At 38.9% G+C, this 276,032-nt stretch overlaps 6 protein-coding genes across 11 annotated transcripts; 4 read left to right on the top strand and 2 right to left on the bottom strand.

Annotated features, from left to right (window-relative positions):
* Positions 1–11,276: 11,276 nt before the first annotated feature.
* On the bottom strand, positions 11,277–20,625 carry LOC138608886 (CMP-N-acetylneuraminate-beta-galactosamide-alpha-2,3-sialyltransferase 1-like). Of its 3 annotated transcripts, none has more exons than XM_069681471.1 (7): positions 20,254–20,625; positions 18,830–19,096; positions 18,486–18,682; positions 18,188–18,367; positions 15,049–15,094; positions 14,546–14,665; positions 11,277–12,761 (listed from the first exon to the last, which is right to left on the bottom strand). In XM_069681471.1, exons 2-7 carry the CDS (start codon positions 19,094–19,096, stop codon positions 12,594–12,596), a joined length of 978 nt encoding a protein of 325 aa, XP_069537572.1. In that variant the 5' UTR covers positions 20,254–20,625; the 3' UTR covers positions 11,277–12,593. The 3 variants fall into 3 exon arrangements, with proteins under 3 accessions (XP_069537572.1, XP_069537570.1, XP_069537571.1); XM_069681469.1 differs by lacking the exon at positions 20,254–20,625 and adding an exon at positions 19,571–19,640; XM_069681470.1 differs by lacking the exon at positions 20,254–20,625 and adding an exon at positions 19,445–19,630.
* An 89,020-nt stretch (positions 20,626–109,645) lies between these two features.
* LOC138608584 (CMP-N-acetylneuraminate-beta-galactosamide-alpha-2,3-sialyltransferase 1-like) lies at positions 109,646–133,031 on the top strand. Its single transcript, XM_069681181.1, has 6 exons — positions 109,646–109,957; positions 113,289–113,482; positions 126,001–126,180; positions 128,541–128,586; positions 130,371–130,490; positions 130,702–133,031. The coding sequence occupies exons 1-6, from the start codon at positions 109,667–109,669 to the stop codon at positions 130,873–130,875; spliced, it is 1,005 nt and encodes a 334-aa protein (XP_069537282.1). The 5' UTR covers positions 109,646–109,666; the 3' UTR covers positions 130,876–133,031.
* Positions 133,032–136,518: 3,487 nt separating this feature from the next.
* parp10 (poly(ADP-ribose) polymerase family member 10) lies at positions 136,519–146,441 on the top strand. The gene is made up of 11 exons (XM_069682009.1): positions 136,519–136,585; positions 137,798–137,973; positions 138,455–138,694; positions 138,788–139,018; positions 139,110–140,134; positions 140,280–140,492; positions 142,169–142,295; positions 142,373–143,386; positions 143,992–144,125; positions 144,197–144,371; positions 144,464–146,441. The coding sequence occupies exons 2-11, from the start codon at positions 137,799–137,801 to the stop codon at positions 144,760–144,762; spliced, it is 3,633 nt and encodes a 1,210-aa protein (XP_069538110.1). The 5' UTR covers positions 136,519–136,585; position 137,798; the 3' UTR covers positions 144,763–146,441.
* A 238-nt stretch (positions 146,442–146,679) lies between these two features.
* cpsf1 (cleavage and polyadenylation specific factor 1) lies at positions 146,680–163,481 on the top strand. 2 transcript variants are annotated; one of them, XM_069681359.1, is made up of 38 exons: positions 146,680–146,823; positions 147,491–147,656; positions 147,758–147,785; positions 147,891–148,024; positions 148,121–148,201; positions 148,362–148,513; positions 148,886–149,032; positions 149,156–149,295; positions 149,396–149,506; positions 149,624–149,717; positions 149,805–149,892; positions 150,514–150,663; positions 150,893–150,944; positions 151,022–151,095; positions 151,184–151,258; positions 151,379–151,453; positions 152,517–152,612; positions 152,723–152,905; positions 153,046–153,187; positions 153,959–154,137; positions 154,309–154,448; positions 154,573–154,753; positions 154,839–155,045; positions 155,442–155,531; positions 155,617–155,763; positions 155,906–156,058; positions 156,701–156,817; positions 157,101–157,191; positions 158,328–158,412; positions 159,636–159,777; positions 159,885–160,037; positions 160,264–160,440; positions 160,737–160,803; positions 160,894–160,941; positions 161,026–161,181; positions 162,545–162,674; positions 162,863–163,001; positions 163,081–163,481. In XM_069681359.1, the coding sequence occupies exons 2-38, from the start codon at positions 147,513–147,515 to the stop codon at positions 163,126–163,128; spliced, it is 4,416 nt and encodes a 1,471-aa protein (XP_069537460.1). In that variant the 5' UTR covers positions 146,680–146,823; positions 147,491–147,512; the 3' UTR covers positions 163,129–163,481. The 2 variants fall into 2 exon arrangements, with proteins under 2 accessions (XP_069537460.1, XP_069537459.1); XM_069681358.1 differs by having other exon boundaries at positions 151,373–151,453.
* On the bottom strand, positions 163,366–172,748 carry adck5 (aarF domain containing kinase 5). 2 transcript variants are annotated; one of them, XM_069681360.1, is made up of 15 exons: positions 172,633–172,748; positions 170,929–171,020; positions 170,683–170,832; positions 168,963–169,038; positions 168,196–168,396; positions 167,968–168,108; positions 167,511–167,624; positions 167,292–167,423; positions 167,119–167,202; positions 166,935–167,016; positions 165,996–166,074; positions 165,825–165,916; positions 165,362–165,614; positions 164,574–164,690; positions 163,366–164,153 (listed from the first exon to the last, which is right to left on the bottom strand). In XM_069681360.1, exons 1-15 carry the CDS (start codon positions 172,654–172,656, stop codon positions 164,051–164,053), a joined length of 1,740 nt encoding a protein of 579 aa, XP_069537461.1. In that variant the 5' UTR covers positions 172,657–172,748; the 3' UTR covers positions 163,366–164,050. The 2 variants fall into 2 exon arrangements, with proteins under 2 accessions (XP_069537461.1, XP_069537462.1); XM_069681361.1 differs by lacking the exons at positions 170,683–170,832; positions 170,929–171,020; positions 172,633–172,748 and having other exon boundaries at positions 168,196–168,391; positions 168,963–168,999.
* A 1,244-nt stretch (positions 172,749–173,992) lies between these two features.
* Positions 173,993–246,049, top strand: ctdp1 (CTD (carboxy-terminal domain, RNA polymerase II, polypeptide A) phosphatase, subunit 1). 2 transcript variants are annotated; one of them, XM_069682160.1, is made up of 13 exons: positions 173,993–174,452; positions 176,151–176,234; positions 178,310–178,403; positions 179,683–179,811; positions 180,123–180,273; positions 181,150–181,240; positions 183,266–183,432; positions 187,446–188,465; positions 192,212–192,353; positions 192,485–192,715; positions 196,693–196,846; positions 211,431–211,636; positions 243,950–246,049. In XM_069682160.1, exons 1-13 carry the CDS (start codon positions 174,157–174,159, stop codon positions 244,125–244,127), a joined length of 2,943 nt encoding a protein of 980 aa, XP_069538261.1. In that variant the 5' UTR covers positions 173,993–174,156; the 3' UTR covers positions 244,128–246,049. The 2 variants fall into 2 exon arrangements, with proteins under 2 accessions (XP_069538261.1, XP_069538260.1); XM_069682159.1 differs by having other exon boundaries at positions 187,443–188,465.
* The last annotated feature ends 29,983 nt before the right edge of the window (positions 246,050–276,032 follow it).

The following is a 276,032-nucleotide window of genomic DNA, read 5'->3' as shown; positions in this document are numbered from 1 at the left end:
CAGGTCAGCCTTGGTTGGTGATTCAACAGAAGGAAGATAATTCTGGATTTAAAAGTTAGTCATAATACATCATCAAGCAGCAATAAGGAAACTGCTTATCCTGATAGCTGTGCAGAGGAAGGCTTTTCTAGCGTTTTATTGACTTGATTTTAAGAATAAACAGACTTCCTGGTCACCTTTGGGTGCAGAATAGTGCAAGATTATTTAAAAAGTTTCGATACCTCTCTGATTGGTGCACTCCCTCCGTATGCAGTTCAAAACTGTCTTAATCAAAGTACAAACAGTTCAATCAGTTCATGAAATGACTGAAGAACAAGTCAGGACTGCATGCAATGCTGCTTCTGACTGACTTTTGAGCTCACAAAGACACCACACCAAAAAAATAAGGTATAGACTAAAGGCCTACTTGTGACTGTACTGTGCCTTGTTCTGAAGCCCACTGGTTTATTGACTAATGTAGCCGAGCAAACTCTAACTACATATCTGTTGTGATGATCTGTTGGTGGTGCATTCTTACATTTGTGCCAGAGAACTGTGGCTGAGATATGTCACTGTTGTCCACAAGGTAATACATGACTTTGTTGTGACGGCATAGATAACATGAGTTAAAGGATTATATGGAAATTGGTTACACAATTTAAAAGACAATCTGTCAAAAGATTTGTCCTTGAATGGGGGAGACCAGGGAAAGTTGTAACACTTTTTGCAGTTGTCCCAATAAAGCAAACAAAAAATGTGATGGTAAATAAAAAAAAGATTTCACATTGTATAAAAAAAGAAGGTAAGCAATTAAAAATAAGGATAATAATAACAATTATAATAATAATGGTGTACTCATAAGGCACTGGGACTCCTTCCCTCATTCTGATATTTAACAAGCTTTAGCTTCTGGCATGCAATTGATTATCATTAACTAAGCAAGTGTTGAAACATAACTTAAAGTATCATACTTGGCTCTGGGATGATTGTTACAACTCCCCACAACAGCCTTATGAGAATCTACTATAAAGTTATATTTTTACCCAATAAAAAAACCGTTGTAGCTTTCTTATCTAATGTGACTCACGTTTTGTCAACCAGAAGACAATCAGGGTGTGACCAATCCAGCTGTCTCTGATTGGAGGTGTTAGAATCTAGCCATGACAGAACTGCCCCGATTTGTTGGTTTCTTTATTTGTACACACAAAATACCATACATTACTGCATAACAAAATAAGAAAATAAATAATCCCCACATTTCCAAAAATGCAGGACTTTATGGGCTGAGCCGACTAAATTGTTCGGAATTATTCAACCATCAAGGGACCTCAAATAAGGTCTTGAGGAATATGAGTTCGGCAAAGCTTCAGCAAAGAGAAGTGTATGTTATGGTCTACCAAAAGGCCGTTATAAAACCTCCAGCCCCCAAGGAAATAAAAGAAAATGCAGGTTGAGGGACTTCCGGCTCCTCTCCGACATGCCAGGCTAGAAACAAAAGGTAACTTTCCCATAAACTGTTGCCCCACACCTGTTTGCCTGCTGTCAACAATGAACTCCACTGGACCACACAGCAAACCACTCAAACTGTCTGTTGCACCAGACTGAAAATCAGATAGGTCATTACAGTTTGAATATTTGACTGTTTCTCACATCAGAAAAGTTTTTTATTTTAGAATCAAAAGTGACAACTCTTACATCTACTGCATGAAAACAGATGGCATGGCATATTTAATAAACATGTAAAACTTACAGAGCGATAGTGATCTAGGCTGCTGCAGTTTTGACTTATAATGTATGTACTAAAGAAAATGCACTATGCAAATACATCTCTTTTATTATGATTAGGCTTATGGATCTGATAATTGTTAATATTAATTACCATTAGCAGAGCCATACACAGATATTTTTGGTGGCAGGGGCTCAAGCAAAAAAAGGGCACTTGATTTGCATTAATTCCCACCCTGATGTTGGCACACCACCGCCATCCTATGCAGACTAAAACAAAACCATGCAAAATGTAACTACCTGCTTCAGAAATTACTAGCATATTTGTAAGTTGCCCTGCATGACAGAGAATACGTTGTTTTAATAAAAATTACACTAGCTTGATTGCTAGCAAGTACAGACTACAGAGGCTAATAATGAGGAAATTACAGCCAAGTCCTACTGACCTACTTACAAGTCAAGACATGTTGAAAAGTTGACTGATTGATTGACTGAGACAAAATCATTTGGAAGGGATTTTGGAGAGTACTTCCTTAATTTATAATCGATATTGAAACATATATTTTTAATTACGGGCATTTTTTGACTCTGGGGGCACAAGGGCAGGGCCTCAAGTCACCTTTGGGTCCTATCTGTGCACGTGCCTGATCAGTAGTAGTATATGTTATATACCAACTCTACAGTGGCTTATCTATAATACATTAAGAAGAATTTGATCAAACATTACAGTTTCACACAGACGTATCATTAATTAAAAAGTAAAGTCTTGTGTTAACCTTATGAATGAAACAGCATATGGGCTGATTGAGATAGTCAGCCTGTCTGGGTCTGCAACAGGTAGTTTATTCCTGTTCCCCTATGAGCCAGTTGAACAGTATATTAAAAGGGCAGCCTGTTAGCTATTGTCAAAGATTTGCATTGACAGCAACACATCAGTTTTCCTGTTAACTCTTTGAGTAAAGAAAGCAGGCGCTGGGAGTATTGCAGTTGGAGTCGGTTTTAGGCCAACTCAAAGAATTTAATGAAGATTTAGATCTCATTTAGCCAAAAGAAAAGCAAACTGTGACACTGACGAAGATGCAGATGTATGGGTTGTTCTATAACTTTACGGACAATTTCCCTGATTTTTTTGTCTCTCGTTGTATCTCAGAAACTCTACCTGCCCTACCAACCAGTCCCACCTGTCACCTGATTCTCTAAACAGTCAGCACACCTGTTCTCCTGTTGTCTATTGTCGTACCAGGTCTCAGCTTTCCACCCGACATTCATCATTTTTGCCAGCCTGTTTCTTAAATAACCTGTTACTCTGCTCTCACTCACATATGGCCTGTCAGTTATATATTGAAAAAAAAGATAGATATAGCTCTACTATATGCAGGGCTACTACATATGTTCTGTTGTTGCAGTTTAAGGTGCAGGTGTGTCAGTCTCTGTCAATGAATAAAGATGGATGACGCGTCTTCACCTGCTTTCATTACACAAAGGTAAGGCAAAAATACCTTCCCGGAGTGGGAGCTGAAATCTTGCACATTTGGAGTCACAGTCTGTGCCGTAGAGATAGGCTGGTGGAGCTGCCGTATTGACATACCGCTCCTTCTGCTACACAAAATACATAACTAACTCTAAAGATCCCTCTCATCAGCACAGTCAACAGCAGAACAGCTTCTTGTGTTGGTCTGAATCAGACATTTATGGTTATGGAAAGTTCAATGACTGTAGTGTTATCTCCTGTCGCCGTTCCTCCTCTACTCTGCTTATATAGACAGATTAGCTGCGGAAGCCGTATATGTCAACAGAGCTGTCAGTCATGGAGTTAGACATGTTTTAGCTTCACTTTTAGAGAGTTGTCATATCTATGGCCTCACATCTAGAAGGTTCCTCGTTCGAATCCAGGTTCAAAGTTGGTAAATGGACTGTACTTATATATTGCTTTTCTAGTCTTCTGACCTCTCAAAATGCTTTAGCACTACATGTCACATTCACCCTTTCAGACTCACATTCACACACTGATGGCAGTGTTTGGTTTTATTCATGGTGATAAGTTGCATGCTTTTATAGTATTGCGCTGTAGGAGAGGGGCTGTAGTGGGCAATATGTTCTGTTCTGTTTTCCCTGTGTTTGCAGTTTCCTTAATGCTGCATCCCATGTCAAAGATATTGAATGTATGCATTTTTCTAAGGTAAGTTTGATATAAAGGGCCACCAAACAACATTTTTCTGTTTATTTTACTACAGGCAGCCAATATCATTCTCATTTGATGAAAATTGGGCTGATACAGATGAAAGAAAGATTAATGCATTCAGATGGTCAACAATTAAATACAAACATTGAAGAACTCATCTAGTCATGTTAAGTTTCCCTCTATTAAATGACAATGACAATACAATGTATACTTATTGGTACAAATCAACTTGTATGCCATGTTCAGCATTGTTAATTGACACTTAAAAAAAATAAAGGTTGGTTCGTTATGTGGATTTACTATTTAGTGTTTTGTTTTTTTCTAAGACTACAAAATGTGATGCGATGAAAAGTGAAAATTAAGCGTTGCTAAAAAAGGAAATGACCTGGGTCAATATTTGTAAAAGCTAAATATGAGTGCATCCAAATTTTAAACCATACATCAAAGTATCTTCACTGGGGTGAGTGCAAAGCGCTGCAGTTAAAGAGTTTGAATGGAACCTGCTGTCATCCCACAGCTACACTGACTGAGTGCAGGTCCTGGTCAAGCATGACAATTTTCTCCCAGAATGAGTGCTAATGTAATTTCTCTGGAAGGATGAACAATAATGTAATTGTTTGGTCCTGATGGATGGTGATGTTGTTTTAATGACTGATGGGGTTCTCAGCATAGTTAAGTGAACACAGCCATCTGTCAACCTGCTGTAGCAGAGCCCATTCTTCAAATACATTAAACTTTTTTAGGTGATAAACAAGCTTTTCAGTGTTGTAATACAGTTTTCCTGGAGAGAGACATTGACTGCACATGCTGACCAGATTAGTTTCTGAGTAGGTTTCAATCCAGGAATCACAAAGAAACAGTTTCAATCCAATGTAGTTATCTATCATACAGTACATTGGTGAGCCTTCTTAGAAGCAGTTCCAAACTTCAAAAATAGAAAGGACTTTTATGGTTTAGGAAGTTTTTTAGCCTAAAATCAAAAGAATGTTTTCATATAAGGCAGTTCAGCCTCCATAAAATTCCTTTCTTTGTTTTGAAACGTTTGCATGGTTGACATACAGCACATTATGGTAAAAATCTGATGAAAATGTGTAATTAAATTTGATAGAATGTTCTTTACTTTTCTTTCAAAACCATTCTGTCAGTACTGACCTGCATGATGAAGGTCACATGACAGACAGGGGTAGTGAAGAAAGTAAAAAGGAATGCTTTTGAGGAAAATCCAGTGATTACAGAGAGATGCGCAATTCCATAAAGACACAGGAATGTGCATTAAAGCATGGTGCTGGATCAACCTCCACTGAATTAGATGATAAGTGATCACTAACAGAATGGGCATGGATATTTCATAAAGTTAGGAACACATAGTGACCTGTCCATAGGTCTGTCTATTTCTCCTCTGTCTTTTTTCCCTGTCTCACACTTTCTCTCTTTCAGCACAACAACCATGGGGGGATTTCCTGAGTTTAAAAGCATGTCCTCCCTTCCCTTCCTTCAAAATATATTTAAAAAAATTAGGATGTGATTGCTCTTGACTACCATTCAAGCACAAAATATCTTTAAAAAAAAGTAATAAAGGAATAAACAACAGCAGATTGTCTATATGGTTACATTCACTCTAATTATCACAATGTATGCAATTTTACTTTAAAAATTATAACTATTTTGATATAACGAGTTACACATGTCAGTGTGTGATATATATAAGTATATTGTAAATCAAATAATTTATTGGCTACTAATTACTAAAAATGATTGGCTCTTCTCTGAATGCTCTGAATTGAAATGGTTGCTAGTCACCTCCTGCAGCTACGTGAATCACATGACAATCAAGCATTTTAAACTTCTGGTGACTTTTTGTCTGAGTACTAGCTGAATCCTGCCCTACTTTGCAACTGTCTGCTCCTGCATTTTTGATTGTACTTACACCATAAGAATAAAGTTAATACTAATCTTAATCAATCAAAAACCCATTCACATTACCTGAGAGTTTTGATATTCAATACGTTATTAACTGTCATGAGTCATTCTAGTTTAGTTATGTTGTTGTTTTGTATTTTGGTGTTTTGCTATTTTTTCCTTTTTTCCTCGGTCACTTTGTCTCTTGTTGTCATGAGTTCTTATTGTTAAGTATGTATATTGTGTTCGTTTAGTCTGGTTTAGTTGTGCATTTCATTAAGAGAAATTCCTGTTTTACTTTGTAGTCCTGTCAGTCCTGAGTTTGGTTCCTAGTGTTTCCTGTTATTTTGTAGTTCTTGCCCCTTGTATGTCATGTCTTGTTTTACTTCCCTCCGTTGTTCTGTTTCCCGCCTTTCAGATTGTTTTCACCTGCCCTTGGTTGTCTCACCTGTGTGTGATTAGCTTCACCTACCAAGTTTATTTAGTCTTTGTGCTCCCTTGTGTCAGTGTCAGTTCATCGTCATCTTTATCCCGAATCCTTGTCAGTGATCCTGTTACCCGAACCTGTACTGGACTTTCTTGTGACTCCCTATGTTTCTGTTGGATTTTTGGTTTTACCTTTCAGTTGGATATTTTTGTTGGATTTCTACCTAGACTGTTTCACAGTAACCTTTTGTTTGTTGCCCTTTTGTCTTTTGTTAAATAAACTTGTTAAACTTTGTTTTATCTGCATCTTGGGTCCTCTCCCTTTTTGTTTTAGTCAAAACCTCGACAGAACGAACTGACCAAATATGGACCCAGTAGACTTTGAACATTTTGATGTATTTTCAAAAATTCAGCATTATCAGAACATTTTTAGAGCGGTGAGAGGAGATTTTGATTTCGAGAAGTCTCCCTGCCGTGGAGCCACCAGGAAAAGGCGTGGCCATCGTGGCTCTTGTCTTCCTCACCCCTATCCCCAGCCCAGAGCCCCAGAGCCTCGACTGCCTAGCTCACTAGTAACTCCTGCCTGTGTTCCAGTCGGAGGTCCTGCCGACTCCTGCCCCTGTGTTCCGGTCAGATGCTCTGCCGACTCCTGCTCCCCGGGTCCCGGTCGGCTCCCCGGCCAACTCCTGCGCCCCGGGTCCAGTCGGCTCCCCTGCCGACTCCTGCTCCCGGGTCCAGATGGCTCCTCTGGTCCAGCTGGAGGATTCCCCTTCTGATTCTCCACTGGCGGGCTGGCTGACACCTGCTCCTGGTTCCCCGTCGGCAGTCTGGCTGACACCTGCTCCTGGTTCCCCGTCGGCAGTCTGGCTGACACCTGCTCCTGGTTCCCCATCGGCAGTCCGGCCGACATCTGCCCCTGGTTCCCCGTTGGTGGTCTGGCTGACACCTGGTTCTGGTCCCTGTTGGTGGTCCGGCTGACCCTAGTTCCTGGTTTCCGACACCTGCCCCTGGTTCTCCGTTGGTGGTCTGGCTGACACCTGGTTCTGGCCCCTGTTGGTGGTCCGGCTGACCCTAGTTCCTGGTTTCCCCGTCGGCGGTCCGGCCGACACCTGCCCCTGGTTCCCTGTTGGTGGTCTGGCTGACACCTGGTTCTGGTTCCCTATTGGTGGTCCGGCTGACCCTAGTTCCTGGTTTCCCCGTCGGCGGTCCGGCCGAAATCTGCTCCTGGTTCTCCGTTGGCGGTCAGACTGACACCTGCCTGTCCTCCGGAGAGGCTCCGCCAGCCCCGCCTCCAGGCTGTCTGCCTGAATGTTTGGACTCTGCCCCTCAGCAGCCTCCTGGCTGTCTGAACATTTAAGTCTTTCCTTGTAATAGAACACTTCTGAGTCCCTCCTCCAGACCCCCTCCACCCTCCCTGGTTCGTGTTCCCAGAGACTATTGGGTTTGTTGTTGTTTTTTTGGGACGTCTGGTATCCGTCCCTTGAGGGGGGGGTTATGCCATGAGTTTCTAGTTTAGTTCTGGTTTTGTCTTGTATTTCGGTGTTCAGTTATTTCTTGTTTTACCTTGTCACTTTGTCTTTTGTCATGAGTTCTCATCATTTAGTTTTGCATTTAGTTTATTCTGTGTTCTTGTCAGTATTTAGTCTTGTTTAATTAAGTATTTCACTTGTGTCTCTTTAGTTTGATCATTTCCTGTTTTACTTTGTCACCTTGTCTCTCGTGTTGGTCCACTTCCTGTCTTTGTTTTTTCCCACTTGTTTGATTATGTGCCCTGCGTGATTGTTTTCACCTGCCCCTACCTCCTAAGTTTATTTTGTCTTGCGGTGTGTCCGAAACCGCACACTATCATACTAATCATACTAACCGTGACGTAAAATTGAGTATGTCATGCGTTCCCATCTCGTAGTATGCAATTTTGTGTATGCGAGAAATGCCCGGATGTATACTAGATCAGACCGAATGTTTGAGTATGAGACTGGAGCTCACTGGTTGTACTCAACCGCCCCAAAATGCATTGCGGCTATTCAGCTTCTACTATGGCAGAGATGGACCGGAGATCAGACTGGACATACGTAAACGATTAAGTCACGTGATACGGAGAAGATGGCTCTGAGTATGATGGCACCGTCAGGTTAGTAGGCAGTATGCAGTACATACTGTTTGAGTATGTAGTAAGCAGTAAGTTAGTATGCGGTTTTGGACACGGCATCTGTGCTCCGTTGTCTCTGTGCTGGTTCATTGTCTTTGTCTGTGAAAACCCTAGGTATGTCTCCCTTTGTTTGCCTGTGTATTATTTTGGAGTTTTGATTACCCGGTTCCTTGTGTTTTCTCCTGTTTTTGTTGGATTTTCAGTTGGACTTTTGTTTTATTAAATCATATAAGCCTGCATCTGGGTCCTCACCTTTTTGTGAACAATGAACCATGACAATTAACAACACAACCACATTTTAAAATACACCAGTTTCTATGCTCAGGTTAGTAACAACACAACTTTCATATAGCTCATTAGCCGACCTGTTACCATGGAGGCTTCACCATACAATACACCACAGGACTGATGCAGGAAGTCCCTAGTGTGCCCTTACTTCTCCAACACCTGCTGTCCTCAGGATGAATACAAACAGGTCCGGTCTCTCTTATCACACTTTTGTAGAATGGAGACACTTGTGTAATGTGCTACTCCCCCTTAACCTCTATCTTTATGAGCCTATAGTGTTTTCTCTGCATCTTAACCACACCCCTTACTGCAAACTAAGATTGTCAAACTTGTATCCTGTCTTCTTGGGTAGATCTAACCTTTGTACAGATGTTCTAATCTGACACTTCTAGGTTCACCCGTTTCTCCACATGAATTGTCTTCTTTATAGTTTTTATAGATAAATCGGGATTATGCCACGTGCTGACATTTATACTAGATGATTTATTTCAGCACAATTATTACCTGTTAACATTTTTTTTGGAGTGGCCAAGAACAAGAGGGGAAAATAGTTATACATTAACTTATACATATTACAGCTTCACTTTTATCATCTACTACCTTTTTTATTCTGTGGATGTTATGCTGAATAAGTGCCACATTCATTAATTCAGCGGCCACAGAGCAACACTAGCATTTAATTGCAGTCCAGTTTCTGATGATCATATGAGAACATTAATGCTACTTTAAGATCAGCTGCTTCATTCTCCTCCATGACTGCAGAATGCGGCCCTTTGTGGGTTTTTGCATACATAACTCTGGTTTTTGTATTTTTTTAAATTTATGATTTAATTTTAATACTTAAATAAATGTTGATGATTTATTGACTTACATAAATGATTCCCTATGTTTGACTGCTTCTGGGGTTGTGAAGGATTTGAAATACTCCAAGAAATAACATCAAAATAAGCTTAAATAAATACTAATGCAGGCAGTGATGGCCTATTTATATTGCAGCTCTCGGGGTTAACCATCCCAACAGTGGGCCTTACTGTATGTGTGTGTTATTTGTCTGCATCTTGATTCTTCCTGTCCAAAACCAGTTCTTATTTCAAAGACATTAACATCACTGCAATACCTGTCCACATTAAAATGTATCATGTAACCCGAACCCTAACCCATATTTTTATACTATTGATCAGAGATCTACCAGGAAATTAGATTATTTCATTTGTTTAAAATTAATATAAATATTGAATTAGACAGAGCCTGAGAACTACAAATATCATCACTAATGTCTGCTTCACTTTTGTTGTTGTTGTGCATACAGTATGATCCACTACAATCCAATGTTTATCTCCAAATAGACCGTCAATAGACAAAATATTTTTAGTAGACCTGATCTATATCTAATATGTCTGCAGCAGTCTTCTCATTTTGATGACTTTAAAGATTGAGATGAAGTTAAGATTTTAAACTAAACTTTAAAAAGTTTAACTAAGTCTTAGATCAGGGAAGATGAATATGCTTTTGTTCTGACTGCACAATAAAGTGAGGATGTTTTCCCCTCCACTCATAAGTAGTAAAAGAGCACCCTCTATGTTTCAACATGTATAATGACAGCATGAAAAATGTAACGGTGTTGTAATGGTGTATTTATTACACCAAATGGGATTTTTCCCTTGAAAATCCTCAAAAGGATCCGCTTTTTGTCCATGTGATCTGTTTCTGAGCCTATGCATGTGTCAGTCCAATTTTTCTTTACTTGGTGGATCATGTGTAACTTTATTGCAGTGTAATTCAAATTATGCTACTGATATTCTAATTTCCATAACAGCTATGTCATTTTTGGTAACTGTAATTTAAACTTGATTCAAATTTTCTTTAATGTGGCTGAAAATATGACAGGATTTCTTTCTTCTTTGCTCTTTAAAAATATGGACTTGTGTGTAAGTTTGTTGCAGCGTAGTTTCAGTTTTTAATTTAAGAGTGCATTGTTGTGATCTGTTGAATATTTTGATTATTTGTGCAGAATTAAACTTGCCTTTAATGCAACTATAAATAGGCTATGTTGCGTTTTTGTTTTTTAAGTGTCGGGGGTTGGGGGTTCATCAACTCGGTCGGCATGTAGGGGGTGCGTTGCATAAAAAGTTTGGGAACCACTGCTCTATACAGAAAGGCCTAGGTTACTTTCTTCTTTTTTCAACACTATAGGGCACCCAGGTGAGGCAGAACAGTGTTAATGCTACCAGTGCTGGTGCCTGAAGGAATAATCAATATGAAATATTATTATGAGGAGTTATTTAACACCAGGAAATAGTTTGACTTCCAGTTGTTATTTTATGAGGCAGGACATAAAACAGGATAGATTGGCGGTATCCAATCCTCGCAGAAGTGTCAAAAACTGCAGTTTCTTGAATGACCACATGAAGCTGGCTCCAAAAGTGAGTCCACTCCCATAGACCCCATACTAAAATTTGAGTTTGAGACAGCTTTATTCCAAACTGTAAAATTCCCAACTGTACAGCCAAGATAAGCATGTTTACAGACTGGCACAAAAAAACTTCTGGTCCCTATATTTAATTTCCCCATCGGTGACAACTATTTGGGTGTTTTCTTTAAGATATATATATATTTTATATATATATATATATTTTATTCAGGCTTAAGTTATGCATGATTAAGAATGTGGCTGCAGGTAGGTTTCGCTAACTAACCTTTCGTCCAAATATGGTCACTTCTGGCTCAAAAAGAAATCAAGATGGCTACAGCTAAATACTAAATTCAAGTCTTGACTCAAGTCCAGGTCTGTTTCCCCATCAATAATCATAATCCATCCATAAACCATAATCCCCAATGATAGACTTCAATACAACAGCAGAACAGCTGTGGCCCGGATGACCAAAATTAAAACAGGTCACCATCATTTTTTCGATCAGGTTGTTTATACCCAACATATCTTTTAACCAAAGGAAGTGATCAGAGAATCCCTGGCCCCCTTTCGGACATTCTGTGTCTGCTCAGGAGCATCTGAAAGACACCAATTTCTTTATTTATTTTTTAAACATCAAATTCAGTGTTTTTACACTGTTTGTAATTATCTTGTCTGTTTCCTTTGGAGAGGAAAGACTTTTTGACTACAAACACTGAACGATTCCTGACCTAAAAACAAGCTGAGCCCCGAGAAACAAGCCAAGCTAATGTTTGATTACAAACTTTTGGTTGTTGACCAGTAGTGGCTTTATATCACAGTCAATCTACATATATCTTACATGTCTTCAACACTAAAAACTGAACAATTAGCCCATTATGTAGAAAATACTAAGATATACAGTACGTTGTGTAGCATCAATTCAAACAACAAATACATATTTCTGGTTCATATGAAGAAAAAAACATTTTGGCACACATTGTAATTCACATTAAAACAGGATTTTAGTTTCTTCAATAAAATGGAATCTAAGTGGCACCCTGCAGGAAGCCATATACACATATATATCTACAGATATATACAGTATTTACATAATTACATAATACAACATAGTCTGTCACACATAAAAGCAATCTATCTTAGCTTTAAAAGGGGGTTTGGCTGCTAGACAAGGCCAGGAGATTTACGTATATCATGCAAAAACCAAACAATCCGACATGTCTGTCTGTGAACACACTGAAACTGAGGAACTACTTAATGCACTATCTATGACCAATCTTTTACAGAACATTTTGTTCTCACGCATTTATGCATAAGGTAATGGAGAAAAGATCTGGGAATAAGCTAATTTGCAGAGGCTTTACATCTTTTTATTTACTTTGTGTGGGTATCTAATGTGTGTCACACACATTTAAGATGCTTTAAATAACTTATCTATATTTTGCATTACATTGCAACAGATGTGTCCATCAATATCACAAAATAAAAATAAATAAACATTTAACAATTGAATAGTTTAAAAGCTGTAAGAAAGATCACCACCCTTTATAAAACTTGATTTTAAGTTGTCTGGCGAGCTTCAGGATAGTTTCATACTCATGACTTCCAGGATGTACTCCAGTTCTTAACCTTTTGTCTTTGAGTGCTTCCCAGTAATGACTCCAGTTTCCATCTTTGTCCGCTCCGAAACCAAACACATGGATCTGGGAAGACAAAAATACACATAAATAACTACCTCAAAGACATAAAGGAAAAAATTGCCATTACAAATATTCGAGATGTTAATTTGGGTAACGTTTATAATACAGCCCACAACTTACCGTGTAATATACGTCATAACTTCATAATACAGTGCGTGCCTCCAATCTTACTGGGTGCTTACAGGGTAAGTACAGTCTAGGTACAGTGGAGATACTTACAGTAACTAATTTCTCCTTTTCTCTAAAGTAACCCGTGAGTATGTAGTACTTACAGAATACTTACAGTATAAGTCATTTCTTCTTTCCTCTAAATTTACCCATGAGTACCTAGTGCTTGTAGAATAATGAGTATAAATAATTTCTAATTTCTTTAAAATTACACTGTAGGTACCCAGTACTGACAAATGTTTTCTTCTTGCCTCAAAAATTCCTAATTGTTACTCCCTTGTGCCACCATACCTACATTTAAGCACTGATACACGCGACGATATTACATTATAAGTCGCGGGTACTTACACAGTAAGTTGCGAGCCGTATTATAAAGCGTTACCTATTTTGTAACCAAACTTCACAAGCAGGAATGTTCAGTCTAATGGGGCAGACAATGAATGTAGGCCACAGCGCAGACAAAAAAACTTTATTTATCTGGTCTTTACTTTGCACAGTGTCATCTGCTCACTAGGTTATGTGGTGTATTTTTGTGTGTAACCAGAGTCCCTCCTGACCTTTACTATAGATGGGGCATATAAAAAAAACTGTTTTATCCATATTTTTTATGATGGTCATGTGCATAATGGCAAAATACAACGTCGACACCAGATCAGAAAACACAAATTTATGTTATCTTGGAAGATTGTGACAAACTTATTTTGTGTTTGTATTGAAGGCTTTATTTGAGAAACAAGGGGGACGCAGCTCGTGCGGCTGTTAAACCTAAATGAGATTAAAAAAGTTCACACAGGTGGTAAAAGGCATCCCTCACTGTGCTGCAAAAAGCATTGCATGCTCTGGTGCTGTTTGCAAATATCTAATTTACCATTATGCAGATATATTTAGGGCATAATCGCGTCTTTTCAAAAAAGGTCCAAATCACAAACATCAGAGCTGAGAGCAGCATGTAGTAAGAATGAAAATGTTCAGTTGGTGGTAATTTCAGTCCACTATTTAGAAGGGCTGCCATGCCCTGATAACCAGTGATCATGACAACAACTCCACTTTTGGGTGACATATGAAGTAAAGTTGTCTGTAAATAATATTTTGGCATTATTACTATATGAGGTGTTGACTTGATCCAGGGCTGTCCAGGGCTCAACCCCAACACTCTAAGGCACACCATCTCATAATATGTTGAGACAGGGCTGAAAACGTTCATGCTTTGAGTTATGAGAGTCTTGTTTTATCAGGATGACTCGCTTTTGCTATTCACTACAGGAGGAAAGCTTCGTTACAGATAGTGAAACTTCTGTTGAGTGTGGGCTTAACAATAAACTGAAGAAGAGCTGTCCCCTCCCCTCTCAGCTCAACATCTTCATATGGATGGGATTGAGAGTGCAGCTGCTGACAGCCCCTCTCAACGAACTAATGCAAAACATGAGCACATTGCACTGAGTTAAGAAACTTACGGGGTGTGTTTGCACTTGAATATCATTAGTACAATATCCTTTGTGAATCAGACTTTGAAACGAGTGGTGGCGAGTGACAGTGATCTAAAATGGGACTAGACTAGAGAAGATTTTAAACTTTTTCCACTCAATATCAATTATTTGAATCCATAAAAATGACCTCACCTCATCACAGATATGCAGGGCAAGAACCAAAGCCATAAACCCAGTGGAAGGATACTTGCCCTTCTTCTCCAGCCATGTTTCATGAATGTACTTCATGAAAGCTGGATTGAACACCATCACCTGAAACAGAATCAACCTTTAAGTTCTGTATTTTTAAACCTGGGCCCTATTTTTTACAAATTTGGTTGTCGAAATTACAAAAAGGAACAAAAACGTTTGAACAAAAACCTCTGCCGTAGCTTCGATGCCGCCACAATGGCCGCAACATAATCCACTAGGGCAATTACCCCCCATCAAAGTTCTGCTAAAAGTGCTTGTTTTTGCCACTGACAGGCTCAGAGTGTTACTCCAGGTGTCATTTCTGTATTGTTGTCGGACACCTGGAGTAACAAGTAGATGTGGACGTACTTTGATCTCAAACCTCTCCTGTAACCCTCTAATGATTAGCATTACTTTTATAGGCGATAAAGCTTATTGTTTAATACAATACAAACAATACTCACCAAATCCTTATTAGCTTTGATCTTTGATTTCACTGGCATATACGATCTGTTGAAAACAAAAAAACATGAAATGTCAAAATCAGCATCAAATAACTACTTTCTTTGTTGTCAAATGATTATAATATGCTTTTACTTTTGCAAAAATCTTTTTAAAATCAAATTTACACATTGACAATGCTTTAGTCTTATTGCTAAGATAAGATAAGATAAGATAATACTTTATTGATCCCCAGAGGGGAAATTCAGTTGTTGCAACAGCACAAAGAAGGCAAATACAAATACAAATACAAATAGAAATAGGAATAGATAAAAATAAAATAAGAGGTATATACAACTGTTATACAAATAAAAGTAGTAGTAGTGAATAAAAGTTATAGGTTGCACGTCCCCCGGGCTCAAACCTGTGGGGAAACCTGTCCTCAACACACCTTAGAAACATTTGAAGGTTTCTCATATCAAAGCCTCTGCACAGCTGACCAATACAGACTTGCGGTGCACTTAGGCTATAATGTTGTTATTCATGGTGCTTAGATGTGTTACCTCCGCTAATGAATCAATCTTAGGCATGGGATACGGTCAAGGTTTAACAATGCCAACATGTCATTCCTTTTCTCATCTGTGTCATCAGCTTCGGGCACCTTGTGAATTCGAAAAAGGAAATGCTTTTTGACGAGCTCCAAATTTTTCTGAATGAGCAAGAAATTATTTTACTTTACAACTATTACCAAATTGAAATGATTCATATCAACCCACCCTCCACCCTTCCTGTGTGTGGTGGTGGAGAGGCTGAGGAAGTGAACAGAGTTGCACAACATCCTCTTATTAGCAACCTCAGACAATGCTGCTTTTACTCGGCTGTCGGGCTCACACAGCAGTGGGTCTACACTTCAAATTTCTTCTACCATCATATGCCTGTTTAGTCTGCACATTATTTGATTTCCTGTCCTGCAGATATGTAAGCGAGATTGGTCCAACAACCACTACAAGCACAAACAAGGGAGATTGAATTAAAAGTCTTTCAGGCTTTCATCATATCACACTTTGCCTTCACCAGCACACTGAAATGGAGTGGACTCAGTAAGAACATTTCACCAGAATGGTAAGGTATGAAAAACATTCCTACTAGCAGCTGTACTTCCAGAAGTGATGCAAAAGATATGCAGGCTGCTGGAAATCAAAATTATTTTAAACAACAGTTAGTTCTGGCCAAGTAATCTGAGAGGCATTCCATGAGTGGCGATATAGAGAACAACATCACTGGGAATTTTCACTCTGTGTATCACTCCGCCTCAGCCGGGTGTTCTGAATACTATTAGTTAACATTACAGCAGACTGTGTATGGAGTGGATGGATAGTGCAGGAGAACGTTTGTGTTGCTTGGCAACAACAGTCCAGTTTCAGTAAAGTTGTGGAACTAGTTGTTTCAGTGGAGCAAAAAACAATCTATTGTTGATTATTATTGTTTACTACTATTTGCCGCTTGTTTAACTGTTTGAAATGCCTGCGGCCTCATGCCTATGACCGAATCAAAGCTGTGATGATGTTCAGTACAACATCACTCCCATGTGATATTACTTAAATATACAGCTAAATACATTTTGTTTTCTAAATAAAAAAAGATCAATGGCAGGAGTTAAGAGTTATAGGATACTTTGGGAGCTGGCAACACAGAAAAGCCTAATTTGTAAATGGCTGTTCAAATGTACTCTTATCAGGCTTTATTCATGAGTGAAACAGACCTTATTTACTCCAGGAAACACCCCAGACTCTTCCCTTTACCACATGAAGGTACTACCTCTTGCACTGGCACTGACTCTTTGCAGTCTATGTAAATTGTTTGCTACAGAAGAATCCTGCATGAATGATAGTTCTGCTTACTGACTGAAACAGGATGTCATAGCAATCAGCATTCAGCTGAACAGAAGAGGGTGCTCTTCATTGGCTATGCCCCTTGAGTCTACAGACTTCTGCAGAGGAGAAAGTCTGCCAGAGTAGAATTACACATTTACACTGGTTCTATGAGCACTGAATCCTTTCTTTAAAGACCATGCTGCTATGTTTGGAGCTGTCGTACTTAGAGAAATAGTACAAATCTTGGGTGAACCGTCCTGCCACTACAGCATCAGACTACTAGGTGATACTCAACACCTTTGCTTGTTTTTGCAGACGTGACTTAAATGCACATCCTCCCTTGAAACCCACCAACTTAATAAAAGGATATAGCATAAAGACAAGTAGTTGTAAGAACAATACTTTTTGTAGTGCTAGGTTTAATTTGTTAAATGGTAGCCAAGGTAGTTAAAGATGCATCACATGGAAATCAATGACAGACAAAGATGGAAGAATCTGAATCAATCAAGAGGAGTCTGCTTTTTCATTCAACTTTTAGTCAAATTAGACACTAAACCTTGAGTTTTAAACTGACTTTAGAGGGGCAGACAAAAGTCTCAAGCGAAATTACAGATCAACGAAGAAAACAAAGCTCTTAGCTGCTAAACAGTTTCTCAGTTATGCCTTCTGACTGTACTTGTATCTCTGAATTTCTTGTATATTCTGTGATTAGTGTTCAGTTATCTTCCACAAAAACAAATTGGCCAGTAATTTACTTTTCCAGATACCGCTGCTCAGTGGGTTGGGGAAGTTTGTCTACAATAACATCTACTTAAAGAAAAATAAAAAAAACTTTTCTCTAGCATGACCATACATTTACATTTGGGGATTTGAGTGAAATGTTTGAAAAACAGGAATAATGTATTTTATGTATTTATTAATGTCATTATTTATCAAATGATGTCCTATTTTTTATTTTCAACACTTTGGTGTACTGAGGCAAATTATTGTATGTAGGTATGCAGGTACGATTTTGGGCCTGAACTGCAATGTGTGCATGTGTCAACATTCTTGGCTGCAGGCCATCATTGGATTAACCGATGCGAGTATCACCAATGTCAGTGTCGCAAGGCTGCACGTATTTTAGTGTATCACAGTTGTTAAATGTATTTGTCAAAACATAGGGTACAACTTACTCAATCAAATACTTAATTTTATTGAGTAGAATCTATAGGTTGCTTTTTATAGTGTAATTATTTTATCTTTTGCTGATATCAAAAAATAAATAAAATCTTTAAACATGACTCACGTTCCAGAAAATCCTGTGGTTAAGGCCTTTCTGAGCCACTCCAGATCCTGTATCTTGAATGGAAACAGCACAAGATGCGTGTTGTTGTCTAAGTCCATGGCACTCTCTGGATACATGATCCAGTGAGTTGTTCTGGTCCCGACGTCTGCTTCATAGCCTTTGATTCGACCGGTGTTCATTCTAAGTTGTAAACAGGGAAATAAGTCACTGTCTTTTGCAGAAATATTTTAAATGGGACTGCTTCATGTTGGATTCATAGCTTCTGTCCACATTTTTGAGCTGAGGATTGAGGATTTACCTTATGATGACATCATGGACATTTATCAGAGGTCCATAGCGTGATCCCTTCAAATTACCAGAATTCCCCACCACAGCACAGGTCCTGCAGTGGTCAGGGCTGGGTTCTTTAATATCTGGACTCGGTGGGAATATCTCAAACAGTCCCTCCACTGTTTTACTGTAGACATCATAGTTGCGTCTTTCATTCTGTAAGCGCTGACAAACAGACCAAATATAGACTGCTGTTAGACCAGTTGAGTTACATGAGCAAACTGGCACTGTAGAGAAAGTTTCATGACATTTAATTTAATTTACTGATCCTGATTTGTAAACAGCTTTAGGGACTATTTTCTTGCAACTTACCCTCCACCAGTTGAAAGCATCATCAGGCAGACTGTATTTGGCAGTCAAAAATGGTTCAACAGATTTGTTGAAATGCTCCATAAACAAATTTTCATTGTCATATGTACATTTCTTACAGATGCAGTTTTCGTCCTGAAGGTGGGGGTTTTGCAACATGAATCCTCCAATATAGACAAAGACGACGGTCACACACAGCAGGGCAAGGAGCACTTTCACTTTTGAAATCATCTTTTTTTTGTGATGCTCTTTAAAGAGAAACAGTTCCATCTGTAAGTAAGGTGAAACAAAAAAAGTGAGTCTACATTAAGGAATAAGGACAAAACTGCCATGGTTTTTGTTTAAAGCTATAATCACCATAAGATTAATACAGTTAGGCTACTACATAAAGTCATGTTCATATCAGGGGAATACAGTTGCTATTCTTTATGAAATGTATGTCACAGGCCTATTTTCTTTCAGGAGTACTCTTGAGTATCTACTAGTATTTTATAATTATAATTATCATTAGTAGTAATGACCGTTGTTATTATTATCATTAATCAAGAAAAGTACAACTAAATTATATTCACACGATTCCTGTAGCGATAAGTTCATCATTTATAAGCCAAAATATACCTGAAATGTATTATAATTATGCCGTAAATTGTCCACAAAGCATCACCGGTAAAATGTTTCGATGTTGAATTTTTTTTCCATATTACCCGATCAGAGACAAATCCCAATTGGAGTCAATTACATTACCAGTTTTATTGAGTCAACGAGTACGCATCAGGCTATAAGAGTGTCGGAAGTCACCATCAGTTGAACGTTTAGTGATGTGCGTGATAAAAAGCAAAGGAGGAAGTCTTCTAGGGAGGAAGCTTAAGGGGGTGTGGTTTGTGAAGAGGGAAATATTAAAGATGTTTATGAAACAAAAATGTCCCGCAGCCAATTTTCAGATTAGTCCCGGTGCCGTCATTAAAATATACCGTAGCTTATTTAGTCTTTTCAACAATGTTATGTTTATGACAATGTTAACAGCGGCGCAGTCTGTAAGACTTTTCTAACGTTTCGTTTACTGCAGCAGCCCCACTAAAAATCACAAAATCAGTTTTCTACTCTCGAATGAGTCCGTTTCGTGCGAATGAGTGCGTAAAAGTGTAAATAAACACCGATAAAATGTATTTCTTGCCTCTTGCATCACATAGGCTATTGCGAAACAAAAAAGGCTATAGTATAGTAGTATAGTATAATGAGTATAACCGGGACAATAGTAGAAGCTTCAATAATAGGCTCCAGTTCTTCCTCTTTGTCCACGTGCTCTAAACTATGACAGATATAATAAAAGGAGAGAAAAATATATCAATGTAGGCCTACACTCCGCCGGGTGTTCTATGCAATATTCTGGGAAGGTAAAAATGCATCTTTGTGCTAAAGAAACTCACTGTTCTTTTCAAGATCGGGCAAAAAAAGCTGCGCTTCAGTCCGCGTCGCAGGAGCAAGTAATCCAGCGCAGGACACGCTGACTCCCACGGATCCGATTCAAGGTTGAATTGTGAATAATTATGAAAAAAATACCAGTCCCGACAAGTTTAGATTATCTTATAAACCGTTGCATTTAGAAGCCTATACTCACAACCCGATTTTAGCTGAGCTGCAGCTGTCCCCCGACGTGGGAAACAACTTTAAAACTGTTACAAAACTTCTTAACCTGAATTTAATGTTGGTTCGTACGGTTAATTAGCCAAACTACCACATTTCAAAGTAACAGACCGTCATGTAGGTTTAAACTAAGGCGTCATAGCCCCTGGCTCTAAAATGACCTATTGTCTTATGAGGATATGACGTTGCCTTCCTGTTGTAACAACATGAACTTTTCATGAGCAGAAATTAGAACTGCCCCGTTTGAAACTCATGGGTGACAGAAGAATTGTCGTTTTAAATCCTGTCTTTAATCATGCCTGTGCTCTGATTCTTTAAAGGTTATTTTAAAACATGCAGCCTCTCATAAAAATGACTGGAGGGAGTGATCTCAGCTGAGACAGACCACATAATACTTTACATTAGAATAGTTATGGTAGTAATTCAATCATTATCACCATCATCATTTGATATTGAGGCTGGCCATGATATACCACACTCAGTTTGTAATAACAGTTTCACTGCCCATCTGCTTTCAGTGATTACCCCCCAGCTTACATCTCAGCTCCTGTAGATAAAAACACCACGTCGGCTCACTCAGCATTTAAACAACTTCCAATGTCCATCGACTATTTATTTCAGCTGCCTATAACATGTATAATTTTCTAACTGGTACTGTATCTCTCTGCACCTTTACCTCACACCCGGCTCAATTTAACACAACCATTCTTTCCTTCCTTCAAGTTTAGGGCTCATCTTTAAAAAGACACTAATTTAGTGCTTAAACTGTAATTGAAATTTCCAGTTCTTTTTGCAATTCTATAATGATTGTTATTTAAACTTCTGAAAAAGTTTCAACTGGAAATTTTAAGAAGCGAGCAATTATGGACCATAAATACTGTAATATTGTATCACTAATGTTACATTATTTAAAGCATATATAGCCGTCAATTTTGAAATAAAAACACTCAATTTGAGTCCTGATAGTCCTAAAAAATGTTTTCGTCAAGGTTGAGAAGCAAAGCTGAAGTATAAAATGTTTTCTTCGAATAAAAGTCAGCTGCGTGTAAACAAAGAGCAGTATTTTTCAGAATATCAAGAGTTTTTAAAAAATCAATTTCATAAAAGCATTGCAGCTATGACTGCATGGGCATAGGAAGCATAAATGAATTGATTGTGACAATGTGACAGGGGGTCTGGGGGTCTTACCCCAAAAAAATGTTAACAGAGCAGATGTCATTTCCTGTATTCTGGTTCTTTTTAATAGTTGGATAAGTATCTGGCTATACCAAAACCCCAAATTATGGGTACATTTTGTAATTTCATCCAGAGGAAGTTGTTGGCCCCAGTCAGATCACACGTTTGAAGATATTAAAAAGCTAAAAGTACAGGAATTGATTTGATGACTAATTCAGAGCCATCCCTCTGATGCATGAATTATGAAAGCCTTGGTCAAGATTTTTTTCTGAAGTGTTTTTATACTTCTCAGGACATGAAAAAGAAAGTTCAACTTTTTTTTTTCAAAATATATGACTTTTTCATAAAGTTACAGACATGTCCAATCCAGTGGACTACATGCGCCTGAGCACTCAACATCAAACATTGTGAACTTACTGTAAAAATGAATTAACTTGTGTTTTATTGTAAATATATAAACACTTGTTTCTTTTTATGCTTTAAAAAACATTTTAAAACATTTTTGGAAATTTCAACACTGTATAGGCGCAATGTTTAGGCCTGAAGCAAACCAATGACACTCATAGCTGTGAATCTTACACCTGAATGTGTCAAAACCATCTCCAACAGGAGAAACATTATTGTGAGTCTCCACAGTTCTATACGGATGCAGGACTGGTATTAGCATGCCCTTATACTAGCATGTTGTTTTAGGCAACAAGAACTGACATTTTAGTCTCTGCATCTCCGAACACTTCTATGTTCATCACACCTAGGCTGTATGCAGAAGCATCCAGCGCACAGTGGCACACAGCATTGCATGCAGATGTATTTGGTCTTCCGCGTGCATGCAGCATCATGGCATCTGTTTTCATTTGCATTTGCACTATTCTGTAGGCTGCCTTATTCTTTGCTGCGAATAAAATAATAAAATAATAAAATTATTACAAATAAAATAATTATTTTAGTGACACAAACTACAGCTAATCTGCACAAAAATGTATATTTTCAATGAATAGCTTATAAATATAACAATTATACACTGACTTATATCCAAAACAGTCACAAGAAAGAGTAATGCAATTAAATGACTTGTGTTAAAAATATACTGGGTGATGCATGATGTCCACTTCATTGGACACATGGTTAATCGTCATTTTCTACAAATTGGAAATAAAAATGTCATATTTCAAACGGATAATATCCTTCCTTATATGTTTCTGTATATCATAATTTTTTTTTTTTTACCTCTGGGTTTCTTCCAGCATAGAAGGATCGACAAAATATGCCAGCAGTGGTTGGCAGGGGTGGCTGTTTGTCGGCCATCTTGGATTCAGAGGAAATTTACTTGCAGTTACACCGACTGACCACTGAATAGACCTCAATGGAGTAGGGCAGCAGAGAGCACTCTAGAGGCTGATAAGCAGTTCCACCATAGAAACCATTGCATTTAAATAGAAAATGACTTTTAAGTAGCTGTCCACTGCAGTGACCGCTATGACCGAGGGTTAATAGTAACCACTCATTGGTTATTTAAACCTTAACATTTTCAAATGAATGATGATGCTCTCCTGTCTATATCAGTCGTAAGGTGCACCTTGACAGAAACGTTTACTATTTAATATCCCCATAGATTTCCATAACATTCTGGTAAGACAGCCTGAATCACAAATTACTCTCCTTTCATCACTCACCTCACTCTCCCTGTATTCTGACGAAGTGCCTGTGCCTACATGTCAAGAGGGGTGGTGGAGCAATAATTATTTAGTGGACAGTTAAGTATTATAGTCTTTTCCATTGATGATAATAATAAGCCAGCCAGCTCTCTTTGTTAATCATCTCAAGTGACAGAAATCAACATCATGCTAACTTTGTTGGGCCAATTAGGCAGATATTTGTCAAAATGGGGAGCGCCTGGTTCATTGATTACAAGTCTCTGCTGATACTGGATATAAGTGATTACTAACAGCAGCAATGATGACTTACTCTTTTCTTCTTCAAAAATCTCCTCATGTCCATTTCTATCAGATTTCTATGGGACTCAAAACTTTAGTGTGACACTGTTGGGTTGATGTCCGGGTGCACTATGCAGCTGAGAGCTGACTGCATACAAGGTAGCAGTGAAAACATGGAATGGAACTTCCTTAAATGGGAATTCTCCCAATAAGCAGGCAGAATGCATTCAACTGATCAAAACATTAGGCGTTCCTGTGGGCGTGTCCGGGTGCGCTATGAAGCTGAGAGCTGCCTTGGTACAAGGTAGCAGTGAAAACGTGGAAAGGAACTTTCTTATATGGGAATTCTCCCATTGAACAGGAGGAATGGATTCAACTGACAAATTGTCTCAAAAGAACACCACGTGGATCAGCTGATACACTAATTTTAGATATGCTAAAGGTGGGTGGGTCCGAACCATAGACTGTATAAATAATGGATGTAGTCTCAGTGACATCACCCATTGGTTTCTGAAGCAGTGTCTTGAAGCCCGAATTGCGCTGCCGCTGGGGGTCGCCATATTGAAAATGCCAGACCCGGCTAATCCAGAGGCAGGCAAAGAGGTGGAGCGCGGCAGAGCTAAAGCCTATGGCTGAGCTTTATGGGCGGGCCGCATGAATCAGCCAGCTACCGCTATGAAGCTAGGCTATATGCTCCTCAGCGTAGCTAGCGGTTATTAGTCATAGACTGTATAAATAATGTATGAGCTAGTTTGACTTTGCCAGGAGGTGTTCTGTTTGTGACGGTGACTGACTGCAGGTGTTTAGTTATCAGAAATAATAATAATAAAGAAGTAGCGGACTTGCTGCTCGCTCGCACGGTGAGAGAGCGGCGAGCCGACACGTAACGGGAAACTTAAAATAACCGCTCTGCTCAACACTGCAGTCAGCTGTAATCTCTTAAACTCCTGACTGGCTGACGATTAAATAAATGTTTGATAAACACTGTACAGGCTAACAAGCAGCTAAAGTGAGCACAGTATACCTGCTACTTAGTGCTAAAAATATTTCAATACAGTAACACTTAACACACCGAAAAGCTGGAGCTCAGACTTGTTGCACAGCCATAAAGTTCCATAAATCCCACAGAGACAGATTATTTGTCCAAACTTTGAATGAAAAAATCCCCAAAAGTCTCTAACAAACAGGTGAAGTTAAGCTCAGTGTCTGTGTGTCTGTGTTGACGTCTAGCAGACAGCCAGCAGGATCCACCTGTCAATCAAGTGATCCAGCCCCTATGATTTAAGGCTTAATATAATTAAAACGGGTGTGTTATAAAAAAATTCACCCCCCCATTCATTTTCCCACCTGCTGTAATATTATTTCTTGTTTTCTGGAGCCAGCCTCAAGTGGCCACTCAAGGAACTGCAGGTTTTTGCACTTCCGCATTGGCTTCATTTTTCAACACCAGAGGTTGCCGCTTGGTCCGAACCAATAGTTTTAGAAAGTGGGTGGGACTTGTATACTTGTATATGTATTAGGGATGGGCGATACCATACTTATTAAATTCCATACGATACTGATACTTTTTGTTACAATTTCAACGATACCGATACTGATGGATTCTTAAATTCGTATGTGATTTCTCAAAATAATTATTTTTTATTTTATTTAAAGATCATTAGAATAAAAGGCAAATCACATGCAACATACTGGCCATTAATAACACTTACAAAAGTAAATATGTTAAATCTAAATTTTTGTGCTCAGAAGTGTAAAACAAATTGTCATATTTACTTATTTACTATAGTTATGCTTTTATTTGTTTTACCCTCATGTAACATCTAATTTAAAATGAAATTGTGATGATGATGTTGGTTGAAAATGTTATGAAGTGATGTGTTGCACACGGCTCCTAACACTGCTGGTAGTAGATGTAATATAGTACTTGAGTAGTTGTTAATAAAGATTATAATTATACTGGACCAGAATCTGAGGATATCAGCATCGAACAGGGGGCAGAAAAGGCTCTTTGCAATATTTAATGACCACAGGAGACAAGCGTTTATGAACTAGTACCTTGTATTCTTTTAGAAAAATAATCAAATAAAATAAAGGAAAATAAGTTGAATTGAACTACATGCAGTTCAAATCACAAAAATACCTCAGTTTCAATTCAGCAACAAGTTATCTCTCTTATCTCTTTTCTTTGGTTATAAACCACTGAGTTCTTTTAACTGCTTTCTATCTGAGTGGGTGCACCCTTATAGTCCTAACTCTATATATTTGGATCCAATTTTATGGTAAGTAACATTATTCCAAAAAATGCTCTCTTAAATATTATCACTCCACAACTTGTTTCAACCTTACAATAGTTCACTGTATCAGTACACAGCACATAATACACCACGTGAAGAATATGAATATTCAGTTCATTCACTCAAATCAGTGAGGGTTATGTCCTTCGTAAAAGCACAGGGAATGTGTTTGAAGAAGAAAGAAGGGGGTAAGTGTTTTCCAAGTCAAGTTAAAAGGGGCAAAGTCAAAGTCTGGGATTTGGAGCTAAGTGTAAGAGTGGTGCTGGCCTTATGATGTTTACCCTACCGCTGTGGCAGGAGAGGGGTAAGGCTCACAGTTCTTGGCCCCTCAAATCAGGTGATCTTCAGTCCAGGAATCTAGAGGTCTCATCTGGTTTGACTTGCCATCAATTTCAAATCAACTCGAAAAACCTGACCTGCATGCATTGACATGGCCAGAAATGTTCATTAATCATTTGCCTTTCTGATTTGTCAGGAATTATTAATCAATTTATCTTCAACAAAATATACACATACATTAATATAATGAAAACTATACAACAAACATATTTTTAATGAATTTCTGAGTAAAGTATAACCAAATTTCTATTTTTTACATTTTATACACTTTAATTACAGCAAAACACTATTACATAAATTATGGTTTATACATTGTAAACTAAACAACATTTGTATGTCTTCTGTTCTTTTTTAATCAGATTTACTGTAGCATGAACTAAAATGAACCTGACAAAACAAGCGTATGTTGCCTCAGTATCAAACAGTTCATTAGCTATACCAGCCAGTGAAAACCCTGACCAATTAAACACTCTTTAAGTCACGTTTTTGTATTATTTACAGATAAGTTGTCAAACAGCTTTACTTTAGTTGAGCTAAACAACTGCAGCTAGCTTAAGGTCGTGTCGCAGTATTTATCTATTTATTTTTACAGCGACTCACCAGTTCGGGAGAGTCTCTGTGTCACTCGGCAGGTTCGAGTGAGCGGGGCCTCTCACACACATCTACAAGCTTACAACAAAGTACAGGCTGTTACCGTTCTGATTTGACAACATTATAGTGCTTTTACACTTTATCTGTGTTAACTTTTTACCATTGAGCAACAGGTCAGGTCCTCTCTCTACAGTGTCAACCAGCGAATGCGTGTGTCTCGCTTGTATGTATGTGCTGCAGACCTGCGCTCTGATTGGCTAAGGATTTTAACTCTTTGTGACCTGGGCTACAGATGCAGCTATACCCACGTCTTTTATGGAAATTTAATATTTTCGATATTTGTTTAAGGAATCGATGCCAAGTTAGTAGCTTGCGAGTATCAAAGTATCGATAACACAGAATCGATCCACCCATCCCTAGATAGGACCCAAGGCGGGCTTGAGTCCCTGTCCTTGTGCCCCCAGAGTCGAAAAGTGCCTGGTGATTCTCTGAATCCGGTGCCCTTCAAGTCCCCTAGACTAAATGTAAAAGTTTGAAAGTTTTTCAATTAAAGGAAACCAAAAAAAACTTTTTAAATAAATAAAAATTGCAATTTATTAAAAAATGTTGCAGCTCTTATAAAACTATGTTTGTCTTCTTTAAATTAACATATGTTTTATCTGAAAAAAGCATAAATTATATGAAATAACAAAATTGACACCTGTCCCCCAGTTTGCTTTCAACCCCATCATGGCATACCATCTACTGTCAATTAAAATTATGGTTCAGTCCCACAACATCAGCATGAAGGAAGTGATGTCAGACAAGTCTTCCTATATTTCATTGTTTTGGTTTTTTTTTTATGTCAGATTGACATGTCATGCTTAACCTGCAAATAAGTGGTAGTGGACACTTTTTTAGAAAACACACAGAGTTGCAAAATATAAGTTTAATGATGTCCAAAAAGCCAAGTGGTGCTATAAGCGTAGCAAAAAAATGAGTTTTACCAACTTTTAGCCAAAAACTTCAACCCTGTAACATTCAACCCTGTCACATTTTTTATTTAAACAGGTTTAAATTTCTGTGACAGGGTTGAATATTTGACACTTTTTGGTAGATAACTCAATCCAAGAATTTAATATGAACTCTATAAATAATTCTTAGTGCTATTTAATGTTACAATGCCACAACAGCACAGAAGCAAAGAGAGTACAGGACATGAAGAAATGAAGATTCCAGGGAAGGTGGAAAAGAGTCACTGAGGCAGAGATAAAGAAAAGGGATGTAAGTCACATGAGATTTGCAGAAATGCAAAAAAAGACCAACATTGACAAAAAATAGACAGCTCTCCAGAAAGTCCTAATAACCAATGTCAGTACCCAGATCTGGATCCACAAGGTCAGGGCTAATATTGTTAGCAGTTACTACAGTTCAGAAGAAGTCAGGTAGAATAGAAATACATTTTATTAGAGTTTCAGTGAGTGCCTGAGCGAGTGAGAATGTAGGTGATGATACATTTAACCTGCTTCACGTGTACAGCAAGTGACCTGAATGCCTGAAGGCTCTTTGTTTCAGAAGTCAAGCCAATGGGGCAGCCTTTCACAAGACTAAGAGAAGTCTAAGAGAAAATTAGCCTACTTTTCTCTTGATTTATTACCTCACTCGACATTTTCCTATTGAGTTTATGGTCTTAATCTTTAGTTTCAGAGTTTTAATCACTCGTTTTTATATATCTAATATCTAAAATGACAGCACCATCTCTTCTCTGGCAAGTTCTACAACTTTGTTTCCTCTTTGGTTTACTTCCATATTTGGACCTGCTTTTACTGCATCTAAGTAAGTAAATTCCTCCTCCTCATTTGACCCACCCTTTTGTAACTAAGGAGATGCTGGCAGCCACAGAGCAGTGCCCAGGGAATAACCGGGAAATGGTGAAAGTATTCCCAAAACATTACAAGCAGGAAACCACAGCAACAGCAGTAAACACACACAAACACAAATGGCAGTGCAAATCTTGAGTCGTGTACAGTAGATCTTATTCCTCACATGGGCCTGAAAAGATGTGTAATGCAAGAAGAGGTGAGTCAACAAAATAATTAATAATTCAAAGGGACTTGTTTAGTGGAGAAAATAGTATCAGGAAGAGAGCATCAAAAGCAGAAAAACAACAAATTGTTCTTCCAGTAAGATGCACCCACATGGGCAGGTTCACACGCACTTACAATGGAGTTGTTACACACACTGGGATGTTCACTTAAACATCAGGGCATTTGCTAAAAAGCATGGAGTTGTTGATGGCACAGTGGATTTAGAGACAACAAGCTTTTGTTTTCCCTGTCTCATAACATCGTTGTACCTCTTCAGGCACTGTGCAGCAGTTCTGACAAAACCAGACGAGAACAGGCTCACCACTACCTCCTCCCACGCCTGCTTCACCTCAGGGAGCGTTGGTAGATTTCTGTTCAAGACCTACACGGCCAAAATCTCCTGTCCAAGACTGATAACAAGCTGTCTGCACACTCCCTCTAATACAAACAAATACACAAGCACACAGCTGTGTTATAGGCCTCTTAAGTGACTACCAGTGCCACAGACAATCATGCCCACAAATGTGAAAATGCCTGACTGCGAAATGTCCTTTATCATGCAGTAGTGAATATTTTCAAGCTTCTATCCAGCACCAATAATCAGTTAATATAGATTTAACGGATAAAACTTCATCCCTTCATTTTTTGCTCTGGCTCAGGAGGTAGAGCGGGTCTTTCACTTTTAGGAAGGACTGCATTTTGATGCCTGTTTCCTCCAGTAGCATGTTTAAGTGTCATTGGGCAAGAAACTGTACACCAAATGGCTCCTGAAGGCAAAGCCTTTGGTGTCCAAGTGTGTTTACGAATGTGTAAGATTATGATGACACTAACAATTCAAATTCATTAGTGTATATATGAGCGTGCGTGAGTAGGTGAGTGTGAAGCTCTTTGAGTGGTTAGAGGACTAGAAAGCGTTCATTTACCAAAGAATGGCTTTTGTGCTCTCTGTTTGCACACTGAAAGAAGAGAAGTTTAATAGGCTGTTCAAATACATACATACACACACACACACACACACACACACACACACACACGCACACACACACACACACGCACACACACACACACATATATAGCGAGTTCAGTGGAAACTTTCAGTTCCGGAAACATAGATGACTTTACCACTGGGTTATTATCTGTAGAAACACATGCTGTAAATTGAATCTGCTCACTGGCAAGTTTCTTCATAAACTCTGAGATTAAAATCTCAAGGTTCGTTAACTCAGAGTTCAGGTTTCAGTGTCCCTGGTTTTCCCAACAGTTTAATTGCAAGATACACCAACAATAACTAGAAATCAGTTAAAGAAATGGCACATCGTGTCGCCACTAGGAGGGTGGGGGGAGGTATGCAGGCGTTTCTTCTGTGTGTTTACTGCGGGGGGAAAGGGATAAAATGGCCAATGTATAATGTTTTTCTTTTACACAAAAAACAAACAAACAAAAACAATAACTATAAATCAAAGTCCAAATTTTTAATTGAATAATTTATTTGAAAGAAACTCTTATCAAACAGACTCTGTTGGCCTCTCTAGACCTGCACACAGGGACACTGGACAAAGACTGCTGTTGTGTGTTAAAACAATGTAAAGAGATTGGCACAGGCAGATATCAGTTCTGGTATTTGGCTGGATTTTGGGTCATTATATTAGCTGTGTGGCTGGTTTTAGGCTGGTTGTGCAAGGCAATTCGGTTGGTTTTGTCAGACATCCAGGCAACATGCCACTCTGCCTATTGTTGTGAAATACCCTGTGGGAAACATGTTCCTGCTTGCTGCATTTCTTATAGTTACATCCTCATTCTCTGCTCTGTCACTGGCTGTTCAGAACACATTAGAAAATACAGGCAGAGGCAGACTTTAAATGTAATATCTACATTTTATATATATATATTTTTAAAAGTAGGTAAGCTTTGTAGAATGATTCTTATCAACTGATAAATGATAACATGAACAGTCCAAGTTCTCAGGGCCTGTGATTTTGGAGAGGCCTCAGTGCCTGTGTTGAATAAATGCAGCCAGAGACAGCATTGTAAATTATATAGTCTCATGGGGTGGCTGTGGCTCAGTGGAAGAGTCGGTCGTCTTTCAATCGGAAGGTCAGAGGTTCGATCCCCAGCTCCCTCAGGCTACATGTCGAAGTGTCCTTGGGCAAGACACTGAACCCCAAATTCCTCCCGGTGGCATAGCCAACGGGTATGAATATGATATCTGATTGACAGTTGGGCACTTTATGTAGCAGCCTCTGCCATCAGTGTGTAAAAAGCAGCTTTGAGTGGTCGCAAAGACTAGAAAAGCGCTATATAAGTACAGTCCATTTACCCTAAACTACTGAAAGAAATAGGTAAATGCAGAAACCAATAAAAAACACCCAACATGATGATTGATAATAATTTGCCCCCAACTTGTTTCTGCTTCCTGCAAATGAACAAAACATATTGCAGGATTAATGTTGATCCTATCACAATCACTGTCTTTTATCTAGTGTGGATGCGTGAACCTCTTTTTCTAAACCGTTGTTTGACGTTGATAATTTAGCAAGCTAGTTTGTTATTTCAGTTAGCTAAGAAATTATTGGGTGTAGTTTTGTTACTTTGAACTATGAAGAGCTGATGCGCACCAGAAAGGAAAGTGTTCAGTCCATAGATGCTTACTGTGCACACAACTGTCTTATCAGTTGTGCAGAGAAGGGCCTCGTGATTATTCTACAGTTTAAAGATTGTAATTCAGCAAACAGGACTTTACTCAGGTGATTATTTGAAAGAGTTTCGGCAGATTGTAAATGTAGTTTGTTCTTATCTCTTCCCATCAGTGCATTCCCCCAATACAGTATGCAGAAGGTCAATACAGTCTTCATCCAAGATCAGATCATACACCAGTTACCAATACATTTTAACAACAGCTCTGCCTTGAGGAGAACATGTTACAAAATGATGAGTTACATTGACACACAGTACACGTCACAGGCAAGACTTATTATTCCTCTCTCTATCTTTCTCACCCCTCACCCCTCTTTCTCTTTTTTCTCAGACTCTACTACATACTCTACATACCTCTACCTTTACTTCCTTTTACACTATTTCTCTTTATTTCTTTGCCAAATTTTCCCTCGTATCCTCAATCCAGAGATGTCTCCAGTTTAAGTTAGAAAGCTTTACTTATATGCAATGTAATCATGTCAAAATGTAAATGATGTTTCATCGAGACAACATGTAAAATGTTGTGGGACAAGTTCGGTTTAGAAGCTATGTTGGGTCAGAATAATAGAACATAGATAGATTGTTTTTTTCAGTTAAGACTAGCATAAGGGAAGACAATTTGGTATTTGTAAGTATATTAGACCTACTTAGACCAAACCAACTTTTACTTCAACATTTTGCTGGGTTGACATGTTTTCAATGTTACTGGGAATGGATTGTGTGTATCAGACCTGAACTGATGAGTGGAGAGACGGCTCAAAGACATGTTAGCTTTGTGTGGAGGCCGGAGATGTGGGCTGGCGGTTAGACTTTTGTAACAAGTAATCTTTCGATCCCAGCTGTCAGTGACTGCGGCGGGGCACACCCTGGACTTAGCCCGTCAATTACAGGGCTGACACATGGAGACAGTACCCATTCCTGTAGGCATGCACAGGAACAACATATACACAGAAAGCACCTGGTCATCACAAAACTTATGTCAGGACACTTAACATGAAGAGCAGGTCCAGACCATACTCTTTGTTATCTTATTTAGTACTTTTTATTTGTTACATTTATTAAGTACTTAGCAGCAGTAGCAAGAAAACAGGCAGAAACCTTGAGCAGAAGTAGACTCAATGGTGGACAGCCATCAGCCTTGACTGGATGGGCCAAGAAAGCTGGAAATAGAGTGAGACAGAGAGAGAGACGAATAGACTTATAGTAACAATTCCGATACTAATAGTAGAAATAACAACTTTAATTAACAGAGGGGATTAGCAATAAGAATAATGATAACATAAATATGATTGATATTAATAATTGCCACAGTCAAGCAGTTCCACAGCAGCAGGCAGTGCACAGCAACGATGCCCAGTAACCTACGAGACAAGGGAGCTTAGAAACTCCCTGGAAGATATAAAGTTAGTAACATGTATTGATGGAACATACCCACATGCACACAGATAACATGAATACATACGGATAGAGAGAGAGAGCGAGAGAGAAGGAGGAGGCAGGAGCTTATGCAGCAAGCTTTGTCAAAAAGGAAACCTGTTTGGGGGGAGGCTTTGCATTTCTAAAGGTGTTTTAAATTGAGCTGGCCAGAGTAACTAAGGTAAAGTGATTTCATATTTGGGCCTGAGCTTGAACCTGGTGATGATTTTTGAACCTATAAAACCTCCAGCTTTACAAAACAAGAAAGGACGAGTTGTGCAAGTTGAGGAATCATTTTCCTGCAACACAATAAGAAAACAGACTATCAACTTACAGTGAGCTTTTACCTCATACTTACTTATTCTCTTGACAAAGGACTATCAATGATGTTATCATATTATTAGGTAATCTCCTCATACACCTCCACTTGGAAGCTGTGTCACCCGAACCCTTTACTAAACCAATGGTCTCCACATGTTTGGGCTTGTGGTCCCTTTAATAGCTCGCCAGGTTGTGACAGGTTTCATGTCTGTAAGATTTAACACTGAACTGACTCAAGATTGACTTTCTTTTTATTTGAATGTTTCATTTGAATTTTCCAAGGCCTGAAATTAACAAACAATGTCCTATTTCAAAACAATAAAGCAAAGAGAGGAACTAGAGATTTATTTTTTAATGTATTGAGGTATTTTGTACCTGAATTCTGTTTTGTATTAGTTCTGACCACATAAGTAATCTCACAGCTGCTATGAATTATCTTGCAACGCCTTGTAGCCGAGTTGCAGCCAACTCCCAGGCTGGGAACTACTTTTCCAGACCCCTCTTTTATTTCTGTGTTAAATTTTACATACATATCTTCTAATGTAGACTGAATCAGCTGGTGTCAGACTGTAGACTGGATGAGGTTACAGTAGAATCAATATAAGATAACAGACACTGAATCCCAAGCAGAACACAATGAACTTAGTCATGAGTGATAACTCTTAAGCACTTTAAATGCAAGATAAGTGAAGCAGAAGAGAAGTGTCATTTAAAATTTCAAATACAATAGAGACATTTGAGAATCTAAGTAACACATATGTATATGCAAAGAACTGGATGTTAATTTTCATTTAGCATGTGTGATAACATGTTAGAGCCTTTACACAGCCTGAATCTAGAGAAAAGGAGGCTGGCCAATTTTACCACGAGCTGCGAGTGGTTTTCGACTAAAATAGACAGCGGAAATGATGCGGAGTCATATTGACAGTGACTCTGTTCTTGTTTCATTGTATACTTTTTTCATCTGACCAGTGATTCTCTCCAGGCTCTCAAATAACTCCTGGGCTGCCTCACAGAAGCACCGCATTATCAGCCTAGTTCATGATAAACTGAATTAGTGACACTTGAGGTGAGGTAAGTGTTATTATTGGTACTGAACACAGACTGTATAAAAAGATGGACGACATGACAGCTCCCTAAAAGTGAAGCCAAAACATCTCTATCACCCCCCTGCTGACTGGCTGCAGTATAGGTCATAAAGCCTGCCTCCTCCATGTTAACAGATGGGACATGAGCCAAACTATAAAATCAAAATACACGACACATTTTTGACATGGTTTCTGTCATTATAGTTAGTTCTTATCATGGTGATTTATGTCCAAGTGTTCATTTTTCTGACAAGTTATTTTGAATTAGTTATTTGATGCTGTAAAAAGGATGATTGACAGCTCTGTTGACAAATATCAAACAAATATCAATCACTACAGTTATTGAACTTCCTATATCTGTGAACGTTAACCTCAGACCAACACAAAGAAGCTGTTCTGCAGTTAAACACGCCGGCGTGTGGGATCTTTGCTGTTTGTTAGGTAAGTTAAGTGTGAGTTTGGGTTGGCTATTTAGTTTGGCTATTTTTGGTTAATATTTAAGGAAAACATCTCACCTTTGATTATTTGGTAAATGATCCGACATTGGTTTTGTCTTTGTGTTATTGCCTTGTGGAGATTAAAATAAACTATGAAAAATTATGTGGATAATAATATTGACATAAGAACCAGGAAAAACACACCAAGTACAGTTTTAATATTTATATAGGTAGACCATGTCACAGAAGTGGAAAAAAACTTTTTATGACCACCTTTAGAACATTTTGAAATTGGAACACCCTGGGTCACTCTTTGCATAAATTTAATTTGAGTCTATCCAAATTTCATCCCCGATATCCTGCTCAAATTTGTTTATTTCAACTAGTGTCCTCACACTCCCTGGGGTGATTGCAGAGCACTGCAGTTAATCAGTTTGAATGGAACCTGCTGTCATTCCACGGTTACACTGTATAAAGTAGTTTAGCTCAAGTGTCAAGGAAGGAGGTAGGCAGGCAAACTCAACAGACTTGTTTCCCAGAGGTGCATATTTCTTTACAGTGCCAGTTAATTACACGTGTTACTTATCAAACCTCAAAAGAACAAAGGCAAAGAAAAACTTAAATGAACTCAAACAAAAAGCACGTGTACATGGCTTTACCTCTGTCTCCCCGCGGGACCAAAACGTGACTGACTTTATAGGGAGCACAATTGAGCCTTTATAGTCATCAGCCTTTACCAAAACAATATGGGGCCTTCTTAATCATATTTCAAGAAAAAAAAACACTTGGCGCGGCCCACTGATGACACTGATGACTTCATCTACCCCATACAACCGAGGAAATGCTGGGCCGACCCCCTTTCTACCAGCAGAACTGCATGGTGACCTGAACAAAGGAACAAACAAAGGTAAGTATGGACATGAAACAATCAATTTAATATGTAAAGCTGATACTTAATAAAAGTGACAGAAACTAACCCATGACTGTGTGTTTGCTTTAACTTACTCAAGTGCTTTGATGTGACCTGTAACATAAGCATATGGAACATATGCTTACACATACAAACCAGGGATAGTAAGTGCTACAAAAGCAAAGGTAAATTATAGCAACATAAATGAATGTCCATAGTAATGTTATATATGTAACTGAACATAAGGGACAAGTAGTGAGAAAGGAAAAAGGTCTCACCCACTTTGTCGCACACTGACCGAGTGCAGGTCCTGGTCATGGATGACAAACTTCTCCTCGAATGAATGCTAATGTGATTTGTCTGGTAAGATGAACGATAATGTAATTGTTTGCTTGTGATGGATAGTGGTGCGATCACAAGAACTGATGGGGTTATCAGCATAGTTTAGTGAACACAGCCATCTATCAACCTGCTGTAGCAGAGCCCATTCTTCAGAAACATAAAATGACAACTTTTTATTAGGTGATAAACAAGCTTTCCACAGTGTTGTAACAGATTTCCTGCACAGAGGTATGGGCTACACATGGTGGCGAGATTAGTTTCTGAGTAGGTTTAGATCCTGGAGTCACGAAGACTAAAAAAGAATACCAGTAACACGTTAGTGAGCCCTCATAGAGACACCTGCAGACTGTTTATAAAACTGGGCTTTAATGGTTAAATAAATTATATAAATGCATTGACAATGCATTATGTGTAACATGGACTGTGACTGACATTTAATGAAAATATGACCAAACATCCATCCATCTATACAGCTTATCCTGTTCAGGGCCACGGGGGGCTGGAGTCGATCCCTGCCGTCATCGGGCGAGAGGCGGGGTTACACCTGGACTGATCACCAGTCTAGGTAGACGCATAGAGACAGACAACCTTTCACACTCACATTCACAACTAAGGGTGATTTCTAGAGTCATGAATGAACCTAACACGCATGTCATTGGACTGTGGGAGAAAGCCAGAGTACCTGGAGTGAACCCACGCATTCACGTGTTATATTGTAATATGCCACCCTGATATTTCTTCTGCTTGTGTTTTGAAAACTTTTACAGTGTTGACACGCTGTATATTATAGTAAAACAAGTGTTCACATTTTGCAGTCAAATTCTGAGCATTTCATCAGGATAACTGGTATGACCGACAGGGAAAGCCTCCAGGGAAATTGTTTTTGAGGTGTGTCTCAATGAAAAATGGAAAGATATTAACGGCACACACACGTGCACACACACACACACACACACACACAGGCAATAAAGGCATTGTATAAGCGCTTTGAGTGGTCTGGAGAGTAGAAAAGCTTGATATAAATGCAGTCCATTTACTTCTGCAAAACACTGAGGGCAGACAGACAAATGGAAAGGTGTCATATGTCACTGAATGTCATCTCTGTATTATTTCAGGAAAACATCTCACATTTGCTCCATTTGTAAATGATCCAAAATGCTGTTTTTTATAATGCTATATAAATTGCGCTCTTTTATTTTGGGTTTGTCTTTGTGTTATGTCCTTTTGGGTGGGAATCAAGATATTGCTTGCTTTGATTATAATTGCTTTGAGTGCATGTCAATGCACAAACAATAATACTTTTGTCTTTTGTTCTGTTGAGAAAATATATTTTGATTGTGAAGACAACAGAAAAACAGATTATGTCTGCTTGTTTGCTTGAGGATATTGCAATTGGTTATAAAGGGGGAAGCTAGATGATCATGAGAGAGAAGAAATTGTGTTAACTAAGGCCAGGTGTAACATTTTCGAGGTTTTATTATTGTTGTTGTGCAAACTAGTGTGTACTGTTTATGTGTTTGATTTGGGTGTGAGTGCTATATAAGTGAGTCTGCCCAGAACCTGCCCACTACGCTCTGCCAATGAAAGGCGCCTGGTGCTCAGGGCCCTACGTCGCAAACTAGACTTTTCTCCTCTTTAGTCTCCCGGTGGTGGAATGAGCTACCAAACTCCATTCGGTCCAACACTTCTGCACTTAATGATATTGATGCTATTGATGACATTGCTAATGATGATATTGAGAATGTTCTTGATGTTGATTAGGATATTCATGATGATGATGATAATGATTATTATATTGACCTTGTTGTTGTAGCTGTTGATGAAAAAAACCCTGCTTCTTTACGCCCTGTGCTCTACCTGTCGGCACTTGTGTCCAGTTGCACTTGAAGCTGTTTGTTGGCACTTTGTTCCCTCCTGTCTTGATCCTTGCTTGTGTTGTATTAACTCTCAGGTGTATGTTGCTTTGACAAAAGCGTCTGCTATATGAAATTGTAACATTGTAATACGTTTCATTATATAATTTGTTCAATTTGTGTACTTTTGTGAAAGTGTTATGTATCTTGGGTATCATGTTCCTGGAGTTGTCTTCTCATGGCATGTTATCTGTTCCTGCTAGATGAAATACTACACTGACCCTGAGGGGCTCTGGGACTGAAAAAGTTGCCATGTTTTTTTGGAAGTTTCACATGACAATTCTAATCCAAACCCATCAAAATATTTGCATATTTCGCTGCAGTCCGTTTCAAATGGGTTTCCCTTTAATGCCTTTAAAAACAACCCAACCACATTTGAACCTTTTATAAGTTCATATGCTCAGTTTGGTAACAATGTATACGTTATATAACTCAAGAGTCGCTTATGTATGAAGTATCACTTTTCCTTTTTTGTATTTTTACAATATCGTGAGCCCTAATCCATTCTGTCATCCCTTTGGCATATTACTGTAAGCTAAGATCCTTTTGTAAATATTCCCATGTGAATGCATGCTCCTTACACCATTTTTACCTGCTGCACTCATCATGCTTGGTGAGCTTGACAATTGCATGCATAGTCCCTCTCCTTCCCATATTAAATCTTGAAAGCTTAATTTATTTATAATGTTTGTTCTGGCCACTCGGGGGGGAGTGGAATAAACACAACACTGGCATGTTATTCTCTTTTCATAGTTGTTATGCTTTTTTTTGACAGTTTTTCCCTTTTGGGGATGACACACGGCAAGGGGCTGAGGGCAGAACCCAGGGCCGCGGCGTCGAGGACTATAGTCTCTGTATACGGTCGCCGATTTAACCGCTGAGCTAAACCGGCGCCAATTAGATCAATTTTTAACGATAAGTTCAGCTTGGTTTTAAAAAATGTCTTGTTAATAAAGTGGTGACTTTACTGGGCAGCAGACTGCTTCACCCACCTTGCAAGAAGGAGCGCTGACCGCAGGTCATTCATCCCATCTGCAGTCAGACTCTTTAACATCAGCATCACTGTCTGATCACAATACTTCTCTGTAACTCAACCATCAGTCACTACATGGCAGCTGCTTTGCACTGTTTTTCTATTCATGCATATCTACTGTAATATTATATATTACATCTATCTACTATATTATTATCGTATAATATCATACTTTGGTACATATACTTCTGCATTTTTATTACCTCATCCATGCCGTGCAATTATGTCTGTGCAAAAGTTGTTTATTAAGCAATATTTCACTTTACTTATCATCAACCATATCCCCATGATACACACCGTGTGTGTTTTTGTCTTGGTGCAATTTTTTGTACAAATGTTTGTATTTTATTGTCTTTTTGTCTTGCATTTTTTTTATCCGTCACTTGTTTGAACCTGTCCTTTACTTTGAGCTGTTGTAACAAGTGAATTTCCCCCAATAGGTGTTCAATGAAGTCTATCTTATCCTCTATCTGAACCATAGTTAATTATTTAAGTATGGCACTGTCATTTTGATGGTCAGTGAGTCAGTCCAGTACTTTGGACCATGCAGAATGAAATATATTAGCAACCATTGAATGCATTGCAATGTAATTTTGTTTGGTGATACCCTGACCTTTCTTTTACAGTTTGTTCACATAACACTTTGTTAGTGATTGTAACATAGTTAATATTTAGCCTGTGGATAAAACTATATGGCTCTGATATTTCTTATTAACTGACTGTTGTCTCAGCAGGTAAAAGTATATTGTATGTAATGCATGAAATGTATGCCAGGGACCAGAGGGCAGAGATTTGAACATTACTCTATTGAAATTATTAAATTACATTATGTTATTGGTTTGTATTAAGAGGTCACTTGTTTCATGAAGTTTACAGTGATCCAACAGATACTGTCAGGCAGTGTGATAGCAGCAGAAGGGCCCTGCTCCCCCTCTGAGACACATCCATCAGCCATGGAGGGGGAATCGTCCAAGTCCAGCCGGAGAAGCAGCCGTGCTCAATTAGTTCTGGCTCTAACTCTGTCCACCTGATCTATGGGATGCAATTAGAACAGAGCGCAGCAAAGGCCTAGTCATTTCTTACAGCTTTGCTAATTAACCATATTTTTTCTAGTTATTTATCGTGTCAGAGAATTGCTTGCTAAGAGGCCTTTTTTGTGACAATCAGTGTTGCATTAAACCTCCAAATTGGAATAGGCTATAATGTCAGACAAAAAATGAGTCTGAGGGGAAGATAAACTGTAATAAGCCTGAGAGCTTTAGTGGTGATTGCATCTGATCCTCAGAACTGGTTTAGCCCGAGGCGTCATGTGCATTAGCTCTGTAGTATACTTTACAGTGCCTGTATATTAAGCAGAACAACTCAGATTTGTTATTGCACAATAGAGATATTTAAATGCACTTGAAATGTTTCTTGCCATGCCAGCAGCATGACTTTGGGGGGGCGGGGGGGACAGGAGAGAGGTAATGGGAACAGAGGAAAAAAACAAAACAAACAAAAGCAAGCAAACAAAAAGCAAATACAAAACTCTGCCCACATCCAGCTGCCCTTCCTCAGAACCGCCCCGGTGCCTCTCTGTTCTCAGGGCCAGATCAGAGGTAATTTTTCTCTTCTTATTAAATACCGTCGGGATTGCGTTCCACCCCTATTGCTCTCCACAAATACAGCTTTCCCTGCATGCAACCAAAGCCTGCTATGTTATGGGTCAATACAGACTACAAAGGCCCTATAAACAGAAACTAGAACACTTCCAAAAACAAAATCTGGCCCCACACCTACAGACTCCACATTTTTATGACAGAATCTGTAAATAGAGATTAGGTCTAATTTAAGTAGGTGAATTTGTCATGACATTTTGCAAAGACATTCCTGGTCTGCAGAGGATAAAGCTCCCAGACATAAGTAATGTTTGACTTTTCATCTAGCACCACCAGCTTAGTAATGTTTCATTTATCAAGTCAAATATTTGTACATAATGATGTCTGCCTTGATGGAGTACTCATGTCCCCTAAGGATTAATTGTAATAACCCCTCTGGTTTAGGAACATATACCTGCAAAACCAGAAGAACCAGTGTGTTTAAATAAAGCTTAACATAGCCATCAGCATGGCTTTGGAACTTTAATGTTGTTTTATGTAGATATTATCTACTTTGAATGTAGTGCGACTCATTAATTCAAAAGACATAACAGCATCCCTGGTTTCCCTCAGGCTCATCAAACTCTTAGGACTTAAGTATGTTTCCATTTTCATCTAATTCTGGGCTCAGTGGCATGCAGTCTTGATTATTATTCCATAAATAAGTGCAAAATGAGCTCCAATTAAGAGCTAATTACAGTGCTGCTGAGCATTAACAAGATGCTAATGAAAATCCCAGGCTTGTGATGGGACCGGGCGATTGCTTTTAAAATTAGACTGCTTCACCAGTTTTGCTCTCTGTGGATGAAGGAATTAGACAGCATGGGTCTAAGTCTTGACTAATTACTCTCAAATCCCAGTGAAGATCATTTGTGGCAATAATTGCCCTGTGATTGCCTTTGATTGCCTGTCTCATCTCATAGAGCTGCGTACATTTTCAAGTTGAATTTGTCAGTGTTTTACAGTGGTGTGGCCTGTATTGTAATCAAAGTAATCTTAGTGATTTACGCCAAAATTGTTTGACAGATTATATTTAAAGTTAATATGCAGTCAGTATTTAAGCTATTCTGTTAATTTATGAGAATTGCTTTGGAAAACAATGTTTGTACATTTTATTAACCAAGTTATAAAATAAAAAGTTTGCATGTATTGTGATAATTTAAGAGACATTCTTACATAAATAATAAAGTGACAATAATAAACATGCTATTAACGTTCCAAAACAGTCCCAGTTTGGTTATGCTTTGGTGCCAAAACTACATGGTTAGATCGTAGACTGTGTAAATCACAGACTGGAATGTAGGCACTGTGACTTCACTCGTCAATTTGTCGTTTGCCTTTTGGAAGCCTCAAGTTTGGTATTTGTCCGCCGCCATGTTGGTTTTCTGGTGACAGAAGTTACCGTATTTGGATGAGGCGGTAGTGCTGGAGAGGAGCCATGGGTTGGCAAATGCCATGTTATCAAAGTTATATAGTCTGGGCTTGTGCTTTATTCATTAGCTGGTGAATGAGCTAGTTACCAGAGTGAGATTCTAGTTGTGATAGTTGCATGTATGGTCCATTCCATGTATGTTGAGCACAGATACCAACACTTATATTTATGAATAACAAGCTAAGCTAAGCTAGATTTTCACTCACTGATAAAGCTGGAGCACAGACTTCATGGATGGTCTGTTAGTATAATAAACTGCGCAGCAAGCCATAGATTTTGTCCGATATTTGCAACTGAAACCTCTAAAAGGGTTATAACTACACAAACAGGCCAAGAGGTTAAGCAGACAGTGAGCAGCACCCGCCTGTCACTCAGTGCAACTATATTCCTAATTATGCATACCTTCGTATAATTTTAACAGCTGAGCTTAAAAAAAAAAACTCCAGTGTAGAGCCAGCCTCAAGTGGACACTTAAGGAACTTCAGTTTTGACACTTTCACAGCGGTTTTATATCTCAAATAAAACATTTTAAAAAGTCAACCTTGGCTTTTGGTTTTCATATGAGAGTTGAATCCGGATCTTCCTTATGAAAGTCCTAAGTTTGTTGGACTCATCCCTCACTCCCAGCTGTCACACAAAGTGTATCATCCCGCCAACATCCTTTTTCACCCGACTTCAACGAATTTAAATTAAACCAAATTAAACCAGTAATTGATTGATTGATAACCTTTATTGTCATTGTATGGCAGGATACATCAAGATTACATACCCAACTCCTTGTGGGCTCATAGTGTAAATGGCCTTGGGGGAAAAACGAGTATGGTAGTCCAGGTTTTTAGTGACCTTTAGCGCCTGTTTGAGGGCAGAGGGTCAAACAGGTGGTGTACAGTGTGAGAGCGGTCTATAACAATGTTTGTGGCTCTGCACAGGCAGCCGGTGCTGAAGTGAGGGAAGAGGGCAGCCGATGATTCTTTGTTCTGTGCTGATTATCCTCAGTAAAGCTCTTAGCCTGCATACCACACTGTGAGGCAGTATGTCCGGACACCATAGTGAAGTGGTAGAATATCACCAGCAGTTTTGACTGAGGTTGTTCTTCCTGAGGACTATCAGGAAGTGCAGGCACTGCAGTGCATTTTTGTCCACCACTGTGGGGTTGGTCGACCATGCAGCTGAGGTGGAATGTAACTCATTACATTTACTCACATTACTGTAATTGAGTAGTTTTTTGTACTTGTACTTTTGAAAGGAGTTCTTAAATCTGTAATTGTACTTTTACTAACTCCTTCTTTTGAAGTAAAAAAAAATGTAGGCCGAAATAAAAAAACACAAAAGGAAAAAAATCACGCCCCGTAAACAACTGCAGTTGGGCAGGAGAGCAAACTGGTGCTAAATCACAAGGAAGATGGAGACAGGCAAGTCAGACAACAGTGGTGCAGACCCAGCTGAAGGTGAAACATTGAATTCTAATTCTGAGATTTTGGTCTTCTTTGGTTTATTTAGGGAAAGTCACAACACCTGTGACCTTGACCCGTTTTGATCAATAGATCTGCAGTGTGACTGTTGTTGGTGTTTGTTGGTGAAGAAAAGAACGATGGTCTACAGAATCCACAATTTATGTCACCGTCAATGGTTGTATTTTTTTGGGATGGTCTGAAATAAAATGACACAATATACCTCCCTAAGGGTTTTAAATGTCGACATGTTTTATTTTGTTATTGCACTTTAATTTGTAAAGATTTTCCTTTAATTAAAAACAACTAGTTTGAGATTTATTTCCCTTTGTCCTTTTTGCACTACACCGGAAAGACCCCCCTCCCGTTAAAAAAATAGCTAAGTAACTTTTACTTTAAGTACATTTTAAACAAGCTCTTTTTTACTTCTACTTTTAGACTGGTAATTTTTACTTGTACTTAAGTAAAATTTCATCAGAGTAATAGTACTTTTACTTGAGTAGAATATTTTAGTACTCTTTCCACCTCTGCAGGACAGATTGTCTGATATGTGGGTTCCAGGGAATTTGAAGCTGTTAACTCTTTCACAACAGTCACACTTTATGCAGATGGGGAGGGGTTCTGCTCTGCACTTCCTGAAGTCTAAGATGAGTTCTTTGTTTGTTTAGTGTTCAGCGTCATTGTTTTCTGTGCACTGCACTCATACACTGCAGTATAAGCTGCAGTGTATGAGAGGTTGGAAATGAGTATGGCCTGGTTATGAAGGTGGCGGTACCACTACCAAAAACAATAAGTTTGTCTTTGTGTGTAGCTGGTTGTATGGTTTGATACGCTTCAGCAGCATGTTGTAGTAAGTATCACGGTCTGAACATTTGTGGAACTTAAAGTTTGCTCAGTTTTTAACTCATTTTTGTTTCCTGAAGGCAAAAGCAGACAGTGATCTGTTGTTGAAGGTGTGTCACTATATACGCCAGACCGAAACAGACCTCTTCTATTGTTTTGCCTTGTTGAGATAACCTTATGAAAGCAGATGTATTCAACTGTCAAAGATATGAAATGTTCCCTCAGGCTTCATCTGAACCACACCTACATTAACCATGGCCCAGGCTGCTGAACAACCTGAACTAAATGCATGAAAAAAGCTGCCTTCCTGAACCTCAACCATCCAAGACTATAAATAGAATGCAACACTGCATTATCTATTCTTTGGAAAGAGGGCAGAATGTTCCATCAACCATGTCAAGGCATACACCTTCTTTTTACACCAGAGGCCAAATACCTGCTTTGTCACTGATTGTTTTGTTGGCACAAAAACCAATAATTAAGCAAACATGCAACAACAGCTTTACAGATGACACAGACTTTACTGAAGAGATACATTTTGCATCCTTTTTTAGATTACAGTGGTGTGTTCACCTGCTTAGTTAAATATAGTGTTGAGTTTATGTTCTCTGAGTTTAAGTTTTTTAAACTGACATGTTTGAGATGCAGTTTTATGCTGTCACACCACCACAATGTAAAACATAGTTAAATTTTTTAATTTGCATGTCCCTGAACTCCCGCCTTCCTCTTCTCATGGCAACAGGAAGTGACAATTATGGTTATGATTTAGATTGTTGTATTAAAGATAAGATAATAACAGCCAAGAATGCTATGTTGTACAGTTTTGCTGATGTTTTTATTTAGAAATATTTTAAAGTTAAAGTGTTTAATTGAACTTTAATAGTAATTTTTTGTATTTGTAATTTTTCAGATTATTTTTATTTTTTCTTGTTTCAAATTTCTTGAATCAAAACTAAATACTAAATATATAGAGGGTTTTTGGTAAAAACTAGTACTCCTACAAATAACTGTATTTAAAATGTTTATTTACCTATAAACAGGCCACAGTAATCAAATTTGTATAAAACATTTTTAAATAAAATGAACGACTTCACACTTACAGATATACACTACAAAGCATGCTGGCAGTTCACTGGTGTGCTGTGATGTAAATCCTTCCAAGTGTGAAGCTAAGAGTTACATATGTGTCCTTCCAAATCAAAATGTAAAGTTAAATGTTCTTCATGCAGATTGTCAACTGAAAACCTTTATTACAGACAAAGACTCCAGTTTTCCCCCAACAGTGTTCTGATTAGTTTGTTGGCGTCCAGCTGATCTTCTTGTTGGGTGAGCTTGTTTTGGCACTTCTATCTATGAGTCATGCTCATATCTTAGTGTGCACACAAATACGCACAGGCGTTTTCCTATGAAACCTTTGATTCAATTTGGCATCAGCTCTTGTTCAAGATCAAGATCAAGATCAAGATAAACTTTATTGCCCCACAGGTTGTCTTGGGCTAATCACCCATGCTGCAGTCATAAACAGAGAAAACAACCCAACACAACAGCATACACATGATACAATAAAACAGGCATCAAATGACCCTGGTGGAACTAAGAAATATCAGTGCCAAATAGCAACTCTGAAGATAAATACATATTAAGCAATATCAAGTGCAACAGTGCAAACACAAAACTCACCATCCTTCTGGCCTTTTCTGGCTTTTATCTGCCACTATTTAAAAGCTTAATTCGGATAAGTTAACTTTTTAACTGCACAGAGAGGTTACCAAACCAAGCTGTGATACTGTACCTGATTAGACTCTCAACTCAGTGTTTCTCACAGTCTGTTTTCTTATTTACTTTGCCCTCTGTGTTGGTTATAACCAAATACTTTGCTTTGTTTACCCATCTCCACCCTAATACCTTTCATCCTAACCCACATTACAGGTTTGTCTGAAAGAGCCTTCAGTGGAGTTTTAATGAGCTAGTCACAACACTTTTGTGTACTTACTTTTGTATACTTAGTTCAACAATGTAACAAAAAAAACTTTTACAATAAAAACATTAGAGACAAGGCTTGCTGGTTTTATAATAGTGCTTTGATTTCAATTTGGCATGGTTTAGCTTTTTATCAACTCTCAGACAGCTTTTTAGATATTTGGTTTCCCATTTTGGCATAAAAAGCTCCCCTCTCTCCTAAAGGCTTTGCATTTGGGTATTTGTAGTTGGGTTTTCATCAATTAATGCAAAATATTTCTTTAAAACTGTCAGAGACAGGGCGCTGGTTGGTAGAGCATGCGCCCTGTATACGGAGGCTATAGTCCTCGTCGCACTGATCGCAGGTTCGGCTCCCGGTCTGCTGATCATTTGGTGCATGTCGCCCCCTACTCTCTCCTCCCAACATTTCCTGTCTATCTTCAGCTGTCCTATTAATTAAAGGCAAAAAGCCCAAAAAATAATCTTAAAAAAAAAAAACTGTCACAGACAGTCGTTCACATCATGTCATTTGCCTCAGCGTCTCAGTGTTTTAAAAGCAGCCATATCTTTGACAAAGAAAAACATCTGATTCTGTTGACAGATATGCATTTTGAGAATTTTCCAACTTCCAGTTCTCTGGAACAGGCCTGACGTGGTTTGAAAATACCTCACTTGCACATGTTCCAGCTTGATGTGAAGCACTGAAGGCCCACAGAAGGGAGTCTAAGGTGTGGCCTTCCTGGCATTATTTTATTTTTATTTTTTTCATAAAGGGGTGCGGCTGTGGCTCAGTGGTCGGTCGTCTTTCAATCGGAAGGTCGGAGGTTCGATCCCCAGCTCCCTCAGGCTACATGTCGAAGTGTCCTTGGGCAAGACACTGAACCCCAAATTGCTCCCGGTGGCATAGCCAACGGGTATGAATGTGATATCTGATTGACAGTTGGGCACTTTACGGAGCAGCCTCTGCCATCAGTGTGTGAATGGGTGAATGTGATATGTAGTGTAAAAAGCAGCTTTGAGTGGTCGCAAAGACTAGAAAAGCACTATATAAGTACAGTCCATTTACCATTTACCATAAAGTTAATTGTTGATTTTTCTCATTGGGGGGATAAGTGGGTTATATAACTGAGTGGTTGCAGTGATCAGTAATGCTAGGAATAGCAAAGTATTATTCCTAATTTATCTTAAATCTGAGCTAAAAACAGTTTCTGTTTAAACAGATTGCATATAAATGCAGAATCTGTAGGCCAGGGCATGATTTTTGGTGTTCTGGTATCCGTTTGTAGTCCAAATAGTATTGTCCCCTAGCAGTTTTGTGGGCATTCGATGTATGCTGGAAAACAGTTGGTATGGAGAACAAAAGATGCAGATTGCATCGGCCGTAATGCAATACTGGAATTATCTGAAGACAAAGTAGTAGTAGTAGTATACATAGACATCAGCCTGCAAGTGCAGCTAGCAATTCGCTCCAAGACGTCATCTCTCAACTGCAACTCCATTCGCTCTTCTGAAGTTGTAACTCGGACTGTAAACTATGGCAATGCACAGATAATGAATCTTGGCAGTTTATCCCTCATCAGCTGGAACCACTGGCCACATTGAAAGCCCCAAAAAATGTACCAATACTCCCAGTTACAATACAGTCAGTCAGGTGAATGTGCTGCATTTTCCCTATACTGCACACACACACGTTTATGGGCTCAATAAATGAATGAATGAATCATTCTAATTTACATTTGGCTTTTTACAGCAAGAATAACTTTAAGACACATTGCAAGTACACTTAAGAGTAACAGCTGTGTAATGATTCGTACTTAAGTTACTCATGTATATGAGTTATGATTCTCAGGAAGGTTTAAAGTAAGAGCAGCGTTTACAGACTATGTGAGACATAAGAGGCCTACTTCTTTATCGCTTTCTGTCACGTAGTCGTCTCTTTTAGGGGACACGTGATGGCAGATATTGTTTTTACTTTATATATATATTTGGGTTTGGGTTTATGGTTAGGCGCTCCCATTGAGCCATACTGCCTTTGAAAACCCAAAAACAAATCACATTCTGGTTAAAGCTGTGATTTTCTTCTTCCGTATGGTAATAAACAGGTTTGGCATGTCTCAGGTGTGTGTGTTGTGTGTGTCTGTTTGTTTGTATGAATAGGCCTCAATCAGAACAAGGCTATAACTGGGCCCAATAGATGGCAGCCCCCTCCCTGAGGACGACTGATAACAAGCAGTTGTGACTTTTGGCAAATAAGGTAATTTTATGTTAACACAGTTCATAACAATCATTTTATAGTCATAGGCTGACCAAATAACCTTACATATTTTCAGTAACAGCAATAAGCAAATTAAATACATAAAAGTTAGTATTTGCAGCAGGTTTGCTGTTACCTTACCAGGTATGTGGAGGAGGTGCTTCTGAAAAGGCTTTGTTATGTTACTGTTGGTGCTCTTGTGTGACGACAGGCGCCTGTCTCCTTCCTGCTTTTCCAGCAGGTGAACAACCTGAGAGGCCATAATTACTGACACCACAGTTTGCAACAGCAATGGCTTTTAAGAAACGGGGAGAATCACTATCATTAGATACTTTTTGTGCCTTTATTGATAGGACAGCTGAAAAGAGACAGGAAATATTGGGAGAAGAGAGTGTGGGATGACATGCAGAAAAGGGCCGAGGACGAAGGACTATCCCTTGTATGTGGGGCCCCAAACCAGCGCCCCATCAGTATATATTTTAAACAAAATATAGACTCTCATTTGTCTAATTTTTTGAATAGTGTACTGTTGCAATACACCACTGAAACAACTGCCTGCTAAATTGTGTTTGATTGCTTGCAGTGCCCCTCTGTGGTGTAACATGCACACAACATTGAGGGGCCTTTCATTAAGTGAACTCATCTCTAAAGCTTTATACAGACTCACAGCATCTCCCTCTCTCTCTCTCTACTGGTTAAATAGGCCCAGTTTAACCCTTGTGTGGTGTTCATGTTTTGGTTACTCAGCCAATGTTTGCGGGTCTGGTGGACCCACCACATTATTGGGTTTTTAAATCAATACAGCCATAACAATTTTTATAAAATACTTATCAGATGTTTACTTTTTCCCAATTGCAAGCAATGAAGACAGCATATCTGGTTAATATTTAGCATTTACCTCTGTTAGATCATATTTATAAATAATAATGCAATCCGTTTTTTGTGATAAAGTTAAAAAAAAAATAAAGGAAAAATCAGTATCAACAAGAAAAACATGTTTATTTTGAACAAATCCCACTGAAACAATGTTCTGTACAGACAGACAGACAGACAGATCGAAAATATCTATCTAAAATAGTAAGTGGACTGTACTTACACAGCTTTTTGTAGTCTTCCACCCACTCAGAGGGCTTTTACACTGCATATAACATTCACTCATTCACACACTGATGGCAAAGGCCTAAGGGCCAATCTCCAATCAGATCTATGCACATTCTACCTGTCGATCAATCGATCGATCCACAGGTAGATACTGGATAGAGCCGAGGTAAATTTAGGATACAGTATCCACAACACTCTACACAATACATCAGCCCCATTGAACACAGTCTATTTATGCGGGCCTATACAACACATGGTTGGCAGAGTTTTACTAAGTGTGTGTATGTATTTTGACAGAATTTGACAGAAATGTGATCTTCAAATTACCTTCCCCAGCTTCTCTCTCTTTGAAAATAATTTCTATGGCCCTCTGAGCAGAGAGTCTTTTCGCCATCTTGATCGACTGCGATGCAGAGGCACCCAGGCAACGCTATTTATTTGTTGTGTTCCGCCCCCAATTTGCAGGTGGGATAGAATGTGCGGGAATGCTGGAGCAGACAGGTTTCAGTGCATGAAATGTAACTATGTTACAACCTTGTATGTGAATAGTAGGAGCGGAAAACACACACACACACACACACACACACACAATACCCTCAGGTCCAGTGGACCCGGACACCTAATGTGTAATATAAATGTGTAGGAGGGGTGTACAGTGTGAAGTCATTAAAAATGTGTTCATTTATATGTTCTTCACAGAAAGTGAGCCATCCCACCTGGGTAAACACAGTTCATCATAACTTTTTCTTTTTTTCTCTCAAAGATTTGATAACTGCGACTTTTCACTAATGAGCTTGGCTGCACACTGAAGATTGATGACATTTCACTGATTATTTGCATTAGAAAAGGTTAACCAATCATGCATCATTTATTCTTATTCTGTGTTCAGTTTGAAGCAGATCTTTAATTCTGACTCTCAAACAGGGGGCAAACAGGGGGCAAACGGGGGCAACAGGCGTACATATGGTATATAGTATTTTTGTATTGATGTGATTAAAGCAAATACCATAGAATTAATAGGCCCTTAGTTTACATAGATGTATTTTCATTTATTTAGACTTGAACCATAGCCAGCATATTTTTTCTACAAATAAAAAAGACATTACATTTGTCACAACACAAGATAAACTTTACAGAAGACAAATTGCTTCTTTATTCTAGTCAGAATGCTTTGTTGTCATCTATTCTGAGCAGGGAGTATTCAGACAAAGAAAACTTGATGTCTCCATAAACAGGTGGCCTATCTGTGGCATGCAAGGAGTTAAATTTCTAATTAAAGCATTGTGTGGCAGCCCTGATAGTGTTGTCTGAGAATTACAAAGCACTGGAACTTTTACTATTGCCATTTAAAATGCAAGTCTCTGGTTAAACCGTTGTTGCGTTTAATTAAAGAGCAGTCAGGAACTCATCACACTAATGTTTAATCTTTTTTTTTTCTTTTGAAGTCAAGGTGATGACAAGCAGAAAGAAAAGAAAGACATTTAATTTATGAGACAGGCTGCTTCATCCTCCTCCTCGCTGTTTTATGAAGAAATAATCAAGTGAACAATCAGGGGAACTTTAAATGCATGTAGGTGTCTGTTGAATTTAAGTGTCACAGCAATGATTGTTTGCAGCGCACCAAAGATGCTAAAGGCTAATTACAACAAGAGAATACCTTCATGATGGACACCCATTTAACATAGCACCTGGTGCTTGATGTGTTTCCCCTCCCTTTTCTTGCCTTGATAACAGCCACCTACAATCTCACATCAATTCATTTTACACTCATGTTATTTGGTTTATCCCACATTTTGGTTCTGTCAGAAATATCTCTCAACAACTATTGACTGGATTGGCACAAAGTGTTTTGAAGACCTCCATGATTCCGAAATGATGAATGCTAAATACTTTACTATCCCCAACTTTGTCTGCTCAGAGGTTGACAGTTGTGGTTTTGAGCGGACTGTCATGAAACAGTCAAGAAATTCATGTTCCATAATGGACAACTTGTAATAGCTTTGGTAATCCACTGTTCTGTTATTTAGTGCCACCATCTGGACAACATTAGAATTTATCCACTGTGGGACTGTGGATGTTTCATAACCAAACACCATTGCAGCTTCGCTTTAAGTTAAGTGCTGAATTGCAAATGTTAAAATTCCCAAAGTCTAAACATAACAACACAAGTAAGTGGGAGAGGTGAGATTCAGAGACATGGTTAGAGACAAACAAAACAAAGGGACAGACAGGCAAACAGACAGATAACATACAATTAAGACTTAGAGTAGCAATGCCAATGATAACAGTAGAAATGTTTAATATTAGTAATACAACTACATTAATGATATATGTGACATATAATATATATATGTGTTACTGAGTATAATAACTGTAGGTCATGCAGGTCCACAGCAGCAGGCAGTCTGACAAGGGAGCACAAAAACTCCCTGGAAGATATTAAGTCAGAAACATGCATTAATGAGACACACATGCAGACAACATGAATGCATACAGATAGTGAGAGAGGAGACAGGAACTCATATTTACCTTGCATTTCTTACTTTATACTATTTTTTTATAGGTAAACACATGCAGCAGAATACATGCACACATACAATAGGAATGGGATGCAGGGATGTTAATATGTTTTAAGAGTTGTCAACATCCAGTAAAACTCAAACAAATAAAGCTCCTAAAAGTGACAGTAAACACAGCGTGATCATGTGCAGGCCTAAATAAGTAAATGAGAATGAGTCAGTTTGACTAATGTCACTGCATACATTGTCATCTGTACATTAAGGCCCATATTGTATGAAGGTTACTGAGGCTGAAAAGGAAAAAAAGAGAGCCAAGATTGAAATATGTGTGCTGCAGCGTTGGCTACTTCTGAGCCGAGAGACACTTGATGCAAGGTCAGAGCCAGGAGTGCTGTGACCGTTACATCAATGACTTCATAGAAACAGCATTAATTCTGCATTTCAGGAAGTCAAGGACTACTTTTATCTCCCTATTTAGAGTTTCAGGTCCCATGATTCAGACCGAGGTCACATTGACATAAATCAAAACCGTCTCATTGGCTGTGGGACCATGTGTTCAAATGTCCTAAAGATGTTAGATTCAGCATGTTTTTCTTTTTCATTATTACCTGCACTCTGAATGCAATGAAATAACATGTATCTAAGATTGTCTTTCTTCCTTTCATTGATCAATCAACACTCAACTCAATACCAAATGAAAATTGAAAAGCGTTGCTGAACAACACTGAACACAGCGTTATTTAAATCCACTGTCAGGACACATTAAGGGAGACTGAAGGTAAATACAAATGTTTCTCTCTCAACTGATGAGCACACATGCACACACACTTAGCTCCAAAGATGAAGCAACCCTTTGATCAGTCTGAGACCAGAGAGGAGGATTAGAGAAGCAGAAGGTGAGAAAGATGAAAAATAACAAACCTCAATTCAAGCATTTTTTTTCTGCAGGAAATGTTAAGTGACAGGAAGACCTTTATTCTTTCATTTAGCCAAACAGTTTTGACACATTGTTCCATGGTCCGTCACAAACGATCATTTCATTTGTGATGAGGATGGCAAGAGTCATAAATCAGTATTTATGAATGTGCAGTGTAGCTGCAAGGAGCCTGCAGTAAGGCCTTATGAATGTGTTAATCATAAGGTTATTAAGAGAGCAAGTTTAATTCCAGGCTCAAGGGACACTTAAAGCGCTCCTGCCTTAATGTTGCCTATTATTTATAACGGTACTCTTAGAATTAACAGTCACACATCATCCACATTATATATCAGATAGTGTTTTAAGGGTGACTTTCCACTCAGGTGCTGGATTTTCATTTTTCATTGGGCTCACCCTGACATGACATGAACTTATTTGCTCCTGGAGGGTGGTTTTCTTTACAATTCTACAGCAGTCAGATGTGAAGAACGAAACATGAAACCTGCAAGCGTGTATCTGATGGCTCATCGACCCTGAAACAAACAAATATTCCACCAAATTGAAATAGATTTTAAAGTGTAGCAACCTGCTTTGTTTTTTAATGAGCTCCAAAATAGCCGAAGGAAAGATCCAGTCATCTCTGTTGCAAATTCTAGTCCTTAAGGGACATTCTCCAACAGTAAATCATGAAATCCTGCAGACTGTGAAGTGTTTAATTGAACATTTGCTCCTCCAGAGGTAAGTACCTGAGCTATTTTTTTTTCTCCAACAAAAGTATTCAACGCGTTCGTGTTGAATTATGAAAAATGTAACGGCTGCAAGACTTAGTATAAGACCATCTACAGCTCCAGGACGCTTAAAAAAATGCAGCTACCCACAGTCCCATGTAGGATCTTCTATACTCTTTAGAAAACTGTATGCTTCTATATAATTAAATGGTCTGTTTCACCTCTAAGCCATCAGGTCCACGTAGGCTTTGGCTGGGTTTTTATAACCTTATATACCAGCCAAGTCCCTTCTGATAGAAGATTAATGATCCACTGACTTGCTTTGCCAGAATGGGGCCATCTACATAGTGAGTCTTAAGACATCACTTAAGACAGTGAAGGGCAAGGCCCAATAACAAAATGTGTGGTATCAATGAAGATTCATGCCAGAGTGGGAGGATTTGCATGGCACTATCAGATACTGAACGTTGGAAATATGTTGAAAGCCATTGTAATGGAACCTTTAAGCTTCACTAACCACTATTTTTATCTTAAACTGGATTAAATGACTATTGTCAATTTAAAAGGAGTCCAAATCATCACAGAACTCTTAGTGCAGTTCCTCACTGAGCTTTATAGTTTCTTATATATCATTGCCTGGTTTTCTGGCCTACACCCTCAACTCCACCTCCTGCTCAACATCAAACAGAAAAGGAAGTTAGCAACTAGCCCCTGCAGATAATAATAAAAATCTCAAACTTATTAATTTAAATAAATGTCTATAAATGTTAATCCACTATCTATCGCCGAATGAGGTAACACAATGGTGATAGAGCCTATGGCCAACAGCATTTGCAATATATTGTATTTTTATGGACTGGGTGTCTGTAGCGTTATTAGTGCAAAAAAATCACAAGTGGTGCCCAGTTAGTGACGCGTTTTCCATCACCCAGCAGTGGTTGGTCTGCCAGAGAGGGTAGGCGGAGCTAAGCGGCTACACTTCCGGATTCTGTAAGCACTGAAAGGAAAACATAGACAGCTCCCTAAAAGTGAAGCCAAAACATCTCAAGCGCCCCCTGCTGACTGGCTGCAGTATAGTTCATAAAGCCCGCCTCCTCCATGTTAACAGGTGGGACATGGGTCAAACTATAAAATCAAAATAAACGCCAAATACATTTTTCTCAAACATTGTGTCTGTCATTATAGTTAGTTATTATCATGCTGATTTACGCCCAAGTGTTCATTTTTCTTATGTTATTTGATGCTGTCAAAATTATGATTGACAGCTTTGTTGACAAATACGGCTCCAGCAGCTGATCTGTTCTGGATTAGCAGAGTGGAAGACGATATGCAAGATACCTGTATACGTTTTGGGCGTTTTGGTTCGCGGAAGTGGCTACGGCCGCTTCACCCACCGATCTCACCTGCCCGGTCTCTGGCTCCAAATTATGTCACCATCACAAGATGGCAGTGCCAATCACAGGGGCTATTTTGGCATTACTTTCTTACAATGGGAGCAGATGGAGACACGTCGTCCATCTATATATACAGTCATTGGAGGAAAACGGTAATCTACTATAGCTGAACAAACTAAGAAAAGATCGATGATTACAGATACAACTTTAAAAAAAAGTGAAAAGTAAAAGAAAAAAACAAATTTGATGCTCAGATGAAGGCAAACAAGGAAAAGGAGAGCAATGAAAATCAAGAGTTAGAACCATGACAAAGGGAGCCAGCTATAGACGTCTGGTTAAATAGGGTGTGCTCTCTTCTTAATCCACAATTACTCATTGGTGATACTCAAGAGCACAAAATTGAAACATTTGAGACATTTATTTATTTTCTGCTTACAATCATCAGGTGACCAGAAACAAACTTAATTCAAAATAATATGTCATAATCTGTGTTGTAAGCTTGTTCAATATCTGTATGTTACCAATGGATCAAGTCATTATGTGTAATGTGAGAGGGGTTGCTTGAATTGCAGAACACACAAAGATTAACCAACTTCTTTGGCATTTCCATCAGCTCAACTGAGTCTTTAGCATCTTTGGAATCACTGTTTTGGTTCACTGTCATTACTTTCAGCCCCATGCTAAGGGGCAATCATTGGAAAAAGTTGATTCACATGTAAATGTTATATTAAAATGACACTTGAAAACCCTGCTATCTTTATCATCATAGGGAGGAAGGGTTGAATGATAATTCAAAGTTTGAACAATTACAGAAATCAAATTAAGATGACATTAGTAAAATATACACTTCTGTGCAAAAGTTTTAGGCAGGTGTGAAATATGCTGTAAACTAGGAATGCTTTCAAAAATGGAAGTTTTAATAGTTTATTTTCATCAATTAACAAAATGCAGTGAATGAACAGAAGAGAAATTTAAATCAAATCAATATTTGGTGTGACCACCCTTTGCCTTCAAAACAGCATCAATTCTGTACACTTGCACACAGTTTTTGAAGGAACTCGGCTGGTAGGTTGTTCCAAACATCTTGGAGAACTAACCACAGATGTTCTGTGGATGTAAGCTTCCTCAAATCCTTCTGTCTCTTCATGTAATCCCAGACAGACTCGATGATGATGAGATCAGGGCTCTGTCAGGGCCATACCATCACATCCAGGACTTCTTGCTCTTCTTTACGCTGAAGATAGTTCTTAATGACATTGGTTGTATGTTTGGGGTCGTTGTCCTGCTGCAGAATAAATTTGGGGCCAATCATACACCTCCCTGATGGTGTTGCATGATTGATAAGTATCTGCCTGTATTTCTCAGCATTGAGGAGACCATTAATCCTGACCAAATCTCCAACTCTTTTTGCAGAAATGCGGCCCCAAACTTGCAAGGAACCTCCACCATACTTAACATTATTGTACCACTCTCCAGCCCTTCGGCGAACAAACTGCCTTCTGCTTAAGCCAAATATTTCACATTTGACTCATCAGTCCAGAGCACCTGCTGCCATTTTTTCTGCCCAGTTCCTATGTTTTAGTGCATAGCTGAGTCGCTTGGGCTCATTTCCATGTCGGCGTTTGGCTTTTTGGCTGCAACTCTTCCATGAAGACCACTTCTGGCCAGACATCTCCGGACAGTAGGTGGGTGTACCTGGGTCCCACTGGTTTGTGCCAGTTCTGAGCTGATGGCACTGCTGGACATCTTCCGATTTCGAAGGGAAATAATCTTGATGTGTTTTTCATCTGCTGCACTAAGTTTCCTTGGCCGACCACTGTGTCTACGATCCTCAACGCTGCCCATGTCTTTGTGCTTCTTCAAAAGAGCCTGAACAGCACATCTTGAAACCCCAGTCTGCTTTGAAATCTTTGTCTGGAAGAGACCTTGCTGATGCAGTATAACTACCTTGTGTCTTGTTGCTGTGCTCAGTCTTGCCATGGTGTATGACCTGTAAGATGAAACTGTCTTCCACAACCTCACCTTGGTAGCAGAGCTGTTAATCACCCATTTTTAAGCCTCCTACACAGCTGTTTCTGTTTCAGTTAATGACTGTGTTTCAACCTACATGTGAAACTGATGAACATTAGCACCTGTTTGGTATAACTGATTGATCATACACCTGACTATAATCCTACAAAATCCCTGACTCTGTGCAAGTGTACCCATAAGAATTGATGCTGGTTTGAAAGCACAGGGTAACACCAAATATTGATTTGATTTACATTTTTCTTTTGTTCGCTCACTTATCATTTTGTAAATTGAGAAAAAATAAACAAATATTATTTATATTTAGCATTTATATAAGCATTCTTAATTTACAGCATTTTTTTTACACCTGCCTAAAACTTTTGCACAGTACTGTATGTATCAAAATATAAGAACCAAAACAGAAAATGCTTGAATCAGAACCTACCTAAAAGGGTTTGATGGAGATTGCTTCATTCACTCGAAGGAAAGGCCATACGTTGTAAAATAAGTAATTTTGTAGGCAGGGTACCAGAATTCCAACTGAAAAGTGTCCTCATCCTTAACACCAGAACAAAACATTTGTGAGTTGTGAACCGACTACTGAGCACACGTGTTAATGTCCAAACTAGCACAGGCCCAAAATAAAAAAAACTGATGGGGGCTCCTGCCACCATGTGCATCATTCAATGATGCGAGAGAAGCTATTAAAACAGGCTAGTGCGTGCATCCTGCTCTTTCTGTCTTTGTCTCTCATCCAGCCTCGCTGTTTGAGTGCCTTCACCCAAAGTGGCTATATACTATATTAGCAGGTATATTTCCAGGAGAATTGGCATGAAATGATAGGAAATGACCTGTGTCCTTTGTCTGACTTAAAAATTGCTCAAGTAATTGGTTTAGTCTTCTAAAGGCAGCCTCCTTACTTCATCTTTATGTATAACTTGCAGGCGGCGGCTGATGCTTCCTGCCATTCTTTTATATTCTCAGGTGAGCAAATGAGTTACTCAGTCTGGTAAACATGCCCCACCCTCACCCAGATAGGGGGGATTTTAAAAATGATGGCTAACAAAGGAGATTAAAAATAAACAAACCTTGACGGGGAAGGGTATAAAATTTGAGAGGTGGGGGACTGAATGTCTAAGAATGTTTGATTCATTTATGGAAATCGTTCAAGGTCTATTTGGCTCCACTGAAATGAAAAATCCTCGCTATTCATTTCCTGCTGAGCAAGCGCTGATGATGCAATATCCTTGAATATCAGTGAATTCCAGGAGCTGATGCTAGACATGGATTACAGCCCCAGTGTCAGTCACAGAATCCACTGTTACAGGTAGTACACTTGTCGCCTAGCATCGCCGTGGAAAGCAGCGCGGGATTGACGGCTTTGATCATGATGGCTGGGAAATAAATAATGCACACACTACACATCAATTATTCCACTTGTCCCTTCGACCTGTTGTGCTGTTGGATTTTCAAGCACCCCTTCGAAAAAAAAAAAACCTCACTGTAAACAATCTTGTGAGGCAGGATTTCACCAGCCGGGGCCTCAAATGTCAGCTGTAACAGTCTGGCAAGGACAGACACCCATCTGCCAGAAGCATCACAGTCCAACACCGCAAACTTCTTTCACTTGTCAATTGAACTATTTTTCACTCCTGACATCTGTGTTGGCTTTCCATCTTGTCTGTAAATTGAATCTCAGATCCTCCTCCCTCCTGGTTTTCTCTCCGTAAAAATGAAAGACACTCATAGAATCCACAAACAAGACTCAACCCACAGCGCCCAGGGATGAATCTCTTGTCCTGTGGTGCAGCAAATTGTATTTTTCCCCCTTCCCTGCTGAAGGATATATTGAGTATAATTAATAAACATGAAGCAGAGCGGTTTCATTCTGACATCTGGAGACATTTTGGAAAATTGTATATTTTCTTCATCTGTTATGATTTGTTATTGTAGATATATTCTTTAAAGCCTCTGGAAATTTGGCTCCAAAACATAAAAATGGATACATGATAAAAAAGTTGAGCATCATGCAGACCTGAACGGTTTATCTGAGTTATCTGTGTGCAGATGAAGCAGAAGCCCTGCCATCTGCAAACGGTCAATATGAGTTACAAAATGCTTTGCTATTTGCATAACAATTAGCAGTTAGCATACACATGCAGCATTATCTGAGCTGCCCCTATTTTTTCTCAGAGCTATAAATTTTGGCTCTAGTGCCATATTATTATGCCGCTAAACTCCCCCCGCCAACATCCACAGCTGATCATCAGCTGCCATAGGACTTCTCTAATTATTAGACGCAGAATTAATGTGATAAATATCAGAGCATATTCAAAACCAATTAAAAACAAATTTTATGAAGTTCTAAATATCTAAATGACAACATTTAAGATTCGGATTGAAACTAATTTCTAATATTGTAAGATGCTTACTTCCATGTACATAAGAACCTATAGTACAAGGTTTGAAGGCCATTACAGATTTGAGTTTCAGTGACAACTAATAAACATCCCCACACACAGAGAGAAAGTAAGTGGGCTGCTAATCTTATTTATTTAGTTATTAAGTTAATTTCATTTATATCAGACTGAAAAAAACACATTAGCATGCTGCCCACTTAATAGGCCTATGTGCTGCAATTTATATATTTCATTCACGTCCACAAACCACCTCCATGTTGGATTGGATATGTTGACAGTTCTTGGCACACCTGTGCCTCCAGTCATACATTTATTCCAGTGCTGACACAGAATCCTGCAGAGTTAAAACTCAGAGACAGTGGGTGATGCACCTTGGCGCTCACCATCTGTGAAACCCATTTCAGGAGCAAATAGAAAAACACAGCCAAAGCTACACATTGGATTTGACAGGATTAAGTTTCACATTGTTTATCAAGTGTTTTGATAGCTAACAGGATTTCATCAGGATGGGCGGGTAGAGGGCTGGGTAAGGTGACAGACCACAGTAGCCAAATGTCAACTTTAGGTGTTGAATTAGCGCTTTGACAAAGTGGGAGTGGAGACGGGGGACAGCTGTGGCTCTTGAGGATGACGCTGAGACCGATGGGAATGTGAGGCAGTTCACTGCTGCAGAAAATGATGGCTTGACGTCCTGCTTTACTGCTGTGTAAACCAGGGCGATGCAAATAACTTCATTCCTCCTGGGAATGTAATTCATACAATCAGTTGACTTGTGTAGCGATTGCTATTTATAATAAGTGAGAATGACATTATAGTGCTGGATTGAGTTCTCTCTGTTGTCACTGAGGTGCAGCGTTTAGCCCCGGGCTGGAGTTTATACTGTTGTATTAATAAAATATCACTTTTGTTTCTGTGTTTGTAAATAGAAAACTGCATAAAAACGGATTCCTATTCATCCGTGAGTGAACAACACATGTCCTGAGCTTTCACTGTGACTCACAAGGCTTTACCTCAATATGCAAAAAGGATCTAGGAGAGGACACACCACCCATTTTCACATCTCTTAGAGACTGTCATGCTAAACCAAAGGCTATTTTCTTGCTGCCAGTCACGCAGGGATAGGACTTCAAGGTCTGTCAAGGTTGAAAGCAAAAGATGTAGCCGATGTAAAGGCCTCTCTTCTTTGTTGCGCTTGACAACGTGAATAACCTTGCGTTGTCCTTTAATATCAGTATTACAAATGGGCAGATCGACCCTGCATGCAGAAATCATGCAGCGTTGAATTTGTCACACACGGCACTCTTTGAGAAAAGGTCACCGGAGCAGTGTGTGACACCCGCATATCTGGATCTTTCCTATAAGTGACAATGACATCAAGCTAAGTAATGAAATGGTTGGCAGAGGCACGGTTTTTGAAAGGACAGTTGTGTGTAAAATGTCTAGGAATTTTGCTACAAGCCCTGATGCACAACCCCCCCCCCCCCCCCCCCCCCCCAGTGCTGCTTATGCTGCTGCAGTCCCTCTGCACATCACAGAAGGGATCGATTTTAACGTAAGAACAGACTTCGAAGCATAATTATTCTCTCGAGCTGCAAATAGAAAGAAACAATTACGTAAAAATGTAGGTCGCACATGACAATCTTGCAAATGCAGATCATTAATTAATTATTGTGATGTAGAGGCTGCTTTCCACTTGTGTCTAAATACATAATTAATCAGCAGCATTGAAGCACTGGAGGAAATGTGTAAACAGAATTGAAATCAAACAGTGATAAAGTGAGGAATATGGGGAAAGGTGAACATTCAGCCTTCACAGTTTGTCAGTTTATTTTTCAGGATCTGAAAAATGGTAGCCACTATTATTTTGCAAGCCACGGTCCTGCTTCTTAGTTTTCTTCAGTAAAAAAAGGAAGTCAAGCAGCGTGACAACATTACACGGTTCGAGAGGATTGCTTTCCACTCTTGTGGACCTGAAGCTGAAATATGCAGGTATACTAAAATCCACCACAGGGTGAAGAAGAAGAAGAAAATGCATTCTTTATCCCCTCAAGAGTGGCACAAAAAATATAGACTGATAAAAAACAAATAGATTTTTTGCAGCGATATGCAAATGCTAAACTATTTTTAGCTTGTCAGATCAATGTAATACTGACAAAAAAAATCAATGGCTTTGAACTGCCGTCTTTCACAATATACACTTTATTGATCTTCTGCCCCATGTCTGAGAAAAAAAAAAAACAGACTCTCTTGTTAGATTGGTGGGTAATTATGTCTGCTACCACCTGTGTTATGTCAAAGGGATCAAATAGCCACATTAAAGCATGGCCTTGTCCCTGCCTTGAAGTGAAATCGAGGACGGATAAGCCCTTGTCATTTCTCCTGTTGGCTCTAGTTTCTCATGTTCAGTGCTGGTTCCCTGGAGACTGACGAGCTGGGATGAGATCCCGCTGTGAGACTTCTGCTCTAAACCCTTGGTGAGATCCTGTGCTGCTCCTTCATCCAATCTACTTCCCTCCAACTACAGATGTGGGGAATTAAGAGATAAACAGAGGAGAAATAATCCAATTACCTCTAATGGGCATGCCAGAGATGGAAGTATCTGCGGAGGAAGAGCCTTGAATCCTTGAAAAGCCTCTTCTAATTAGTGAAGCGGTGTTGCAGTGTTTACAAGAAGACACTTCCAAGGTGAGTTACGGACAAAGGCATGCAACATTTTATGGAAAGCAGCTGTTAAGTAGCAGCTCAGCTGTTCTGCAATATTAGAGCCCTGAAGTGGATTTTTCTTTTTATCTTTTCATATCTTCTCAGAATATTTGTGTTGACTGTTGTGGCATTTTTGCAATGATTGAAGTTCACTTGTCATTCTGACAATGTGATAAGGGTTATGACATCTTTTTTTTTTTGCCTATTCGCCTTCTGTTATCACCAAACTATATATTTAAAAAGAATAATTGGAAACACTTTCTGTGAAAAGCACATCCGTGGTCCTCTATGGGAGCATTCACAGTGAAATGTAATGCATTCATGATGTTTTATGACGACACTAATAAACACACAAAATGCTTCCTAGTACACTGTACAGTCATTAAACATTATAGATGGAACATATAATGAAGTAATAAATTATATGGTCTAGTGTTTATGGATGCTCTTGATTAGTTATAAAGTAGAGGCTTACTGATGGGGCTTTTAATGCTTAATGACCACCTAAACTCACCAGTACACACCTCAACAACATCACTCAAGGTTCCATTTGTAAAGCAGGTAAAGTGTACCTGCATAGTAGTGTCTAACACAATAATCACTTATGCACCAGCATATAATATTTAATAGCAATTTTACCTTTGTGGACTATTCCAGTGTGCTATGAGTCCTCACAGTTTATTGTTAAGCTGTTTATTGGTGACTGGTCAAAATGTATTATTAGACTCAGATTTATAACAAGTCAAGAGCACCTATCAGACACTTGAATATTATTCATTATTCATTATTCATTACAAGACACATGGTTTGTCATAACTGTTAATATATTGCATCAAAAAGCATTAAGAGTAGTTGAAAAGCATTACAAATTCATTATAGTGGACTATAATAGTGATAATACCTATATCTGTATATTTGTCATACATTATCATTTTATGTATTGAAATTTTGACCCATGCTTTCCTTAATTGTAAGGTTTATACAGTATGTAAAAGAAAAACTGTTATCCAACAGAAAGACAAACAAGCAACTCTGTGAGTGGATATGTAGGCTGAGGCTAACATGCTAACAAGAAAAAATCATAGCAAACAGATGTTTAGAAAGTCTAATGTTTTCACATCTAATGTTAGGTACAGCTTGGGACAAATTCATAGAATGACATTGATAATGCGGTGGAGCTGGAAGAAAAGGTAAGGGATCAACAATTTCAGAACCCATCATCTATCATCTGATGACCATTTAGTCTCTTGCGTGGCAGACAATATTTCTCGGCTACCAGTGTAGCCAGCAGATATCCAGATAACTGATCACTTATAACAGCACAATGCTTTATGACTCATTAAGACACATACTCCTTCACAGTACAGCTTGCAACTTGAGATGCAAGAATGGATGTCCACTGCTAATCTCTGAAAACACATATCTGCATATACATTTTTCTTACAGCTAATACAGAGTCAGATCCTGATCAGACGGATCAGCTGATGGGCTGAGAGATTGCATTTTGACTCATGCATTCCACCTCTGTTGCTACACAAACTGTAATCCAAAGCCAACAATGTGATTGGTTAATATGACTTGGACACTTTAAACCAATTTGTCCCTCGCCTACAGATTTTGCTTTCATATGCAGAATTTTTTTTATAGAGGGCTCAACAAAGTGATTACAGTTTATCTTGAGGAGGATATATATATTAATACCACATTTCGTGATAATCTATTAAAATAGTCATTTTGCTGGAACAAATGAACCACAAATTAACCTAGTCACCAAGTGAACCTTATCCATCCTCAGTGAACCATGCATGTCTGTAAACATATCATGGTGTCTCCAAAGTGAAGCAACCACCCAACCAATAATTAGATCCCTTGAGCTGCTAGCATGGCAAAAGATGTTCGGGTTTGGAGCTGCAGTGTTCCTTCACTGAATATGAATCATTCATGACTAAACGTACGTTTGGCTTTCTTTACACCAAAGTTCCACATGTAAAGGATGAGGCTGGCATTATTTGGCTCAATTTGTTGTTGTCAACAACTTTCATTGGGGCATGTCCGCCTTCTGGTTTTTCAGATCTCATTAAGCGGGAGGTGGTCACATTCAGGGCTCCAAACACATTATGATCAGCAGCCATCAGGTAGCCCAATCCCATCTGTAATGCTATTAGGACAGCATGAGTTACCCAGGATGATGCACACATCATTAGCTTCTATGCAAATCTCAAGCTACAGGAAGGTAAGCAGAGACCAGGACGGCCCCCTCACTGACTACTCTACTAGTTTCTTTTTTAAAGACGTCTTGAGGATATCTCAATCTGTGTCGTTCCCCAAACCCCTTTCAAATGGCATAAAATACAGAGGCATGGCTTTTAAAAGGAATCAACGCTTCAAGTTTCAACAAGTCTTGAATGTATGAATTAAACAAACACAATAACATTATTTTAGCAGTTTTTACACGTTTGACTGAGGAATTGTTAATCCTTCAAAAGCTCAATAATGTTTTATATTGCTTCAAACATTATTGTTTGAAGCAATATAAAACATTAATGCGTCGTAGCTAAACAAAATAATGACCATTGTCTGCTGATAGCTGCAGTAATCCCACTTTTTAATGCTTTGCTCAAAGACTCTTTCTTGTTATGTTTGTGGGGATGAAAAGAGGATCAAGCTGAATAGTGAATTGACCATTTTCTCTGAGCTTTTGTCCTCCAGAGTACGGTGTTTAACATCAGAAATAATGACCAGTGAGTACAGCAGAAAAGAGCTCAGACAAGAGTTTTCTGCTACCATGGACGAACTCACACTACACATTCATAACAGTGTTCTCTGTGTGCTGAAATACTGTTTCTCTGGACCATGGCTTTCAGTGTTTACATTCTCACCAAACAATCCCAGTATTATTAACTTCTAACAACGCTGTAGCAGGCTTTATATTGACCAGTCTTTTTTGATGGCATAATGGTGTTTACTTGGTGGATTTTGAAAGTATTGTCACAAAGACAATTCAACCTTGCTGGATATTCTACACTGAGATAATGAGGTTATAATTAAAACATTATTAAAGCTGCACTAATCAGTATTTTTGTATTAACAATAGATAATTCTAATCTCTGTAATGTGAAAGGATATATTCGGAGCGACAAATCCACAGACAATTAACATCTGCGTCACTGTTCCCCTCAACTTCACAGTATATCTCATACACTAATGTCTTCAGCTCATGCCTTGGTTTTAGGTCAGCTTGTCTCTATTTGGTTAAGTGTTACTGCTCTCATCCTGACCAAGCTTTAAGTTATAATCTCAAAGTTCTCAGTTTTGTTCTATTTTGTCGGCGATAAAAGGCAATTGCGGGTGCATACGTCCACAGTTGTCTACGGTTGTAAAGCTTGATTTTCCTTGCTGATGGTCGCTTTCCTTGTTAGACTGTTTGCCTTCATCTGAGCGTCGAATTCGTGTCTTTTTCACTTATTTTTGAAGTTGTATCTGTAGTCATCAATCTTTTCTTTGTTTGTTCAGCCATAGGAGATTCCTGTTTACTCGCAACGCTTGCAGAGACTGGAAAAGCAGCCGCTTAGCTCTGCCTACCCTCTCTGGCAGACCAACCACTGTGAATTTTCCCGCGAATGTCGCCACAGACACCCAGTCCATAATAATACTATCGATGGCAAGTGCAAAAGCTTTCATCAGTGGGCCATAGGCTCAATCACCATTGTGTTACCTCATTCAGCAATATAGTGACTTAAAAGACATTTATTTTAAATGAAAGTCTTCAAGATTATTACTTTAATGCACGAGAGAGCTATTTTCAGCCACAAAGCTCTAATAAATCGACTGTACACTGCTATCAAATGGACTGTACTTATATAGCGCTTTTCTAGTCTTTACTACCACTCAGAGCTTTCACATTCACCCATTCACACACTGATGGCAGAGGCTGCTATGTAAAGTGCCCAACTGTCAACCACTTATCACATTCATACCCGCTGGCTATGCAATTTGGGGTTCAGTGTCTTGCCCAAAGACACTTTGACATAGCTTCATAGCCTGAGGGGGCTGGGGATCGAACCTCCAACCTTCCGATTGAAAGACTCTACCACTGAGCCACAGCCGCCCCTAACATGTGCTGCAGACAATGTTAAAGTAGTGTAAACAATGCAGTTGGATCACCCATTGCTGGACAAATGATCAATAGGATATTGGTTGGGCTCTAGTTCCAGCTTGTGCAGCAATCATTGAACTGAGCTGAGTAACACCTTCAAAATCAGCAAAACATTTCATAATGTGTAGTAGCCAGAAACACATCTCCAAATGAATGTTGATATTGTTCTGTCTGTTCAATACGAAACTTTTAGCTAGAGTGTTAACCATATCTACTTTATAAGGACAAGTAACATAAAAACTCATCGATGGTCTTGGCCCATAAACAATGTTTAAGGTTTGGTTACTTAGCCACTACTTCATCATCCGCAACCCCAACTTCCTAACTTTTAAATGACATTAGGTACGTAAAGGACACAACGCTTCCTGCATTGGCACGGGACATGAATTAGCCAAGACAGTAAACTGACAAGTAAAAGACGTCATTATGAAGAAAATATCCAACCAACCAAACTTAAAATTGCTAAGCAAATCAAAAAATGTTAAACATTAAATTAGACTCTTATTTCCGTTGTATTATCGGTAGTATTTCTCAGGACAAACGATATATTTGACAACAAAGCAACAGGTTAAATCGTTCATATGCTCCACAACCCAAATAAGGCCTGATTGCCTAGTGTTGTGCTTTAAATAGTGGATGATTAATATACAGACTCATGCTCTACCTTAATTATGCGATAAAACAAATCAAGACAGTGAACTTCTGTTTTTTTTTTCTCCTTCTTTTTTATTGTCTTTAGTAGACCAAATTTAAATCAGTGGAATGACTTCTTAAATGTATTTTCTCTCAAGTAATATTTCTGTGTTTAGTGAAGTCATTACTCATTCATGCCTTCTTTCCTTTTTAATCCATTTCCCTGCACTTTTTTTTATTTGAAAGCCCTCTTGAGTATTGACGTAAATTGAATGTTGTGACTAGTCAGTGTGGGGGCTGCAAAGATAAAAAAGACAAGCCAGGCAAACCCCGGTGTATCATGATATAATGAAAAGAGCTCAAGTGCACTGAGAAATTGAAAGGTTTTGCAATGCAGACTTGTCATGTTCTGTTGAAGACATGCTAAATTAAATACTGAAAAGGCATTACCCTTAAAACATTTGCTGTCTTGAAAAATTAAAGCTTGCCCCCTCTAAGCCTCTCCTGAAATAAGAGGCACTTCAATTTAAAAAGCCCAGACACAAACATGGCAGCCGGGACAAAAAGGTGCCTCCAGCGTGTCAGACGCCAAATGAAATTCTGGAAAGAGTTCATTAATTGATATGTAGGCCATGCAACCTTTGTCTTTACACTCTTCCTCAGACAGACACTGCAGTATAAGCTACGGTATGTTACTGCTGTGACAGAGATGACACAAATTTAATTCAAAGCAGCCATGTAAGAGACCGCAAAGTGCGAGCTCCTTTGAATGTTAATAGTGTAGATACGCACAGTGCTTTTAAGCTCCATCCTCAGGTCTCAGTGTAAGACACACTCACTCCCAGTGCGGGCCTCCCAAGTGTACATGTCAAACACACTTTGAAGTTCTTAGCAATCTGGCAAAAGAGCCTGTTAGTACCTCGGCTACACCGCTGCACTCCGGATAAGAAGTTTAGTCTGAGAGGAAAACAGACTGAGAAGGAAAACGAAGATAGGACAAACACCCATACACACCACCTCAAAAAAGGGGGATAGAAGGGGAGATGGGGTGTAGTGTGTGTGTCCCAGTGGTTTTGTTTTGTTCTATCACTAAGCCTCCTGCATACAACATTCTGTCTCCTGTCAAAACAGCAGTGGGGTAAACTTCCAGGAGGCAGCAGTGTTTATTGTCTGTCATCAGAAATGGCATGCGAGACATTATTATTGAGTTCAGTAGGTGAAAATGACTTATCAGTGAATGATATGACTTTGCTCAGTACAGTTCAAAGTTCATGTCTAGGTGATTTGTTGACTTTCCTTTCTAACGCCTGCATAATATCTAATCGTAGAATGTATACTTTTGTCATGCATTCTTCTGAAACCTGAAACCTACATTCACCCATGTCCACCCTCATTGTGACTACACCACCAACAGCTAGGTCTGTGGATGGTGGGTGTGTTAGGCAAGCAGGCCGCTAATGTAGCCTTACCTAACGTAGCCTTTAGCCTCAAGAAGACATGAGGCGTGCGCTAAGGGTAAGCACACTTTACTCTTCTTTATTCTACTTCACCTGAATACATACACAATACGTGGTTTAGAATCATTATGTGAACTAGAGGCTGCCTTTGTTGTGGTGACTAATGGAAATCCAAACAAATAAAAAGTAGAGTTTATTAGGTGTCGTTATTTAAATTACAGGGAGGTATTTATTAGTGTTATATTGGAGAAATGGCTGCATGGTGAAGATGCACACACATGCAACCACTCCATGTTTTCTCCAGAGTTGAGACTGAAAGTGCATCCTGTGCTATGGAAACAGCTTCTGAGAGAAATGTAGTGGTGAGACTTTTTTGTCAACTGCTGTGTTCGAGGTCAAGAATGAACTTCACTCTCAAAAACATTCTCCTTCCTAAAAAAAGTTCATCCTGTAATTGGAAGTCGCACTTACTGTGAATTCAGGACGATCTCGACAAACAGAAGCCCTGCTTTTAAAAACGTTGCTGTGATTCACATGGTTTACACAACCTTGTCTATAACTATCACATACTAAGGATGCCAAAATTGCTTCTTCCTTTTTTATGATTTTTTGTGTGCAGCATGTACATCACATAAACCTCAGCAATTTAAGCATGCTAACATACCAAACTAAGTCTTTGCTAGCATCTGATATTAAAATGTGAGCATGTTGACCTTCATGTTTCACTCTTAGCTCCACTAATTACACAGTCAAACTGCTGTAGACTTTTTTCTCTTAATCTTCAACATCAGGTGCTCCCCTGAGAGACAACCGCGTGTGATTTGGAAAGACCTTTACAACACCAAATTGTCATTACATTTCTGTTATTATCTAAGATTCAGATTACTGATTAGTCTTCTAAGCACATTTATGCTCATAAGGGCATAAAACCTTTTGATTACAACAAAGCCATGTTCTTTTCTTTAGCTCAGCCCTGAAGTACAAATATCATATTTTAAAGTAAGGCATTGCAGCCTCCACAGACTAGCAGCAGGGTTTTTATACTTTTTAATGGTGCTTCTGTTCAGCGTTGCTTTCAAACAAGTCTCTGCAAACTTTCTATGAACTGTGCTCTCCACTATAATAAACAACACGGCACAATAAATGTGGACTCAGAGAGGCTGAGACACGGCAAATGTCACACCATGCCAATAAGCCATCTGACGCCCACGCTGTGATCCAATGCCGAGGCACTTTCAGAAATTGACAATAGTGGACTATAGGAACAAAAACTACTCCGAGATCAAAAGTGAGGGCATCGCTGAATCACTTTTCACAAGATGACACAAAGACACAGCTGCTGTTTTAGAAGGACTCTGCAGGCTGCATTTTTGTCTTCACCCCCTGTGCTCTTAATGCTTTTGATTATGTTTTTCCATCAACAAGACGGATTCTGACTCCGCAGAGACCCTGCTCTCATCTCTCCTCAGATGCCATGTAGCTCTCAAACTAGTTTTACTGACTCTGAACACTTACTACTTTTGATGATATCCTCGGTGCTCAGTGTCCTCCTCTAGAGCCTGCCCGATCAATCTGCATGTCTTGCATGTGCACACACACATGCATAAACACACACATTGCCCCTGCAAGCATAATGTAATTGGACAAAGATTTGAAATAACATCATCTCCCAGAGGAAAGATAGTTTTCTCCTGGCAGCAGTGAATTGATAATCCACTCTGTAAAATACTCCTGAGGTCTTCACTCTCATGTGTAGCTGTTGTTGAATTTGTAGAGGCAGCGTACAGGGCCACAACACTCAATTCTCCATAACTCACGCTGCCTAATCCTAATTGCCAATGGCTGCATAGCCACAAAACAGCAAAATGCCAATAACACAATTAATTATGTGACATCAACTACAATTTATTCCTTACAGCATCCACAAATCTGGAGTAATTTGCAGCTGCAAGGCTGACTAAAAAGTTTGCTTTATAATCTTAAGAGTTTGTCTCCTCGGATGACTGATGTAATGTTGCACTGTCATGACAACAAAGCTTTCTCGCCTCCCCTATAATCTGTGAAAAAGGTTGCCATGTGGATTTCTCTCCTCAGAGACCATTTTTATCTTTCCAGCTCAAAGAGTGATCATTTTTATTAGGCTGCACAGGAAAAGAAACTTGAGCATAAGCTACTAAGAGGAAGCGATACATACAAACTCTACCCTACTGTTGGATATTATCTGTTTGAGAAGTGAAGGAGAAAAAGGATGAGTGGGAGGAGGTGAAAGACCCATCTTTGGAGGGAAGCCAAAAAACATTCCAGTCCATTTTTTCTCAGGTGTAATTACGTGTGCATCTGGTTACATTGAGAATGAAAGCAACACTTTAAACACTGAATAACAAAGGGCATGTAACCTCAGAGTCGACAGCCCTTCATGATGGAGAGTCTGTTGAAGAAGGGCGATAGAGAAGAAGCCTCCCCACCGGAGAGACGCCCAACAAACTGGTAATCCTTTTGCATTGTGAGATGAGATACTGTAGTTAGCCAAGTGACCTTGGCTCTATGTGAGAAGGATATTGCCAGAGGGCTGTACGCCTCATGCTGGGAGATATTGCTGTTTGGCGCACAGATACTGCAGCTGAAGCCCAGCATGCATTGCACTCTCTGTGTAAAAAGAAACATGACTCTGTTGTCAGAGTCTTTTATTCCAGTTAACACATTTTGTAGATGTGTTTCATGTTTAAATGTTAATTCCTTGGAAATGATCATTTCCACTGAAATAGCATCAATGATCAAAAGTAAGTGAATACATTGAACCCTTTTTTTCCCTGCAAGTCTTCATAAAATGTATCCATCTTTCCTAAGGATTAGTCCCAGAAGGTCATTTCAACATGAACACGTTGAAGATTTGATATATTCCTGTGTCTTAACTTTGGTCCACATTGATGACTTTAGGCAAGAGTAAAAATATTGTCTTGGCTTCTAATCTGTCTAACGACAAAATAATGGAAATGCTGACTGCAAGCTGTACCGCTTCTCTGGCAAACACCCTCCTAATTCACAACTGATGGCCATAATAAAAACATTTGAAGTTACAAATCCTGACAAAGTTTAAGACAACAAAATCTATCTTCCATCCGTTGTTAATTGAACATCTTCAGGCTAGCATTTGGAGAGAATTGTTAATGTTCACAGTATTGATTAGTCTGCACTGGGCCTTCAGAGTAACATTTGCAGCGCTGCAGAGAGGTGCACAAATCCAATCTTGCCCGATTTTTTTTTTTTTTTGTAATTACGAGCCGACATTATACCCTACATTAAAATTTCATAACCTGGGGACAAAGGCATGCCACTGAAAAATAAATCAACCAAGGCTGTCAATCGAGAAATTAACCAATTAATCTTAACACCTCTAAACTTTTGGAACAGTTACCTTCAGAGCAACTTTACCACATACATAAAGTCTTCAATCTGTCATTGCAGACTTGCTACTCCTGTCTTTATTAGCAATCGTCCTATCTTAGATTTTTAGCTAATTGTGTCACATGGCAGACCTGTAGAGCTTTGGATTTCTCTACATGCAGAAGCCATGGGGATGTTGTTAGAGTAACATTTTCAAGAGTTTGGAGAGCAACATCTGTTTTATCCATCATCATTAGCACCGTTTCTTTTAGATTTGGTTTAGCAACTCCAGCCAAATCTGTCATTCGAGGTAGGGTGCAAGCTAAGCAGTCCAACAGCGTTAATGTTATGTTAGAATGAAATAAGTCTTATTTCAGCAGCTAGCTATCAAGTGCATAATTAAGACACCATACTGGTTTAAAATTTGTTAGATATTAGAAGCCTACCCCCCCTCCCATTATCTGTAATCAAGCCCCTATTGTTTTTATATAAGATATGAATCTTCCTCAGTCGTCATGCACAATGAATTGCATATATGCCGTGAGAGAGAAAAGAGGCTCAGCGAACTGTCATATGCAGAATGATTTCTTGGAAAAGGGATTTAAATTGTAGCCAAATCAGCTTTGTGATGTCCTCGCAATTTCAGTCCTATTTCCTTTTATTTTATTGTCATCATAATATAAGAATTCAGAGAAAACACATGTAACCATAATGACTTGAAATTCTTATGAGCTAGTGGCTACAGTATTTTCAAAAACACCATGGCAACAAATGCCACCATCCACCACCAGTCCCAACACATATGTTGCCAAAAGCAAGAAAAGAACTAGTGCACTATTTCATTGCACTGCTCCCAGTGTAACCATGCTGTCTACATCGCCCCATCACCATTCCCAGCAGTGCCATATACACGCACGCGCGCGCACACACAAACACACACACACACACACACACACACACACACACACACACACACACACACACTGCTAGCCGCCTTCATTCCTCCCTGTATGTTCAGCTGGCCTGTCAAGTCCCCATCCAGCCAAGTGCCCACCCATCTGTTGAACCTAAGACAGCATGCAAATCTCAACCAGAGAGGAAATGTTCTATCAAATGCTGAACATATCTGCATGCAAACAGTGGCTTTCAGGGTTCCTTTGGGGTGCAGGGGGCCTCAAGGCGTGTGCAAAAGTACATGGATGTGCTCCTCCCTGCACTTCAAAGTGATGTAGACTTCTGCGAGATACAGACTTGCCCTTGGTTGCGCAAAACATGCTCTACTTTTTTAAATGAATGCATTGCTCCTCTTCCGGTACAGGTGGATATTTTTTGGTAACGTATTTAAATTTCTAACAGGGGTTAATCTATTCTGTCCCTGTGTGCACTCAGACAATATTTTTTTTTATTATGAATGAACCACCTCATATTTCTTTAAAAAACTTCAGTCAGTAGGACTGTAGCTTTGTAAAGACAAAAGTCATGTCAGCAGGGGGTTAACAGTCATCTAGACAAGGGCATAAATCTGACCAACAGGTCTCTGCAGGCCTGAGGCTATTATGGCTGAGTGAACTTTAGCTTGGTTGAGCTCACCCTGCTTACTTACTGCAGGTACCTGACCACTCACCTCATTTATCCTATTAGAAAGCTGCACTCATGGACAGGAGCTGTAATGATCTTGTAAGCAAACTATACAGATATAGATATGTGTGGATCAAACATGGTGTAACTTAATACACTTGTAGAATTTTAGATTATATCATTTAGCTATAAGGCTGTTATGTTGTTTGTGTAATAGTGTAATACCACTGAAAGAAGTGGATGTGACATTTTAAATGGAATGGAGAAGAATTCTTTACAGGAGGTGATTGTTCATTCCTGCAGCAATGAGCTGGAGGCGAACAGCAGGACCTGGACACGCATGCCAAAAAATCCTGATGTGAGAGTGTGAGTGCGGATGCTGAGGGGCGTAGCAGAGTTGTGCCCCTCATGGTCAGCGCTCAGGAATTAAAATGCATGCCTCTCATTGCCTGGGAGCGAGCAACGGAATACGCGAGAAACTGTTCCCATCCTTCTCGCTCGCCGGATGTGTTTGTTCCAGGAGGTGAGTGAGTAAATCTCCTCCCGGTGTTTTCATATTCAAAAAGGCAGCGGTGTAAGGTTGCCAGTTTGGAGCTTGTTTTCCCCTTAAATTGGACCCTTTAAGCTGTGACTGAGCTGATTTGCCTGCCTTTCCTTCTCCGTGGAGCTGCCGCCACGCCGCACGGAAATAACGGGACTCCACTCGCACACTTTAAGTGAGTATCGAAACGCAACGCATGCTTTTAACCCTGCAGACAGCCAATAGTATCACCTTAAATGCTATTTATAGGTGATAATCTCAGTGCTTTAAACAGAGAAGCGCACATGAAGGCTTAAAGTCTTAAAGTGCTGCTGACCAGGTGTTGCACTGTAACTTTCTTCTGCAAAAATCTGCAAAAGACATGATTACTAGAGGTCTTATATAAAGCAGCAGCATGCTTTGCATTATTTTTAATGACTATATTTAAATCCCAGCTGCACGTAATGAGAATAGTTCTTAGTTATTAATATTTTTAATGCTGCTTTTGGTTCTCACTGTGCATGTTTGTGCGTATTTCTTCTGATGTTTTGAAACAGCTAGACCACGCTGTTGAGTAAAAAGCAACTTTTTCTTTTTGAGGACTGGTTTTGATTTCTATGCTTTAGATTCTGTGTTTCGAGGCTGCTGGCTAACTTGTGCACTGCTCAGCCTCTGACTTCAAAAACACCATATATACCGTCCACTGTGTTGAGCTGCGGACTAAGCTTGGGCAACTGTTGAATACACAGCAGATGAGCAGAGCAGAGATATCTGTGCTGTACACATTACACAGTGTAATTTACACGAGGTGTGATTGTGTGGTGCTCCGAAAGCAGCCTCATTAAGTAAAACAGCAATTTTCTTCTGACAGAAATCCTTTTAATTCGTTGTAAACATTAATCACTCTGTGTTTCATTGTCACTGTAATATCCCAGTGAGTAAACTCTGGGTTTATGGGTTATGAGTTTTGAAATGATCCCCTCTGCTGTGTATTTTGCATGAGATGTCACCTCATTTAGTAATGAAGGTGTCTCTGGCGTGCTGCTTAATTTTCCACTGAAAACTCTCCTCGCCATTATAAATAATAAGCAAGTAGAATACATTAGCTCAGCCGCTTGCTCATCACGTCTTCAATCAGACTGGATGGCGTGACCTTGGGGGACAGCGCTGCAGTATTTAGAGAGGAGAGTGGCAGAGATGGAGATGGGGCGCTTTGGTGGCACCCATTGTCAAGGAGCCCAATTACATCTAGAAATGGTAGTTGCCATAAGCAATTGCCATTTGTTACACTATAGGAGATAGAGGAGCTATTTTGAGAGGAGCGTGTATCATCCTGATAATATGCTCTTCAGTCAGGCTCTCATCTGTATACTCACTGTCATTTAAAAGATCTGTGTGATTTCTTTGAAAGGAGACCTTTGTGGGCTCCTTTTAACAATGGAGCGAGGAAGAAGCAATGAGTCACTGTGAATCATGGCAACTCTCACCAGCTGCCAGCCAGATGAAGACATGCTGCAAGGAAAAGTCTGATGAAACCGCAGTCGCAGTTGTGCTGCTGTTTCCACTTTAAAGCACACCATGCCGAACAGAATGGTATAGCGTACGACAAGGGTGCCTAACATCTAATTCAAAGTTTGTGCAAGTTTCTTTAACAATCTCTAACTTCCAGTTTTAAGATCTTTTTCTGCCAGGCATTTCCTTTAGTCTTTAACTGTTGTGGCGCAAAGGCTGAGTTAAGTCAGCGCAGGCTTTACAATAATCAGGTATTCAGCTCCGGCATTCAGACTTCCAGCTCCAGACAGAGGAATCCCCGTGGCTCACCACAGACCCAATCAGACCCTTTAAGTCCACGGCTTTCCAACAAGGTCTGGGACCAAGAGTGCAGCGGCAACGGCAGAAATGTTTCCAGTCCCTTGGGTGGTGGTCTGCATGGGTCTGCAGCATGTACAGGAACATTTCACTAATAGTTAGTGTCTTTTGTTGAGGGCCTCCCGGCTCAGTCACAGACAATCTTTTTCCTGCGCTGTATTCCCCTTGGATTTCTCCGCAGCTTTTTGATTTGCCCTCTGTTTCCACTTAACAGTTCTGGCTTTTTTCCAAGAAACACCTCAGCGGCATTCTTGTTTTGTTTTTTTTCAAGCATGAGCAGACTTCTTTTACTCTGGGCCCATGTAGTGAAAACATGGCATGTACTATACATGAACATTTACAAAGAGACATCTTTTTATATCCTGGTTACATTTCACCCACTTGGGAGGCTACCGCAGATGATTACAAAATGACAATTTAAGCACGACTGCCTCTGCTACAAAGACAGCCGTCGTGTGATTGCTGTCTTAATCTTTCCCAAGCGCAATCAGCAATGTCGAGACTATGCATCACTCCTGCAATTAGGCTTGTCAAATTACTGTGTGGCTTTTATCTGTCACTGCTTGTATGATAATGCTTATTGGCAGGTGCCTTTGGAGGAGCAGAGGCAGGAAGTCCACAGCTGGTGCATTTCAAGAGGGATGGATGCATTATGTAAAACTGTACAGTACTGCGCTGCAGATGTGTCTTCCTCCTGATGGCTAGCTCAGCTATAAAACCATGTATCTCCATAACACAAGATACTTAGGTGTTTTTCTCTCTTTTTTTCATTAAATGGACACATGCGGCATCCTTGACTTTCATCGTTTTGTTGTCAAACGGAGCCACTCTCACACAAATTGTCCCCTCACTGTCCTAATCGTTCTCTGGTACAATCATTTAGGCTGAGAGTGTGCATCACTCTCTCAGCTCTGTTTGCTGAAGTGTCATCATCAATGTAAAGCATCTTCTGTACCTTTTGTTCTCCGTATAGTCAGGCTGACAGGCCTGCAACGTCTCCGACCTTGTCAGGAGAGATGCCTTCGTTCTTTGCTCAAATAGAGCCTCGCCCAAACAATATGCATGCTGATCCATGAGCTCTCACTCTACATGACTTTGCTCAGGATTAGTGTTACTTCCTGCAAATTTTAATTGCTTTGCTTTTCCGCCGTAGAGTATAATTTAGCAACTGAAAAGGAAAAGATGATATTGTCAGTGGGCTTGACATGCATCCGTTCTGTGGGTTTATTGAAGGAAAGGCTAATTGTAATGCCTTGGAGGTCCTTTGGTAATTAGACGTTATCTTGGGCAGCACTCACATGGTCACCACTCTAATTGGCAGTCAAAGCTGTGTACCACCTGGCCTAGCCTTTAACTCGCCAGGTGCTCGCAGCAAAACCGTCGGCCTTGGCATTATGTTGGAATAAAGACGCTGAAGTGTGCCGGCCAACTTTGCTGTAAAACAGCAGTAAAATGTTACTTCATGCGTATAGCTAAGCAAGCCTTTTGAAGCTGGCGTGAGAAAAAGGTTCAAAGAAATATGTGTAATCTTTTGATGCACAAGTCAGAATGCGTCTTTTACAAACCTTTGTTGCAGATTTTTGGGGATGTGATGTGGCAGCATGTCAACATTCCCTGTGGAGGTTTGTTTTCCTTTGTTTTGTGGTAAAAAAAAAAAAGAAAAGTTGAACACATGATCTGAACAGTAGCTCTTATCCAAAAAGGTATCAGTGTCATTAAGAGTGTCCTGACAGGGAAAATCACACCAAACAGGACAGCAAGGTACCGCAAAGGGTGGTTTGTTCAGCTTAACATACAGTTAAATTACTGCTCTACCCTGCGTAAAGCATATTTACACCAGGCACTGCAAGAGTACTGCTAGAAGAATAATTTGGGAACCCACCCACATAATGTTCTTTTCTCCTTTCTGCTGTCGGAAAGAAGATACTATCAACATCGGGACAGGAATTGCTTAAAACCCTCAGGCCACTAGGATCCTAAATGAGGTCACTTCCAAGCCCCTATCACCCAACTATCAGGATTATTATTCCTCTTCTAACTATAGTTAATAATGTTTATTTGATCCCCTTTTGTATAAAGGAAATGATAAAACTCATTTCTTATAGTATTGCATTTGACAAATAAAACAGAATGATTGTTCCTTTTTGGCTCATGTCTATACAAGGTAAATTAATGGGGACAATGTTATTATGTGTATTTTGCTAATCATAGAGGAAGATTAATGCTCAAATAAATCCAGGAAAATATTAAAACAGAATCCACATTAAGTGCTGTATACAGTACAGTTACAAGTCTGAGCTGCAAACTGTGGAGAAAGAGCAGAGATTTCATAAAGAGATAGTGCAGCTGCTTTTTCACTCACACCAGGAACTATTCAGAGTATCCTGAACATGTGTGAGAATCCTCCTCACGTATATGACTGAGAGTTGTGTTGTCTCTGCTGTGGGAGAATCTTCAGCCATGACTCTTATAAATCTTGACTAACCGGTCTAAGACCACAGGAATCATAATACTTTGTCCTTTGAAAAGACCAGACAGGTGTGTCCTGTGTTTGACACAAACAAACCTTTGATAAAACGTCCCATGCATCGCTGTGCTCTGGAGGACAAAAGACCTTTGTCTTTTTACATCACAAAAGTCAAAAGGGTTGTTTTGTCTCTCAGCTCCAGCATGTAAAGTTCACTCTTAGTCCCAAACGTGTCATCTGTTTGTTCTCCGATCTCAATGGGAATTTGAAATGTAAAGCGGATTTAAACAATGCACTTGATGGAAAGAGCAGCGAGCAGTGCTTAAAACATGCTTTGTAACAGTGTTGTGTTAGCAGCCTGAGGCAGAATGTGTTAACGTTGTACAGCAGAGCAGAGCATGATCTGGATCTGTGTTATTTGTTGCTGTTGCAGTTTATTTTTTCCAGGAACTGTTGTGTTCAGGCCCAGAGCTTTGGCAGCCAGTGTTGTCTGATTTCAACCTACATATAAAATATATATAGAATATATACATGGTACATTACCCAAGAGAATACGAGTCATTTTTAGCACATACAGGGCATGTTTAATCAACAATGCAGCAGCAGCATTAAGAAGTAATAACTTTGTGGCAAATGATGCTTAAAGAATTATAGTCCTATACAAAGGCCATAAAATCACTGCCTTATACAGACTTATCATAATAAACAGGCCTATAACTAATATAATTACTGACAGTAGAATCATTACTTCCTCTAATGCTCCACTGCTACCATCGTTAATAACAGTTCATTAATTAAACATACTATATGGAAAACAGCAGCTCTGCTCTGTGAGAGGACTTCTCCTTGACTGGACTCACAGAGTTACAGAGTGTAGCCTAATTTTGCTCTCGAGGTCATTCCAGGAATAATGAGCAGGATAAATGTAAATACTCCACTTTGCTTAACTGCCGGGGCACTTAAAGTACCTGAGACAAGCCAAATTTGAGATTTAGCCAAATAATGAGCTTCTCATTTTCATACAAGCCAGAGTGAGCAGGAGGCTTTGTCAAAAAGAAATAAATATGTATTTTACCAGTGGGCTGGTGAATACAGCTTTTTAACTGCATGATTTTTCTCTAGCTTTCTAGTAGAATGCAGTGAAAAGTTACATGTTTCAACTAGTCAGGAGTATTTAAATATGTGCTTTGAGTGCGATGAGAAGATATCAATTCCTAAGAGTCAGAACTATCTAGCTAAGCTTCGTTTCGATTAGCCGAGCCAAGCTTAGCATAGCATAAACATTGCAAGCAGGGGTGAACAGTTTGAAGACTGGCTCTGTCAAAAAAGAAAACAATATCAAGACAGCTCTCAAATGTATTTTTTTATTCTTATAAGTAGCTTGTGAATTTCCCCTCAGGGTCATTAAAGTCTTTACTGGTAGTTATACATCATGATGTATTTGTTGATGACATTTTGTATTATTCATCTGAATATTTTAGGAACTAGGCTAAGAAAAACACTAATGCTGGCATTTTACTAACTTTGCCTAACGTTACATCCCCCACCAAGTACTTTACTATTGTAATCGTAACTTCGATAAACCATTAGATTTTTTTTGCAGACTCGCTGCTATTCCCAAATTCCACATTTTTGCAGTCATGGAAGCAGATAGCAATCAAGTTATCAGTATAAGAACAACTGTACTTCAGACTTGTCGGATATTTTTTTACTTAAGCCCGCTACTAGTTAACTAGTAGTTATCGGTCAGAGGATTTTATCGGCAGATAGTGTATTGCAGATATATTGGTCCCAGCTAGTATATCCTTCGATAAGGTCTGATACTGCTGTCAGAATTTTTGCAGGATATGAAACATGACAGGATGCCTGGACAAGTATAAGGTAATGTCATTATGTCTATTGACATACAAAAGGCACTTTATTTATTCTTCAACACATCGGCCATACACATAGCGTTTTATATAAAATACAGTCAAGAAATGTAACAACCCCCTCACTCCTGGTTACAACTAACCAGCACAAAAATGACAAATACCAACATATGTAGGACATATGTTCTGAAGAGAAACATTAGTTGCATTTTGAAACATAAAACAGCAACCATCTTAAGTTTAAATAGCATGAACTGAATTTTTGGGCCACTCAGGTGCAGCAGAAAGTTTTAAACATCACCAATAAAGTCCCAATTTCACTCTCCCATTAGTTCCTGTTGGTCTCGACCATAACCTGAGGGATGTCTGGCTTCTTAGCTGCCAAATCCTCCACAATGTTCACCAAATAGCTGCTAACCTTGTCTTTCTGCTTTTAACTGTTGGGCAAGTGTTGTTTTTGTTTTAGAGCTTTATGAATTAGACAAGCTGCTGGCTGCAGCTAAAATCTATGAGAGCTGAAGGAATTAACCAAATAGTAAAGCGGCGGACAGTGAAACCAAAAAGATGAGCTTATAGACCCTAACACACTTAATATAATTGATGTGATAATTCTCCATGGGTTATTACTGCCAGCAACCCCTTGAACACGGGGTCATGTGATCCATTGTTAATATAAAAATATTGATTTTAGCTGCTTTAATGCACATAGATTAGTTGTTTTTTTCTTCAGAAATGCGGAACAAGCCAAACTTCCACTTTTATCTTCCACTTTTATTGATGCAGTTGTTTTCATTCAGATTGGATTTTTCCTTATAAGACTAAGAATTCATCAGTGCTGTAAACTACTCTAAACTGTCAATTTGCTGTATGTGTTTTAATAACTAGGCCAAAACTTCCTCAGAAAATCCTTGAGGACATCTGGGTGCAGGTCTTGTCAGAGCACCACACACATGCTGGCTGGCCTCTGTAACAGTCATGAATAATTTCTGTCCTCACTAATTCTTTAAACAGTAATGGAAGTACATCAAGCTGATGTCTGTGTGGACATACCATGGATATCAGAGGTCTACAGGCTCTGTCTAATTTCCTAGAATGTATTGCCTTGAAGTCTGAAATGAAAACCCATTAAAGCAAACGCATTTTTTTCCATTTTCATTCGATATGCTGAAATAACGAGTTAAAGGTAAAAACGAGAAGCAGCTAATTTGTGACAAGGATTAAAAAGAGGAAATGAAAACTCAGTTATGCACTTACTGCTTTGATAACAGCCGTGACCTTTTTGGATGAGTTTCTTCCATCTGAGGACATCTCACTGTAGGACTTGATCCCTCTCTCCTCTCTTCAGACTGAAAGGAGATTCTCCCACACATTTCTCTTTGGATCAATCCATAGAGCTTGTACAAATATAAAGGTCCAGGAGAAAGACCTTGCTTTTGTCTCAGCTGGCCATGCGCTTTGGTGTCAAGTTGAAAGATGGAGTCCTTCTTTCACTTGAGCATTGTGTTTTTTGTTCCACGGGGCAGCAGCACCCCCCCCCCAAATATCTTGGTATCCATTTATCTTCTTCTCTATCCTGACCACAGCCCCTTGTAGCATGGTGCAGCTGTAGCACACTTTTAGAATGCTAGTGTAATTTTTGGGTTTTGATTGATTACTTTTGCCTAGAGTTCACTTTCCTCCAGTCATTGTGAAATGGATGTTGTTTTTTGTGTATGCTCTGCATTTAATCATTCATTTGTTGGTCATCTTAATTATGCAGACACGTTCAGCTTGTCTTACGTCTTTGCTGACCGTGTCCTGTACATGCGTGAATGTATTCTCTAAAGATATATAAACATAGGCTCTTTTGGTCTGCATGCTGCAAATCGCTTTGTCAGAATCTGATGCAGTTACGAAGCTATAGTAATAAACAACAGACATGGCACGTCAAGGAGTTGGTTTTGGCTGGAATTTTGTTATCCAAGCTAGCGTTTTCCTCCTGTTTCAAGACCTCATGCAAAGATAAGTTAGGCAGTTGATTGCTGTTAAAGTTAATTTGTATTGTATATCATAATAAGAGTAAAACAAAAAGACAAACTGGTAATATAGTCTACCCTTAAAATCTTTTGCTATTAAGACCGAGTTTAAACTCTAGTTTCATCCGACCCTAAACTACCTTTCATCATCCTTTTGAGTGCTTCTTCTTGCATAATTAAGATGAACTTGGTTTTATTTTTAGGGGAAAGTGGTGCTTGTCTTGCCACCTGACCGCACAGCCCTGAAACCTTGCAAACATGCAAATGAGCTCTTATACCAGCAGAGCAGAAAGACTCAGGCGCATGGTACATACACACTGCTGATGTTAATATTGCTGCTGGCCTTTCTGCTTCCCTGATGAGCTCCTTCCTGCACAGCCATTCATCTCAGAGGAACCTCCTGATCTTGGCGAGATCCTGCTGCTGTATTAACTCCAGCCTTTGATTACAGCTTCTTTGTGTTTCAGGCTCAGTTAATGGACTTGAAAATCTTTGTCCCTTTTTTTGATCTTAGCCTTTTGAATATTAGCATATTTAAAATGTGTGAAGCTCTAGTTTTAATGAAAATATTAATGTTAATATTTTTGTGAGTCACAAATGTGCAGCACCAGTAAAAATGTAGACAAAGAAAGACGAGATAGCAAAAGATATAGAAGTAAATTAGCCCAAATGTATGGGGGGCATAAGATGAACCAATGCATTTGTTGTTTATCACTGGATACCTGCTGCATAATCATGTGTTACAATAATATATTGTGGAAGAATGGGTTACAGATATTGGCGTGGCTACACGGGGTATTAAATTGTAAATAGTTATGGTGCATGTCTTATTTTTTCTATTATTATTCTTACTAGAGAAACTGGGGTACAATTGTGTAGTTTGGGGGCAGCTTATTTGGAAGTGCTACGAATTCTTTAATACAGGGAATACTGATTTAATGTATTGACTTTTTAACAATGGAAAAGAGCAAACTATCTATTTATCTTACTTACAGACTTTGATTTGAAGCTGATAAAACAGACCATTTTAGTAGGCAAAGAATTTATTGTAAGGTTAGTGTTGAGTGGAGGTGGAAGGAGAGGGCAGATTGTTGGCTGGAGTGCAGGTCACAATGGCAAAGAGGAATGGTTGTACAGGCTGTGCAGAGTAAAAGGTCTGGCGTGATTAACTGGAGTCAGTAGGAGGCGAGTAAGTGAGCAGGCGAAAAGGCAGGCAGACTGGCAGGCCTGAGGGAGCATAGTAAAGAAAGGGTTAAACACACAAAACATGAGAGGGAATAAATTGTGTGAAAACCAGACCGCTAAGGCTGATCTCAGACTGCAGGAGTTTTAAAATCCTAAACACTTTTGAAATCAGGTTGCATCGTGCTCATAAGAAGAAACTGATGTTCTTCTCTGTAATTTGAGACGCACAGTAAAAGATCTGAAAATAAAGGCATGTCACACACTTCAGGATATTATTAAGATTACCATTGCCAGAGGTAGCAAAATTACGCCTCTTGTGATCGGGTATAATCTTACTTGATCTCATTGAAGCAGATGTAAACAAAACAGAGAGTGAATGTTACAACAATCTGCTGTAGTAATACTTCCTCCGAGAAAGCAGAAGGCTTAATGAGTGACGATGAGAAATTGGTCAGAACACGGTGTCAACAGGGTTATTTCTATTCTTCAGCCAGAGCCAGAGATTTAAAAGGTTAAACATTTGTCAAAAGTAGTATGCTAACTTATGTTAGCCTTGGGGCTAGAGCTTTAACCATTGCTTCGCAACACCATCAGCGACTCGGCCTCCTTGTAGACTTGTCCATCGTTGGCTATTGTGGGAGTGGAGTGATGAACTTTATGGAAGACAGGTGAGCAGACCGAAGCAGGTGAGATAAATGTTAGTCTACCACTGTGGTTGCAACAACTGGCAAGGAGTGAGTGGAGAGTTCAGGTGGATAAGAATGATGAGCTTTATGGTCGGCAGGTGTGCAGACAGGAGCAGTTGAGTTGAATACTTTCATCAGAAAGGAGCTGGTAGAGTGCCAGAAGGAAGGCACATCCACACCACGCACGCGTAAAAACAGATAGAGATGGAAAGGAGCTTGAAAGACATATGGAGCAGGGAAACACAAGGGAAAACACTGAGGCACGGTTACGGCCCTGACACATTTCCCCAGTTTTAAGAATATTTTATCATATTATATTAAGAAGCCTGTCACTTCTCTGATCTTCTCCTGTTTTTGTTTGCTGTCAATGCTGTTTGCCATCTGAAGAATTTTCTCTGTGAATATTTCTACTACTGAACTAATCCCATCAGTAAAAGCACCAGCAAATACTTAGTGAGAGAAACCTTAAAATGATCTACACACTGAGCGTAGGTCACCTGCATTTTGGCAGCAGTTAGAGATCAACACAATTACTAGTTAAGCAAATAAAATGGCATGGGCCAAAATTGAGTGTATTAAACTCCATTTTGTTTGTGTATAATCACCGGCAAATAAGAAGAGGGAGTTGGTTTTTTATTCCATGGAATTCTCCATGTTGCACTGCTATTTTCTACAGTACACCAGAGCAAATCAAACGCTGGCTTTAGAGAGGGCTTCTGCATTTTTTTCAGGAGTTTCAAAGCCACTGTTGGGTCTAAGAGGAGGGCGAGAGACGCAGTATGTTGCATTCTGAAAACTCACTGCTACCACTAGCGCTTTTTATTACTGTTAGGGCCAAGCGGCAACCTCAAGTGTAGCGTCAAAACTGCAGCTCTTCCAATTTTTACAGTAGAAATAAACATGTTTACAGCCTGGTACAAAAAAACGGTTTTGTTATTAATTTTACTATCCAAGATGTACGGGGGTGTAAGTTTTTAAGTAACACACCCGTTTATGTAGTTTTATGTAGTATATTAAGCCTTATATCATAGGGGCCAGATCACGAGTGACAGGTGGGAGCTGCTGGCAGACATAGACACACACAGTCACTGAACTTAACTTCACCTCTTTGTGTTGTTGGAGCCTTTTTAGGATTTTTTCATTCAAAATTTGGACAAATAATCTGTCTCTCTGTGGGATTTATGGAACTTTGTGGCCGTGCAAGAAGTCTGTGCTCCAGCTTTTTGGTGAGTTAAATGCTAGTATTATTGTATTTATATTTTTTTAGCACTAAGTAGCAGGTATACTGTGCTCACTTTAGCTGGCTTGTTAGCCTGTTCAGTGTTTACATTTATTTAATCGTCGGCCAGTAAATACGAGTCACAAGTTGTTGGCTTTTCCCCCCCGAAAGATTACAGAGATTGGTTATTTTAAGTTTCCCATTACGTGTCGTTCACCCGCCGTTCTCTCACGGGGCGATCAAGCTGACCTGCAGTCAGTCACCAACACAAAAAGAATCTCCTCTGTGGAAAAGTTAAATTTACCAGCTAATGGATCAGCGCCACCCTCTCATCCAAATTTGGTCACTTCAGGCTCCAGTAAACCAACATGGCGGTGGCCATATTTCGGTTTCATTTTTGCTGTAAAGAAACAAAAGGGCGATGTCGAGGTGGCTACATCCATTATTTATACAGTTTATGGTTAGGACCTCCACTTCCTGCTTTATGTGTAATGACTTTACCCAACCTTTCTGCCTCCGTACCTTTTATACAGAATGGCAAGGTAGAACAACAGCTTAACAGTCTCACCGGTCCTTTAAGTACTTTCATTATTTAAACTTCAGTTAAATTGTTAAGGCTATAATAATCAAAAGCACATTTTGAAATCATTTTGTTAATATGCAGTTGATGGTATACAGACCAGTTTGCCTTGTGAAACTTGCATCCAGTGATAGGAGTCGTGTTTCTCCATCTTCCATCTATTCACTGCTGTGCTGGCCTCACCCACTGAGCCTCACAGCGTGACAGACTTCATCTCATTTCTTACAAATGGAAGCACAAACTTGTGCCTGTGTGGCTTTCAAACTGTGTAGTTTTCATTTTCATTGATCAAACAGCTAAATTTGTCCGTGTCACAGATGTTGTGATCAAAGCTGAGCTGCAGAAAAGAACACAGAGAGACTGAAATGAAAAAGACAGATCCTCACCTCCAGTTAATGAAATGAACTGGGTCCTTGGAAAAGAAGGTTTCTTCACTGTTGGATTCAGCAAAGAAGTGAATCACACCTATGACTTTCCCATCATCCAAGTAAACACACACAAGCTCTGTCAGATTAGGCCTAGCCATCTCAAAGGGGCTTGTAATCAGCTTAAAGGATAATACCACCATTATTGAGCTTTTCCTTATCTCCAGTGGCTAGTGATCTCCTGTATCCACCCAGATGTTTCACTTCGTCTCTGCACATTTGAATTAACTTATTTTATTGTTCCCATTGCCTTCTGGGTGCATCAAATGTGGAGACTTAATATTTTGTAGTTAACCAGCAGAGTGAATGCGAAGTAAATGAAAAATGAAAACCAGTCAGTGAGTGGAGTCTCCTTGACCCCCCACCATGAAAGATGTTTCAACATGACCTGAGGCCAGGTTGCTGTTTCACAATATACAATAATAAATGTGACAATAGATTTATTGACATTGATCGAATCAGTCCTGCATCGACATGCTTATAATGTATGGGGCTGACAGAATGAAAGGAATAACATTAATACTGTAATGAGCAGCTTTCAGACCAAACAGGTGAAACAGGGGACTACCTTAGCCTTGCCAATGTTTATAGTTCTATCTTGAGAAAATGAAGTGCCCAAAGAAAGGGCTGTCCGATGGCTTGATACAGCTGTAATAATATTCTTAATATATCCAACAAGTGAATGGTGATGCTTCCCTTCTCCACAGCGCTACATTGCCTAACTTCTGTGCCAACTTCTGTGGCTGTGCAGATTGCTACCTACTGTGGCAGGTATTATACCTGATACGTACGACATACAACCCAACTGATAAATCATTTTGTCCGTCTGATAGGGATCAGAAGATGCTCATATGAGCCATTTTCAAAGGCAATTATCTATTTGTTTGGAGGACTTGACAGCCTCTATTGGTAGCAACGTGCTGTTTATGTTTGTAGGGATTGAGCCCAAATTTTAACCGAGTAATTTTGGTATCAATGTAAATTCTCACTAGATCAGCTTTCTTTTGGCAGTCCGTTAGAGGAGTGTCACGTCTCCGGATTAATTGCCTGAATGATCAAAGAGCTGGCTATTGGAGAAACAGATTTTCTGGCAGGTGTTACAAATCAAACTGAGCTTCTACAGAACAGACCATATTGTCTGCATCTGTCCAGCATCTATAGCACTCCTTTTTTTCTTCTTGTCACCATAGAAGGCACACGTTATTTTTGAGCAGTAAGGGGGATTTTAACATGTCGTGTGAGTTGACACATAAGTCTGGCAGTATTCAGTGAGTCTTATAGGATTTGATAATTGTTAGAAAAATATGGGATATCAAAAAAAAAAAATATTTGTAAAGAGGCAAAATAGTGCTATTAACAACAGGTGCACCAGTGCTGCTAATAAGTCTCATTAGCACAGAGAGGTTGGATGTTGAGTGAAGACCAAGGAATGTTAATCAAGACTCATCATCTTTGATTTCAGGGAGAGCTCAGTATTAAAACTAATTGCAGACTGATGTTAATTGATTAATTTACATCTCCAAGAAATAAATGACTTCTACGTTTGCTCATTCAAACAGACTGTATAACCCATGAACATCATTTACATCCATCAGAATGTTTCCAACACTCCTGGCACTGCTGACCAAAAACCTTTTACAGTACAGAGAGAGACATACACCTGAGGCATGATCACAAATACTGTACAGTGATCAAAGGCTCCCCGTTGCCCTTGACTACTTATTGATCAGTCGTATTGGGTGTGCATGGCTGCACATTAAAGTGGTTTGAAGTGTTGACAGTTGGAGGCAGGGATGTGCTGTAAACTCTAATTGACCTAGTGTTTTATCTGCAGCATGCAGTTCACCTGCCCTTTTCAGGCTGGTTCATAATGTAAAATCACAGCATACATTAGTGCCATTAACATTTTATGAGGACAGAATTTCTGAAGAGGACCTAAAAAACAGAGGAGGTACAAATATTATGTGAGGCTGCTATACACCTGCATACATCACTGAAGCTGGGGCAGCTAAAGCCACACGAACAAACAGCGGAATATGAATTAAAAAGTATTTACAGTTCCTTTAAGAGTTCTATTAAAAGTTAGTGTGAGTGGAAAAGGTAAGCAGAGAGGCAAGCTATCCTTCAAGAACTGTCAGGGAGCCTCAGAGGGTTCTGGGAAACCTTCACAGTCCCCCCCCCCAAAAACCCTTTAAAGCGCCCTTAAAGCATCCTACTTATTTAGAGTACACTGAGGGGTGGTTTACTTAGAATATTTGAGCTCCAGGAATGTACGGCATGCCAAGTAGATATTGCTGGCAGAAAATATAGAAATACATTTCCTGCTTAATATTAAAACTGTCTTCTCCAGAGAATAAGACCTGCACTTTGAGCTAATATTTTGTTGCTTAAGGAAATCCCCAGAAATTCCCCCTTTTGGAGCTCAAAGGTAGATTATGTAAGGTTTATGTAAAATAGCACCCCCTGCAGGCACAGCAAAGAGTGACGAATTAAAATCTAAACCAAGACGGCCTCCCACTCTGTACTCTACATGTATGTAGAGGACACGCAAGAGGCTAAATTAATTTACCCAGACCAAAGTCTAGGACTGTCTCTGTCTTCACAAGTTAGTCTGCTGAACATATACACAGATAGTGTAGCAGAAGACCAGCTGTGGAGGTACAAGGCTACATGATGAGCATTGGTATGAAGCTACTTTAGCTAGCTAGGCCATAGCAACAAACTGCTGTCTGTCTGATATCAATCTGTATCATTGTGCCAGTAAAACTTGGGGATGAATTATACTGACTTTGGTGTTCTCTGAATTTTCATTTTCACATTATGTACAAATGGTAAGTTTAGCTTTTACTGTGTCATACAAAACACTTGTAGGCCGTGTTGAACTAGAGGCCATATTAATTAAGTGTTAACCTAGCCTAGCATCCTAACTTCATTACATGTTTCTTTGCTGTGATTGGTTGTAGCGTCCAGAGGCATTTGGTCTACATCCTTTGATAACTACATGTTACATGGGCATGAAAGAGAAACTGGGGGTGGAGGGTTCCAAGCTATTTTCCCCCCATGGGAAGCTCTAGCGCTTTAGTGGTTTTATCTGGCTCTAGTTCTTGAATTGCTGCTAATAATGGCACATGAATATTTCATGTTTGTGTTCAAGTTTAGATTATAGATCTTCTTATGTTGCCATCACAACTATAAGCCCATGAGTAAAGAGATAAAACTGTGACCACATGGTCGGATTATCCTCCGACCATTTTTATGCTGCTGCTGCTGCAGCTAAATAAGAGCCGATCAAAGGTGTGTGATGAGTCCATGTCCACAGAACTGGGTGAACAAGAAGAAGGTGCTTATCCAAAGGGATTACAGCAAAGCTTACACTCTGGAAAATGTGCTAGTTTGTTTGTTTGAAAAGTCAGAGACATTAAGAAAAAAGCAACTATTACACTGTAAGTATTATACTGTTTTTGATTATTGGTGTTGGTTATTATGTTCGGACAGTGGTGATTTGAAATGTGACTTCCTGCATGTTTGTAAATGTTTTTTGCTATTGATATTATGAGGGCTTACATTTAGTTAATCACATTAACTGGAGCTATTTAGAGAGTTAATTACTTTTCTAATTATTACCAACAGTGCAATTCTCATGTATTATTAACACAGTTTTAATATTTATGTGATCGATTATATTTCACAATTATCAACATCAGTGTTGTCCACTAGTGGCAGTAAATATTGGCCTATAAAGGAGGGAGGATTTATACACAAAAATTAACAAAGATTTTGGGGGATTTTCTTTGAGTAAAAAGTACACAGCATCGTCATTAAATGTTTTCATTTAAACAGAGCATTTAAACATTTAAAGGTCAAGAAAAGAGGAACAGGGATCTATAAAAAGGAGACATTTAAATATCACTTTGTCAAAACCAAGAAACACAAACACACTCTCTGTTCATGATGAATCATTTTGGAAGTGAAAGTAATGGGAGGTTAATATGTGAAAGGCATGGGTAAGACAGAAATGTGTAAAAAAACAAACAAACAAACAAAAAAAAACAGACGAGTATTTATATCTAAAGTTCTGGCCTTTAGGTTTCAGCTCAATCCTGTCTTGCCTGCTAAAGAAAATATGAGAGCTCTGGAGAAATCAAACGAGTGAAAATGTATCCTGTAACCTCTGCTTACAGTCCCGAAGCCATAAAACTAGGTCTGTTTGCACATTTTCTTGTGCTACAGAATGAAATAGGCATATTTGACATTTATGCAAAGTGCTCCATCTGAGCCGAGTAGGGGTTTGGAGAAGTTTGCAGAAGGTTTGGTGAAAGGTAAGGTGAAAAGTGTAGGCAGAAATATTAATTAAACTCTGAATGAGCTGAAGTGAAGGCTGGTGATAACATGTTCTTAGCATCAGATTTGCTTTGATCTTTGAAATTATTGAAAGTTTCACATCAGCTCCCTTTAGATTTGAGAATTTTGAATGCCAGGTGTGTTATCATTAAATTCAGTCAGTGTGACAAGAAAGCTAGACTTTCTATAAGTATACCTGTGGTTCCATAGTATTGTCTCAAATAAGTCTAGTCTACCCTTCAGTTTCAGATGTTTTTATATCTGTTGATGAATCACTTACTTATTTATTTATTTTTTTACATTTTTTACAAATCACTTTTACATTTTGGAATAACATAACAATAAGCAATAACTCAAGCAGGGTGTAATCCCTGGTAACTACATGTCTAACGGTTGCCTCCTTTCTTTTTTTCCTTTAATTTAGTTTTCAATATATTTAGACATTTTTTAGACATTTTTAAATAATAATAATAATAAATGTTTAATATTTAAGAATGTTGACAACCTAGTATTAGCATAATAAATGTTAAAATAATAATCTCGATTTTCCAAAGATTTTCATTTAAATAAATGTCTGTTACAATAAGTCACTATCTATCGCCGAATGAGGTAACACAATGGTGATTGAGCCTATGGCCCACTGATGAAAGCCTTTGCATTTGCAGTATTATGGACTGGGTGTTGCGAGTAAACAGTAATCTACTATGGCTGAACAAACAAAGAAAAGATGGATGACTACAGATACAACTTCAAAAATAAGTAAAAACCCAAAGAAAAGGAAACAAAGAGAACAAAACTGAAATCTTCGAGACTAGCGCTTTAACTTTCCATTGCTTCAACCTGAAAAAAATAAATATTATATAAAATGATGTCTGATACATTTAGAGCTTAAGGAATTTGTCATAAAAATCTATTTGTGAATCAACAGGCAATCAATCAGTTAATATTTTATTGATTGATCAATTGTGCATTTTTGGTAGTTTCCTTATTCTCTGTTAGTGCCAGGGAACTGAATAGCTTAATGATTTGATAGAGTGAACCATTAAGGTGAAGTTTAGGCTGTACAACAAAACAATAAGGGGATGCTCAAATACACTGTAACCTGATGCTTCCAATAACCTGAACGTGTGTCTGATCTGCTTGTGAGCAGTTGAAAGCAAGATATTTTTGATGAATCTGCAGGGAGTGATATAGAATATGTTACAATGAAAAAGAAATAATTATAATAAATAATAAGGTGCATGGATAATCTTATACAGTAAGCAAATAGGATGAATCGAGTTGTGATTGTATTGGAATGCTTACTCTAATTAAGCTAATCGAAAAAATAAATCTAAATGGTTATAATAAGTCTTTCCTTTATTAGGTTAACATTGATTATTTAAGTGTTTTTGATTGTAGAGCATTAATGTGTTTCTCCTGAATCATCCCAGACCTCTGCTGAGAGCCTCTCTGGTCCCCTTCAGTTCACCTGCCAGGCTCATCCCCTGCCGGATGATGCCTTCACCCTGCTGCTCCACCGTTCTTCCTCCTATTTAGATGCTTTGATAGCACTGTGAGGGTCATTTCTTTTTTTCTCCCTGTGCCTTTAACTGCAAAGTGCTGAGATAAGCTTTGGGCGATGACAGTAGATACCCCTGTGGTGCTCTGGATTACAGACTATCTTGCCCACAGGCTGTGGTTGGTACCCTCCAGGTGCCACCTCAGGGCCCCATCCTGTTATCTCTCATTCCTCTTCCCTTCTCTGATTTAGGCTTGACTTTTACCTATGTTAAAGACTGAGGGTTTTATATTAATGAGAACACGGACTACCTGAGGAAAGGTCTGTGTAGACTCATATTAGTCATCCAGGTAGTGAGATGTCAACCAGAGTCTAAAACAGTCCAGTGGACTGGCAATTAAATGGTTGAACTGCTTCATAAAGTCTGCTGTCAGATGAGATTTGTCCATATTTGTCTTCTTGGAGGCACTTCACCTCCTGATAAATGGGGACATGTTTTAGGGAGAGTCACTTTGTAACAGCAGGCAGCTGATGGTACAGTTCCACCTTAATGTACATATGTAGGAGAGAAATGACGAAGGATTTGCACCCCCTTGATTCTTTAAGCACTGAACAGTCAAGTTGCAGTTTTCACATGGTGTTTTAGCTGCAGTAAAATGAAACAAAACTGTTATTGCTTATGATAGACTTTATATGGCGCTTGAGGCACATAATTGCAAAGGTGGTGTTGGAGATGTATCCAAATAGCCGCTGCACATACAGTGTATCAACTCACAGTGAAACCATCTTCACCAAATGTCAGCAACGCCTGTCTTCCTCAGGAAACTCCAAGTCCACCAATTAGTCCTGGCAGCATTTTACAAATGTTACTTTGAATCTGTAATAACCTTCAACATAACAGCCTGGTTTGGGTCCCTATCTAACATCTATCGCAATCCACTAAAAAAAGTCATAACAATGAGCAGTAAAATGATTGGATTACCACTAATCAGCATTTACAACAGAAGGACTAAAGTAGTCCTAAAAGTAATAGTGAAGGATTACAAATAGCCTCGGACACCACACACACACACACACAAACACACACACACTACACGGCCAATACAGTCACCTCCCCTCAGGCCTGAGACACAGATCACTCACCTTAAGGACTCAGAGAACCATGTCAAGCTTTGTGTCCACATCCATCACACTCATGAACATGCGCTTTAACATCTTTTAAAATTACTTATTGCATATTCATTAAGTCTTATTTATTATGTTTGATTTATTATGTTAATTGCTCTGCGAATGTTGTATTAAATGTGTGTGTGGTATGTTGTTGGGTACGTGAACTGTAGACGCTTTTACACAATTGATGTTCCTAGCGGATAAATGTAGTTCTTTGAATTGAACTGAATTGATCACCTTTGCAGGGGAAACTGCATCAGAAACCTGTCGGGCTGAGAGCAGCTGTAAATTCTACTGCAACGGTACAGTATATGGGCTACATAGGAGTGAGGAAAAAGTAGGTTTGATTGGTGAGTGTGAGAGACAGATAGAGTGAGGAAGAAACTGTTCTCACTGTCTCAACTGTTCCACATTGAAAATACTTTAGTGAAAGCAGATAAGGACCTCTAATTAAGAAAATGAATTAATTAAATAGAGACATTATGTGCTCAACAAGACAGAAGAGCAGAAATGAGACAGTTATTTTTGGTGGTTCTGAGTTTTATTCCTCTGTCCCTTAAACACCCCCCTGTGATTATAGTGTCTATTTGTGATGATATATAGCCACTCCTGAACCTGTCAAAAAAATAGCCTTTACATTTAACCTGAAGCCTTAATTAATTTTTCTGTTAATTATGCTTTAAAAGCTATCTATGTGTTAGACGTTTGGCCTCTAAATGGAAAAATGACAGCGCTCAGTCATTATGCTCATTATGATCTTTTGGTTCAAACATCTCAAAATTGCATACAGCTGCATAATAATTGAAGCACTAATTACACTGGTACACATAGGTGTAACAATAAATTAGGGCTGCAACAACCAATCGATTAAATCGATTAAAATCGATGATTAAAACAGTTGCCAACAAATTTCCTCATCGATTAGTTGGGCCTATGTTGATGCATGGCCTGCGCTGTGAAAACGTCACTGGGGGCAGCCAGCCAATGCAGCGGCTTGTGTAGCTCACGTGATGAATTACAGGAAGTTAAAACATCTCCGGTCTCCTTTGGGATAAACATGAATTATTTTTCAATGAGGAGCATCCGTTTGTTGTACAGTGCTGATGATGTGGCCGCCTCCGGTGGATTAGTGTCCATTTACATGGACAAACGCACGATTACAGTTTCTAACCTTTAAAAACAAATGTAACAGACGGAAACTCCATTTTTTTTCTATTTTCTCTCCTCTCCATTTTGTGATGGGCCCATACCCGGGCCGCTGATAAAGCAGCGGAGGACAGTGTACCGTGGCAGTAAAGCTGTTAATAAGCTAGCGCCACGGGTAAAGCTAATTTAACGCTAACTCTTGATAAAGCTAATGCTCAGCTTCATTAAACATCACAACACGGAGAGAAAACTGATGGACAGTATTTCTGTCCGTCACGTTGTGTTTAAATTAATTTGTAATTGTGCGTTTGTCCGTCAGAACGGACACTAATCTATCGCTAATTAGCTGACATTCGGTCGGACAGACACTGGAGTATAGCATAACGTTATGGAGTTTTTAAATACTACATGCCATTAGTCAGAGATGGACTACAGTGAATCGTTTAGTTATTCACAACAGAAACACATCTGATTAAATATATATTGGTTTGTTACATTTCCCTATTATACTCAGTTCATGGCCTTCCTTTTTCATTATAGTGGCATTGTCTGTACTTTCCTTTTTCATGTGACATAATTAAGTAAATCAACAAGATATTAATTGAGTTACATAATCGATATATTGACATTGCATTGTACAGGAAAACAAGATATAATATTTTTTGAGTTTTGAATATAATGCTAATACTAAATTAATCGATTAATTGTAGAAATAATTGACAGATTATCCAAATAGTTGCAGCCCTACAATGAATGCATGTTTAAAAAGTATTTTCAGGGAGAACAGGACTCTCCAGGCAGAAACGCTCTTCATTGTGTCCATTTGAGGCCATTTTTGATGTGTCAGGAGTTTGAGTAAATAGCACCTGGAAAGGATTTGTAAAATCCATATGTGTAAGCAAAAAATGGCTTTAGGAAAAAGTGATGATGTGTGAGCTTGTTTGGTTTGGAGAAACATCTTATATTTTGTTTGCCATCAGTATTCAGCTGCATGCTGCATGTATTGATTTGTTTGTGTGTGTCACATCCTCATTATTGATAGTTCTCTGTCATGAAGTTATGGATTACTAATAATTTAGATTATGAAAAGAAAATTATCATTTACATTCATGTGTGCACACTAGCGGCCACTGCTGATGAATCCCTTAATCTATTTAACTGATATATTTAATTGATCACTGGTGACTCAAAGAATGTAAAACAAAACAGACATGCAAAGAAGTTTCAGTTGACCACACACATTGTGCTCAAATGCATTTTTGAGGTAAACAGTAAATAGACTGCACTTACAGTGTACCGACCACTCAGAGCACTGTACACTACTGTCACTTTCACCAGGCTGCCATGCAAAGTTGCAGGCTGCTCATCAGTACTAATTAATCACACTCATACACCTATGGCTCCAATTTGGGGTTCAGTGTCTTGCCCATGTCAACATGTGGAGTGCAGGGGCTGGGAATCAAACCGCCAACTGACTGATTCTGAGCCACAGCCGCCTCTGGGGTGCTTGTTATTTATGTAAATACTTTCATTTTACATTACTTTTTACTTTTAGTCCACCATATTTTGAAGGAAAATAGTGCATCTTTAAATCAACTACATTTATTTGATAGTGATGATGCCAAATCCATTTGTATCCAGATTGATTTCAGAAAGACCTGACAGAAACACATGAAATGTGATTTACATTTCCAAGCAACATTCTGAAGTGGTTTAAAATGTGTCTCGGTCTGGACCCTCTGGGAGCTTAAATCACACTGATGTGTGTGTTTGCTTCACTCACTACGTTACAAACAACACCTGCATCAAATCTAGAGCGACAAAGTCCATTTGAGCAGCATCTTTGTGTGAGTGGTGAACTGACTGAAATTTGGTTCGATTTGACATGTCACTTGTTCAGAGGTCAATTTGACACATTTCTCATGCTTCCGTGTTGGAAAGAAGTGCCACCAATGTGCCTACTAAATGATCCCTGCGTCCTTACCACAGCAACCCATGCAGATAGGCTGCTGATATCTGATCTGATCACTTGCAAATTACAATGAGAGCAATCCAACCTAAATATCTGAATTTAGAAACATATCTGATTTGCCTGCAATTTAAACAAGCTTGTATCGACAGCCAGAGCCTGAATAGGCTGGGAACACCAGGCCCAACATACAGAGAGCATTTCACTTGTAGGCGAGTGACATATAGATTGTGTGAATTTAAAAAAAAACTTTGAAGTTAGTCAATTCATATCAGGCCAAAACTAAACTTTGATATAGCGATTGTTTTATAACTTAGTGAGAAAGTCCACTTTAACTTTAACAACACTGTAAAATAGCAAGTGAACTTGGATATTCTGTGCCTTAAAGTCGAGCTGAAACGGCATTTCGAGAGTATCTAGCTTCCGTATCGTGGCGTATTTCCGAGTGAAACAGGACGTGCATGCGGTACATATCATTAGAGGGATTTGATTTGATCGCTGAGAAGTGGGCATAGACAGACGTTCTCCACAGCGCAGTAGCTAGCTAACTGACTAAGTGTTCTTGGTGCTCTGCGGCTGAATGTTGCAGATTGATTGGTTGAAATTGTTTGGTGCTAACTTACGTAAGCACGCGTGAAATTTAGTTTTACAGAAAGAAAAAATTGTCTGATTTTGATATAAGAATACGAAGTAATGGATTTGTATTTTTTTTGGCCTATATTGTCAAATAGATGCACAATATTACCAATGGATGTGATCTAAAAGGATTAAAATGACATTTTTCATTTCACAACACACAAACATAGATCAGGAGTCTCAATCTGACAGTTAATTTTCATTCCAAATTATTTATTTAAGCAGACTAAATAGTTAATTAGATTAATAAAGCAAATTCAATACTAAATTCAGATCTGATAAAATGGTATTGAAACCCAACCCCTTATTGCAACGCCTCAAGAATTAGCAGTTGTTTATGCTGTTGAAAAATGCATTCCTTTGTTCGGTATTACTTGAAATTCTTTAAGAATCTCTTCCACAAGTGCACCTTAATCTGTGCCATAGTTCTAAGCAAATGTTAAAAAAATTGGTGAAATCCTTTACAGACATTACTGGGATAAATGTGAGATGTCACTGCAGTCGCTCAGAGTAGTATACAGAGGAGGAAAAGATGTACTGTGCCCTGACTTGTGCTGGTCGATAAAGGTCAATAATGTCATATTGGGTGTTAATGCACTGTTCATTAGACCCTGACTAACACATTTTTTCTACTAACTGACACAGACAGATTCCACCACTTACTGAGGCCAGCACTGCCAGCATGCTGGGATAAAACAAACTAGCTGTTAGTTGAGTTCTGACACAGCCAGAAGGCTACGAATCCATCCAACAGTCCACATGGTGGCCCGGTCCTGACTACTTCGGTTGGGGGGGTTACATTATTAACAACCTGCAGTGGTCCGATAACACTGTGGCAATAGATTAGACAGGGCAGAGCTGGCTGTTCTTCCCAGGGAGGTTCAGTTTTTAATGCAGCCTGTCTTAATCCCACACACTGTAACTTAAAGTCTGCCAGAAAAAGGTCCCTCTGTTCCCAGCGTATAGGCTGCGTGGATGTGTAAAGTTCTGAAACTTAAAAAAAAACTTTTTGCAGTCCTTTTGATGTAGCACATTTTGAATGGGGGTATAAAAAAGAGCCAAAAAAGAGAAATTTTAACATGGTTCCTCAAGACATATACTACATATTTATAACTCTATTAACCTTGGTGTGGTCTTCATCAATTTGTCCAGGGAACCAGTATGATATGTAGTAACACTGTTAGAAATGTTCTCCTCCCACACAAGCCTCTTCGCTTCTCTCCCTCTTCCCTTCCTTCTTACTGGCACACAACATTATCTCAGCAGAGACGAGGAAGCTTCTGAACAGCAGAGACTCGACCAAAAATTCTAGTGAGCAGCACGCAAAGTTCTCTGACTGATTTGGTATGAATGTGAGCCAATTAAGATGTATTTCTTCCTTCTTTTCCTCAAACACATGAGGATTTATTTTTAGTACCAGCTTTTACTTGATAATTTAATTTGTGATCGACAACTTTTTTTGTTCATTTTTTGCTCCTAGAGAAAAGCACAGATATCAGAAATATAGCAAACTGTCTATAGGCAAAGGTTCATTAATAAGCGTTTTTTCTTTTTTTCTTACTTAAGTTTTGAAGTCAATACTAGTATTGATTTTTGACTGACAAAATGTCATAATGATTTGTATCCCAAAAGTAGTTATAATATTCATATTTGATAATAAGATGCAACAATTTACAGTTGCAGCATCAACTTGTCGCTTTGCGGTGGACAAACAGAGATACTGTTTTTATATTCCCTCAAACATATTGTTGACATGCATAATTTGACATAATGATTTGTCTGGTTGAATGGTCTCGCTCAAGAATAAAATACAGTTTCAGATAAAGAGTGTAGGTGAGACACGTGTCAGAACTGATCCATATACACCAGCTAACCAAATCAATGTGCTAAAGAGTGGCAGAAATCTGCAGAGAAACGTAGGGTATGGTTTTTGATTCCCACTTTGGCAGAATTAGAAATACAGATTGGGTATCAATGTACAAGATCAAGTGTCTTAAGCCATGCTAATGGCCGTCTGAAGTGGCAGTGTTTAAAGCTAAATGCTACCTTCAGTTTGCTTACACCTTCATGTAACATGTAAATGTTGAAAAGCCATGGCTATATAGTCAATATTTCATCCTGGATCAGTTTTGAACGTAGAAATCAAAAGCAGAATCAGTAATCCCCTGTTTTATTTGCAATTTCTAAAGGAAATCATAAACATAAATTATTATAGCTCAGATGTTTTCCTCACTTAAGGCATTGCCTTTCACTGCAGCGCTACCAATAGACTGTGAGAGGAGATTGGGATCATTGGGGGCAGGGAGTCTTTGTTCCAGAAAAGAGCACAAGCTAGAAGGAGAGCTGTGAAAGCCTGAAATGTCAACACTCGGACACATATTGTGGTGTATTCTATTTGTGTCACTGTTATTGACCAATGACAATATCAACTCCCTACAGATATACTGTAATACGGTCACTGGCTGATTGAGCTGTCAGATGGAGGAACAGTGTCAGTGCTTATAGCTAAACAACAAAAAAAGGTGCTTCAGTCCATGAGCTTTTTCGGAGCGTCCTTCTCTGTGGTCAGGCTGTGGGTTCACTTAGACACAAAAAAAATTTGAGTGAAGGATTTATAAAAAAAAATCATTGTCATGTTTAAAGTCAACCATCATTCAGTGTGATTCAATTTCTAGGTCAAAGTCAAACACTTTGTAACATCAGCTAGACCTTCAAATGCTTCATTTTCATCCTACTATGAGGTTATCACACAACTTTCTGCTGTGCTGCAGAACCGAACATAAACATAGGTTCTTTAAAGTTCCTGAACACACAAACAATGCTGTTGATCCCCAGAGACGACATCATGCTTTTTGTGTACTTCTTGACAGAAGTGGATTTTTTCCAAATGCAGAAGTGGATCTGGAACAAGATCAGAGACGGACTAAACTTCTCAGTGGATCTGACTGACACTGCTGGATAAATCTTTTAATACAGAAAACAATGCCCTGTTGATGAACCATAGTTACAGATCTAATAAGCTACCTGATGTCAGAAATGAAATAAAGAGAGCGTGCTTGTGCCATGCAGGAAGGCTTGCGCTTGGAAACATGTTTACTAGTTGTGTGCCAAATCCCTGCAATCCTTGGAGGACTCTCTCCACACTATAAGCGTTCATGTAGTGATGTGTTTTCATCCGTCGTTAACATGCTGCCATGCCTCTTGATACCTTTCGTGGCTCATATTTTCATATCGACGTACTGAAGAAAATGTATCTATCTCATATAAAACTGCTGTGATAAACCTCCAATACTCAAATACCCTGAACATAAGGAATCATCTACCATTACGTTAGACATCTTTATGTTGCCAAAGTGGAAATGGACTTGATTATTTCATTCCAGTCCTCCAACACCTTCCACACTGCTGATGATTAATGGGACAGACATCCCTGTTTGGATGTAGAACTTACCTGACAAAACACATTAATAACAAGGCCTGTTTTCTCTTCCTGGCTGCATCGAGCTTTCAGTGCAAGTGCAGGAAAGCATTTGTCTGCATGCAAAATGGCCTTATCAAAACTTAGAGATAAAAACAGAGAAAACTGTTAAAAAATCACCAGCATCGTGGGAACACATACTCTGTGTCAACACAGCGCAAATGGACTACCCATTTCATTCCATCAGAGGCCTCCAAGTCTTTGGTTTTGTTAATGATTAATGGGACAGTCGGTTCATTTTGGATGGAGAATTTGCTTGACAACACACAATCAATATTCAGAGCTGCTTTACATTCTGTCCACCTTGCTATCAGTGGGAGTGCAGGAAGAAACATTTGACTGCATGCAAAATGGTTGGAGATTTTCAATTCGAGACAAAACATCAAAACCAATTTTCAGGGGAGGCTGGAGCAGCAGCTACCTTTACCAGAGTCTGGTTTTATTACATCTGGCCCTTTGCTATCTGAAAATCTGAGCTGGAAAAAGGAATTGTTTTTTTTTACAAAAAGTGCCCCTCTACCTTATATCATGTGTGGGTTTATGCATTTGTTGGTTTTATTACCATATTCATGTATTTTGTTTCATCTTTTGTGCCTGTCTCTATGTGGCACAGAGCAGGGCTTGACAATGTAAGGGATATATATCTAACTGCAGTTTCAGGGTGATATCTCAAATTCATTTTCAATATTGTTTTATGAATTAAATAAAGGGACTGTAATTGTGGTCAATGTTGTAGTGGGCAACACATATAAACATGATATTTGTACACAATCAAATACATGTAGTCAGACATATAAATCATTAACGTAAACCCCCAACATTATATATAGCACAAATAACCATTTATAGCTAGCATAATTACATTATTGTATATGTTAATATTCAAATTTAGATGAAGTGGTGTAACATTTATTTATAACAATCAGCAACATATTCACCAAGTTATAATGATGATTACTAAGAGACATAGTAAGTCACATCTGAAAATGATAACACTAGCAGCTTGACAGTAAGATTCCAAAAACTCCTTCATCACCTGTCATTTGCACTCGCCAACTGTGTTAGCCACCCGTTAGCTAGTCTTAAATAGACGTGAGACACCATCTAGGTCTTTAAGAAACATTTGCCACTCTTTTTCACCCAACAAAATGACCCACATTTTTCAAACATCTAAAATGATCTCAACTACAAAAGTTGTTGTTACAGAGTTGTTAAATGTGCTTGCAGACGTATTTGTTATGACTGGAAAAATCCAAATATGCTTATTTACAATTCACGTACACCCTATAAGACACTAATATTAAATTTAATAGCAGCTCTCGTGTTTTAAAAGGTTATCTTGTTATTAAGATGACTTATGCACAGGGCTGTGTCTCAGGAGATGGAGCGTGTTTTCCACTTAGCTGGAGATTGGCAGTTCAATCCCTGGCTCCCTCAGTCTGGATGTGGAAATGTCCTTGGAAAGGATAGTGAACCCCAAATTACTCTCTAAAGCCCTTTTCTCACAGGACTAGTGTTACCAGGAACTCTTGTAAAATTGGTACTAATGCGTTGGTTGTCTGTTTTATTAATTACCGTAATTTGTGAGTAATCTATTTCTCAAAACACAGAGGTCAATTTATAATATTACTCATGAATTGGCAAATTGGCATCTTGGTATTTTGGGGTCATTTTCTCTGCCATTTCCCCTCAAATGATAATCATGGGAATTATAAATGAAATGTTTCAACCACATTTTAGGGGAAATTCCGGCACCTCTCGCTAAAGTGTATGGACAGAAAGTCACAGAACGAGTCAGCTCCAATCCATCAGAGGAGTGAAATCTCAAAATGATAGGATAGATGACATGTGGCAGCATGTGGTAAGAAATGTTTTCCATCTTTCAGTGGCTCAACAGTTCTTATGGGGTGGCCTGCTAACAGTAATGTTAGGAAGTGAATGTTATGCAGAACCTTGACATCAGGTCTAAGAGATAATGTCAATAAATCTGAGGAAAATAGAGTCTTGGCTTCTCCTGTGCGAATTAAACACAGACATGGTGGGTCAATATTTAAATTACATGAGGTCCCCAGGTAATAGTCTATACTGTGTGAATAGAGGTTACGGCTGTGCCATTGCTGTGCGAGTGGGTGTGATTGAGAATTCCATCAGAATCTAATAAACAGGCGCCTTGCAGTGCAGCATCAATCATCAGTGAAAATGTGTTTTAATGGGTGAATGTTGACATGTGTAAAGTGATGTAAGTGGTTGGAAGACAAGAAATGCAGTAAATAAATGCAGTCCATTCACCATTCATCACTCAGCCCGAGCATATGCAATAAATCAGTATGTAAGTAAGTAAGTTTCCATACAGTACATGGATTATATCTAAACAGCATTAACTACATGTTTAATGATAGATTAGCACACATTTTAGCCTGGATATTAGTATTAGATTGTAATCCTCACTGGCTCACTGATGGACCAGTCAATACAAACTAGTGATGTGTACAACCTGAGGAATTTTAAATTCTAGTGAGATGCCACAGATCCAGATATACCAAACATGTCAGATTGAATTTGGGGGTTTGTGAATATTTTCTCTAGATGGAATGGAGCAGCATAAAAAAAACATTGGGTCTGAGGTTTGAATGTATCCCTCAGTGTAAACAGCATATAGCTAAAAAAAATAGAACAAGATAATACAGTATCTACACTATATGACACTGCCAGACACGATGGATTGAGATGTTATTGTCCTAAATGAAAGCTACAGAAGAGTAAAACGGAAAGGCTTTTAAAATGGTGAGTCAGAGCTCGTGGAATTGCTCGGAATTAGAGCGTGAATGTTCATCTCAGACTGCAGTGCTTTCTGCTCGTGTTCAGTGACACCATCCTGAAGTGAATAAGGCTGGCTCACAGAGGGTTAACACACCGGGGAAACTTTATTGCTCCAGGCAACTACAGGTATAGGTGTGAAGGACATGACGAATAAGAGGCTGCAGTAATCAGTGGAAATGCAATAAGAGAATGTCAAAGTGGTGAATAATACAATTTTGCTATAATAAAATTTGAGCTATAATAAACTGCTGAGCCAGGGCAATGCATAAAGGTCAATTAGAGTTAATAACAGTAAACCTAAGAGCAACAAGGACATAAAAGAAGCAGGGGAGGACGTAAATGGAAAGCCCAGTAATGAATACCTGCTGCCATGTAGCACTGTGGCAATTACCACAAGAGGACAATCTCACAGAAGGCAATTCTTTCCCCTCATGACAGCCTGTCGGATCATTAAAGAAAAAAAGATATCAAAAGATCAAGACTGCCTAAAAGCTCATCAAATGTGCGATTGAAAGGTCAGCCACATACAGGTATTCTGGTATTCTGGTTGCAGCCTTGTTTTTTTTAGCTAATAATAGAAGAGCCGTTTAGGTTTGTTAGGTGGAATGTCCATTTGAATTACACACCATTTCTGTTGGTTTAAATGCTGCCCGGAACAATTTTTTTGTTTGATTATGAAGGAACCTACCCCTGTTATGTTAGTCATGTTTAAACTGGGCTCTGCTTTTGTTTGTTTTGACAGCAAATCAATCATCAGCAAAACTAACAATCTGCTTGTCTGAAATTTAATACTTTGCAATTGTTCCATCATGTCTACAGCACCGAAGCCCATAAACTCTATATGGTGCACAAACTACTTTATATCCAGATATGATTAAACAAAAATCATCTGCAGCTTTAAACACATTCTGTGGATGAATATTCATTGATTGGTGTATGTGTGAGAAACAAAAAAAACAGCAGTGTCTGTTCATCATAATAAAGAAACATGTCACCCAGTGTAACCTGCTTCATCTCTGCATGTTGCTCATTGTGATTGTTGCCAGACAAGCATTGTCATCCAGGTCAGATTACCACTGTGCATAATTAAAGCATCACAAGCTTGACTGTAGACAGTTAGTTTGCTCGTTTTTAATACCATAGGACCTCTGTGGAGCAGAGGAAAAGGCTTTGATACAGAGACAATACTTATTAGTGTGATCATTTAATTGTTGAGCTTGGTCTTCTTATGGGAATTGTTGACAATCACTAGCTTAATCCTTTAATAAATAACCAAGCTAGAGAATCTGCAGTGGTCTTTAGCTTTAATCTGAATTAAATTGGAGCAAATGGTCACTTTTGAATGTCAATGTTTGATGAAAAAGTGTTTGTTTTCTCTAGTGACCTGTGTGAGCATGCTAGTCACATACACAAATCAGGACGTGTAAACATCAATAGCTAGAAAAGCACACCATGCCAGTTTAAAAATGTATAAATAACACATGGCTGCTGGGCAAAAATAAAACCTCTAACCTTCAAAATGTCAGCAGCTAGATAAACGGCTGCATTTTAAATTTGACCACTCTGCAGCTCCTGTTCTGTCCTCTGGATTTTTAAAGGTTTCATGAAACCAGGCGCCACACGCTGTTCACAGCCATCTGAGAACCAACCCTCAGATGAAGCATAAAACACACCATCCACCTTCCATTTAATTACATACTTCTAAAAAACAGACCCAGTATTATTTTATATTTGTGAACCTACTTCAGAACCATCCTCCATTCATTTAAATCCTGTGAGAACTAAGACCTTGGTCACATCTTTCAATCTTTCAAATACCCATATGATCCTCTTTATGTGCTTGAGCAAGAAACATAACCATGCCTCCCTTTTTTATCAGTATAAAGCACTGACTGAAAGTCAATATCTGTGAAAATGAAACACTCTCCACCAAAGCCAGAGACTAGAGCGTGAAGACTCAGATGTGATGCCATCAAATGTAAAATCTGGAGCTTTTTTCATTTTGTATTCTCTGAGTGATATTATTAGTTATGGAGAGGAAATTTCACAGAAAATCCCGCTGGGTATCTTCTGTGTTGCCTTTAACATCTCTTTTATTGATCCCGGCTGGTGCGGTTTCAGATATTGAATGTTGATGACAGCAGAGATTCAAGTTAATTTATTCACTGTGGCATAATGTGGTGCATATTAAGAAATGTGCCTTTTAGGCTTCTGTATTTCTTTTTTTTTTCATTCAGTTTCCTCTTTAGGTCATGTACAGGTTTTAGCCTCCTCATTCCTCATTCATTTCACAAGGCTGTTGAACTGCCTATATGCTTTTGCAGAGTACGCAATTGGCAATCAAATACATGCATGGATATATTCCTGGATGATTAACTTGTATGAAGGCTGTATTTGTACTGTTGACAAAAAAAATAAAATAAATAATAAAATAAAAGAAGAGGAGAAAAATAATTTTGTGAATTCTAGGCCAAAAAACGTTTTCCAAACAGGATTACAATGTTACAATTTCATTTAGCGGATGCTTTTGTCCAAAGCGACGTACATCTGATGGGTTAAGCAGAGATCAAGACAGGAGGGAACAAAGTCATTAAGTGCCAACAAACAGCTTCAGTGCGATCGGACACTGGTGCAGACCGTGCACAGGGTGTTTTTTTTTTTTTTCAACAACATCCTCAATGTCAGCATCATCAATAGCATCAATATCATTAAGTGCAGAGGTGGTCATGGAAGAGCTGGGTCTTTAGTTTCTTCTTAAAGGTGGAAAGGGACTCTGCGGACCGAATGGAGTTTGGGAGCTTGTTCCACCACCTGGGGACTACTGAGGAGAAGAGTCTAGTTAGCGACTAATGGCCCTGTTATGATGGGAGTACCAGGCGCCTTTCATTGGCAGAGCGTAGTGGGCGGGACAGAGCCCCTGGATGAGGGCGTTCAGGTAGGCTGGAGCCGTTTTTGTTGCTGTTTTGTAAGCAAGCAACAACGCTTTGAATTTGATGCGAGCGGCAACTGGGAGGTTCCGGGCCGACTTAGTGGGTATGAGTTCAGTTTGTCCAAGCTGGATATTGATCTGTGGTTGCACAGAGGAACTGGTTGGGATGACAAGGAGCTCAGTCTTAGACCGCTGTGAAGTGACGAGCCTTGAATTCAACAATCTGTTACCCAAACTGGATTTCCTGAATCATATTTCATCACCTCCCGATGACTGACACAACATGCCGCCATACATGCATTCACTCATTAAGGCATGACAGAAAGAGTATGGGCCACAATGATCACCAGATATTTGGCACCTGTGTGTGTGAGGGAGGTTTTTATTTTCACCTCTTCTGCCTGCAACAAATCTTTTTTATATACTGATCTTACATGAGAAGATTATCCCAGGCACATAAAACGGGCTCATGCGTGTGCTTTGTGGTTTATTGGTGATTTTAGCGACCAAGCCTTGTATTTAATTTCTATCTGTGCATATTTAACCTTGTGCCTCTGAAGCTTTTACCATTAATATTACAACATTCAATTCAGTCTCGGGCCATATTAGGGATAGCAAAATTGCTGTCATGACTTTAAAGTTAAAGTGACTCAGGCGCTTATTCAGACATGCCATGTTAAATTACCATCACATTAACGTAATGAGGTGCATGTCTGTGTCAAGTGTCAAGGTTACGTCTTGATGATAAACTCCAACTGTGAGTCTCGGTTCAACTCGGTAAACACACTCTCCCAGCTCAGCAGAAATACCTTTCTCAAGTATATAACACATAGGAGTCCTTGATGCTGCAGAATTTTGATTTCTCGAAACGCTCAGAAGTAGCAGAGGTAAGCTGGGGAGGAAAACAATTTCCACACAACACATACTGAAAACACTTTACTGTAACTACACCCTGCAAAGTTGATGACTTCTCAAAACTGAAGATTAGAGTGAAAATCACAGCTCACACACTGCTGCTTTCCACCCCCTCTCTTTCTTCCTCTCTCCCCCCTCCTCTGAAGTGTGAACAGACGCTTCGCTGTCTCAGCTTAGCGAACTTTGATCAACACAAGGTTGCCAAGCTTCAGTCGGACAAGGTCAGAGGAATGAGATGATGGCCGGTGTGTTGTCAAAAGTGGGGAGTTGCCACCTGTTTGAGAATATATTCCACTTGCTCTCCCGTCTAGCTGGACCCCTATGTCAAAGGGCTTCAAACTGAGTGGAGTCAACAGCCTGCTTTATAGAAGTAGGCTTCATTGAAGTGTCCATTATAAAAGTCCCCAGGTATCCTTGTCAAACTTATAGCCTTACTTGCTGCCTTAGACAATAACCAACCTTGGGCTGTATGCAAATCCGCATTCTACTGTGAGTTATGGAGCTCTGAACAGCCGACGGGATCACTTCTAAGCCTTCCTGTGCATTGGCCTGTGTCAGTGCTACTGATAAACGGCTGTACAGTTTGTTTTTCTGCTCTGATAGGGAGAATGGAATCAACAGAAAAGCTGTGTCGCTGTGTAGTCTTTCTCAGCGGGTCTAATACCCAATCCTCTTTGCTTCCCTCCAGGGTGGAATTTGAATGACCTGATCAATTTCTAATCAGGAAAAAACCCAAAGCCTTTCTCTCGTTGTAATGGAGTTTCACACAAATCTTCTATATGGAGAGCTCCCTCAGAAATGGTGCAGAGCAAAGGGCAGGTAGCCTGTTTCCCTGGGTTCATTTTTCAGATATATCTCTCATGTGTGCGGCAATGATAGCGCTTTATCTCCAACGTGGATCTGAGGTGAGCTAAATATAGCTGTATTTGTGGAATCCTAAACACGGCTGCATATCAGAATGACACCCAGGACCTGTTTTAAGGCAGGGGTGGCCTTTTCATGTCGGAAATGGAACCCCGGGAGGTCTGCCTGCTTTGTCGATTATGAAAAGCCGGGTTCTGAAAAAAAAATCCTCTTCTCATTTTTATTCTGGGAATTCTGTCACCAGCAAGGTTCCCGCTGACTGCATAGGCTTCATGGTAGCATGGAACATGGTTTATGTGAGTAGTTCCTAACCCTTTTTGTCAGATATATTCCTGCTGTCCTGTCAGATGAAATGAAGTACATGGCACCCTTCATGTTTCCAATGTGTTCATTTGAACTGATTTTGATCCGACTGAACTACACTACAATTGTCAGTGTTAAGTTTGAAGTAGTTAAATTTACCTTTTATGCTCAGAAGCTGGATGTTTCTTTTGGCTATTTCAAACCAAAAACTGTACAAAAGTAGTGGATGAAGCCACCATGATGTCCCTGTTTGGTTTTTGAACATCCCTTTTGGAGCCTTGAGTTGGTATTTAGGCCATTGCCGTCTTATTTAAAAAAAAAAAAATTATTTGACCAGATATGACTATGTATGCCTCCAGTTATTGACGTGTTCTTAACCGTGGAGTTTGAGGGTGATTAAGGTTGCTGTCTGTCGGTTCCAGGAGAACTGTAATAACTTACACGATCAATCTAGACATTTTAGTTGTTTGATGGTCTTTTTAAGAGCTTCGAGACTGCAACGTCGCCCATGTAATTTGGCAGAGAACAAAGAGCCATAAACAAAACACTGTAAATGAAACACTGTCACAGAAAATAGTAATAGTGATATTATAGAGACTTTGGCAGTTTCATCAAAGGACTATTAGTGCTGCTAAATTAAAAGAATACTGAGCAGTGCACAATTTAGCCCCATTGTCTTCTTAAAGTTAAACAGCGTTGGAGGCTTGTAGACTGTTTTTCCCCATTTTCCATGTCTGTGTCACTAAAATGTCCTTTTATTTGCCTTCCAGGTGGATCATTAAAGAATGACTGACACATCAGTCACTGACCTCACAGTGTCAACATCTGAGCAGTCAGTTAAACTGGCTGAATCCGATTAACCAGGAGACATCAAGCCGACAGACAGTGGATTCACTGTCATTTGATCAAGGTGCAGCTGAAAAAGAAACCACGTCGATGGATTTTATTGATTTATATTCATGCACCAAACCCTGTCTAGTCTGAAAAGAAGAGCAACAGGGTAGGCTCACTGGGCAGCACAGATGTATTTGAGCTGCTTGCACCATGCGGTCAACAGGGTTGCTTTTTTCTCACACCTTCAGGACTCTAGAATGATCATGATGCTGTTTTTGTCTGTTGCAAAGTTCCCAGCCAACGGATACTGATTGAAACAACATGTCTCTACCGAAGCGGAGAAAAATCAGGACTTTAGCTCTGCTGTTTTGTGTCATCACATTCACAATGTTCCTGTTCAGTTACACATTCAGGGACCCTTCTCACTACTTCTTCAAGTACGCTTTCCGCCTATCGGACAACTTTTTCTCCAAAGGGCCGTGCGCCTGTCGACAGTGCATGACGGAGCTGGAGGACGACCCTTGGTTTGCCGAGCGCTTCAATCAGTCCATCCACCCTCTGATGACCAGGGAGAACAGCGTCCTCTCTGATGAAACCTTTAAATGGTGGCAGGTAAGATTCAGGGGATGCATTCAGGGGATTTGCGATGCTATACTTCAGAAGATTGAAAAACAAAAAAACATGCACATTCAGCTTCTGAGGGCAGATGCTGTGCTGAAAAAGAAGGATCATGAATAAAGAACAGAGATCACAGACTGCTGTAATGCTCCAAAGATCTGTTTGTTTTTGCCGCATTGATTCTTTCACAATCCAAGGGATCTTCAGCAGGATCAAGTTGTGAAGCAAACTCCCACGCACAATTTGTTCATATTAACAAGTGAGGAGGTGGATATCTCTCACCATCTTTCCCACATACTTAGATGAAAAGAGATATGTTGCACCATACCTTGAATGTGTAGGTGATATTTTTGCCATTCACTGACAGCACTCTGCATTATTCCCGCAGAAACACGTTTATTTTTATCAAATCTTTATTTAATCAGATGTCTCAAAGTGCAAACATGCCACTCTTGCTCATGAATATGTGCTTTACTGCACTTATTCCCAACTCTACGACTATTAGAGAAAACATATCCTTTAATCTCTTTGAATGTTTTTTCAAAAATACACATACTACTTTTATTTGATGTGCCCACTTCTCCACCTGCCTCCTCAAGATTTCCCATCATGCCTTCTACCAACGGCCAAAGAATAGGCATAAAAATGCAGCCATTACCTCTAGATTTAGTGTTTGATATTGTAATTGGTTATATATTTTATTATATAGCCAATTACATGATAATATATATATTATTTATTAAGTTATATGATAGCAATGGAAAAAACCTAATGATTGGCTGGCAGCGTGAATATCAGGGAACACATATATCCAGTCACTGTCACCTTTCTTAATTTAGTGTCAGTGTCAATCAGTGTCAACCAACCAATCAATCAATGAAAATGGCATAATGTAAATGACAAATTATGTTAAATCACCACACTTATAATAACACATCATCAGAGAGAGATAAACATGTTAAGCTTACTGAATGAGGATGCTTTGACACTGCTGGAGAAAACCCTGTTCCAGAAACAGCTCCAATGCATGTGCTGAGGAAATATGACCCCGAATAGATTTAATTTGGATTCGTAGTGGCAGACAGTGATGGTGAGCTCAGGGCACGGTGTGTTAAATGTGGTGAAAGCCTGTCAGATAAGGTGCTAAAACCATCGCAGCTCCTGAGACATGTCAATACAAGCATCCCAGAGGCGTTGGGAAAGCCCAAGAGGAAATTTCCAAGGGAAAAGGAAACAGAGAAGTTTAAAATGTTTTTTATATTGATTTGGGATGGTGGTCCCCTGAATACTTAAGCCAAACAGAGGGGATCTTTAAGTTACAGAGGTTTGAGAATCCCTGGTCTAGTATATACGGCTGTCACTACTACTACTATTACTATTGTGAACTTTAGCGAAGCCACACTGTTAGAGTTTGATTCTTTGAATGTATGAATAATCTCCAAAGAGCTATATGTAGACATATGTGAAATTTGGGCTCACAGAGATAATCAAGATGACATACATCAGGTTAGACCCCATTGGAACAGAGAGCCTGTGTTACAAAACTGGGTGGGTTTTGACCAGTCATGGAGGGTCTAACAAAATATCCTATGATGTTTTATGGGAAATGTAGGATCAAGTATATTTTGATCTATAGTAAAATTTAAAATCTGGATATAAGTTATGTTCTGCTTCTGCTGCTTAAGTTTTGTCTGTGTTTTTTAAAATACATCTCTCACAGATCCCAAAATTCCCTCCTTTTACAAATGTTCACTATTAAATTGCTGGACTGTGCCTTTAAAGGTTGATCAATATGTCATGAACCCTGCTCTCGCTGGTATTGCTTAATGAAAACAGACTTTAAATTGTTTCTTCCTTTCCAATTACAGCCTATAAAAAATGCATTTTCAGCCTTTCCTTGCAAGTCATTGAAGTTAGAAAAAGGCATATCTGGCAAATATCCAGAATCAGAGTCATTTTTCTCCAGTTCTCACTGCCACACTACAACCTGACACTGGAGTCAGTGCAGGAATTGTTATCAGTGCCTCTTCCAGGATGGGTTTTGTCACTTCTATGATTGCTGAGTGTCAGTGTTAAATGGCCACTCGGGGGGGAACCCCTTAGATTCAGAGTGATTGACAAGAAGACCTTGTGTTCACTGTAAGTGTTACTGAAACAGTTCCTCATATCAAACTCGATTTGAACTCCACTCAAAGTATCTTAATTGATGTAATGCCATCTACATTTGGCCAGTCATCCACAGTCATAAAAGACAATATATATAAAAGTGAACACAGAAACATTAGAAAGAAGGTGCAGTAGAAGTGTTTTAAGCAGGACGTCTTGTTTAAATCAACTTTCTTATAAATTAAAATTCACATCAGCTACATAACTTATTATACCAGCCTTAATTTGATTCTATCCAAACAATATATATTGTACTTACTGTGAATCCCATTATTGGAGTACAGCTCTTTAAATGAGAAAAGCCTATTCACAAAATTTATGTCACACAATTATCCTACCTTCGTCTGGAAGGCATCCAGTGCCTTGGGTAGTTCTGCATTCACCTCACACCCTGTCCAATTAGAGACAAGAATAGAAAAATTACTGCAAGGTTGCCTCCTGTCACTGCTGGTTTTGGGAAGTGCTTCTTACAGGGAGCTTGATGAGGCAAGTGTCACATATCAACGATAGCTCGGCCAGATGGTCCTGCAAGGCAAGGTCGTGACCTTTCAGGTGGACTAGTAATACTTGCTTATACTAATACTTGCTACATGCCAAAGCTTACGTGTTACACAACTAAGTGTCACGTATGTAATTAGACTGAAAAACTTTTGTAATCCATTTTTTAAGACCTATTCTGAAGTACAGTTTTGTCATATGATTAAAAGACAAATAAATAATATGATAATGCCCATATTTGATGCTAAATACCATTCAAAAATGTTAAACAGTTTTACCAGAAGTGTATTTGCCAGGGGAAAAGCCTCCACAAAAATATTTAGACTATGAGTCACTAAAACTCTGCATTAAAACTCATGAAAGATTGTTGCAGAACATTCTGTATCCACTCTGTTCCAGCTGCCACAGCTCAGTACAGTATATATGTAACAGTATACAGTGCACAAACATTCCTGCATTTATTCTCTGTCTCTCCGAGTTTAAAGCCTCGAGAAGAAGGCCAAGCCAAAAGAGCCCCTGCAGACGGAGCTCAGCTGCCCCTGAGGTTATTTCAGAAATGTGTTCGGTGTCTCGAGCTCCGCTGCCCTTGTTCAATCACTTCTACTTAAAGTGGCCCTGGAGCCATGGCTCTCTCTCAGGCATCTCTTTGCTGTGTCACCAGTGGTTGCAATCAGAAAGGCAGCCGGCCAACTTCAGCGGAGTGGTGGAGGAGTTGTTCCAAGTCATCCCTGATGACGTGCTCTACATGGACGCCAGCCCTGAGCGCTGCAGGACCTGCTCCGTGGTGGGGAACTCTGGGAACCTGAAGGGCTCCCTGTACGGTGGCCTCATCGACTCTAGTGACTTCATCATAAGGTCAGTCTGCACTTCAATCTGAATCATTATGAGAATGACACAATCCTACACTTTATTTTAACACTTTAATTATGAGAGTTATTCAATTTATTTTTTAATTATTTTTAGTTTAAATGTTTCTGCTGGAAATGTAAAATAAAGTTCACTCGACAAGAATGGTCTTTTGAGTTTGCATTATAAGCCTTTGCAAAAGGGTCAATCCACAGAGAAAGTCTGCAGAAGAATGACAAAGAGGAAGTATCAGACAGTTAGCTGTAAACCTTTCAGGCTTAGGTGCAGTTGCATAGAAATGAAGCAGGGGTGTGAGCTGCCTGTCAGATTCTGGTGAAGGTTGGTCGGTTTCCTGTTTTGCAGAGAGTCAAATAAAGTTCAGAACGCTCAAAAGGTCAGATCAGTAAAAATTCCATTACACATTCTTGTCAGTTCCTTTTAACTTGGGTTATATTTTAGAAGATTTGCCTGTTTTTCAATCAGTATTGATGATGCTGTACCTACAAATTTAATGCTACAGTAACGCCACAGACACCACCGGCAGAAATATGTGCAGTATGTCTGCCCAAATATATCCTTCGGAAACCAAATGGTCCTCTCTTTTAAATATATTTTATTAATTCTGCTGGGTTGAGCTAGTGTTGTGGATGTGTTAAGGTGGTATGGGAATTTAGACCGCATGAAGTGCATACATGTATGAAGTGGACACTCAGTATACCAAAAAAAATCTGGGGGGAGCTCGGAGTAGAGTCGCTACTCCTTCGCATTGAAAGGAGCCATTGGAGGTTGTTCTGGCATCTGGTTTGGATGCCTCCTTGGTGCTTCCTCTTGGAGGTTTTCCGGGCACGTCCAACTGGGAGGACAGACCCAGAGCTCACTGGAGGGATTTTATATCCCGTCTGGCTTCGGAACTGGAAAACGTTGCTGGGGAGAGGGACGTCTGGGTCACCTTGCTGAGCCTGCTGCCACCGTGACCCGGCCCCAGATAAGCAGAAGATAATGGATGGATAGATGGATGGATGGATGGACATTCACTATAATGGCTGTTAAAATTTGGGGTTTTTGGGGTCAGAAGTGACCATATTTGGACGAGAGGATGGGATTGAGAGGAGCTAGGGATTGGCAAGCACAAATACAATATATGCAATATACAATATATTTTAAAGGCTACCTCATTAGTTGCCTAGATTGTTAACAACAGTGTTTCCCTAAGAATGAGATTCTACTTGTGGTGGCAGCTAAAAGGAGCACAACTAAAGGAGCACAGTTAAACTGGAGCACAGACTTCTTGGAGAGTCCATAAAATTGACTGCACAGAAAGATATATTATTTGTCTGATATTCATTACTTTGAGATTGAAGTTTTAGCCTTCGATACTTGTATATTTTTCATTTCCTGTAGGGTCTGATCAAATGTTTAATCAAATCAGCTGCAACATATCCATCATATTATACGTTATGTTGTGTTATACAGCAGTTAATCAATGCAAAGGCAGACAAACACTGGTTAAAAAGCTTAGTTCTAGTGCCTCCATCTTTCTCACAGTTATTTCTGCTGTGTCCCTGCCTGCACTCAGCACAGAGGTGTTGTTGAAGATTTAGCTCCACACAAACTTGGTCTGCATTTCCTAAACATTTTAGAAAATGATCTTAACAAAGCAGCCGATGAAAACAATAGGGTTTGATTATTCAGATGTTTTTTCCTCCGCCTTAGGGCAGCAGGGAACAAGAGGGGAGTTTGTCGCTCGGCGTAATCTGTCACACCAATTGCAGCTCTGCAGAGAATGAATTGGAAAAGATGGAAAACAGAACAAGAAGATTTTCTCTGAGGGGCTGTGGGTGTGCTTTCTTCTATAAAACTGCTGGCTTTATGATAAAATTACGCTAATTTGTACAAAGGGTAAACAAACACTCCGGCTTAGACTTCATTTCAATGATCATGCAATATCTCCAGGCTGGTCAAAGCACAGATTTAAGTCTTTGCTGCTTTTTCTTTATTTAGGCTTTGTCAAGGGGCTGCCAGGGTGAAATGTGTAATTTCCTCAAGTGAAGTGGTATTCAGTGTTTCTCAGAATATTGTACAACAGCTTTGCACAATGTTGCGCGATGGATTTTTCTAATACAAGTCTTTTATGAGAAAAAAAAATTCAATCAGTATTGTAAGATTGTTTCTGCACAGATGGTATGACGTATGTCGATGCGGAAGATACTTATCGCTCTTAGCAGAAAAAAAAACATTTTTAAATTGAATGTTCAGAACAAAGACAGTTTTAGGATATCAGCTCAGAGAAACCATAGCCTTTCAAATCCACAATGCAATCGGCCTAGATCCTCTAAAGCCTCCTTTATAGACTATTATGAATATTGAACGGTGTAGGCCTAGCGGCTAAAGCCTCTTGTTTGCTCAGCAGATTGAAGTGGTGAAATAAATTTGAGTCTTAAAAAGAGCCTTTGCTTCTGCCTTTGTCAGACAAAAATGATCTCTTTGGCTTCTCAATAATGAATGATTGTTAAAGATGTGTTGTTTGAGTCAAACATCATAGGGCCCCTGCACATGATTGCCAAAGCACATTTTTTTGGACCTCTTATCTCAGAGAAACTTAGAAGGGACACTATACCCATTTACAGTTTGTAACTGATTGCAGATAAAAAGTACATTTTAGACACAAAGTCGATACTTTTATCGAGTAAATGTGAAAATATAGTGGAATTTATGGAGTTAAAGACACATAGTGGAATAGCACTTTATCTCTTCTGAAGCTCAGACTGTGGAGATTAGGAAGAACAATTTGGACCAAACAACAAACAAAACTGGCCTTCAAGACGCTACTGTTGCATCATGGAAAGTTGCAACTTAAAGGGCAAGGGAATAAGAAAACTATAACTGTGAGTAAATAAAGCATGAATAATACAGCAGGGACAAATTAGACTCTGTTAAATAATGCAACTTAATGGAAAAACAACAAAGGGAATGTGGCTGTACTTGTGTACACACTAAATACTCCACATACTTGTCACAAATACAGCATTGATTGGGCCTTATCAGTCAAAACTTGACCTTCTCGGATTCGTCACTACCCTATCCCCACTAATAAAGATAATTCATCACAGATAACAAAGCATCTATATTGAATGACTGCTTTTCGAATCCGATCTGGTTACAGCTATGACATTTAGAATAACTGTATAGAAATATTGAATCTTATAGATCTGGTTTTCTTCTGTTTTTTTCATAATCAGTTACAAACACCTTAAAGTAGCTTTAAATCTCTGATGTGGATGCTTTAGAAGGTGCTGAGGCACTCACTAGCCTGACCTATTTTCTGGGTGAAATGTGAACTGTGTTAGGATTGTTGGCAATTGGCTTCATGATGTTATGCCGTGCAGGAGTGTAACCAGTGCAGTTTCATGCAGTATTGTTGCACCCTCTTTATTTATCACAGCATGGCTTTGTTAACCTTCTGTGATATGTTGCCTCTGAAGAAAGCCACATTACTGTTCGTATCGTCTTTGACAGCCCCCGCTGCGACAGCAGCATGGCATTGTCTAACAATTGAATTATCGGTTGGCAGGGACAGCACCAAGACAAGAGTTATTACTTTGATATTGGCTAATAGTTTCCGGCAGGAGCATGCTGCTGTCTGTAAATGTTTCCTTTTTATTTACAGTATTCTAGCCAGGGCATCACATCTCTAGTCGTGCTTGGTCTCCAGCCCAAGTGTAGAGTCAAAAGGTCACCATATGTGAACATGTGATATGCTTTAAAACTACAGTGTGGAAAACTTATTTCTCAAAACATTGAGTTTTGAGAAATAAGCAAAACATTCTGCCAAGAATACATTTTATTTTTTGTCTTTCAAAATCCAATCAATCAAATATAAACGTGTAGTCACTGATGAACACAGAATGTTGATCAAACGTAATCACATCCCCTCAGTACTTCTGTTTGCTTTATGGGCACAGCAGCATATTTTATTTGAAAAGAAGTAGGCTTTCCAGGGTGTGTGATTGTCTCATCATTCATATTTACTCTGCTGAATTGAGGATCAGTCAAGCTTATATTCTACACGACGATGTAGGCCCTTTCAAATAACTTCATTAAGATGGATCTTAAAGCCAGCAGATGTAAGAGGTAGGCACATCACATTTGTGACTCACAGTCCCTGTTTGAAATTGGCTTTAAAAGCAGCATTTTCACACCACTTATACATGAGGTGTGTGCTTTGGCTGTCTGCTGTTTTTGCCTAGCAACTAGACACAATGTTCTTTAAACCTGTTTACAAGAATCAGAAAATTAGCTTTTCCCTTCCTCTGTAAGAGTGTTATTACCATAATAATATGTTCCCGAGGGCCAATGAGTGACCGAGATGTTCCTTACAAGTGCCTCTTACCCATCAGACACCTCTGACGAGGGAAAGAAAAGCTGCAATTTGTTTTTGTAATCAGTGCCCTAAAGCTTTCTGCATTTTTTCTCCTACTATATATATTCTAACTATTACTAATCATTCTGTGTAAGACTTCACTTTCATGTCTGTGCAACAATTCAGCAGTCCATCCTGTCCTTTGCTCAATGAATGCATTTGTTAGTGTAACACGAACAACAATGGAGTTCAGGTGCTTGATTGCCACTTGGGCTACCTCAAGCAACATGAGAACATTCATCAAATGTAATTTTGTGATGTCAGCTTAAATGATGTGAAAAGCAGCTTTGCACAAACTCTCACCAAACTAACAAACACTCACGTGTTAAAATGTATAGAGTGTTTCTTGCTGAGTAATTTTATTGTATTTAAAATATTTTGATTCCACACAGAAAGAAACCCAAATATAACAGAAACTCTAACACGACTGCAGCTTAAACTGCTGCTGTTACTTGTTTTAGCTGCTTCCCTTGTCAGCCTGGAGGGAATTTCAAAATAAAGTATTTGATAGAAGAACAGTAGATTAAATTAGGCAGTGGAGCTTGTGCAGATTTTGGAATCATTCTTTATTTTACCAAATATGCAACAGGCCAGAAAACACAGTGATGATCATACAGATTATATTCAAAACCACAGTCTAGCCATAATGTATGAACAACTGTGGGTTTTTCATGGAAATGAATCCAAGGTGAGAATGGCCCCCAACAGCTCTTTTGACAGAATGTGTGCCCATATACCAACCTTCAGCTCTTTGCTACATGTCATCACCTCTCTCCTACTCGCATTTCCTGTCTCTTTACAGATTTCACCATCCAATAAAGGCAAAAATAGCCAAAAGAAATATGCTTTAAAAAATAATTCAAAGGTGAGAGCACCTAAAATGTCAGGCAAAGCAGTGTGAGTGCGCTTGCAGGGAGTGATATACAAGATGAGAGAGCACTCCATTAGTGCACCTTTAACATGTTCGAGCATGTGTTACGTGTTCGCATGCATGTGTTTTATTTCAATGTGCACATGCATTATGAGGAATTGGCCTGTCTGTAAAGAACAGTCTGTGTTGTTGGTTGTCTTCCTGGGAAGTCTGGATACAAGGTTAACATTAAACTTTTGATCTAACAGCATACTCTTCAAAAGCTTGATTAGATTGAGAATCAATTGCAACCTGCTGCTATTTACCTACGAGGGGTACATTATACCAGACAACCTTTTCTCTCTCTCTCTCCCAACCTTCCTTACTTTTCGGCCTCGTTCTGGGCTGCGGTTTCATTAGACCACGCTTTAACCCAGGTGGATAATGTTAGCTGTGAATTCGGGACAACTTCATGCCGAGAGTGCCACATCATCTCAGAACAACCTTGAATATCGGTTTAGTATTCACTCTGTTAATTACAAAGCCTGAAGCTTTAAAACCACACCTGAGACTCTGTGCTTTCATCTCATCTGGGGCTGTTGCCTCATTCTGGTCCCACTGCTTCGCTTTCCTGATAAAAAATGTACACAGCGTTCATTCCTCATCATGACTATTAGTCAGCTGGAACTGCATAAGCATTTTTAAAATGTACACACACATTCAGGCTGAGAAAGGAGAGTTTGAGAGAGTGAGCCAGTGAGTAAAGAAATGAAACACTGCTGAAATACCACTGACCTTTGAATGTGCCAGTTGGCTGTGACATGCAGCGTGATCTGGCTGCACCTTGAAGCACGGAGGCATGTTATGGAATACTGGAGTTCACAGCTTTGAGCATTTTAGGGACTAATGAATAATAATAAGACAAATAATGTCCAAAACCCTGCTGCTAGGGAAACTGCCTTGACCTTAACGATGCTATTAATCATTAATTAGCATCCCTGACTCACTTTCCTCTATTTTAAGAGAAAGCAAGATCAGTAAAGGCCTGAGATTTAGGCTCTACTTCTACAGCAAACAAAATGTCAGTCCCACATTCATTGGGGTATTAGTAATGGTTGAATGTCAAAACTAAAAATCTATTTAAATATTACAAATAATAGTTATGAAGCGATTCGTAAGCCAACACACATAAAACCTTCAAACCTCTATCCATTGATCAACAGACTTAATGTGACCGCGTTGCCATTTTGTTTGACTTCAGTTAGCTTTAGCCATTTAGCTTGGCATTTTGTGTTCATTTCTTGTCAGGGGATATTTTGATTTGTTTTGTCCAGAGGTGTAAAGAGTACTGAAATATTCTACTCAAGTAGAAGTACTGTTCCGTGACTGAAATCTTACTCCAATAAAAGTAAAAAGTAGCTCACATAAAAAGTACTCAAAATAAAAGTTACTTAGTTCCAGCGATAGACCAGCAAGTCCCATGTTCTGCGAGGTAAAATTACTGTTTTTGTTAATGGAGCCTGGTGGCTTTGAAGAGAGCGATGTAACGGCTGTTTCTGGTTAAACAAGAAATTTCCTTCAGTCTGTGTCCATGGAGGTGTTTCCTCTAAACTCTCTTCTGTCCCGTTCATGGTTCACTTGTGTTATGGTGCAACCCAGCTGTCCTTCTTTGCTTTGACTCAGTGAAAATCAACTGGCCCTGCTCTTTTGACACTTTAATCTGATAGGCCTGTTATTGATGTCATGCACTGATTGGCATCTTGTCCATGTCAGTTTTCATTTTTGCTCGCAATATCTGTAGATAAATACTTTCCTCAGTAACGGATGGATGTACAAATGTAGCGAATTACTTTACTTCATTTAAAACATACTTAAGTAAAAGTAAAATTACTGACTTTGAAAAATACTCAAAAAAGTACATGAAAAAGCTACTCAATTATAGTAATGTGAGTACTTGTAATTCGTTACAAGTTACAAGTACTATCCATCCCACCCCCACCTTTCAGTTGAAATGGAACCTTCCATAGTAGGAGAAGGTCAAACCTCAAGTTTTCCACAATGATCAGATCATTTTTAAAGATCAAGAGTAGTTATTTATGAGAGTGGATTTAGCAAGTGTAATCCTGTGTCAAACTCACTTTTGTTCCAATTTCTGTGTCCATTTTCTATCACTTTTTTCATTGATGTAGCTGCATAGCTGTAATCCCACCAAGAAAGCTTCCATTGGCTTGTGGAACAGAGGCTTGTTATCATGCAGGATTTGGGGATTGAGAGGTACCTTCGGGTTTATACTGGAGTTTTCCGTGTTTCAACAATGGTTGACTTGTTACTGTGGTACATCGCTGTGGTATCTTCAGCTTTGTCCCTGAGCTCAGTATGCTCAGAGGGAAGGGTAAGAGAGTTATTCATGCACTTAAGCCTTGTAGTTGCTGTACTTATGAGATATTAAAGCAGGCCTCTTACTACTTTGTGATGATGTTTTTATTTATTCATTTGTTCCTTAGTTTGTATGACACCATCTGGGTGGTAAATTTAATCAGAAGTGTAAAACTGTCTTACAGGCCGTAAGAATACATGTAAGCAGCACATGAACCAATAAAATGCAGATATAATTATAGTACGATCTACTCTTGCCCTAATGATGGGGCAGTGATATTATAAAACTAAATTTACTGTCTAATCTGTGATCTTTTGCGAGCTGTCCTTTCTGCATTTGGCAGCTGCAGCTGTGTTGCTTTTAGCTGGATTATGTGTTTAACTTATCTTTGTATTTTTCTTGAATTATGGGTATCTCTCTCTTTGAAGATGATGCCGCTCTGCTGCCAGTGGACTTTTGCAATTAGTCACATGCTGTAAATACCTCTACTTTTATGTGAGCACACTCATGGCTGATATGAGTTGATAATCAGCTTAGCGTGATTGTTTTGTTTAATGTGCTTCATAGTACAAGCTTCACACTATATGCCATCCATCTGATGGAAAGCAAAAGCCAACTCTGAAACACATTTGTTAGAAAAAGTCTAATTAAAATCACTGCTGTGGTCCTTTTCACAATTCAACCTGACTTGTATGTGTGAAGTCACTTAGGTGAGTGAAGTTGATTGATGCTTAAAGTACTGGCAATTTAAACTTGTAGGCTCAATATAGCCTCGCTATAAATCATCGGTCAAGATATCTGTCATCAGAACAAAAGACCTCCAATTTGAATTTCACTCCTCTACCGAGACTGAGTCATTTGTCCTGGTTTCACACTTTCTCTGGAGGTGTTACAGTCCCTCTAAGCTTTATGATTCCAATCTATTATAACAGAGAGCCACATAAAATCCTTAGATTAGCTAATGTTAGTATTAATCATAATCCCTCCTCTGATACTTCTTAACGTCTTTATTCTTGTTGTTGTATTCTGCCTCTCTTGATCATTTTGGTATTCCAGGTAAATAAAAAGCGTTGGCTTCCTGTGCATGAGAAACCCATCTTGTTGTTGAGATGGGCTTTTCAAGGGCTCAATACATCTCCTTCAGTTCCTTTCAAGCCCATCTGGTACAAATTTCCAGTGCCAGGGGGGAGTTAGAGCAGAAGTTGAATATTGATTAGGCCCATCTGAAATATACGCCTCCGTAGAGCAGTTGACACCACATGCCCCCATAAGATTAAGTGAAAGAGCAGCCCACTGAATCCACTCAGGTTAACTTTTCAAATGCCCTTACCGACCTCCGTTATCGCAGCATTGAAAACACTGACTTACGACAAGGTCTGTGCACTCAGGAACTAAATAGCTACACAATAACAGTTATAAATTCAAGCAATGTTGAAAGACAGGTCTGTTCTACAAACTAAATGACAATTGTTTGCTCTTTATCAATAAAGCCTTGCCTTTTCAGCAGCTGTGTAAGACGTCAAATGAGTTTAGTTTGGATTTTTACTATAAAACATTTGAATAAGAAAATAAGGAAGTGTCTATTGTTGGTATAAGGAGTATAAGGAACACCAATGTTTATGAGGGGCCATGTAACAACCAAAAGTCATGAAGTGTTACAATGGAATATCTCTGAATGGGCTGCAGAAGCAATGAATTTGCCACATAATGCTCTATAATATGTGGCATGCTATTCCTCTGCCCTCGCTGCCTTACTTTTTCATCTGCTCTGGACGGCAGGGATCCATTTGCTGAGCAATTCTTAAATTCCCAGAAGCTTTAGTTACCATTAAAAGAGAAATCTACAATGTAATACTGTCAAATATATTTTCTACTGAGATATTGCACCATAAAAAAAACCTCTTGCCAATACTTTCCTCCTCCATACATTGTAGTTTTAGCTCATTCAGGGCCAAGAACGCGGAACAGTACCAATGAATAGAGAGGAAACCAATAGCTCTTTGTCCTCCTTCCTTCCAATTTCTGATGTTAAAATGGACCGAACACTCTGTTCTGTCAGTTTTGTCGATGGGTTTACAGAAAATGACACATAGTTATTGTATGAAATACAACTCATTTTTCTGCAGAATGCTACAGCTGATGATGCAATATCACAATATTCACTGCTGTGTTGATAATAACCACATCTGGTACGGCAGCTTTATTACTGGTGACACAACACTTCTCTCCTCTGGGACTAAATGGCCTCCAACCCATTTCACAGTTGCATGATTGCTTTACTTAGCTGTTAAATTCAAGACAGCTGTGTATCATTACTCGGTGTTCTTCCTTTTTGGAATAATTCGATACATGTTTTTCATTCAGGTGCTTAATTTAGTCTACAAATCACTTTTTCAACTTTTTTCACTTGAAAAAGCTCCGATAATTAATATAGTTATATCAACAATATAACAAATCTCAACATGGTCACACCGCTTTTATAGACTGTTTCAAGAACATTTCTGTTAAACCATGTCAAGTCAAAGTTTATTAATATGGCAGAATTAAAACAACCACAGTTGACCAAAGTGCTGTAGAGGCTTAAAACATAATATCAAATAAAATAACCAATATACGTAAAATGAACAATAAAAACGCAATAAATAAGAGTAAGATATGGTTGCAAAATAAAACATCAAGATCAACTGGAATTAAAAGCCAATGCAAAGAGGTGCTTCTTAAGCAAGGATTTAAAACTAAAGGGTCTGGGTGATTCTGATATTGACAGACTGTTCCACAGGTTAGAAGCAACCACTGCAAGGGCTCTGTGTCCTTTTGAGCCTGGAACATCCAAGAGCATCTGATGTCTTGACCTCAGTGCTCTGACTGGAGCATGATGGTGCAACGACTCAGATAAGTATGATGGTGCCAGCCCGTAAAACCTTTTCAATCAGGAGAGACTTCATTAAGATTGAACAATTATTAATTTACAAGTTTGGAAAGAATGAAATGTGCAAAGTCTTTGGCGATTAGACTCCATGGTGATGTCTTCGTGTACTTGAAGATGTCGAGAGGCCGAGAGCAAGATAGGATACCCCCCAGATGGAGTCTAGACACTGGTGGTGATGGTGAAGACAGGATGAGCTGAGAAGCTGGACTTGGACACTGATGAGATGGATTGGAGGTGAACGGGGTGGAGGAGGGTCGCAATGATCGAGCTGAAACTGTCTGCGAAAGAGAGGAGAACAGATTTAAAATTTGACAGCAGCTGGATGATTGGTTGACATGCGGCGAGGCTGAATCTGGTTAGTTTAATACTTAAATAGTATAAGCCCATAATCAGCTGATCACTGGACAGGAAGGACAGAGCGGGAGAGAGATAAAGTGACATGAATGAATGATGCTAATGAATGAATGAGTATGAGTATGTCTTCCTGCCTGAACTTACGCTAAGCTACATTGAATTTTCAAAATCAAGTAATAAAATCTTAAACTGCATCCTGAATCAGACAGGAAGCCAGTGAAGAGAAGCCACTACTGCTGTGATGTGATCTCTCTTCCCCGTCAGAAGACGGGCAGCTGCATTCTGAACCAGCTGTATGCGACGAAGAAACCACTGATCTACACCAATATACAAGGAGTAACAATGATCCAAACAAGACGAACAAGTGAATGACTCTCTCAAATTCATTTGGAGGAAGATAGGCCTTTACCTTCCCCAGAAGTCTCAACTGAATGAAGCTTGCCTTGATAACAGAGATAACCTGTTACCAGGTATGTGCTACCTGCTAGGCATCACAGGCTCACCAGTGAATACAGTGGAGCATTTAGCTGCAATAGAGCCTAAATGTGTCTCTTAGCATCTGGTTGGAATCAAAAAAGAGCTAAAAGGAGGCAGATTATTGGACATTCATTCAATCTAAGGGCCAGAAAAAAGAACTCAAATTTATATTTATGCTTCTCCAAATATTTAGAAAGGACATTTTTAATGTTTCTCTTGCTAATATGTAGCCATCGAGTATTGTATTTACAATTTGCTTCCTTTGCCTTGGACAAAATAATTAATGTGACTTTTCTTTGCTTTATGCGCCGAAGACTTTAAAAACAACGTTTTTTCTAATGTGAAATGCCGTGATCAATTTAAATCCAAAAAGCTACATTGTTTATGTTACAATGCAACATGAAATAGCCAAAATAATTCTTATCAACAGTAAGACAGCTTAGACACATAATGCCTCTTGCAGGAGGTCATTTTGAGTTCTGACAGGCTCGGGCTGCAAATGTCAAGATGTTGTATAGCTGTCATCTCAGAGTCAGTAATGAGGAAGATGATATTCCTCTGACCGGAGCATGCAGGCAGGTGATGCTAGATGCACGCGGGGTCAGATTCAGGATTTTTTTTTTTATGTCACTTCCTTCCACTGACCAAAACCAACTGACACTGTCAAACTGTGTTTCTGCCAATTACCGCTCCAGCTCCAGTGAGTATTGTTGCACATAATAATAGGGACACCTCGTCTAACTTGCCAAACAGTAATTGTTGTGCTCTGAATGGACACTCGATGGTTCTGAATTGTTATTTGAATTTCGTTGTGAAGTGGGACAAATTGCGCCCTTTGTCTTTCTTTGTCTTTCTTTGTCTGAATATTTAAATGTTTCTTGTTGAAATAGTGATCATGGATGGCTTTCCATGTCTCTGTGCCATGGTTTGGCTGACTTGAGGGTTTCATTAAAACTAACACATTTGTAGATTGTGGGTATTAGTACAACAAAAGCAACATGCAGGGGAAATAAACCTCAATTTAAGACAAAGATGGCAGAGCAACTGGAAGAAAAGGGGAAATAAGGTTGTTAGAGAAATAGTGCCCTTAAAAAAACTCTCTGCTTCTTTGTCCTTGCAGAATGAATCAGGCTCCCACCACTGGCTTTGAGGAGGACGTGGGCGCCAGAACGACACATCATGTCATGTATCCAGAAAGTGCCATAGACCTGGAAAATACCACCAGTCTGGTGCTGATCCCTTTTAAGACTCTGGACCTGCAGTGGATCATTAGTGCTCTTACAACGGGTACCATTAAACAGTAAGTGTTATTATTGTTACTATTGCAATGTTAAAGCCGCAGCAATCCATTTTGTGTAGTAAGTATGGATCAAATGACTACAGGGCTTTTTTTTCCATTTTGCACTTTTTGTTAACTTTTAGTTCTTTCAGCGACCTCATTCCCAACAAAAGCTAGATCCCCAGAACACACGAATGACGGATAAAGTTAGCAGCTAGCTGGTGATCATAGTGGATCATGTAGACGCTAAAGAGCCATTTATTTGTGAGGACACGGTGGAGACCAAACAGATTTAAAAGAAAAAATTATAATGGGCTAATCGTGGACAGAAACATGACTCCAAATGAATGCTTGTGTTGGTATGTGTCCTCTTATAGCCTTATCAACTTTGTAAGGTGATGTTTTGTTACAACTTAGTAGCCAAGCACTGAGTAAATATAGAGGCATGAGCTGGCTTATTACATGCTTTTTTATGTCACTTGAAACAACAAACCATGTATGAAAAAGTAACAATAATAATAATTGTGAAAATGCCACTATGAGCAGGCGCAAGAATAATATATTATGAAAACAAAGATAGTATAATAGAAATAAAAGGGGATGAAATAAAGTTATGATGACGAAGGCACAAAAAAGTATTTCAGAAACATGTTTAACTTTTCATAATGACACCTAACCTAAAATACAAGCGACAACATCCTTACACTTAATGTCTCTATTCCTAGACAAGAGGCTCGGTAATGATTTAGTTCTTGATTTGTCTTTTTTCCCCCCTGAATGTGATAATTGGGTAAAAAGGAAAAAAGGAAAAGAAAAGTGCTTGTTAGTCTTATTTGGAAATGAAAGGTGCTTTATATTGTATGCTGACCTCTCAGTGACACTACAGTTCAGGGAATCTAACGGTACTAGAAATATTACATTTTACACATGCATTACAATGCTTCATGCACCTCTTGCACCCCTAGATTCATTTACATTCTAATCCAGAATACCAGATTGTCATAACAATCACAATCACTCAGTATCCAAGTTTGTCAGATTGCCATAACAAGGATAATCACTCCATTTTAATCTTCCAGTAAATTTCACCTTCATTCTCAATGACCCGTAATCATTAGCTTGATTGCTGGACATCCTGGAATAAAATGAGCCGCTGCCAGTGAATTGCCACTGCCAATAACTTTTACACAGCAACATGTTAAATGGTGGAAAGACGAGTAAATCTAAACAAATGTTTCCTATAAATGTGCGCCTGTCTTCCAATTCTGCCAGAGCAATCTTTCTGCATCATTAAATTTCACTTTACTGCCAGTAATGTCAGCATTAGCCCAACGGCTATTAGATCTTAACTGAGTGTTGTGAAATATTTTGTTACATTTCCTAGTCTTGTAAAACATATAATAGGGCTCTATGAAGAGAACTGTGTGAAGAGGTAGAGGACTGACTGTTTCTGATTCATATTCACACTCCTGACTTTGAATTTAGTCAAACCTGAAATTCAAGCACCTCTCTATGCTCGAGTTGTCAAGGATGTACTTTTTAGCATGATGTTTTATAATGTAGTGTGTAATACACCAGACACATGACGGGCCATTTTCATATTCATACCCGACTTGAGGAAGAGGAGCTGGTTACTGACTGTACAGCACACATCTCCAAAGTCCAAACGCCATTAGACAAGTCAGTCTAATCTTTGAATTTTAATGAGACTGTCTGCTGCAGAGAAAATAGCCTTGATAAACCTTTGCTTTAATTGGAAACATTTGTCTGGATTGTATCTCACCATATACTCATTACAATTTATTATAGTCATCTGTATGCCATCCCTTTACATTTTCATCAAAGTCTGCACAGGCGTGGTGTAGAATTCACATTGACTTTTTGATTTACACTTTGTCAGCTCAACATGATTGCTCTTTTAGCTCCTTTTACCTGAAACACAGGCTTTGCATAGGAAAATTAAGTCATTTTCCTATGCAAACTGGACATGATCACCTACAGGAAGCAGCTCACACCTTTATTCAAAATGCCTCTCTTTCATGTTTTAAACTTGCCTACCTGGAATAAAGCACAGCTCTGGACTTCATGCTCTTGTGTGATGATTAATGCAAAATGTCAAAAAGCATGACAGTGAGCATGTGTTACTGTGATGACTTCAAAACGTGCCTATGATTTTATACCAGCTTTCCAGACAGTTGTACCGATAAAGACACTTTGTACATATATATTTAGATGTCCTCATTTAACTGGTATTACAATTATGTAGTTGTGGGTGTGCTTTTCATAATTATAGACAAACAAGCAGAACTCTGTTTAGCAGTTGGATTTTCAAGGAAAGTAAATTGTGATTTCTAAGCCCCTGTTCCTATCTTTTCTTACAGCACATACATACCTGTTATGTCCAGGATCAAGGCAAACAAAGACAAGGTGAGTTATACAGATGTTTAATTTTGGTTATGATGTATTCTCTTGTTAACAAATCCATGGTTATCATGAAAACTTAAAGCTCCTGTGAGGATTTTTTGTTGGTTATGAAAGTAAGTCTGATTACTCTCTGAGGCTGTTCAGACCTGGTATTATCCACATCATCACATGTGTCCTGGGTGACCCGATCACAAGTGATAAGCTCTAAGCCCAGCTGTTCATACCTAGCATTATCAAGCCCCTCAAAGGCGTCTTCAGTGACCACTTGTGATCTGATCTCACTTTCCCGCTCTGTATGCAAATGAACACGGGGCCTTATTCACCTTAATAAGACTTTAAAAAACATCATAGGCTATAATACAAAACACACTATGCAGACTTGCAGCACAGAGTGGGGGAGAGCTGCTCCGCACGAGCACAGAGGGAGAGAGGGCGTGATCATGGACTGAAGTTGTAACGTGATATGAAACTTGTGTGGAGAGTTAGTTTATACTTTATAGTAACTGTGCGCGGAAAAACGGACAGATCGCAACGTTATTGAGCCAGTCACAGATCATGAGAAACACACACAGGTCTGTGTTATTCTGCTTGCCTCCTACCGTTGATCTGTGGATCAACTCCGGCTCATATCATTCACAGCATTTCAAGACGTAGGTTATGCTTTATAAAGGTTGTTCACGGAAATACGGGACAGATCACGACCCTATTCAGTCAGGGGCAGATCGGTGTAATCACTGCGCTGCATGATTATGAACTGTTTATTGTTGGATCACATGATTATAAACTGTGATAAATTCATGTGGATCACACCTCTAACTCACACCGTCTCCCCCATCGTCAGTTAGGGATATAATAAATAAATGCAGTCTCTGTCACTGAATAAATACAGACATGATCTGTCTGTCTATTTAGGGAGGTGCTTAATGTGGCCCAGGACACATGTTCATACACACTGCCAGGCGTATGTGAATAAATGTGTCCCAGACCACCTCCGTATGTGGCCTGAGTGATCTGATCTGAATTCGTCCTCAATCCGTCCTGGGTGTGTTCAGACCTGTAGTTAAGGCTATAAATGACCTACAAAAGCAAACCAGACCATCATCGACAAGTTTGATTATTTCTATGTAGTTATTTTTAAAGCCTGAAACTGCTGGCAGGGGGTAGGTGTCAGACAAAGAGATTAACTACATGCTATCTTTGTTCACATTTTCCAGGGCAAAAATTTAAAGTGAGTGATACATATGACTGTTAAAGAAAGCAGGATGAGATTTTTTGTTAAAACCCACCACTTAAGCATGTACAGGACAGAATCAGCAAATAGAGAAGAGGTATGGCTTTGTCCACATGGGGCGCCAAAATCAACACAAACCGAAAGTTCCTCACAAGAGCTTTGATAATCCTATATATATAGCCAAAACATGGTTCAATTTTGAAGTACTTTCATTTTATGCTATTTAAGCAAATATTCTGGTTACTCTTCTAATTAAGATTTAATAAGCCAAACCTTTGATGATCCTTGAAAATAATGCACTGATTCCTTAATATTTTCAAACTTATAGTGTACCTTGGCCAAACATTATCCGTATACCCTTGTATAATATGTATTTTGATTTATATACCACTCTGAAAGGATTTTTCAGACATAATAAGTTCTTTCTTTCCCTTGCCTCAGTATATTTTTCAGAAAAACAGGTTTACTTTTCTACTTCTACTTCAGTATTATTCTCAAGTCTATTCCTTTTTCTTGTAATCAAGCTTTTCAAACTCTGATATTTCTACTTTTGCAGGTTTTAATTTACAGTCCGACATTTTTCAAGTATGTCTACGAGTCTTGGCTTGAGGGTCATGGACGATATCCCTCCACTGGCTTTCTCAGCTTACTGCTTGCTGTCCACATATGTGATGAGGTATGTTGAAATACTGTATGACGTAAGCTGCATGCATGACTGTGACAAACAAGCAAGTGTTCATTCATCAGTAAAGTGATAATAAATTCACAAGGCAAACTTGCTTAATGTTTCATTACACTACATTTTAAATATACTGTAAATTATGTGATGAAGCAGGAATATGTTGATTTTAACTGATGCTTGATGCTTTTGTTCATGTCTGCGCCAGGTCAGTGTGTTTGGATTCGGTGCGGACCAGTATGGGAACTGGCACCATTACTGGGAGGAGAACCACTTGGCTGGAGCTTTCCGACACACAGGAGTCCATGATGGAGATTATGAATATAATGTCACCTTGCTGCTGGCAGACAAGCACAAAATCCGAATGTTTAAAGGCAGATGATACCAAGCCTGTATGTGCAGGGGAATGACCACCGAATGACCCCCAACAGCCTTTAAATGCTTATCTTTTCTTCATCTCTCGATGGACAAATGTTTGTGTCATCATTTCCAAAGACATTCTCATATGAACTCCTGAACTCTGGTCAGTCCGGTTTCCTGTCCTACATCTAAGCTGATGTTTGAGAAATACCATTCCTTTTGACAAACCAACAGATCTTTTTGTCTGTGAAAACACATAGGAGGAAAGCAACGCTGTCGCTCCTGCTGCTTATTATGTATATTATATAGAAAACAAATACTCTTTTCCACTAGTAACAGGATCTGTAATAACAAATCAAATGTGTCTGACAGAAAGAGGTTTTGTCAACAACCATGTTATACACTGTTTTAAAGTATGTGTTTACTCTTGATGTTTTTTTTGTCTACAAGTTAGCTAAGAGTGTGGCCACCTAAAGCTTTGTTTATGTCCATTGAGACAGAATAAGCCCTGTTGACAGCAGTTGTCGAAGTGTCATTATTACTCTGTTGATATATTGACAAAGGGGGTTAAGGGCAAAGGATTGATGCAGGAAGACGTCTTATAGATATACATACACTGTCTGCTGATCTAGGAGATATGTACTGGAAGCTGTTCCAAATGAACAGGCTGCAAATAAACTGCCAGTACTACAAAGCCACTAACATCTGGCTTGTCCAATTGCAGCTGTAAAATACAGTTTGACAAGGCCAAGGGACGCTTAAATAAAGTCAGACATCAGCCCTTAAGAAGTAATGTGACAATTATAGGTTACCCACACATTTTGTACAGACATTCATGGATCCATTTTTCTTTTCCTGTGAAGTGAAATAGAGTGAAGTAATAACATATTGCAATGACATTTATTACATTCCTTTATGTCCCCCTCAGGATGAATTCTAATAACTTTGGTGATGTTCATCTAACACCATCATCACGACAAAATTGTAATTTGTCCAATACTTAAGTGGTAACCAAAAAAATTATAAAACCAATGACATCCCATAAGCCTCTGATGTAGGTTGTGTTTCATGCTATTTGGCAAATATTAGCATGCTAACATGCATACATGGTGGACACAGTAACAATCATAGCTGCTTCACATCAACATGTTAGCAGTGTCATTGTGAGCATTATTAGCATGTATCATTAGTTAATGATAGCTTTTAGCTCAATGCACCACAGTGCCTGAGTACTACATACTTACAGAGCTGCTAGCATGGCATAGAATTTAGCTTTTAGGATTTAGCTTCACTCAAATCAGATGAAGCAAAGTTGTAGCTACAGTTTGCTTGTTCAGTTCAAAACAGTGCTGAAGCTGTGTCAAAGTTAGCTTCAAAATTGAAAATTTGACAATTTTGGAGAGTCAATATCAAAACCAGCAATGTTATTTTTAAGAATTTTTAGAATAGCAAATGTGATGAGAAAATTATAGAAAGGTCTGACATGTTTGAGGTGTTACACTAACACCAGCTTCTTTATCAAGTTGTTGACATTCATCATTCATTGCCAAAATCTGACATTTGTTACAGCCTTTTGGGTGCCTTACCATTAAAATCAATAATGTACTGTCTAATTTTTATGTACATTGTGATATAAATTTTTCATGAAAAGTAGGAGTTAAGTGCCTTTAATGGGAATTTTTTATTCTTAATTTTAACATCAAAATATGCTGAATTGTAATTATTATCATTAGTGTAACCATTTTCTTTCAGCAACATTTACATGTTTATGTTATTGTTATGTATAAGTATGAGTGTCAATTTTTAAAAGTAATATGCATGGTACAAACAATGTAACCATCTTAAGTATTTATCAGTAATATTATTTTGTTTATGCCACAGAATAAAGTGTTAGGAAAGGTTTGTCAGACCTGGCTCTGCTGTTTTAATGGAACACATCTATGTTTTGTCCCGGCTTGAAATGATAAACTGCACCCGCAGAACTTTTTGTAAATTTGTGAAGACTTAATGCTTTATGAATTTAAAGAACACAGAAGCTCTTATCCTGATGTCAAATGTCATCGATTGAATCTGTAGTCTCAAGTCTTGTTTCATTAAAGAGTGGATAGGTGTTGCGCTCAGTGGAGCTTATCTAAAAGGCTATGATTTGCTCCATGTGCCTTGAAACATTATGAGACATTTGCCTGTTCAGTGTTTTCTTTTTTTCCCTTCTCCATCTAAGAGCAGGCTGACAAAAGGAGAAACCGCAACATTTGTTCAATTCAAATATGTCAGCCACCTCGCAACAACATAAGTTCCACAGTAGACACAGTCACCTAGTACACAAGAACAAATAAGTATTACAGTTAACTTCATGAGATTGGTCAGTTTAATGACTGATGTGGTATTTTAACATACATGTATTCATTGTTTAGAAATGAATGAAATAGTAATAAGCAATTAATTTTTTTGTTTGCAAAGTCTGTCCAACCCCTTGATCCACTTTGCCATTGTAGCACAGATAGCTGTAGCTACATCTTAGCCTTGTACAACTAGTAATCGTAGCTTTGGAAAAAGTTTGACCATAAATGCTAGCATTAACATCACTTGATCTGTCCCCTATATGATTAGGATTACTGAATACATTTTTTAATGATATTATGGTTCAAACATGATTACAAAGTCTGTGAAAATACCTGTATTTGATATATGTTTCCATCCTAGCACACTTAGCTATATATATATATGTATCTTAGCTTGTCCAAACTTGAATTTGGACAAATTTTGAATGTTTGAGTGTTTTTTTATTTCATTTAAGAAGGGGTATGTCAACAGAACAGTGGGGCTAAAGATTAGGTATAACATTACCACAGCAGCGGCATATGTCAGTAAGAATTATCACATGGTGCTGGGAAGTGGTATTGGCCTGTGAAATATTCTTTAAATGTTAATTTACACAATGTTTTAAATGTGGCATTAGTGCCAATTGCTAATCAAACAGCAGCAACACACCACTAACAAATGGCAAGAGTTGTACACCATCTGCCAGTGAACTGGAGTGATATGCAATTTTTTGTGCCATAAGCCACAGGAAGAGCTGTGGAGAAGAGACATAACGTGTACAATCAGCAACATAAGCCACTTTTCAATCACTATACTGCTGTTGCATTTAGATTGATCTTAATCTTAATTATAAGGCCCAGCCCAGTCTATTAAAAAACAGCCCCTTACCAAAGTTACTTAAAGTACACTTTATACTATTGACTATATAAACATTGTATATGTCTTATAATAATATTCTTTCCTTTCCATCTTTCTTCTTTAATAAAGTTATTTATGTAACTGTAAACTTATGTAAGGAAATGAGAATACACAAAGGAACCATTTTTTTGTATGAATTCCAGATGCTTCTGCAGGTTTGGATTTCCAGATCCACATTTTTCAAATTTGTCTATAAGTTTTTGCATGACAGTCATGGTGTCTTGCTTATTGCTCATTGCCCAAATATGTGATGAGGTAAGTTGAAATACTGGTTGAAGTAAGCTCCATACCTGACTTCGACAAACAAGAGCTACTCAGATTCTTTAGTGCAGTGTAATAACTTTACAAGGACAACTTGCTTTATGTTTTATTCAACTGCACTTTCAGGATACTGTTATTTATAGGACATTTGGATCTGAACTTGAAATTGAACAAAATCCTCAGCTGCACAAATGAATAAAACTGGTGTGCATGATGTTTTATTATGCTTTTGTTCATGTCTGCTCCAGGTTAGTGGGTTTGGATTCACTGCAGACCAGTATGGAAACTGGCAGCTTTACTGGGAGGAGAACCATTTGGCCAGAGTTCATGACGGAGATTACAGATATGTAGTCATTCTGCTGCTGGCAAACAAACACACAATCTGAATGTTTATGGGCAGGCAATATCAAGCCCATATGTGCAGCGGGATGACTCCAATGCGTATCTTTTCATTTCACGCTGGAAGAATGTTTTTGTCATCGTTTCCAAAGACATTCTCACATGAACTCTTTAACTCTGGTCTGTCCGGTTTCGTGTCCATCACTTAAGCTACTGTTTGAGAAATGTCTTTTACATTGTCAAACCAACAGAACTTCTTTCTTTGAGCAATGTGGGAGGAAGGCTACATTGCCACTCCTACTCAGAGAGTCCCATAGATAAATACAGTAAATGTTTTCTCTTCTCGATTATGAATGCCTGAAGGCTGACAAAAAGTGAAACCACAATAATTGTTCAATTCAATTTGTTCAGCCACCTTTTAGTGACAGTGATGTTCATTCGTTTTGAAGGGGACACTGTCACCTAGTGGACAGAACATCCCTCTGCATTAACATCAACTAACCTGTCCTTTATGCGCCTCATGTGATAAGTTAATATTTACTGACTGTTCAATGTTCAAACATAAGTGTAAAGTTTATCACACTCCTGTGTGTGATAAACTTTTTCATCCATTTGAAGTCTTAAATGTTCATTACAGTCCCCTCTCAAAAAAATTCAATGTTCAATCATACATATGCTGCTTCTAATGAAAACATTTATAGTTTATGAGTCTAAAAATAGATCTGTACTTACCTTTCAATCCAATATAAAGACTGCTCATTTATCTGACTTAGATCTATTGTATGTATGACTCAGCCTAACAAACTCTATTCAAATAACTTAAAGCTCAGTACTGAATACTGATCATCCATTTAAGTTTATAGTGATAGCACTCATACATATATAACAACGTTAAATTAATGCTGTTCATGCTTCTACCATTGTGCCTGCACTTTTTATTGTTTAAAATACTTAATGAGGGCTTCATATCAAACTATAACTTTAATAGGATTCATATTTCCAAGTAAGTGTATAAGAGCCTCATTCTCTCTTCAATCAATCAATCAATCAATCAATCAATCAATCAATCAATCAATCAATCAATCAATCAATCACTAATAATTTATATGTTGCCAAATCATAACCAAAGTTATCTCAAGACACAAAAAGGCCTGGTCTAGACTGTAGTCTTTTTTATATTTAGGGAGAGACCCAACATAAGTCCACCATGAGCAGTACTTAGCAACATTTGGCAGCAGTGGCAAGGAAAAACTTCCTTTTAACAGGCAGGAACCTCAAACAGAACCAGGCACATGTTGAACAACCATCTGCCTTAACTGGACCTATGATTTTAGAACACTGACTTCTTTTAGATTTCACAAGGCCTGTGATGATTAACTGAAGAAATGTGCTTTAGCTCTGTTTAAAAATTCTCAGAAGTAATCAAAAACTATATGCTAAGAAGAAAGTGAACAAGTAAGCAATTGGGTCTTTAAACTGCAATTTAAAAATAAACCTTTACTTGGCATGTCCTTGTCATACATACAGTATATGTATACTTTATAAAATACAATACAATGATTGTGCAATAATACGATATATTATATTTATATATAATATGCACATTTTATATAATATAATATAATATAATATAATATAATATAATATAATATACTAGCTTTATAAAGTAATATAAAAATTGCTTCTAATGCATGATTTAGTGACACTTCTTGTTAAAGAAGACATTAAAACGGACCAGACGTGACAATCACAGTATGCTGGCTGTTCCCCTTTAACACGTGCAGCTGATGACGCCATCCGCTGTTCAACAAGCAGCACAACAAGGAAGTGCATCGGAGTCGCCAGTTCAACCCGTACAGAACGAGCTTTTGGTCAAATGTTTTCTCCGTAAGGTAAGCTACGCTGCTGTAACTGTCAGTCGGTCCTTTGTGGAATTGTGTTTTCTCATTCTGTCGCCAGACTTAAAAGCGATTAACTACATCTGCAGTATCTAAACATGGCAACTATTGCTAATAGTTTCACTTTCTAGTTGGCGAAATTACAGAACAGCAAGATACTGGAACTTCAGATAAACTACGCAGTAAAAAATATAATCGAACTGTGCCTGTTTCTCAATATTTAGAGAGAATGGTTCTCTATGAAAATCCACAACTAAACATATTGCTACTCGAACATTGTAGCATTCAGGGCCAAGCTTCCTGTTAGGTAGCTTATCAGTGTCATGTAGGCCACAATCACTACTATGACAGGCTTAGGTTTCAGTCTCCCCAAGTTTACGTGAAGAAATTCTTAATGGCTTCAGCCTTTGTTTTCCTGCAAGTTTACCATAGCAGACTGAATATTCTCGTAAAATTTGTATAGTAAATAAGTTCTATAAGCAGTAAGTACCATAAGAACCACTCTATTTCTTTCTTTCGTGACAAAATAGAGCAAAACGTGTGATCTGTCCTGTATTCAGAAATAAAACCCCAAATTATGTTAATGACTTGTTTTAGTCAATGTATTACAAAGTTAATGTAACAAAATCAACACGTTTATTTAATATGTTCTGGCAACTTTCAGACGGATAACCCAGACACTTAGTTGTGTGTTAAATGTTTGTTGCCTTGTTAATTTTAAAATAAGCATTTGAGCATAATCTTACACTCAATGTTAGATATTTTCTCAGATATTTTTTTTGTAAATATTAAATATATATCAGATAGTAAAGAGTAAAGTTCATGGCCATATATTTCAGTCAAATATTGTTATTATCATCCTATAGGTTTTTAAAATATATGGTCTGGAGTATTTCATATTTTATGCTGTGACAGCTTTTGATATCGAACTGTCATTCATGATATATTAAGGATTTGGAAATATGATGGTCTTCTGGACCTCACTACAGCTTTCCAAAACAAAGGGATATGTTTAAATTGTTGCTTTTACTGACTTTGTAATGTTGGTCTTACAGATAATACATTTAAAGTAAAATAAATCAGACACAAGAAGCATTAGTAATGCCTGTATGGAGACTGAACACAGTCTTAGAGGCTTTCAGCCTTCTGGTGCAGGCATTTACCCCTGAAGATGATATAGTAACCATTATGTTTTTGTGTTTTCAGGATGCCTGTTGAAAGCCCGGAGGAGAGGACGGTGGAGGTGCTGGCCCTGCCTGCAGAAGTGGACGAGGAGCTGCTCTTTCTGTACTTTGAGAATAAACGCCGCTCTGGAGGAGGTCCACTCGTCTCTGTGGAGAAGAAGGGGGACCGAGCCATATTGGTGTTTGAAGAGGCAGAAGGCAAGTAGCAACATGAAGTGTATTTGTCAATATTTGTGATTTGTCAGCTTTTGACGTGCAATGAATTCAAAACGTTCCTGTTTTTTATCCAAATATCCTCTTAAACCTTGACAACTAAAGGAACACAAAAAAGGATATAGTATCTTCTCCTGAGGTTTTATTTTTGGAAAGTTTCAATAATATAGCATATATCTTTTCATCTGATTTTATATGAGCTTCTGCAGTGTAAATCTAGCAGTTCAAGGAGAAATGGCATCTTACAACTTCATAAAACAATCAATAAAAAAAAAAAAATCTCTCTACAATGAACCAGGATCCCTGTAGCTATAAAAACTCTTCAAAAATCACTCCTTGCTTCCTCCAGAAACAGGGAGAGAAAATGCTTATTCATTACAATGAAGGGAAACAGTGCCTTATTGTGTCATTAATAAACTGAATGGTAGTTGTACAATCTACATTTCTGTTCTGATTATTTTGACAGCTGCCGCCCAAGTTCTGGCTAAAGGGCACCACGTTCTGCATAATGTTGAGCTGAGTTTGAGAAAGCCGGCTACAAAGGACCCATGTAGACTGCTGCTGCGGGGGACCAACCCCCACACCTGCACGGAGATGATAGAGCTCTTTGTGGAGAACATGGTGGGGCTGAATTTATCTGACTTCAGTCTCCATCCCTCACCGGGGAGAGATCTCATCCTGATTCACTTCAGCCAACCGTGCTCTGGTTGGTGATGTATACTTTTTTAAGAATAGTAAGAGTTTCAAATTGCCATTTTCTGTCATGGTATTGTTTTTAATATAATTCTTTGTTTTGTAGATTTCCAAAGTCTTAGTACTAAAATATCCAAGAGGACACTTGATGGAGCCAAGTTGACTCTTGAACAGGTTGAGCAAACTGACTCCATCTTGGTGAAGAACCTGAATCCTGGCACCACTTCAGACCTGCTCACTTTGCACTTTGAGAACAAGGGAGGTGGGAGTGAAAAGGTGAAGGAGGTCACTAGGCTTTCAGAGGGTACAGCCAAAGTGTCCTTTGCAAATTATGAAAGTAAGTTTTGTATTAAACAACCATTAAAACTCTTGATGTTTAATTGTTTTCACTGACATTAACAACATATCTTCTGTATTTCTTCTATGAGCTGTTGACCTGGTCCTGGATCAGCCTCACAAACTGGATGGTGCTGATCTTGTAGTGATGCCATACTTCGACTTTCTTCAACCTGCACAAAGTTCTACCTTACAAGACTCTGCAGTTGGAGGCCAAGATACAACTGAGAGAAACCATGAGGATCTGAGTGATACTCCCATGCAGACCAGTACTCCTATTGTGGTCAATGCAAACCCCCAGTCCTCCTCTCCAATGGCCTTGGAGCCCCTTTCTGCCCATGGAGCCATAGAAGAGGACGCAGTGGAGGTCATGGAGGAACAAACGCAGGAAGAAGATGCACTACCCAGTCATATTGCAATTGCTGACCCAGTAAAACTCACTTTGTTTCATCTCAGCACCTTAAAACAAGACATTGAAAAGGTTCACCCAGATTTCATTATCCAAATCAAAGACGATGGTGTGCATGTCGCAGGTAATGACAGACATAAATTAGAGCAGATAAAACAAACAATCTTGGACTGTTTCGGCAAAATGGCTGAGACCCATTTGACCCTTGACCCAGAGGAGGCAAATTTCCTAGCAAGGAAAGATGTTAAAGAGCGTTTAGTGAAAACCATGAATCAAACTGGGTTATCGTCTGTGTACACTATATCAGATTGTAATGTTGTGGTTAACTCCCTAAGCCAGAACTCGGCTAACCAGGCATGTAGCTTTTTAAAATCCCAGCTGTGTCACTTCAGCATACCGGTGGTCGCGGAATATGAATGCATGTTCTATTGCAGGGAATGGACTGAGTTCCTGCAAGCTCTGAGTTTCTCCTTTGTAAAGGTGTCAGAACGAGGAGAGAATATTAATGTGTTAACTCTGAAAGGGATGGAGAGTGAGAAGCAGACTGCAATCCTGCAGTTTCTTACTACACCCATTGAAAGGGAGACGGTGATCTCTATGGAGCCAGGCATTCTGAAATACATCCAGAACCATTGTCATCATCTGTTGGCTGACATGGACCAAGTGTCTATTTTCCCACTAGAAGCAGAAGACGTTTGTGGGTTAAAGGTTTGTGATGCATCAGTATCGCATGCAGAAATTCCCTTTTTAAAAACAAAACAATAATAATTTAGTCCTGTTTCAAATTATTATGGAAAATCTTTGAATCATCAAATTATTTCATGTTTGTCGCATTTGTGAATGTACCTGATAGATCCACGGCCCTGCCATTGCCTGTCAAATGGCTGAGGAGGTTTTGCAAGGTATCGTTTCCTCCATCCTCACCAGAACCATCACAGTAAATGCTCCTGGAATAACCCGCTTCTTTGTCGAAGAGGAGTGCAAGAGCATCCTGAAGGAGATGGAGACAAAGTTTCAGGTCTATATCAACCCCAAGCACGAACCCTGGCAACCCCTGCCACACCAGGTAATATAATAATGAAACAAAGCTGAAGTTTTCTTATCTTTTTCTTTCTTCTGTGTATACAACACAATGAGATCCACACTTCCTCTCTTGGCAAGTGTCATTCAGATTAAAGCGCTGTGTGCCTTATACAGTAATAGCCTGAGGCTGAGTTAAGCAGCACACGCAAGGTAAAAGAAAAACACGAAGTCTTTGCTGTGCTGTGAAACAAGTCTTGTGCTGTTAGATGTGTTAGCTTCACTGCTTTCTCTTCTTACTGCTGCTGCTTTTTTGTTATCTCCGGGTCAGTGGCCACACAAACACAAAAACCAATGTTAATGTTCAATGTTACTGCATCACTGCTGGCCCTTTCCAAAACCTACCAAAATCTGAAGTTACTTAAATGCACTTTCTAACCCTCAAGGCGCTGGTATGGTATCAAATTTCAGTTACAGTATGAGGAGAGAGGACCGGATGCATGTGCATGTTATGACTTGTCGGAAACTCTGACATTTGAGACAGCAATCTGTTTATGTTCTATGATTTGCTAGTTCTGTATTTAAACATTTTGCCTTTTTGCAGCTCATGCCTTGCTCTGATTGAGAGTCACTGCACCCTAACTGAAGGCACTAAATTATTTCACTGCCAGATTTTAAAATACAAACAAAAACAAGGCAATTCTTTCTCTGTATCAGCAAATTAAAGCCCCTTTTCCCTGGCACCTGGCTTTTTGGCTTAATGGGAAAGGTTACAATTGGCATTCAGACCCAGGTCAAATGACTCTGCAGTAGACCGGGGTAATTATCGCCACGCCTCCGATCAGCATTGATGGGAACACAAAACCCACTAATCGTCACGCTAATCTCCTACCCCTTTCCGGTGCGATGCTGTGCTCCGTCAGTAACTTCTGTGACTCTTTGTCATCTCAGCTACAAATTTGGCCCATTTCCATCCAAGCAGCGCTCGAACATCGTTCCAAATTTGTCGCCGCCGAGTTTTATAAATAGATACAATAAAGACCTAACCACAGAAACATCTTCACTGTTCACTACATGTTTACTACCCCTATATCTGGCACGTTTGCAACGCCAGACGGTGACGCAGCAGAAAAGAGACCAAAAGCAGACAATCTGCATCTACAACGGGTCTTCCCGGGTCTGAAAAACCTGTGTCAACGTGCAAATTGCAGTGGGAAAGGGGTATAAGAAGCCAAAATCATTCCATTACTTGGAGCGCTGTGGCCTCACAGCTTGAAGGTTCCTGGTTCGAATCCTGGTTCGGACATAAGGGGCTTACTGTGTGGATTTTGCATGGTCGCCCCATGCGTGGGTTCCCTCTGGGTTCTCCGGCTCCTACAAAGACTGCTTGTTAAGTTAATTCCTGTCTCTAAATTGCCCCTAAGTGTGAATTTGAGTGTGATTGATTTTCTGTCTGTTTGTGTCAGTCATGTGATTGACTGGCAATCATTCCAGGATGTACCCTGCCTCTTGCCCAGTGACAGCTGGAATAGGCTCCAGCCCCACTGCAGCCCTGAACTGGATAATTATTAGCTAAGACCAAGATGGAGTATAATTAGTCTTGTAGATTTTCTTCCCTCAAAGTTGAAAAATGGTCAGCAATTGTGAAGGGATATAGACCACTGATATGTTCCTTTTAATGTGCAACATTCTGTGTTCACTCAAATGTATTTATTATTTCAGGACGTTTTTGAAACTGCATGGACGTTGATGTCCCACAAAAACTTTAAGCGAGTGTCTTTGGATGATTCTGCCCACGAGTTAAAATTGGATTCAATGCAAACTGATGAGAATGGAGCTGCAGACAAAGGTAATACCTATCTCTTAAATAAATTATTTATTTCATATTTCTGTGCAGTGCCAAACATTCTGTATACCTCTTTTTAGGCCTTTTGGAGGAGGCAAAAAGAATTGTCTCAACCATTGATGAAAGACTCGAGGAGGGGGTGTCCAATTCAGACGGACTGGATGACTTGGATAATGAAGACCTGTACACAGCAGAGGAACCAACTGACCTGACAGACCAGGACCCTGATGTGATAACTGTCGATGCTTCTCTGCCCTCAGCTGAAGGTAATGCTACAGGTGGGCTACTAGATCTGAATGATGGAGCTCTGGGACTGTCCAGGGACCTTGAGGAAGAGGCCCAACTGTCTCTAGCCATCCAGTACTCTATGGAGTCAAGCCATTGGTCCCTGGAGGATGAGGAGGAACAGCTACAAAGAGCCTTAGAGCTGTCCAAGTCGATGATCCATCATGAAGTTTCCTCTAGCAGTACTGATAAGAGCCCCAAAGTGGACAAGCCTGGAAAGGTCATGGATATGTCCATAGAGGATGCCATCAAGGCAGCCAGCACCATACAGCTAGTTGTTTTTGCAAGTTATAACTCTGACCTGATTCGGGTGGACATAGCCTTTGGGAAAAAAGTTTCCCAGAGACAGGTTGAGGAGAAAGTAGAGCACAGGACTGTGAAAAACATGTCAGATTACCACAGGAAGTGTCTGGAGATGATCAAGAGGAAGCATGCAGTCGAGATTACGGTCCAGGGTACCATAATTACTGTTTCTGGCTTCAAGGACTTTGTACCTGGTGGACTTTGGGATGTGAAACTGCTGGTGGAGAGACTCTCTAACGCTGTATCCGACCGGGAAATCCTGAAATCTGTTCAGTGGATGCATCACGATCCAGTCTCTTCAGATACGACTCCTTACTCACCAGATGCTACTGTATTCATTGAGAATATTTGGAGGAAGAAGCTGACAAAGGTTGATATCTTACTAGACAATCAGCCTCACACCTTAAATTTCGAGAAGATGCAAGAATACAACATAGCTTCAGGGAAATCTGTGAAAATCTCCAGGAAGTTGGTCGATATTGGGGATTTGGATGAGGAGGTAGCAGGTAAAAGGAATACTAATGTACATGAAGCCTTGAAAAAGTGACGTGAAAGATTATCAGACAATGATAAGACTGAATATGCCATTTTAGCTGGCCTGCTATTGCTAAAAAGGTTGGCGAGCTAACTAAAAAACAAAGCTATTTTTTCTCTTCGTCTCCTATCCTTGTCATGAACCATAGTGAAAATAACTCTTGAACTTATTTGTGTTATCCTTGACGAGTGTTTTCTTTCAAACTGAATGTGAAACTAAACTGAAAGACTCTTTAAGTTCTCTTACCAAACTCAGTTCATGAGTGTTGGCTTGCTGGCTAAAAAGCTTTTGCTACTTTTTGTAGGATTTTTACATCTATGTTACATCAGTATGTGATACAGTATACGGATGACTGATGTTGATATTGAAAGGTATTTTTTGTGTGTTATATTTTAAGTAAATAATGGTATTCTTTAATGTATTCTGTTATTTTTTTGACCAGTCTGATCATCTTTTACTGCATTTTGCAAGATTTATGTTCAAAATCTACATTGATAAATGAATGGAATTATAAAAACCTCAAAGTCTAAACTAAAAAATGAATTACATGATTAAGATTAAATATTCTGTCAACAGAAGAGGAATACTCTCTGCTGTCAAACCTGCCTGAAGCAACCAAAGTAGACGAGGAGTCTGATGAATTTCAAAATGTGGTGAAAAACTTCTATGAGACCATACAGGAATATCACAGCAAAATCAGAATTATACAGGTAAAACAAAATTCCACATTTTTTGCAACAAACTATTTTTTGTGTCTGCTGTAACAATACGATTTCCCCAGGTGGAGAAGCTCATGAACCGACTTCTGTACAATCAGTACAAGTTGAAGAAAGCCAGCGTCCTGCAGCGTGCCACATATCCGGTAATTGAACGAATGCTTTACCACGGCACATGTGAGAAGAGTGTGAAAGAGATCTGCGTTCACGGATTCAACAGAAGCTTCTGTGGAAAGAATGGTAGGGTTTTTTTTATTTTACTTTTTTTTTTGTTTGACTTAGTTTGTGTTATCTTGGGTATTAATTGCTGTCATTTTGGTTTGTTTACGCAGCCACAGTCTACGGTCAGGGGGTGTATTTTGCTGTCAACTCTGCGCTGTCTGTCCAGGATCAGTATTCACCCCCAAACGCAGACGGACACAAGTTTGTTTTTGTGTCAAGGGTATTAACTGGAGACTACACTAAGGGCTGCCATTCGATGAAAACGGCCCCGCTGAAGGAAACCGGAGATATTCCCCTCAGATACGACAGCGTGACTGACGACATCACCAAGCCGTCAATGTTTGTCATCTTCAACGATACGCAGGCGTTTCCTGAATATCTCATTACATGCCAGAGAATCTATCGCTGAGGAAAAGGATAAGGCTTCAGATAATGAGAAGAAAGTATCATGAAAAAGACTGCTTTTGTTTTAATGTTCCTGCCTTGATTTTTTTTAAAGTGCATTTAAATTACAAGGGCTAATGTGTTTTAGTGTACAGTTGGCATTTTACTTTATTTTGTAATTTTTTTTCTTGTTGATTGTTTGATGTGAAGCTCCACTTTCTTTTGTTAATCAAGTCTGTTCAACAGAAACTATGTAAAAATGTGTGATTCAGTATGACACCTCACTGGTTTAAGTCATTTGATTCTTGCTGAAATTGCTCACCAATAGCAGTGGCTGTTGTTGCTTAAACAAAAAAAAAACTAAAAAAAAAACGTTTAGGATTTTAAAATTAACCATAATTGATGCTGCACATATTTCATTATTTAGCTAAATACAGCTAATTGTATTTATGTGAATATGACAAAATGAGAGTTTTGATATGCGATTCATGTTAAAGCACCCTGCTGTCTAACTGCAATTATCCAATTTATAGTATAAGACTATAAAAACATAGCTTTTGTTATATGTATTGATTGTTTCTGTTAATTGGATTTCCATGAAGTGACTCTGTAATGTCCATGTTTTTTCTCTGGTCACATGAGAACAATTAAAATAACTCTGATGACAGCTCCTAAATGTAGTTCCTGTAACTACCTTGTATGTTTAGAGTATAGCTGGTGATCCAAGTCTTCTGTTCTACCATAAATAAAAAAATTCTATGTTCACACTATGAAGAGAAATTAGGCTTTGGTTGAAACTAATTACAGTTATCCTTTATTATAGTGTTGGTTTTTTTGATGGGTTTTTAGCCATCCATTCTATACACTATGTAAATCTTTACCCTTATTCATTCGTCAGATCTACTGCACACCTTAAAGGAATGCTGATTGTAACTTTGATGTAGAATAATCTATCCTGTATACCATGTGACAACAGGGTGTTGATTGTCATGTTCATATTTCTCTGACTTACTGCAGAGAGCACAGGCTGTGTGAAGTCCCTGTTCAAGAGGCCTTTTTTTTTTCTTTCTGTGATTTTGCCCATGAATGTGTTTACCAAAGAGTTTTTAAAATCTGGATTATTTTACAAAAACTGTTAAAGCATTTTTTTTAAGATAACATAAAGAATTGAGTATTTGGAAGGATCATTATTGTTTGTAAGAAAAATAAAAAATCTTCAAATGAGAAGTCATTGTCTCTTTGGAACATTATTAAAGATCAGCCATTGCTTAGCCTGAAGCTGGTTTTACTTGGTGCTAGTGGCTTATTATATTCAGTTGTTTCTTATAAAATGTCTTGGCCACTGTATAGAATATTTACTAAGGAGACTGTTTGATGACATGATTGCACACACACCGGTCACGAAAAAGGGACCAAAGTAACATGCAGTAGTTCCAGACTAATGTATGCCATTCAGTATGTTGTTTCATTACTGTTATATTTTCATAGTTTTCCACACTACAACAAGCTGTATGACGGAATGTTGTTAGGTTAAATATGTGCTGGTAAACTGCACGTTGTTTTTCTACAACTGAAGGGTTTGTAACAAAAGAGAGGGCAAAAATAATAACTGAACTGAACTGAACTAACTTTTACCCCACCATTTAAATCTAAGGATCCAAGTGGATCTGCAATAAATGTAAATGATTCACCTTTGGAATTTGTTTTAAATAAAATAATAAACACAATAAGTCAAACTTGCCTATTTGTTGTTGTAATGGCATTCCAAATACTGTCCCAGTGTAGACCTCTGATTTCAAAGAGAATATAAAAAAAACTTGATATTTTCTTCTGTACCTTTAAAAAATTGCAATAACTGACTTGTGCAATTCATTTTCACCATTTGGGGCAGCACTACAACACACAGCAGCTAGTTTGCCGGAAAACGGAAAGACGAAGAAGATTGGAGCAGCCAAAACACAATGATAGCTAACTGCTAGCTTATCGGGAAGCAAATTAAGTTAGAAACCAATAAAATATGACACCTTAAATATAAACAGAAGAAGGGACGATAACGCTACAGACCCTGATAACGTGTTTGAAATAGGTACGTTAACAAGTTTCATTCACGATTTGCGAAAACATGCCAAAAGAAACGTGTTAGGTGCAGGCGCTGTGCCATTCCATCTAATATGCTAGCGACCACATTAGCGCGTTGCTACCATTGCTAACGTTTCCAGCCTCTCCATACATTCCTTATCTGAAGCTAACTGTTGGTAGACACCTACAAAAGTCATAATAACATTTCTGAATAGCTAGTGATGCATGCATGCCCCATTAATCCAATGTAAACTATCAATGTTGCAATGGTAATTTTCTAGCTGGTTGCCAAAGCCTAATGCTAACTTTAGTAAGCGTTTGTTTATCATAGAAGCATCTTTTTACACCAATCGCATGATTACATAAATCAGCGCTTTTCTGGTTGTGTAATATTGGCGCAGTCAAATATAGTATAATGTGGTGTATATTATTGTATGGTCTATGAGGGTAGTAGACAATTGGACGGTAACTGGAATAATCAGAATTTTTACCCCATATTTTAACAACTATAGCCGTCGTGGCCAAAAGAGAAAGCATGCTTTTTTTAAGGCTGGAGTGCTTTATCTTATTTGACATATAGCTTGTTCATCCCATTATTCACTTAGTAACAATCCCTACAGCTGTGTTTCGCAATGCTAGCAAGATATCTTAAAATGATTGCTCTTACCTGTCAGATGCTGAGTGTCCCCTTTCAAGATGTATGCTGTGTACAGACAAGCACACACCCCCACTGCAGTGGAGTTTTCTGTCTACTGCAACTTCATATCCAGCAAGGAGAAGAATCTAGTTGTTGCTGGAACGTCTCAACTGTTTGTCTACAGGATTATCCATGATGTGGAGGTAACCGGAAGCACCCTCACTGATAGATCAAGTGTCAAGTTTTTAAATACAAACAAAAAAGTATTTTTGTGATGTGTGTAACGTATATGTTCTTGTTTCAGAGTACATCAAAGGTTGATAAGTCTTCAGGTATGTCTAGTATTTATACTCAAAGTTCAAATTCTACCCTTTTTGAATCATAAAAACTTGCTGATTGCATGTGTTGTCCAGCTTAACTTATTTCTACTTGTTCAGATTCCAAATCCCGTAAGGAGAAGCTGGAGCAAGTGGCATCCTTTTCTCTCTTTGGCAATGTTATGTCCATGGCCAGTGTGCAGCTTGTGGGAGCAAGCAGAGATGCACTTCTTCTTAGTTTTAAAGATGCCAAGGTATCATTGTATAAAATGTGCACTAACTAACTGAAATTTTAAAATGCGTAAAATAAGTTGATGACTGACTTCTGAGTGTTTTTGTTTTCTCATCAGTTATCTGTAGTGGAGTATGACCCCGGTACACATGACCTCAAGACGCTGTCTCTCCATTTCTTTGAGGAGCCAGAGCTCAGAGTATGTAAAAACAGGAGAACAATAATGTTGTTAAAACTTAGTGTTCAATTGCGTTGCCTTTGTGAATGTAGTCAATGTTGACTTGTGAAGTGAATGAATTTTGTACTTATTGACACTCAAAAGTGAATAAATTGTTAATTGTTTTTTTTTTTACATTTAGGATGGTTTTGTACAGAATGTACATATTCCCATTGTCCGTGTAGATCCAGAGAATCGCTGTGCAGTGATGCTCGTTTATGGCACGCAGCTTGTGGTGTTGCCATTCAGAAAGGACACTCTAGCTGATGAACAGGAGGGTGGAGTTGGAGAAGGGTAAGCTTGCCATCCACTGTACATTCTGCTAATTATTGTCTTTCAGTTTCCTCCACAGCACCAGAAATGCTTCAATGTCCATTTCCCAGTTGCACTGAAACCTGATCTTGGTATTGTTTATAATCAATTGTTATCAGTGTATGTTTTCCAGTTTGCCCTGATACGATACATTTTTGGGCATATCATGCAGAAAACAGTGCTTGGGGTGAAATATTCTTAGAAAAATGTTTTTTTGATGAAATTATCCTGACACAAGATCTTAACAACAATGTCTGACATGAATAGATTTTTTTCTATAATTGCTACACATATGGGAAGTCTACCGTCTTATGTCTTACTGTGAGCACATCTATGCCTGCTCCTTATCCACAGACCCAAATCCAGCTTCCTGCCCAGCTACATCATTGATGTCCGTGAGCTGGATGAAAAGCTGCTTAACATCATTGACATGAAGTTCCTCCACGGCTACTACGAGCCAACATTGCTTATCCTGTTTGAGCCCAACCAGACATGGCCTGGGTCAGTTGAACATATTATCAAATTAAACAACAAGAATATATATTGACCAAGTTATTACTCTTGTTATTGAGCATGCCAAATTTGATTTAATGTCAAAAAAATGTTTCTGGATCCTTCTGCCAGGCGTGTGGCTGTACGTCAGGACACTTGTAGCATCGTTGCCATCTCCCTCAACATAATGCAGAAGGTTCATCCTGTCATCTGGTCTCTCAGTAATCTGCCTTTTGACTGTACGCAGGTCATGGCTGTTCCAAAGCCAATCGGTAAGAATTGTCTTTTTAATCACTGCTTATCATCATTATTGTCACTAAGTTCCTTGATAATTGCTGCTGGAGATATGAATTTAAGTTGAATAATTTTCAGGTGGTGTTGTGGTGTTTGCTGTGAATTCCTTGCTGTATCTCAACCAGAGTGTTCCACCATATGGAGTTTCACTTAATTCTCAGACAACTGGGACCACAGCCTTCCCTCTGCGTAAGCGTTGCTTTATCTGAGAACAACACTACTATATGTATTTTTGCTAAAAAGACTTCACACTACATGTCTTATTTTGTGATGCTCATTTATGTATAACTTGTTTTGGTTTCCCAGGTGTACAGGATGAAGTGAAGATCACCCTGGACTGTTCCCAGTCTGACTTCATTGCCTACGACAAGATGGTCATTTCTTTGAAAGGAGGAGAAATGTGAGTCCTTATAAATCCACTCAAAGTGCAAAAAAATGAAGAATGGCGGCAATTCATTATTGTTTTTTGGCTCTTGTTGTCTTGCAGTTACGTGTTGACCCTGATAACTGATGGCATGAGGAGTGTCCGGGCTTTCCACTTCGACAAAGCTGCTGCCAGCGTCCTGACTACTTGTGTAAGTTCTGCCTGGAACTGTGAGCAACATTAGTATGATGAGAAAGGAATTCTCTATCTTGAACAAATAATTTTTCTTTGTGTTTCTGTGGATAAACACAGAAGCTTGGAGAAATTAGGGGTCGACTGAATTGGGTTTTAAAAGCTATTATCAGAGGTAGATGAGTTTAAAGCCACTTGAAGGTTCAGAAATTACCACCAATTCCAAAAATATGTTAGTGGGAGAATTACACTGCTAGGAAGAAAAACGTATGGAATTACTCTAGGGCGGCCCCAGAGGGAATTCTGATTGAGTTCAGAAGCTCCAGAGGTGACTAGAATTTTTGCGTTGAATAACTGCCAAAGCAATGCTCCTTACCGAGGCCACTAGCTGAATAATGTCCTTTCCTTAGATAAATGTTTGTTAAGTCACTATCTATTGCCAAATGAGGTAACACAATGAGGAAAATCAAGAGTTACAACCGTAACAAAGGGAGCCAACCGTAGACGTAATCCCGCAATTGCCGTTTATTGCCATACGAAACTGAGATCTTGGAGATTATCACTTTAATGTAGTCATACTTAGTTTGTCAACTTTTAGCTTTTTGAGACTGTAAAACTGATTCACACTATGCTCCTCTAGATGGTGACCATGGAGCCTGGCTATCTTTTCCTGGGTTCTCGCCTCGGAAACTCTCTGCTTCTTAAGTACACTGAGAAACTTCAGGAGAAGCCACCGGAGGAGGGCAAAGAAATGCAGGAAAAAGAAAAAGAGAAGGATAAGGATAAACAGGTTAGTTGTTCATTGCATAAAATGTGAATTTTAATATGGCGGTATTGTTGTGTAGCACTGTTGAGATGCCATGTTTTTTCATTGCTTTGTGATTATGTGCCTGTAGTAATGAGTTTAGATAAGGTGCATCTCACTCTTTCAAATTGAGTGTGTGCAGCAATCACTTGTTTTGTTTGACTGCCTGCCGTAAAAATAGCCTGTAAACTAAATCATTGCCGATGGTTTCCAGGAAGAACCACCAAGCAAAAAGAAGCGAGTGGAATCTTCCACCAACTGGACCGGTATGTTAAGATTTCAGTTTTGATATGTGCCTGATCTGCTAAGCTGTGTTTCACTCACCTTTTTTTTTTTTCTTAAGATGAGGTGGATGAGATCGAAGTGTACGGAAGTGAGGCCCAGTCAGGCACTCAGCTGGCCACCTACTCCTTTGAGGTAAAAAATAAAGAAATAAATGCTTTATATGTCAGTGGATATCTTTGTGGAAGGTGACTAAGGGGTCTTTTTTGTGTGTTTCATACAGGTGTGTGATAGCATTCTCAACATTGGACCTTGTGCAAATGCATCCATGGGTGAACCAGCCTTTTTGTCTGAAGAGGTACACGCTTTAAAACACTTCCTGGTGTCTCTGTAGATTTATTTCTACCTCTCACCTCTGTCTCAAAAAATTGTATTTTTAAGGATTCTGACTTGGTTCTCGTCTTGTCCACAGTTCCAGAGCAACCCTGAGCCTGACCTGGAGGTAGTGGTGTGTTCTGGCTTCGGAAAGAATGGTGCACTGTCCGTGCTTCAGGTAAATCATTCCACTGCTGTTATGTGTTTTTTAATGCATGTGTACCTGGTTCAACAAAGTCTTGCGAAGGAAGGAAGAAAAAAATCTGGTGATCTGACCTAAATTGTTTTCTCTCCTGTGTGTATTACTCAAGAACATTTAAAAACAAAGAATTTCAAGCATAATCTTTCATAGTTTTGTCTCGATTCACTCTAAACACTTTTGGATATAAATGTATTTTGTCTTTTGGGGTGCTGGTTTAGCTCAGTTGGTAGAGCAGGCACCCCATGTACTGAGGCTGCAGTCCTCGTCGCATTGATCGCAGGCTTGATTCCCGGTCTGCCGATTACATGTGCATGTCATCCCCTACTCTGTACTCCCCACATTTCCTGTCTCTTTTCAGCTGTCCTATCAATAAAGGCGAAAGGCAAAAAAATTATCTTAAAAAATATATATATATACATTTTGTTTTTAACAACAACTAGTCATGACCAGTGGATAACTTGCTAACACAAAACATACAGTATGTAGCTACCTGGTGTTTAGAGTGCATGGAGAAATAAAAAATCAGCTGGTGCATTTCAGCCTCTCATGGCCCTAATTGAATATTGCAACAACAACAACCTGATTATTTTACCAACTACCAATACATTTTAATTTTTTTTACATATGATAAAAATTGAAGGAAAGACGATGCTTATATATTCCTTTTTTAATAGTTCTAAAGTCATAAACACAAGAGAAATGTGTTTGATGTGACTTAGAGAAAGGATTAGTAACTTTTTCTCACTTGCATCTCAGGACTTCTGTTCTGCTCAGTTATATGCATTGTTAATGTTACTGCACCATCCTAACACCTGTGGTAGTGAGGGCCGTCTGCCACAGGTCCAGTGATGGTGCTACAGTGAAGTCTGGGTCTACCAGGGCTGCCTCAGAGATCGACGGAGTAGCCTGTAAACACCCCAGAAACAAGCTGCTTACACATGCTTTTATATATATGCATATGTGGTAAGCAAGGAAATGTACAGTGTTCTGTCTCTGACTTTGACTTACTTACTCTGATTTGTTTTTGTTCTCTTCTCAGAGAAGCATCCGACCACAAGTAGTCACTACGTTTGAGTTGCCAGGTTGCCATGACATGTGGACAGTCATCTCAAGTGAAGTAAAAGAAGACAAAAAAGTACAGTCCATGTCTGACATTCATTTCAGTGAAAACCTGAAGCTGTTAAGCAAAGTGTTCTGTCATTTTAAAAAAAAAAATTTCTAATAACATTTTTGTATTTTTCGTAGCCTGTAAAAAGCACTGATTCAGAAGATGGGGCAGATACAGAGACTGGGGAGGATGGTGAAGAGGGAGAAAAGGACAAAGAGGAGAAGGACAAAGAGGAAGAGGAGGAGAAGACGGACCCTCCCCTGGAGGATGATATAAAGAAGCATGGCTTTCTCATTCTGAGCAGAGAGGATTCAACTATGGTAAATATACATCTTATGTATGGCATTTTGAAGAAGAAAATTATTAAATTAGAACTCTTGTAATTGTAGGAAAAGTATTGTTTGTATCCTTTATATGATTAATATGATATCTAATAGATCTTGGCATTATGTTTATCTAGATCCTTCAGACAGGTCAGGAGATCATGGAGCTGGACACCAGCGGTTTTGCAACTCAGGGACCCACAGTGTATGCTGGAAACATCGGCAGCAACAAGTATATTATCCAGGTGTCACCTATGGGTATTCGGCTGCTGGAAGGAGGTAAAATATGGGGGGGGGGAACAAGTAAAAACAACTGAAACGTATTGATTTTTACATTTGTTTGCTGCAGCAGCAAACTGTAGTAGGAGTAAAGGAGAATGTTAGAAATTAGAGAATATTGCCAGTAATTTTACACCTTGGCTTTATTTTTTTATTTTTTTACCATATTATTCTAAATGGGCTGCATTGCAACCTAACCTTTTCGGTAGGGTAAGATGCACTTTTTTAACCAGAGAAAGCTAATACATCTCTCTCTTCAAAGTCACAAGACCCCAATGACAAAAAATTGTACCTGTAGAACACAGTAGTTGTTGGTGTGACTGGGGCAGCTGTAGATCAGCAACTCACTTCTGTAATGTAAAACTACTGTTTTTGTCAATAAAGATCGATAGCATAGTCTGTTTTAAAGAAAGATCCTAACTTAACAAAAAAGCCTATGATTATTTCAGTCCTTTCTGTTATATTGTCAGACAGGTATAATAACAATCTGAGCCAATCAGTTGCAAAAAAAGCAATATCAGTGGATGTATTTTGATCGGGTGCATTGGACCTAAAAGGTTAGGTCCATTACAGCCCTTATTGTGGCTGCCGGCTAAAGAAACCTACCGGTTTGATTCCAAAGCATTTTGTACTGGTAGTTATTTATACCCCAAAATATGAAAAATAGGTCCCTGTTTGAACATAAATTTCTCCTTTTCTGCAAATGGAAAGTATTTATAACTTAAACTTAAACCTGCTTCACTAACGTACTCTTTGAAATTCTGCTTCCAGTGACACAGCTTCACTTCATCCCTGTGGACCTGGGCTCTCCCATAGTGCACTGCTCTGTGGCTGACCCTTATGTGGTCATCATGACCGCGGAGGGAGTAGTCACCATGTTTGCGCTAAAGACTGACACATACATGGGGAAGACACATCGGCTGGCCCTGCAGAAGCCACAGATCCCCACTGTGAGTAAATCATGCTCATCAGGCTTTCTGTTCGACAAATATGCCCCCTGCTGGCTGGACTGAAGCACTAACAGCATCATTAAGCTCCTTTATTTAGATGCTGCCTTTACAACATTTACTGAAGTTATTCTTTACAGTAATTAATGCATCAAACCTACTCTCATTCAACAGCAATCTCGTGTGATCGCACTGTGCGCATACCGAGATGTTAGTGGAATGTTCACAACAGAAAACAAGGTGAGCTGCTCCGTCAAAGAGGACACAATCATCAGGAGTCAGTCTGAATCAGAGACCATCATCCAGGACCTCAGGTAAAAACAAAACCCTCATAACACACAACAGAAGCCACATTTTGTATTTAGTCACAGATTTCTGTATCGTTTAATTGGTGTTTAATGTGTCTTTGTGTGTGTGTGTGTGTGTGTGTGTGTGTAGCAACACAGTGGACGATGAGGAGGAAATGCTGTACGGAGACTCAAACGCCAACACAGCACCTGCAAAGGAGGAAATGGGCCGCAGCTCCGGGGCACTGGCGCCTTCTGGAAGTGAGGGAAGCTTGAGTAAAGCAGAACCCAGCCACTGGTGCATGATCACCAGGGAGAATGGTGTGATGGAGGTAATGGGGTAAATGTAACATCACAAGATTAAATATAATGTTTCTTCACTTCCTTTTTCTCTGACTTAGTTTTTTATTTCAACAGATTTACCAGCTCCCGGACTGGCGACTTGTGTTCCTGGTGAAGAACTTCCCGGTTGGTCAGAGGGTGCTAGTGGACAGTTCGTCCGGCCAATCAGCAACTCAGGGGGAGGGTAAAAAAGAGGAAGTAACTCGTCAAGGAGAGATCCCACTGGTCAAAGAGGTGGCTTTGGTTTCACTGGGCAACAATCAAAGCAGACCATATTTATTGGTGAGTTGTTACTTTAGGGCCCTCCATAATGTTTTCATTGATCTGTTTGTGCATCACTTGATTAAATCCTCAAAATTGACAAAGGAAAAAACGTAATAACTAGAGCATAACTCACTAAACTTACATCGTCCTAGGCTTTGTGGAATGCAAGTCCAGTTTCAATATACTATTAATAATTCTATTATTCTTTATTGACTAACATACATTTTCAGCATTGGTTGCACTGATTCTAGAGATATGCCTTTAAAAATACTACAAGAAATGACATCGCAATAAGCAAAATTACCACTGTAGGCACTGGTGGACCTTTTCTTTAGAGGAGTTCTAAGGATTAATGTCCTTTTATAAAAATGACATAAAACGGGTTATGATAAATTATGTTTTCTTGTTTCTTAGGTCCATGTGGAACATGAGCTTCTGATCTATGAAGCGTTCCCGTACGATCAGCAGCAGCCACAAAACAACCTGAAAGTGCGCTTCAAAAAAGTGAGAACTTGGTCTGATTCTTTGGAGTAAATTAAGTCCAGTTTGAATGAAGAGAATCTTTACTCTCTTACTTTACTCTGTACAGGTGCCCCACAACATTAACTTCAGAGAAAAGAAATCAAAGCTGAAGAGGGATAAGAAGGCAGAGAGTGGCGCCACTGAGGAGAGTTTTGCTGTGAAAAGTCGGATTGCCAGATTCAGATACTTTGAGGATATCTCTGGATACTCAGGGGTAAGAAGGCTAATATTTCAAATGAATTTTAGATTTTTTTTTAACAACTGTGTTGTAGAAGCAGCATTGTTTTTGTTGTTTTACGTGCAGTTGTGTTCTCTCTGCCTGACTAATAACCTTGCATTTCTCCTTGTCTTCACAGGTGTTCATCTGTGGGCCCTCTCCTCACTGGATGCTGGTCACCTCTCGTGGAGCCCTGAGGCTTCACCCTATGAGCATTGATGGATCAATCGAGTCTTTCTCACCCTTCCATAACATCAACTGCCCCAAAGGTTTCCTCTACTTCAACAAACAGGTACACAAATCACACATACTCTCTTGGTTTGGGTATATTGTAGTTGTTTGTAGTGTTGGCAACTTTTAAAGATTATCTTCGCTGCCAACTCGACCAGATTTTGGGTGTGGAATCACCCAAAAAGTACTTGTAATTTTAAATAGTCCCAATAGCAGTTATATGAGTATATTTTTTTCTGTTTGAAATTTGTATCCTGTAATGTTAAGCTTCCATGTATTATTAGCGGAACACTATGAGCCTCTGTTTTGAGATCCTGTGGTTGGATGGTTCTTGGAAAAAAGACATCTTGCGTGTACCTTGGCCTTTTTTATAGATTTATAGATCTACAAACTTTCTTACTCAGTTTTTAGTAGGGTTTTATGTCCATCCAAGCTGTTGAAGTTCTCCAGCTTTCAGTTGACCAAAATGATCTATAGTTAGAAGGAATTAGTTTTACTTTCAGACCCAGGGGGTTTTAAAATAACTCCTTGCACTTTAAAACTCTGTATGCAGTATTCATACATAAAGCTTTTCACAGCCACTGAAACAAGGCAAAAACAGTCTTAGAAGATCGATTTAAGATATATAATATACTTTTACTACTTTCTGTTGTAGTTCCTTGAACTGTTTTTAATTTTTGTTTCTGTGTGTTTGTTCCCACAGGGTGAGCTGAGGATCAGCGTCCTACCCACCTATCTGTCCTATGATGCCCCTTGGCCAGTGCGAAAAATCCCGCTGAGGTGCACCGTCCACTATGTCTCCTACCATGTTGAATCCAAGGTAAGGCTCCTCTCGCTTAGCCCACACAGCACCAGAGGCACCAAAGCAACGTGACACAAAGTCAAGCTGTGAAACTCATTCCCTCAACCAACACACCTCCACTTGCATAAAGCACTGTGAAATAGAGCGTATCGATCGAGCAGCTTTGAAAAAGTTTGAGATGAAAGCCCTCTGGCCTTAAAGTTTTCTTACTGTGAGAGAGAAAAATCAATGAGGGTGACTTTGAAGGGATTAGTCTTTGATGTGAAGTTTTACTGTGTGATTTTGGCTTTTTCCCTCTCAGGTGTATGCTGTGTGCACCAGTGTGAAAGAGCCCTGCACACGCATCCCCAGGATGACTGGAGAGGAGAAGGAGTTTGAGACTATAGATCGAGGTCAGACATGGACACACACACACACACACACACACACACACACACACACACACATATTGTTTACATCATTAGTTCCAATTCTTATTTGTGTGACACTCCAGCAAAGCCCTATTAGATGAACTCTATTACCAGTTTATCATCATCAATATAATATATGTTTTAGGGGTTTTTCATTTCATTTAACTATTGCAGCTGTTAACTAACTAGGGCAGAACCCTGCTTTACCCATTGTTCAGTCCTCCATAGCCCCTTTCACACATGCACTGCACTATTGAAAATTCCCAACATTGTCCAGGTGGACTGCATGTGAGAATGCAAACAGATGAAATTTGTCACCCCGACCACGACTATGTTTGAAGATATTATTTGAAATAGCTTGTTCATGTTTAATTTAAATGGGTTATTCTTTGGCCAAACCTACATCCAATTTACATGAAAGTCAGGACAGTAGTTTTTCTGTAAAATTTGCTGACAAATACCAAAAATGTATCTGTAAACTTTACCCCTTGGCATAGAGTGCAAATGAAGTCTAGCTATTATTTAAATGGTAAATCGACTGTACTTGTACGGCGCTTTTCTAGTCTTTGCAACCACTCAAAGCTGCTTTCACACTACATGTCACATTCACACATTCACACACACATTCACATGGCAAAGGCCTAAGTGCCAATCTCCAGTCAGATCTATGCCCATTCATACCTGATGGCTATGCCAGGAGGAGTTCGGGGTTCAGTGTCTTGCCCAAGGACACTTGTCAGGGATTGAACCCCCAACTTTCCGATTTAGAGACGACCGACTCTACCACTGAGCCACAGTGGTCAAATTATTTAAACAATTCAACCATTTTATTTAGCTTATTTAACCAGTTAGGGTAGTCCTTTTTTTGGCTTAATATCTCTTAATGTTTACTTTTCACACTTTTATACATAAATTCAATTACTTTTACTTCACTTTGCCACATGTCATCCCCACTCTCTCTCTTACCTGTTTCCAACACTATCCACTGTCCTCGATCTCAATATAAAGGCATTAAAAAAATCAGCATCGCCTCAATTTGTATTCACACTAGGCTGTTTATTTCCTCCTTCACAAATATGTGGATATCTTACTGTTGTATCTCTTGTGACATCCTGCAGATGAACGTTACATAAATCCCCAGCAGGAGAAGTTCTCCATCCAACTCATCTCTCCAGTCAGCTGGGAGACCATTCCCAACACACGGTAAAAAGCTGTTTTTTCTATACATTGCACCTATGCAATTTGCAAAATCTATAAGAAAGCATTGTGTTAATACACATTAAGCAGTCCTTAATAAAGAGTTCCACATATAATCGGGTAGAAATGTCAGATCATTTATCGAACTCAGGTCATTTAGTTGCTCTGCATTGTGTTCTACCATTGTGTTTTATTTCTTTGCAGAGCTTAAGCACATAGGAGCGGCATGCAGTATGTGTCTGCATTATATTTAGTGTACTGTTTGTATAAAAGTTTGCAGAACTATCTCATGTGTTTTAATTTTGTTGTCATTTAAAATAGATTGGAAAGTGCTTGGCCAATATATCTTTGTTTGTAACTGTGACGTTAAATTAAGTGCATTTTGCAGTCTTGGTTTTGGTATCTTTTATTGAGTGTATTCCAAAGCTGTATCCCAGGAACGCCTGAAGGGAAGCCCTTCACATTTGACGCAAACTTTCACTTAGATGGATTAAATTTTGGTGTTTGAAGGTCAAGGTCAATGTGACCTCAGCTCAGTTAACATTAACACAATATCTCTGCAATGCCTGCAGAGAATTTGTATCCCTCTAAGAGAACAACAATGAATAAGTAAAGTCTCCCACAGACATGCTCAAAAAAAAGAAAAAGGAAAAGACAGAGACCTTCCCTGGTTTTATGTCCCTCCTGTAGATGATTGTGGTGCGACCTCCCCTGTTTAATCTTGGCCTACTTACGCCATTGTTTTATTTTCCTTATATATTTTCAAAGGGAAAAATATATCCTATTTCCCAGGCACAGTTTCACTGATTCTCTGGTAAACACATAAGTGGATTTAAAGTGCAACTTGACTGGTTGTCTGAGGGATACTCAAGCATTAATTCTGGTTGTCTCTAGTTGTTCTACTTACCTGTCAGCTTTACATGTGAGGCCCCTGCTGTTATTGGCATTAGTCACTCTTTTTTCCCAAACTGATGTAATGTATATGGATCTTGACACTGTTCATTTGTCCATGTCGAAAGCACATCAGCATCGGCTTTGCCTTTGAAACCGAAAGGCTATGTCTGTTAAATACAGTTAATGGTTTTACACAGTATGATATAAGAATGTGAGGCAAATCAAAACATGCAATATTTCGTCATCCAAAACAGTGTCACATTGACCTTTTTACTTCGTGAATGGGTGTATGAATGTACCCAGACCTCACTATGACCTCTCTCTGTCTTTGTAAGGATCGACCTGGAGGAGTGGGAACATGTGACCTGTATGAAGACGGTGGCACTGAGGAGTCAGGAGACTGTGTCTGGGCTGAAGGGCTACATAGCAGCTGGCACCTGCACGATGCAGGGGGAGGAGGTCACCTGCAGGGGCCGAGTGAGCAGCACACAACAATGCCACCTCACCATGTTTTACATTTAATACAAAATGATGATCAAATTAAAAAACATAGTGATGACCTGTTGTTTGATACTTGTGTTTAGATTTTAATCCTGGATATCATTGAAGTTGTGCCAGAGCCAGGCCAACCCCTCACCAAAAACAAGTTCAAAGTGCTTTATGAGAAAGAGCAGAAGGGACCAGTGACAGCGATGTGTCACTGCAACGGATACCTAGTGTCAGCCATCGGACAGAAGGTCTGGGCCCACACTTGACAACTCAGTGAATTCACAGAGCTGGAGTTAGATAAACACTTCCATCCCATTTTCTAGAACTGTATTTGAGATTACATTATATTTTAATACATGTTGTCCTACCCTACACTGATACAAAGAGGTACATAAGAAATAAAATCAAATGAACTTAATGTTCAATGTTAAAATGCAAAAGCAAAGAGTGTAACCCTCCTCTGTGTTCCTGCAGATCTTCTTGTGGGTACTGAAGGACAACGACCTGACAGGCATGGCCTTCATTGACACTCAGCTCTACATCCACCAGATGTTTAGCATCAAGAATTTCATCCTCGCTGCAGATCTGATGAAGAGCGTCTCTCTGCTCCGCTACCAGGAAGAGAGCAAGACTTTGTCACTCGTCAGCAGGGTGAGGATGTGACACAACTAAAGAAATACAATAATTGCAGCCATTGAATTGATCCCACTTACTACTTAGATTAGGGCCTAAATCTTGTATATGACTGTTGAGGGAGATTAACTGCACGGCACACACTCAAGTGTTTATTGATTAAGATGTACAAGTGAGTATTGACGATGTGTCTCCTGTGGGTATTTGGATCCAATTGTGTTAATCTTGAAGAAAGCAGCTCTGGCAGCTGGAGATAATTCAGTAGCCTTCTTTGTTTTGTTTTAACCTTTTTTTCCTTTTTTTTTTGGCCACAGGATGCAAAGCCCCTGGAGGTTTACAGCATTGAATTCATGGTGGATAACAACCAGCTTGGGTTTTTGGGTAATGTTTGTAATTCCCTTTGGGAGGAAATACATTTAACATAAAATGTCCTCCTCTTCTCATTCACCTTTTTTCTTCTTTTCCTTGTAGTGTCAGATCGAGACAAGAACCTCTATGTTTATATGTATCTACCTGAAGGTATGTGACGTTGTTGGACCTGCAGATGTTTTGTAACAGTGTGAAAGCACCCCCATACATGTGATGTGTTGTCTGTGGTTGCAGCTAAAGAGAGCTTTGGAGGAATGCGCCTGCTGAGGCGAGCCGACTTCAATGCCGGAGCAAACATTAATACTTTCTGGAGGATGCCATGCAGAGGGTCCCTGGACACTGGCAGCAAAAAGGCTCTGACCTGGGACAACAAGCACATCACATGGTTTGGTAAGTGAATAAGATGCCATAGCTAGCAGCTTAATCTACTGACCTTTGTCTTTTAAATGATGACAAAGGGATGTAGATAAAAGTGGTTTCTTGTCTATAATGGATTTGGTAAACTTTTCTTCTGTACATGTGAGGAAGAACACGATAGAGAAGAAATAAAAAAAAAAAGATTTATTATAATCAATTAAATTATAGAAAATTAAGTCATTGGAAAATGTGACATGAATGACTTTAGATAGCAGGCTGGTCTCACAGGAGCAAAAAGAGCCGTGCCCTGCAACGCAACAGTGTCAGCCTTGCACACACACACATATACATGTATATAAAGATGGACGACGTGTCTCCATCTGCTCTCATAGTATGAACTTGATGCCAAAATAGCCCCAAGGTGGGTACTGCCATCTTGCGATAGTGACATCATTTGGAGCCAGAGTTGCGCAGTAGAGTTCGGCGGGTGGAGCCGCCGTAGCCACTTTCACCAACCAAAACACACACTTAAATAACCCCAAAAAAACAGCAAGGATCTGGGAACTTCAGTGACTGTAGTGATTGTTTTAGTTATGTTTCCTCTCAGCGTTCGTCCTCTACTCTGCTAATCCAGAACAGAATCCAGATATTTGTCAACAGAGCTGTCAGTCAACCTTTTTGCAGCATCAAAAAATTAATTAAAACTAAACTTGTCAAATGAGCACTTGGAAGTAAATCAGCATGATAAGAGCTGACTATAATGACAGAATCCATGTTTGAGAAAAAATGTATTGGCTTATATTTGATTTTATAGTTTGACTCATGTAGCATCTGTTAACATGGAGGGGCGGGCTTTATGTCCTATACCGCAGCCAGTCAGCAGGGGGCACTCCAAATGTTTTGGCTTCACTTTTAGTGAGTTGTCATATCCATCTTTTTATACAGTCTATGATACAGACGATGATTCAGCTCTGTTACTATCTCTGCTGCCCCCTTAATGGCAGAATGACTTCCTCCCCCATTCTGTCTTCTTACTATCTAAACAGAACAGCTCACACGACCAGCAGATTTAGACAAATTAGCAGACTTTATGCTGTGAGCTGCACCTTCGTGATCTTTCTGTGATCAGGCCTCTGCTAAAGAAAAATAAGTACCTCTCCTCACAGATCATAATACATTTCCACCAACAGATGATACGTTTTTTTGGAGCTGCAACTTATTCTAGTTATTTCATCCTAAATCTTCCTCTCTGGCAGACTGGTCCAGAGTGGAATGATACTATATACAGTATAGTGTGTATTTTAAGAAATGATGTGTGTTGTATGTCTCAGGGTTCAATAAATTAATATTTCTGCAAAGAAAAAAAACACCATGGTTTTAATCTATATTCCAACAGCAACCCTAGACGGAGGAGTTGGCCTACTCCTCCCCATGCAGGAGAAGACGTACCGCCGTCTGCTCATGTTACAAAATGCTCTGAACACAATGCTGCCCCATCACGCTGGTCTGAACCCAAAGGCCTTCAGGTTTGCATCTTTATAGCATACAGTTCTTTTTATATACAGTATGTTCACTATTTAGAGATGGGACATTGTTTTCTTATATTTTGATTTATGTAGGTGTCAAAAAAAAAAAAAAAAATTCTGGTTATAAGTCTGTGACAGATGTAGTTCAACTGTTAGGTATAACTGACCCTTTTGTATCCTGTGTCCAGGATGCTGCACAGTGACAGGCGATGCTTGCAGAACGCTGTGAGAAACATCCTGGATGGAGAACTCCTCAACAAGTACTTGTACCTCAGTACAATGGAGCGCAGTGAGCTGGCCAAGAAGATTGGTACCACTCAGGACATAGTAAGTGCAAAATCAGGAAACAGGTTGCAGGGATGTCACTTTTCTTCTTCCTCTTATTTTATCCTTCTTTCATCACCAGATCCTGGATGACCTTCTGGAGATCGACAGAGTCACAGCTCATTTTTGAGAGCCACATTCCCACGCCTCGTCCACTGAATACTGTTTTATACTGAATAGAGAAAAATGTTTTGTTATGGCCCATCTTTGTGAAAACCTGATTTCTCTTTCTTACTTGTTAGATTCAAAGAAAAGAGCAGCAATTTTTTCTTAGGATATTTTGTATAAAAACAAAAATCAGTAAAAGTAATTTACACGAGCCTTTTGTGTGTGTTTTTGTGCTTTAAGAGATGAGACAGGAACACTGTTTAAAAAGGAGGTAAAACATTTTTATTAACATTGATAATTTAAAATATTTGGTGAGGTGGCACTGGATTGTTCTTGTAATCCTTAAGAATGTCATGTTATGTTTGATGTTGTATGGCTGTCATTAAAGCTGCAGTAACATTTAAATGGTCCAGTGTTCAAGTGAGGTTGCAGCTTAATATTGTTGTTCTTACATTAATTCTGCATTAATCATGGAATACAGTGACTCATTTTGAAGTATTGCCCAGATAGGAAGCTGCAGCTGCTACAAAATATTTTCTGATAGAAAAAATGATTCTTAAAAACAAACTGCAGCTTAAAATCATGTTTCATCATTAAAAATTAAACATTAGCTTTGTTAAGATTACAATTAAACAACTTTAACAATTTAAATACCAGAATATATATAAAACAATTTCAACATGCTGTTCAGTTCTGAGCCTCTGGGAACCTACTTTGGAGTGGGTTTGGTGGTTTAAAGTTCTGCCGTTCAAAACTTCTCAGTCCTGCTGTAGAAGTCACGTCAGCCACCAGAGGCCAGGATGATTTGGTGTAGAGAATTAACATTTGGGCAGCACCTTGAAGTATTTGGCGCAGCTACTTTAGTGAAAAGCTGTTGGATTGCATTATCATGTGTTTGGCATAGCTCCTCCTTCACTGTTCCTTTAGTGGGAGAGATGTTTGCCCTATCTCAAGTACTCGAGCAGTTCTGCGTCCACAGATGTCAGACCGAAGTACGACAGCAGGCTCAGAAAACAACGGGTCAGACTCATCGATGCCATCTCCCACCTATAAAGGAGACCTATCATTAATATTTGTTGGGTCCAATCAGTACAAGGACTTATGCCAGGTAGGTTTGATGTATAACAATAAATATACATATATTTATATATTAATATATAACTACAGGAAAAAACGAAAGCTACTCCTACCAAGAAAACTAAATAGAATAAAATATACTATAAAAAATATAAAAGTAAGCAAAAAAAACAACTTTATTTTCTAAAGTGTAATGAAAGATCTGTACGATATCTGCAGGAATTATACGAGTTGCCAAGCGGGTGTGCAGTGGTTTAAATGCATAGTGAATATGCAAATAATTCTGATGTGCAGGATTCTGATGTAGCGCGGAATTTATTAATGGTACATTAATGAAACGTAAAGTGGCTATCACAAAACATAATCTGTTGACACAAACTGAGTCTTTACCTTAAAGCCAGTTCGAACTTGAGGCTCTCCCATGTTGACCTGACCCAGCTGAAAACCCAGAGCCTGGTCAGCATCCCGGTCCTCTCTACCTGAAGCTTCCCCCAGCCTCGCACCGCACTAAAAAATGAGAAGTGCATTAACTGTATTGAACTTATTCTCTAAAATGCTTGGGATTTTTAGCCACAGTATGGACAGACAACCCACTGCTCAATCGCAACTGCTGAGCCTCTTAACCAGCGCAATGAGTGAGAGTAGTTTCAGTGTTCTTTGCTCTTTTGCTATTTCTCAGGACTATCACTTCTGCTGTGGTCATTTTTAATCAATTACAAACTACTGGAAAAATTATAGCAAGCAACATTTTGGTTATATCACTTCAGTTAGACAAATTCTCCAAAGAAAATATGACAAACCAACACTACAATGCACCACTACAACATGATCTAAAAAGACCAAAAAGCATACATGTTTTACCTGTATTACATCCTTTTACATCAAAACTATTTATAGCAAAAAACTGACAAGTTCAGCACACTGATCAGATTGAATATTTACAGAGTCTATGTACTTATATTTACTTAGTCAACTAAGTTCTAAATAGAACATCCTACAACAATCAAAGCATGCAATATTTGTTAGATGTCAACATAATTAGGTCACTAAGTCCCAGCAGTTAAAAAATATCATCATGAAGCCAAGCCTCTGATCTTTAAAGTTACATTTTAGGAACATTTTGTATTGTGGGATAGCTTTATATGACATCACCTCACTGACTAAACACTGACACTAACCTCTTGGCCATGACAAAGTAGCGGTCCACTGGGGCTCCCAGAGTGATGTTGATGCTTCGGACCGTGTTGATGTTCCGGAAGACGAGCAGCATGGGCCGAGGCATCGACTTCAGCACCTGCATGATGTTTTCAAAGCGGTGCTGGGCCATTTCACGCATGTAGGTCGTCTCCTCTCGACTCAGGATGTTGGACAGACCCAGCTCCTTCATGTTGATGGGTCGCTGCAGCAGCATCTCACAGAAGAGGAAGTACTCTGCAGAACATAACATGAGAAATTAAATTGTTTTAGGGTGCAACAACTAAGTTGATCTGCTTGAAGTAGTAAAATAAATCTAATTTAGTTTAGAAATGTTTTGACATTTTTTTTAGGAGATCATTTAAGCACGCCAACAAATGTATTATTTACACACACACATATATATATATACAGCATTTTCTGCCTACTACATTCAAAAACATGTACCTTTGACACCAAGTGCATTGGAATACTTCTGCATTGCTGCCTCGTCTCTCAGGACTATGGACCTCCACAGTTTACAAAGGGCAACTCTGTCACTGAGGTAAAGGTCACAGTTACAGCTGAGAGCAGAGTATTGTTAAAAGGTTTAACAAAACAGACTCAGGTGAATCTTACCATTGACTGAGGTATTCATACAAGCCATGGTCCAAGAGCACCAACTCTGCCTTCGTATCAGGACCTGGTCTCACTAGAACTGCCAACACAATGATATTATTAATAATGATAATATAATATACATCATATAATGATCTTACAATGATCGTTATCATAATATCTTTGTACATCCCTATAACACTAAGTCTAGAGTCATGACTTTGGCTCTGTGAAGGTGTAGTAAAATTCCATACTTACAGACCCAAATTTCAAGACTTCTCTGTAGACTGTTCAGAACAAATTTGACATCCAAATATAAATTTCTAAAACATTTTTTTTTGGTTTGTTTGTTTTTTAATCTAGGGATGTTTTTTTTTCATTTACAATACATAGCCAACCAACACTTTTATCTGGGATTGTCAAAAACAGCCCTTGAAGAATTAGCATTTACTCATTATAGGCGTTTAGTCCGGACTCCTACAATCCATTGTCAAACATCTCTACCAAAAATGGAAATAAACTATCTGATGCTAATTAATCTTGTTACTTTCCTTTAACATATTGGAAATGTAATATTGTAATACCTATATTTTCATGTCTTTCATAAATAAGAACCAAAATTGAAAAGTTTCATAATCTATCACGCAGCGTCTATCACAGGGGCTATTTTGGCATCAATTTTGTACAATGGGAGCAGATGGAGATGCGTTGTCCATCTATACATACAGTCATTGATTCAGACCTGGAAATGACTGAAATGCTTTTCCATAGTTTTCCATATTGCATGGGAACCCTGTTTAAGCTAAATGCTAACATCAGCATGCTAACATGATGTTTAGCAAGTAAATATTTGCCATGTTCGTTATCTAATTCAGCATGTCATGTTAACTACACTATACCAATATTGTTATATATATATATATATATTTTATACATATGTTAACAAACTAATGTACCCACCATTTCCAGGGTGTGGGTCAGCGTGGATGAAGCCTGTGTAGAATATTTGCTCAGCAAATGTTCGGATAAGTTTATCTGCCGTCTGAAAAACAAATATTAGATGAGTTGTGTTAGACAGCATCTCTATGATTATTTTCCACTGTTGAGATGAGTATCAGCTATTGTGTAGAGTGCATAAACTCACATCTTTCAAACTTAATCCTTGTCTTTTAATTTCTTCCACATTGTTGATTTTGCAACCATGGCAAAACTCTGCTGTCAACACTCTCTTTGAATCAGAGAAAAAAAAGTGATTTAGCCAAGGACATAATGAGAGATCAGTTATTTTTTCCTACGTATTTGTTAATATAAGCTTACCTTGCTAGTTTGCTCCCAGAAGACTTTGGGTACAACAACAAAAGTCAAGTGTTTCAGCTCCTCTGCACACCTCTCAGAGTTCCTGGCCTCATTCTCAAAGTCAAGCTCTTGAGCCAATGTGCCTTTTAGGTCCTACAGGTATTAAAATAAAAATCAATATTTGGCAAACAATCTTCCTCCCCCAGAGATTTACAGCAACAAATATACATGTTTTCTTACCTTGAGAACCCATCTGAATCCAAAGCTGGGGTGCATGAACTTAACAATATCCAGCAGGATCTCCAATATTCTGATGTCACCATCAAACCGATCCCTGAGGTCAATGTACTGCACCTGCAAGGGCCAGAATTTAGGAAACACAGCCAGAACTTAAAGATTATGCTTATCAATTTAGACTTCCCTCTCCCATAAATGACCCAAAATGCCCCCAAAGAAGTCATGACTGGACCTTATTTCAATGTAGTTTTAGCTTTGGATCGAGAGGGAAAATACTTGGAAAGCTTATTCAAGGTGTTTGGTAAAGTGACATGACTCAAAACAGGTCTGCTTCTGCACAGTACACTTTGTACATCTATAACATATAACCTTTCACTTTCTGGAAATTCTGTACTTGAAAGTAAAAAGGAAAGTGAGTAGGAAATTAAAAAGTTGATTTTGGTCTCAGAGTCATGCTCACCTTCACAGCAACAGGAGTCCCGTCAACCAGTTCTGCCTTATGAACCTGGGCCAAGCTGGCAGCAGCGATGGGCTCATAGTCAAACGTTTTGAAAAGCTGCTCTGGGGTTTTGTTGAAGTCTTCTTGAAAGAGAGCATCGACCTGTAACGGAGACATACACAATCCTGAGGAATTTCAAACTGTCCTCCGAAACTGAACCGTCTGCCTTGTTTGTGTTGCCGTTCTCACCTCCTTGTACTTCCTGTTCAAGGCCTTGTCTTCCAGTATTTGCAGGGTGTGGATGTACTCAGGGGGCAGGAGGTGGTTGAAGGAACACAGACCTTGACCAAGTTTGATGTATATTCCTCCATTCCTTATGGCTCCCTCAACCATGCACTCTGCTGCCCTCTGATGGCAGGCTGACATCTCAGCCAAGTAGGATGGGCTGCTCTAGCAGGGGAGGACAGCAGTAGGACATTATTGTCCTTACAATATTAACACCCTAAGTGATAGAACATCACAGGGAACAATGAATGTGTAACCACAGGCCCATGATGCAATCTTTTTTTAAGTATTTGTTTTGGCATTTATTACCGAATAGTGTACAAGAGAGGTGGAAAGAAAATGTGGTTATGTGTTTCGTAACTTAAGCTCAGTACAAACCACCTTAATCTACCTGTACGTGACTGCTATCTCTCTGGACTGCTGCAGAGTGTAGTGTGGTGTCTACACTGTTGGCCTGTGTGAATGCCATCCCTCGTACTCTATATTGTGTTTGCCTTTGATCAACATCAATAATAGAATGCTTTATTTGATTTCAAAAACAGATAGATCTTGGTATGTATCAAGTAGAACCTGGCGGATATGCCGTTTTTGAGACTGACACTGTCACCCAATTCGGAGAGGAAAAATATGCCTTGTTAGGCTGTAAGTAAGATATACACATAATGGAGTGTGAGATATAAATCCATAATAATTAAACCTACCAAACCCCATTTTCATTACATGAAACTTACCTCATCTAGACCATGAAGAGCCACATTGGTGGTCCACCAATAATCCACAGAGATAAAGATTCCAACCGAGAGGGATCTGAGGACACATAGATAAGACATCACAGGGACTTTCTACAAAACATAAACAGGAATGTGAGCAATCATAAAATTATCTCTATTAGCAACTGTGGGTAAGACTCATTTCCCCTTGGGGACAAAAACTTAACTCGCTTTCCCTCTCTCTTGTTGTATCAGATGCTAAATTAATCCCAGAGAATTATCTCATGATCAGCTGATATATATGTAAAATACAACACAGTATACTTGTAATCTGCTGCCAATTAATATGAAAAACAGAGCCTTGTATAGCTAAGCCATGAAGATAGCTTCGTAAACCAGGAGAGTACTGATTCTCAAGCAGCAATAGCTGTTAGTTTAAACATCAAGCCCTCAACACCAGTCTGTAACACTAAGGGTTGGCTGGAGCCAATCAATCAATCAATCAATCAAATTTTATTTGTATAGCGCCAAATCATAACCAGGGTTATCTCGAGACACTTTACAGAAAGAGCAGGTCTAGACCGACTCTTTGTTAAGTTATTTAAAGAGAGGCCCAACATCAATCCACCATGAGTAGCACTTAGCAATTCGGCACATTGGCAAGGAAAAACTTCCTTTTAACAGGCAGAAACCTCGAGCAGAACCAGACTCATGTTGAACAGCCATCTGCCTCGACTGGATGGGCCGAAAATGGGATAGAAGGAGATGCAGGATAGAGACAGGCAAAGAGAGCAACAACAACAGATGTTCTTGTTACCACAACAACATATGTCCTTGTTACATGAACAACAACAGACACATACTTATGGTTACAATGCCAATAATAGTGGTAGACTAGGGTGAAGATTGGCTAAATAAATAAATAAATTAGCGAGAGAAGCAGAGTAATGATAAAGGCTGAGGTAATCGTAATTGTAACAGTTGAAGTCAACAGGTCTACTATTAGCATTAGCAGCAACAATAATGATACTATGGGGAAGGCTGATGTTAGTAGGTGAGGGTAGCTTCATAAAGACTGAAACCTATCGGTCCCTGTGGCTTTAATATTGGGTATCCGAACTACTTGCTTCTGTTGGCCATTAAAGTTGTCTTTAATTTTATTTCTCTTTTTACTTTAATAATACGACATAATACGACAAAAAATACTTATTTCCCATTCTTCCTGTGCATATATTTTGTATGTGATCATAAAAGATTGCCTGTACTTGGTTACATACAGTCCTCAAATCAAGTGACAAGTAATAATTCCATCCTCTAGGTTAAATCTCGATGGATGGAAATATCAATAATATTCTGTGCTTCAATGGACTGGATTAGCTCAGATTTTACATTTTTGCTGAGGTTATAAGAATCTAGATACATATAATGACTTTTCCCCACCCTGATGACCCTGTTTCCTTATGTGGTGAACAGTGTCCTCTCATTGCAGATACTTAATTTTGATATGTGGATATGAAATGTTTGTGTCAATCAACATTTTTATGAACTTTTCAGTGAAAAAAAACACAAGTCTGAACGTGACCTTGCATGGACCAGTAGCTCATAGTGGCTAATGTTAGCTAACAAAGTTCAACTTTGATTGTGTTGATATTACCATTTCAGTTCATTCTTCTTTACTTGAAAACAATCCTATAAGCAAAGAACTTGAATTAATAAGGTACATCTGTTGACAAAGACATACCTGAAGAATCGACCAAATCCTTGGATCACAGTCCTCATCTTCCTCTTCGCTCTTGGATCTGATGCAGCGTACTGGACACCCACTGCAACAGGTACACCAAAAGAGATACCAACAAGTGTCTTCCACAACAGCCCTCTGCGTTTACTTTCCCTGCAAACAGCAAAGAGAAAGTCCCATTTATCAAGACAAAAACATCACTATGCCTACAATTTGATTTGTAAATATGGCCTTGCAGTTATTTGGTACCTGAGTGAGCTGAGGGATCTGGTTGTTTGGAATGACGAGACAGGATGTGGACACCTTTGGAGCAGAGCCATGTGACGCAGACACAACCTTAACTAAAAAGGGGAAAAAAGCACTGTATGAGAACTCTGGCCTGAGATCACAGCCGAGGCCAAAGATAATGGTTTTAACTAAATGTAACCTATATTTGTTTTACTCTAGTTATCTTTGCAACACAAATGATCTGCTGCTAACAAGAGTTTTATGGAAAGATCATTAGGGACAGAAACTCTGGACCCTGGCTCTGTCACAGCGACAACACTATTGTATACTTGTACCACCTCACTGGCTTGAGCGAAAAGGAGATTTTTGCACACAATGGCATGTCTTGTAGAGCTTGTAGGGTAATCCACTCAGCTCTAAAGCTAATGCAGACAACTATGCTGAGATCCACTTATAGATTATACTATAAACCATAATCCCTCTATTTGCTTGAAGTATTTTTATTACATTTTCAGTTTCAAAGTAGAGTACCATTTTTACCACCACGCCTTACACTCCTCTGAGGGATTTGTAGCCCCATTAATGTGGCAAAGGATCCCGTCCACACCTGCCTTTCCAAGCAGTCGTTTTAATTTAGTTCTGCAGGACAAGCATATCTTTTGAAAAACCTTTTTAGTATTACACTTAATATGACCTTGATTGTGTTCTTTTATTCATTAAAACACATTTCTCATTTTTTTAGGGCACAGTTGCTGGTAATCCTTCCCTTTCCAATAATTTTGACTGACAGTGTTGTGTACTTACTTTTAGTAGTCCACATTGTCAACTTCCTGTTTTGGAGATCCTTTTTTGGTTTCTCAATTTCTTATTCAAGCAATTTTTATGCTTGTGCTTAATTCAATTACTTTTTTCAGGCAGTATCCAATGGCTTTTTGGGAGGCAACTATTGAATAACTATTTTCATTAATGACTTTAAGCCTGATTCACGAGACAGGCCTAGGTAGTGGGGTGAAGTAAAAGCAAGAGAACATGCAAGTGTGTGTTTATGTTTGTGTGTGTTTGCTGGAAGGAAGTAGAAGGTTGTAGGGGGTTCTAGATCAAGGCCAATGTGGTCAGCCGGGGTACTTTGTTGTTTTTTCTCGCTGTCTGCTTCTGAGGGACAAAATGTCTCCAGTGCTGACAAAGTGATGTACAGATAGCTGTGATGTCAGGGACCTGAACACAGCAATGTCAAACGAACTCCCTGTCACTTACACACTTTGCAGAACAATACTGAAGAAAAATGCTTCTCACTTGGTCTAATCTGATCCAGACAGGTTTTGTATTACTAAGTAATAAACAGAAGTTTCATGTAGGGGCACTTGTCAAACCAAGTTACAGCAACAGCCATTGTAAGATGTAAAAAAAAAAAACTCCCAAGCAACCTAAACAATAATTTTGCTTGTGTCAAATTGAAAATAACAACACTAACATGTTCTAACATGTCTTGTACACACACACACACACACACACACACACACACACACACACACATACACACACACACAAATAAAAAGCTTTATTTCCTGAACACCGCCCTTAATACCTTTGATATATGTTGCTAACATTGCCGGCTAACTACTGTTAACGCTAACGTGGTTAGCTGTTGGCCAACCAGCTAACTTCAGCTGACACTATTAATGTTCTCAAACGCAGCCAAAAAAATTTGAAACATCGTTCATTTACCACTCTGATGGTCTCCCCAGTCATGTTGCCTTGGATATAAAATAGTTTTGCTGAAAGGGATGTCCCAGTACCAAGGTGTCTTTCCCAATGTGATCGACTACAAGAACCACCTCCTTAGTAAACAAGGCAGGCGGGGAAGCACAAAGAGTAAGTAAGACAGAACAAGAGGATATATGCCCAAGGACTTCCGCTGTCGCTTAAAATACTTTTGCCGGATGGGGGTTTGTTTTGTGCAAACATCTAACGCTTTTCTTTATTCAGGTACTCGAAAATATAGAGCCTGGGGTGTGCCATCCTAACAATTAGAATTACCAGTTTTTCGAATGTAAAATGTATTTGCTAGTGTTATTCATTAACCGAGGGTGTAAGCGCTGTCACAGTTTCAAAACACGTCACCTGTCTGTAAAGACCTCTGTCCATGTGAAAAAGTGTAGCTTTTTGCTAAGAGCACAGCGGATAAAGTTTGGTAAAGTAACATTCGGCAGGAATGCGGATTGTGTATGGATGAATCTCAAGCACTCTCTGGGTACCGAAATGTACGTCACTGATTATACGTAGTGGTTCCATGTCAAGTGAATACAATTTACGTTTTATTGTATTCACTTGACATTAACCAAAAGTTGAAATAATAATTTAGAAAAAATAATAAGAAAAAATTCATTACTGGCAGTAGCTTACTTCACTAAGACAGCTTGCTTTTAAATGCACTTTAATTGCATAGTCTACTGGTTGATAACCGGAGTACCAATTGTTTACGCTAATAAATGCACCCTCAGGCAAATAAGCCTGCTACCGCGGATGGACTGGAGCCACATGAGAGATAAGTGTAGTATTAGTTCTATGTTACATCATATTACATCACGTAAGCCTTTGTGGGTTCCACGGCCTCTATCTCAAGCTTTATGGAAAGTTATTTTGTTTGGATTCAACGTTATGTTAGTATATGACTCAAAATAAAAATGTAAAAAAAACCGTGGCCATCGCAAGTGCATCGCTGCCAGTGTGGACCTATGGCGTGGACAATTGAGATTTGGTTGAAACGATACCAGAAACGTGGGATGGCTTTCAAAAAAAGGCTGTAAAAGTGATCACTTACACACACAAAAATGAGAAAATAAAAAAACGCTCTAAATAATCATGGGTATAATTTGATAACGCATGCAGAAAAAACTGCATACTGCGCGCCAATAAAACTCATAGCTCTTGTATTTTAGTAGGTGTTTTATTTTGAAACGTGAGTGGAAAAATTGTTTTCATCTTGCTGCTTGGTCTTGCTTTGTCTACCGGATGCTGTAGCGGTCCGTGTCGCTGCAGTATTGCGCTTTCCTGTTTACGGGCGGGAAGAGCGAACCAAGCTGACTGGAAGCTTCAGAGCTCGAATTGGCAGCACATTTGTTTTAATTCCCATTGCAGCTAATGGTTTACACGTTTTAATGATACACAGGACATTGCGAGGTCTAGTGCAGAGGTTATAAGCGGACTGTTGCTAAAAACTAAAGGGATTTTTTTGGTTGTGCAGGGCAGATGGAGGATCCTCCTGCAGATTCTGGCGGTGGAGGCGGCGGTGCAGCAGTGGAGGGCCCCGCGGTGCAGGTGGCAGATATCTGCTGGCCGACTGGGGCTCTCCCTCTACGGCTTCTAGAGTGGAAAGTCAAACCCGGCTCTCTTGTTAACGTGGACTCTGTGCTTGCACTGTGTGCTCCCATACCTCAGGAAAAGGGGACAGAGGCTCCCAGGCTACCAGAGAAGAAGGTGAAATCGGACCGTGCTGGAGTAGTTAAGGAGCTATGCTGTCAACTTGGACAAGTCATACCCCCCGGGTGAGTCACTCTGCTCGCTTTCACATTACCTAGCTGCCTGGATAAGCTACAACAAACATGTCAGTTGTGGTTTTCGCACCGCTTTGCTGACTTCACCCGCAGTGCAACGTTAGCCAGCTAACAAGCTAATATTGCTATATAGTTAGGTGCTAAGTCGTTAGCTTGTTTGCTAGCCATACTCAGACCAACGCTCACAGCACTTGCTTGTATCACTGTCAAGTCAGTCAAAATAAACAAGGAGACTTTTGGCCACTTTCAAAATAAGAGCATTTTTTTTGATAAGCTGTTTCTTAACTTTTCAGTCGAAACAACTATCGTGTAAATGAAATGCAATTCAAAGAAGAAATTGTAGCCAACATTAGTTGTATCTTTCCCTTATCTGTTCCACTATTAACGTGCCATCATGGTTGAAAGCAAAACGTTGAGCTTTTATTTTGGGGGCAAAAGCACATTAAGTGTTGTCTCGTTTTGTATGTCTTGACGCAGCCGTCACTCGCGTGAAAGAAATGTGTACACAATGCAAAGGTTGACAGACAGACAGCTGTTGGGAGTCTGCAGTGTTTCTGGTTGGCCCTGTTGCCCCTATATTGCGAACCTGCCGTTGTTATTCCTGCTTCTGCCTGCCCGTTTATAATTTCAGAATAACAGAAAATATATTTACCAGCAACTGCTTGAGGACAGGTGTGTCTCTATCATGTATTTAAAACAGTGCTACTGAGTTCCATTTCTCTTTAAAGAAGGCATACTTGAAAGTGTCCCACTTGTTCAAAAGTATAGTAATTTTAAACACACCTGATGTCAGTGAAAAATTAAGGGCTTGTGCTCCCTGTAAACTCCCAACGCCTGTCTTTGAAAATCCAAGATGCTTGTGGTGACAGTGGCGTGCCCTGAGTCTGAAATAATAACTGACTGGACAGTGTGTCCAAATGTTTGTAAATACAAATAAACTGATGTTCTGAAGAAGTAAAACATGAATATATAGATACACTAAAAGTGTTTCTATTTGTAATGTTTTAAATAAGGGAAGTAGCAGGTGTGTGTTAAGATATTCATTATTGAAAATACGATAATGCTGACTGGATTTATAGCTTGTTCTCTAAGTAATGACCAAAGATTTACTCAAAGCAATCCCAACATATAGTTTTGAGGGTCACAGCTAACCAACAGCCAAAACATCTACCTAATGTGCTCTACCACCATTACACAATTTACGCTGTTACAATTTAATTTAGCAGACGCTTGTCCAAAGCTAGCACATCTGAGAGTTAATACAACACAAGCAACGATCAAGACAGGAGGGAGCAAAGTCAGTAAGTGCCAACAAACATCTTCAAGTGTGACTGGACACTGGTGCAGACAGGCAGCGCACAGGGTGGTTTTTTTTGTTATAATAATCATCAGCAGCACCAACAAGGTCAATATAGTCGTCATCATCATCATCATGAATATCCTTATCAACATCCTCAATGCCATCATTAATAGCATCAATATCATTAAGTGCAGAGATGTTCATGAAAGAGCTGGGTCTTTAGCTTTTTCTTAAAGGTGGTAAGGGACTCTGCAGACCGAATGGAGTTTGGCAAGTCATTCTACCACCTGGGGACTATTCTCTAATAAACTCCATTTATAACAATGCCTTGCCCACAACAAAAAGTAAAAGTAAGTATTTACACTAATGTTCTCTTTCCTTTTTTTCAGGGGCGTCATCGTCAAAATTGAGGAATGCAGCCATCCTATAGTAATGAAGGGTTTATGTGCTGAATGTGGCCAGGACCTGACTCAGTAAGGAAATAAAAAAGCTGTTACTTTTACACTTTAAGGAAACATAGGCTACATTTTTTTTATTTTTCTCTCTATTCTTGAGATGATATCATTGACACTTTTGATCATACACTGACCTTCACGGTACATTAAACTGAACAAAACATCCAAATGTAGAAGTTAATGCTAACCATTTCACATACTATATCTCAACACCATTCAGTGAAAAATTTAGATCTCATTTATGATATATCTTTCTAAAATGAGGCACATTCCTGCGCTTTAAAAATTACTTTATCCAAACCAACATATTTGTGGTAGATTCTGTTATTTATAACCATCAGGGGGCACCATAGGTCATAAAGAGAGAGCTGAGTACAACTCAGGTCAAGTGATCTTACTCTGCTATCTTGCTGTCAATTTCATTGACATACAATTCACAGCTATCAGAAGAGTTCAATAAACTCTAAATTAATGGCAGGTTTAATTTATTGAAGATATACACTATATATATATATAAATATATATATACACTATATATATATATATATATATATATATATATATATATATATACACACTATATATATATATATATATTTATTATTATTATTATTATTATTATTATTGAGAGGTTACAGTGTAGCTGCTTTCAAAAGAAACTCTTTAATGGTGTAATGGTTCCACTCAGAATCACCTCTGGAGGGTCCAAAACATTTCAAATGTGTATGTGTGCTAACAAGACTCAATCCATGGTATTCCACTAAGAATGCTTTGATATTTCAAGGGTTTTCTTCTGGGATCCATAGAGGGTGTTCTACCTAGAACCCTTTTATTTCTTAGGCTTTTATCTCAAAACCACCCTGATATTCTACCAAGAACCCTTTATTATTCTAAGCGTTTCATCTAGTATCAATGCAGGGTATCTCACTGAGAACCTTTTTATATTTAGAGGATTTGATCTAAAACCCATGTGGGGTTCTAACCAAAAACCTGTAATATTCCAATGGTGTAATGTAGAACCCACAGAGGGGGTTCTACTTGGAACTAGGGTCTGTCATCGAGAACCACTACCAAAATTCTGATTCTGGGTTTTCAAAAAGAAATGTTAAATTTTCATTCCAGTTATTTTTGTCAAAAGAAATTTGATTGGCTTTTTTCTTGAAACAGTGTACTGCAAACACCTACCGTATATCTGCCTAGAGCTGGTGTAGGACTGAGTATTTTTAAGTACAGTTTTATATTCCAAAATGTATTTGTTACCTTTTGTTGTTAGTGTTTGTAATGTGTCCATTCAGGATATGGTGGTATAGGTTGAAGGTTGTCATTTCCATGCTGATTTATAGTTTTAACTATTAGTAAGTTGTCTGTTACATTTCTTGACTCTAGCTGTGATTGTTACGTTTTTTTTAAATGATGCAAGGTTCCTCATGTGCCAATGATATACTGTAAATATAGATTGCATGAAATAAATCCACTCTAATTTTACTCATTCCTGCCCTTGTCTGTTCTGGACCAATATCCAATACCCACTTCTATTCCACTCTTTGTCTAACATTTAAGTGTTGTACATCATGCATAAAAAATATTCTTAAAAGACAAATGTTACAATAAGATCTTCAACAGACTAATGTCTCTCAACTCTGTCTCTATGGCGCCTCCACAGCCTCCAAAACCTACACATATATATATATATATATATACACATATTTGTTAAATTAATTTAAAATTCCGATATGTAACATGGGTAAACATTTCAATATTTGATGATGAGAATCTTTGTACACTCATGCTCAACAAGCCTTGAGGAACTTTGTCTTCACAAAAGGATTTTTAATAAGCAACAGGTTCTGGTAGGACCAGTGACACTTAGAACGGCCAACAACCAGGCAGATCACTTCGTAACTGAAGTATTGTTTGTGTTGTACAACAAATGTGCTCAAATCAAGCCAGTAACCGCTTCTTAGTCTAACAAATTACAATTTGCACATCTGTTAAAACTAGTTTTTATTTTCAGTCACAATATGTGAGAGGATGTTAGAAATATATAAACCACAAAGTGTATGACTCCCACTCTTTTTATTTCTCTCTCTCAGGCTGCAGAGCACGAATGGAAACCAGCAAACTCCCATCTCCACAGCAACAGTCTCCATGGTGCACAGTGTGCCTGAGCTGATGGTCAGCTCAGAGGTGAGTCAATGGCGATACATGGGAGATTGGGCTAATAGGGCAAATATACCTCACATTCATACCATTATCTCATTATTCATACTATCTCTTTTTGTTTTTGTGTATTCCTCTTGGAAGAACAATGCCCCAAATCATCACAGAACAATTCCAGTAATTGTGCAGAATTCTGTATCGTTCAATTAAATTTTTAGATTCAGTTGATTTTCATGCCAAAAAATACATGTGTTCATGTGGATTATTGGAGGGCATATTTTTCCCCTCTAAACTTTAGGCCAATTCATCATCCTAACCAGTATTCCTATTTGCTTTCCTGGAATATTTGAATTCAACCCAATTGAATACAACTTTATTACTATGTTAGGGGAACTACATGCAGACTTCATTGCCACCAAGGACACACAAACGTATAACATATTGTTTTACAAGCTGGTCACAAGAAAGCATGACAGCTCTGAGACAATAAAGTAAAGTCCCTTTACAAACTGAAACTAAAAGCACTTGACAGAAAGGCCAATAGCCGTCACCATGCCATGTTCTACAAAAGTTGATTTTATTTAATTAAGATATTTTAAACATTCAACATTAAGGTCAACCACAAAAAGAGACTGTGTTGTACAATTCAGACATATGGAGTTGGGGCAAATGGTAAGCCCTAATTTCCCAACCTGTACACATAAACCTGAGATATGGCTAAAATAAAACTATACTTGCAATCATTAGTGATGTTACTACCTTATCTGTGGAACTGACTTAACATACTTTTGAATACTTTATATATGTATATATATATATATGTGTATATGTATTTTCCTCCTTAATGTATTTGTTGTTTTTTATTATTATATAGTACTTAAAGTGCATTATGTTATCAGTGCAATATATGCCTAATATAATATATAATAATATATACCTAATAGTGTTACTTCCAACCCAGGGACTGCAGATACAATTTAGCTGCTTAACTATATCCACTAAATGACTGGAAACTGAAAGTTTACATTTTTTCTCACCATTTCAAATACATTCTCTGCTAAACAATGGAAATCTTCCAAATATTACTTTTTTGCTTGACACTATAATACTGAAAGTTCAACTTTATTCCTCCCATTTTAATTATTGTCACACTGCTACATTAAAAAAAATCTTCCTCATACTTGGCTCTAATACTCATCCGTACATTTACATTGATGTATACATTGATATATCGATTTATTTGTATTATCCCTGCTAAAAACAGTTTTCTAACAGTACGTTCATTGTTTTCATTTTCTCCCAACAGCAAGCAGAACAGCTGGGCAGAGAAGACCAGCAGAGACTCCACCGGAACAAAAAGCTGGTCCTGATGGTGGATCTGGACCAGACGCTTATCCACACTACTGAACAGCACTGCCAGCGCATGTCCAACAAGGTATTATTCCATTATATCACTATTCCAGTCCAAATTTTACAGAGGCAACATCAATGTTTGATTCAAGACCTCTATAACCAAAGCTTTATGTTCTACCACTAAAGGAACTCACGTTTAAGAAAATAACCTCTTGTGTGTTTTTTCATCGATACTTCCATCTTTATCGCTCCAACATAAAACTTGATTTTATATGTGAAGAATAAATGCAATGTCTGGCAACATTGTACAAAGCCATAAAACAACCTGTCTGAAAGGAACCTTTTTTTTTTAATTGATTGTGTCATAGTTAATACTTTTGTCAATTCCTCCAGGGTATTTTCCACTTTCAGCTGGGGCGAGGAGAGCCGATGCTCCACACACGATTACGCCCACACTGCAAGGAATTCTTGGAGAAAATTGCCAAACTCTATGAGTTACATGTCTTCACATTTGGGAGCCGCCTTTACGCACACACCATTGCTGGTAATTGATTGCATTTTACAGCACTTTTTCCACATAGAAGACATTAATTACATTAATCCACCTGTTTTTATTGATATCAAAATGCAACAAAATTCAAACAATTACATTTTCACAGTCCAGGAGAAACTCTTGGTTTCCCACTTGTACTGCCTGTTTTTGTCCATAAGAGGGAAGTGTCTGCTTTTGTTTAGTTCCAGCTGATGTTTGTTCGCTGTTGTGCATTTAATGTCATTTGCAAGAAGAAGTCATGTGAAATTTTAGAATGCACGTAAAGCCATTTTATGTTCTGCATTTAACATTTTGGCAGGTAACCAATCCTCCAATCCCCAGAATAGTTTTATCAGCATCTGCCTGGTTAGTGACTGGGGTTGGTTTCAGTGTATGATTCAAGGCTGGATCATGTTGAAGTGTAGGAAGTAATTGAATGCGTTTATATTTGGTCTAATATTATATACACTTTTTCGTTGGTATTCAGGCTGCATGCATCATCATACTGTATATAATTGAAGCAGTTCAGTTCCAGTACTGTTTTGCCTCCAAATGATGAATGTTTAATGCATTTTGAATTGGATTTTACTACTGGCCCTGCTGCAAGGAGGTCGGCATTTTGTAAAGAAGTGCTCCAGCTATGGACAGCTTCTCTTATGGTTAAAGAAGATTCTGGCCTGCTCTTTTATCTCCAAGGTTTCATCAAAAGTGTATTTCTTTGGTGGCTTTATTAGAAAGCCTGAGAGAGTTAGGTTTCTTTTCCTTGATTCTATGAGGAAATACTGGAGAAAAGTAGTTGAAAATACAGAAGTTTGTGATTTTAGATACAGCTGAATTGTGTTTTTATTTATTTTTTTCTTAATTGTAATTGTGTTTTCCTTTTGTTAGGCTTTCTGGACCCTGAAAAGAAGCTTTTCTCTCATCGGATCCTTTCTAGAGATGAATGCATTGATCCTTTCTCCAAGACAGGGAATCTAAGGTGGGATTTGGCTTATATTAAAAATAAAAATTAGGTGAATCATGTTTAGTTAAGTTGGTGAAACACCTGTTCACTCTAGATATGATTTAACTCTGGTTTGCAAGCAATTTCCTATTTGCAAAGCTCTCTGAATATCGACTAGTATTTCTGCTTGAAATGCCCATCCCTAGGTTACACCAGCATACACATAATTTACATGCAACAAATTATCCAGTCCACATAAAGACGTGACTAATGTATATGTTGCTGCAATAATATCATACATAATTTTTCCCCCCAATAGAGTATTGGCTAATCCTACTCCACTTTGCTGTCATTGATTAGGAGAGCCATAAGGTCAAACACAGGCCTTTCTCCCAGTGTTCATATCCCATTTGAAACCAAGTGTAATCATTTACCTATTACATTTAGCAAAGTGCTGTTGGTGCCTGAACCTAACCAAATATTTTTGTCGCCTAAAGACAAACATGTATGTGGTTATAATTGTGAAACGGTTTGGTTACGTAAGCAGATCACAGCACAGCAGGGGTCAATAAGAGGGTCAAATAATGATAATAAGGTCATTTTCTCATTTCTGGTTGTCAGTGCTTCTATGTTTCTGGTAGTGTAACAGTAACAATTTATTTTTAGTGCTTTAGCCCAATCCAGATACATTTGTATACTCTTCATTAGAGCAGCTAATTGCCTGCTGTACATTTAAGATTACATTATTTTCCATCAAATATACAAATCTGTCTCCCTCCTTCAGAAACTCTCTCTTATTCTACATTTATTTTCACACTCCTCAGTTCAGCTGGTTACAGGACTTTTGCTCAGCAGTAACTGAGTGCCTCTCTCCAAGAGTGTTCAGACCAAAAATGAATAACATCTTTCATGCAACAAAATTACATAGAAAGTCATCAGCAAGATACAGATTTAGATTTGGGGGACAAATTTGTTTAATGCTTTGTCCAGAAAGCCAATCAGTGTTTAGATTTCCCTGAAGTCCTGTGGTTTATTAGAAATGTGACCTCCATTGAACAAAATAGCATTTCAAAAGTATATAAATAACATAAAGAGTACGGTCTAGACCTGCTCTTTTTGTAAAGTGTCTCGAGATAACTTTGGTTATGATTTGGCGCTATACAAATACAATTTGATTGATTGAAAAGTTGTTTTCTAGTCCTCTTGCGGACTTGACAAAGCATGCATTTTCCTTTTTGTTCTAATCTGCATCAGCAAACTTTCAAACCATTAATTGCAATTATATCTCAAGAAAATCTTTCTTTTTCGGGTTCATTCAACTGTAGTCAGCAAGAGTCCAGCCTCTGTGTGACTTACTATTTACAATGAGACTCCTCGGAAACAAATGAACAGGTGCTCCTTAGCTAAAACGGACTGCCGGTTGTGGGTTTCCATCAGTGAAATCTCCTACGGGGGATGTAATGAACCGAGAAATGACATATCAGTAGGGACAAGTTTTCGCTTTGCTTTTCGTCTGAAGACACCTAAATGATCCCGGACTTGAAAATTGGAATTGAAAACTCAATGGTTAGCGCTTGTATCTGATGAACGCAGACCTGATATAACTCCAGTGCACCGTCTTATGGCAGCTTCCAGAATTTCCAACCACTTCACAGTTTTTAAGTTTGTGCATATTATATTAAAAATCCTGCAGCCCTGCCTGTTGTAAAGGTTAGACTTACTATATGACTCATTTGGGTTTCTTAAAAGGTAATGATAGGACAATTTTATTAATGCTGAAACTGTTTTTGGATGGACAGTCTGTCTGCATTGTCAGTAAATATAGACAAGCAGAAAGAGTAGAGATCTATTCTCTATCAGTGTTACTTAAGAATGACAGAAAAACTTAAGAAAAATTTGACAAATAATCTAAGAAATAAAAAGACCTCTTCTATTGATCCATAGCAGAACATAGCATCCGTCACTACTTCACAACAGCCAAAGAGAGAGAAATAATGGCCTCAATTGTGTTTATCTGGAATAGTGGTTTTTCAAGTGTCTTGTGCACAATTTTCCTGACAGGAATCTTTTTCCTTGTGGCGACTCGATGGTCTGCATAATCGACGACCGGGAGGATGTGTGGAAGTTTGCACCTAACCTCATCACTGTGAAGAAATACATGTACTTCCAGGGCACAGGGGACATCAATGCTCCCCCTGGATCACGGGAAGCTCAGATGGCAAAGAAAGGTACTGTACTCGTACATCTTTGAAAACATTGCTGGCAGTTTATGCAATGCTGAAGGTCAACTGGACTATCAGGAATACACTGTCCACTGCTATGTTTCCGGTACTGTGCACATTCCTCTGAGAGAGGCTTTTAGCTGCAGTTAACAAGCAAGTAAGTCCAGTTGAGTCACTGATCCTCAGCCGCCCTTTTAAGTTCAGAGTGCTAATGCTAAATGTTACACAGTCCATTACTCAGATTGAAATAGTGGCACAGAGTTTACTTCAGTCAAACTGTATCTCCCTTGCAATAGGAGGCCTTCTGTGCAAGTTGTTTAAAAAAAGTTGATCTAGTGTTACACTAGAGCCTCGTTTATTGTCATGTTGAATATTTTGGAATTGAAGGCACTCAAAATCTAAGATAGATGTAGAAAGGTTGGAAGAATGCATTTAAATCGGTGATCGGCAGACCTCACTATTAGAAAATCGGTAATCGGTAACGGCCCTAAGAATCCTGATTGGATATCACTACAAAAAAGGCCTTTTAGATGTATCACTTTTTATTTGTGAAAATATGCAGCAACCTTACAAATGGTACTACTAACCCAGTATCTAACCTAATATAATCTGGTTATTACTACACATTACACATAATCTGTAATAGTCAAACCTAATTCCCCTTGTACTTGCCTGTGATACTGACCTGCAAAGAGTTCCTGGCACTTATTCAACTATTTAACTGTTAATGTTAAAATGAACAGACTTGCTGTATATTACGCAACTGATTTTTCCATTAGGGGTTTTTCGGTCATATCATTCATAGCAGAGCCACTCAGGTTGGACCCATACAATAAATGCTCATCATCACTGCTTTCATGTACAGCCAGCATCGTGAGTTCACATTATGTGCCTACACACCTCTATCTTCAAATCTTACCATGAATCATAGTCCCTGTCAAAGAACAAGGAAAATGCATATACTGTCACATCAGTGTGTCCCTCGGAGTTATACTTATAAAAGGAATCCTCTTAAAACTCAGTGCTACTCCCTGCATTATCATTGCAGGAAAAAAGTTGCTTGAAGCCAGCCAGTGTGTCTCCCCAGGGGCAGTTGTAGGATCCACCTTATTTACACCCACACTCAGGCTGTCACATCAATTAGTGATAACTCCTGGTTGCACTGATCCCATGTTACAACAGCTGCCAGGCTCAGCAGTGGCCCCTAATGTTGATTAATTCTTAAATAGAAAAGAGAGTTTTTCTTGTGGTTAAAACACAAGTTATAATTTGCCTAAAGCAGATTTGGTCCAAAGCAAACACACTGACTTTTGTGTGTCTCATGCTGCTTTGCAAGTATTACTGAAAGTAGACATTTATCTAATCCCAACATTAAAGCAACAAAAAAGACATTTTTTGTTGTCCTACTAATTTTAAAGCTTGAAGCATCATTCAACAACAGAGAGTTATGTAGGTTGGCTAAACCTAGCCTACATTAAAATGACATTGTAACACATTGTGGCAGCACAAAAAACGAATGTAAACACAACTTGTGAAGACCACCCAAACCACAGTGAGGGTGAGGCAAAAGTAATGTAAGAGCCTTAAAAAAACAGTTCGCTGTAAGGCACCAAAATGCTTCCTAGAAATTGCATGAATGACAGATCACTGTTATAAGGGCCTGTGTCCACTAACAAAGGTTTTTGCACTGGCAACGCACACAACCTCAATTTCAGAGCGTTTCACACAGACGCTTACTGTTGCTAGATCCCGAAAGTTGTCTGGCGGCACTTCTGCTTCCCTTGGTAGTGACCGTTAAGTCCATTTTAAATTGCTCTGTATGCTTGATATTTGTTTTTACAAGGACATTTTACAAAGAAAACGTAAAAAACAACTTAAGTCTAAAAGATGTAATGTAAATACTTTTTGCAAATGTTTGAAACAGGGATGGAAGGTTTTGCCACCAGTCTAATTTGCTGCATTCATGTCCTGAAGGCTGTTTTCCTCTGGCCTGTGACTGCTCTAGCGTGCCCTGCCTCCTCAGATCATTTCGCTTTCCTTCCTGTCCATTCAGCCCTTTTGTTCCTAGTGGTACATTACACATCTTTGAACAGCCAAACTTGTTGGAGGTGTATGTTATGAAGAGTTAACACAAAATGTATCTATTTTATGTGAAAATAACACAACACTTTGCCTCAGAAAAACATCATTCTTATTTGTTATGTTTGATAGTCACACATTACTGTCTTGTCGATCATTTTGTGTTGCAGACAGGTTATGAGTTACCTATTTTGTTTCACACTCATATAGAGTCACTTGTAATGGAGTGACTCAGTGTACTAATTTGCCTGTGAGGAAGATTTTACACATAAAGGTTAAAGCCAAAGCAGATCTTCCTTACTTAAAGTCTGCGTTATCCCCTGGACAGAATGTTCTTTTATGAAATGTTAGGAAGATTATGGCAATGAGGTTTATTATCACAGGGTCACAGACCTTCCATAATTTATGAATACTAAGTACATGGAGAAAAAGGCCATAAATATTACTGCTACTGAGGTCATATGGTAAAAATTAATTTAATTAATTTAAAGAACCCTTCAGTGAAAATCAAGTGTTTAACCTTGTAAACATCTCCATGTGGTGTTTTTCATGTGCTACAAGACATATCAGGGACAACATAAGCAGTCATCTCCATGGCTGGGCCTGTCTGCTTTTAAACTGCAGTGTACCAAGGACAGGCTGAACAACATGTTTTCAGATTGGCAGGGTTTGAGATGCCAATAACCTAAAGAGCCAATCCTGTAAATGGACCGCGTGACGCTATGCATATCATTATGGGCAACCACTTTGGCGATGCATGAGCCAGCTGTAACCGTCATCGTCATCTTTTCAAACTCACTACTGACTACTAACGATAATGTTAACGTTATTACTACTACTAATTACTACATTTCAAGCTAGCTAAGTTTCAAAAGGTTGCCATTAACCGATGGCAGAGACATGTTTTTGGGACGCGTGTGCAAATGTGCATAGTGGGCGGGGACTGTGCAGATTCTGGAATTTTTAATGAGGGAGTAGAGGAGATGCTGGAGTATTTTCACAAGGTAATTAAATAATGTTTTGCAGAAAAGACAATTCAAGCAGAGCATTTTATATGTCTTAAAACATGACTGGAGCTGTTCTTTAAAAGGTCCCTTTGTAGTGGAAGTTTGCTAACTCTGAAGTTTCCTCTGCGTTTCCTTGTATTATGTTTTTGAGATCTGTATTAGACCTCCAATATGGTCAGAGATGGTGGGGATTAAGTTTGTACTTGTGAATCCCTAAGACTCACAAATTAAAATGTTATCAGAGAAGATAAAATAATTAATTCTGTAAAATTTTTGTTATTCATTTCTACTGTCTCATTATGTTGGCATTAATCGTATTTAGGTAAGTAATTCATTTTTTTTATTTAAGTTGCACTATTAATAACTAACTAAAAACATCCGTTAAAGAGCCGTTATTCAAGTCCAATTATATCATAAAAAGTGGCATGAAATGTGAGTCTCCTAAGGGGATAACTCCAGATTAAGTCCTTTCAAAACTTTTTTTTTTAATAATTACTTTAGAATACATCAATCCATCCATCCATTACCTATACCGCTTATCCCGCTTGGGGTCGCAGGGGGGCTGGAGCCTATCCCAGCTGTCGTTGGGCAAGAGGCGGGGCACACCATGGACAGGTCGCCATTCAATCACAAGGCTGACACATAGAGACAGTCAACCTTTCATGCACACACCAACGGGCAAGTTTAGAGTCACCAAGGATTTTGCGAATCAATGATTCATGCTTATATTTTCAACAACTTTTCATGGGCTTTTTAATTTCATAATTATTTATTTAGAATTGAAGACTTCGGAGCTCCATTGTTGAAGGATGTTAATCGGTTTGATTGACACTTGAATCCTTCAGTCTGTAGCCCTTCCTACTGTTACCCCACCTATGGATTCTAGTGCGTACGTCCTGAATACTGTCTGATCACCTTGTCTTTCTCCAGCAGGAGGTCCGTCAAGTCGATCAGCAGAGAGTGCAGAGCCAGCAGCGGCACCTGGTGCAGATGAGCTCAGTAATGGCCCCAGAAAAAGGGCCAAAGACCAGAACATTTCTGAAAAGGAAGAGTCAACAACATCACAGTCTTCTCAGGGAGTACCCACAAATGAACGGACACATCCCACAGGGGTCGTTGAGGATGAATCAGGGAAAGGGTCAGAGGCAGAGTCTGGGGCAGGGTTAAGGGAAACTCAGGTGGATGACAGAACAAATGTTAAAGATGATGATAGCAACAGGACACTGTTCACACGAGAGGCACAGGACAGTAAAAATTCATTAGTACCGAGCCACGAGTCCAATAACTTGGACTTTGACCTTTCTAGTGACAGCGACAATGACTCCATAACAGAAAAGCCTCCCTCGTCAGAGAGTGATGGTGAAGGCAAGTCAACAAAATCTAGCCAGGAAGGAATCAAGCAAGAGCCTGGTGATGGGGGTGGGGAAAATAAAAGTCGCATTGAGGGAGAAAGCAGCTCTGACGCAACAGAACTTTCTGCAGTTCTTCTCCCAGATCCTGAGCTTGGAAATGGCTGCTCTGATAGGAGAGAGCCTGAAACAGAGTCCCAGAATAGTGAACAATCTGGGGTCACCATGGGGGAGGAGCTGCTGGACCAGAGTATTGAGGATGAGGATGAGGAGGAAGAAATTGATAACGACCAGGATGATCACTTGATCTACCTGGAGGAAGTGCTGGAAAGGATCCATGCAGAGTACTACACACGTTACCAGGTCTACCTAATGAAGGAGGCCTCTGAAACGCCGGACATCCGCAAGATTGTCCCAGAGCTAAAAAGCAAGACGCTAGAGGGCACAATGATAGTGTTCAGTGGCCTGTACCCAACAAACTACCCCATGGAGAGGACCCGGGAATTCTACCATGCCAAAGCTCTGGGAGCCAAGATCGGCAAGAATCTGCTTCTTAGTTCCAAAGATCCCAGTCGGACAACACATCTCATTGCAGCAAGAGCTGGTATGTAAGAATATATAAAGCATGGTGTTGAACAAGAATACCTTGGCAGCAATACAAATGTGAATTTGCCAACAAATTAATTGTTTCAAACTTTTATTGTGTTACTTTAAAACTAGTTTTATGCCTTAGCGCCGGTGAGAGCTGTAGATTGAGACTTATAAGACTATACGATTTTTTTTACGGTTTAAAGGTCACAGGTCAGCTTTAATAGTAGCTGTCTTCTGGAACATTTTATAATTAATGCAAGTGATCTTATACTAATGAGGCTTGAATTCGTGGAAGGTTCATGGGAGCCTTGTTTGAATGTCAGTAACCAACATTTGGCATATTTGTGAGTCTGAGTTAAAACTTTGACCAAGCAGAGATAATTAACATTATCATGACAATTAATTAGTCTCATAGGTTAGCTATTTTAAGGAAACTTTATCATTAAGTTTTGGATGTGAAAGCAGATGTAACCTCAGTTGGCAAATTTTGCATGTAAAGCTGTTGTCAGATTGGTTAGGGTGCTATCTCAACCAACTCGTTCGGGATCTGGACCTCTGTCCTCCCTACCTGTCATCTTGTTACAAAGTCCTCGTGCATGCCAGTGGCCAAAAATCAATAAATGCAGGTTTAAATAATAAAAATACCAATTTCCCCAAAGGGGTAAAAACATTTTTTTTGAATGCTTGAAATTGATTCTTGCATAGATCTTTGAAACAGCCTCCTTTTATTAAGCCAACTTCATTGACAGAAACATGGTTCTTAAAGGGACCACATGGTTGGCCTGATCTATCACGTGTAAACCTGATGATGCAAAATGTCCACTTATACTTTACGAATTGATCAGGCCAGTTGTTTTTTTTTAATCTCTGAACACATTACTTTGATCAGATGTAACTGCTGTCAGAAGAAATGTGTATCATGTCTTTGTCCACTCTCTGGCAGTTCACAACATACAAACAATACAGCTTCTACTCAGCCTAGGAATTGCTTTTCTTTCTGAAGAGCAGCAAAAGTGGATTCAAGCATTTATTTCAATTGTAGTTTACCTTCTGAAAACAAGCAAAGAAAGTGGCAGCATTGATCAGGGATACATCACTCCTGAGAGAGACACTTGACGATCGCTCATCTTGTCCCTGAGTAGGACAGAGAAAGGCCAAAGATGAGATCAAGGAAATACGATCAGCAGGTCACAGACTGACAAGTACTGCTGAAAATACATTTTGTGTTGACAGAATTACATATTTGATAGGTATTTATTTTGCCCAGTTAATGAAATTTGGATTGTTATTGAGGGATTTCAGATGATATAGGGATCTCTTAACATGTGATTTTTAGTTTTGTAGTTTATCATATTGGTTTCATTGTTTAAATAAAAAAATTTGGGGGGGGGGGGGTGTATCAGAAAAAGCTTTGATTTCAAAAAGAATGTTATAGGTAGATTTGTTAACACTGTTCAACATTCTATAATGAATTTAAGCGCATGCACAGGCTACAACCTGACAATTGCATTCCACATTGTTGCCCTTTCTCCATCAACATCTGACCAAGCTAGCACCAAAGATAAGCTAGTATGAAGATAAAACCTTCCATGACACTTAATCTATTGTTAGCTTTCCAGCTTGGTCCACTTAACCGAGTTGAGAAAATGAGTTGCTTCTAGATGCTAACTTTCTTTTGCAGTCTTTGTAAACTGTTGTGAAAAATTCTCATGGTATCACAATACACTGCTCCTTTCACAACCTTACAACAACATTACTTGAACCTGAGCTGATCTGGACAGTTCTTCTGACTATCGTGACAGAACAACCCTCTGAAAGCATGCCCTGTACTGTGTACAGTACATCCTAGTGCTTTTTTTAACTTACACAGGTGGGACTAACTCCTCAAAGCCAACAGGCCAGTCTAGGTCAAAGACAGTGTTCCCACACATTGACTATATCTGGGCAGGTTGCGGGACTTTACACATGCTTTGCAGAGAAACACACACACATATATTTATATATATATATAGAGAGAGAGAGATGTCTCCTGAATTTGCCAACAAATTAATTGTTTCAAACTTTTCATGGTATTACTCTAAAACTAGTTTTATGCCTCAGCGCCGGTGACAGCTGTAGATTGAGACTTTATAAGACTATAAGATTTTTTTTACGGTTCAAAGGTCACAGGTCAGCTTTAATAGTAGCTGTCTTCTGGAACATTTTATAATTAATGCAAGCAATCTTATACTAATGAGGCTTGAATTCGTGGAAGGTTCATGGAAGCCTTGTTTGAATGTCAGTAACCAACATTTGGCATATTTGTGAGTCTTGAGTCAAAACTTTGACCGAGTAGAGATAATTAACATTATCATGACAATTAATTAATCCTCTGGAAGGTCCCTCCTGTCAATGCATTGATTGAATACTGACTAGTGACTCTATATAAACATAGATGAGGCGTCTCCACCTCCTCTCAGTGAACATCATTTGGCTCCAAATTCTCCAAAAAGGAATTTTGGCCAGAGTCTTCGGAGTCTTCAGAGGCAGTAGACATCGGCTGGTGGAGCCGAGGTATTAACGTACTGTCCCTTCTGTCAAAACGAACATTTAGCTAACCGCCAAAACGGCAAAGATCCCTTACATTGGCACAGTCAACAGCAGAACAGCTTATTGTGTTGGTCTGAAACAGACATTTATGGTTATGGAAAGTTCAATGACTTAACATGGAGGAGGTGGGCTTTTATACTGCAGCCAGTCAGCAGGGGGCGATAGAGATGTTTTGGCTTCACTTTTGGGGAGCTGTCATGTCGTCCATCTTTTTATACAGTTTATGGGTGTGACCTGCTTATGTGGCCGTTTTAAAAGCTTGTGAATAACACCAATATTGTTTCCCAGCGTTTGCTTGGAATATATGCTACGTTATTAACAACAAGCCTCCTCCAAGCATGGCATGCAGGTAGTTGTGATGACGGACATGCGGTCGACGTAATTTTTTGGTAACCTTATAACACATCTGTTGATAAAGACAGATGCGACTATCAGACCAATGTCGACTCGGCTGACAAATATTCTTTTCATCAACAGTTTGGTTTATGATTATGGATAAGCCCTAGATTACATAAAGCTTTTTATATTTTGTACTTTAAAGACAGCATACCTTGAATTTTGGTGCTATCAAATTGCCTTAAAACACAGCCTTACAGAGCTAGCATAGCTGGGGAACCATAGTCATGTTCCTCAGATCTAGGTGAGGGTGCAATAAGGTTCCAATGAATAATGCTTTGTTTAGCTTTTTTTCTGTACATTGAAATCATAAAGATTAAGGTCAATTAATTCTTGCAGACTTAGACATCCTTTTTAATAAGTTTGTTACTTTACAAATCACAAATCAGGAACAGCATACTGTACACCACACAAAATGGAAATGTGCCCAAACAGTGGTAGTCAATATCTGAACAAGCATTGGATTTTAAGCCATGCATGACTAAAATAACCTTGGGTTAATGAGCTTCAAGACGTTCTTTGTGTCAAACATCAATAAAGTCTTATTGAAGAAGAAGCACAACTCTCTGTGGACTATTGAGTGAAGAGTGAAAGGACTCTAATAAATATCTTCCTTCGTATCATAGTAATAATGTTGACCAGGAAATTATTTTGCTGTTGTCTTATCATTGATTTCAATTATTTCGCAGACCCAAAGTGTGTGTATTTTGTAATAGCTTTTGATCGTAAGGTCAAAACTTGTTCACCTTTCTGTCCTTTGTTTCTGTTTCCCAGGCACCGAGAAGGTTCGCCAGGCTCAAGGCTGCAAGCACCTCAATGTTGTCAACCCCGACTGGTTGTGGAGCTGTCTGGAGCGCTGGGAGAGAGTGGAGGAGCAGCTGTACCCACTTAAAGAGGACTATTCCAGAACACCAAGGTAGAGGAGCAATTTAATGACATGTTGTCTGATTGACAGGCTGGAACCAGTAGATGCTAACATATTAAATACAATACACCAAATCTGTATTAAATAAAGATTACTCCAATTCATTTTCTTGTCATTTGTAGGTGCAACAGTCCAGCAGCATTTTCTGACAATCTAGGTTCCCTGCAGAAGCCTATTTTCCAACCGTTAGCCATCCATCACAGACCTTCACCTCCAGCTCCTGAGGTCCGAACCTACGACCCCGTCACAGGAAAGCTGATTCGCAGGGGCCCTCAGGTGGCACGGCCACCACCCTACCTCCAGGCATCAGGGTCTTTGTTGGTCTCTGATCAAAGAGAGCAGTCTTGTCTCAGGTAAGAACAAAAGATGTAAAACCTGATTGTTCTGGAAAAAAAAAAAAATGCTGTTTATCCTATTTCTCAAAACTGAACTCCACACACAACAATGGCGAATGTGAACATCTGCATAATGCAGCTTTTTTTTGTTTGAGTTGTCTGAGTCAGAATCTGAGGAGGACGTGGCAAAAGCTCTGAATATGCCAGAACAACCAGCAAGGAGACTGCACATTTTGTTAATTTATTTACACAATGTTACCCTGTCTCCTTCAACAATGCCCAGGGTCGCACCAAAGATAAGATGGTATGAAGATAAAATCTTACCTGATACTGCACCAAAATAACCTTGTAAGCAGGCGGTGCCATCTTTAAATAACATAACAAAGAGTCGGTCTAGACCTGCTCTTTTGTGTTTCGAGATAACTCTGGTAATGATTTGGCGCTATACAAATAAAATTTGATTGATTGATTGATTGTGCATTTAGTGTCAGACTCTGCAGCAGGGATTGGCTGGTGGAGCCATGGTATTGACCTACTGCACCCCCTCCCTTCCAAAAAAACCCCAACATTTAACTTACCGACAAAATGGTAAGGGTCCCTCATGTCGGCACCGTCAAGAGCTACTTTGTGAGTTTTGCTTTGAAAAGTTTGCAGGATTAGTTGTGTAATTTTCATAATAAATATCCAAGTATTACCATAACCAATTCAAAACTTATATCAGCAAAATCAAGACAAACGTAAATCAGTAAAAATTGGATACTTTTCAGATGCTTACTATTGTATACTTAAGACCATAAGTTACAGTTAGTAATAATAAATGGTAATAGTTATAGACTTATAGGCATAGGTTTCTGTGGATTTCTGTGGAATTAAAATATTGTGATGTATCGGATATTGATTGTAAAGCACTTTTTAGGCTGAGGTGTTGACATCCCCTCCCACTGCATCCAGAAAAACCCTTGTAAAAAGTTCAATTCTCTGTTTTTAAGTATTGACTTTAGAATAGCTCATAACAGATGTTAACTGTACTAATTTGTCCTCTGGGCCTCATTTCTGTCCCTCTGTTATCTGTTAACCACAACAGATGTTGGTGTAGTGCAACACTACTTTCAATTCTACGCAAATTAGCCTCAATGGAAACATGCAAAGTCTTCAGCTATCATAACAGGCACCATAATACCCCCGAACAGATCTGTTATGATATGGATTGTTCGTTGTATTTGGTGGTCGGGGGAACCGTGTCAACCATACAACGTGTGGTAAAGCTCCCAGATGAGCCTCCAAGTGTTGTATCTTTTTTTTATCCACGTTTAGTCATAAACAAGCCCAATAAACAATAACATTCAGGCAACTTTCATACTACTGGGCAGAAAAGCCTCTTTCAGTGTAAAACACAAAAAAACGTGTCACTTCAGTAATTTTATTTCTACCTACAGTTTGACTAGAAGGATTTGGCAGGTGCAGGAAAGCTTCACATTTCCTCAAAGTCACCTCTGTGATCTTCAGCTCCGTTTGTCATTCATCCATCAGTAACGGATGCTAATGCAGAGCATGTACTCTGTATGCGTGTGTATGTGTGTGTGTCCTCTGTATATGTGTTTGTCATAGGGGTGCCATGGAGAGGCTGGCAGCTTTTTCACATAACTCAAGAGGAAAGTGAAAGATTTCAGCAGTCTTTTTACTGGGGAGTCACAGTGTGTTGAATGTTTGAATAAGTAGATGATGATAGTCTAATCATTAACTACAAGCATGAAATTGGCCCACATAATTCATGGATTAGAGGCAGTGTGGTGTTTTAAGGGAGTTGCATAAACTTGGATTTAATCATCAAAGGAGATGTGTTCAATTAAGCACTGTCTACAGGATGTATGAAAACTTCCTCTTGCCAATTAAGTTTAACATGAAATGGTTTTTCATTCAAGAGAGCAAGCTTATGCACATCTCATTCTTTTTTCCAGCCACAGACCTGCACTCCTTCACCCTGTGTTCTACATCTGAGAGTTGTTTGTGTGAAAAATGTTCTTTTTTCAGCATGCCCCATGTTGGAAAATGTATACAGCTCACTGTTAATTCCTGTTAAGATTACTGTTAAATAAGAATGTTGTGTAAGAGTAACAAACCAAACTAGCAAAGAAGATTGAAACAAGTAACATCTCTCACTTTTTAAGAGTTACAATAGCACATTTCTTAAAGTCGAGCTGAAACGGTATTTCAAGAGTATCTAGCTTCCGTATCGTGACGTATTTCTGAGTGAAACAGGACGTGCAGGCGGGACATATCATTAGAGAGATTTGATTTGATCGTTGAGAAGTGAGCGTAGACAGACGTTCTCCACAGCGCAGTAGCTAGCTAACTGACCAAGCGTTCTTGGTGCTCTGCGGCTAAATGTTGCAGATTGATTGACAGGTGGATGTCATGATATTATTGGTTGAAATTGGTTGGTACTAGCTTACGTAAGCACACATGATATTTTGTTTTACAGGAAGAAAAAATGTTTGGATTTTGATATAAGAATAGGAAGAAATGGATTTTCTGTATTTTTTTTTGCCTATATTGTCAAATAGATGCACAATATTACCGGGGATGTGATCTAAAAGGATTAAAATGTCATTTTTCATTTCACCTCGACTTTAACGACAGACTTCTCTTCAGCGAATTAATTTAATTGATAAATAAGCCTGATTCAGTGGCACAAAATGACCCTATGCAGAAGATACTAATGGTATTGATGTTATAAATAGTGCCGATGTCCCTGATTACAAGTTACTGCTGTAAACAAAATCAAAATCGAATGCTTCTGACACTTCAAGTACAACTAAAAGTAATTAAAATGAATGCCCGTAGAATTTCTTTGTCTTCCTTAAAGTATTCTCCAATGTTTGTTGTCTTGATGCAGCATTTGCCTGAGTTGCATGAATAAACTGTAGTACACTGTTTATTTTTGTCATCTGTACATCAGTTTACATTTATAAAATACAGTTTTGAGCTTCTACTTGGGGAGGCCTTTCATACTCTTCAAGTGGTTGCGGCTCCCAGATAGACTGTATAAAATAACAGGACGTAAAATCTTGATTGAAAGAGTGAAGCCAGTTGGAATTGCCTAAAACCTGCATTCTTTCTAATGACAGGGAGAGACTGTATGAAACCTGATGGGAAAATGACACAACTTCATAGTTAATGATCTCAATGGCTAATATCAACTCTTCTTCAGAGTACAGCATGAATTTCATTTAGAGTAAAATAGATTTTAGAAAGTAGGGTATACATAAGGGTGTGGCTTCCTGTGATTGACAAGTTGCTACCATGGCAGCCTGTCAACTGGGATAGATCCATCACTATTGTTTCCACCCTGTTGTGTGAATATTGTCAATTCTGAATTCTGATGGCCAAAATGCAGAACTTGAGGCTTATTAAGGTGTTTTCAAATCACTTGACATTCTGGTTGCTCCATCCACTTTTAGGATGTGCATGGGCTCTACACTGCTTTCTCCCATCCAAGCACTGGCGCCTGTGTTAAAACATGATGCACAACCGATGACAGCAAAACGAGCAGAAATGAAACAAATGAATATAAATAGGAAAACAACATAAATTTAGTCTCAGTGCTTTTGGCTCTGGCGTGGACAGGCCCCTTCTTTTACACACACTGAACTCAGCAGAGTGGAGTAGAGACAAAGAGTTGATGAGGCCTGCACAGTGTTGCTGACCATTAAAGTTTTAATATAAAACATCTGTGTGACATCTGATGTTAAACAAAGGATCAGATTGGGCTTAACATGACTCATCAGCCGATAAAGCTCATTTAAAAAATGCCTTCATCAGCAGTGATGTCGTTCTCTCATAGACAGACACAGTAGATGCCACTACCTGGTAGACTTCACACCTATCCTGTTAATTTAGAATCTGATATCTTACTTCTGTCTGAATTTGTTGAGCTGATTAAATACATTTACATTCAGTGTGTTAAAGCCTGTTTTTCTGTTATACTGCATCAGGGGAACTTCACAGAGTCCGCAAGATGACGCGGCAGGACCCAGCCAAGACGACGAGCAGCCAGGACCATCGCGTCGGAAACGTCAGCCAAGCATGTCAGAGACTATGCCTCTTTACACACTGTGCAAGGAGGACTTAGAGAGCATGGACAAGGAGGTAAGAAAGGGTGGGGTCATTACTTCTACAAGGAATGTTTATACTGGTCTGAAAATGTATGTTGCCTGTGTGATCCAGGAAAACGCCCAAGACAGCAAATGATAATAAACAAATTTTATACATTAAGATTTACAAACTGCAGTGAATCAGTCGGAGAAACACCAACCTTAATGTTGCTTCTTACTTACTTTTCTGGTTTGCAATCAAATCTGATATTCAAATCCTTAAATATTGTGTTTTTCTTTTTACCTTTCTATTTTTTTCCCAACCCTTACAAGGCAGGTGAAGTGATTAATAATGTCTAGGAGCTCTGCACCTCCTGCCTGGATAATACTCTTTAATGGAGTCTGAATTCTGCTAATGCTGCAGCGGGGGAAATGTGCAGAGCAGATCCTTGAGATCTGTAAAGGGCCTCTCGGCAGGAGATTATTTCTAAGAGCCCTGTGGCGTGGGACGTGACATGTGACAAACCATGTTTGAGGTTAGGTCACTTGTTGCTAGAGGTAGTTTTTTCTTATTGTATCATACTGGAAAGCAGCTTTGGTCTCTACTCAAAAACCTAAAATGACCTAAATTTTAAAGAGTAATATTATTTTCTATAAATTATATATACATATAGTATATATGAAGTACTATGATTATGTGATTTTGAGTCAGATTAAGATTAGTTATCTTAAAACTGCAAAAACTCACTGCAGTTCTCCTTAAAGGTATAATAAGTAGGATTTTCCTACAAAAATAAAATATACAATATAGAATATAAATCATCATTTATGGGTCTCTTTACATGTGCGTTGGTGAGTGTGTGTGCAGACCCTTTTGAGAACCTTCCCTCTGCTTCTATTCTGTTGTTTTGCTTTGAACGGGACGTTTTAGGGAGGAGGGCTGTTGTGGTTCCCTGAGCCAATCACAGCGTATTTGTGAGTGTGGGAGTGGTTTAAATTAGCAACTGATCCCCATTCAGACCATCAAACATGGCGAAAGAGCGATGCAGAGTTGGCCTCTTTCTGTTGGATAGGTAGGTGCCTCAAACTGGGTAGGACATGCTAGCGCAATGGTAACCGGCGGTTAGCATGCTAGCGCAAAGGTAACCGGGATGCTGTTGATGTTAGCTCGGCGGGGTGGGCATGTTCTCGTACGAGAGTGAGAGTGAGCTTCTGGTGACAAAGAGCCCAGGAGGAGGGGCCCAGTTTGAATGTGTTGTTGACAAAATGCAAGGAAAAATCCTACTTATTATACCTTTAACTCTCTGGAGCTCTTTAGGGTCTTCATATTTTTGGTTTACAAGAAATTGTTATTTTGGTTTATTCTCTCAGCTCTTGTCAACCTTTTTTCTCGGCGTAACAACGGAGGGAGAAATGCTTATGAACTGTTGATGAAGCTAATGTGCTGTAAACTGTTGAATCAAGAAATATGCCAGTTAAGTAGAAATAGAAAAGTTTTCCCAAACCACCTTTGCACATGATTTTTGGATACATTTTTGTTAATGAATTACCAGATTAATTTGTGAGAGATGAACCTACACTGATCAGGTCGAGTGAATAACATTGCTAATCTCCTTACAATGCCCCTGTCAGTGAGTGGGATATGTTAGGCAGCAAGTCACATTATGTCCTCAAAGTTGATGTGTTTGAAGCAGGGAAAGTGGGCAAGTGTAAGGATGTGAGCAACTTTGACAAGGACCAAATTGGGATGGTTAGACAACTGGGTCAGAGCATCTCCAAAACTGCAACTCTTGTGGGGTGTTCCCGGTCTGCAGTGGTCAGAACCTACCAAAAGGAAAACCAGTGAACTGGTGACAGGGTATTGGGCAGTCAAGGCTCATTGATGCGGGTGGGGAGTGAAGGCTGGCTTGTGTGGTCCAATCCAACAGAAGAGCTACTGTTGCTCAAATTGCTGAAAAAGTTCAAGCTGGTGTCGGAACACACAGTACATCGCAGTTTGTTGTGTATGGGGCTGTTTAGCTGCATACTGTTATGGTGCCCATGCTGACCCCTGTCCACCGCCGAAAGTGCCCACAATAGGCACAGGAGCATAAGAACTGGACAACGGAGCAATGGAAGAAGGCGGCCTGGTCTGATGAATCACCAGGATGCAGTATAGGAAGAAGGCAAGCCGGACGAGGCAGTGTGATACTTTGGGCAATGTTCTGTTGAGAAACCTTGGGTCCCGTCATTTTTGTGGATGTGACTTTGACATGTACCACCTACCTAAACATTGTTGTAGACCAAGTACACGCCTTCATGGAAACGGTATTCCCTAATGGCCATTCATGAATGGTTTGAGGAACACGACGAGATCAAGGTGTGTTGACTTGGCCTCCAAATTCCCCAGATCTCGGTCAGGATCAGGGCTGTTTTTGGGGCATAATCGCTATAATATTTTTGTTCTGCATTATATAATAGCTCTGTGTCTTCTCTACTTAATACTTTGAATCAAATGCAATTTATAAGTCCATGAAGGAAATGGGATTTTATTTGGTTAAATTTAATTGAATGATCTGGATGTCAGTGTAATTGGTCATGCTTTAAATGATGAACAGACTCCTGTTGAGGGGATGCAAAACAGTCAGCCAGATTATTAACTCAATTATATTCTGACGTTAAGTAACTGTGTAGCTGCAGGCAACAGCTCAGTGTGAGAACTGCTGTGCCGTGCCTTTCTAGAAAAAGACTGTGTGCTCTGTTTTCACAACACTTTGTATTGCTATTGTTTGAAGAAGATGCAGAGCTGCATATCCAAGCTCTCTTTTTGGTGTTTCAGGATGAACTTTGACAAAATCTACTCATTTAGCTTGTAAAATAGAGAAATACTTTGTCTACTGGAGCTTTGAAATATTTGGATTGATGTAACAAAAAGTTACTATGACTAATGTAGTTAGCCGTATAAGCTTACATTTGCAGCTTATGTTACCCCAGCTGGCCGTCCTGAGATACCTTGTTGTTAATTTGGTGGTTAAAAATCTAAATCTTGTGATTAAAAAAAACAAGCAGCATTGTGAATTGGAATTATTTTGGAATCAAGGGAGATGACTTACATTATTTTAATAGTTTTCTCATATTGCACAGGAGTGTTGCTTTTTTAGACCCTCCTGCAAACCTCATCTGCATGCTGCAGACCCAAAACTTGATAGGCCCACAAAGTCCAGTGTCTTTTTCCACTGAGGAGTTTAGCAGACTTAAAAAAAAAAACTAATGCAAAAGAAATAAACATTTTAAGACAGGATTTATATTTTTTAAATTGAGTTCTTTCTGTAAAAAAAAAAACAATATTATATTGGAACCAAGTGATCTGACCTTTCTCCACAGGAGATGAAGCAGTCATCTCAAAGGTAATTGTTCCCTGTCCAGCACAATTTGTCCTCCACATACAGCACTTATGGCAAAAGCAGGACATATTTTCAAAGAACACGTCTGTGTTTGTGCCCATTAGACATCATGACGACTGCAGGAGGAAGCAAAGTGGAAATTGTGTTTCTATTATTAATCTGGAAATGGTACATTATGTCAGTGGCTGGGTCCAGCCTTTTGTATCATTATGTCTGAGCCAGGGTGGTTAGACTGAAAAAGATTTCCTCTGCCCCTTTTATCTGAGAACATTGGGTGTTTCAGAAGCATGCTTTTCATGATCCATTCATTCATTATTTGAATTAATGCAAATGTTAAACATTTGTTAAGGACTTTGAATGATGTTTATTCTTTTTTGACTACATATAATAAATGTTATGTGTGATGAGTTTGCTATCAGTGACGAGCTCAGACAAATGATAGGTTGCACTAAAAATAATGGATCTCAAATGACTTTTTCCCCTTTGCACTAAGTGATTTTTTTATATTGAAATTATGGGGGTCTCCTGTCTGTTGTACTAATGAGATGTATTTATCTGTGAACTCTTACAGAGAGCAGATTTTTTTTTTTCACCGTCTAACATTACTCTGAGTATCGTACGAAGTTGGCAGTGCTAGCTTTGGAATATATACTTTTACATTTGTCTCATCTTAAAACAGCAAAGGCCTACTGTTCTAGTGGCAAAGCACCCTGCTTTTAGTTTTTTGTAAATAAGTACGATTGTGCAATAAAGCATTGTTTTCATGGTAGCATGGACTTTAATTTTTCAATCTCAATTAAATGCCAGCTTTTGCTATTGTGGCACTACTGTATCTTAGTTAAAGATCAAGTTCATAATGAGGTTTTTTGAGCTCCCACTGAACCTTATGCCCAAACCACTAGCAGTACTTTTTGTGCAAATGTGACATTTAGAATGATTGAGCATAAAGCTGAGTGAAGTTCACCTGTTATGGGAGAATATTTGGTCATGTTTCATCCCATCTGCTTGTTTTTGTTACAAAAAAATGGCACTGAACCATCTATCGCTTCAGGCAAATGTCATTACTTTCATTTTGAAGGTTTAAAAATACTTAGTTATTATATTTTCAAAATGAAAATGTCAGGTGTATATCAGTTTTTACTATAGTTCTCCCTGGGCCAGAAATTGAAACCCATACTTGAGGTGTACTTTTATCTTCAAGACCAGACCCAAATGAACATGCGCCTTCAAAACCCTCCCTGAGTAAACTGGTCCTGACTCCTGACACATTAAAGACCATAAACAGACTAAATGCCTGAAGCTTTACTGTACATTTGCTTTATTTCATCATTTAGAGATAGCTCACTATGTTCATGCTCTGTCTTTCTCCTGCCCAACGGCCACAAATCATTCTGCTTTGTTTTTGTTTTCTTGTCAAATACTTTGTTAAAGTTTGGTTTCATTTTGTGAAATAGGAAAATGTGTGTGTGCAGTATTTATCCCAGTAAGACAATAAACGTCACTGAAGACTCATGATTTACCATATCTAAACAACATTTGAAACACTTGATATCTAGTATTTAAAGCCTGTTTGAATAAAGACTTAGGGAGAAATAATTGTAAATAGATTGTACAGTTTTTTTTTAAAATGTGACATACCTCTTACTGACTGATAGGTTGCAGTACAGCAGATTTTTGTCATTATTCAGTGGCTTTGCTAAAGAAGATAATCACTTTAATGAAGCACCACCAAATTTCATCAACTTAGTTATGGCCAGAGTGCAAAATTAATTTTGTATAAATTCATGCAACCAAAGCTGAGTGAAAGCTCCTAAGCATACGTCTCGAATTTCAGCTTGATATCTTAATTTATGGCTAACCACACATTTTAAAAAATTACCTATATTGATAAAAATGTATTGGTATTGCTAAATGTTGATCATAGCGACACTAATTTATGACTGAATAAGCATGCTGGCACAATGTCACAGTATACCAAACAGAACAAAGTGAGACTTCAAAACATGCCACATAACAAATCAGTCATTAAATTTGTATTTGTATAGTTCTAATTCATACCAAATGCTATCTCAAGACACTCAACATAAAGAGGAAGCAGAAACCTCGAGCAGAACCAGACACATGTTTAACAGTCATCTGCTGCGACTGTGTTGGACTGAGAAAGTGGGATAGAGGGAGATGCAGAAAGACAGAGATGTATAGAGACAAACAGGGCAACTAAAACAACACAGATTTATGGGTTAATGGCAGTAATAATGCAAAAAGTATGTGTAGTATTTGCAGGAACAGCAAAGTACAATCATAGGGCTAATATGGTTAGGTCCCCGGGCAGTCTAAGCCTATAGCAGCATAGCTAGGGGCTGTTCCAAGCCTGAGCCAGCCCTAACTGTAAGCTTTGTCAAAAAAGGAATGTTTTAAAGCCAAGAGGGTGTCTGCCTCCCGGACATATCTTTGGAAATGACCTTTTAACAGTAGCAGGCCTGAACAGAGTTTAGGTATATGTATGTTTCCAGTTTATAGATAAATAAAGATAAATGCCTTTACCCTTACACCTGTAAGGGCCAAGTGTGAAATAGAACATAGTTAATAAATAAGTGATTTTCCAAAACAAAGGCTCAGTAATTTATATCTTCATATCATAATTTGGTTTTCCTCTTGCAAGCATAACTAGGTCCTTGTCCAACACCCTGTTTTTTTGAAATAGTAAAAAAATGTCTCGAAGGAAGGGTCCTTTGTAGATACACTGTATTTCAAATGTCATCCTCCTCGGGCTGCTTTAGCTAAAGGGCAGTCTGTGACGTTCTTAAACACTCTAGATATTTAAGGCAAAGGCTGAGGCAAAGGCTTAATTGGCTGAGGCGAAGTCCATATCTGAGTCAGGTAGACAGCGTTGCATTTAAATGTCACCAGTGGTTACATGGTGGTATGTGTCAGTTTACGCGGATCATAACACGCGGAGTTGCCCAGCAAGGAATCACAGCAGTGTGCCAGCTGACCTTTCTTTAAAATCACTGTCCCCTTGTTGTCAGTGTAATGACCAGGACAGGCTGGATTCAGTTTTGTTCCCTACGTTATGGCGGAATAAAGCCTACAGTCAATTAAAAAAAAAAAGAAAATATGCACCTCACTCAAATGGTGTAGGAGTATACTAGGCGCTGAACTAACACTTACAAAATATCTAATAAGATACGATAGATACCAAGCTTTGTTGACATTATACAAGACAACAATACAATGAAATACTTCTTATGATGTTAATGTTCCCACACAAGAGTTTGCAGCTTTGAACCAAATCAATGTAATCTTATCCTTCCACACTTTGAGGTCATGCAGTCATCCGGAAAAACACTAATAAGCAATAAGTAATAAGTTATATTCTCTTCACCTGGTTCCAAAATCGTTGCGTGTGTGTGTAGGGTTGAGTTGGCTCAGTTGCCTAAGCCCCAGCCACAATGAAACTCCAATACAGAGAGCAGAGGAAACTAAAGAAAGCAGTGCGGCCTGAAATGTGAGCACACTCTGTCTCATTATATGTTTTTTCTATTCCTCGACTTGCTATGAAATAACACTAAAGAGCTGGGCTCAAAATGGAAAGGAAAACCTTGCTGTTCACTCTTGTAAATAATTGACAACATTTTGGTGTAAACTAATACATTAGTAAACACTATGGGCAAATATTTAGCTCAGCAGCAATGATTGAGGTCGTGTCCATAAATGGTCAATAACATAATAATCCTGACAAGCTTTGCTGCAGTAAATATTTAACTACCCTAATTAATTTTAGCAAGACAGAGAATCAACACCCTTTAACTGGTCTGGCTCACAACATGATGATGAAATTAAATCCTGTTGAGTTAAGGCTACATGAGTATATGAGAAGTGAATGGTTATAGAGTGTAAGGTGAAGATTTAGAAACAGGTCGGGGATGGTCAGACATGTGTAAGGCCATAGGGGCCCTCTGAGACGTGGCTCATTAAGCCCGAGATCATAGGAGACCTAACACAGTCATCAGTCACACTGATCCCTGCTCTCCGTTCGCCTGCAGGTATCGATCTTACACATCCTTGGTGAGATATAATCTTTGGGGAGTACTGAGGAGGACAAGCTTCTGCATGAGTCTGCAGGATACAGACACTTATTAGGGAATGCATTTTGAAGAGAGATGTATAGTATCACTGATTTTATGCGGTTTGTGTGTATTTCAAGCACTTGATAGTACACCGAATTTTTCAGCCAAATTATTTGTCATTTGTCATCATTGATCATCATCATTTCATTGTTATCCTTCCGTAACATGCTAGAAAAATACTCCTTCAGCTTTATTAATTTTAATATTGGTACTGTTGCAGTAGTTCCATGTCCCTCAAGAACTTTGAGAAGTGTAAACTTCACAATAAGTCATGATAATGGATTTTTAGTCCAGCCAGGGTCGGTCCCAGTATACTGTTTTGGCTGGTGTTGTACTCTGCCATGGTTTATATTTACCAAACAGTCAAGAAATCTAGTATGGAGTGTATCAAAATCTTCTTTGCTTTGTGGCAACAAACTTGAAATTGCATCCATAGTGTGAAGAGTTGCAGCAGTCCCCACTGAGGTTCTACAAAGACAGTTGGAAATAACACATGGTTCAAAGGATTAAATTCAGTTGATGGAGAGGTTTCTGTTGATCTTAAAAGCTTAATTTCCTTTTTCTCTTTGTGATAAAATCCCTCTGCTGTGAGCGAGGCTTTTCCTCTGCTGGCCATGCTGCCCAGGCCGGATGCATGTGCTGTTGTCAACTTGTCATTTTACAGACAGCCTCTATTAAGATGTGAAGTCAACAGAATGTATAAACTCTAGGGTTTGCTGTGGAGTCCACAGAGATTAAACATGACAGCTGATGCTTTTTATAGGCCTAGCAGAGCAGATAAGTAGTATAGGGTTATGATGCAGTCATTTGGACTGTACTATGTGATCAAATGGTGTCAAATGTTTGTTTTCCATCTGTTTGGAACCAGAACACTTGACAGTGTTTTTTTTTTTTTTTACGCTGCTGAGAGCAACTGTTGAAATGTAGCTTCGGGCTATAATCAAGGGATAGAACAATTAGTCAATTAATTGATTAATCAATCAACAGAAAAGTAATACACAGCTTTTTAATCATTCATAAAATGTGTCATTCATTCATGAAGCAAAATTATTCCCCCGTGTTGGTCTGTGTTGTTTGGTCAGTACAAGCAATTGAAGATTTCAGTTTGTGCCATTGAAACTTGTGATGGGCATTTTGTATTATTGATCATTTTCAAATTATTTCATCAATGCAAATCAAATGAATATAAGAAGACAATTAATCTGGGTCATTATTGAATAACAAAGAAAACAGTTAAACATTTTCCCAAACTATTAAAATTTGTTCAAATCAGAAATCAGAAAAACATGTAGAAAACACAAAAAGGAAATGTGATGCGAATCTGAATGCCAAATGAAGCACGAAGGAGTTTGTCTTTGTGTGATTTTTTACAACCTTTGCCAAGGGATAACTGTACACGACACAGTCATAAGCAGAAGGGAAGAGTCTGTTTTTTTGTGTGTCTTAACATATCTTGGTGGTGAGAAAAACAACTCAAGATTCAAAATTAAGATGTTATGTCTTAGCGGAAGAAGTGCAACCTGGTACCAGTGGATGAAGAACAATGTGCCCTATGTGCAGCTGTCAGATAACAATATTCTGCTAAGGAGAAGTTACACATAACTTAGTACTTTAAAATGTTCCATTACAGAAGAAAAGAACAATTTGAGCACCATTTAAACATGTCAGTCAAATACAAGTCATTCTCATCAAAACTGGCAGTTTTGTCATAGTTTGGGGACTGGGATCCTGAGTCCTTATTTGGCATATTGATCAGGGACTCGATTGTTTGCTCTACAACATGTCTGTATCCAAAGGTTTAATCAAACTCTACTCTCATTTGACTACAACATCTATTAGCAGACTAATGACCCATAGAGGCTTATATTTCTAGCTCTGATCACCAGTCAGTTTAGAAATGAAAAGGCCTTTCTGATGAGAAGTGAAACGTCTTCAATTAAACTTGTTTTATTTAGCCAACTACACAACAGTTACAGGGACATCAGGGGTTGCTGTTTGTGTGCGGTGCTCTCCGTGGTCCTGAAAATGTTCATGCAATGTGCAGCCACAGTTAAAGAAGCAGTGAGTTACATCATGCCGACACAACTAGCAAATTTCTGTTCCCAGACGAGTCACTCAATCATCCGAACCAGACTCCATCGTCTGTCCCTGAACCTGGAGCGCTATGAATACTCCCTCTGCTCCGCTTTCCCATTGCACACAGTCACTGGCAGCTGGACAGAAATATCTTCAATCATCTGACTGTGGCAAGATGTCCAGTTTCAGTCTTGCTCAAATAAGCAAGAGTTAATGTGCTCAGGAACTGTTTCTGAACCATACAGATTCAGAAAAGTACATCATTGATATAAAACTCTGTGAAATCCGAAGTCTCTGAATGAACTCTAAAGTATTTCATGTTTGAGGCTGTGCCATTCCAAAGTAATGTTTTCAGTTCAGCCTTATGTAACTACCCTCGACTAACCTCAGCTGCAGTGTAGCTAGTCTTTCTGAAATGATGGTGAATAGAGGCCAGTATCTTCCTGCTTGCAGAGCTGCTTAAGAACTCTCGCTTTCAAAAAATACTTGTATTCACTACATTTGAGTGCTCCTTTCATGAGGGAGTAAGCTGAGGTAGAGTAACGGTGTGTATTCTTGTTGCAATTGTTCCCATAAGAAAGTATGGCATATGGCTTTCGATGTGACCCTGAGGTAATGAGCAGCTCGCTCAGGTGAATACAGGAAATCATAGAACAGTGTTTAAGGTTTTTGTGCTCTTGATTCAACACTCCACACAGTGTTTTAATTTTTAACTTTTCTTTTTTTGGTTGATGTAATAATGCACCATGTCCTCAGATTTACCACTCCTCTTCTACATTTGCATTCATTTTCTCTTCCTCTGGGCCTCAGGTGAGCTGTCCTCTATTCATGCAAAGCCCTCATCTTCCTCTGCGCCCACATAACATGTCATGGTCCAACTCCATCCAGCAATCAACGGCCTGCCCTATCACCCCCTCTGACTACCTTCCACAGATGAAGTCTGTAATTTTGGAAGGGAATAAAGCTTGTTATAAACCCCCTTCACTGGAAATGTTCTATGTAAATTTCTTCCTGTACAGTCTTCAGTCTGGTGGAGACATAAGCTCTTGGAGCGATAACCCAACACAAACAGAAATTGGTCGAGACAATGAGTGCTGATTGACTGTCTGAATGGAAGTGTGTCAAGCTCTCTCTGGGGTTTCCTAGTTCACCTTTCCTGCTCCTTATTTCTCCTAGCAGGCACCCTATTGTTTCTCTTTTGAGTGATGTTAATGTACTGAGACATCAATGTTTTTTATTTGAAGTCAGACTTGAGGTGAACCTTTAATTTCCAGAAACAATATTCATTGCTGCCTTAACGTTTTTGTTCTTGGGAGGGTTCCTTGCAGCTGAAGTTAACAGAGGTGACATTTTAGTCTACTTTATTGTTAGCTGTCTGCTAATCTCTTTTTACAGATTCTACATAGTAGAATAGTCTACATAGTATAATCTGTACGCAGGGACGTGGATTTCAGGCAAGGCAAGTGTTCTGGTTTCCGTTTGAACTACGCTTGTAGTCCGAGTAATTTTGACCAATCATGTATCAGCAGGCTGCGGCGTATGCAAGAAAAACAGTCCGTGAGGAGAGCAAAAGCAGGTGGAACGTAATCCGCCGTAATGCCATCCCGGCTCCGATCAGCGTGATCTGACAACGATTTAGCTACTTATTAGTGCCCTGTGTAATGGCTGCTTATTTTCTTCAAGTTGGCCTCAGCTGTGGCTGAAACTCATTGCTCAGGGCAACAGCAGTTCACTGGTCACACAGCTACTCCTAATTGCTGGGCTCCATTTAAAATGAATGAATTATTTTGCTGCATATGAATCTTTCAGTGTGAGTAACACCTCCAGCTAGATTTGAGTCTGACGTCAAAATGTCTCTGTTCAGATCATGTCATCCCTTTTATATTTGTTTTTTAAGCACAATAGGCAGATGATCAAACAATAATGTTTGTTCTTCTACCATCTACATCTTTTACATCTTCCTTCAAACAGATACATCATAACAGAACACCACAGGTTAGTAACAGTGCCTACCACAGTAGTGTTGAAACTGAAGCTTTTAGCCAAAAATAAATTCTCAGCCCTGAAATTACACTACTAAACTCTGTATAGCATCTCACAGTGATAAGACCGCCTGACTGCTTTGAGGGGTTGTCGTGCTGTGCTTTAAAAAGTTTCATGAGGGGGTCTTTGCCTGGCCTTTGGTCATAGCAAGGAAAAGGATGCTGTGGGGAGTTTGCTGAGCTTTTTGTGGAGATGTTTAATGCTTCCATTTCTGCTTAGGCTATAAGACCTTCCCTGACATACTGAACTGTAGATTGGTTAAGATCAGAAGCGGTCTCAGACTGTATACTGTATGGCCATATACCTCCAGTCTCTGATTGGGTGTTTCCTGTGAAATTACTTGAGTTGCATTTAGTGCCAGTGATGCTACCTGACCTGCTGTCAACTTGTGTGGTTCTCTGTTGACTGATTCATTTCATAACTTTTTATGGCATGTGAACTTTGTATCTGAACAGCCTTAAAAACTTGTTTACACTTGCAAATGACGTTTGGAGAGTAAAAGCTAGCTATCATATCCCAAAATTAGAAATGACTCCTACCAAACATTGCTTATACAATTCCATTCAACTTTACTTGAGTATTTGATCAATTGTACCGACTTCATTGGGGGAAACATAGCTTACCTTTGAAGACGCTCAAAGTAATTTGGAAAGAAACGCAGGTCACACTAATGATGTCAGAGGGCTGTGATTCGTTGGTATCGATGTTGTTCCCGGAATGCAATGCACTTTTCCCTGTACTGAATCAAAAAGAGTCCTTCCTTTGAATCCATAGCAGCTGTCACAAAGGCAAGGCCCACTAAATTGTAACGGAGTTGAAATCTTAAAAACTCTGAAATATGGAATATGAGGACAACAAGCAATGACCAGTTACAGTTAAGAATTTTTTATTTTTTTTACTTCCAGATCAGGTTTGCTTCAGGCATACACCTTCTACCTTTTCCATTGAGCTGTCATAATAAGCAACACCAAGGCTTTAATAAGCCTGGTTCATACCCGTGATGACCCCTCCCCAAGAGAGTGCCCCCTTACATTAATCGCAGTTTTCCATTAGATCCATGTTGCAAAGGGGTCAGTTGACTCGTTGCTGCATATTTGCTGTGGCAAAAGTCACCTTAGATTTTTCATTTGATCTGATGGTTGTCAATTGCCTATGTACTTTAATAGAATGGTAACCTGAGGGGAGTATAAATTATGAGCTGATCATGGAATACAAGATTGATGCTGATAGAGGCTACAACTTTGCTGTGATAGCCCTCAGGATATCCAACTGGACAGATTAACTTAGTGGTATTTGGTTCTGGATTGTATCCTGATGGTAGAAATTTTATGTGATGAGTTTATTACTCTGCCACAAACATTTTCCACCTGCGGGGCTGAGGAAGCAAAATCAATCAACCCTTGTTAAAGGGCTAGTTTGTTGATTTCAACCTCAGTCCTATCATGCTATTATGGGGAGCTCAAGACATTATGGTAGAAAAAATGCAGTTTCACTCAGTGCCTTTGGAGGATGCTAGCCGCTTCTCCAATGGGCCCTGGAAAATCTCCGCCAGACTACGTAAAACGCATCATCAGCAGAGGCTAGGTAGCTTGCTACACTACACCTGGGGCGCAGTGGTAGAGTCGGTCATCTTTCAATTAGAAGGTCGAAGGTTAGATCCCAGTCTACATGTCGAAGTGTCCTTGGGCAAGACACTGAACCCCAAATTGCTCCCGGTGGCATAGCCGATGGGTATGAATGTGATAACTGATTGACAGTTGGGTACTTTAGGTAGCAGCCTCTGCCATCTGTGTGTGAATGTGTGTGTGAATGGGTGAATGTGACATGTAGTGTAAAAGCAGGTTTTGAGTGGTTGCAAAGACTAGAAAAGTGCTGTAAGGTAAGTCCATTTACCATTTTACACCTCCTCAATCTAGGCCCGCCTCCGATGTCTCGTTAACAATCATCAGGTTTGAAATGTAGACTGCGGACCAGAAGATTTTTTAGATGACCCATCAGTATATTCTCATCGTATTTCGGAATATGTACCGCTCTGACTCATTGCCTGCAGCGTAAATGGTAGTATTTCACTCCAGCGTCTCGGAGCGGTGCAATGCACGCTGGGTGTTGTAGGAATGTAGAATGGGCGAAACCACAAGCTATTTGTACAACTGTCTCCACAGCTATGGTGCAAATTTTGAATATTATTGCTTCTATGGATTACAGAGAACACCAGCTGACACCAGCTTGACTTACAGTGGCTTTTTCCAGGGGCAAATTGCTCCTTTAATATCAGTGACAAATTTAAATAAAATACGGCATAGACATTTACAAAATAAGTTTATTGGCTTACTTGCCAGGAATTACTTTAAGAGATGTATACATGTCTGTAGCATAAATACAAAACTACTACCAGCAGCCTGTTAGCTTAGCGTAGCACAGAGTCTGGAGACAAGTAAAATTATAAAAGTACAAAATTAAATTATAAATATTGAATAACTTGCTGATATGATCTGTAAAATAAAAACTGAAGTTAAAGATTTAGTTTAAATGTTTTATTCCATTAATTTGCTGATAGGTGAAGTTAGTTACTTTTTGAATTGTTTCTACTTATTGAGCTAAACTAACCAACTAAGCTGGAGCTTGTATTCACCCTAAAGACATGAGAGTGGCACTTTTTTGATATTGAAACCATAGCATTATAGCCAATAAGCACATTTCCCAAAATGAAAAAAGTAGGAGAACAACAAATTGTTTCTATTCATTGATTCTATACTGATAAAATCTTACGTCTTATAATACGACAAAAGTAAGCTATGTTATACTTTGGCTCTGATTTGGACTTGAGCTCATATGCAGCTCATATGTTTTTTGTATATGTATAAATGTTCAAAATGATCTAAACCTTCAAACAAAACTGAAAGCAGAGAGGGCTGACTTGTTTTGTTGCGTGAAATTTCCCATGACCTGGTCCTGTCCTAAGCTGTAAACAATATCTCACTAAAGTTTCTTTTCTAAAACAAAATAGGTGGACGACATCTTAGGCGAGGAGAGCGACAATGAAAGTGAGGGCCGAGGGAAGGAGAAGCCAGGCAATGAGGAGGTGGATGAAGAGGAGGAGCGGCAGCAGCAGCCAGGAGCTGGACAGATAGCAGAAGGAGGGCCTGGTCCTCAGGCGCTTGGTGTGATCATGCAGAAACAATTACCGACCATTCTGCAGGGCAGTGTGCCAAGGTGAGACTTGATTGAAAAATCCCCTTTTCTATATAGAATTCCCTTTTCCTTCTTTGGTATTCCCGTTTAAGTGCCCCGTTGTGTGTCTGGACTGCTACAACTGAAGTAGGGCTTCTTAAGTTAAATGTTGTGTATGGTATAGTGTGATCTTTCCCTCTTTCTCTTTGTTTCTCTTTAGCCCAAACATTTACCTTTTGTATGTGTAACTCAACTAAAGTTCAAAGCCTAGCCTACTCAAATATATTTACGATCAGTATCTAATTCTGAGAAGGGGCTGAAAGAGAAATCAACAAACACAATAGGCGACTGGAGCCACAGGGTACTTTAGCCTTTTTTCCTGTTGAAGTCCTGAGTAGACTTTAGGTTTAAAGTTTCCCCTTTAAACTAGTTCCTGTGTTAATAACAGGTAAATAATATACTTAATTCCTTCAGTGGGACAATAGTTGTTTTAAGCTGTGCTTTAACGTTTGAACACCTAACTTAAGTCCAATGAACCTCGCTTATGTAACATACTTCTTGCAGTAGATGAAAATGTCTCTGCAGTTTAATAGAGTTCAGAATTACTTTGGTTGGCTCATTAACTTTGTTCCTTTGTTGTGGTCAGACCAGCTAATGTACCTCCAGTCATAGTACGTAGTGTCAAGTCAGTTAGTGAAATAAAAAAAGAAAGTAGTAAGATGTAGAGCTTTTTTGGTTGGTCTTCAGAATATGCAATAATGACTTACTGGTGACAAAAAGAATCAGATAAATGTAAGAAATAGATATTATGAAGTTAATAGGTAAGTTAAGATCTGAAACACCTTTTGGCTCTGTATTGGTTTTACAGCCTCCCAGTAAGGCATAGTGGAACATGGTAGAGCATAGAACATGGTGATGGAGTGTGGACAGGTTAGATATCAATTGGCTTAAAGTGAGTATATGAAAAGATATCGTGGACCTAACAGGAAGCAGCATATTTACAGTAATAGCAAAGTTTAGTTAGTTTTAGAATAAATGGCTTGTGTATTTGTCATAAAGAGATGCTACAAGTAAACCTAGCATAGAATAAACAAAAGTATTCAAATCCAGCAGGAATCCAAAAGGATTTCGCTCCAATATTTCATCAAGTTTTAGCAAACATAAAAGTAAACAAAAAATAAAACTTATCTTTCAAAGACCAATTATTTTCCCCATTAGCCTACACATTTTCTTAATTAGTTTTTCAGTGCCATGATCCTGACACTCTCTTCTTTCACTGTTTATCTTCTACATCTTGCATGAACACCTCCAGGTGTGAAGAATGCTGCAGCTAGAAGGAATCTATATCCATTTAGAAATCTTGCAAATGTACTGTATATATTCAGGTCATACTTCTCCAATGACTATAGTCATAACACACCACTTAATCAGTGTGGACATGCTGAAGCCAGACAGTCTGGTGCGTTGCCATGGAGACAAATTCCAAACAGACAGCAGGCAGTTGGAGAGTTCTGATGAGAGTCTCTTATTGCTGAAGGGCATGAGTGAGTTCAGTCAAGCTAGTAGATTCAGTCTCTCCCAATGGATTGTTTAGTTGTCTTTTGTACATCTTTTGTATCTAATTTAAAAAAGACCCAAAGGCAAGTCCAGACATTACACCACAGTAAGATACGAGGGCTGTATTAACATCTCTCTCAAATGTGTCCTCTGTAGCTGCTTTGGTGCACAACTGCATCTATAATCTTACTGTACGATCTCTCAGTTCTGTACTAAAACAATTTTGGCAAGGAATATTTTTTGCATGTTTGGGATCTCCCTCTTGTCAGGGTTTTGGCGTTCTGTTGTCATGTTCACAACAGCAATTATCTTAAAATATTAAACCCTGCTTCCTTTTAACTGTCAAACATATCACTCAGTGTGAATCTTCTGGACAAGGTGTAAACAAGCACTTGGAGTCTTGCTGTTAATTGCCTCGGCAGCGCTAAAAGGCATTAAACATAACTTAATAGAAATAGTCAGTATTCTCCCTTATGGTCTCTTTTGCTTTATAGGTCACACTCAGGAATCAATATTTATTTGAGCCTGTTTCATAATAAGCTAAAAACTCCTCACAGGAGCTTTAAATGTGACACACCTGACAATTTAGGTGGCTTTATAGATGACAATTTTTATCAGTGCTCTCTGTCTAGTGTTGACTGGATAGGAAATATAAAGCAGCACTGTTACTCTAAAGAGTGGAAAACAGACTGGGTTTTTAATTAGGCAAAAATTCTTTCAGCAACGCACGATGTACCAAGGCCAACAGTCACATTGCAGAATGTGTGACACAAGGTTTTCATTTTCCATGACTAATCTACAAAGTCCATCTGATATAACATTACTAGTACACGCCTTCACAGGAGCACATCGAGAACTGACCACTTTTGTTTTAACGGTCACAGCCACAGATATAGTCCAACTAAATTGTAAGAAATTCTTAACATACAAAGTTGCATTATCCAGATCTACAGTATATGTACATCACGCCAGTGTTCGGACTAATTTTGCTGCCAGGTTTAAAAACACCACAGTAATGCGAATTGATGTTCTCTCTCCACTTGTCCATGCATCTGAGTCACAGGCAGAGGGCTGAACCAAGCTCTCCACACACTATAGGAGGAACTGTTAAATCTATGATTATATATCATCATGTGTGGGGTCTCTCACAACATCTGTTAAGAGGCGTTAGCCAAACAAAAAATGCACAGCTTTTGACGTGAGCTCCTCTGATAATAGCCCAAATGTTGGACAACTGAAACTCTTCTTCCAGACTTGATTTGTCAGTATGTCCATGTTCAAACTCACCACTCTGATTGTCAGAGCTTTAAAAAGATGATACCTTGTTTTGGTGTTTTCCTCCACCAGTTATGCTCTCAGGACACTCTCTTATTTTTCTGGATGGTCTGGTTGTGGCCCAGTATCCATGGCTACCCAGGGCTCAGCAGGCAGCAGAGTGGTGATTTTCTTCCTCGGCGCACTCTTTGGGACACATCAGTCTGTCTGTCACCTGGCACCTTTCGTTACTGCTAATGAGTCAAGCCTGAAATCACTGTCCGCTGTTTCGTTAAGTTGTTGTTGAAGAGCTCAGGAAATCCAACTCTGTGCAGTGGTGCAGGGGAGCGGCACATGATTAGACAGACTGACACATAAGGAGAACAGTGTAAGTTTGATTTTAACAGCACTGTGGGCTCAAATTGGCCGGTAGGTGTTGGGGTCCTTCCACAGAGAGATACAAGTAATGTAGTCTCCTCCTCTGTGATGTCCTAACAACTTTTCTGGGAGTATATCGTAAATCTAAACCATTTTTTTTGGCTGGTAATGGAAATTAAACAAAAATGATCCTATTTTGTGTGTCTAGAACTTTAAGATTTTTGTTTTCATTTTGCCATAGTATCATTTTTTATATTAATATTGAAGGGGAGTTACAAAATCTGATACGGTCATAACCCTACTTGTGAAAACCATAGACTGTATAAAAAGATGGACAAAATGACAGCTCCCTAAAAGTGAAGTCAAAACATCTAAATACACGTCAACATTTTTTTTGTCAAACTATTTTGTCACTATTTTCAGTTCTTATCATGCTGATTTATGTCCAAGAGTTCATTTTTCTGAAAAGTTTACTTTTAATTTGTTATTTGATGCAATAAATAGGATTATTGACAGCTCTGTTGATAAGTACGCCTCCTTCTTTAGACCACCACCTGCCTCTAGGCTACTCTAATATTGATGACATCTCCATTAGTGTTATTCAACCACTATAATCTGCAAAATTGATGGAGTGCCCCAAACTGTCATTAAAACCACATTTGAAAAGATTAGAGGGAAAAAAAAGAGTCACAGAGATTCATTTGCAATTTAAGTAGATTTGCAAATGCTAAAACATTTTAATATCAAAACCTCTATCAAATATTACCGATGATGAGTTCAATACTGTGTATAAAACTCCAGCGTCAGCTTACCAGGGATTTACTCACAGTGAGAAGTGCAAGTATGGTGTATGCTCTGTAAAAATTGACACAGGTCATAAGCCCTATACCGCAGTTATATAAAAAAGGAAAGTAGTCAACGTCCCCTTCTGTCTGCTAGACTGTGTCAATGTAATTTTCCTGTCTGACAGAGAAAGAATGTGACTGTACTGTTGCCCAGTATTACATTAGAGGCAATTTAACATTTATAAAAGAAGTCTTACAGCCTCTTCTCAATTTAGAACCTCAGTTCCCTTGAGAGCTGGCTTAGTAGTTGACATTCTGTCAGTTGCCATCCCTGGCTTCACCACTTTCTGATATTTGGCACAAAATAGACTTACATCTGTTGCTAAGAAACTGTTTTGTTCTCAGCATTATTCACTATCTGCTCCTGTCTTTCTTTCATGTTTCTGTCTAAAGTAAAAACAACATTGCTCCTTTTTCTTCTCTTTTCATGCAATCTGCTCTAATCCATTTATAAACAGCCCACATAATGCAGCCATGTCTGCATCCACATAGGTTACCTTGTATACATCCATCGTGCATTAGGGAAACTCAATGCATTCAAATGAAGATGCCTGTTTTTACGCTCATAGTGCCAGGTTAGAGCAAATAACTGTTATCTGATTTTGTAGAAAATGAGCAGTGTTTGAAATTAAAATAATTATCTTCAACAAAGGTGATCCAAATTCACCTTCACAGAAAGATCTTCCGAACCTTAAACGTCATTGCACAGTCCCACAAATCTTTTCTCTCTGATAATAACATGCTCTCTCTTTAAAATCCATTGAGGCATAATGGGCTTGCAAAAATTAGCATTTAACTGATTCCAAGTCTGTTGCACATTTCTTTTAAAATCCTTTAATATAAGTTGTGTGCCACATTCAAGGGATCCAGTATGTGCCACATGCCAGAGTATGCTTTGTTCTTCAGATCTTAATAGGTCTTGAATTTGTTTTTTGAAGTTCATGGGGCACATGTTTCCACAATTGTTTCCAAAAAACAGTTTAATTCTCTTGATGTAATGGAAAAAATGTTCAAAGTTACTGCAGTTACGCCATTTTAGGTTATTTGGTCTAACACAAAAAGTGAGGAGAATTCAAATGTATTTTTTTGACTGAGGCTTAGTAGCCTCACAGACAACTGAAGATTTGTAGTAATAAACATATGTAACAGATTTAACTGATCTTGAAACGAGTAGACCACCGACATTTGTTAGGTAATTACCATTAATTTCTTTATCTTGTGATATGCAAGCATTTTTTGCATATAAAAGGTTAGCAATCAATCTTTTTGTTGTTACTACCAAAAAGAGCCTTTTTCCGAATCCTAATTTATTTGAAGGACTTCAGGGACATAAAATCTGAAGGAAAGAAGGCTTTCTTTTTAAGGGTCAGGTCTGAATGTGTCTTGAGTGTATACACATCTTGAGTGACTGCTAACTTGTTTTGAGCATAAACCCTTCCATTACTGTCTCCTCTAATGAGGGAAGGGTTTACTGACCTTGCTGAATCAAAATCAGCCTTGAACTGGCTTAACCCAAACAGTCTTGACTTTACATCTATATTGTGCTCCTGCCTGTGCTATTTGACAGTGTATTGCTTTTACTCAAGTTCGATGCATCTCTATTACTTAGAAAAGAGGAAAAAATTCCAGCAAGCTGGTTTTCAGCCCATGTGTGTTGGTAGTCATTAGCCGGATTGACGTGAATGATTTACGATGAGCAGTGGCACTTAGGGCTCTGACGGATTTAAGATTTAACAAGGAGGTTGCAGGGTGGATATAAAAGGTGGATGAACTTTCATCTCCCACCAGCTCATTGAAACTCAAGACATTATAGTTGAGACAGTGCAATCACAGTTCCAGGCCATCGCTATAGCCCACTTGTCAAGATGACGTAGTTCTTTTTTTTCTGTCAAACCAAGTTCAAGATAGAAATGTCTTTTTAATCTATGTCTCATGTTTCTCATTTTTCAGACAGTCAGTCAGTCGGAAGCTTGGGCTGTAAAATTTCAGCCTTTAAGACGAAGGCATCACAAATTAAGTTATTCTTAAAGCACTGTGAGCAGTATGAATAATTGATATTGCTCCCTAGTAGGAACTACAACATTGAATGGTGACTCTAATAAGGCGTATGTAGGGCTTTTAATAAAGGCTGAATCTAATTTTAGCCCCTCACATTGGGTTTTGAGCAATTCTTCTCCCTGTCTTTTTGTTTCTCTTGCCTAACAACTTCAATGACAGATTTATACTACTTAAGACTTAATATTTATTTCTCTTATCACATGCATTGTTTAACAACTCAGTGTTTGAAATAAAATTTCAATAAATTTAATTAATATTAAATTTTCATTCATTACAGTAGTATTGGTCTGAAATACTGTGAAATGTCAAAAGTATTTGGCAAAGATTTTGAAATGGATCCATTATCTTTTGGGTCCTCCTTTGTAGAAGTAGCCGGCAAAGTGTTGCATAACGTTCTTTCCTTCTGAGAAAAGAAATATATTATTACAGTGGATTAATGATGTTAAGAGGTTGTGTGCACTTATATTTGAACAAGTTTCTTTTTTAATGACTCTCAAGTATTCTACCTACCAAGTCTGCCAACCCCATTAGAATTATCTTGGACCAGATTTTGAAAGGTTTGTCCTTTCTTAGATTGTTTATGTTTCTATTGCATTTAGAGACAGCTGGCAATACTCTAAAGACTATACTATAATTAGACAAATTGTAGCCACCACCTAAAACTAGTTTTGTGTATATAATTTTATGTTATATATCAATTCTCACATATTTTATTTTTAATTTTATTTTTCAATTTTATACATTATAACACTTAGCTGAACACAATTTTCACAGTGTTGGCAATTTTTCTCCAAGCATGGAGAAGGGACCCTCTAGCACTGATAGTTCCCTATTCAGACCATCATGGCTCAAACAATGCTTATGATTGATATGACGTTTTGTTTGGAGGTTTAAAATGTGACCTTAGATTGGGTCTTAGCCAGAGTGGACCAATGATCACTTGTTATTTTATTTATGATGTTTTTAAAGTGCTAATCTCAAAGTTCTCAGCTTTGTTCTGGGTGGTGGCCCCTTTATGGCAATAAAAGGCAATTGCTGGCGCATACACCCCAGATAACTAGACGTCTATGGTTGGCTCCCTTTTTAACGGTTGTTAACTCTTGATTTCCTCGCTGATGGTTGCTTTCCTTGTTAGACTGTTTGCCTTCATCTGAGAGTCGAATTTGTTTCTTTTTCTTTGGATTTTCACTTATTTTTGAAGTTGTATCTGTAGTCATCGATCTTTTCTTTGCTTGTTCAGCCATAGTAGATTACTGTTTACTCGCAACACTTGCAGAGACCGGAAAAGCAGCCGCTTAGTTTCACCTACCCTCTCTGGCAGACCAACCACTGCTGGCTGATGGAAAACGCGTCGCTAACTGGGCGTCACTTGAGATTTTGTCCACAAATGTTGCCACAGACACCCAGTCCATAATTATACTATGTACTGCAAATGTAAAGGCTTTCATCAGTGGGCTTTCGGCTCAATCACCATTGTTTTACCTCATTTGACAATTAATTAACAAGACATTAACAGACATTTATTTACATGAAAATCTTCAAGATTATTTCTCTAAGTTAATGAATTTGTTCCATTTTCTTTGGCATTAGTTACTTCTATTTGGTTTGTGGTCTGTAAGCACAGGTAGTTACATTCAATGATGAAATTCATAGAACTGTCGTCAGTTTATTAGGAGAGACTTATGAGACTGCACACTGCAGAATGATTATGAAACTGAAGCCAAACAACAAACAGAGGCAGCCAGTTGAGGATTAGTGGGGGGAACTTTTGGTGCCAAGTGGTGCATGGCTCGAGGATTAACTCCTAACTATAGCAACACTTTTACCACCAAAATGATCACAATGGAATGTCCATGAATGTATCTCCAGATAGCAATAAGCGTGACATATTCAATTAACTGAGTAGTTTTTGTTTTTTCTCTTCTCCAAATTTTAAGATTCTGGTCAAACAAGGACAGCAGAGACATAAATTCTTCAAATGTTATTGGAAACAATTAGCGGCCATGCTTTAGTCCTTTGGGAGAAATTTAAGAGAAATTACAACCCATTACAACCATAACTTCATCTATGAAAAACTCCTGCAGTTGTTGATGTTGTTTCTCAGGGAGCAGCTCAGCCCACCACTTCTGCCATATTATGGAGATGGTGGCCTGGAAGAACTACAGGATATTTTAGCTTGGATTGATAGATTTCTGGATGTCTCTGCCTTTGCATGTTTTAAAAACTAGCCACATTTCCTATAGAGTATGTCCCAAAATATGATAAAGAGGATACATTTTTAAGTGCTTTGCTGACTTGATATACAGCCCAGAAATTGATACATTGTATATGACCGAACAAGTGCAGCAAAGCGAGTCTGAGGCTGCTTGCGCACAATGCAGTTTGGTACATGCTGGCACTGCCGGCAAGACAGTGCAAGCAGGAGAGCTCAGCTTTCTTGGTCAATATAACACAAATTGATGTATACAGTATATTCCTTTGATAGACTACCTACCTACCTACTACCTTCAACACTTTTAAATAAAACTAAACAAAAACTGACTTCAAGATAACTTATTAACCTGATAAGATTGTTGAGATAACATTCTATTAAAGTGCAAATGATGTATGCCCTGCCTTAGAATCTTCCCATTTTGAGCCAGCCACAATAATGATATTTATATTATGTTTGTTAACTATATAATGAAGCAGCTGGAAAGTTTTTCTTTACAGGTTTCTAAAGCTTGAATTGTTAACCATCTTTCCATCTTTTACCATTATCATTTTCCATCCAATACTTTGATAGCTAGATGTGTTACGTCACACATTTCCTGTCATGACTATGCAGCAGTCAGACTCTTCAACACATTCACTGTTATCAGTTCTCCTCACTTTTAATTTCCTGCCTCTCTCTAGGTGATACACATTCACTAAGGAGCTCCATTACTCGTCTTTCCTGCTCCGTGTACTTCTGGAGTGTATTTATTTCAGAGTGAAAATGAAAGTGTGAAACTTGTCAGCTTGAGTGAGCGTGTTATTACAACATCGCCAGAGCTGAGGTGATGAAGGAGGGCAAATGGGTTGTAAAATTTTCCATTCAGGTTGTCAGACAGCAGAGTGTGAAATTGTGAAATTAGTTTTCTGTGACCCTTTATTTTGAATTATCTTTGAACCCAAGGTTGCCTGTTTTCCTGATTTGGTCAGTCTTTTATGTGCTTGTGCAAAGTGACTTTAAAGTGAACCTTTGCTATGTAAATGTAAACACTGGCATGTTATTAAATAATTTTTATTTTAATAATTTATTTAGTAATATAATATACACATCTGCATCTAGATGTTCCACACGTTACTCCTCATATGCACAGCAAAGCCATGCATTTTTGGCTGTTGAAGTAAAAGGCACAAATAATGCGCTAATACATGTGAATCAGAATTTTTTATAAATGATTATAGACTCACCCAATGTCGGCTACAATCGGCTTCAGCTCCTTTAGGTAATCATGAAATCAATATAGATTTTTTATCATATATGTCTTGCATCAATTGTCACCCATACTCCAGTGTCTGGCCCAAATCCAAACCATAACACAGAAACTAATTTTGAGTCCATTAAAATGCTTTCTTGAATATTTTTGCCCCTGCCCAATGACGATAGATTCTGCTAGTTACCAACCATAGCTAACAAGCTAGCTAGAGCATTAGCAGGCCATGCCCGTGCTTTTCATTTTTTTCCTTCCTCTCTTCTCACTTTTTAAAGCTTTATCCCTGAAAACAGCTGAAATCAATACTAGGAGAGAATCAGTTAATGTTCCAAGTGGGACACACTGAGCTTAATCTCATACACAAAGCTATAGATATTGGTAATAATTCTCTGTAGGTTCAACACGTAAGGTATACATTTTGTTATCAGTTTTTATCCTTGTCATTTGATACACCATGATGACAAAATATTTATTATATATATTATATAATTCAATGTGAGAGCCCAAACACATACATCAAGGTTAGGAAAAGGAACCTCTACACTCCACCGCACAGGTGCATAAATCCTGAAATGCTTTATGGTAGAATATATTTAAACAGCATCATTCAGGTGTGACTCCCCCAGCAAAGTCCCAGAACTGAGCTTTTCAAATTCCGCAGGAGAAGCCAGTGATTAAATAGTGTTCTCTCATTAACCAAAGCATAGATGTACAGCGGGGAAGCAGAGCAAGAAGTCATGTCTACTTTTTGGCTGCACCCACGGTGTGAGATCAAAGAGGTGCTACAGTCTGAGAGCGGATTAAACATAAATGAAACACAGATCAGCAAAACGCTCCAGACCTACCCAGAAGCTAAGACTGTTACTTCCCTGCCTGCCTGCCCACTGTCACTCACTCAGTGTCCATCTACCTGTTGCTGGCTGGACTATGGTATAAACCTTGTTGCAAATTGATTTTTGGCAGCAGTGAAGGATAAAAGCTGATGATGCTCTACTTTCATTTATTACATGTTAAAGATTTATACGTTTGATCCCCATGTTTTTTACCGTCTTGCTCATAAAGTATTTGTGTCAGCCTAGGGGGGCTCTCTTCCAGTGGTTCCAGTGAGCCAAGGCTATCGATTGCAAGGGAAAAGGATTTTATCGAGGCTTATTTTATCTTTTACAGCGCAGTTAAAGATCTGTAGGCTGTTGGACAAGTCTTTGTGAGTAGCCTTTTTTTTTAAGGCTACTCATAATGAAGCAAGCCCCCGCTCCCTTACTATGAGTAGTTTGCTGCCTGTTTTAGTATCTCTCTCATTCTTTATCATTTGCTGCTGCACTGCCCCAGATCCCCTCAGGGATTAATAAAGTAAAAATGGCAAATTGAACAAAGTTGTTATCTTAAATTCTACTGTATTAGAATTGGCCAAATAATGAATATTGTTTTGTTTTGTTTAGTTTTTTAACACAAACTCCTCATGTTTTTTTTAAATGTATTTATTTATTTTTTTGTTTGAGAAGCTTTGGCAGTGAGAAAAGCTAAGAATTGCACTGCAAGAAGACTCTAGCTCTCTTCAGTACAGAGGTCTTCCTCTTGCAATAACAAATTGAATGTAATTTATTTTTTAGGAATTTAACTCCTGGCTATTGTGGGTGGTCTATAGAATATGACGTGTGGATGTCTGACTCTGACACTGTTTTAATGTTTGACTAATGATATTGTTGACAGCTTATGCTTATGCTTATGCTCTGTGGTCAGAACTTTAGCTCCTCTAACTGGGGAAGTCCCACAACAGTCCAATGTCACCACTCAAATTCATTTGGACCTAAGCTAACAGCTAACTTTTTCAAAAATCTGTGATTAACTTTATGGTTTATTTAGAAACAGACTCGCTGCTGTTTCTTCACTTGAACAGCAGAAATGTATGCAGAGTGAAAATGTAACAGATAGTGCTATTTAAAGAAAGTATTTTTTTGTATTTGGCCCACTCACAGCACAAGTCGCTATTATAGCCTGAAGGTCAGCAACATGTTTCACATAATGGTTCATGTTCACTTATTCTCAATGGACGTTCTTAGTGCAGCACAGCAATACACCTTTGCCGCTGTTGTTAAACAAACAGGAAAACAGCACAGTATAGGATATGTTCAGCCTCTGGCACCATTTTTGCTGAGTTAGCAGCATTTATACTGTAGGTTTCGATGAATTATCAAAGCTTTCACATCAGTTTTCCTATATAAGGGATTTTCTTATGCATTTAAAAGTAGTCATGAGATTTCTTATAGTCTCAAGGGGACTTTGCTATTTCTTTGTTCAAATACCTTCAGTAGACACACCAACCTCCTTGGAAAGCAGAACAATTCTCTGCATTTTAATTTAATGTGAAATGTTCTACTATGTTATTATTCTCTCAGTTTAGATTCTATATCAGATGAATTCAGTACTAAGTTAAATATTATTTGCCTTACACTAGGGCTGAATGATAAATAATTTAAGAATCGCATTGCAATGTGCGCTTGTGCGATAGTCACATCGCAGGATGTTCAATAGTGAAGCAAATTAAATGAGACACATGAAGCTCTCACTTTATTGTTACTTGATTAAAAATAAAAACAGAAAAATGTCTGTCCGATATCATGTTAGTGTATCTCTTCATCAGAGCACAGTACAGAGTCTGTTTCACCTGCATGTAAACCTATTTGTATTTATTTTATGAAACGTGTCGCTCCACCTCCACCTCCAACTCTCTCTACTTTTTCATGCAGGGGTCAGAGCCACTGAACCAAGTGTAGCAAAAGTTGTTTTGTTAGAAGAAAATAGTATTAAAATTCCTAAATAATAAGCAGTATGATTGTTAATTGTTTATGTACATGAAACACACTGCATTTATCTAGTATATTTTTTTTAATTTCATTAATACAGTATTTCAGAACAAAAAGTTGTCATTATGTTAGTTTTTCCAATATCAAGCAGCCTTACACACTACTTACACTAACCCAAGGATTGCAAGGTTTGTTTCAGCAATGTTCACTCATTACGAAAGCAGTGATATTTAGTCTAAAAGTCCATTTACAAAGGTCTTGAATGTTTTTTCTCACATGCATAGACAGCTGCTGTAGTCATACAAAACTATTTGTAATTCATCTATACACTAATTTTAGGAATTATTTTAAACAGTTTGCAAGTACTGACAACCAGTCACACTTTGGTTTGTATGGCTGAGGATTAAAATTGCATTCCACAGGGTTTTAGCAAGTCTTATATTTAATTTTTTTACACTCTAGAAACCTGAAAGGGGGTTTTAATGAAGTACTTATGTTGGTCTACACACAATTGTAGTATCTTCTAAAGCATGGGTGTAGCCTTAAGGATGGCCACCACTGCAAATTCCGTTATACTCTGCCACTAATGTACATTGTTGTTCAGACCTCCTACAGCTCTCTAAGTGGTATAAAAACAGTCCATGGTGGGCACATGGGTTTGTGAGGATGTACTGCAGGCTTACGTAATGCTGCAAACCATAATGAATGGGGAAGATGGTGTAAAAGTAATTTTTCTCTGTTTCTGATAACTCTTGTAAACATTCTCTCCCACCAGTTCAGCTGCCTAGGTTTTTTTTGTCATCTCTCTCATGCTGGCATTATTACAAAAAGTCTTGGGAAGGTTGTATTTCCAGCAGCCTGTTGTTCTTGGCATCCGAGAATCATTAGAGTAGAAATTGCTTGTAACATTGGGCAGTTTGTCAGCAGAATCGAGAATATCACACTGGTCACAGCAGAAATGTTTTCTTTTCCTTGTTTGACATCTAAGCTACTGTTGCTCACTGAGTGAAGAGGCATTATTTTGTTGAAGAATGTGTTTAAAGTTTGTTTTTCTTCGAGGATGACACCTGACTTTGGGGGCTCTGTTTTTGTGGTCATGAGGAAAAAGAGAAACATTTAAATCATATATATACTAACAGAATACCTGCAACTTTGCCATCCACTCCCTGAAACTCAATTATAACCAAATCCACCTCATCCCCCCATTTAAACACTGCTTTCAGATGTCCTTGGCCCCTTAGGAAGGCCAATTCATTATGCAGACATCACTTGGCAACATCTCCTTGTTTTTACTATGATAAAGTGCAGACTTTCTTCCAGGATAAAATGTTTCATCTCTATTTTCTCTTGACAGCTAAAGCTGTTGAGACCAGTTTGGGGCAAGTTACTCTTATAGTGTAATAATACATTTAATTTTAGGACACACTACTACCTTGTCTACTACTATTATCAAACATATTCTCGAACAGTCATGTACAACCTGAAGTAGCCTACTGAGTTCTTTGCACTGCACTGAGAAAAACCCAAAATAATGACGTTCCCTTACACTACTTGTTAATGGGGAAAATAATACAGTTTCTGCTCTACTGCCCAGCACTGATTAAAACTGCATTCCTCCACCCTGGTAAAGCTTTGTACTGATACAATTAATGTGAATGGTTGCACCATTGTCTCATCTTGTTTTTATTTAGTACAGGGTCAAACTAAATTTAAACTGGCAACCTTTTCACTCTTCAAAGAGTTCTGCTTTGAAAAAGTTTAACATCAAAAATCATCCTGTATGACGTCAGTAAGCTGGATACAGCACACTCATGTCTGCCAAACCAGCCAGTCTGTGATGCTTTATGCAAAAGAACCACAGGGAAAAGAGAGGCAAAAGATCTGACAGTCTAACTGGGTAGAGCTCCTTCTTGTTTTCTGTTCAGGAGACAGTTTGTATTTTACTCTTGAGATTGTTATATTCTACTTGTGGTTAAAGAGAGATTTCAGGACTTACAAAGTAATCTCACCTGACCTCAGGTAGGGTAAAATGAAAATTTAAGAGAGATGTTCTTATCTATGTTCTTTCATTTGCAGCTTTATGTGAAGGCTGTCTTGTTGGTCATCTTTGCCGCTCACTCAACAAAACTTGTTGTCTAAGTGTGGTTCTTGTGCTAGGGCATTTTGAAGCTCAATTCAAAGAACACACACCATTATTGTCAATAAAAGGTGTGTACTGTTGACTAACATGCTTGCTAGCTCGATTTGACAGCTAAGCTAGGCACTCAGCAGTCTAGAGATAGTACCTTTCTTAATAGAATAACTAGAGACAGTGTGCCAAATGCTGACAGTGCGCCAACCCCCTGGATTTTTTTACCTAATCAAGACACAAGTTGTTTACTAGCTTTTCTTAAAAGTAAATAGTGTAAAGGCATGAGGTAAGCCAGCAACAATTGATTGATGATCGGATGAGTGATTGCATTAATCAAGTGGGCTAACTATGCTAGATTTAATGAGAATGTAATGTGTCCCCAGCAGGTTTGCGTGTTCTTGCAAGGATGTTATTAACGTTACTATTGACTTGATTTGCATGGTCTTCCCTTTCTGTGTAGATTGGTTCATAGCTGGCTTGCTGGATTTGTCTGTAGATATTATGAAATAGGTTTTATAATTGAAGATGAGCACTTTTCCTTTCGTTAACATGTATGTTTACACAACACTTGGTTGGCATCATATCAGCAGCTAATCAGGCATCAAAATATCTGAGTACAGGATAGAAGCCTATATTACTGTCATTAAAAACACTCTGCCAAGTTGCTGACTGTTCACTATCTGATGGCTGTTGGTGTTAGTTGGCAGTCAACCCTAACCGCCCACCAGAACTCAAATTTCCCTAATTAAATAATACAGTAGATGCTTTCACATTGTGGAAGTTAACCAGTGTCAACTTTTCTCAAAAAAACTGTTTATGCAGCGACAGTAAATTACCATACTTGACATTCATCATCTCATCAAATTGCAATGCATCTGCCCCCTCACAGCTTAGCCAGTATGACTTCAGCTGATTGTGCTGTGGCCTCTACATAAGTGGCACTTGGAAAAATAAGAACAAATAAGCTTTCCACTTTGGGTGCAAGGCGTATTGTTTAAGAATTCATTTGAAAAGAGGCTGTTTGCTACTCAAGTGAGACACACACAGAGACATAAACACACACTGTGATTGCTTGTGGTGCATTCATGTGTTTACAGCTGCTTTGTCAAAATACGTCAGCTATGTGAAGGCATGGTTACATAACATTATGTGCCGTATTTATATTCGTTTTACCTCACATCTGTAAGTCATAGAAATTGCATCTCTGGGAAAGCGTGTTTCTAATAACTTCATTAAAAATTATGTTGAGTAATTGGAACTTAATATTGGTTTTTAACATTCTGCCATTGTGATTGGACCAAATACTGTAGAACCACAGATGAATATCTGAATCCTGCTGCAAATCTGTGTCCTCTCCGAACAGCAGAGTAGAAACAACTTGCTTGGGCTGGTTAGTCTCATCAGCATTCACTGCCTTTTGTTCAGTGTGTGCTTTGACTTTGTTGAAAGGGAAAAATAGAAATACAGCCCATCTTGGCGTTCTATGAATTGGACTCCCTCGTTTTCTTGCCTTGCTCTTTTCTCCCACCTCAGCACCATTTCATTCTTTGTCTCCAGACTATGGTTCTGTGTGGAGCCGGCTATGTAGTCTGGCAATCTGCGGTCATATTGCGGTTTAACACAAAGCCTTGTATATGGACTGCATGTTCTCATGAAATGTCTCTTCTTGTTCTACTGCTTTAAATCATTCAGTGTGAAATCTCAATTCCTTCACAGAGTCTGTTATGTAATTATTGCTTGTCTTAATTATTCATGTCTTGCTTAGGTTATTTGTGGGCATTATACTTAAAGCAGTGCCAACCCAATTATCTGTCTACAGTGTTGAGGCGAACAATATTTCAATAATTAGCTTTTATTCCAATGGGTTATTTTTTTTCTACTAAGAAATTGGAGAAAGTGTGCAAGAATCTATTCATCTAGTCTTTTGTCTTTGAAAAATAAGTAAGAGATGACATTGTCAAAAGGTCAGTAAAGTTTTCTTTCCACAATGACTGCTCCATTTCAATTAACAGTTTATGCAGATAAACAGCAAGAACCTCTGCCAGTGAACACTGGAGCAGAAAGCACATTGGCTGAACTACACAGCTGTTCTGCATCTTCTCTGTGCCTGCTGTGGCTGCTTTCATCTCTGCCTCAATATGTTTTGGCCTTAACACAACATTCTTAATCATTCAAGGCACCCTGAGAGTTCATCTAAACAAACAAGTTTCTGTTTTGTTTTTTCTACGTTGTGTTGTCCATGTTCACCTGCTAGCAGTCTTCTTCTGCGCTGTCTCTGGTGGCACATTCCTATTTTTATGGTGCATTACTGCTATTTGTTGAGTATTTGAAAACATTGGCAGGAATGGGTATCAAGGCCCTTTTGCTTGTGCATTGTCTTGTACTTCACAAACAAAACAGAGACCCAGTCATAAACATAGCTGACGTGTCTAGCGTAGTCTCACGAGTGGTTGAAAACTTAAAATCAACCAAAGATTTTAAGCACTGTCAGTGCATTGATATAATAATTCACATATATGTTTGCTATTTTTGTAAAATTGTTATGGAATGCAGTATATATATATATGAATATCTATATATATATCTATATATATATAGATATATATATATCTATATATATAGAGGAATGCAGAAATTGGAAAGTGTTTACTGGCTTAATCCTCATACACATGGCGTACTCATACAACTGCTTAAGGGTCCGATCAGACAGGACGCGTTTTAGCAGCTGGGGGCGGCTTTTTTGTCATTGTTATCAATAAGAGGGACGCTTTTTGCACGCTGCTTTTGCTTTGCAGAGTGCCGTGCTTTTTTCCGCTCTGTGCGCCTCGCGTTTTTGAGGAAACGCTCCGAGTGCCTCGAGTTGAAAAAACTTCAACTCAAAGCAGAAAAGTGCCCGACGTCATGGGCGTTTTTTTTCATTGTCCAATCGGATGAAAGGAGAGGCGAGCCTTCTGTCAGTTTACAATGTAACGGTTAGGTTAATGACAGCTAATGATTCGGTGGTTGCCTTAACAACAGTAGGAAAAAAAGCCGCCCCAAGCTGCTAAAACGCGCTGTCTGATCGGGTGTTTACTTCCACAAAAAAGGCAGTGCGGTGCGCCTTGTGTTTTACAGCCTGCAAAGCACGTCCTGTCTGATCGGGCCCTAAGGCTGTGAATTATACAGGAACAACACTGAGAAATGACAGTTGTGCATCACATGCATGTCCTACATAAATGTAAAAAATAAATGTATTTACTTGTATTCTTCATATCTGAGGCCAAAGTGGGATGCTGCAGTGCACAAAAATAGAAAGAGTTGAATGCTGAACTTGAATAGGACTACTGTTTATGCATGGAGCTAGTTAACATGGCTATATGTAAAGGAATTGCTATTAAACAGGTTCATCAGGATGTTCATTGCATTTGAGTAGCTGGTGTTTGGCACGGCTTGCTCCTTATTTTCTAATGAAGGAGATGATGATGGTGTAAAGGGGAAAATAAGGCTGTTATCTTCACGCCTGTATTGTAAGTTAGACTCCATGAGCTTTCCAATTAGAGCGTCTTTACCCAAGGGCCCTGTTGTGGGTAATTGTTTTTAAGGATCGGCTGATGCCCCTAAGACTCCTGTAATGACACTGTATTTCTCCAGTATGTGCTCAAATTATTCTATTTGCATTCATGAATGCTTTTCTCTACAACCTATACAAAGACGTGGCTTTGTTGTTGAACCAGAGCCGGGTTTTTTTTCATATCTGTTCTCTGCTGCAGGGCACACTGATGCTTGCTGCAGATTAATTAAATGTCTACTGTTACAGCAGGAGTTTCTGCAGGTGTCTGACATTCAGCATCAGAGTGAAACAAAAAGCCTAATTGAATTTAGCCTGTCAGATAAAACGTTTATTTCCTCTGCACCTGATTTATATCCGAACGCAGCGGGTTGCAGTTACTCTGTCCCTTTTCTTGTGACATGCAGTCAGAGCTGCTTCTGTTAGACCGGCTTCTGTGATTATGTGATTTGTCAAGTACAAACACTCTTCAACAGCCTTAGCGAGAACACTTTCCTTCTGTCATGCTGTGTAGAGCTTGTATTCAGGCAAACAACTGCTGCAAAGGTGATTTGGAGTTTGTTGAAGCTTCCAAAAGGTCAGCTGTCAGGTGAGTTGAGGAAGTACAGTGTACAACTGTGAGAGTGTGCACACTGATTCCCCTATACATTTAGGGTTACAGTATTACATAATAGTATCAGATACTAAAAGGCCGCAACATGTAACCCTCACACTTGCAATAAATTCATCCATGCTTAGGCCTGACTGGAGTTCAACCTAGACCAAGTGGGCAAGTATAAAAAGATTTAGAAATTACATGAATTTGATGTGATGAACTAAACTCCTTTATTTGACTTTGACAGTTTTATGTTTTTACCTGAAAGACTCAGTTAAAAGGATGATGGTATTAGAATGTATTCTTGTAAAACACTGTGGGATTGTGTTGTGAGAGATCACTTAAAAGCCTTGTTTAACCTTATGGAGTAGATCAATCTTGCCCAAGAGTAATTTTGTCAAGTGAAACCCAGCTGTCCTGTTAGTCTGACAACAAAGCCTGACACCTGAATCCCAGAGGTGCTTTGAAAGATGCCACATGCAGGAGGATTATGAATGTAACAGGGGTTTAGAAGACATTGACAGCCATCCGCCTTGCTCGGCTGCCCCTCGGGAGCGTACAGAATCCAGCAGTACGTGTTTCTCAGCAGAGCCACGCACAGAAACTGCACAATGATCCTCACACTCCCTGTCCTTGATAAACAAAGCTCAGCAGTGCAAAAAAGAGGGCAAGCTGTGAGGAATCGGAATGCTTACTCAGGCTTTTCACATATATGAAAAGAGGACGAAGGAGGAATACGTAAGTAGGAAAAACTAAAACTGCAAGTAATCTGACCCAGTTTTTCCTCACGGCTCGTGGCTCCAAGCTGGTGATGCAAGCGTTTTTTCTATTTATGCTCTTGGTTGAGATTGAGCTCACTATGAAGCAGCAAGATGCAGCTCGGGAAGGCTGGCCTGTTAATAACCATTGTTTATCACCACCAATACACACATCATTTTTCTTAAACAGAAAGGTGTATATATTGTGTTTTTCTGTCTTCCTATGCTTCTGAGGCGATTTTATATCTTAAATTGATATCTTAATTTTCCAACATTTATCATCACCTCATATATCTTGCACTGTTAGACTATATCCGTCAATTATATACAGTCTTTATGAAGAATTATTTTCTTAATGCTGAATGTTTTTTGTTTGTTTGTGCATCTATTTTCTGTCAACCTGCCTCACACACTTTTACTTTCACATCATGATTGACATGATACCCAGTAACATTCAGCCTCCCCAGAGAGCCAGATGCTTCCAGCTGTTGAGCTTTGTCTTGATCAAAAACAAAATTGTGCTCATATTGTTGCTATAGTTCTTTCCACATACATAAAAAGAAGACTCATCCTTTTTTTTTAAGTGAAAAATCAAAGGCAACAGGGCTTGCTTAAGGTTCTTGAAGACATTTTGTCTTTCATCCAAAAGGCTTCTGACTGACTGGTGAGGAGTCCCTGGCCTAGTTAAACCATGACTCATAGGCTTCACAGACATACCCCAAATTCTTAGTAGTGCTGTATTTTGCACCACTAATCAGAAAAAAAGTGACTGAGGTAAATGATCTGTGGGCATTAAGATTAAAAATAGGGGCCGCTGTTTAAGCTCAGTCGGTAGAGCAGGGTACCCCATGTGCAGAGGCTTAGTCCTTGAGGCATAGCTCGCAGGTTCAACTCCGTCTCTGTTGCATGTCACTCCCACTCTTTTCCAATGTTTCCTGTCACTAGTCACTGTCCTCTCTATTAAAGGCCAAAATAATAAAATAAAATTTAAAAATAAAATAATTCTTTAAAGATTGAAAACTACACATAGGGGGACTACAATTGTGTGGCCCTGTTGCACCAAGTAGTTTACTAGTTATTTAGAATACAGTGTTACACCAAACGAAGCATTGTGTTGCCACAAAACTCTATTAATGACTGTTGCTGAAACATAATTTCATTAAACTTGAAACTGAATGTAATAATTGAAAAATAAATTGAATTCAGATTATCTGAAAATTATAATTCCACAGTCAGTTTTTTTACAATTCAATTTCAGTTTGCTGAGACACACATCAGGTTGATGAGGAAGAGCAATTGAGTGCGGATTCACAGCACTCCTCTTTGGCCAATCAGCAGCACCTATGAATTTGACCATTTCTTTAACTACATGGAGCTTCTGGTATCTCCCAGAGCTAATAATGGCTAGTTAGTTATATCATTAGTAATAGTTATATTACTACTTTAGGTGGCTACCCAGACCTGTCAGTGGAACTACTGGTAAACTGAGACCTGCCAGAGCTTCAGCTACATTCAGTTTCAAGTTTATTGAAATTCAATTTCAGACTAATAAATTCAATTTCAAATTATATGATTCAAATTTTTATTTCAACTATTCAAGTTGAGCATTTCAAAATTTAAATATAAATACTACAGATTCAGTTTCTACTGACACCTATTTCATAGGGCCCTTCTAACTCATAGTTTTAATGTTGGTTATAGCAAAGCAGTAAATGTTTGTTGTATTCAAATTTTGTCAAACTTAGCCATAGCTGCACTGAGAGTTCCATTGATCTCACATTGAGTACATTTTCTAGATGTCCTAAGGACAGAGTTAAATACTATCAAACAACCACATGCAATATACTCATCAGAAAGTAAAAAAAAAATACCTTTCTTTCCTCTTTCCAAAAGCCAATTACATTCTGTTCTAGCCTGAAACATGATCCTTAAGTGTGGACCAGCCAAAGCAACCTAATGTACCAAAAAAAAGTCTCATCCTGAATGCCAAAATATCAAATCCGAACCTCATCAAAACACTTGGCTTCCACACTTTAACTACCACTGATTGAGACCTGAGTATAGTGTTGAATAGGGCTCAGTATTGAGAAATAGGTGGCAATTATGTTGGTCAGTAGACAGCTGCCAAAAATGGAGGTGTGAAGAGTACCTCATTAGGGGCCACCTCGTCATAGTGGGGCAATTAGTTAGTTTAGGAGGAAATACTTTGAGCTCAGACACTGCTCAGTGCTCTCTACCCACTGCACGGACTGATGAGGAGAACATGGGCGGTGGGAGTATCAAAGTAGTGTTGGTTTTAAGGCTCTTCTGCTTTGTTGTTCAACTTTAATGTTAGCTTTCAAAAAACATTTTCCCTTCAACTTTCATTCTTTTTTGTTTTTTATTTGAGCACTGAAATCATAGTTGAGTATAAACTAATTGATTAGCCTCAGTTATGTAAACCTTATGCAAGATACACCTCAGCCCTTCTTACTCCGACTGTTACATGAGAGATTTGAAATTCTGTTCCATTTGGAATCAAACAAAATTGAACCAAGTTTTATGATCTCAGAAGGTATCCTTTCTCTGACTCAAGTAGAGCTTTGTACTACAGCTGTAAAGCAACATCTTAGTAACTTCAGACTCACTGCATAAATTCAAGGTAAACCTTAAAGAGAGACAGTAACACAACAAAATATATTAATTATATACTGTAGGTCTGTGTAGAGAGTGAATTGGAATCTTGATTAGTGCTGCCATTGATTTCTGATACCAAATATTTGGCTCATATTCTGGATTGGAACAAAGGTATACCTTGGAATGTCAAAATGATCAGTAATATTTGTTATTTATGTAGATGTAGTACAAGCAATGATGCACTCTGGTCTGCTTGGTTAGACGATTTAAAAAAATATGCTTGTTTTTTGGTGGCACCCATTCTTGGAACCGATCAGCTGTTGTCTGACGACAATATAGCCTCTGGGAGTGATGGCCAACTTTCCGGGGCTTTAGGTGTAGCCAGCTGTTAGCGATAAAGGACATCTGGCCATGACTTTTCTGTGTGTTGCCATTGTTCATGGTCAGACTCGCCACTTTAGAAGTGAGAACGGTGTCTGAGTTGAGAGATGACTACTCTGAGAGCTGATTTTAGCTGCATTTGCATGCAGGTGTCTGTTTATAGTGATTAATGAAAAGCCAAATCTTCGTCAGAGCCATGTGGTTCAAGAAATGTCTTTAACATGCTGCTAGATTTTGTGATCTTTAGACCGGATGGGGCTTGTATAGTTCACTCACTTTTGAATCCTTGCCTTTTTGCATCTTCACTGATGGGTGTGGGCTATCACAACTGTTCTTCTGTTTAAAATTCTTTCCATTCAGATCCTAGAGATCTATCATATTTTAAGCAGAAACTTGCTCATATGCCAGCGACACTTTACATTGTGGATACATTTGATAAAAGAACACAATAATGTGTCAGACACTATAAGGCTGTATCCTATCCTGAAATGTCAAGCGACTGTTTGAAAGGGCCTATTTGCCAATAACAGTTGACTCATCAAAGAGAGAACCTTTCTGCTACGAAAATCTTTGTATATCTTCTCTGGATGGTAGAAGCTTTCAGAAGCCTGAAAAGATAACCTTGATAATGTCACCAGGGTTGGGAGATGACACATTTAAAGCAGCTAATGTTTAAAACTGGCGTTAAAAAAAGTATTTTACCAAGGAAAGATGGTTTGACTGAAAATTCTGTTGAGTTGCATATTGGAAAATGAGTTTTCTTCATCAATATTTGAGATTATAAGTCAGACTTCTTCAGGCTCTGCTGCTTTAATTTGACAATAGCATTTCAAACTTCTTTAGAATGTTCTAATTTATAGAAACTCCTTCAGACATGTCCATGTTTTATCGACCAGACATGATACCCACTGTTTTTAGGGACTGGACTCATAACACGTCCCCTGTACATACATAAACTTTTGCCAAAAGGCAGGACTAACTTAGGGACACCAAGTAACTCCCCAATGAATAAACAAACATTTGAATTAAGAAGGGTGAAGGGTGCTTATTGCTGAGAGGACTTAATTATTTAAGTGGCATTTACTCCACCAGGGTGGAGTAGAGTTTCAAGTGCCATCAAGGGCACTCAGATCCATCTAAGTTTTTATTTACTCTACTCTTTTGAATATTGTTCCTCACTTTTTCTGGCTTGGTTCATTGTGAGCTTACTTGTGTAGACTTTAATGTTTTTGTGATATGAGAGAGAAAGCAGACAGCAGGGGCAAGAAGGTTGTTTGCATAGCTCTTGTAGAGTGTAGGGATGGAAAACCCCAAAGCAAGAGCTCATCTCAAATATTTAATGAACAGAGACACTCAGAGCTTATGAATGAATTAAGAAGCTTCGGAGTTCTTTCAAACTTACTAAAAAAAGAATTCATAAAATAAGCCTGTCCTTATTGTTCTATGACCAAACAGTTTGTCTTTTGTCCTTTCTCAAGGACAGGTTGAAATTTGATGGTTGTTTATTGGTACATTTACTGTCACAAGGATTAAACCTGAGGCCTCTCCTTAATGGACAGTGTCCTTTACTAATGTCCTTCCTCACCATCCTGTAAAAAGAAAGCAGAGGATATCTTTTGTCCTCTACTCTTTGTAACAGCTGTAGGATCCAGTGCTCTGAGTAAAAAGATCCATACAGCCTTGTCAAAACTGGCGATGCCAGTAAGCAGACAGAGCAGAGAAGTTACTTATTTGAAAGGACGCCTGGGGCCTGAAATGTGATTCAGCCGCCTGTGGCTGAGCCAGAGATGGGGATGGTTTGATGCAGACATGGGTGACTGGGGAGATATAAATGCCACTGACAGTGAATCACACAGTTGACAGGCTGCATCACACCTCTGTCACACTTGTTGATCTGCGATGTAACTGTTAGCAAAGGTTTTTTTTTTTTTTTTAGATGTATCGTTTATGGTCTCTTTGTAAAGAAATATAACCCTTATTCATTCATTCTATGTGTAAAGTCATTGAGTGTATCAACACAGCTACCCAATTTATCAGTGATACCACAAGTATCAAACCCAAGTTTATATTCATTTAACATTCAGAGTTTCAAGAATTACAATGACGATATTGGCAAAAACCAGTCACTATAGGTAATGTGCATACAATGGCAAGTGTAACTGTGGGGGACAGTGAATCTAGTACAATATGACAACTATAGTGCTCCTCAGTACAACACACAAATCGAGCTAAAAGAAAAGAACAGAAAGCCATTCATAGTCTATAAAGTTCCAGCAAATAGTCTTGTGTATGATAAAATATATATATATATATCCATTTAAGTTGCCTGGGGTAGACTTTCCATATAATCTTTTACGAGCCATACGATACAGTTAACATTGAATAGAGGTTACTGCTTACAGGGATAAAACAGAATGCACTTAGCTTATATATGATTGGATCAAAATCAAGTATTGAGTATTTTTTTTAAGCAGAATGTTCTTAGTATTGTTTAAAACATGTTTTGGTGTTTTTATGTGTTTAATGGGAATTTCCGTCTTGTTTTATGTGAATGTCTAATCAGTATTGATCGTAAATGTTGTCAACTGAAGTGATACATTTCTCAGTGCTAAATTGCCTGATACACCTTTCCCGATTGTAGCCTTTCCCACTAAGCAAAAAGGCCACCGTTAGCAGGTTTTTTGACCAGTGGTAAAGGGGCTTGAGAAAGCTGGATTCTTCTGCTTGGGGGGCTGTGTTGATGGTTCCTATATGTCACAGCATCCATCTAACTTTATTTTTGTTTGTAACATCACCTGCACTCACATTTTGGGGTACAACTATCGCTATTCATAGCATAGTATCATACAGAGGTTGCAGTCCTGTAGTTCCTCTGAGCCACAGACCTTCCACATAGCCAGAGGTGCTAAAGATGAGTTAACTACAGTTCTGCACAATGCTTCCCTCAGCATAATAAATCTGTCAACCATAAGCATCCTTTCTAAATTCAATGTCAACAATTTTAAGCATGTGGCCTCAAAAAACAAGTTAGTCATTGTGTGCATGCTTGTTTTTGTACTTTCATGCACTTTTGTTTCTTATTTCCTTAAGAAAGCGTTGAAATATTTCGTTTTTTGAAGCATAGCTGAGTAAAACCCTTCCCTCCCCCACAACAGCGATTGTCCTTTTATCCTCCTGTTTTTTATTGTTTATTGTAAGATAATGAAATGAGGGACAGGAAAAGATAATGTCTATATAAAAACAACCATTTAACTGTGCTGCTTATCAGCTCACTGCATATGGAGCTGTTGAATGCATTAGGGATGGGGAGTGAATATATCTAACCATCTGCATTTGACACATCTGCAGTAAATGATTGTGGGGGAAGTGTAGTGATATGATACAGGGCAGATTATAGCAGCATTGCAAAGTAGGATCCCTTCTGCCTTCGTGAGGCTACTTTTCCAAAGGAATAACTCGACAACGGCAACGGTTTGGCTCACAACTCTGAGTTCACTAAAGACCCTAGCTGTCGTTCTGACTAAAGCTGTTCTCCCATGTGAACATCTCTAGAATGAGGTCAGAAGATTGTGACTCTTTTACACATGTACCTCAAAACAGGAGATGTGTCACAAGCACATACTGGTAATACTCAGTTTGGTTTAGGCGAGTCTGGCATCCACACATACCAAACTCATTAGGACATTTGAGTTCTAACACAGCTCCTCTGGGTAATGTCCAGATCATCTGAGGGTTGCAGCGCATGTTTCAAAGGGGCTTAATTGACCCTTATGAAAGGAAAAACATTGTGGAGTGTGAAAGGATGCTTAATTGATCTTGGTCAGTTGTTAAGGTCTTTGTTTAAGCATATTTTGGGTTCAGGACAGGGGATGTTGACCCTCCTACACCAGAGAAGGCTTTGCGAGAAAACTGGATATGAGTCCAAAAAGTCTAGTTCATTATTTAGTTCATTACTTCCATCTCCTCTATTCCGTGCTCCGTCTCCTCCTCTTTCACACTCCATTTGCCTTTTTACTCCCTCTTTCCCTCAACTCCTCTAAGCAGAGTTGTCAAAAGCATTTGAAGTCTCTTCTGTTTACAGGGCTTCCTCCTCTCTTCATTTTTCTCTGCCTCCTTTCTCACCAATGTTAGATCGGGATGCCTTCGGTTTAGTTTGCAGCCTTGGACTTCAGTAAGAGCTTACCTTTTAACCAGCCATGATAGTTCCTCTACGTCACAGGATTAAACTGTCTAGCCCGTTCTGTAAAGGGTCTCCCAAACGTATCCACTTTAAATCCTCCCTCAGGCTGCATTTGTGCTGCTGGACTTAAACACACGGTCTCATTTTATATCATTTATATATCTCTAATTATGCGTAGAGGATTGTGTAGCTGCAGGCTGTTTGTACATCAGCAGGCACTCTGCAGCAGCTCTGTCCTCTTGACACTACTAATATAATCATACTCTGTTGTACATAGAGGAAATAACATTTCATAGTAATGATCTGAACAGCTGTGTCTAGACATATTATATTACCTTTTGTACTCTAATACCTGACTTTGAAGATTATTTTTGACAAAGTATTAAGTTCCATGCATGAGGTACATTTGCCAAAACCAATAAATTGCAATATCCCCACAATAAATCTGTTAATTTGGTACTAGATTTCACAGAAATAAGAACTTAATTGTTGTATATAATAGTAGATCACCACCTAATGAAAACTACCCAACAGGTCAGGCTTGATTTAAAGTGCTTACTCCGGACTTACGGCAAGCCTTGCTCTTGGCTTAATTCATCAAGATGTCATACTCCACACTACTACTGGGCGAGGCTTGGTTTATTTAATTGAAAATAATTTGTCAATGGAAAAAAATTTAAAAAGGTCCCAAATTCCTTGTTAGCAACTTTCCACTGACGCTGTGATGGCAGATTGTCATTTATAGTCACATTTTGGCTTAATTGGCCAGTAAGAGATCCAGTTATGATGAGATTTAAAACACACACACACACACATATATGGATGGAAACAATGAGGAGACTTTTAATTAGTGAGCAAACCTGCTTGTGGAAATGTTACATTTTGCTTATTTTGTCTCTCAAGCTAGAAAACCTTCTCCCTTTCATCATTGGCCTGTGATCCTCACCTCTGGTAATGGGCTCACAACATAACAGGGGGACCACACAAAACTGCATTCCTTTAAGAGGGAGCTGGTTAATTATGGAGAGTTTTCAGGGCAGATTTTTGAATCCAAAAATCCCTCAAGCCTTGAGGAGGTTGAGTTTGTAATGATTACAAAAAGTACATTGTCTTCATGTCTTGTGAATCATTTTACTAGCTACGCTTGAAGTGTGCCTCTCTGTTGGACTATTGGATGTTTTGGCAATACATTTTGCTCAGATATTCACGATCCCCAGAAAATGAATCCTACCAACTGTAGTGATACTCTGACTCTATCAAACACTTTTTTATCTTCAGCGCTCGCTGCAGATTGACGTGTGGTTCAGAGTAAATGGCTCCGTTATTGTTGAAGCAAATGGTGTAGATATTAAAATTTAATTGCATTATTTAAAAATTTAAAGTCTATAGGAAAGCTTTAGAAGACACAATGCCAAAAAGAAACAGGAGAGGCCATGCTGGTTTTCCAGGTGTCCGTATAACCTATATCACAATTTAGGACATGGTTTCCGCACATTGACTCTGGTGCTAAGTTGAAAATATGGACGAAGGATTCCTAGACCTTAACTCAGGGTATCTACAAACACATTTACTCAATCCAATATTAGAACTCTCTTTGAACCAAAGTTGAAACGTGTACACAACACTGCCTGGAACTGCGATCTACTGTGAATAAATGTTTGTAACTCTTAGCCAAATCATATTTTTATAATTACATTGATCAAGAAACCGTTTAAGAAACATTCTGTGTGGGTTGCCAAGTGTTTTGATACCTGATCCAATGAATTAGATCAGTATCTGCCCAAATACGTATCCAGCCATTCCTTCCACAAATATTTTAATGCCTCCTTTGGTAAGAAGTTTTCTAGCACTTTTGCTTTTCTTTGACCAATACTATTTAAAATCTAAATGGAAATCTAATTTGTAAAAGTCTCCTTTAAGTGAAGACAAGACATTGTGTTTGTTGTAAGACCTAAAATGTAAGTAAAGTTGTTGACTGCCAGAAGGTCCCCTCTGCACCTTTGCAGTTTAACAGCATGTGAAACCAACAAAAATGTAATAAAAGTGGATTACAACTGAAGCCCGTTTTAGAGTTGACATGAGGGAACGTGGTGGGAGATTCTCCACTGTGTGACTGTGGGTGGTTGGATTAATAGACGAGGATTTAGATTGGATGTAATGATGCAAAGCAGGGAGCAATGAAGGAAGCCATCCCCTTCAACCCCCGCTGTCTTAACTGTTAATATTTGGATATGGGAAAGGGATGATGGGAAAGAGGTGTAAAATCACACACACAAGTTTTTACTCATCCTCTCCGTTGTGTATACTGTATACCGTATGCGCACACTTATCTGCAGTGACTCATATAGTGCAACTGAAGAGCCAAGTATCAGGGACAATATCACTGTTGATGGCACATTGGGGATTGCCAGATTTTCTCACATTAATGGCAAATATCCATTAATCTCTTATTTCATCTCTTGCCCTTATAACCCATCACATTACCCTCTGACCACTGAGCCTCCATCCTGTAGTTCAGAAAATGTAACGTATTGTTATTATGGAGGATCAGAGATCCACTATTGTAACACAAACACAACCCAACGCAATCCCTTCCGATCACACACACCATGCTGTCTGCAGGGGTCCACTGTAACTGCCTTGTCACCAAGCCTCTCGGCTGATATTAGCCGACATCTGACCTTTAATGAGCACACAACCAGAGCCCTGCTGTTGTGGGAGGTTAGCGAGACTGTCTGACAGCAATGTGGTCTAATGAGAGGGGCCCTCTCAGCAGAGCCCTTGTCAGTCCTTCACAATAACCATAACAAAACCCCTACACACCTCATTAGCATCATGCTAATAAGCCACTCTGCAGGGGAAGATCATGGAGATGCTGGAGTGCAGTGGGAAGAGGGATGGCATGTTTACAGCCATATCAAAATACTCTTTACAAATAACACATTTTTTTGTATGCTTTTCTAAACCCTAAACACTGGATACAGACAGTGATACAAACATTAGAGCACACAGGTTACGGATGATGACACAAAACAAAAACAGATGTAAAAGCACATGTAAAATTGCAGCTATAGACCAAAAAACAAAATAGAAACACACTTTGCACAGTGCCACCTTTTTCTGTTTCTCCCTGCTTTATGTCTGCACGTTTGATTTTATCTTCCGCCGCATTTTGTATGAATTCGGACAAAAGAAACTTGCATTTTAAGTTTTTCTGGCCCTGATTCCATTTTCACAACAGAAGGAGATCTGGTGTGGAGGAGGCTTGTTGTTAATGTATTGTATCCAAACTAAAATGTAGTGGCACTGCAGCAGAAGGCTCTGTTGCCCATAGTTTGGAGTTTGGAGTGGGTAGTTAGGTATGCCGAAGGTTGTGTCCATCTGAATGAGACTACTTTGTGGGTTGATCTGATGATTTTGTTATCAACACAGAAGCAAACAGGTAGCTTGTGTAAGCTTAGTAAAATTAGATTTACCGTAAAATCTGGAATATAAATCGCACCGGAATATAAGGCGCAGTCTGTTTTGGGGGGTAATCCCAGAGGGGAAAAAGGTGGGGGGTACTCTGATTAAATATATTACAGCCTTAGGCCCTGTGAATATACAAGGAGCTTCATTCACCGTCGTTAGACTTTAAAAAACATATAATAAAAACTGATGCAGACTCACAGCGCTGAGAGGGGAGAGCAAGGGCACAGAGGGAGGGAGGGAGGGAACGAGGGAGGGAGTGGGTGATCAAGGACTGAAGTGATGGCGTGAGATTCAAGTTTGATCATGAAGCCTGATGCTCCTCTTTAGCTCTGTTAAATATATGAACTACACAGCAGGCTGGAGTCTCTGTTAACAATGACAGACAAGATCCGCGTGATTAACACAGATCCACGTTATTATAAACTATGATGAACTGATCGCAGGTTACGTACTTTATACTTTATAGTAACTGTGCGGAAATACGGACAGATTGCGACGTTATTGAGCCAGGTACAGAGCAAGAAAAATGGCTAAACTTGAAGAATTTCAAATCGACTGAGGGGGTCAACTATTTCTTTAACATTTAACACTTTTGAGAGCTTTTTGGTCACATACTTCAAAGTAAGGCATAGCTAAGTCCTGCCCAATTTGCAAGATGCCTGTGGCCTGATTGATTTGCAAAGGTTTCTTTATTGTAAAGTTATATTTAGTTGTGTAATAACGTGGCTAATTTGAGACACAGCATTTTCCCTTTGATTTTAATGTGACCATGCCCTGTGCATTTTGGGTCTCATTTACATTTTTTTTCTTTGCTCTACCTAAGAATCTTTGCCTCTTTCCTCCCTCTGTGTTCATATCTCCTCTATCTCCCTGGCTCCACGATTGTTCCCTCATCACCACAGTGCTGCTTTGACATCTCCTAGCTGCTCTGCTCAGTCATTAAGTGAATGTCTTCAGCTTGTCGGGCGATGGCTGCACAGTGGATACAGTGTGTATGGAGAACAAGCCCTTGTTAATTGCACTGTGTCACTCTCAAGGGGGCATGCTGTGCTGAACAAGCAGCAAATTATTCCCTTTCTTTTTCTGTTTTCTGTCTTTGAAATGGGGAGTACTGTTGAACTTATCACTTTCATATTTCAGAGAAACAATTGGTATTTGATTTATTTTTGTTATTCATTGCTAAGTTACAATTTATTGACTTACAGACTCATAGCTCAGTTTGTGTTTCCATCTGGAAACATCCACTTTGGTTTTTAGTAGGGATGCACGATATTGGATTTTTTGCCGATATGCCGATATTTTCCAACCCTTTATGCCGATTTCGATACCAATATATTACGCACGTTTTTTCCACCTTATTGCAGAGAACATCAAGTCTCCCCTGTAGTGGAATTGATATCATGCCTACACTTATAGATTCGTGATATGCGATTCAATTCGTAGTGTTGAATGAATGAGATACGGCCCCTCCTCGCAAGACCAATGCTGAGCAACCATTGCAAATAGCAACCTTGCTGTCTGTTTCGAAAAACTACCATACCGCAGACATCTTGCAACCTTCTTCACGCTTGACGGAAGAATCATGGCGAGTTAATGTTGTAGCATTACGTTAAGCTTTATTAGGGAATCATTGAGCATTTAGGCATAAAATATTGGCATATTGATGCCGATATGTCATTTTCAAGCCATAATCTGCAGATACTGATAATATCGTGGATCCCTAGTTTTAGTTTTGGTTCAGAAACTGTACAACCATGACCAATCTGCAAATGTATAGATGATGACGCCTCTACAAACTCCTGAACAACTTTTTAAATTCTTTCTTTTCTTTGCCTGGATTTATTCTGATTAAACAGCCACCGTATCTTTTTAGAAAATTGTCAAAAAAGACCAGTACATGAGTAAATTACCAAACTAGCTTTTCAGGTAGACAGCTAGCACTGAACCAGTTCATCAGCTGGTTTTTCGTTTATATTGTTACAGAGCAAGCCAAAAATGTTGTACTTCCTGTAGACTGCATTCATATGCAGCAGGGAAAGCAGTGTAGTCTGTGGTGTTGTAAGCTTCAAATTATTCTCTGGTTAGAATGTGATTGGGGATTAGCACTTGGCATAACAGCCTCTGCCATCAGTGTTTGAATGTGTGTGTGACATGTAGTGTAAACCACTTTGAGTGGTCTGAAGACAAGAAAAGCACTCTGAGTTTTAACTAAGTCATCCATGTTTGTGATGTAAGCCCTGTTTAATGTGTCAGCAGATAAGTCCCACAGGTTAAAGGTTTTTATTTCTCTTTTGAAATCAACCTTTGTTGTGTCTTTAGGGGCCACAAACGTAAGCTTGATGAAGCCAAGGAGGACGATGACGATGAGAAGAAGGAGGAGGCAGAAGAATCTGCTGACGAGTCTTCGAAGGACTCCAATGAGGAAGAAGGCGGAAGCAGTTCAGAGGCAGATGAGATGGCGGCTGCTTTGGAGGCGGAGCTTAATGACTTTATGTGACGTGGAAAAGTAAAGGACTTAGTCACAGGAAAGAACAACAAAAAATCAGCCCTAGTCGCCCCTACAAGTGGTACATAAAGATCCTATTTTTCTGGTTTGGAGTCTGTGTGTGATCAGGATGTATGAGCCATGAGTGTGTGCTGTAATAAAATGAATGTCCTGTACAGAAATGACATGTTGCTGTGTAAATAAAGGCTTAATTTTTTGTAGCATTGATATATGGCCTTTTTGGCTTAAAACAATTTGATGTTCACATTTTATTGTAAGATAACTAACCATCGGCGACATGGAATTTGATACTTTTTTTGTTTTACTTTTTTCTAATTTTTATATTGATGAGAAAAATAAATTTTTCTGGTTGTACATGCCAAAGAGTTTGAAAAAGGTTTGCCAAGGCCTGTAGCTAAATGTTTTACTCTGGACTTCCAGTTTTACTTTTCTTTTGGCCTAAACAGTTTTTTCGGGTCATAAATGCAACCAGCGGATCTAGACGTTTGAATGTTTTTCCGAGTCATTTCTTCCTCCTCATGGTGTTTGTATTTTTGATAACATAATGTTAAGATAAGATTCTCATTCTTTGTGATAACCAGCCCCTTGATGCACTATCAGTGTGAACTGAATCCAACTTAACAAGTTTATATCTTTTTCCATGTGTTTTATAAGTGTTCACTCACCTTTACCTTGTCAACCCACTTCTTCTATACATATTGTACAGTTTAGAAGGACAGGCGCTCTGACTAGGCCGCTGCCCAAGTACACTGGAGCTTCTAACTTAACTTTTACCTTTAGTGTTGTCTAACTATGCAGATAGCTATTTTATTTTCTTTACAGGTTTTCAAGGATAGATCTCTCAAACTCCAACAACTTACATTAATACAGAGAGTCCAGGTAGTTCAAACAGAAAGGGGAAATGATATACTGATGTTGAAATCTGGAAGGGTTTATATCCTGAGGCTCTTTTGTTAGAGCCCTTTAAAGATACATTTCAAATGTAAATGTAAACTCTCTCCAGAGATATTGTATTGTTCCAGTTAACATGGATTTTTACCATGAATGCTATCAACAGTTAAAATAAAGTATGCCAGAAACTAATTTCATTCAACTCATTTGAGTTGGCGTGGCCACAGAAATATAGACAGAAATATCTGCATGTTAGACACCGCTAGAGATAATCGAGAAAATTATTTTTGTCATTTGGGTGAACTGACCCTTTAAAACTAAAGACTACAAAAAGATTAGATGTGGGGTATATTTTTCTTTCTCCCTGACTGTAAAAAAAACTTTAAACCTCAAAGTTAGAAGCAGTAAAGACAGAGAGCAGAACTCACCAGCATCTCACCTCTATGGTGTTCCTCGGTTTAAACCAGCCGGGTGGGTAAACACGACCATGCTGCAGGCACTTCACTGACATCACACATGACAGGATTTCTGTTTATTGAAGATCAAATACTTCCACATCACTTTCTCTTCATACCACTGTCATGAAAGGTTGCTTCGTGTGACTCAAATTGAGCGTATATTGAATTACGGTGGCTTGCATTTTATCGCATAAATGTTTTTGTTATATTTAGAGTTAAACCCACAGCACTGACTTTTTAGTTTTTGTCTATTTCAAAAGACTCTTTAATGGTGGGGAATCTTCTGTCTTCTGCATTAAGTCTTTAGAAATATAAACTGTTCCAAGGCAGTGGAGCAGATGCCTGTTTGAGTCTGCTAAATAAATTATTTACCCTCACCTTCACCAACACCGCCCAACAAAACATCAAGATGGACCATTTACAGTGAGTCATCCTTTTTTGTTTTGTTTGTTAGTGGTGGTTTTAACATGAATTTCAAACAGCTGACATGTAAAGTATTTGTGAAGTCTATTTCCTACTTGACCCCAAGAGAAAACATACTTTCATTAAATAAAGATGTTTATAAGGAACACAACAGAATTTAGTCTGTTCTTTTTGTTGCATCCCACAATGGATTTCGTGCATGAATTGTATTCCCTGATATAATCTTTAAATTGTTCTCCAGATAAAGTCCATTATCCTTTTTGTTCTCTTCTGGGTTTAATTCATTAGAGTCATAATGTGTATTGGCACTGTACACCCACTATGCCATGCTACTCAGTTAATGGGCTCTGTTTCATGATCATACCAGAACCATTAGGCTTTGTTCCATTGTGCTGCTTGGGTTAGTACATGTGTCTCAAATATTCTCAATTAGTCCTTGTTGTTACACCAAGACAGACAGCCTCATTATTGAAGAGAACAGACAGCACCAGTCATCAGTTTGCAATTTCTGATGCAGGAGGGAAAAGACTGAAATGACATGGCATTACATTCTCAACTTTCATTAGATAAAAATATAATAGGATTTTTCCAGCTCAGGTGTAACTTCAACCAAATGACCATGGATTGGTGTAAAGTGTTGGGGACATGGTGGTGCTTGGCGTGGCTTAGCTAGAGCAGGAAGGCGAAATCTATCATTTTGGCATTCAGTAAAAGTTATGGGACTTTAGGTGTGATATTGCACAGGAAACAGCGTAATAAATCATGGTCATAAACTCTATTAAAAGCCCGACTCCAGCAGCTGTCACAATAGTCATTGCGTTTATTACCCAGAACGCCTGATGATCTGTGCCTTTAAAGACAGGCTAACAGCAATAAATGCAGAGCTGCTTGGCCTTTTACGAAGCCGACAACCTTCCTTCAGTGTGATATTTTGTAGAGGATTGAGTCCAAACAAATTGGGGAAAGGTGATTTAACATGGACAAGAGGGTCCTAAAATAAAGTAATCAACCCACATAGCAAAGATTACTTTTCTTCCGGCATAGTGTGAGGCCAGGTAAACACACTTATTTTCAAACAAACATTTTTATGGGTGTAATTGGAGAAAGATGTAACAACTGCATGCTGAGAATAAATACTATGACAGCTGGGTAATTGTCATGAGAAGAGGTAACTACACAATGGCTGCACACAAAAAGATAAAAGCATCAACTACAAAGACTTCAACAGAATTCTGCAAAAAGGCTTTTCAGGCTTTTGGTTTTCATAAAGAGATTCAAAAGACAACAATTTCCTTATTTCAGTTTGATTCAAGTTCAAAATCAGACGGATCATAATCCATTAATTTGCTGTCATTCTTTACCAAAATATACCCAAAATCAATTTCAATGCTCCAAATGGCCCCCCTGGGGTTGCACTTAGGCTGAACAGGATACCAGACTAGTGCCAAGCCAGTTTTTCTCCAGTTTCCATGGAGGCCCAACATGGGTTAGCCTCAATAGGTAAAATAATGGCCCATGATGGGCTCCATACAGGGAAAACATGGGTAGATTTGGAACCCATCCAGTATCTGTAATTCACCTTCTCATTGGTATGCCCTTTTCTAGCCTGTGCATATTCTTCTGGCTGCCCATGTGGCCCCCAACCAGCCCATTTAAAAGCCCACTATGAGCCAATGCCTGTTTGAAGTCCACCTAACCTAGGTAAGTTAATGTGGGCTCCACTTGGATGCATTTTCTGTGGATAAATTAGGCAAAGCAACAAATCTGGTAAAACATGGGAAAAGGGAGAAACAAACGCTTAATGCAAGCACAGGGCAGGATATCTTAAAGCCAAGGTGCCCTGTGCCCATGAAAACACAATTACATTCAGTTACTACACAAAACACATCCTTTACCGTTGAGTTCTTACAAATGTGTTGAATGCATTTTCTTCCTCTTAAAACATTTTCAAAGTTAATCAACAAATTTGTGGTTAAACTTACCTTCATCAAGCTTGTTAGCTGAAAACATGCTAACGCTAGTGCGTCAAATAGTCCCCCTAGTTTGAGTAGCTAATTGTCAGTTTGGAAACTAGCTAGCACCTACTTGTTGCTACTACAAAATGGTTCACAAAATTTTATTTAAAGGGAAACTTTCTTTTTTAAACGATAAATCACTGTTTTGTCATTTTAAGCTAGCCATGGCTCTTTTGTAAAGCAAAAGCGTATGAAGAAACAGTTTAAAAGTTACATTAGCTTTAACTGTCTTTGACTCTTCTGTTCTCATTATACAACATGTCAGCACTGTCATGGTGGTTTATTATACAATGATGCAAAATTGCTTGTTGAAGTTTACAGAGTGCAAAAACATTTATGTTTCAACTTTGCGAGCAAACATTCCTGTTATCCTCGCAATTCAATTAAATCATGTTTTTTTTTAATGTTTGATCAGGTTTTGCAGGGTGTGTAGTTTAAAGTTCTAGAAAGGCTAAGTAGAGTTAAAATTATTTTGTCATATTTTTTGGAATTGTGTGCTTTACTTTTGATTAAACATACAAACGTGTTAACTCATTGTAGCCTTGCGGGATACTACAAGACAAGACATTAAATTCAGATGGGCTGCAGATCTTGTCCTCATCCATCACTCATTTCTCTAGATATCCTACGCTTAAGGAAAACTGCTTCCTTCGCAAATAAGTGACAGAGGCTTTCAATGGCACCTACCCAATGATACACTTTCATATTTCAGATCTTTCTCCCGCTGAGCCTTATTTTCTTCCTTTTCCTTTGACCTGAAGGTGACGAGTCATGGATGTTGTTGATATGCCATGAAGCCAATGAGAAGCTTTGGTGGGATTTCACTTGAGGTCAGATCTCTGTTGGTAGTTCTGCTCAGGGTTGATGAATTGAATCCATCTGAAGAGAGGATCTGGAAAGTGAGCACCCGTGATGATCAATGTCTTTCTTTAAAATAAGAAATAGAAAGAAGCCTTCAGGTTTTGTTAGCCATTTAATTTACTTTCTACTGGATCCTACCTTAACAGAGGTGTCAGTTTGGATGTGTTGGCAGTGTGTTGGATGTGTTGTACTGCAGCATTACTCTGCAAGATGTAGTGATGTTTTTATAGTCCTGACAACTGAGGGTACACAAGAAGCCACAGGCAAAACAACAGAAAAACTAGAACCTATAGAGCTCTTAATAAGCTGTAAAAACAGAATAGACAAAAACAGAGCAAAATTGCAAATGTGTTTAGGTCTTGTTTATTGTATCCATTTGTCTATGTGTGTGTGTGAAGTGGTTGTAAAATGATTGGTTATTAAGTTGCCTTCAGGTGAGATTAAATTTGCTCTTCACACTTCACGTTTTCTTCCTTCACTCTCTGCCCCCCTGCTTGCATGTATCCCTTCAGGTTAAGTCACATACAGCTGCTATCTCATTTGTCGCGCCTCATTTGAAAGGTCAGCACCAACCAGGGTCCCAGTTCAACTGTTTGAACTTTGAGTGCAGCGCAAAGTGTGGTAATGTTGTGCGCCACGCCAAGGGAAGATGCACCACAGCTCTGCCCATAGGAAAATAATTGCACAGCCAGTGTATAGCACATGAGCTGCTTTCATTTTTCATGCACATACTGTCCCTGCCCCCACCAACTTATAAAGACAAAAAAAGTTGCAGTTGTGAAACAATTTTTTTTAAAAGTACACAGCTTCTTCGAGATAAAGATAAACCATTTGGTTTCTTCTGGTGCCAGTAGCTCAGTTTGTAGAGCCTGTACTCCATACTTCGAGGCTTTATCCTCGCCACAGCACCCCAAGGTTCAACCACAGCCCTTGGCCATTTTGTGCTCGTCATCCAAACTCTCTCCCCAATTTATTTTATCTTCACTTTCCTATTTGTTAAAGGCACAGGCCAAAAAAGAAAAAAAACTTTTTTAAAAAGTAAGAAAGCCCCCCTACAAACAGCTCATGTTCTTTAACCCTTGTAAAAGACATTTTACTGAAATGTATTGCCTTTAAACCATCTTATAATGAGCACAAAAAACCAAGGTCTTTTCTCTTCCCAGAAACCTTTAAAACTGTCTGTTTCTATAGCTGAAGGTGTTGTATTTCAAGGTGCTCACTGCCTAACATCTGCCTGTTGTGGACCATACCATTAATACAAATTCATGATGTGTATGATGATGATGCCAGATGACACAGTTAATTTTTCATACATAGATGTGACCATTGATTTCGTGTAACTATTATCAGAAATGGTAATGTGTTTAATTGTAGATTTCTACATCTTGAGTCCTGTGAGTGCATCTCAAAGGTGACACAAGATGAAGAATAATAACAGAGGTCAGATCAAAGGTTCTCCAATCCATTACCACCTTTGATTGCCAGAGTGCAGACATGCAGCAGCTGTTAGTGTACAGTATGTAGGGCAGCAGGAGGAGGTGGAAGTGGCAGTAAATCGGTGAGAGTTTCCAATAATAAGTGTATGAACAGGACTGATTACTGATTTTACAAAGCAATTACAGGATCCACAGTTATTGACTCAATCTGTTATATAAGTGTGATTTATCATAAAAATAAATCATGTTTGTCATACACTTGGCATTAGAGCGTCATTCATCTTAACTGAAAGACTAAATCCCATTTTAGGTTATTGCCGGTTCCAGGAAGAACACTGAAGCCTGTGCCTGTGATCTGTGTGAGCAGTGGCACTGTGACTGCTCAGTTATTATTATTACTGTACATGCTCCGAATGATACATATGTTTCCAGACATGAAATCCTTCAAGATATTTAAAACAGTTTCACTGAAAAGTCCTTCTACTGGGTCCACAAATGTGATTATCAATCATCCCCGGTGTACGTTAGCGAGATAGATAACAGCAAGAGCTCAAAGCTGCATAATGAAACATGATAAATCAAGTCACACGTATGATTAACAGCTTGAGGGCATGTTCAGAATAAGTGATATGTTCCTTTTCCAGGTAATATTACGTCCAGACTGACACAGACTGAAGCCCATTTTTAAAACAGGTTAATAACTTTACTAATAAAGTTAGATTTAATTAGATTCCAAAATAAAATGAGCGAGTCTATAATAAATAGGCCAGGTCAACATCCTGTGCCAAATTCTATTGTAATACTAATTACATCCTAATGGAAACTGAGACGTAATGTTGTCTATCAATAGTGAGCTTAAATTTAGCCCATATTTTTAATAGTGGCACGGGGCAGTTGCCAAAACACAGCATATGACAGAATACAACATTTCCCGAAACACTGACACATTAAAGGTTACAGAAGCGAGTGGATAGCACTTGTTTTTGATTAGATAGACCCAATGGTGACCATTCAATGTCTTAACCTGTCTCTGCTGTAGAAAACTTTCATTTATGTCCTTGTAAGAATTTCATTCTGAGTTTGAAAGGATAAGATAAGAGACTGACGGAAGCGTTCAAACAAAGGACATTCATTTTTTGTCATTCTCTATATCCTTTCAACATATGATATTTCAGGACTGATGAGACCGGACAGCTCCTCTTCACCAAGTGATGTCAGTCAGGCCATCTTATCTGAGCTGAGCAGAGCTGGACAGATGTTTGAGTTCACAGCTATGTGGTTGACTTGAAAGCAGACACTTGGGTGGCTGTGGCTCAGTGGTAGAGTCTGACCTTCAATCGGAAGGTTTGCGGTTCGATCCCTGGCTGCTACAGTCTACATGTCCTTGGGCAAGACACTGAATACGCACTGGCCGTTGGTGTTGAATGGGTGTGAATGATTGGCACTTTGCATAGCAGCCTCTGCCATCAGTGTGTGAATGGGTGAATGTGACATATAGTGTAAAAGTGCTTTGAGTGGTCTGAACACGAGAAAAGCGCTATATAAGTGCAGTCCATCTACCATTTACTTAGCATTCATGACAAAAAGAAGTCAGTTGGGGGGATTTCTAGGAGTTCATGAGGTCTGTTTCTCAGCCAAGACCATCTGGGACTGAAGTGTTTTTTTTAGGTTGTCCCTGCTGTGTTGCCCGGGAGACTTCTGCATACATGTTATGTGATTTTATTGCATTGTAACACTACTTAAAACATTGTGTGTGATTTAAATTTTTTATTTTAATAATAATGAATGTTGCTCTCAAAAAAAGGACATCTGCAGGCAATTGTTTTTAAATCTTTATTTGCCTGCTAGAAAGTTTGGCTTTTTGATGTAGAAATATAATAAACCAGCAGCCTAATGACAGTGGATGGAATGAAACACTTGTTTATTTTAACACCATCTATGTAATGTCAGATGTTTCTGCCATCTTCCTTTTCTCTAATTAGTGTTAGAAACTCACTTAGTAGCCTTAAAAAGTCCTATCTAGTAAAATTGTGTTTCGGTTTTATGTTTTAATGTTTTATTTCACTCAGAGGTGTAAAGATAAGATAAGATGATCCTTTATTGATCTCCAGGGGGGAAATTCGGGTGTTGCAGCGGTACAAAGACAAAATAGCAAGTAAAAAGAAAAGCTGTAAAAAATATAAAGTTGCTTACTCCTGCCTCTTGTCTCCTAGCTCTCCCACAAGATTTCCCCCCAGCTTTACAAGTTATTATTTGATCTAGTTTCCCCATCAAAACTGAAAAATAAACAGTGTTTTAGCCTCGATTTACAGGCTAATGTTATACGAGTGAAATGGCAGCAACAGTGATGCAGAAGCGAGCTGATTGGCACGGAGCTGGGTGAGCAGTGTGTGTAATTAGCTGTACATGTATATTATGACCCACATTTTGCAAAGAAAAAAAAATGTTGTCCTTCGATCAGAGCAGAGTTCCAGAGTGTGGTTCCAGAGAGACCACATACTTTTCCAGGGCAGAGAATGTGGTCAAGGTATCTTTGATTCTTAACAAATAGCAGGTGTGTAGCTTCAGGTTCTAACCTATCTGGATGAGATTTTTCCACTTAACCTGTTATTTGGAGTGTCAATGGACGGAAATGTCAGCCATAAGGCCAATTTGCACGGGACCACTATTCCCTGGGGACCTCGTGTGATTTAGAAATGACCCCCTCACGTCTGTGTTTCATGCGACGCATTCGCACAGGATAAGAAAAGTCTGTATTTTACTACAATTTACAGACATTACCCCCCAGATGTGACTGAAAATGTCAAGGCTTCACGTAACATCTGCTTTAAAAGATAGAAAAATGTTCCTTACCGCAGTGTTGCCATTCATATTGCTCGTGTTGGATTTGAGTTTGCTCTTTCTGCGAATGGGTCCCCATGCTGTGTAATGAGATGAGCCTCCTGAATTTTTCACCCAAAATGCTATCAAAACTTTCCTTTATAATTTCCACTGCAGGCTCGATAATAATTGATCAGGAAAGAGGCAAGGAAAAGGCGCAGAGATAACAAAACATTGCAAAAAAGATAAAAAATATTTCACCCCAAATTAAGGAGATGGTGACCTCTGTGTTTGCCAAAATATGGTAGGTAATTTGCACTGAAATTTTTACATTACAAATTATGGACATGGCCGATTTGCATGGGATTAAGATCACAGATGACCTCCGCAATTATTACAAATTACTAGAGGTAATACTAGTCCCTTGCAAATAGGAATATAGTTGCGTTTCAAGATAGACTGAAGGGTTGAAGCAGTTACCTTTGTGCCAGCAGAAAGCCAAAGAATACCAAGAGTGGATTAAGACTTGTCTGTTTGGACAGTCTAAAGCCCTATTCAAGGTCTCCAGGTCCTGTGCAAATAAGGCTTAAGTGTGGGAACAGATGAGACAGAGGACATTGTAAAACAACATGTGATGCTCTTTCGCTTGATTTGACTGATTTGGTTGATTTTTTTTCAAAATGTCGCTAAGCTCAGCTAATAGCTATCTGTCAGAAGCTTTACATTTGCTGTACATGATGTTACAGATATTGATATGTTTTTATTTAACTCTTCTTTTAAACATGCAGCTTTATGATTAATCTTTCGAAATGCTTGAAGGCATATTTTCAAACTTTGCTGGAGGCCTTCTGCCTGCAGTCATGATGCTTTCCTAAGGTAATCATCTCTCTGCCCTCTCCGTGTACAGACATGAGAGTTATATCAATGTTCTCATCTAAAGCTCTGCAAGAAAGTGAGCAAGTGTACTTTCGAAAAATGTTAAACTGTTGCCGTCATTCTATCACCACTTTAATAAATCATTGTCTTAAAAAAGGAAGACACTACTGAAGTGCAACAGATCATAAAGACTGATTATTTCTCCATATATCCACATCCAACGCTTCTCATAGGGAAACTAGCTATTATCAGCCGATAGCTCTCTGGTCCTGAGTCATTAGTGACTGAGAATATTAATCAAAATCCCACACCTCTGCTCATTTCCGTTCCTCCAGAAATACAGTACTCACTAATACCCATGGTATTTTTGTCCACTGCCATGTACAGCAGTTGATTTTTCCAGCTTCATTTTGAAAACATCAAAGACCTTTATAGATGATGTTTTGTACTGGCAGACTTATTCATTGCTCTGCATGCCATTATGCTCTGTTTATGTAATAGGGATTTTCAAAACACCACTGGAGCTTTGCTTAAGCTCGGCCGAGCTTCTTGTAAAGAAAAAATTATTCATCTAAGCATGTTAATTTGTTTAGTAATGAGTCTTGAAATTGCTTTTCTCTGCATATCAGTATTTGCAAAACAGGTGAAATTACGCTGAAAACTGTTGAGATCATTTAATTCAACTGAAAAAAGTAATAATAATTTCATTGCTGGGACTTAAAAATACAAGATTTCTGCTTCCACATTTTTCAAAAAGACTACACTTTCTGCAACAGACGGAGCTGAACATGATGTTTATTACTGAATAAACAGATATGAAGGAGCAGGGCGTAGGAGGCAAGACAAAAAACAATGGCAACACCAAGAACACACTTCCTATCAACTATTCAAAGAAAGCCTTCTGTTGAAAGACACAGTCAGACTTGTTTCCAGAGAAAACATTCGTTCTACAATCCCAAAGCAGAAAGCTGCTTCCTGGTTACTGTTTCAGAGCATGCTGGATTAATTAATGCCCAGAGTGTTATTTGTGGCAGTGAAATGGTACTGTGTTTGCAAATGTGGATAACTCGATTGCTTGACAGCTTTATGATGAGCCAATTGTATCTTCCAGCGCTCTCTGTTGTGGAGGGATATGAGGCTCAGCCCAGGATCGCTGACTTACGGCTTTTTCACAGGCTTTTATCCGCCGCTTCCAGTTGACCTTTAGATCCACGATATAGTATATCCGAGAGATCAGCAATATCGCGGGTCATACATATTCTGATCATGTCCACACATATATATTACCATGTTTTTTCCTATTCCCAACCTTCAAAGATACAAACGTGCAGTTCAGGGTAATGTTAAAAAGCAGTTTGACAGCACAGTATATTATAATATTATTTTCATCAGATTTATGCCTCCTTCTTCTTCTTGGTGCCAGCAGAGTTCAGAGTTAACCCACAGCACAGACAATTAGTAAGTTTTGGATTACACGACTAATGAATATAAATCTGGAGGTGTAATTTATAGCTAATTTCATGCAGCAGCTGGGGTGCCTACCTTCATAGCGAGGGGAATTATGTAATCTGAACTATGAGGCTACTAATAGAAAGAGAAGTTAATATTTTATAATATATTCTCACCGAAAGGAGCAGCAGGTATTCCACCAGAACAATTCATCCCAGTGATTCCTCTATAAAAAGAACAAACTTTGTGACTTAGTTAAAAATTACATATCTGTGCAGCTTTGATTTACAGTCCTCATAAAGCGGGCGGCCCCAGGCTTCAGTGGGAGCTAAAGTGCGCTCATGTCTCAACCTTTGATAGAAAAGCGTGCAGACCAGGGTTAATTAAACAGCAAGAGGCTTTACCGCAGCAGAGACCAGGCTATACCAGTTTGTTATTATACCACCGATTCAAGCCAAGCTGACCGCTCAGCCCTGATTGCATTAGTGTCTGCAGGGTTGTCTGTTTGCTGTAAAAGAACACTTTATGACTTCTTAATGCAACAGCAGCAAACCCTGTGGTTAACAGCAGGTTCATTACAAAGATAGGTTCTACCCTGATGAAAACAAGCTGCATTAGTCTCTTTTCTCTTTTATTCTTCAGTTTTGTATTTACATTCTTCCTGACAGCTCTGAAGGTCATTCTTCATGACGTCGACTTTGAAGAAGGTATTAAATAACAAGACCAGGAGTCTTCAGCCATGTTAGCAGCTCTGTGAGGTTGCACTCATCCTTATGGAAACATGAATGTGTGTACCAAATCTTTCACCTCAAGAGTCCACCAAAGTTAGCAGGTTTCATCCTATGGGGACCATGAATGTCTGTGTACATTTGAATTTTATTGCATCCAAAATGTTGGGACATTTCACTCTGGACCAAAGTTGTTGACTGACAAGCTGACCATGTAACAACCATGTAGAACAGCACAGCTAGCATAGCTAAATAAGTAAATGAAAGTGAGTACAATATTTAACTTCTTAGCCATCTTAGTTAGTCTGAGTTAAACTAGTGGTAATCAAATATTGAACAAACTTTGACCGCATGATAGGGCTAGATTAGTTATAAAAGTCAGCGGGCCACCATTCTTATTTTAAAGTTGTAATCTCGAAGATCTCAGTTATGTTCTCCTTTGCGGCTATGGCGATTAACAGTAATTGCGGGAGCACACTTACCAGATATCAAGACAGTGCTGCATAGGTGATGTCCAAGGTTGGCTCCAATTGGAACGGTTGTAACTCTTGATTTTCCTTGCTGACGTGGCTTTCCTTCTTAGACTGTTTGTCTTCATCTGAGCATCAAATTTGCTTCTTTTTCTTGGGCTTTTCACTTTTCTTTGATTGTTCAGCCATAGTCGATTACTATTTACTCCCAGCACTTGGAGAGACTGGAAAAACATCCACTTTACATTGCACTAGCGCCACCTACCCTCTCTGGCAGACCAACCAAGGCTGGGTGATGAAAAAAGCGTCACTAACTGGGCACCGCTTGTGATTTTTTTCGCGAAAGTCCCCACCAACAGCCGGCCAGTCTGTAATACTGCAAATGCTAAATCTTTCATCAGTGGGCCATAGGCTCAATCACCATTGTGTTACCTCATTCGATGATAGATAGTGACTTAACAGACATAAATTAAAATCTTCAAGATTATCACTTGAACTTATCCTCTGGGGATTTATGTATCAAATATTAGGTGAGACAATTCAGTTAAAACCCCGAATGTCAGCCTCGTGCACTTACTGACTTCTGCTTGTTAAAAAGGTTATAATGGTTGCCATAAAAATGTTGCAAGCTCATTGCCGAGCAGAAGATGAATTAGCTACAAACACTTTGACAAGTTCACCATATTCACCTGGCAGCTCAGTCATGTTCCATGTTGCAAGATGAGTTATGACATATTTTTGTGTTTATTGAGTGATTGATTGACTAGTGTGGATCAATCTTGAAACATTAATATAAGATTAGATTAAATTCTCTATGTTTATATGATTTGCAACCTGGAGCACAGCAGAATGACAATACGACAGCATTCAAACTTGTGTGTGTGATGTCAGAGGAAAATGGCTGCTGTATGAATATTGCTAATGGGTGAATTTGGTAGGAATCTTATTTCCTTAATTATTTATCTTTTATAATTTATTTAAATATTCAGCTTTTTTGTTTTCATCATGCCATTGCACTGCCAAACTCTTTTACTAAGAGTTTACTAATGAGTCCCAAAATATCTTTCTGTCCAAACAGTAAAGATAGTCTGATAAAAAGGGTGAAACTATTTTACCTCATTTCAAAACAATCAGCTTGTTTAAAGAATTTTCTATTGCTGCTGAGATCTGCCTGATCTTGTATAAGTCTAATTATATCACAGGCAACCCATTTTTGTATCAAGACAATACGTTTTAAAGCTCAGTATGAGAATTGTTAGGACAGATGTTTTTGCAGCGTATAGATTTTTTTCTCATTAAGCTCCTTCGCTGCCAGGGAAGTGTATAAAACTAAATAGTGCAACCAGGTTGTCAGCGGTCAGAGGTTCATCCAGAGATCCAGCTGCTGCTGAGACTGCTCTCTGATGCTGGCAGTGCTCCTCTTTTGTGCACACCGTCTGACAAGAGATGTCAGATTCTGCACGCAGTTCCCTTTTCATCTCTGACTTGTGGGACTGTTGAAGACATGCTGGTAGAACAGCTGATGTAAACTGCGCAGTAAGTGCTGTGTTTCCCCGCTCTGTAGATGCAGGAGCTGCTGTGTATCCTGCTGGACACTTTGACATTTTCCTCTCCTGCCTGTTTCCCTCCAAATCAAATCAAAACATGCTCAAATCTAATTCAAATTCCTCTCTTCTTCCCTGCAAATCAAATCACACACATGTTAATGCACATGTGCACAATATGTACGCCAATGCACATTCAGACATCATTAAGACAGCTCTGAGAGGTTCCATTGCTGCATCTCTGTCTCTGTGGTGGACGGATGAATTGTTTCATCTTTTGTCACTGCGGTTCCAGGCTTGGTAAAGGTTTGATTTTTCCGTCTTTGGAAGATGTGATATAAAAGATGTGACATTAGAGAAAAAAGCATGTCACAGTAGGATGGCAGTTGGTGTGGGAATTGCTTCCCTCTCTTTTCCTCTCCTCTTTTCAATATTGCACCACAGCAGCAGAGCACTTGTCAACCTGATGTGGCCAATAAAGAGAGGAAGACCTGTTCTTTGATGGGATGGGATACCAAAAAGAAAGCTCGCCAGGAGGCTCTACATTATTTACCTTCCTCCAAACCCTCATCTCTACGACTCCAGATGAAACTATCTACAACATTAAGACTACTGTGATCTGTACTTCACTTATGTCCCCTTCAAATCCATGTTTCCTTTGCCAAACAAACCAACAAACAGCTGCTCAGGAATCCACATCTCTGTTATTTGTATATACAATCATTTTCAGTGCATACACTCATCTTGCACAATACAAATTAACTATAAAAAAGGTTGAGACTACAGAGAGCTGCCATAATTTCTCTTATTAATGTGGGTGCTATTCTAATCATTTATACATTAACTTTTCTTTTATTTCATCTTATTATAAATACAGCTTGAAGTCATTTCTTTCATCAAATTGTTTTAAATTCTAACAGTTCAACAAACAGACCCCCTGGTTCAAAAGCAAGTAAGATAACATTAAAGTCAACATTTTTATCACCATATAAAGTTGATATGGCAGATGTGTAAGAGAGCATTTGGCAAGCTTGTTACACATCCGGCTGAAATGTAACAAACGTAGTCTTCATTTGAAGATATGTTTCAAGCCATCTGGTAAAGTCCACTCTCTTTAGCTTTTGGTCTTCACCAACTCAAAAGAGAAATACATACATGTGGGCTCTTTAGCTCTTTGTTATGCAGCTAGTAGCTTACTTTGCTTGTCTAAATTGTTGTTTTTTACTGAAGACAGCTATCTGCTGTTAGAAATAAGGTTCATGTGATACATTCTTATATGTATACTGTATATATATATAGTGGACGGCTGTGCATCAATCAGAAGGTAATTTGTTCTGCTGCAGTCCAAATGTCGAAGTGTCCTTGGGCAAGACACTGAACAGCAAATTGCTCCTGAACGCATCCCTATCAGTGTGTGAATGTAGTTAGATCCCGCCATCAGTGTATGAATGTGTGTGTGAAAGGGTGAATGTGAAAGAAGTAGTTTCTCACACTTGGCAGCTACAAAAAGAAAATCCGGGAGCCACAATTCTTAACATATTTTCACCTTTAAGTCAAACGTGCTACTACCAAACAGTTCTTCATTTAAACCTAGAGTTAAAGAGAAGTATGACAATCAAATCAAACCGGCTCAAAATGCTTTGTAGAGCTGAGGGGAACGGCAGATTCGGGTGATATATCGGTTGTCTGTTTGTCACTATGAGTGCCCCCTTATTTGGATTAGCTTTAACTGTTGCACATGAAAGAATAAGATAGTCAATGCATACAGCTGTGGCTTTAGAATAGGATTCAGCACCTGTCTCTGTGTGCTGCCATATAGTTACAGGGTCTGGCCTAGAGTTATTCTTCTTGAACCCCCCATTTCTTCAAAGATGAATGACATTTAGGAAAATGTATGTAAAACGGGGGGAAATTGCTCACAATGAAATGCATTTATGTAATTTATTCAACTCTAAAGTGCCTTTTCTCTAAATTGATTTGCCTATTATGACTCATTATCTCATAATGATTACTAGATGGAGTGCTAGACCTTCTACAGGAGGAGGGATATATCTTTTCACTTAAAGGAAAAATCTCTGAGGAAGGTAAATGGCTGCGGGGCTGCTGTGGAAATAAATGCCATTCAATGGTGACATTTGGCTTTTTTGCCACGCTGTAAAAGCATTTATTTTACAGCTTATTTTCTGCTCACATCCCCATTAGCTGTTGCCCCAGTGACTACTTGTCTCGCTGTGGTGCTCAGAATGAAAAAGCAACGGAACAGCTCTATTCCATTATGTCTGACAAATTATCTGCATGTCTGTTTGTGTTTAGATCTCTGTCTCTCTACTTTGCTGCATTGTACCGTCCAAATATGTTCATTGTTGTGTGAGCCAGTGAAAATAAATTGAATTGTACTGCAAGGTAGATTTTAAGAACAAGCATCAGCTGAAAATAAGAAAAAGCTTATTGTGGAAAAGGCTTTTATTCACTGTCTTGATAAGAGTTAGAAGAACAAGTGCAATTCTCTTGTCTGTTTGTTAATATGACGCTACAGCTAACAGCCTGCAAGGTTGAAAAATAAATCATCATCCAGGTTTCAATTGATTTATTTCAGATTTTCAATTATTTTGACTATTGGAACATTTTTAACCTACTCAACGCTACAACATATGCCCCACTGGTGCAGCATTAAATAAAAAGATGTCCTTGTTATCTACCTGATGATTGTTAAAAAACAGGTTTCACATGTCTTGATACCCATAAATGTATACCGGGGTCACTTGGTCAGCAGGTTCATCTCTCTGCTTGCAAGCAGCAGAGCAGGTTCCCTGAAAGAAAACTGAAGTTCCTATTTTTAAAGTCTAGTTGTGGCTCTCTTTTGTTCCATCAGATTTCAAAATGTAATTACATAAAAATATTAAACTTCCCTTTGGATACCCTAAAACCAGATGTAGTTAGTCTGTGAACTTGGACCACCTCAACAACTTAACTGATATTGAGCTCATTCTATGTCTTTCACCAAAAGGTCTCTGCTTTGCCTCAACAAGCCGGAGCTAAGCCCAAGAGGACTTACAGGAAGATACACATCCACAGCTTCTGTCATTAATATTGTAGCCCTCTCTTTTAGGTCATGACCAGATCTTTCACAAGGTGAGCATCTCATTATAACGGCAGGTCATAACCATAAGGCTAAGCCCAGTATTAACTAATTCATAATTTACATTGTGCAAGGAGGCTACGCGTGCATATTCAGGTAGAACTGCTGTGCCCTTGAAAACAGATCAATATCCCAGATGGGCAGAATGAAACCCTTACAAACATAGACACACTTAATCAATTCTGTAACGTAAGGAAACAGTAACATTAAAAATAATAACCTATAACCTGCTTTCAACAATTTACATGGCATATTGGGTCACATAAGTCAGGTAGAAATGTAGCTACGAATCTAAAAAAAACCCCATTACAATGGGATTCAAATATCCAACATGATCCTCTGTAAAGACTGTGCTGTGATCAGTTCTTAAAAAGTACTAAGTGAAAGTTTTTTAAGAAAAAATAAAACTACTAACATAATCGGTCATAATTAGTTTTAAGTCAGCTGGTAAAAAGTTGGTTAAAACTAAGGGATAAATGGTTGAATTAGAGGTTGCATTTATAATTCCAATTCTACTTAACACAGAAATGTGAACATGGCTGTTCATGAAGAAGAGTGTGCTTTTTCTGTATGAATGTTTCAACTGTAGGAAAATGGATAAAAATAAGTGGTGTCTTCAGTTAAGTTATGTAATACTTAATTTAGTGCCTCTCTGGCAGGAGCATGTCTACAGCGAGGAGGATGACAGTGTAAGAGAAGATGTTACCTGTTAGCCTACTGTTATAACAATATGGCTTTGAAATATACAGACTTGCAGTTGGCAAAGGTTCATGTTTAAATAGTAAACCTAAAAGTCATGGATAGATAAGAATAATATCATTTTTATAAAACACTTCCAAAAACATGACAAAAAGAGCTGTGATGTCCTTAATTTTCTCTGGGCTAAATTCTGGTTATTGGACAAACATGCAGGCATCAGTTTCGAGCGTTTTTAACATCTGTTAGACAGGATAGAATTGTGACAAGTTGTGTCCTGTTTTTGGAGTGGAATGAAAAATAGATTTGGAAGTCTTCTGTATAAGAATGGAGCCTGATATAATAATTAAAGCTTAACATAATATAAAAATGAAGAATAATAAAGGACCCAGGACTGAGCCTTGAGGCACTCCATAGGAAAATTGTGAGGAAGACATATAAAAGTCCCCAAAGGCTATGAAGAATTTCTTATTAGAAAGGAATTAGTAAAACCAGTATAAAATTTATGCCAACCCAAGACATTCAAGTAATATCACGGCTGATAAAAATGGCTAAAATGGGCAGCTTGTGGCAATAAAAATACAAAAGTTATCAAACCAACATAAAGTTTGACAGTGATTTTGTATGAAAAAAATATATTTTAACAATAACTGCTTTTATATTAAAATCTAATGTGAACAAATTAAGAACATGACAGGTGGTGCCAAGTTTATTGAGAGGGACCTGTATGACGAATACGTTTAGTAACCATTAACACTGAATTCAATAAAGACCAAGTGGACCAAGGAAAGACTATTTGTATGCACATCAGCAGGAACAAACATATCTAGCCGACTGCAAATACGATTTAGTCCTGCTTTGTCTTGAGAAGGCGTTGTATTTTTGGCCTCTTTCATCTTTTCCACTTGTACAGTTTCGGGCCTGAGGAACCAAGTCATGTTATGATCATAGTTACAGGTTTAGCAGTTGGTTTCTCATCTAGTAGGCCTTCCTTTCCCCAACACAGGGACAGAGAGGAGAGCTGAGATGATGAATTCAAAGTTTATTATGTACTCACATGGCTGATGCAGCATATTCAGAGCATGGTTATTCATCATTGTCAGGTGCATGTGGAGAGCGGCTAATAGCTGTATCAGTGTGGTTATCTCTCAAACTGTAAACTCACTGTGTAAATGTTTTTGTTGTTTTTTTCCCCTCCATGAATATGTATGTATGAGCAAGCTTTTCATGTAATGGATGTAAACCTAAAATAGCTGCCTGTCCTAGAATGGTTAAATTAATTATGATTTTACACAACAACAACAAACTTCCAATTTCCTTTCATCAAGTGAACTGAAAACACCTTGAATAACAAATTCATACACTGGCACAGGAAAAGTCTGCAGTCTGGCTGGTGAGAGAGAAATGAATTCAAGGTAACTGATGACAGATTAATAATGTCTGGCGGCAGACAAAGAGGCCATGGAGGATCTCTTACCTTGATGTGGGCTGAAATTAACTGTAGAAACGCACCAATTAAAGTTAGAGACACAAACAAAAAGAGGAATTGACTCGCAGAGTTACTAATTCCTGGAGGGGACTTCTAAAGGGTTAGCTTTTGGCTGACAATGTGAGTTTCCCTATTCCATTAAAAAGTTCTATTTAACTCCCAAATGTAATAGATGTCTAACTATCAAATCTTTATGGTCTTTTCTCCCCAAAGTCATATCATTGGGTTATTTTTGACTTAAGGAAGGCCATTTTTCAAACAGAATTACCCCCCGGATAGTGCAGGATCCAACATATTTCTCTGCGGATGCCTTCAAAGTGAAGGCTTTATACTTTCTGCAGTTCCTTTTCCAAAGCCAGGACAAGAACTTACATGTCACAGAATAATGAATAAAAAAGAATAAGTGCCACCATTTTAAAACTTAAAAGAGGGTGTGTGGATAATATAGGGATGTTTGTCCCCTGTAAAATTTAAAACTAGACTATGTGACCTTTGAAAGAAGAAATAACACATTATTCTTCCCACAAATCCAAACCTGAATTTATAGCCGATGCAAAACGTTCTTATATCACTATGCTGAGATGGTTAAACTTTTTTTTCCTGCTTTAGTCATTATTGTTCTGGAATGACCAATAACTTAATGTTAGCTACAGTAAATTATTTAACTTTAAATAGATTAGGTCAGTTTGTTGATGTCATGACTCCTCTCTACTTGTGCTACTTTTGCTAAATTTTAACATTTACCATTATCCTTTGATAACCAGAGTAGAACAGAGGCAGAGGGATAAAGGCTTTGAAGTTAATCATCCGTACAGACATAAACATTTCTGCTTATATGACAGGCCATTAAGATACACTTTAAGTATGCTCACGTGGCACCAGCATGAGGCCATTCACTACAGTCAGTGCTATGAATCTTTTGAAAAAAAAAAGACATGTAAACTAAATTGTTAATTAATGTGATAATCTGATCTTGAAAGTTAAAGTGTCATATTTTGCCAATAACTGAGTCAATCTGAAAAGCATTGTGTTTTATGTCTGAATCTGCCAGCAGTCCACCACAATAAGAGTAATAAGTAAGCAAGACTTGATGGTCCCTGCAATTAGATGGAAAAAATATGGTCATACATGAGAAATCTGCAGAATGAGTTGGAAAATATCGGCATTTGGGATATCTGCAGAAATCAAATACTGTGCATCCCTAGTGCTCATGGATGATGAATGTGAACTAATAGGAAATGCTGTTAGTCAATTTCCCAGTACCAGACAACACTTACTTGCTGGTGCAGCAGGTTCTTTACTTGACTTACTCTAATGACCCATTAATCATCCTCTGAACTCTGTAGGAGGCTTGTCAGGTCTGAGAAAAAAGACTCTTGATGATATCATCTCGGATTGTCTCCATTTTGACTGTGGGACAAAACATTTGTAACAGAAAGCTTGCATTGCACGGTTTGTAAAGTTTGTTGCAGGTGCATTTACAGGATTTAGTTGGAGATATGCTGTTGAATCATTTTGCTTTGAGTTTCATTAGGGAAATGCACCATTTGTTGCATGATCAACTCTTGGGACCTAAAGTCAAGAAATTTGCAGCATACATTTTTATCTCTTGATTTTAAAGGGGCCATATCTTTTGAATGGATATTCTCATATTTTGCATGGGTTTCACATTTTTGGGTGTTTATTGTTCACAGTGAAGAAGTGCAAACTGCATAATTCCATGGTTTTCCAGAATTACATTTTGAAAAAGTTAACCTCTGAAATGGGCCATTCAGAACAGCTGCAGGTTTCTACGTAGAACCTTGCTTTCGCTGAAATCGTCATTCACCGTCATTCACCATCATTCACAATCATTCACCATCATTCACCTCAGTCTGCCAAATTACCATTCCGATACCTCCTGGGAACTCCTGGGTAGCTGCACTTGCTCCGGTGTATTGTCCTCCCACTCAGGGTCCGATTTTGGCTCATAAGGCCGAATAACAGATCCTAGAGCAGACATGTTTTCTACAACTTTGGAGTGACAGCGCAGTGCGGCCGCTCCCCTAGGTGGGATCACACAAGAGGGGGAGGGGCTATGTGGTCGCTCCAAATACTGTCAGACAATCGTGGCTAAGGTCTAACCTTTGAACGTCAAAACGGCTCATTCATTTCAGAAGGAAGGAGAGGCTCTGAAACATAATTAAATTAAAATATGTATGGAATTTTTAAAACGAAATAAACTTTACCAATTCAAAAACACATTAGAATAATAGAAAATTGATTGCATGGCTAAAATATGTCCCTGTTAAATGAGTCTTTTTTTTCTTGAACAGTATGTCAGTATACAAACACTGTAGACATGCACAACATAAATGTATACAACGGAAATATGACTAAATAAATAAAAAAATAAAAAAATAAAAAATAAAATACTGAGACAGGGCAACAAACTACAACAAGATATAATTGGAAAATCACAATAATCTGTAACTGAGAGCAAAAACTATTCCTCTTAAAGATAATTAAAAAGGTCCAGATGTTTAGTTTTTTTAGATTGAAAGTTTTAATATATCGTTTAATACACATAAAAAAAATCAGTAAAGGCAGGGGTGAAGTCAGTTATTTTCTTTGCGGGGAAATCCTCTTTTTTTGTTGCTTGTTTGTGCGGAGGTCAGAGGTCAAACTCACAGCAGCAGAGCAGCACCTCTGAAACTGCTTAGAGTTCAGTTTTTTGCTCAAGGACATTTCAGCATGATGAATGTTGGGTTTGACGGGTGGTCTCTGGTCCCATAAACAATCACCTGCCCTTGATTTTATTTTTAGTCTGTGAATTCCTGTTTAAAATCTGACCAGAGTCATATTTTATGTCACCACATTTGCAGCTTTCACCCTGAGCTGTTAGCAGGCATTTAGCAAACCAGATAGCCTGTAAATGAATGCTTCTACTCCCATCACCACTGTTTACTTTGGCATCAATCAGACTGCTGCAATCATTGTCTCTCTGCTGTCTCTCATTGTGAGTACACTAAGTAGTGCTGACATTATGTTGACAGACCAGGCTGAAATTACAGTGAGTCTCCAGCCAGTATGATAAGCCACACCTACTGTATCAGCTGGCTGGGTCCAGTGTGGTAGACGCCTAAACCACTATATAAACACAAACTCACTGTGCCATCATGTCCCTCAATCTGCTTAGACAGTTTTTTCTGTTCTCTTTTGGCTTTTCTGTCGAAAATGTATCTTGAAGAGCAATTATGACAAGCAAAGTATCCCAGATATGAATTCGTGTTACGTTAAATCACATTATATCCACATTCCGCTCAGCTTTGACCTACATAAGCGCCAGTCATTTTTACTGATCAACTTTATAAAGCGGAAATAATTCGACAAACACATTTTTGTGCCAGCTGAGAAAATTATTGATGATTATATCGCCCAAATTATCCTCAAGGGAAAGAAAATAATTAGAGTCCATTCTATGTGATAATAGTGAGCTGACATGTATTAAAACACTCCCCCTGACGCTGTGAAATTGTACTGAGGCACTTCGTGGTTTCCCAGAGACGCAGTTGGGCAGAGCGCCGCGCGCCGCGGAGCTTCGGACGCACCTGAACAGAGTGAGCGGAGTGACCATCAGTGAGCAGGAAACAGCCTTCCACCTGCTTCGAGCCACTCTCCTCTGCAAACATCTGTCACGTCGTCTCTAAGAGAGAGAGGATCAGTCTGACGGAGTGTTTGCTGCTGAGAAGTAAAATGTCTGCCTCTTTTGCGTCTTACGGACCAAATCATTGTTTTGGCGCTTGTGTCGCGTTTAACCACGTTTATGGTTCCAGCGTTTAAACAGCGACTTTCCGACGTCTCTAAAACTCCGTGCGGCATGAAAGCGCTGCAAATCGAACTGAGAGTTAATTGTACTACGATGTCCCAGAGCATCTGCGCGGAAAACTTAAAGGCATGCTGCATATTGACTGGTGCGACCGCGCGAGCAGGCTGAAACAGATGGACACAAGGACAACAACACACTGGGTAAGTCTGGCAACTAGAATTTGGTTGTTTCTGCTTAAATTGTGCCTAAAAAAAGTCCAAATTGCGCAATATATTTGGAGCCAACGAGGGAAACATTGGAACAAACAATTACTGAACACACATTGGATCCAAGTAAAGACAGCCTGTTTCTCTCTTTTTCTGTTTAATCAATGTGACTAACTTTGTAATATCCCTTCAGACTGGTTATAGGAGGAAGTAGAGGGGCTAACAGTTGTCCATTAATGCTTTCATACTGTCCTGTTTTTTTTATTCATCACTATAAAGTCCTGTAGTTTTCTTGAAGTGGTGCTTCCAGACGTGTTGGTATGGATGTCTTATTATATATTAGATGAGCTCCTGTTATCTCCTGTGCTTAACATGTAGACTACTAACAGTGCTCCTTAAAAAAATGTATGGGATAGTACTGTGATTGTGAAGCTCCCCCATTCAAAAAAAAAAACAGACCTCTCTGAGCATTGTCCATGGATTATTGAATTAGTCTGTCTTTGGGTAAAGGGGTTACAACTATCCTGCTTTTAAAAAGCATCCCCCTCTTACTTTCTCCTATTGATTGTCCATGTGTACATGTCACCGCCTCCCCGTGCTGGGATCATTAACCTGTTGATGTGAGGAGATGGATGCTCGTGTCTCTCCTGCGCAGTTAATTCTCCCATGATAGCACTGATGGGCCCTTGAAACCATTCAGAACCAACTAATGAGAACACATGCACCAAATATGACAGCCGGCTTTGTATCAGGGCTGGTTTTCAACATCAGATTGCCCTGCAAATAAAGTAACAGCTCTTATCACTCATTAGTCCTCCTGCTCTGGAGCAGAAGGTGAATAAATGGGCCCAAAGTGTTTGTCGGACTGAGAACCTGCAGACATAATGAGAAGGTAACATAGAGTTGAGACAAGAGATGTGGCACATTTTTCATGTGTTTGTAAGTAGGCGTATGTTGTTGTTCTTTTTTGTATTGTGGTGTGATCTCTAAACTCTGTTCTAATGACTGCGCTTACACACAAACATTACATTCTCTGCTTTCAGGCTCAACATCAAATAGATTCTTTCCCTTCCAGCAATTTACTCAGCCCATTATCTCCTTCCTGTCTCACACTTGGTAAAATTCAGCCCTTTGAACTGCCTGATTGACGCTGACTGTCAGGCTCAGAGTGCAGGTTTAATTTTCAATTAGAGATGTTCACTGTACTTCTGAAAGTTTCAAAAAGCAGTACTGATATAAAATGTGATAGACTGAATATGAATTTCTGAAGTCTCCAGCTGTGGCACTGATATAGTATTTTGGACTGGCTCACACAAAAGAGAGGGGCCAGCTTTTCCAAGTCATTTTAACCCAAGTTATGATCTTTACCTTAACGTAACTGAGTTTTTATGGGCCGAAACATAACCAAACATTAGCTATAGCGCAGTCACGTTATTAAACATTTTTTCAGCAGTTATTCGTTACAGTTTTGGAAGACAGAGATAAATGATGTGCTGCTGATTATAGCCTCAAATCAGAAAACGTTCCTGGCCTATCAGTTCAGCTCGGGAAATACTGTATGTGTTTAAGATTACAACATAACGTCAAATTACAACTAAGAAGACGCCTGTACCACCCTCATGAGAAGCACTTTGACTTTCCATTTTTGACTTTGCACAGAAGCACTTTCAATTGAACAAAGTTCATTGATTACAAAGAAATTGATTGAGAGAGAGGACTTCTGTTGAGACAAGACTTGGCAAGCAGCTTTGTTAACCTCATTGTGGGCTACCCCATCCTGAAAAAAATGTTTTAGGGAACTTCATTAAGCCAGTGTTTTACAGTTGATTCTTTGTGCCTGAAAAACTAGCTTGCTAACTGTCTGTTGGCAGCTCAGAAAGGAGGACTCTTGTGTACAATTGAAAGTCCAAATCCCTTTTATAAGCTTTTGATGCTTTTTCAATAAGTAAATTAATGGGCTTTGGGCGATAGAAAGTCTTGTCTGCTTAGATCAACCCATTTAGCCCATTTATAATTCATACAGTAGAAACCAGAGCTTGATGTTTTGCCATTTTCAATCACGGCTTATCATTTGAATCAATAATAAAACATCTGAACAAATCCTCACTTCCTGTGACTCAGAATCCAAAAGGTGCTTTGCATCACTGCCCCTCAGAACCCCATGATTATGCTGTGAGAAGTACTCTTTCCATGATTATTTGAGTCCAAGAGGCAGATATGGCGTCATTCGAGGTTATAAAACCATTTTCTCTCCGCTAATTGCTGCACTGCTTCTGCAGGCGAGGAACTTAATTGTCCTCAGATTTTGAGTACAGACTGTCACTGACAAAAAGTCACTCTGAGGAGGTGCAATTTGTCTGATTTTGCAGGTCAGGTGATAGTTTAGTGTCGATCAAGTTCTCTGTCCTAAAATAGAATTCTGCTTCAGGCCTTCTAAGAGATGAAGATTGAGAGGATGTGGGAAGGCAGATGTATCAGTGATGCATGGGCTGTGGATTTATGCAGAAAGGCATTTAAATTATATTTGCATGGCCAACTGGTGGTAAGAGAACAATGCAGAGTCCTAATGCACTCCATCTTCTTCAGGAAGTATTTGTGAAAAAGTCAAGAGAGAGGGGGAAATCCAATCTACACAGGAAGTATTTCTATAAAGAAGCGCTATCACCTCCAGCTGTGACAGGGATTTGGAAATGTCTTTAATTGACTAATTTGAAGATTTAGTATCTGAAACACATGCACACAGGCCTTTAGGGTAACAGGAAAGTCTTATGTAGACGATGAAAGGATAGAAAATGACCTCACATGCTGTACTCGACCCGTCTAATGAGGATGAGAGGGATGTAAAGTACTTGAAATGAAAGCAATTTTTCACTCAAAATTACATGTAATGGGTACAATGTTGCATTTATAGTCTGTTTGGTGAAATGTATGTCTTTTGTGTGACTTACTTGCAGACACAATATTAAATAAAAAAAACATACAGACTACATCAAGTACCTTTATCTTTGTCTGATTTTCCATTTCTTCTAAAAACATATTTGATGGCATTCACTGGTTTTCAAAATTGTATAAACTGACCGCAAATCTCAAGCAATGATTTTTTTTATGTTCACATGATTCAAAAATCTTCAACCCAAAAATCTGCTGGCAGGTATTTAGAAAGGACACCCAATATACTTTTTGTCAAGCCTGTCAAACTACTGTAGTTTATATATTCCTAGATTACCTAAACTTCTGAATTTACAAGAACTAAAACTGTTGTGGAATTTAAAGACTCGACAGACCCATGACCCACCTACACTGCTGTTTTCACTAATTATGCCCCAGCATACCTCTTCTCAGACTTTACAGGCTGTGCTGCTGATTGACATCTTCTTCACTCCTCTGTTGCATCTGTTAGCACAGAGCAACTTATGCTGACCTCACTTGAGGGCCTTTTCAAGTAATTTCTCTGTCGCTGACAATTTTCCAATGTTGAATTATAAGAGTTTAGCTGGAGTTGATGCACGCTCCAGTCATCTCCATTGTTCTGTGTAAGGCAGTTAAAACTGAGTTGTCTTTTTCTCATCCTCATGATATTGTCAACAACCAATATGCTTCTCTTCAGCACCAAACATGAAGCAGCAAATGGGGTAGGTAGTAAACATGGAGGGGACCCCGGGAGGCTCTAGCCACTGTATCTGCTGTCACTGGGCCTTATCTGAATGTGACGAAACAGTTTGAGAGTGGCAGCAGTTCGATCCAATGAATGGGTGAAACACTGAAGTAGGGAGGAAGAAAATGCCCGGTTAGTGGCCTGCTCGCTCATAATGCTAACACAGTTACGGCTTTATCACCACAATTAAAGCCAACTACTGCAAATCAGCTATGGCAAAAATATGCTTCTGTTTCTGCTACCTTCTTAATTATTCTTCATTATAAATTTTCAAAAAGTGACCTCATAGTCTGTGAACAGGCTCAGACTGGCAATCTGGAAACTCTGGCAAAGGCCAGATGTGCCGCCAGAAATGTGGCAGAAATGACCTGCTGGCCGCAGCCCACTACTCCAAAAAGACACCGCAGCAGTTCAGGCTGGATTACAGTGCTTCTGAAAGGAATACGATCACACCAGAGCGCTAATTGGAATAATAATGGTCTGCTCTCTCTCTCTGGCTTCGCATCACATGACATGATATGAAACTTTGTTTGATCATGAAGCCTGATGCCTCCACAGCATTGTGTTTGTGAAATATGTTAACTACACAGCATATGGATGCGTCGTGCTAGTAGTGGCTACTTCAGTCTTTAGCAGCTAGCCTCAAGCAGAGATACAGACCTGGTTACAGAGGTCTTTTAAGCTAACTTCACTCCCCTAGTCTTCAAACCCAACTGAGGTTGACTCAAATGACATCAGTTTGAATTTGCATAGCTATGGCTTGTCGTTTTTTCTTTATTATGTTAAACTATACGTTCTGTAAAACAAAGGCAGAGCAAGCAGACAAGGCAAGGAGCTAGCCTGGCTCTGTCCATAGACTGGAGCACGGATTTCTTGCACGGCCAGAGTTTTTTAAATCTCACAGCAAGGTTATTTGTCAGATTTTTGCAGGAAAAATCTCCAAAAGGCTCCAACAACACAGACTCGGCCAAGTAAAGTTCAGTGACTGTGTAGCTGTGTTTACATCTAGCAGACAGCCAGCACTAGGGCCTACAACCTGTCACCAAAGCCCCTATAATTTAAGGCTAAATGTAATTTATACAGTTGAGTTATATAGAAATTCACCCCCTGTACAGTTGTACATCTTGAATAGTAAAATTAGCAACGCCGACAACGCCCCCAGCTATTTACAGAAATCCGGCTTTTATTTGACTTCCGGCTGGTATTTGAGAATTTATGGTATTTATAACAAACCATTTTTCGTACCAGGCTGTAAACATGTTTATTTCTGCTGTAAAAACCGCTATATTCACATCTGCCATGATGTTCCTTTCTTGACTTCTGAAGCCAGCCTCAAGTGGACACTCGAGGAACTGCAGCTTTTGCAATGGCTTCATTTTTCAACACTGGAAGTTGCCGCTTGGTTTAGACTGAGGCTGCTCAATAAATTGTATTTTCATCAACATTGCTATTGAACATGCACCATAAACACATCTCAAAAGACTGCTGAAACGCAATGAATTATTATTTACACACCTCTCGTTCACATATGGAAACATTAAGGCAGATGAGATGATGTTCTTGTGTTTCAAATACATGGGCCAGACGTGGCCATTGAATAGGCCAGGGGGATCTGGCACTGAGTAGTTCCTGGAGATCCGATGAAGCCCTAGCTCGCCGTTAGCTACCCTCAGAGTAATTGCTTCCAAATTTATTTGTGTGATTTACAGCGTGATGGCTGAATGGAAAAGTAGTAGTGCTACACTTCTGCTATTTGGAATTATTTTGGATTCAGGAGAGGCGTCGCATTAAAAACTTATATTTTTGTTTATTTATCTTAAGTAATATTGTATCACAATGTTGAGCAATGTAATATGGCAAGGTCTCCTCATACCATGAAGGCCTTCTTGTTGTGCAACTCTCAGCAAGAAAGTGATAAGCAAATTTCGCCAAACAACTCTGCCTTTGATGAGGACTAAACATTCTCAATCAAAGGCCACAAACCTGCTGCAAAAGCCTTAATCTTAAATATAATTTATATTTCATAAATGTAAGACTCCAAAAAGCCATATTTGACATATTGCCCTTTTGTGGTTCTTATCCTATATAACTTGAATTAATTCTTGCTGTGTCCCTGAAGCCACCCCTGGGTGCAGTGTCATGCTCAATAAACTGCTCCTGTCAGAAGCACTTTGCAGAGTCGCTGTAGAGGTGCTGCTCTCTGCCCCCTCCCTGGGAGAAAGCAGTCCGTTTCAAAAATGATTGGCCTCACAACAGAAGAGCAAACTCTGAGGATAGCTAGAGGGTCCCCACTCCTAATTTGTTGTGATGATGTGTTCAGCCTCCCTACATCAGCTCCACAGCCTCAGGTACAGTACAGTCATCCTTAGCGACTAAAGGATCACTTGGATGATGCTGGAGTTGCATCCTGTGTTATCTGCCTTGCGTGTCCAGATGGCAATGTTTAATAAAACAAGAAATGTCCCAGCTTTTAAGACAGCAGGGCTTCATAAATGTGTAATTGGATTTCTATATATCTTATTTCAGGGGATGTGAAAGGAGTCAATCTTCAGTGACTGACACATTTCACTGTTTGATCAAAATGTGATGAAAGTGTCAGATTCCGCAAAAACAGCAGGAAGTCAGTGATCACTGTCATGGTGTCAAAAACTCAACAAGTAGCTTTTTTCTTGATCTTGATGGTCCTTTTTTGATCTAGCTTTTTTGGTTGTATCCAACTTTCTTTAAAAAGCATTTAAGTTACTAAGACCAATGTATCGTCAGCAGTCGCTCCTTGTGTTTTATATAGTGTATTAGGTAACAATAATAAACATTTCGGTTACACATAAGTGTAAGTGGGCCAGCTGAACGAGTTGTTAATGTGCACATTTTCACAGGAAGGCTACAACATATGATGTTGGAAAACAATACCACAGTGAATGGGCTATCCGGCCATGACGAATATCATGTCTTTCACAAGCAGCAGAAGCATGTCCATCAAGCCATTAGCCAAGTTGTGTTTATTCCAATTTTAATTTTGTAGTTTAACTCATATTCAGAACTGTCAGACTGTGTTTAGGGCTAAAATGTACCAGCATTTCTTTGAGACCTGCTTTCAATTTTTCCATTGCTTGCTCTATGGTCACTATTCTTCTTAACAGAACAATAATGAGAAATCGTGGCCTACCCTCAAGGAACGCAAAACTGGACAAAACAGACTTTCAAACAGACTTAAGCCAGGGACACATCGGATGTGGAAGCGCTGCGAAGCGACTTTCGTCGCGCGAGCAGGAGCACTTCTGTTCACACCAGACACGCATTTCACCGCGCCGGTCGACAGGCGCCTCTGCTCCTCAGCTGTCGTTTACTCACATTTGAAGCTGTTTTTTCATCATGCTCTCTCTCTCTTGCTCTCTCTCTCTGTTTGCGCGTGTGTTTTGACACCCCGCCCCCACCCCCCACCCCCTGCAGCCAGCCCACTTTGTGTCTCTCTCTTTCTTGTGTGTGTGTGTGTGTGTGTGTGTGTGCGCGTGCATGCGTGCGTGTATCTTCATCTCTCTCGAGCTCTGTTTAGATACTGACAAATATATAAAAGCACACAAATATAACATCGCAATTGTCAATCGCGGTGTTTTATTTTGAAAATTGTTTTAATTTTGAAAATTGACCGGATTCTCTCGTTGTTTCATGTGTGACTTCCTGCCAGGATTGACGCGATCGCTCGGCCGCGGAGGTGCGCGCCGCGGCGCGTCTGGTGTGAACGACACAATCATTTAACATGGGCGCTGAAAGGAAACTGGCTCCGCTTCCGCGTCCGGTGTGTCCCCGGCGTTAGGAAGACATTCGTAAGATGTCACTCACACATATAATAGACATATGAGCCTGTACAAAGTGATCAGTTGTCCACACACAAGAAAAAGTCTCTCCTTTTTATGCCTCCATGCTGGCGAAAGCCGTGGCCTTATGTTTTCGGGTTGTCTGTCCGTGACTAGCTGGCAGAGGCATACAACCGCAAGGTGGTTATTCTAGTTTCTTTGTGCTGTCGGTTCTTAAATTCATACATTTTTATTGCGTTACCATTATAGCCACAAGAAAGTTTTACCACTAAAACCAAAAGTACGTAAATCAAACACAAAGCTGAAACTTAGTGCAGCATCAGCATGTCAGGAAAAGTAACCGTATGGATTTGGTTAATAGCTGTTAGAATGTGGACAGTGACTCTATATAGTCAGCTTTACAGAAGTCGTCCTTTTGATCCTCAGAGTAAAGACTATTTTTCATGTTGACATGAAAGCCTGGTGTGAATAATACATTGTCACAGAGGCTGCGTGTTTGTATAAAATGAAAAATGAATAAAGCATTACCACATACATTAAACATTGAACATATGTTTACTTCACGTGTGGTTTGAAGCATTTGATACTTTCCTTTTGTTTGTATCTAGCTGCTCATCGTGCTGTGATTAGACCCAAATTAGTGTGTTGATTTACTTGACACATTGCTGTCTCATTCAAGAACTTGCTGATGCAGTCAACAGGAAAACCACTTTGTTTTGACTTGTGCATCTTCTTAAACAGGCTATTAAAGAATTTAAATGGCTGTGTCCTTTTTTCAGTCTAACCAGAGAAGTGTTACACTGGTGATAAGCAACACCAGTGTCTATTTTAGACTTGCTGGCTCTCTGTTCCCTTAAAGGCCAGTTCTGTCAAGGTTGTGTCAAGGATGTTCGTTTGATGTTGGTCAACAGCGTGGACTTGAAAAAGAAAAGTTGTGAGTATGTACTTCGCCTCAATGAGTGGATGTTCTAATCTGGGTGATTCAATTGGGATGAAATCAATTTAGCAGTGAACAGGCCTTAAGAAAGTGCCAAGATAGTTAATCATGATGGCCCTATACTTTTAATGTCCTTATGAGAGGATCCAAACCTGCCTCCTTTCTCACCTTTAAACACTT

This window comes from Semicossyphus pulcher, unplaced genomic scaffold, assembly GCF_022749685.1.
Source record: "Semicossyphus pulcher isolate SPU_LCO1_2020_fin unplaced genomic scaffold, fSemPul1.0.p SCAF_5, whole genome shotgun sequence".
NCBI lineage: Eukaryota > Metazoa > Chordata > Actinopteri > Labriformes > Labridae > Semicossyphus > Semicossyphus pulcher.
Note: the sequence above shows the minus strand (reverse complement) of the source record. Positions and strands in the feature narration are given on the sequence as shown.

Excerpts from the sequence above, each read along its gene's own strand:
- LOC138608886 (XM_069681471.1), bottom strand. The coding sequence starts at position 19,096 with ATGGAACTGTTTCTCTTTAAAGAGCATCACAAAAAAAAGATGATTTCA. Across the intron at positions 15,095-18,187 it reads ACCACAGGATTTTCTGGAAC|ATCGTATATGCCAGTGAAAT; the intron begins GTGAGTCATGTT and ends TGTTTTCAACAG. Across the intron at positions 14,666-15,048 it reads TCAAAGCTAATAAGGATTTG|GTGATGGTGTTCAATCCAGC; the intron begins GTGAGTATTGTT and ends ATTCTGTTTCAG.
- LOC138608584 (XM_069681181.1), top strand. The coding sequence starts at position 109,667 with ATGTCTCTACCGAAGCGGAGAAAAATCAGGACTTTAGCTCTGCTGTTT. Across the intron at positions 113,483-126,000 it reads TCTAGTGACTTCATCATAAG|AATGAATCAGGCTCCCACCA; the intron begins GTCAGTCTGCAC and ends TTGTCCTTGCAG. Across the intron at positions 128,587-130,370 it reads TCAAGGCAAACAAAGACAAG|GTTTTAATTTACAGTCCGAC; the intron begins GTGAGTTATACA and ends CTACTTTTGCAG.
- parp10 (XM_069682009.1), top strand. The coding sequence starts at position 137,799 with ATGCCTGTTGAAAGCCCGGAGGAGAGGACGGTGGAGGTGCTGGCCCTG. Across the intron at positions 138,695-138,787 it reads CTTCAGCCAACCGTGCTCTG|ATTTCCAAAGTCTTAGTACT; the intron begins GTTGGTGATGTA and ends TTTGTTTTGTAG. Across the intron at positions 143,387-143,991 it reads TTTGGATGAGGAGGTAGCAG|AAGAGGAATACTCTCTGCTG; the intron begins GTAAAAGGAATA and ends TTCTGTCAACAG.
- cpsf1 (XM_069681358.1), top strand. The coding sequence starts at position 147,513 with ATGTATGCTGTGTACAGACAAGCACACACCCCCACTGCAGTGGAGTTT. Across the intron at positions 150,664-150,892 it reads AGAAGGATAAGGATAAACAG|GAAGAACCACCAAGCAAAAA; the intron begins GTTAGTTGTTCA and ends GATGGTTTCCAG. Across the intron at positions 159,778-159,884 it reads AGGTCACCTGCAGGGGCCGA|ATTTTAATCCTGGATATCAT; the intron begins GTGAGCAGCACA and ends ACTTGTGTTTAG.
- adck5 (XM_069681360.1), bottom strand. The coding sequence starts at position 172,656 with ATGACTGGGGAGACCATCAGAGTG. Across the intron at positions 169,039-170,682 it reads GGATTTGGTCGATTCTTCAG|ATCCCTCTCGGTTGGAATCT; the intron begins GTATGTCTTTGT and ends ATGTGTCCTCAG. Across the intron at positions 164,691-165,361 it reads TACTTTGTCATGGCCAAGAG|TGCGGTGCGAGGCTGGGGGA; the intron begins GTTAGTGTCAGT and ends CTCATTTTTTAG.
- ctdp1 (XM_069682159.1), top strand. The coding sequence starts at position 174,157 with ATGGAGGATCCTCCTGCAGATTCTGGCGGTGGAGGCGGCGGTGCAGCA. Across the intron at positions 192,354-192,484 it reads GACTATTCCAGAACACCAAG|GTGCAACAGTCCAGCAGCAT; the intron begins GTAGAGGAGCAA and ends TGTCATTTGTAG. Across the intron at positions 196,847-211,430 it reads TAGAGAGCATGGACAAGGAG|GTGGACGACATCTTAGGCGA; the intron begins GTAAGAAAGGGT and ends AAAACAAAATAG.